Source organism: Carcharodon carcharias, chromosome 4 (genome assembly GCF_017639515.1).
Source record: "Carcharodon carcharias isolate sCarCar2 chromosome 4, sCarCar2.pri, whole genome shotgun sequence".
Lineage (NCBI taxonomy): Eukaryota > Metazoa > Chordata > Chondrichthyes > Lamniformes > Lamnidae > Carcharodon > Carcharodon carcharias.
In genome coordinates, this window is record NC_054470.1 from 113,421,544 (window position 1) to 113,709,901 (window position 288,358).

General features: G+C 44.6%; 2 protein-coding genes across 6 annotated transcripts; one reads left to right on the forward strand and one right to left on the reverse strand.

Annotated features, from left to right (window-relative positions):
• Positions 1-6,009: 6,009 nt before the first annotated feature.
• On the reverse strand, positions 6,010-124,234 carry mamdc2a (MAM domain containing 2a). 4 transcript variants are annotated; one of them, XM_041186795.1, is made up of 14 exons: positions 123,927-124,228; positions 123,706-123,822; positions 104,141-104,394; positions 82,793-82,877; positions 81,826-81,963; positions 67,439-67,692; positions 57,483-57,576; positions 54,966-55,112; positions 40,242-40,372; positions 33,054-33,150; positions 29,678-29,830; positions 20,382-20,638; positions 19,068-19,152; positions 6,010-6,518 (listed from the first exon to the last, which is right to left on the reverse strand). In XM_041186795.1, exons 1-14 carry the CDS (start codon positions 124,042-124,044, stop codon positions 6,448-6,450), a joined length of 2,001 nt encoding a protein of 666 aa, XP_041042729.1. In that variant the 5' UTR covers positions 124,045-124,228; the 3' UTR covers positions 6,010-6,447. The 4 variants fall into 4 exon arrangements, with proteins under 4 accessions (XP_041042729.1, XP_041042727.1, XP_041042728.1 ...); XM_041186793.1 differs by having other exon boundaries at positions 40,242-40,504; positions 123,927-124,227; XM_041186794.1 differs by having other exon boundaries at positions 40,242-40,504; positions 124,049-124,226.
• Positions 124,235-256,148: 131,914 nt separating this feature from the next.
• Positions 256,149-281,358, forward strand: ptar1 (protein prenyltransferase alpha subunit repeat containing 1). Of its 2 annotated transcripts, XM_041185985.1 has the most exons (7): positions 256,149-256,298; positions 257,355-257,524; positions 261,563-261,629; positions 263,644-263,748; positions 269,060-269,273; positions 270,001-270,320; positions 275,900-281,358. In XM_041185985.1, exons 1-7 carry the CDS (start codon positions 256,204-256,206, stop codon positions 276,237-276,239), a joined length of 1,311 nt encoding a protein of 436 aa, XP_041041919.1. In that variant the 5' UTR covers positions 256,149-256,203; the 3' UTR covers positions 276,240-281,358. The 2 variants fall into 2 exon arrangements, with proteins under 2 accessions (XP_041041919.1, XP_041041920.1); XM_041185986.1 differs by lacking the exon at positions 263,644-263,748 and having other exon boundaries at positions 256,150-256,298.
• Positions 281,359-288,358: the final 7,000 nt, after the last annotated feature.

Sequence of the window (288,358 nt, forward strand, 5' to 3'; positions counted from 1 at the left end):
TGTGTGTCTCTGAGTTGCTGGAGGGTGTGGGTGAGCGCTGTAACAGGATTTCAAGGAGAGTGCCTTCAGATTTCTTCAGGGCTTGATTGGAGGCCCTGGATCATGGACTTTGTCGGTGGTTTCCCAGATGTGTCTGTGAAAGCAAGGGGAGATAATTAGTGCATGGCAGTGGCCTGTGAAAGAGGACACGTCACTCACAGCATAGTTATCTGATGGATATTCCACTGCTAGATTCTCACTTGGTAGAGCAGTGCCGACCTCCCTGTCAGTACAGGACCGGTCCTGGTCATCGCCGGCCAGCTGGATGGCTCTGTTTTCAAAGTCTGTGAGAACCTTGATTTCAGGCATTCTTCCACCGGTCTGTGACCTCTCCGTCTTCTTGTGTGCCAGCTTGTCCTGCATGAACAGAGATGGAGAGAGTGTAAGCAGGATGCCTGCCAGGCCAGATAATAAGATGCCTGGCATGTGTGGGTGGTGAGTGGTCCCATGGACGGGCTGGGGATGGTAGAAGGTTTGTGTGAGAGAGTGAATGGATGTCCCTTGAACTGACAGTGAGTGAGATCCCTGTGGATATGTGATGGCTTTGTGAGTGTGGGAGTTAAGAGTGATGAGAAGAGTGAGTTACCCTGTGGAACGGAGGAGATCATTTATCTTTTCTCAGCACTGGGTGGCTGTTCTCTTTTGCAGAGTGTTGGCGCTGGCCACCGCTGCCATCACCTCCCAAGCCAGATTGGTGACGTTGCTGTCCCTCCTGTGCCCAGAGTGGGGGTAGAGGACATCAGGGCGGGCCTCCATGGCATTAAAATGGCACCCAAGGGACCCGTCATTAAACTGGGAAGCTGCAGTCTTCTTGCCATTGGGACCATGTCTTTGCAGCAGTCCTGGGCTGGAAGCACTGAGAGGTGTGCGCTTGGCTGCACTCTAAATATGGTGCCTGGTGTGATGAAGCGGCAAGGTGATGGTGTGGCAGGCAAATGAGAGCCCGACTGTCATGGAAATGGGTACTTCCTGGGAATGCATGACTAATGAGGCGGGATTGAGATGATACGACATGAGAAACTGCCATTGTGGTCGGCAGATATAACATCCTTTTTCCTGCCCGCTACCGCACTTAGTGCAAATCTGAGACAACTCCGCCCATAGTCTCATCTGCCCATTTCTTGTCACGGTTCACGGGTCACTGGACCATTCTAGAACTTTTCCAGTTTTCCCATGCTTCCCCTCTGCCATTGTGCTGCAACCATTTTACATCATCTCAAGAATCCTAGAAAGTTATGGCACAGAAGGAGGCCATTTGACCCATCGTGCCTGTGCCAGCCAAAAAACAGCTATCCAATCAAATTTGAGTAGAGGCATAGTGGTATTGTCACTGGGCTACTATTCCACAGACCCAGGGTCCTGCTGTGGGGACCTGGGTTTGAATCCCACAGTGGCAGATGATGAAATTTGAATTCAATAAAAATCTGGAATTAAAATGAGGATGAAGGTATCGAACTCGGGGAGAGAGACTGTGAGGTTCTTAAGCAAACTGATATAGGGAGTGACAAGGTATTGGAGATGTTGGCAGGCTTAAAAGTGGACAAATCTCCAGGTCCGGATGATTTGTGTCCCAGACTGCTAAGGGAGGAGATTGCAGGGGCTCTGACCCAAATTTTTAATTTCTCTCTGGCCACGGGGAAAGTGCCAGAGGACTGGGGAACAGCTAATGTGGTTCTGCTATTTAAGAAGAGTTGTAGAGATAAGCCAGGGAATTACAGGCCATTGAGTCTCACGAAGGGAAACTATTGGAGAAAGTTCTGAAGGAGAGTACCTATCTCCACTCGGAGAGGCAAGGTTTGATCAGGGATAGTCAGCATGGCTTTGTCAGAGGGAGGTCATGCCTAACAAATTTGATTGAATTTTTTGAGGAGGTGACCAGGTGTGTAGATGAGGGTGGTGCAGTTGATGTAGTTTATATGGATTTCAGCAAAGCCTTTGACAAGGTCCCACATGGGAGACTTATAAAGAAGGCAAATGCACATGGGATACAGGGTAATTTGATAAGGTGGATTCAAAATTGGCTTAGTTGTAGGAGGCAGGGGGTGATGACAGAAGGATGCTTTAGTGACTGGAAGCCAGTGTCCAGTGGCATACCACAAGGATCTGTGCTCGGTCCCCTATTATTTGTCATTTATATAAACAACATAAATGACTATGTGGAGGGGGGGAGGTGCGGGGGTAGGTAGGATTAGTAAGTTTGTGGATGACACAAAGATTGGCCAGGTATTTAACAGTGAGGTTGAGTGTCTTGGACTACAGGAAAATATAGACGGGATGGTCAAATGGGCAGATAAGTGGCAGATGGAATTTAACCGTGAAAAGTGTGAGGTGATACACTTTGGAAGGAGTAATTTGACAAGGTAATATTCAATGAACGGCATGGCACTAGGAAGTTCTGAGGAACAAAGGGACCTTGGCCTGTGTGTCCATAGATCTCTGAAGGCAGAGGGGCATGTTAGTGGGGTGGTGAAAAAGGCATATGGGACACTTACCTTTATCAATCAGGGCATAGATTACAAAAGTAGGGAGGTCATGTTGAAGTTCTATAGAACCTTGGTGAGGCCACAGCTGGAGTACTGTGTGCAGTTCTGGTTGCCACATTATAGGAAGGATGTGATTGCACTGGAGGGGGTGCAGAGGAGATTCACCAGGATGTTGCCTGGGATGAAACATTTAAGTTATGAAGAGAGGTTGGATAGACTTGGGTTGTTTTCATTGGAGCAGAGAAGACTGAGGGGTGATCTGATCGAGGTGTACAAGATTATGAGGGGCATGGACAGGGTGGATAGGGAGCAGCTGTTCCCCTTAGTTGAAGGGTCAGTCACAAGAAAAGTTCAAGGTGAGGGGTAGGAGGTTTAGGGGGGATGTGAGGAAAAACTTTTTTACCCAGAGGGTGATGATAGTCTGGAATGCACTGCCTGGGAGGGTGGTGGAGGTGGGTTGCCTCACATCCTTTAAGAAGTACCTGGATGAGCACTTGCATGTCATAACATTCAAGGCTATGGGCCAAGTGCTGGTAAATGGGATTAGGTAGGTAGGTCAGGTGTTTCTCACGTGTCGGGGCAGACTCGATGGGCCGAAGGGCCTCTTCTGCACTGTGTGATTCTGTGAAAATCTGATGATGACCATGAAACCATTGCCGATTGTCATAAAAACCTTTCTGGTTCACTGATGTCCTCTGGGGAAGGAAATCTGCCATCCTTACCCGACCTGGCCTACATGTGACTCCAGACCCACAGCAACGTGGTTGACTCTCAATTAGGAAATAAATGCTGGCTGAGGCAGTGATGCCCATATCCCATGAACGAATAATAAAAAAAAAATCCAATCCCACCTTTCAGCCTTGTAGGCTATGGGCACCTTGAGTGCATATCCAAGTGATTCGTAAATGTGATGAAAGTTTCTGCTTCTACCACCCCTTTCAGGTGATGAGTTCCAAAACCACACCACCCTCTGAGTGAAAAAAATCCTCAATTCCCTTCTAATCTTTCCACTAGTTACTTTAAATCTATGGCCCCCGGTTACTGACCTCTCTGCTAAGGGAAATATTTCCTTCCTATCCACTCTATCTGGGCCCCTCAGGACTTTATACCCATCAATTAAATCTCCCTCAGCTTCCTCTGTTCCAAAGAGAACAATCTAGCCTATCCAATCTTTCCTCATGGTTAACCTCGAGATTGAGCAACTCGATGTTCTTATCCTTGTTTTCAAATTCCATCGTGCCCAATTTTCCCTCTCCCCTTCCTCCCTATCTCTGTAAACTCTGCCAGCCTTTAATCCACCAAATTACCTGCACTCCTCCAAACTCTGGCCTCTTGACCATCCCCCAATTAAAACTCCTGTCTCCCTACCTCTCTTTCTTTGCGACGCTCCTTACGGCCTATCTCTTTGACCGAGCTTTTGGTCACCTGTCCTAATCTTTCCTTATGTGTTTTCGTGTTTAACTTTGTTTGACAATCACTCCTGTAAAAGCAGCTTGAGATATTTTATTGTTGTTGTTATTATTGTCCAAAATTTATCCCCCGACCGATGCCCCAAATAGATCTATTTCATTGCCATTTATGATAGCTGGCTGTGTGCAAATTGGCTGCCACATTTCCTACATTACCTCAGCGACTACACTACAGGAACTACTTTATTGGCTGTAAAGCGCTTTGGGACATTGAGGTTCTGAAAGATGCTATATAAATGCAGGTTCTTTCTCTTTTGCTGAGAATTTAACCTTTATCGATTGTGTTGCAATATCAGGATAAAAAAGGAGACCACAATGAGTAAAGTATCAGAAAAGTAGAGTATATGTACTAAAAATAAAAACAAAAAAACTGCAAATGCTGGAAATCCAAAACAAAAACAGAATTACCTGGAAAAACTCAGCAGGTCTGGCAGCATCGGCGGAGTCGAAGGGTCATGAGGACTCGAAACGTCAACTCTTTTCTTCTCCGCCGATGCTGCCAGACCTGCTGAGTTTTTCCAGGTAATTCTGTTTTAGAGTGTATGTACTGTTTAGTCTACGCCAGCCATAGTTACAGTGGAAAATGGGAGCCCAATTGCTGATTGTTTTTCTCTCTCTCTCAGTGACTTGACTCCTATTCTGCATCATACAGTAGATGCAGGACTATGGGGAAAGAGCATAGGATTGGGAGTGGGGGAGGGGAACGCATTTGATAGCTCTTTCCAAGAGCCAGCACAGGCACAATGGGCCAAATGGCCTCCTGTGCTCTACAATTTTAAGGTTAAGTAGATAGATTGATATGTCGCAGTTATTAAAACAGAAAATGCTGGAAAAGCTCAGCAGGTCTGGCAGCACCTGTGGAGAGACAGAGTTAATGTTTTGAGTCTATATGACTCTTCTTCAGAGTCAAACGGACTCGAAACGTTAACTCTGCATCTCTGACTTCTACCTCTATCCAGACAGCCGTGCCTTCAGATGCCCAGATCCTAAGCTCTGAATTCCCTCCCAAAACCTCTCTACCTCTCTTTCCTCCATTGAGATGCCCTTTAAAATCTGCATATCATCTGCCCCCAAACCTCCTTTTGTGGCCCAATGTTGAATTATTGTCTAATAGCCTTCCTGTGAAACCTGGGATGTGTTACCGCGTGAAGGTTCATGAGGAGTATAAACACCAGCGTGGGTCTGTTGGGGCCTGTTTTTGTGCTATAAATACTGTGTAAATTTTAATCCCAATCTTTTAACAAAATCCAATTGATCTCACAATTTTAGTAGAAGACTCTGGTTAGCTAACACCAGGAATTTGTTCGCAAATTGGCTTTTACCCTTAGGCATTCCCATTCTGAGTTGACAGAATCTGCTTGCTTTCCCTCAATCACAGTTTTAATAACTTAATAATTAAAATCTCCTTCCATTCCCTTCATCTGCTTAGTACCATCGTCTCACCTCCCCCTCCCCCTTCCATAGATGTGTTAGCTCCATGGCAAAACTGAGAAGAGATGTGTGTTACCCTCAGCACTGGCTGCAGAGTTTCACAGCTGTCAAACTAGGTAGCACACATAGCCTCCGGTGCCAATTGCCAATTTGTTCCCAGGGTTCCCCTGTGTCACTTTTGCTAGCAGGTATATCTGCCCATTTGTAGATTTAACAACCAACTACAACCTGACATTCAAAATAAGGTGAGAAAGACACACTTACATACAACCCCAATTTTAATCACTCCACCATTGGTGGCCGTGCCTTCAGCTGCCTGGGCCCTGAGCTCTGAGATTCCCTTTCCACCTCTCTAGTCTCTGCCTTCCTTAAAGAGGTCCTAAAAACCTACCTCCTTGGCTTTGGTCACCTCTCCTAGTATCTGCTTAGGTGGCTCCATGTCTAATTTTGTTTGATAGTGCTCCTGTGAAGCACATCTGGGTGTTTTACTACCTTGAAGGTGCTACATAAATGCAAGTTATTGTTAGTGTTTGTGACTCACAGATTCATCTCCGAGGGTCAGACATTCAGAAATTGTATCTCACATTGTTTTCTCACATCTTTATTTGAACTGGATAAATATAGAACACAATTAGCATGTGACCTCATAGTACGTTGCAGAAAGGAATTGCTAACTGCAGTCATAATACCCTTTAAAAAAAAACTCAAACAGTGCTAACGATCCCATCTTCCATCATTTTGCAAAATGTTGAATATTTACAGTTCTTCAGTACTTACGAATACTGGGTATTTTCATCTACTAAAGAAAACATTAAGGAGCCTGTGGCTACTACATCTTCACTAACAGAAGTAACACATGTATCTGTTTTAATATTCAGCAAGGAGTCATTCAAATCAATTGAATTCTTCTTTCTGATGAAGGCCAAAAATCATTTACAACTTCTACAAGATCCAAGGCAAGCTCCTCATTAACGCAAGTCTTCCTTGTGTTGTTGCTCCACAGCCTATCTTGATAGAATCCCAATTCAAGCGTAAAAGCTGTACCAATCTGGTTGATTTGAAGATTCTGGATCATGTGGTGAAGTTTTTCTCAGTTCTGTAAAAAAAACGCAACGAAAATGATTATTTTCCTGTCCTTAAATAGATACCTAAGGAAAAAAACATGAAATAAAGTCCCTCTGTCACCTACTCGACCCAAAGGATGACAAGGGCCGTTCGCCAAACTTTTGGTCTCTTGTGCAAATCTTAGTACCAAATTTTTGTTTGTTAGCCCGCCTGTGAAACACACTTGGGACATTTTACTGCATCAAGAGGCGTCAAATAAACACAAATTGTTGTTTTTACATGGTTGGAACCAACAAATAACCAATTTCCAGCCCTGTTGTCTTCAAGGCATTTATCTTCCGTGTCACACAAGATTTAGGAGATTGAAATCAATGCATAGTGTCAGTGTAACGTGCAATAAGTTATGATTAATCAAGAGCAAAGAACATGAGGGAGTTAATCTCTGCACAAGAGTGGGTACAGAGCAGATTGACAAGGATGTTGTCAGGACTAGAGAATGTTAGCGATGAGGAAAGATTGGATAGGCTGGGGTTGTTTTTTTTGTAACAAAGGAGGCTGAGGGGAGATTAAATTGAGGTGGCTACCATTCTGAGGAGCCTAGAGTGAATGGGAAGGACCTATTTCCCTTAGCAGAGAGGTCAATAGCAGAGAGGTCAATAACAAGGGAGCGCAGATTTAAAGTAATTGGTAGAAGGATTAGTCAGGTGTTGAGGAGAAATGTTTTCTCCTAGATGGTGGTGATGGTCTGAAGCTCACTGCCTGAAAGAGTGGTGCAGGCAATGACCATCTCCAACGAGAGAATCTAACACTCTCTCTCCCCTTGACATTCAATGGAATTATTGTCCTGGGGGGGTGATTAATTTTGACCCGAAACTGAACTGGACTAGCCATATAAATACTGTGGCTACAAGAGCAGGTCAGATGCTGGGAATCCTGCAGCGAGTAACTCACCTCCTGACTCCCCAAAGCCTGTCCACCATCTACAAGGCACAAGTCAGGAGTGTAATGGAATACTCCCCACTTGCCTGCATGAGTGCAGCTCCCACAACACACAAGAAGCTTGAAACCATCCAAGACAAAGCAGCCCGCTTGATGAGGACCCCATCCACCACTTTAGACATTCATTCCCTCGGCCCCCAGTGTACAGTGGCAGCAATGTGTACCATCTGCAAGGTGCACTGCAGCAACTCAGCAGGGCTCCTTTGGCAGCATTTTCCAAACCCACGACCTCTACCATCTAGAAAGACAAGGGCAGCAGACACATGGGAACATCACCACCCGCAAGTTCCCCTCCAAGCCACTCACCATCCTGACTTGGAAATATATCGCTGTTCCTTCACTGTTGCTGGGTCAAAATCCTGGAACTCCCTCCCCAACAGCACTGTGGGTGTACCTACACCACATGGACTGCAGCAGTTCAAGAAGGCAGCTCATCACCACCTTCTCAAGGGCAACTAGGGATGGGCAATAAATGCTGGCCTTGCCAGTGATGCCAACAACCCATGAAACAATACATTAAAAAACCCTCAACACATTTATAAAATACCTGGATACACACTTGGATGCGCCATAACCCACAGGGTTACGGACTGAGAGATGAATGTGGGGTCAGATAGGATTTTCTTGGCTGGCACAGACATGATGGGTCAAATGGCCTAATTCTGTGTTGTGAATTTTCCATGTTTTTAAGTTAATAATGGGAAACAGGACCTTATTCCATTGTTTTCAAGATTTTTCCTGGTGCTAAATATGAGGTAAAAATGATGAAAATTAGATTTTTATTTTGAGGATAAGTGGTTTTAATATTGATTTCAGTGACAAGCCTCTGAAATATTTTTTCCTTCATAGATAGATATTTTTTTCCTTCCCCTCACACTTGCAAAACTGGAGTTTTCTAAGAAGGAACTTAAAACAGATTTTTGCTCAGGCGATTCAGTGGTGAGGGAGCAGCACTGTCAGCTTGGTGAGTGATGCAGGGGATTCTTGTATCTATGGGAATAGGGAGATTAAACTCAGCTGGTGGCAAGACAAAGTTGATATGTATCAGATAAGGATATTGGAATTATGGAATGACACAGTGAAGAAGGAGGCCATTCAGCCCATCATGCCTGTGCTGGAGGGTAGATGGAATTATGATACAGATCAACCCTAATCTCAGCGAATGGCAGAACAGGCTTGAAGGATTGAATGGCCTCTTCCTGTTCCTATGAATTTGGGAACTGGTGCACGGAGAGGGAACATTGAGGGTGGATAAGTACAGCCTGTGTAGGGGTAGCCTGAGGCAGATCAAGGCTATAGGTCTTTGTCCTATCTGTACCCAACCTCCCCACACATCCAATCCCTCTTTCCCTCCCAGTCTCTGTTTCAGATGTACAGTGACCATTAGTACAATCCCCCTCTCTGATCACGATTAGCAAGTGTCAATGTCAGTACCGTATATGATCTAAGAATTGACGGGGACACATGTCTGTGCCAGCCAAGAAAATCCTATCTGACCCCACATTCATCTCTACATTTAAAAGTTTGCAGCATTAGTTAAGTTTGTGTTCCCTGCACCCCCCACCCCTCCCCACCCACCCCCAAGTGGGGAAGTGTGAGCCCATTAAAGGTGAGGTTAATTAAAGGTAAAACACAGGTGAATAACGCAAGGTGCAAGTTCAGCACAACTAAGAGCGCAACATCATTGCAATCACTTGCATTGTGTCAGTTTAATCTCTGTTATTTATGGTTAGAAAGAATTAACAGCATGAAATTAAGTTAGTGAAGCAGCGAAGTGACGTGTGAAAATGGTGCCTGAAAAGTGCACATCAAAGCCAGCAGTGTGACAATTTGTTCTCACCTCACAGACAGTAAAAGTGTTTGAACATCAAGGTGTCCACTGCTTCAGAGACACTCCCTGCCAGAGGTGTCACTGGTTAGTCACTTTACATATCGACCACACACTTAACCATTTGATGCATTCGCAAAGGTGCTGAAAATTCAGCAAATTAATGGTATATTTATGTTGCCAAATTGTTCTGAGAGATTCACAATGCCTTACGGTTGCTGGGGCTCTGGATATGCCCTGTATTCCTGGCCGGCCTCACAGTTTCTATCCTCCTTAAACCTCAGCTCATCCAAAACTCTGCTGTCCCTTATTCTAACTCGCACCAAGTCTGGTTCATCCATCACCTGGCCTGGCCTCCTGGTCTGGCAACGCCTCAAATTCAAAATTCTCATCCCTGTGTTCGAATCTCTCCATGGCCTTTCCTCTCCCTATTTCTGTAATCTCCTCCAGCCCCACAACCCTCTGAGATTTTGGCACTCATCAAATTCTGGCCTCACACATCACTGAATTTTATTACTCTACCATTGGTGGCTGTACCTTCAGCTGCCAAGCCCCTAAGCCCTGGAATTTCCCCACTCCCCCCCCCTCCCCCAACAAACCTCTCCAACTCTCCCCTCCTTTCAGGTGCCGCTTAAAACCAGCTACTTTGACTAAGCTTTTGGTCACCTGTCCAAATATTGTTAGATGTGGCACAGGATCAAGTTTTGTCCAATAACACTCCTGTGACAATAATACTCCTGTGAAGCGTGCTGGGATGTCTTATTGTCTTGAACCTGTGATGAGCTCAGGTTTACAGAGCGTAGAATGTGAGAGTCCAGTCAAGTGTACATTGGGATAGACAAGTCTCAAGGTAACAAAGGCATGGATGAGGGTCTCAGCAGCAGCAGATTGGAGCTGAGGCAGGAGCGGAGTTGGGCGATGTTATAGAGGGAGAAGCAGATAGTCCTAGAAATGGAGTGTACGTGTTGCTGATGCTCAGTTACAGAAGAGATTGGGGGGGCTGGGGCAGGAGGCAGGAAGGTTAATACTCTCTGGTCTGAATGCGCTGGAGGGAAAGTCAAAATTGCTTGGAGTTTTTCCTGCTCTGTGGTGCAGTCAGAGTCCCAGGCCACAAGGATCAGGGATAAGTGACGAAGACAAGTGGCAGTGAAATAAATGCAGCACACTACAGAGAAATTTCTGCCGACAGATGTGGGCATTTCTACAGAAATGGAGTTCGAGAAGCAAGACCCAATTGGTGCAGCTTTAGCAGCCTCTGCTGGTGAAAGTGAGAAACTGCAGGCCAAAGCAGTTCACTTGATTTTTTTTGGTGGAGTTAGAACAAGGGCCTGAATTTCACACTGGGCGTGTGCGCCAAGTCGGCGGGCCCAGACGCAAAATGCGCCCACGATCAGCCCCCGAATGTAATTTCACGCTGGCTGGCCAGTTAACGCGCACTGAGTAAGGCTCGGCGCTGCCCGGGGTCAGGGGGCTGTAAGAGGGTGGGCGCCGAGAAAAGTCAGGGTGCAGGTGGGCACTTCTAGCGAGCTCCCTGAAGGCAGGCACCTGCTGCGGAGCTGCCTCAGGGAGCTACAGACCCGGGCAGATTCAATGGCAAGAAGAAAATGCAGCAAACCATGTCTGTGCAGTACATTCAAGCACCTGACAGCAGAACTCAAAAAAACATCAGTTCCCAGATATCATATTTTATTATATTTCACTCCGGACATTTAATCCCACCCTTGGGATGAGGTTTCGTTAAAAACGGGCTGCCCGCCTGCCCGTTTTGCCCATGTGACGAGCGCAAAATCGCACGGTCAACATAAAATTGTGGACAATGGCCTTAATTGGGCCCTTTAATTGTCAGCGGGCACAGCTCCACCTCGCGCCCACCGGACTCAATATTCTTAGTGTCCGCGATGATGATGGGACACATGCCCACCATCATATTGCACAATTTCACGTGTGTTCAGGTCGGGCTTGTTCTCGAGGCTCCCAGAGGCTCCCAGATTGTACTTCAAGCAGGAAATGAAGAAGAAGCAAAAAAATATTTACTAGAATGATGACAGAGCTGACGGGTTATATCCATCAGGAAGGTCTGAACAGACTGGGGCTCTTTCCTTTAGAAAGGAGAACCACTGGGGAGTAACCTGATCGAGCTCTTTAAGATCATGAAGGGGTTTGAAAGGGTAGACGTAGAAAAGATGTTTACACTTGTGGCTAAGACCAGAACTAGAGGCCATCAATATAAGAGAGTTGCTAATAAATCCAATGGAGGAATTCAGGAGAAACTTTTCGTTACCCAGAGAGTGGTGAGAATGTGGAGCTCACTACCACAGGGAGTGGTTGAGGTGAATAGCAATAGATACATTTGAGGAGAAGCTGGATAAACACATGAGGGAGAAAGGAATAGAGGGGCATGCCGATAGGGTGAAATAAAATAGGGTGGCAGGAGGCTCGTGTGGACCATAAACACCAACACAGACCAGTTCAGCTGAATGACCTCTTTCTGCTTTGAAAATAATTTGCTATATGCCAAAATTTCTGCCGGTTTCTATGCCAGCCTTGCTGAAGGGAATTCGCACCCAAATTTCCTGAGAATCTCATCAGGCGAAAAGCCAGAATAGAAAAATCAGCATGTACAATCGGTGACTGAGGGAATCGATGAACAGCTTTAAGTCCCGCCTTATATCATTGACGTTGTGAAAATTAAAGTTTGAAGTCACCGGGTCACCATTTATACAGGCTTCAGGAAAAATCAATTACAGATGCTGCCTTCTTCCTAACATGTCAGACTCTGTGAAGGTTTCGAAACTACATATATTTTACCAGTGGGGATGCATGTGTTTCCTGGCCTGTATGATAGCAACACACCAGACCCAGCAGCTGCATGGTAAAGCTTTTGACATGAGTCTGTGTGTTGTGTGGACATTAGAGGCAACTCCCTTATTTTACGCTGTGGTCAAGCAATGGGAGAGCCACTTAAACTGGGCTCCTTCCAGTCTCTTCCTGCCTCTCCTCATTGATGGGAAGCTCTCCATTCCAGGACATCTGATCTTATTTGCCTATTTCCTAGATATCACCATTTCCCAGTATCTGCATTAATAATAACAGACAGCCCCCAACTGTTAACAAGGATAACTTACATCTGTATGGCACGTTTCTCATAGTAAAACATCCCAAGGTGCTTCACAGGAGTGATGATCAGAAAATTTGACACGAGTGATGTTGGGAGATATTGGGGGAGGGGACCAAAAGCTTGGTCAAAGAGGTAGGTTTTGAAAGGAGCATCTTAAAGGAGGAGAGAGAGAGAGATGTGGAGGAGTTTGTGGTGAATGGGTGGTGGGGGAGTGCCATTCGGGGTATTTCCAGAGCTTAGGGCTCAGGCAGCTGAAGGCACAGCCGTCAATGATAGAGCGATTAAAATCAGGCAATGTGCCATAGGTCAGAATTGGAGGAATGCAGAGTTTTCAGCACACCACACATGTTTTGTCAGCTGTGGTCCTGTGGGTAGCCTCTTTGGTCTTCGAATCAGAAGGTTGTGGGTTTGTTCCTGCTCCAGGACTTAAGGACAAAATCAAAGCTGACACTCCAGGGCAGCACTGGGGGAGTGCTATGCTGTTGGAGAGGCCGTCGTTTGGATAACACATTCAACTGAGGCCCCATCTGCCCTCTCAGGTGGACAGAAAAGGTTCCATATTTCAAAGAAGAGCCGGGGAGTTCTCCCTGCTGCCCTGTAACCAACATTTATCTCCTAACCTACATCACAAAAACAAATTGTCTGGTCATTGTCATCTCGTTGTTTGTGGGATCTTTGTGTGTGTGAATTGGTCGCCACATCACAACAATGGTTACACTTCAAAAAGTACTTCCGTGGCTGAAAACGCTTTGGGGCACCTTGTGGCTGTGAGAGGCACTATACAAATGCGATTATGTATTTCTTTCACTGAATAATGCAGGGATAAAAACAGGCGCACATGGGGTTTCTACACAGAATTCTCCTACTACCTGTCATTTTGATTATTCATCAGGATTTTTGCAGGACAAAGCCAAGCGTGAGATAGCTCTTCAGTTTGTATGTGTTTTCTTGCTGATTAAATCTACATAAGGTTGGAAAGATATATTTTTAAATTTGATTTTAAAATTCTCGTTCTTGTTTTCAAATCACTCCATGGCTTCTCTCCCCATGCCCCCCACCCCCCCCCCCCCGCCCCCCACCCATATCTGCAACCTCCTCCGCCCTTACAACCCTCCGAGATCGCTGCACTTCTCCAATTCTGGCTCTTAGGCATCTCTGATTATAATCGCTCCACCACTGGCAGCCGTGTCGTCAGCTTTCTGGGGACGTAAGCTCTGAAATTCCCTCCCTAAACCTCACCTTGTCTCCACCTCTCTCTCGCTCTTCCTTTAAGGCACCCCTTTGACCAAGCTTTTGGTCACCTGTCTTCATATCTCCTTATGTGACAAATTTTGTTTGGTAATTGCTCCTGTGAAGCACCTTGGGATGTTCTTACTACATTAAAGAGGCTATATAAATGCAAGCTATTGTTGTTGTTCAACTCTCTATGGCAGTGCTTAGCTCAACTGAGCATCCATGTGGATGGATTTCTGGCATGCAAGAGCCATGTAAGAATTGATTATTTACGCTGTACTCAGAAGAACACTAGGATGAGGAGCAGGAGTAGGCCATTCGGCCCCTCGAGCCTGCTCCGCCTTTCAATAAAATCACAACTGATCTGATTGTGGCCTCAACTCTATTTTTCTGTCTGCCTCCCCACCCACCTCCTGCCACCAGACCCCCATTAACCCTTGACTTCCTTGTCAATCAAAAATCTGTCCATCTCAGCCTTGAATATATTCAATGACCCAGCCTCCACTGCTCTCTGGGGAGGAGAATTCCAAAGACTAACAACCCTCTGAGAAATAAAAATTCTCCTCAGCTCTGACTTAGACGGGAAACCCCTGATTTTAATTCTAGGCTGCATCACAAAGGAGTCTTGAACCCCTCTATGCATTTGTGCTAAAGTGAGTGGCTGCACCATCTGTGTAAGGCAAACGCTCTGGAATCTCTGGGCGTCTGTGGTTTTCCTTTGTCACTGGATTGCGTTGTGAGAAACGTGCTCTTATTTATGCTGGACATCGCAGGTTCAAATCTTTAAAAAAAAATCCTTAAAGTGTCAGTCTTCTTCAATCTGCAACCTTCTTGTTACATACCACTGGCGCTTAACTGAGCTTGGATCGTATTCTGGAAATGAATGCCATGCAGGCGTCAACCATAGCTCAGTGTGTAGCGCACTCCCCTCTGAGTCAGAAGGCTGTGGGTTCCAAGCCTCTGCTCAAACATTTGAGCACAAAATACAGGCTCATGTTGTTATATTAACGTTGCTACATAAATGCAAGTTGTTGTTGACCATATTTTATCCCCTAAACAGAGGACAGTTTCATAGATGAAGCCTCGCAACAGGATTTATAAATGTGAATCAAATTGGGATTGCATACATATACGCTGTAAACTGTTGGTATTCCTTCACAGAGCAAGACTCTGCACTCAGAATTTCCTTGTAGGTTCCTGCGATCAGAAACGCATCCTGAGGAAATTCCTGGTCAGAGGAACACAGGAATAGGAGGAGGCCATCCAGCCCCTTGAAGCTGTTCCGCTATCCAATGTGATCATGGCTGACCTGTGATCTAACTCCACATACCCACCATGCCCCATATACCTTGGTGACGAAAATATCTATCAATCCCAGCTTTAAAAATTAATAATTGACCTGGCAACAATTGCCATTGTGGAAGATAATTCCAAACTTCGACCACCCCTTGTGTGAAGATGTGTTTCCTAATTTCACTCCGTTCTGATGAATGGTCACAACCTGAAACATTAACTCTGTTTCTCTCCCCCACAGATGCTGCCAGGACCTGCTGAGTGCTTCCGGCATTTTCTATTTTCATTTCACTCCTGAAAGGTCTGGCTCTGATTTTTGGACTAGGCTTCTAGTCCTAGACTCCCCAAACAGCAGAAATTGTTTCTCTCTATCTGCCCCATCTTCCCCAACCCCCCTCCCCCCCCTTATATCCTCAAAACTTTGACCAAGTGAAAGTGCGTGTCCTTTTGCAGTCACCAAAGTGAGAGCTGACCTGGTGTGTTTGCAAGTTTCCACTCCTGTGCAGAATATCACTGGCAAATATCCAGCAAATTCACAAGTAAAGCAAAGACTTAAATCCTGCATGAGTCAAGGGTTCCACATTCCATCCCAAATTGGCCATTGTTTGTAGGCTGACAAGTACATAGAAATCTTGTTTTAAAATTAATGTCTGATGTGTTCCTTTTTCCCCAACATGGTATCACTTCCCGAACCCCTGGATGAACTTAGACACAAATAGAGCCAGATTGATATCAGGGAGCACCATCTTCACACAAAGGGTAAAGGGAACCTGGAACTGTCTCTACAAAAAGCTATTGAGATTGATGGATTTTTTGTCGGGTAAGGGGATTTCTTTTATTCATTCTTTCACAGGGCGTGAGTATTACTGACAAGGCCAGCATTTGTTGCCCATCCCAAATTGTCCTCCAACTGCTTGACTTGCTAGACCATTTCAGAGGGTGTTTAAGAGTCAACCACATTGCTCTGTAGCCATGTAGGCCAGACCAGGGAAGGATGGTAGATTTGCTGCCCTAAAGGACATGACTGAACCAGGTGGGTTTTTAGGACAATCAATGACAGTTTCTTCTCCCAAAATGAAATTGAATGAAACTGATCGCAAATAAATGCATTCTTTTCTCATGTCAATAATCAAATAGAATTTTGGGGGGGTTAGACAGTAAAGCAATTTGTTGTAGGGGCCTATAAAGATAGGCCTTTAAACATCGACAACTTGCATTTACGTCTTTAAGGAGGTAAGCCATCCCAGGCGCTTCACAGGAACGCTAACACACAAAATTTGACACCGAGCCACTTAGAAATATAGAACGGTTACAGGGGATTATTCAGCCCATCAATTCCATGCCAGCTGTCTTCCACAGGAACTCACCTAGCCCCACTCGCCTGTAGCCCTGCAAATCTTTCCCTCTGTGCAATTATCCAATTCCCTTTTGAAAGCCACGATTGAATCTGCCTCCACCACACTTCTGGGCAATGGATTCCAGATCCTGACCACTCGCTGTGTAAAAAAGATTTTCCTCATTGCTTCTTTTGCCAATTACTTTAAATCTGTGCCCTGTGGTTCTCAATCCTTTTGCCAATGGGAACAGTTACACCCCATCCTGTCCAGACTCTTTATGATTTTAAACACCTCGATCCAACAGAACCATGGAAAATTTACAGCGCAGGAAGAGGCCATTCAGCCCATTGTGTCTGCGCCAGCCAAAAAAATTGAGAAAAAAGAAACTAGCCGCTCAATTTTAAACCCACTTTCCAGCACTTGGTCCGTAGCCTTGCAGGTTACAGCACTTCAGATGCAGATCCAGGTACCTTTTAAATGAGGTGAGCGTTTCAGCCTCAACCATCAACTTAGACAGTGAATTCCAGACTACTGCCACCCTCTGGGTGAAAAAGCTTTTCCTCATGTTCCCTCTAATCCTCCCACCAATCACCTTAAATCTATGCCCCTTGGTAATTGACCCCTCGGCTAGGGGAAACAGGTCGTTCCTGTCTACCCTATCCAAGCCCCTCATAATTGTGTACACCTCAATTACACCTCAAATCTCTTCTCAACTTTCTCTTATCTAAGGAGAGCCCCAGCTTCACCAATCTATCTACGTAAGTGAAGTTCCTCATTCCTGGAGGCATTCTCAGGAATGTATTCTGCGCCCTCTCTAATGCCTTCACATCCTTCCTGAAGTGCAGTGTCCAGAACTGGATGCAATGCTCCAGTTGAGGCCAAACTAGAGTTTTATAAAAGTTTATCATAACCTCCTTGCTTTTGCACTCTATGCCTTGATTTATGAAGCCCAGGATCTCGTATGCTTTATTTACCACTTTCTGAACCTGCCCTGCCATATAACCTCAGATCCTTCTGCTACTGCACCCCCTTTAGAATTGTACCCTTTATTTTATATTGCCTCACCACCTTCTTCCTACAAAAAACAATCACTTCACATTTCTCTGCTTTAAATTTAATCTGCCACATGTCCGCCCATTCCACCAACTTGTCTATGGCCTCTTGAAGTTTAACACAGTTCACAATATTTCCAAGTTTTGTGCCATTTGCACATTTTGAAATCGGGCCCTGTACACCCAAGTCTAGGTCATTAATATATATCAAGAAAAGCAGGGGCCGTAACACCAACCCCAAGGGAACCCCCACTATAAACCTTCCTCCAGCGTGAAAAACAACTGGTCACCTCCACCCTGCTTCCTGTCGCTCAGCCAATTTCGTATCCGTTTTCCTGCTGTACCTTTCATTCCATGAGCTCTAACTTGAGTATTGCTGAAAAAAGTTCCTTTTTTTTGTCGAAACTTTTCTTCTCACACTCATCAGGACAATTGGCAAGAAAATACCAATGTCAGGGGAAACAACGTATTTATACTGCATGAGAAGAGAGTGCTGATTTGGGTTGGCAAGTGGACTATGATTGGTAGAGACGTTGCCATAGAAAATGTACCAGCAGATGGTGGCTTGACAGTTAACTGCCAAGCAATAAATATGTTGTTTCCCCTGACATTGGTATTTTCTTGCCAATTACCCTGATGAGTGCAAGGCAAAAAGCTTTGACAAAAAATTTCTTTTTTTTCAGCAATGCTTAAGTTTTGTACTACCTAATGACTAGCTCTAATTTTGCTCACAAGTCTGTTGTGTGGCACATTATCAAATGCCTTTTGGAAGTCCACGCCAACAGCATTATCCTTTGTTACCTCATCAAAAAATGTTTAGCAAGTTAGCTAAACATGATTTGCCCTTGACAAATCTGTGCTGGTTTTCCTTAATTAATCTGCATTTGTCCAAGTGACTACTAACTTTGTCCCCAATTATCATTTCAAGAAGCTTTCCCACCCCTGACGCTAAACTGACTGGTCTGTAGCTGCTGGGCTTATCCTTACACCCTTTTTCGAACAAGGGTGTAACATTTGGACTGGTGACTAAAAGCTTGTCAAAGAGGCAAGTTATAAGGAGTGTCTTAAAAGGAAGAAAGTGAAGTGGAGATGTTTGGGGGCGGGTGAGGGGTTTGGGGAATTCCAGAACTTGGGGACCATGCAACTGAAAGCATGGCCGCCAATGTGGAGTGATGGAAATTGGGTCTGCTTAAGGGGCCAGAACTGGAGGAACGCAGAGATCTTGGAGGGTTGTAGGGCTGGAGGAAGTTGCAAGGATAAGGAGGAAGTAAATAATAAACACAGCAGTCTTGACAAAAGATTACAATGCAAGAAAATAAATTGATGTGCATCATTAATGGATCTTCGGTACCTACTTCCATCACATAGCTTCATTCAGTTACCGTGCACAAGACAAGAAATTCAAGGTGCACTTTTAGTTGCTGCTGCCTGTTAGGTTAAAGAGAAGATGAAATTCTCCCTGAGTGTGAATCACAGAATTATACAGCACAGAAAGAGGCCATTCAGTCCATCGTGTAGCAGCTCCCATTAATCCCTTTTCCTGCTGCTCTTTCTTCATTGCCCTGTAATTTTTTTTCTCTTCAAGAACTGCTGCCTTATTAATTTTATCACTTAATCTTGGTTGTGAAACTCATCTCACCGACAATAATTATTGGGATTTAAACCCTCAAATCAAAAAGCTTGCACAGATGACATTTCTGAATACAGTTTCCAGGTGTACCTTCACACGGTCCATTTTGAAATAAAACGTCATCTATTGCAATGTCGCTGTGTGTTGACAGACCACGAATCGCTTCGAAAACAATCTGAAAGAAGAAAATATGGGTAAATTGGCATGTTGCTGTGATCTGGGAAGCGCTGTCTGGCAGGGTGGTGGAAGCAGATTCAATTGTAACTTTCAATGGGGAATTGATTAAATACTTGAAGAAAAAACCTGCAGTGCTATGGGGAAAGAGCAGGGGTGAGTGCTTTCAAGAGCTGGCACAGACACGAGTCTGTCTTAATTTCCTAAGCTACACTTTAGCTATCCAGCTTCATGTTGGTGTGATGTGAGCAGTCTCTAATACACCTCCCTTTCACTCCATGGATTTGTATTGTCATTTGGACCTAAACGATGAGAGGAGAATATCTCCTCCATTATCAGTGTGACATTTTCTCCATTTCCCTAATTAAACCATCCTATGTCCTTTCTCACCAAGACTGCCAACTCAATGCTAAATTAGGAAAAACATTTTGTATGATGGGCGCATAGTAACAAGGAATTGACCAAAAGCAAAACACTGCAGATGCTGGAAATCTGAAATAAAAACAGAAAATGCTGGAAATACTCAGCAGCATTTATGGACTCGGAAACAGATTAAACATTTCAGGTGATAACAACCAGTCCTATGAGGAGACATTGAGTGGCCTAGTCCTATATTCCCTGGAGTTTAGAAGAATCTGATGTGATCTCATTGAAACATATAAAATTTTTCAGGTGCTAGACAGGGCAGATTGTGAGAAAATGTTTCCCCCTGTCTGGGGAATCTAGAACATGGGGTCACAGTCTCAGAATAAAAGGGTCGGCCATTTTGGACTGAGATGAGGAGAAATCTCTTCACTCAAAAGGTTGTGCATCTTTGGAATTCTCTATCCCAGAGGGTTGTGGATGCTCAGTCTTTGAGTATTTCCAAGAACAATGGTCAATGGATTTTTGGATACTAAGGGAAATGGGGATAGTGCAAGGAGGTGGGGGAGCTGAGCCAGAAGATCAGGCATGATCTTGTTGAATGATGGAGTAGGTTTTGAAGGGCCATATGGCCTATTCCAGCTCTGATTTCTTATGCTCTCAACTCTGTTTCTCTCTCCACAGATGTTGCCAAGTATATCCAACATTGTCTGTTTTTATTTCAGGTTCTGGCCAAGATAGTTTCACAAAAAGAAGTCTTCTTCAACCTGGATGGGATTCAAAGCCAGGTTCAGGGGTGAAAGGTTTTGTATTGTAATATTCTGCACGGGCCATCCCTAAATATACAGTGTTTTAAGACAAACTAACCTGATGGTTTTGCTCACACTTGTATTCTATGGAGGCTTTCATCCAAGATATACTCTGCTCCCCTCCTCTTTTCCATAAGAGAGTTTCTGGCGCATTCTCTTTCTTTAAGTAAACGTTCAGCGATCCAGTTCCAAGTCCGTACATATGGTAGAAGAATGTCAGACACTGGTCACCAGTGAATCCGCGTATTTGCCATGATGACAAGCGTGCATTGTATCCATGTCTCATATGAGAGGCCTCTATGTACATGTAGCGCCCTAAATAAAAGATTTTCAATCAGTGAGATTGCAGAAATCACACTCAGAAACAAACCCTTTTCTCTTAGAGAAAAATAATCCTATCTACTGCCCGTTAGCTAATATTAATGAACATGGCCTCACCCCTCCCTGTCTCTGTTACCTCCTCCAGCCCTACAGCTCTCCAAGATCTCTGTGCACCTCCAATTCTCGTCTCTCATGCACCCCTGATTTTAATTGCTCCACCATTGGTGGCTGTGCCTTCATCTGCCTGGGCCCTAAGCTTTGGAATTTCCTCCTGAAACCTCTCTACCTCTCTCTCCCTCTCTCTCCTCCTCCTCCTTTAAGATACTCCCTAATCTTTCACCAAGCCTTTGGTTACCTAACACCATCTTCTGTGGCTCAATGTCAAAAATTCTTGTTTGCTAACACTCCAGTGAAGTGCCTCGTGATATTTTACTATGTTAAGGGTGCTATTTAGTAATATACAAAATATGTTATATTGTGGAAAAGAGAGACATGTTGCTGAAGCTTTACTTCTTGCACTAATCAGGACAAATGCAAGAATACCAAATTTCAAACAATCACAGCAATTTATATTTGTGATCTTTTGAAATTTGGCTTTCTTGCCAAAATGTGTTGTTTTATTGTACAGCTGTCATACAATGAGTTTTATATCCTCTCTTCCATTTAAACGCCACCTAAGGAAATATATTCTATTGATTTAACAACTGAACCCAACCCTTCTAGGTTTAATGGTGAATTCCATCAAGCTAGGGGCTGTGGAGGATGGTGGTGGTGTACATGATAAGTAATCAATCAGCTTTCTTATACCTCATTACTGTGCAGATATCTTTGCTCAAAAGTTGTACATGAGAGGAATTAGGATGAGGATATGATTAGGCTCAGCTGTGAAAGCTCACAGCGTTGTACAGCTTAAAAGTATTTTGTTTATTTATTCATTCACGGGATGTGGGCTTCGCAGGCTGAGTCAGCATTTATTGCCCATCCATAATTCCCATTGAGAAGGTGGTGCTGAGCTGCCATCTTGAACCGTTGCAGTCCCTCTGCTGTAGGTACACCAAAAGTGCTCTTAGGGAGGGAGTTCCAGGATTTTGACCCAGCGAGAGTGAAGGAACGGCTGATATATTTCTAAGTCAGGATAGTGAGTGACCTGGAGGGGAACCTCCACTACTCCCATGTCATGAATTATCATTTGGACAAAGTACAAGAGGGACTCCTCTCAAAGTTCTCTTGAAGGTGGGGGACAAGCACCTGTCATGATATTTTGGAAAACATTTTTCTTTTAAAATAGAGGCTTAGTCTGCGGGTGTGTCTTAATTGGATTAAAGCCAACTAGTCTGGGTGCTTTGATATGTACTAGTTTTGATATGTAAGAGAGATAGAGTGCATTTGCATTTTTTGAATAGAGCATTCAAGAAGTGGGGTGAAAACTTGATGCCTTTCTAGCAGTTACTAAGCAATATGTTTATATTACTAATAAAATTGGTACAATGAATGGAGTTTCATTGCCAAAAGGTAAAGTTTAAAGAGGCTGGTGAGACAATGAGTATTTGAACTCAATCAGTGGTTTAAATTCAGTAGTTTTCGGGTGTGCAGAGCAGAGGCAATGCAAGATCAAAAGGCAGCTGCAAGCCTCCAACTGGCTCCACAGTGAAAAGAAGCTCATTTTGAATGCATAAGATGAAAATGCTTTGCCTAGTGTCTGGTTAAGTCCATGGGTTGCTGTTGCCTTAATGGAGATTAATTTGGGAATTTGTTAAAAGCTATCATAATAGTAATTTGTAGCAATGTGTATATTTTTTAACCTGTGTAAATAAAATGTTTCACTTAGTTTAATGTAAAACCTCGAGAACAAGTGGTCTGATTCCTGAGTTTAGAGTCGCATCTCAAACATAACACTTAAAATTATAGGTTATAACAGTTGTTTAAAGTTTCCCTCTGGGATTTATAAAAATAACTCCAATTTACCAACTGCATCAGTCATAACACATCTCAGTATGTCTGCCTTGATGTTAAATGTGATGATCTTTTCATAAAGATAGCCTCACGAAACTTTGTAATTTAAGATCTGACAGCTGGAAAAACACACACTTAAATTACTTCATGAAACGTTGGTTTGGCTTCCAGTCTGCTGCTATTCACACTGAGCAGTGATCAGCATTCCTTCGACATTAGCCAGTTTCACGGGTCAAGTTTTCCCTGCATCAATACAACAACAACCTGCCTTTATATGGTGCTTTTAATGCAGCTAAATGTCTCAAAGGTGCCTCACAGGAACTACCAGGGACAAGCATAATTTGACCAAGAGGTTGATCAAAGGGTAGGTTTTGAGCAGCATCTTAAAGGAGGAGAGAGAAGCGGAGAGGTTTAGGAGGGGATTCCAGAGCTTAGGACTTCAGCAGCTGAAGGACACAGCTGCCATTGGTGGAGGGATTAAAATCAAGGATTGAAGCTCCCAGAACAGGCGATTTAATTTCTGTCAGCACTCCTTTGTGAACAAGGTGTGTGTGGGGTGACTTACTCTTCAATTTTGGAGAAAATAATAATGCAGAGGTAAATTTAATGAACGAGTAATGCAGAGGCCCAGGCTAATGCTCTTGGGGACAATGGTTCAAATCCCACCATGGCAGCTGGTGGAATTTAAATTTAATTAATAAATCTGGAATTGAAAATTAGACTCAGAATTGAAAGTTAGTCTCAGGTCATGAAACCATCATTGGTTATTGTAAAAAAAACCCATCTGCTTCACTAGGGAAGGGAAATCTGCCGTCCTTACCTGGTCTGGCCTACATGTGACTCCAGACCCACAGCAATGTGGTTGACTCTTAACTGCCCCCTGAAATGGCCTAGCAGGTCATGCAGTTCAAGGGCAGTTAGGAATGGGCAACAAACGCTCGTCTTGCCAGTGACACGCACACCTCATGAAAGAAGATATTAAAAAAAAATAAAAACAAAAAAACTGCGGTTGCTGGAAATACAAAACAAAAACAGAATTACCTGGAAAAACTCAGCAGGTCTGGCAGCGTCGGCGGAGAAGAAAAGAGTTGACGTTTCGAGTCCTCATGACCCTTCGACAGAACTTGAGTTCGAGTCCAAGAAAGAGTTGAAATATAAGCTGGTTTAAAGTGTGTGTGTGGGGGGCGGAGAGATAGAGAGACAGAGAGGTGGAGGGGGGGCTGGGTGTGGTTGTAGGGACAAACAAGCAGTGATAGAAGCAGATCATCAAAAGATGTCAACGACAATAGTACAATAGAACACATAGGTGTTAAAGTTAAAGTTGGTGATATTATCTAAACGAATGTGCTAATTAAGAATGGATGGTAGTGCACTCAAGGTATAGCTCTAGTGGGGTTTTTTTTATATATAATGGAAATAGGTGGGAAAAGGAAAATCTTTATAATTTATTGGTTAAAAAAAGGAAGGGGGAAACAGAAAGGGGGTGGGGATGGGGGAGGGAGCTCACGACCTAAAGTTGTTGAATTCAATATTCAGTCCGGAAGGCTGTAAAGTCCCTAGTCGGAAGATGAGGTGTTGTTCCTCCAGTTTGCGTTGGGCTTCACTGGAACAATGCAGCAAGCCAAGGACAGACATGTGGGCAAGAGAGCAGGGTGGAGTGTTAAAATGGCAAGCGACAGGGAGGTTTGGGTCATTCTTGCGGACAGACCGCAGGTGTTCTGCAAAGCGGTCGCCCAGTTTACGTTTGGTCTCTCCAATGTAGAGGAGACCACATTGGGAGCAACGAATGCAGTAGACTAAGTTGGGGGAAATGCAAGTGAAATACTGCTTCACTTGAAAGGAGTGTTTGGGTCCTTGGATGGTGAGGAGAGAGGAAGTGAAGGGGCAGGTGTTGCATCTTTTGCGTGGGCATGGGGTGGTGCCATAGGAGGGGGTTGAGGAGTAGGGGGTGATGGAGGAGTGGACCAGGGTGTCCCGGAGGGAGCGATCCCTACGGAATGCCGATAAGGGGGGTGTAGGGAAGATGTGTTTGGTGGTGGCATCATGCTGGAGTTGGCGGAAATGGCGGAGGATGATCCTTTGAATGCGGAGGCTGGTGGGGTGATAAGTGAGGACAAGGGAGACCCTATCATGTTTCTGGGAGGGAGGAGAAGGCGTGAGGGCGGATGCGCGGGAGATGGGCCAGATACGGTTGAGGGGCCCCAGCTATGCCTGTCTCTTTATGGGGTATGTGGAACATTCCTTGTTCCAGTCCTACTCCGGCCCCCTTCCACAACTCTTTCTCCGGTACATCGATGATTACTTCGGTGCCGCTTCATTCTCTCGTCGGGACTTGGAAAAATTTATTAATTTTGCTTCCAATCTCCACCCCTCCATCATTTTCACGTGGTCCATCTCTGACACTTCCCTTCCCTTCCTTGACCTCTCTGTCTCAATCTCTGGTGATAGACTGTCCACCAATATCCATTACAAACCTACCGACTCCCACAGCTATCTCGACTACAGCTCCTCACACCCCGCTTCCTGTAAGGACTCCATCCCATTCTCTCAGTTCCTTCGCCTCTGTCGCATCTGTTCCGATGATGCTACATTCAAAAACAGTTCCTCTGACGTGTCCTCCTTCTTCCTTAACCGAGGTTTTCCACCCACGGTCGTTGACAGGGCCCTCAACCGTGTCCAGCCCATCTCCCACGCATCCGCCCTCACGCCTTCTCCTCCCTCCCAGAAACATGATAGGGTCCCCCTTGTCCTCACTTATCACCCCACCAGCCTCCGCATTCAAAGGATCATCCTCCGCCATTTCCGCCAACTCCAGCATAATGCCACCACCAAACACATCTTCCCTTCACCACCCCCCCCTATCGGCATTCCGTAGGGATCGCTCCCTCCGGGACACCCTGGTCCACTCCTCCATCACCCCCTACTCCTCAACCCCCTCCTATGGCACCACCCCATGCCCACGCAAAAGATGCAACACCTGCCCCTTCACTTCCTCTCTCCTCACCGTCCAAGGACCCAAACACTCCTTTCAAGTGAAGCAGTATTTCACTTGCATTTCCCCCAACTTAGTCTACTGCATTCGTTGCTCCCAATGTGGTCTCCTCTACTTTGGAGAGACCAAACGTAAACTGGGCGACCGCTTTGCAGAACACCTGCGGTCTGTCCGCAAGAATGACCCAAACCTCCCTGTCGCTTGTCATTTTAACACTCCACCCTGCTCTCTTGCCCACATGTCTGTCCTTGGCTTGCTGCATTGTTCCAGTGAAGCCCAACGCAAACTGGAGGAACAACACCTCATCTTCCGACTAGGGCCTTTACAGCCTTCCGGACTAAATATTGAATTCAACAACTTTAGGTCGTGAGCTCCCTCCCCCATCCCCACCCCCTTTCTGTTTCCCCCTTCCTTTTTTTTTTCCAATAAATTATAAAGATTTTCCTTTTCCCACCTATTTCCATTATATAAAAAAAAACCCCACTAGAGCTATACCTTGAGTGCACTACCATCCATTCTTAATTAGCACATTCGTTTAGATAATATCACCAACTTTAACTTTAACACCTATGTGTTCTATTGTACTATTGTCGTTGACATCTTTTGATGATCTGCTTCTATCACTGCTTGTTTGTCCCTACAACCACACCCCCCCCTCCACCTCTCTCTCTCTCTATCTCTCCACCCCCCACACACACACCTTAAACCAGCTTATATTTCAACTCTTTCTTGGACTCGAACTCAAGTTCTGTCGAAGGGTCATGAGGACTCGAAACGTCAACTCTTTTCTTCTCCGCCGATGCTGCCAGACCTGCTGAGTTTTTCCAGGTAATTATATTAAAAAAAACCTTCATTTCTTCGAGTAAGGCAACTCTTGTCAACTCAGTGATTTCCATGATTAAGACCTGGAATCAGAGGCAGGTCAGGAAAACAATTCTACCTCTTATTTCTCTTGCACCCTATCTATTAGTACATTTGTGGTAGCGCAACAACCTGCAATCCGGACCATGTGTCTGCACAGTCTCAGGACCTCCCAAAGTGCATTACAGCCAAAGCGGGGCAGTCACTGTTGAAATATAGGAAACACAGCAGCCAATTTTGCAGACAACAAGCTCTCACAAACAGTGATGCAATAATAATCTGCTGCAGTGATGCGGGATGAGGGGTAAATACTAGCCAGGACACAGCAGGTGGGGGGGGAAACTCCCGCACTCTTCTTCAAAATCGTGATCTTTGACATCCACCCTAGAGGGCAGGGAGGGCCTCGGTTTAATGTCTCATCTGAAAAATGGCATTCTAGACAGTGCAGCACTCGCTCAGCACTGCACAGGGAGTGTCAGCCTGGACTGTGTGCTCAAGTCTCTGGAGTGGGGCTTGAACCCATGGAACATCGGACTCAGGGAATCAATCCTAAAGGCCGGGGAGGCAAGGGGAAGGGCATTTGAGATGGGAAAACAAAGAAAACCTATAAATAACAACATCTTGCATTCATGTAGCACCGTTAACATAGCAAAACATCCCAAGATACTTCACAGGGAGTGATTATCAGACAAAATTTGACACTGAACCATTAAACCGATGGTCGAAAGTTTGGCTTATGAGGAGGATTTTAAAGGTCACATATCGACAATTCGCCCTGGCCAAGGTAAGAGCGGGAAACTGATGGCACCGTGAAAGTAAGAGCAAAAAGATGGAGAGAAAGCAAGAGGAGAAGGAAAACAAACAACAGGGGAACAACAAAGACAGGTTTATGAGACATCTGTCTTTTATCTCAGGTTTCCAACACTGCAGTATTTTGCCTTTTGTATAAGAGGCACTCCTCTGTCTCACTGTGAATGGAACACACACACACACACAGACACACACAGATACACAGTACCTGACACTGGGTGTGTGCTGCCCCACCCCCCTCTTCCCGTAGCCCTGCTGCTAAGCTCTCCTCGTTACACAGATAGACTGACTCTCAGCAAACCAGATCATCGCTGCTTTAACTTCAAACACAGTTCATCAACCTCAGCCTCAGATCAAACTATTGCATGGTGGATAAAAACCTGCAGCTCCAAATTCACTTATGACTATGGAAACCATCTCTGAGATGGAATTGCACACCTTCACTAAAACATCCTCACAAGGTGAAGCAAGTATTTTTACATAGAGGGTAGTGAGTGTCTGGAATTCGCTGCCAGAGGAGGTGGTGGAAGCAGGTACGATAGTGGTGTTTAAGAGGCAGCTTGACAAATACATGAATAGGATGGGAATAGAGGGATACGGACCCCGGAAGTGCAAAATGTTTTCGTTGACAGGCAATATGATCGGCACAGGCTTGGAGGGCTGAAGGGCCTGTTCCCGTGCTGTACTTTTCTTTGTTCTTTTCTTTGCTCTGTGTGTCCTAAAGGCTGCGTAATGTACATTGCTGCAGCTTAATGGTAACAGCTTGGTGTTCACGAGTCAGAGGTCATGAGTTCAAATTGCATCGCGGCAATTTGTGAAATTTAATACCAATATAATGGATCAGGCATTTAGCTGTTGAGCATCAGAAAATTACTATAAAGCTGTTGGATTATCAGCAAAGAGACCGGGTGAGGAAAACCTTCCAACCTTTCTCACTGGGCAAGACGGTGGTGGTAATGTCACTGGACTAGTATTCCAGAGGCCCAGACTAATGTTCTAGGGACATGGGGTTCAAATCCCATCATGGCAGCTGGTGGAATTTAAATTTAACTAACGAACCTGCAACTGGAAACTAGTCTCAGTTACGGGGACCATGACAGCTACCATCGATTGTCGTGCATTCTTACCCGGTCTGGCCTATGTGTGACTCCAGGCCCACAGCAATGTGGCTGACTCTCAAATGGCCCAGCAAGCCACCCAGTTCAAGGGCAATTATGGATGGGCAACAAATTGCTGGCCTTGTCTACAATGCCCGCGTCACGCGAAATAATCCAAATCAATCTTGCCTTTGCTTGATCCTTAGGCCTGAATGTAGCTGACTGGGCAGAAGTCTGACATTGGCAGGAAGGCATGTCCCCAGCACACGCGGGTGACCGACGGGACTTTCCTCTGGACTTTAGGAGAGGCAGCTAATTAAGCGGCCGCCACCAGGGCTGCTGTCCTGTTGAGGACAGCCGGCCCACCCCCCAAGAGCTGCTGATCCAATCAGAGAACCGGCAGCGCAGCAGCACCACCAGGAGTAGTGGCCACTGTTGAGGAAGGCAGGGGCCCTGCAGCCTAGAACAGCCCTCCCCTCCTCTGCGGGACTGGTAAAATCCATCCCTTTGTGTCTTGTGAGATGACCTAGAAAGCTAAACAACCACTACAGAACAGGAAACCCAGCAAAACCCTCCTCATTCATTTGGAGGCGTTGTCTCACATGTTAATCAAGCAACACAAACTTGCATTTATATAGCCGCTTCAATGTAGTAAAACATCCTAAGGCAGTTCACAGGAGTGATTATCAAACAAAAGTTTTCATTGAGCCACATAAGGAGATATTGGGGCTGGTGATGAAAATACTGGTCACAGAGGTGGATTTTAAGGAGCATCTTAAATGAGGGGAGAGAGGTAGAATATTTAGGGAGTGAATTCCAGAGCTTAGGGACTCGACAGCTGAAGGCATGGCTGTCGATGGTGGGACAATTAAAATGGGGAATGTGCAAGAGGTGCGATTCTGAGGGGTGCAGAGATCTCAAGAGGGTTGTGGGGTTGGAGGAGGTTACAGAGATAGGGAGGAGGGACAGTCATGGAGGGATTTGAACGTGAGGATGAGAATTTTAAAATCGAGGTGTCGCCAGGCTGGAACTAATGTAGGTCAGTGAGCTAAGGTGTGAGGGGCAAACGTGTCCTGGCGTGAGTAGGACATGGGCAGCAGAGGTAATGTAGCTCAGAGAAAAACTTGAGTTTCCCACTCAGAGAAGTAAGGATTACATCAATACCCGAGGAAACAGCCAGCCTTACTTTCCCTAGAGTTTGGCCATTTATTAAACAAGGAAAGGCTCTTAACTCGTTCACCCTTGGACAGCCTGTGCTAAAGGGAAGAGACAAAAAATTATTGCAACTGCTTTAAGAACATTTATCAAAATGCAACTCACCTACCCCTGTAGTGTGATCTCCTTTTGGTCCTGTGAAGGATGTTGGTGTTGCCCCTGTCCTTCTGTACCAGTGACCTTTGTCATTATGATCCTGGATGAATCCACAATTATCCACATCAAAATTGCACTTTCCTGGAGCAGGCAGCCAGGAACCTGTAAGAAACAAAAAGGGAATCTCTTCAAAAGATTTTAGCTCCAAGGTTACCTCGGAGAAGCTGGGACTGTTCCCCTCTGGGCCTCGGAAACTGAGGGGAAATTTGCCAGAGGTGTGCTAAATAGCGACAGGCTCAGATAAGGTAGGTAAGGAAATGCTGTTCTTTTTAATTAATGGCACAAGTGCTAGGGGGACATTGATTTAAGGCTTTGGGCAGGACATGCAGAGGGAATGTGAGGAAGAACTTTTTTAATACAGCGAGTGGTAATGGCCTGGACCTCGCTGTCCACGAGGGTGATGGAAGCAGAGACGATGAACGATTTCAAAATGAAATTGGATGGGAACTTGAAGGAAGTAAACTCGCAGGATACTGAGATAGAGCGGGGGAATGGGACTGACTGGATTGCTCCACGGGGGGCCAGCAAGGACACGAAGGGCTGAATGACCTCCTTCTGTGTCGTAAATGATTATGATACTTATTCCAAAATAAAACATTTTATTCTACCCCACCTCCCTGTTCAACATTTTCATTTTAATAAAACAATCTGAAAATATTTCAGCATTCAGAATGACATTTCATTAAATTCCTGTGACTCATTGTCGGAATCAAGCACTTCCCAGGTCAGAGGTTAGACTTTTAAGGCCCAGATTCACGGCTGGAATTCAGAAGGTGGTTCTTTTTCCCAGGAATAGTCAATCTCAAGAAGCTGTCAACTTGGTTGCTGAATTCACCTTCAAGTGACCTCTTTCTGGCTGGGACTGAGGGTCCAGAGACCCACGTGTGTTTGGAGTCCATGGGTTGCCATTTGGGACATGCATGGAACATAAGAACATAGGGCCATTCAGCCCTTCAAGTCTGCTCTGCCATTTGATAAGATCATGGCTGATTTGGTTACGGTCTGAACTTCCCAATCTACCCCCCAGACCAACATGCCTCGCCTCCCCCACCCACGCAATAACTCTTGGCCCCCTTGTCTATGAAAAATCTGTCTAACTCCGCCTTGAATAAATTCAATGACCCAGCCTCGAATGCTGTCTGGGGAAGAGAGTTCCACAGACTAACAAACCGCTGAGAGAAAAAATTCTCCTCTTCATCTCTGTCTTAAAAGGGAGACCTTTTACTTAAACCATGTCCCCAGGTTCTAATCTCCCCCACAAAAGTCCTCCCGGTATCCGCCCTGTCAAATCCCCTCAGGATCTTATAAGTTTCAGTATGATCACGTCTCATTCCTCTAAACTCCAACAGGTGTAGGCCCAACCTCTTCAACCTTTCTTCATAAGATAAACCCGTCATCCTAGGAATGAGTCGAGTGAACCTTCTCTGAACTGCTTCCAATGCAATAATATCCTTTTTCAAATAAGGAGACCAAAACTGTAAGCAGTATTCCAGATATGGTCTCAACCAAGGCCCTGTAAGGCTGCAGTAAAACTTCCATGCCCCTGGCAATAAACAACAAAATTCCATTTGCCTTCCCAATCACTTGCTGTTCCTGCATGCTAACGTTTTGTGATTCATGTACCAGGACACCCAGATCCCCCTGTACCACCGAGTCCTGTAGTCTCTCTCCATTTAAATAATATGCTGCTTTTCTATTCTTCCTGACAGAGTGGACAAACTGCGCTCTCCCACATTATACCCCCCCTGTCAAATTTTTGCCCACTCACTTAACCTGTCTATATCCCTTTGCAGCCTCTCTCCCTCCTCTTGATAACTTAATTTCCTACTCAGAAAGGGAAAAAAAAACAGTACGGACCAGTACTCTTATTTCCCAGCTTTTGCTGTTTTCTTCCTTTTGGATATCTTGGTGTCACTGGCAAATTTAGCTGCCATACATATGGTCCCTCCATCCAAGTCACTGACATAGATTGTAAATGGTTTGGGGCCCCAACACTGATCCCTGTGGCAGGTGAAAGTGCAGTCTAAGCCCTCAAGAAGAGAAGAGCCTGGAAGAACACTCTTTGCTACACCAGGTGTTGTCCTACTGCACTGGAGGCTCAATGTCATTATGCGCTGTTTCATGGCCAAGTTGTGTGCTGCGAACTTGCACCCATGGTTGTGAAATAGGCCGTCCCGTGTGCCATTCAGCCTGAACGAGAAAGAAGGGGAAAAACAATTGTGGCTCATGGGCAAAATGCTCATCACCACCTGGGAACAAAGAAACACGAGGAGACCTTTCAGCCCCTCAAGCTTCTTCCACTATACAATGGAATCATGGCAGATCTGCAACTTAACTCCATCCCCCCTTTCTCCATACCCTTGATAGATTTTTGCTAACCTCTCTCAAATTTAAAATTAACAATGCAGAAGGGAAAAAAAGAGTTCGGATCAGTACTCTCATTTCCCGGTTTTACTGGTGTTCCATTTTAAGGTATATAAGATCAGTTTGGACCAGAATTCTTATTTCCCAGTTTTTACTGCTTTTCGTCCTGGAGAACGATTTGTGGAAGAGAGTTCCAAATGTCTACTGCCCATTGCTTGTAAAAATGGATCCTAATTTCACTCCTGAAAGATCTAACTATAATCTTTAGGCTCAGTCCCTGGTCATAGGCTAAGGGAGATGGTGGTGTAATGATAATGTCACTGAACTGCTAATCCAGAGGCCCAGGCTAATGCTTGGGCTGGGGGCGGGGGTGCGGTTGCTGGTGCAGGGGTTCATATCCCACCATGGCAGCTGGCAGAGTTTAAATTCTATTAATAAATGTGGAATATAAAGTTGGTCTCAGTAATGGTGACCATGAAACTATCATTGATTGTCATAAAAACCCATCTGGTTCACTAATGTCCTGGGAAATCTGCCATCCTTACCTGGTCTGGCCTACATGTGATTCCAGATCCAAAGCAACGTGGTTGACTCTTGACTGCCCTCTGGTCCACTGAGCCACTCAGTTTCAAGGGCAATTAGGGATGGGCAACAAAAGCTGGTTATACCAGTGACGCTCGCAGCCCATGAATGAATAAAGAAAAATAAACTCCTCAATCAGATATGAACAACTCTTCAGAATTGTGCATTCATCTGAAAATACCCATGTCGCTGATGGATCCTGTGCAGTTGTCCATATATGATATTCTGGGTGTCATATCATTGGTGGATTGTATCTTGCTGGTATAACCATGGTAACAGTGATAGACATTTTGCTGGTAATGTTCACTATTTGTAAAATGCAGTACGAGTAAATATTTGTGCTTTTTTTTTGTAATTAACCCCTTAGCACAGTCCATACCTCCAGGAATCCGACAGTCTCCTTGGCTCACTGTGATGTCATCCAATGCTACTTTTCCACAGTTCCAGAAATTCTTACAAACGCTGACAAAAACTATCTGGGAAACGAATAGAAGAAAATTGTTTCTTCAGTAACTTCAGTAACATTTACAAGCCTGAGATAGGCCCCTCTGCTTATTAGCAATCTGCACCACACTTCCTCCAAGTGTTGGAGGCTCCGCAAATGTTTGAGGTTCAGGTCTGTAAATGAGATATAAAATTGCAGGCAAGACAGAACACAGATTGTAACAGAATCTTATTTTAATCATTATCAGGGTTCAGGGAGGGCTGTATTCCCAACTGGTTCTAAACAGCATCAGAACATAGGAACAGAAGGAGGCCACTCAATCCTTTTAGCCTGTTCACCATTTAGTTAGATCATGAATGATCTGCATCTTACCTCCATTTACCCACCTTGGTTCCGTAACCCTTGCCGAATAAAATTCTATTTGTCATAATTTTGAAATTTTAAGTTGCTCAACACTATCCAAGACAAGGCATCCCACTTGACTGGCAGCCTATCCACCACCTTATACATTCACTCCCTCCACTGCCAATGCACAGTGGCAGCAGTGTGTACCACCTACAAGATGCACTGCAGTAACTCACCAAGGCTCCTTCAACAGCACCTTCCGAACACGTGACCATACTACCTCGAAGGACAAGGGCAGCAGACACATGGGAACACCACCACCTGCAAGTTCCCCTCCAAGCCACTCACCATCCTGACTGGAAATATATCATCGTTTCTTCGCTGTCGCTGGATCAAAATCCTGGAACTCCCTCCCTAACAGCACTGGGGGTGTACCTACACCAAATGAACTGCAGCGGTTCAAGAAGGCAGCTCACCGCCAACTTCTCAAGGGTAATTATGGATGGATAATAAAATGCTGGCTTAGCCAGTGACGCCCATATCCGGTGAAAGAATAAATTTTTTAAATAATTGATCCCTCACATCTACAGATTTCCATTAGACTTTGTGTGATGAAGTGCTTCCTGACATCACCCTGCATGGCCTACTCCAATTTTAAGGTTTTGTCTCCATGTTCTGGACTCTCCCACAAAAAAAGAAACAGTTTCTCTCTATTTACCCAAACAAAACATTTAACTATCTTAACCAACATCACTGAAAATTAGGATTCAATTAGATCACTCTGTAATCTGCTGAACTCAGCAGATAATCAGGAGATTCACCCAAAGGCTCAGTGCCAAGGCACATTGCATTTATATAGCACCTATCAAGACCTCAGGATGTTCCTAAGCGCTCCACAACAATTGAGCACTTGTGAAATGTAGTCACTGTCGTCATGTTGGAAACACAACAGCTAATTTTCACACAGCAAGCTCCTAGAAATAACAATGAAATAAAAAATCAGGATTTTTAAAATAAAAAGTGATGTTAGTTGTGGAATAAATATTGGTTAGAATAACTCCCCCTCTCTTGTTCGCACACTATCATGGGATGTTTTACATCCCCCTAAGAGTTAGACAAGGCCTTACTTTAACATCTCATCAGAAAAACAAAAGCCCTGCCATTCCCTTAGTAGTCTTTGGCTCAGTGGGGAGCACTTTAGCCTCTGAGTCAAAAGTTTGTGTGTTCAAGTTGCATTCCAGAGGCATGAGTATATAATCCAGACTGAGACTCCCAGGGCAGTACTGAGGGAGTGCTGCACGGTTCGAAGATGCCATTTCTCAAATGGGACATTAAACCTGAGGCCCTGTTGGCTCTCACAGGGGAATGTAAAAGAAACCCATCCCCCCCGGCCACTCCTTTGAAGAAGAACATGGCAATTTTCCCCTGCATTCTAACTAACACTTGGCCCCTCAATTACACCACAAAAACAAACTATCTGGTCATTATCATATTGCTTTTGGTGGGAGCTTGCTGTGGGCAGACTGACTGCTGCATTTAATGCATAATGACAGTGACTACGCTTCAAAAAGTGCTTCACTGGCTGCAAAACACTTTGGGATGTCCTGAAAGATGATATGTAAATGCAAATTTTTATTAAATGGTACTGGAGTATCTGACTGGATCGTATGCTCGGGTCACTGGAGTGGGGTTTGAAGCCATCACTCCTTTGAGTCAGAAGTGAGGAGAGCTACCATTTAGCCAAAGCTGATAATCAAGGGTCCATGTAGTGTGATGTTGAGTCCTGTGAATGAGGAAATTGCTAAGTTTGGTCTTTGCTAAGTTTGGCCAGTATCAGCAGGAATGAAAAAAAAAACAGAGATAAAAACAAAAAAACTGAGGATGCTGGAAATCCAAAACAAAAACAGAATTACCTGGAAAAACTCAGCAGGTCTGGCAGCATCGGCGGAGAATAAAAGAGTTGACGTTTCGAGTCCTCATGACCCTTCGACAGAACTTGAGTTCGAGTCCAAGAAAGAGTTGAAATATAAGCTGGTTTAAGGTGTGTGTGTGGGGGGCGGAGAGATAGAGAGAGAGAGAGAGGTGGAGGGGGGGGTGTGGTTGTAGGGACAAACAAGCAGTGATAGAAGCAGATCATCAAAAGATGTCAACGACAATAGTACAATAGAACACATAGGTGTTAAGGTTAAAGTTGGTGATATTATCTAAACGAATGTGCTAATTAAGAATGGATGGTAGGGCACTAAATGGAAAGCAAGGAAGGTGAGCAAGACAACAGAGAGATACGGAAATCTTGTCGCAGAGAGGAACAGAACTTCTTCAAGGAGGTAGGCATTTCTTGAAGAGCAGTGGCAGTCAATTAAACACAGAGATAAAAACAAAAAAACTGCGGATGCTGGAAATCCAAAACAAAAACAGAATTACCTGGAAAAACTCAGCAGGTCTGGCAGCATTGGCGGAGAAGAAAAGAGTTGACGTTTCGAGTCCTCATGACCCTTCGACAGAACTTGAGTTCGAGTCCAAGAAAGAGTTGAAATATAAGCTGGTTTAAGGTGTGTGTGTGGGGGGCGGAGAGATAGAGAGAGAGAGAGGTGGAGGGGGGGGGTGTGGTTGTAGGGACAAACAAGCAGTGATAGAAGCAGATCATCAAAAGATGTCAACGACAATAGTACAACAGAACACATAGGTGTTAAAGTTAAAGTTGGTGATATTATCTAAACGAATGTGCTAATTAAGAATGGATGGTAGGGCACTAACTGGAAAGCAAGGAAGGTGAGCAAGACAACAGAGAGATACGGAAATCTTGTCGCAGAGAGGAATAGAACTTCTTCAAGGAGGTAGGCATTTCTTGAAGAGCAGTGGCAGTCAATTAAACACAGAGAAAAAAAACCCCACTAGAGCTATACCTTTACTCCTCAACCCCCTCCTATGGCACCACCCCATGCCCACGCAAAAGATGCAACACCTGCCCCTTCACTTCCTCTCTCCTCACCGTCCAAGGACCCAAACACTCCTTTCAAGTGAAGCAGCATTTCACTTGCATTTCCCCCAACTTAGTCTACTGCATTCGTTGCTCCCAATCTGGTCTCCTCTACATTGGAGAGACCAAACGTAAACTGGGCGACCGCTTTGCAGAACACCTGCGGTCTGTCCGCAAGAATGACCCAAACCTCCCTGTCGCTTGCCATTTTAATACTCCACCCTGCTCTCTTGCCCACATGTCTGTCCTTGGCTTGCTGCATTGTTCCAGTGAAGCCCAACGCAAACTGGAGGAACAACACCTCATCTTCCGACTAGGCACTTTACAGCCATCCGGACTGAATATTGAATTCAACAATTTAGGTCGTGAGCTCCCTCCCCCATCCCCACCCCCTTTCTGTTTCCCCCTTCCTTTTTTTTTCCAATAAATTATAAAGATTTTCCTTTTCCCACCTATTTCCATTATAAAAGAAAAAACCCCACTAGAGCTATACCTTGAGTGCCCTACCATCCATTCTTAATTAGCACATTCGTTTAGATAATATCACCAACTTTAACTTTAACAAAAACAGAATTACCTGGAAAAACTCAGCAGGTCTGGCAGCATCGGCGGAGAATAAAAGAGTTGACGTTTCGAGTCCTCATGACCTTTCGACAGAACTTGAGTTCGAGTCCAGGAAAGAGCTGAAATATAAGCTGGTTTAAGGTGTGTGTGTGGGGGGCGGAGAGATAGAGAGACAGAGAGGTGGAGGGGGGGGTTGTGGTTGTAGGGACAAACAAGCAGTAATAGAAGCAGATCATCAAAAGATGTCAACAACAATAGTACAATAGAACACATAGGTGTTAAAGTTAAAGTTGGTCATATTATCTAAACGAATGTGCTAATTAAGAATGGATGGTAGGGCATTCAAGGTATAGCTCTAGTGGGGTTTTTTTTATATATAATGGAAATAGGTGGGAAAAGGAAAATCTTTATAATTTATTGGTTAAAAAAAGGAAGGGGGAAACAGAAAGGGGGTGGGGATGGGGGAGGGAGCTCACGACCTAAAGTTGTTGAATTCAATATTCAGTCTGGAAGGCTTTTTTTTTAACTTTAACACCTATGTGTTCTATTGTACTATTGTCGTTGACATCTTTTGATGATCTGCTTCTATCACTGCTTGTTTGTCCCTACAACCACACCCCCCCACTCCACCTCTCTCTCTCTCTATCTCTCCGCCACCCACACACCTTAAACCAGCTTATATTTCAACTCTTTCTTGGACTCGAACTCAAGTTCTGTCGAAGGGTCATGAGGACTCGAAACGTCAACTCTTTTCTTCTCCGCCGATGCTGCCAGACCTGCTGAGTTTTTCCAGGTAATTCTGTTTTTGTTCAGCAGGAATGAAGTTGCGCTGTTACAACAGACCTGGGGAAGGGCAGGGAAACATCGGCTCTCTTTCATGCTCACCTTTGGCCAGTGACATCCGCTGGAAAAGTGGGTCTTTATCGACTGAGGACAAAGCTGGAACTGATTGTGGTATTCTCATCAGTCAATAAATGCTCAGGGACAATTTTAACCTAACTCACTCTTGTGCATTCACCGGTTTGATGAAGATTTTGTATGTTTAGTTTACGTCAAAGCAATGCAGGGATGATATTAGTTTCTAAGTGTACAACTGGTTTATTTACAGTGCTTTTAAAATAATCTGCACTAACAAAATGACTGCACCCATGCTTACCCCAGTTTCTAGGTCTTCCTGTGTGTCTATTTACTTTAGCTCTGAGTCATTGCCCAGGCTTAACCACTCAATTACAGTGAGCATAGATCAGTTAACTGACTAACATAATCAAACACAGAACAATTAAACCATCGAACAGAACACTCGCCAGCTTGGCAGTCCATGGAATGAGGATTTCAGACCAGCCCAGTATTACTCATTGACTTTAATCGAGGGTAGAACAAGACTAAAATTGCACTAAATCCCATCAGCTTCCCAACTGCTGAGATAGGTTAAAATCACCACCAAGGAGTGGGGGGTGTAAAACGCTACTCCTGATCTTAGTCCAGCTTCACTGAGCTAACAGGCTCAGTAATTACTCAAGGTTAGATTCTGTCATGTCATTAGACATCATTGTTTAAACAGAATGTTAAAGTCAGTGAAAGTTTTCCATGCATAAATGAATGAAGCAGGAGTGACGATGCACACATTTAATTGGCTCAGGTAATAAGGTTTCCTTCGATTGAATTTGAATCAAAGAAAAAACTAATTAATGTCAAAAAGAGTTGCTTGTGCAGTAAAACTGTCAACTGATCAATGTACTCTATGGTTTTATCTAAACTGTGCACTACAGATATACTGGAGTGTTGGCAATCTTGTTCACAACAGACTAGAGATTCAACCTGTGAGTGAAGTCTTGGCACAGCCTTTTATGATTTCTGGAAGAGGACAAACTATCAACATTCGCTGTTGATCTAGCGATGAATAATTGCCAAATGTCTAAATTAGTGGAAGTCTGATCATTATAAAAAAATACTTTAGAAAGTTAAGAAAAAGTTGAATTCATGAAAAATATTCTCAATGAACAATTATTGGGCAAGTCGAAGGGTCATATATCGTGGCTTTATGAAGATTACTTCCCACACAGCCAATCCAATGATGCTTTTGATGTTATTTATATAACTGTGTGTAGAATATTAAAAAAAACTTAAAATCATCTTTTGTTGCAAAAGGGCTCCTTTACACAGTTTCTGGCTATAAAAGAAAGACTTGCATTTGTATTACACCTTATACAGCCCCAGGGCTTCCCAAAGAGTTTCAAGGCCAATGAAGTACATTTTGAAGTGTGGCCACTGTTGTAATGTAGGAAACGCGACAGCCAAATTGCACACAGCGAGCTCGCAGAAAGAGCAACATGATAATGACCAAATAATCTCTCAGTTTGGTGATGCTGGTTGAAGGATAAATATTGGTCAGAACACCAGGGAGAACTCCCCTGCTCTTTGAAGAAGTGCCAAGGGATTTTTGACATCCGCCTTATACAATGTCTTATACAAAAGGCAGCACCTCCGACAGCGCAGCACTCCCTCAGTACTGCACTCGGAGTTTCAGTCTGGATTGTGCACTCAGGTCTCTGGAGTGGAATTTGAACCCATAACCTTCTGACTTTCGGTATGATCTACTGAGCAACAGCTGACACTTAAGTGTGGCTCACTGACACAACCTAATGAATGAAAGAAGACTGGTCAACAACAGGTCAGCAAAAAAACTATCACATCTGGCCAGCTGGAGTCCGAGTAGCCAAAGTAAACAGCTCTGTGGTTTTGTCCTGGATGGTGTCAAGTTCTCAGTGTTGTTGGAGCTGCATTCATCCAGGCAAATGGAGAGTGTTCCATCGCACTCCTGACTTGTGCTTTGTAGATGGTGGACAAACTATTCAGCCATGTTGGGGAGGTGGGTAGTAGGCATGGTAAAGTCCAGAAATAAAAGCAACACACTGCGGATGCTGGAAACCTGAAATAAAAACAGAAAGTGCTGGAAAAGCTCAGCACCTGTGGAGGGGAAAACAGAATTAACATTTTGGAAGAAGAGTCATGTTGGACTCAAGAGGTTAACTCTGTTTCTCCCTCCGCAGATGCTGCCAGAGCTGCTGAGTATTTCCTGAACTTCCTGTTTTTATCTGTGGTAAAATCCATACCTGCTTTCACATGGATACATTTCCCAGCAGAAAGCACTGGGCAAATAATTGGGAGTAGGAACCCAGATTGACTTTTCTCCATTCCCCAGCCCAGAAGTTACTGGGCTAATAAGCCATTACCTTAGTGGGCTCTTGTTTTCGATAGTTAACTTCTGCTTGAATCCACATTCCAGTGTGTGATTTGGGGATGGACCAGATCTTTTCTTGCATGTGGTCTTCTTCATCGTAGATGTAGACTGCGAGGGCATCCTCTGTGATAAAATGATTCAGTGCGTAAAAGAATCGCAAGCAGTACTGGAGATTGGCGAGTAAAACAGGGCCTGCCAGATGAGAGACATACTCCTGCTGGTATCCAAACCTTGCATTGGAAATTAGAAAGCCACCTGCAAAAAGCCAGAGAATATCTCTTACTGAAATAAAACAGTAAATGCAAATTAACATAATCCCTGGAGACAATTGGAGGGCTTGACTCCGAGTCTGGAGGTTGCCAGGACATGAATTTGACCTAAGTTATAAAAAATGACATAGAATGTGCAGCATCCATACAGGCCATTCAGCCCATCACATCTATGTTAGTGCTTATGCTTCTGATGAGCCTCCTCCCACCTCTTTTCATCTTACTCTATCACCATGGTCCTCCTGCCAAAGGTTTTGCAGGTGGGGGGCCCCTAAAATTCCCCGGCTGTCCTTCCTGCCATCTTTCCACCGGCCCCCGAACAGTCTACAAGTTTACGGTGGGGGTTGGGGGGTGGGGGGGGGTTTGGTGGGGGGGGGAGGTTGGTGTGGGGGGTGGGGGCAGTGGTGTGATAACGGTATAATAATTTTCAAGGTGTTTTTCTGTTTTAGTGTAAAGTAGGTTTTTGGGGGGTTGTGTTGTTCTGTCTGCGTGTGTGATTTAGTTATATTTTGTAACCAAGCAGACGGCAGGTTTAAGTTATTAAAAGAAGTGAGGTGTAGAAATGTCTTTAATATGCTAATGAGTAAACATGGTTGGGGTCTTATCATGTAAGGTGTAAAGGGAATTTGTATTTTTAGATAGATGAAGGGCTATTTGGTTTTCAAAGGGATCTCAGTCTGTTTACAAACAGACAGTTGAAGCAAGGGTTATTGACAATATAGTGGCAACATGAAAAGATTTATATTATGAGAAAGGTAAAATTCCAAAGACATGGACTATGGAATTTACACATTACACACATGTATAAAGAGGAATAAGTCTGTGTGTAAGGGAAGGCATTGTAAGATCTGCCAGAAGTTTGAGAAGTATGCAGTATTTGTGCATTAAGTCTGCTGTCTACAGAAACCAAATTCTACTTTGAATTCTACTGGCTGGGGTATTGTGGTAACTTGCTGGAATCTGTTCAAAATTTATTTTTTTTCACTGGTGCCTTAACGGGGGTATAACTAGATGCCAGGTTAATCAGGATTTTTAGGAGTTATTACAGTAGTAATTTGTAGACCTATGTATGTGCTTGAAATCTTTTTTTTTTGTTAATAAATATTTAATTTCATTTTTTTTTAAATCTCTGAAGTCCTGGTGGACTTATTACCTCTGAATTCAGGGCGCACATCTCGCAATAAATACAAATTGCAAAACAATTGTGACTGCATGATCAAGTTTCCCTCGTGGATTTGATCCACCTGACACACATCATCTGCTGCGTCATAACAGGTGGCCTGCCCTGCCTTGCTCCAAAAGTGGCAAATTATTGGCAATTAAGGGCAGCTTCCTGCACAGCTACAATTTTACGGCCAGCGGGAGGGGTTTAGGGAAGGGGAAGAAGCCTGGCAGATCACCATACTCAGGCCTCAGATGGGAAGGGGGAGTGGTGCCTCCATAACTGCCCCCCCCCTTGCTATCACAACCCATACCTCCCTCTCCCTACAACCCCTGGAGCCTCCCTACCCATCCCCACCCATGGGACCCCCACACCAACTTTCATCCTGGGCTCCAGGACATTCTTTGAGAATGCTTGTAGCCCCAGTCCTGGCCATTGCTCCCACTAGTGATGCTGGAACTACAGAGCTGCCAGCCAATCAGATTGTCTCACAGCTCTCTGAGGCAGGACTTCTTTTCAAGTGAGGGGCAGAGATCGTGCCTCCAGCCAATTAATGTCCCTCAGAGTGTTAAATGGCTGAGGAGCTGCAGGCATTGGCAGAGATGTGTTCTCCGTTGACCCTTTGGGTGACGGGATGAGAAACCCCACTACCTGTAAAACTTTGACCCATATCCACCTATTCCCTTCTCCCTCATGTGTTTATCCAGCTGCTCCTTTAATGCATCTATGCTATTCACCTCAACCACTTACTGTGGTAGTGAGTTCCACGTTCTTACCACTCTCTGGGTGAAGAAGTTTCTCCTGAATTCCTGATTGGATTTATTAGTGACTATCTTATATTGATGGCCCTTGATTGTGGAGTTAAAGTAGCTGTCCAAATTGGGTTGAGGGGTCGAAAAATGATGTTGATGTGAAGGGATGAATTTCATACCATCATGCTAAGCAGGTCAACATAAGATTCCTCGCTGCAATTTCCAGATTTACCCTTGCTGATGTAAGTGTTGAACAAATAAAATTTTAAGCTGTAAAATCTCCTCTTTCTTTTGGCCCATGTAGATATGGAGCAACAATTGGATATTTAGGTGGTTTAGTCAGATAATAGAGTCAGGAATAAGGAGTGTGTCGCTGTGATGTCTCCTTTGTATTTGTGATTGGGATATTGAGTGGGTAGATGTTCCGCTGCTGTTCTGGGTGACAACAGTCACACCCTGGAGTGTTTTTAATTGATCTATCGTATCTGCCCTGGTTTGTGTGGATATGGCTCAGGGTTGTCTGTGAGCTTTGTGGAATGTTGTAGTGAGGGGTCTTCTGCATGGGGTCTTTCACAAAGTGTTGTGACTTCTTGTGAACATCATTCATATTTCTAAACATATCAAGGTTGCATTTGCCTTGTCTACGGTTAATCATATGGGTCCAACTGTGCTTAGGTGACTTTAATGAATGAATGGGAGCAATTTTAACCTAACAGACCAGGCAGGAATCTCACAGGATTGGCTAAGTAAGAACATAAGAAATAGGAGCAGGAGTAAGCCATTCGGTCCCTCGAGCCTGCTCCACCATTTGATAAAATCATGGCTGATCTGATCTTGGCCTGAACTTCACTTTCCTGCCTGTTCCCTATAACCCTTGACTCCCTTGTCAATCAAAATTCTGTCTAACTCTGCCTTTGGTATATTCAATGACCCAGCCTCCACTGCTCGCTGGGGAAGAGAACTCCAAACAATAAAGGCCTTTAGAGAGAAAAAAAATCCCTCCTCATCTCCATCTTAATATCTTAATGGGAGACCCCCTTATTGTTAAACTATGCCTTCTAATTCTGGATTCCCAGACGTGAGGGAAACATCGGAATCATCCCAGATTTGCACTAAGTGCATTGTTTTACCAACCGGCCACAATGATGGGTCTTCACGCCCTACCATCCCAAGCCCTCTGCATTACTTATACATTCCTGAGAAACACATCATTTCCATGGCGGACGGGCTCTCAAATGCCCGCCATGCCATCATCTCGCCGCTTCATCACACCAGGCACCATATTAAAAGTCCAGCCGCACACACATAGTGTTTCCAGCCCATGACTACTGCAGGGAAGACGTCCATGAAAGGAAAAAGACTGCAGCCCCCAGGTTCAGCGACACGCCACTGGAACACTTTTTGGATGCTGTGGAGGCCCACCATAATGTCCCCTGCCCCAGCTCTGGCCATAGGATGGGTAGCAGCCTGACTAACAAGGCTTGGGAGGCGGTGGCATTGGTGATCAGTGCTGATGAGGTACAGAAGAGGTTGGCCATCCAATGCAGAGGGTGAATGATCTCATCCGTGCCGGCAGGGTAAGGCAACCATCTCATCATTCCAAACTCACTCACTCACAAGCCCATCACACATTCATCAGCATCTCACTCACTGCCAGCTCAAGGGACATCACCACTCATTCTCACACACACCCTCACAAGTCCGTCCGGCCTCATCTCCTCTGGAGACTGCCTCCTCAGCCCTCACCATCTTGAGGTTAATTGCACAGATCAACATGTGCCCCCGCACACATCCTGGGATACCCTCCTGCCCAAGTACAGCTCTCGTCCTGCACCCTCTTTCCTTGCCTGAGGACACTTCTTCCCCTTTCCCAAGCAAGCCCTAGCCCTGCAGCCATTGAAGAGCCACCCACATATGGCTGGTCTGGTAGGTAGACACCTGCCCGTGTGTCCCCCTAAAAGTGATGTGGTGCTGTCTGTGAATCCTAGTGCTGATGACTGCAAGTGCTGTCTGAAGCAAGGTAGGCAAACAAACCTCAAAGTCCCGAGTGAAGTGTAGTTCACCAGGTATACGCCTTTTAGATGCTGTTGTGAAACGCATCAAAACGTTTTCCCACCGATGTGGGCTAATGATCCAGCTGGGGAGGGTGGGGTTAGGGTTAGGGTTAGGGTTAGGGTTGGGGAGAGGCAATACCCGTGGGCAGGCCTAATAATGGTATGCTGTAATGATGTATTACAATGAGGTTCCTGACATCCAATAGTGGAGAACGCAGCCCACCATCGGCAGGTTGAGTGGATGGCCGTGGACGGGTTTCACAATGTTGTGAAACCACTCCCACCATATTGTCAGCTTACATCACCGAACACGCCCAACACCGGCAGGCACAGAAAATCCCGGTCATCCTCTCGGCATCTACCCTATCAAGCCCCCTCAAAAGCGTCAATAAGATCATCTCTAAACTTCAATGAGTCTTGACCCAGCCTGTTCAACTTGATCTCATGAAACAAACCCCTCAACCCAGGAATCAGCCAAGTGAACCTTCTCTGAACTGCCTCCAATGTAAGTATATCCCTCCTTAGATAAGGAGACCAGTCTTACGTCACGCTTGATACTGACTTCGATTGAGTCAGGGCAGAAGGTGAAAGCAGTGTTAGCCTGATCCCACCAGTTTCCCAGGCGAACAGGTTGGATGAAGATGTCCCCCTGTAGTTTTATCTTACCTACTGGTCGATTCAACCCTTCCAATGTTTTAATCACAGAAGATGGATTAAATTATCTTTTCTCATTCATTTTTAACCTGGCTTTCCCTTAAATACCTCTGAGTGATTCGCCTCCACCACTCCTTGTGGCATTCCACATTCTCACCACTTTCTGGATAAATAGACTATTTAAGGCGAAATTCTTGATCCATCTACAATAAACTGCTTGTGGCACATTGTGGAAGTCAGCCTGGGGATCACCATTTACTTTCTCACCAGCCATGTGTCCTTTCTAGAATCCCAGTTTTCTGGTTTAATTTCCAGCTATATTAATCCCCAGATCCTCACCTAATCCCAGCTGTCTCAGCAGGTTACATTTACAGAAGTATGATAGTCTGGGGGAAATTCTCAATCATAAGTCTGGGTATTAAACTGACAGCCTCAACTGCAATAACTCATGCAGAAATATTGCCAGGTGAATTTCAGATCACACAAACACATCTGCCCCGCTGAGATAAACAATGAAAAAAAATCTGGGAAGTTAACAACCACAACACTGAGGAGAACAGCGTAGATGTCTCTAAGGAATGCCTAAGACTCACAGCCTACGTGGGTGGTGGGAGTGGTTTCAAAAGAAAACTGAATTGGCACTTCAGGGAAATAAACTTGCACGGGGACTGGGAGTGACAGGGTTGCTTTAAAGAGAGCTGCCACAGACACAGTGGGCTGAATGGCCTCTTTCTGTGCTTTGGGCTGGATTCTATGCTGAGGCCAAGCTCCCTGCGCCCCAGCATAAAATGTTGGGAGAAAGCCCCCCAATCCGTTTGGCTGGCTCAACCCACTGTAATGTTTCAGTCAATGGGTTAATTATTAAGGGGTGGGGGTGAGGGTGGGGGTGGGGTTGACGGCCATCCTCAATTGGACGAAGGCAACCCCTCTCCAGGGGGATGTCCTGGCTCATCGGGTTGCCAGCCACCAGAGACCACAGGGAGTGGTGGCCGCTGCAGGGGGTCCGGGAGGAAGACCGATCATGGATGTCCAGGAACCCAGGTCATTCCGGGCTGCCGCTGGGGCTAGGCTGGCCGCTGGGTGTGGCGGGGGTTGGGGGGGTGTAGGGAGGAGGAGGGAACATGTTGTACGGAGGGTGGGGGGTTGCGGGGATGTGGATGATGGATGCGGGGAGGGAAAACTGTGTGGGGTGCCTCTGATTGGCATCGGAGGTCCAGGAAGGAGGCAAACCAGCCCCCTCCCACTCAACCCATTTTACTGACAGCAGCTCACAAGGTTAAGGCTATACCTCGGGCACTGGTCTCTCCCACCGTCCCTTAAATCTGAGTGGTGGGAGGACTGAACGATTGCCCGTTAAATGGGGAATTAATTCCTACCCGGGCCTCCACTGGGCCGTTGACAGGTGGGCCAATTGATGCCACCTCAGCCGCTCGTAAAATCACGACAGGGTCAGGGGGGTTGTGCTGCCCTATTTTTACGTGGCTACTTATCTGAGTGGTTGGCCTGCAAAATCCAGCTTCGAGGGCTGAATTTTACAGGTTAGCTGAATGTCCCACTGCCTGGGCTGAAAATGGGAGGCGACTCCTCTCCAGGGGGCGGTGAATTCCTGGGGCAGCATCCTCCCAGCTGTTTAATGGGCCGTCACCCAATTGAGGATGGCCCATGCCGCCTCCCTCCCTCCCCCCCTCCGCCCCCACCAACCCCCAATCACAGGGTCAGTAGCTCGGCAGCCAACGCTGGGCCACTGCTGAAGCTGCAGCTCCAGGAGAGGGGCCCCTCAATGGCAGGGTGATACTCCTGAAGAGCAGGTCAGCATTGGGCAGGAAGACAGGACCAGGTAGAAAGGCCCTTGGCGATTGGTGGGGTTGGGCCGTAATGCACTGCCAGCGCCGTTGCCGTGAGGTCAGGCGCTGCTATCCACTCCATGAGATATGGAGTTCCCATCAAGAGAGCAGCATCCCCACCCCCACGCCACCAGAATCCGCTCAGACGGTGCCAGCATTCATCTGGCGGTCTCCCAGGCAACGGGCCCTCCTGACGCGGGCAAAACGCCCACGGGGGCAGGAAGACATTGAGCCTTCCCCACCATATTGTCAACCCCCCAGCCTGTTGACGATAGGCCGGGAAAGTTCAGCCCTATGTCTCTTAGGGGAAGCCAGGGGAACTCATGAGGGAAAAAGGAATAGAAGGGTATGTTGTCAGGGTGAGATACATGGGGGTCGAGCGACATCCATAGAATATTATCACTGACATGGACTTGTTGGGCCAAAGGCCTGTTTCTGCGCTGGACATCCTATGTAACTCCCTCCTTTCGCAACTTCAGAGAGTGTCTATTTAATTTCTTTAGTTTCGCAGCTCCTTTGAAGATCTCTTGTTACTCTGAAAGGCAAAGACTTGTAGGCCCCAGATCACTGCAGGCACCATTCAAACCAGTTACTAGGTGCTGGGCAAAGCAACCAAGAGTGACTTGCCTGCTGACTACTTTCCTCTCAACAACAACAACTTAGATTTATATAGCACCTTTATTGTCATCACAAGATCTGTCTCAGGAACATTATCAAACAAAATTTGACACCGAATCACACATGGAGGTATTGGGATAATTGACTAAAAGCTTGGTCAAAGAGATAGGTTATAAAGGAACATTTTAAAGGAGGAAGGAGAGGTAGAGAGGCTTAAGGATAGAATCCCAGAGCTTGGGGCCCAGGCAGCTGAAGGCATGGCCGCCAATAATGGAGTGAAGGAAACCAGGAAAAGGACAAGAGATCAGAATTATAGGAGCACAGAGATCTCAGAGGGTGAGTTGTGGAGCTGGAGGAAATTACTGAGATAGGGAGGGACGAGACCATGGATTTTAAAAAAGGATGAGAATTTCAAATTCAAGGCATTGCCAGACCTGGAGTCAATGTCAGTCAACAAGGCAAGATGGGTAAACAGGACTTGGTGTGAGTTAGGATCCGGGCATTAGTATGAGCTCAATCTTACAGAAGTGGAAGGTGGAAAGTCAGCTAGGGGAATATTGGAATGGCGGAGGCTATGAGGATATGCTTAGGATCCACTGATGGTTTGGTAAGGATCAGAAATCTTCCATGTAGGAAATTAAGGCCATGAACATATGTCTATTTCTCTGTGGTACATCACCTTGGAATGCTAAGCAGTAAATTGTCATCTTTACCTCTGGGTGGAAGACAGAAAGGAAAATTGAAGGTGAAGTATCATGTGCCTGGAGAGAAACCCAACCTGAATCTCCATCTACAAAAATGGGGTAAAAAAAAGCACAGTCCGCTCTATTGCCGGAACCTGAACCTAGACAACAAAGACTTGCATTGATATAGCACCTTTCACAACATCCCAAAGTGCTTTACAGCTAACGAATCACACCATTGTTATAATTTACGAAATATAGCAGCCAATTTGTGCACGTCAAGATCCCACAGCCAACAACGTGATAATGATCAGATAATCTGTTTTCAGCTATGTTGGTTGAGGGATAATTCTTGGCCGGAGGCACTTGGGATGACTTCCCTGCTCTTCTTCAAGATAGTGCCTGGGGATCTTTTATATCCACCCAAGATGTAGGTCCAACCATCTTCAGCTGCTTCATCAATGACATTCCTTCCAAGATAACGTCAGAAGGGGAGATGTTCACTGATGATTGCACAATGTTCAGCACCATTCACGACTCCTCAGATACTGAAGCAGTCCATGTCCAAATGCAGCAAGACCTGGACAATATCCAGGCTTGGGCTGACAAGTGTTAAGTAATATTCACGACACACAGGTGACAGATAATGACCATCTCCAACAAGAGAGAATCCAACCATCGCCCCTTGATATTCAATGGCATTGCCATCGCTAAATCCCTCACAATCACCATCCTGGGGGTTACCATTGACCAGAAACTGAACTGGACTAGCCATATAAATACTGTGGCTACAAGAGCAGGTCAGAGGCTGGGAATCCTGTGGTGAGTAACTCGCCTCCTGAGTCCCCAAAGCCTGTCCACAAGGCACAAGTCAGGAGTGTGATGGAATACTCTCCATTTTTCTGAATGTGTGCAGCTCCAACAACACTCAAGAGGGTTGACACCATCCAGGACAAAGCAGCCTGCTTGATTGGTACCCCATCCACATACATTCACTCTCTCCACCACCAATGCACTGTGGCAGCAGTGTGTACCATCTACAAGATGCCCTGCAGGAACTCGCCAAGGCTCCTTAAACAGCACCTTCTAAACCAATGACCGCTACCACCTACAAGGACAAGGACAGCAGACACATGGGTACACCACCACCTGCAAGTTCCTCTTCAAGCCACTCACCATCCTGACTTGGAAATATATCACTGTTCCTTCACTGTCACTGAGTCAAAATCCTGGAACTCCCTCCCTAACAGCACTATGGGTGTACCTACACCACATGGACTGCAGCGGTTCAAGAAGGCAGATCACCACCACCCTCTCAAGGGCAATTAGGGATGACCAATACATGCTGGCCTAGCCAGCAATGTCACATCTCAAGGATGAATAAAAAAAGAGGACAGACTGAATCTTAATTGTAGCATCTCATCTCAAAGCAGGTACCTCTGTGTGGTATGCACTGGGAGTGTCAGCTTAGGTTTTTGTGCTCAAGTCTCTGGAGTGCAATATGAATCCATTATGAATCCATGAATCTGTTTACTAAAACCCGCTTTCACAGCCATATCTCCTTTCTCAGTGACTGTCTCCGTCTCCGACTTACCCCACATGGATTTCAACTGAAATTCCACCCCTCATGTTTCGAACCCACCCAGGATTACAGGTATCTCCGGGACATAAAACGTTTCTCGGACTGCTGTTCCCGTCACATTCTGAAATCCACTCTCAGTGCCATGCGCCGCCATATGAACACACTCGACCTCTCCCTCCAGCAGCACCGCCGTACCCTTTTTCAAAGCTGCGCGTGCCCCCAGTTTCATTTTATTCTTCGGCTCATCCGACGCCTCAACAAGAAACTTTTTCTGTTTCTCTCAAGTGCTAAGGAACGCAAGCTCCAACAACTCATCGACACCAACACCCATCTAGGACCCTCCACCCCGGCCTGTCCCTCCGTCCCCACCCCATCTTCCAATCCCAGCCCCAGCCGTGTATTCACTATACCCCCTGACCTTCCCCTCTCCGATGCTGAACGTTCAGTGCTCAGCAAAGGACTTAGTTTCATACCCTTACGCCCTCACCTCAATGAATTTCGGGCTCGGCATGATACTGAACTCTTCTTCCGCCGTCTTCATCTCCGGGCTCACTTCTTTGGGCAGGAGTCCTCTCCCAGTTCAACGGATCCTTTTACCCATCTTCAATATTCTCCCTCCACCTGGACCCCTCCCTCTGGATTCTTACCTTCTCTCGATCTTTTCATTGAGAACTGTCGGCGCGACATTAGTCGTCTCAATTTCTCTGCTCCTCTCACCCATTCTAACCTGTCTCTCTCTGAACTTACTGCACTCCATTCTCTCAGGTCCAACCCTGACATTGTCATCAAACCCGCTGACAAGGGTGGTGCTGTTGTTGTCTGGCGCACTGACCTCTACCACGCGGAGGCTGAGCGTCAACTCGCAGACACTTCCTCCTACCTCTCCCTGGACCATGACCCCACCACTGAACATCAAGCCACTGTTTCCAGGACTGTCACTGACCTCATCTCCTCTGGGGATCTCCCTCCCACAGCTTCCAACCTGATAGTTGCCCAACCTCGGACGGCCCGCTTCTATCTCCTACCCAAAATCCACAAACAGAACTGCCCCGGTAGACCGATCGTCTCAGCTTGCTCCTGCCCCACAGAACTCATTTCTCGTTATCTTGACTCCCTTCTCTCTCCCCTTGTCCAGTCCCTTCCCACCTACATCCGTGATTCCTCTGACACCTTACGTCACATCAACAATTTCCAGTTCCCTGGCCCCTACCGCTTCCTCTTCACCATGGACATCCAATCCCTCTACACCTCCATCCCCCACCAGGATGGTCTGAGGGCCCTTAGCTTCTTTCTCGAACAGAGGCCCGAACAATCCCCATCCACCACTACTCTCCTCCGTCTGGCTGAACTTGTTCTCACGCTGAACAATTTCTCCTTCAACTCCTCTCACTTCCTCCAAATAAAAGGTGTGGCTATGGGTACCCGCATGGGCCCCAGCTATGCCTGTCTCTTTATGGGGTATGTGGAACATTCCTTGTTGCAGTCCTACTCCGGCCCCCTTCCACAACTCTTTCTCCGGTACATCGATGATTACTTTGGTGCTGCTTCATGCTCTCGTCAGGACTTGGAAAAATTTATTAATTTTGCTTCCAATCTCCACCCCTCCGTCATTTTCACGTGGTCCATCTCTGACACTTCCCTTCCCTTCCTTGACCTCTCTGTCTCAATCTCTGGTGATAGACTGTCCACCGATATCCATTACAAACCCACCGACACCCACAGCTATCTCGACTACAGCTCCTCACACCCCACTTCCTGTAAGGACTCCATCCCATTCTCTCAGTTCCTTCGCCTCCGTCGCATCTGTTCCGATGATGCTACATTCAAAAACAGTTCCTCTGACATGTCCTCCTTCTTCCTTAACCGAGGTTTTCCACCCACGGTCGTTGACAGGGCCCTCAACCGTGTCCGGCCCATCTCCCGCGCATCCGCCCTCACTCCTTCTCCTCCCTCCCAGAAACATGATAGGGTCCCCCTTGTCCTCACTTATCACCCCACCAGCCTCCGCATTCAAAGGATCATCCTCCGCCATTTCCGCCAACTCCAGCATGATGCCACTACCAAACACATCTTCCCTTCACCCCCCTTATCGGCATTCCGTAGGGATCGCTCCCTCCGGGACACCCTGGTCCACTCCTCCATCACCCCCTACTCCTCAACCCCCTCCTATGGCACAACCCCTTGCCCACGCAAAAGATGCAACACCTGCCCCTTCACTTCCTCTCTCCTCACCGTCCAAGGACCCAAACACTCCTTTCAAGTGAAGCAGCATTTCACTTGCATTTCCCCCAACTTAGTCTACTGCATTCGTTGCTCCCAATGTGGTCTCCTCTACATTGGAGAGACCAAACGTAAACTGGGCGACCGCTTTGCAGAACACCTGCGGTCTGTCCGCAAGAATGACCCAAACCTCCCTGTCGCTTGCCATTTTAACACTCCACCCTGCTCTCTTGCCCACATGTCTGTCCTTGGCTTGCTGCATTGTTCCAGTGAAGCCCAACGCAAACTGGAGGAACAACACCTCATCTTCCGACTAGGGACTTTACAGCCTTCCGGACTGAATATTGAATTCAACAACTTTAGGTCGTGAGTCCCCTCCCCCATCCCCACCCCCTTTCTGTTTCCCCCTTCTTTTTTTTCCCAATAAATTATAAAGATTTTCCTTTTCCCACCTATTTCCATTATATAAAATAAAAAAAAAACCCACTAGAGCTATACCTTGAGTGCCCTACCATCCATTCTTAATTAGCACATTCGTTTAGATAATATCACCAACTTTAACTTTAACACCTATGTGTTCTATTGTACTATTGTTGTTGACATCTTTTGATGATCTGCTTCTATCACTGCTTGTTTGTCGCTACAACCACACCAACCCCCTCCACCTCTCTGTCTCTCTATCTCTCCGCCCCCCACACACACACCTTAAACCAGCTTATATTTCAGCTCTTTCCTGGACTCGAACTCAAGTTCTGTCGAAGGGTCATGAGGACTCGAAACGTCAACTCTTTTCTTCTCCGCCGATGCTGCCAGACCTGCTGAGTTTTTCCAGGTAATTCTGTTTTTGTTATGAATCCATTACCTTCTGGCTCAGAGGTCAGAATGCTATCGGGTCTAAAGCTAGCATTGCTGCAGGAGCTTCCAGATGATTCAGTAACAATTAAGGCTCCAGTTCCAAAATTAGCACAGCAGCAGAGCTCTAACTTTCTTCTCCATCCCATGTCACAGATCACTTAGTGTTCAATTGCTCTGTGTTTGATTAAGTGAGTCTGTTTACTATTGATGCTCACTGTGCTTGATTATGTTAGGGAGCTAAGACCTCACTCTATATTTTCTATAAAATATACATATGAAAGACATCATCATGGCTAATTTATAAAATATTCTTAAAAAACTGGACAAAAGCTTTAAAATGACTGAAGACATGGTTATCCATGACTCAAACAAATGAAACATTCTGGCACTCAGAGAAGTTGACACCTCATTCCTCTAAAGAAATGTAAATGACCTCTTATGACTTCAGAGATCAAATCCAGGGGAATTGTACAAAGATCATTTACATCTCTAAGACCAAGCCTGGCCAAAGGAGACTACCAGTCTGAGAGGACAAAGGACCCTGAAACCTCTTTTGAAATTATTAATGGTTGAAATATTAACCATTTCAAGAATCTAGGCAAAGGAATTATATACATCCTTTGCCCAAGGCAAACTGGAGAGGTGGGAGTCACATGACCTCCCCCAAGATGGTAGAACCTGTAATTGTCTCGTGGAGCTGCAAATCAGACTGCCATCTTCCATCTGGCCAGCAGCAGCTCAGAACCAGAGCTCTGTTCAGGTTTAAACGCCCGGCCCCTTCTACACTGTTTCTATTGGAACTTCTGAATTTCTGTACCAGCACCTACAAGAGTAATTCATCTCTAAATGCCCATCCCATCGTGGAAGCCATCACTACTGGAAAAGTGAATTATCCAGCATCAGTCTTCAATCTGCCAATTTTATAAAAGAATACACCACTGGAATTTGATTATGGACTCACATGAAATAATAATTCTTTATTTTGCGGTTTTTGCCAAGTAAACCCCTTTCTTTCCATATTCCCCCCTTCTTTTATTATGGGTGAAAAAGGAGGCTACGTTGCAACCCCTCCTCTCATGCTTGAGTGTGCGCGAATAAACTACTCCTCTAAGTTTATCCTATCTAAAGTTTGCTGTGGGGTTATTAATAAAAATTGGATCACACCAAAACTGAGGGGTTGAGAAAATACACCACCATTTATTAAAATCACCACACCTTTCTGTTTATGGACGGGTGACAAGAAGAGAAATCAGGGCTGTTTTAAATTAAAGCAAAATACTGCAGTTGCTGGAAATCTGAAATAAAAACAAAAATTGCTGGAAAAACTCAGCAGGTCTGACAGCATCTGTGGAAAGAAAGACAGAGTTAACATTTCGAGTCCTTATGACTCTTCTTCAGTATTGGTCCTTTTCCAAAGTGTCCTTAGTATGTCCTAAAGAAGAGTCATAAGGACTCGAAATGTTAACTCTGTCTTTCTTTCCACAGATGCTGTCAGACCTGCTGAGTTTTTCCAGCAATTTTTGTTTTTGTTTCTGTTTTAAATTAATCCCCCTCCTGTCAATAACAAATTAGTTAAACCTGGGAGTGGACTCAGAGAAAAGTAAACCAATGGTAGAAGTTGCTGGAAGTAAAGAGCTGTAAGCATGGGGCAGACATTTTTTTAAAAATACTCTTGTAAATAAAGTTCCTACACACATAGAAACCAGTGTGTCATCTCTGCATAGCTCAGAGAAATAAATTATACAACAACTGGGAGAATAAAGAGGTAGAAGAAATATCATGATGTTGTGCAAAAGAGACATAATAGTGTTGCAACAACATTTTACTCACATGTTGTATGCTTGTTGTTTGCCTATAAAGGTTCAGCAATTATCTTTCTTTTATAAAGACCACATCCTTTAGAAGCTTCTATCATGTTGAACATCATATGTATTTAATAATAATAACTATATCCTTACCCTGGACACCAAGAGTGTGAACAATAAGATAAACACCACATGGTTTATCACAACTTAATTCTTACCTTCTCCACTTGTATGGTCTCCAAATCGGAACGCATTGGGTTTTCGAACTAGTCTCGTCCACTTGGTCCCATCTCTGTGGTTTTGGGAATAATTGCACAGATCTTGATCGAAGTTGCAATTTGCCACAGATGGGTCGAAGACAAGCTCTTCATTTAAACAAAGACAGAAAATGTTGTTTCTAACAGAACAATTGTGAGAATAATGAAGAATCGGGTGACTGGCACGGGTATCATTCCAATACTACGCAGACACAGCTAAACCTGCCAAGACGACTGGCTAAAATCCATCAGTGCACCTGGTACTGCCCACAACACAGCTGTAGCTGGAAATAAGCTACAAGCGAAATCTGAACTCAGTTGAATGTTACTGAGAGCAAAGAGTAGGGGTTTTATCAATATAGGCTTATGCCAACATGGAGTTTGACATAAGAGCCAATTTTAATCCCTTCCCCTCCGTCAATGTGTAAATAGGGTGTACGCGGGATAAGTGGGTTAAAGTAGAGGCAGTGTCCTCCCATCCTAGTTAGTCTCACAGTCACATGGAAAATTCTAAATGCCCCTTAACAGAAAGTAAAATTCCTCAAAAGACTGATTCTCAGTTTCGCTCTTAAAAAAAAGCTCCAGTTCAGGACTGAAATTTTTCCATTTTATTTATAAATTGTGCAATCAGTGTGGGGTTTTCATAGGGAGAATTTAGCAGAAAAAAAGCTCCATGTTCCCACTATAGAATGTCATGGCGTTGAACTTCTGCCAAATCCGAAACAGTCACAATGATTAACGGATGGATATAGACCAATGTTAAGACAGAGATCTTTCAGTCATGTACTTTGCTCAGTCCAAGAAAAAACAGTCATCTTAGACAGTAAAATAATGATTAGCAACTCAGCTTTAAAATAAATTACTAGTTGACGTTGCACACAGAGCAAAAAATTAATAGAACGCCAATTTCTTTCTTCACATGACATTACCTTGTCCAGTACAAATGTGGGCATACACATTTGTAGCACTGTACTTAAAATAGATTTTAAATATAATAACGGTCATCAGACATGGTGAAGCAATTGGGCAGAAAAGAATGCAATTAAAGTGAGTAGGAATATTAAGTGCACTTAATGTTAACAATTCTATTGCCAGTGAGATCATTTGCAGGAATAAACTCAATTTGAGAATGATTTAACTGCTATTTGCACTAGAGTTAAGCCTTGGGCTGACAAGTCTGGTCATAATGCACTTTGTAAGGTTTCATCTCGTGATCTCCCATTTCCAAACAACACCCTCCTGCCAGTGGTAACCTATGTATTTTCATCCTCCACGTTCCCACACTCAGTGGAAAGCAAACAGCTTTCACGACCTGATTCTTGACTGTCACTCAAACGGCCTTTATTCTTGCCCTCAGAGTCCAACATTTTTAAAACTAATAATAAAAAACATTCTAAGAAAATTACATTTATTTAATGTGCTCAGGAGGTTTCCTCCTCAGTATCGGAAAGATTAGTGTTCAATTCCTGGATCTACAAAATCGTTCTACAGGCAGACTTCAGGCATCTTGCCCAACTGACCAATCTTCATGTGTGAGACTAGATAGTGAGCGTTAGCAGCTTATTGAGTTGGAAGCTGGGAGCAGCAGAAAGCGGGAAGGGAAAAGGGAAGGGGAAGACCATGACCCTTAGACAACATTCATATGGAGGTGCTTTCCTCCCGAGGTCACAGGCAGTATGGAAAACTAACTGATTCCCACCTGAAGCCTGTCCCTCCAACTCTGATAAGATCATAAGAAATAGGAGCAGGAGTAGGGCAATCGGCCCTTCAAGCCTGACCTGCCACTCGATAAGATCATGGCTGATCTGCCCCAGGCCTCAACTCTTCTTTCGTGCCAACTCTTCATAGCTGTCAACTGCCCAATATTTCAAAAATCTATCTACCTCCTCTTTAAATACTTTCAGTGATCTAGCCTCCACAACTCTCTGGGGCAGAGAATTCCAGACATTCACTATCCTCTGAGAGAAGAAATTCCATTGCACCTCAGTTTTAAATGAGTGTCCCCTTATTCTGTAACTATGTCCCCTAGCTCGAGATTCCCCAACTAGTGGAAATATCTTCTTAACATCTACCCTGTCAAGCCCCCTCAGAATCTTGTAAATTTCAATAAGATCACCCCTCATTCTTCGAAACTCTAACTCTAACTCCAATTTCCTGACTACAATTAGCTAATGTAGCAATGAGCCGGGATCAAATTTGGAACTTTTCCCATCTTAGGTGATTCAAGTCTATGCCTGGATCTACAGGGGGAAATCGTTAATGTACTAGTGATGGGGACTCACCTAATCAAGGTCAAAGTAGCTTTAATTGGGTCCAGCAAGGAGTGTACAAGACATTAGTCTGACCAATCCTGATACTGGTTTCACACTCTATTCATACTGAGGGATCAACAGCCACAGAAAATATACGTACAGTTAGGAGGTGTTAAAATCCCAGCTGATAAGTTACTTAATTAAAGAAGAAAATTAAACTGCTCACCTGTTTTATTATTGCAGAACTGTGAAGAGAAAGAAATATCATCCAGTGCGGCGTAACCTCCTTTTGTGCTGCTGAAAGCGACTTCAAACACAATCTGCAAAACCAATAACCACTCACACAACCTGGAACAAGGTGTCAGGGGAAGTCTAGAACATTAGAGGCATGTTCGTGGATTTTGAGTTTCACACATATAGTGGAAGCTGGAAATGAGGGTCTGTTTTGCCTCAGACTTCCTTATTTTCCGAATGGTTATCAGGTGTGCAATGAGCATGATGAGCCAAATATTCCCACCATTGGCTGCACCTCTTGCAGCATTTCTCCTTTTCCTTTCCCTCACTGGGATTGTGCCTCGTTCTGGAGCCCCGTCAGTGTGATGTGTTTTCAGTTTATGTTTGCTCAGTTTTCCGATTCAGAGTTGCAGGGTTATTACGGCACAGAAGCAGGCCATTCAGCCCAGAGTCCATGCCAGCAGCAATCCAATCAGTCGGAACATCCTGGGTTCCTTTTCCATTCAGGGAGGGGGCCCAACTGATCCTGGGATCTACCACATTGCCAGCCCGCACAGGACGAGGTCACTGCTGTGGGGCCATAGTGCCTGGCAGATCCCAGCCAAATTAGGATGGGATTAATGTCCTTCAGAGCCCTGTCAGGAACCCCTTCCCTCTGGATTCAGCAGCTGTCACTGTTTGAAGTTCTGTTTGGGGTGGAGGCAGTAGGAGAGCTGACAGCAGCTCAGGAGTGAGATGTGAGCTTGCTTTGTGTGGTCCCCAGCATTTGTCCAATCAGGAGTTCTTTACCCAGTATCCATAATGGCTGAGAGAGCACTCTATTCCTGAGACAGCGCCATGTGGGTTTTCAATTCCAGAGATGGTGCACTCCCTCTGCCACAATCAATCCTGGGTAAAGAGCTCCTCAATCCACACTCACTGTTCCTTTCACAACCCTGCACCTCCTGAGTTTTAACTTGTAAATGGACTTGGTGCATTGAAGGCCACTCATAGTTGTGAGTGTTCATGCTTTCAACAAATACCTCTTATAATGTAACTTTTTTTTTTCAGATACCCATCTTTTGGGAGTTTCCTCTTTCTACAGGCTTCACTGTACTTTTAGCTTGAGACTATTTATTGAGGATTTTTCTCCTGTATGAACATTTTCACATGTGAAAGGAAAAGGGAAAACTGCGGACAACTCAACACTTGGCTTCTTATCACCTCAGCTCTTAATGATCAGTTGCAGTTAGGGTAGCCAACCCTCCAGGATTTCTGGAGCTTGCAGGAATTAAAAGTTAATTCTAGGACACTGCTGGGAGCAACACCCAGGAAATGGAGAAAGAAAGGCTGCTTGACTGACAATCAAGAATCATCCAATTGGGTAACTAGAAGTCTGTTTTCAAATGGCTGTGGAGTGGGTGGGGGTGGGGTTTGATTGATGTCTTGTGCAACCAATGGCAGGCATGTGGGGGCAGAGCAGCTTCAGGCGAGAAATTGTTTCATTCTTCTGGTTAGTGCAAACGTGCCAATCATATAACCAGTATTCATTGAACAATAATGCTGGTTCTTTATTTGAAGTTCAGACTATACACATATGATGGTAACTGGGAGGCTAAGTGGACACATCTGATCTGTTGGAGCACTGCTCTGTTCTGCCTACAGAGTATATGGCATTATACATCACATCCTGTCTCATGGTGGATAATGATGGGTGGCAGTTTAGGATATGCCCCCTTAAAGATACATGACCACAGAGGTGATGTAATGAAACATCCAAGAATATATCCAGCCAGAATTAGAAAACCCAGTTACAAACTGACATTGAGAGGAACGGGGACAAGGCTGATGTCCCACATGCTAATTAAGAATTGGGGAATAGTGGGGAGGGGTAACTAAAGCAAGGGGGAAGATAATTGTTCAACATAATCAGGAACACAAAATTCCACACATAGGGTTCTAAAACACAAAGTGATGACACTTCAAAAGTATTGCTGAATAAAGAGACATATTAAAGCTTTTCATCTCGCACTCATCAGGACACTTCACAAGAATACCAATGTAAGGGAAACAACCATTTATACTGTATAAGAAGAGAATGCTGATTGGTTGGCAAGTGGACTCAGATTGGTAGAGGTGTTGCCATGGAGAATGCACCAGTTAATGATGATTACAAAAGCACTTCATTGGGGTACTTCATTTTTAGTCCCACTGGTCGAATGTGAGCAAGGAGGTATGTAAAGATAAGAAAACATCACAACAGGAGGAGAGATTACAACTAATAAAATTGTCAAAAAGTTATATATGCATAAATTCACAAATCATTGTTAAGAAAATTAGTGTGCTCGACTATAAATTGATACGGATCATTATCACATAGAATTTGCAGCACAGGAACAGGCCATTCAGCCCAACTGGTATATGCCAGTGTTCATGTTCCACATGAGCTTCTTACCCCCCTCTTCATCTTATCTCAGCAACATACCCTTCTATTCTTTTCCCTCTCATGTGATTATCTAACTTCCCCTTAAATGTATCTATATGTTGCTTGGCTATACAGAATTTGAGTATGGCTGAAAGAAAAGCTCAGCAGTTAACTGTTCCCTGGTGCATTCTCCATGGGAATGCTTCTATCAGAGTCCATTTTCCAACCAATCAGCACCCTCTTCTCATGAAGTACACATTGTTGTTCCTTTTAAGATTTAGTATCCTTGTTAATCTGTCTTGATGGATGCAAGATGAAAAACTTCAACATCATGTCCCTTTTTTTCAGCAATACAAAAAAAATGCATCTATGTTATTCATCTCAATTGCTTCTTGTGATAGCATGTTCCACATTCTCACCACTCTCTGCGTAAAGAAGTTTCTCCTGAATTTTCTGCTGGATCTATTAGTGACTCACTTATATCAATGGCCCCTATTTTTAGTCTCTCCCATAAGTGGAAAAATCTTCTCTATGCCTATCTTAATAAAATTCCTTCATAATTAATCATTTGGCAGTAAAGAACTTGAGTATTGCTGAGAAAAGAGATGTGTTGAAGCTTTTTGTCTTGCACGGATCAGGACCTTCACAAGAACACCAATATAAAGGGTAAGCAACAATTTATGCTGTATGAGAAAAGAGTGCTGATTGGTTGGCAAGTGGACTCTGATGGAGTTGCCATGGAGATTGCACCAGTGATGGTGACTGACAGTTAACTGCCAAGCATTGTTTGAAATTTAAACCAGGCAGTTTGACCTTGATTAGTCAAGCCATTGCCCTGAGGAATGAGTCAGCGAATGGCTGTCACTTATTTTGTTTAGCTGAAACAAGCACAATGTGTGTACATGTTCTTTCTGTCTGCAGGGAACAGGGCCCTGTGTATTATGTAGCTTCAGTACACGCAAATGCAGCACACTGACAATCTTAAATTGGTTGTCAGCGTAGTTGTTTGCACGCTGAGGATTATTTAGCAAATGTTGTCCAATCACGGAATCATATCTAACGTTGGGCACTGTTTTGAGTTTTGCAAGCAAGTCGTGTCTCTTTTTTTCAGCAGCCCTTCATAATTGCGAAGACCTCGATTAGACCACCTCTCAGGCATGGAGAAAGGTGGAAATGCTATTCAAAGATTCCTCTATAGCACTCAACTGCAAGGATGGTTCAAAAACTGAATCTGTTTGGCTGGAATTAGGGAATGAACAAGGGAATATATTATATTTTGGCAAACAGTGAAGGCAAGATAGAGGAAACAATGGAAAAAGTTTTATATAAATGCCTTTCACACCCTCAGGACATTCCAGCGTACCTAACAGTTAATAAATTACTTTCAATATGAACAGGCAGCCCTGAACAAAGGCCCTGGTTTAATATCTCATCTAGAAACTCCAACCAGGGAATACTGTACTGGAGTATCAGCCCAGATGAATTTCTCAGGCCCTTTACAGAGACTTGAACCTTTGGCCTCTTGACTCAGAGGTAAGGAAGTGACCACTGACCCAATGTGACATCTTTCCCTTCAGTTTGCACATATAGACAAATGACAGAAAAATACAGGGACGCCTAAGGATAGACTCGAGTAAGAGTAATTGACATAACAAAGGAGGGAAAGATCATTCTAACAAACCCAGGACTCTTTTCTCGTTGGGCAGGTTTTCAGTCCAACAGGGAAAATGGAAGCTTTCAAACCCTCTCCATGGCCTTACCCTTCCCTATCTCTGTAATCTCCTCCTATCCTACAACCTTCCAAGATCTCTACATTCCTCCAATTCTGGCCTTTTGTGCACCCCTGATTTTTAATCACTTTACTGGCAGCCTTCAGCTCTGGAATTCCCTCCCTAAACCTCTTCACCTCTCTTTCCTCCTTTTGGGCACATTTTATACCTAACTCTCTGACCAAGCCTATGGTCAATATATCCTTATGTCGCTCAGTGTCAAATTTTGTTTGCTAATTGCCCCTGACGAGCATTTGGGACATTTTACCACGTTACCACATTTAAGATGCTATACAAATGTAAGTTGTTTTGGCAGTGCTGGATCTAGATCTAGGAAGTAAGGTGGGGTAAGCAGATTAATGTAAGAGTCGAGTGAACATTGAGGAAACAGTGACTATAGCATAAGTGGCTCAGTAAAAAACTATAAAGGATAGGAGACAATCAAATGAAACAAAGGCTAGGAAAAAAAATCATTGAATTAAAAAAGAGAAACCAGCCCAAAAAGCCGGAAAACAAAAACTGGCAAATAATGGGAAATGTTCTTCCCACCAAATCACTCACTATCCCTGACTCCTGCCACTCTCTCAGCTACAGTTAACATCTTCTCTCTGTTGGGTCATTACTAGAATGGTACCAAGGATGAGGGACTTCAGTTATGCGGGGAGACTGGAGAAGTTGGCATTGTCTCCTTGGAGCAGAGAAGGTTGAAAGGAGATTTGAACGAAGTGTTCAAAATCATGTACGGTTTAGTTTGAATAACATTTTCTTGACACAACGAGTTGTTGTGATCTGGAAGGGGCTGCCTGAAAGGGCAGTGGAAGCAGATTCAATAGTCACTTTCAAAATGGAACTGGATAAATACTTGAAAGATACATATTTCACAGGGCTATGGAGAAAGAGCAGGGGCATGGGACTAATTTGATAGCTCTTTCCAAGAGCCGGCACAGGCATGATGGGCTGAGTAGCCTCCTTTTATCATTCTATAACTAAGTCAGGAGGCTGCAAACTTGGCATGTTTGCACCTGACAATTGGTCCAGCTATTCACCGGTGGACTGCGCTCACCAGGACAAGCATTACTGCTCTCATACTCCTCAACTAAAACCTTAAAACATTTCAGGGGTAGGGGATGCCAAGACTTCTTTTCTCTGCAACCACCAGCCTTCTCAAACTAATGAATGGAATTAATGGATTTCTCCATTTCAAAGATTTGGCCCATCTGTTCAGCTGCATGTCTTTCCCTGTATGCTGAGCCCTTCTCCATCCACCTTACCCCCCACTTCTCTGCGGTTTCTATCCCATCCTCCCCAGGCCCTCTTCAAGCTCACCTTTTTCAAGAAGCCCTCTTGCAATCTCCTTCATTACCCCCACCACCCCCCACCACTGCCCTCACCCCAATCAACTTATCTTATGGCCTTCAAGTTAGCCAACATTATTATTGTCTCTCTTGGCTGTGGCACACCAATTCCTGTAACTGTTCAAAATAGTGAATATAATTTCTACCTCCCATCTTATCTGTCCCCTCTATTGCCCCATCTCAAACATCTCAATCTTTTCAAATTCTCAAACATATCACCACCACCCACATCTGAGTTCATTAACTGCTCTGGCGGCCATTGCTTCCAGGTTTGAGTGCTTTACATAAAGATGTCAGGATGTCAAGGCAAATGGAGAGGATGCAGAAGACATCCACAGAGGTGATACCAAGGAAGGCAGAGACTTTAGTTATGAGGGGAAACTAAATAAACTAAACAATTTTTTGAATATTAGGCCAGAAAAGGTTAAGGGAGAAGTGATAAAGGTGTTCAAAATTATGAGGGATTTTGATAAGGTAAATCAGGAAATTTACCTTTGCCGAGGACTGGAGGGAAATGGAATGCCCAATTAGTGCCATAACAGCTTTTAAAAAGGGAGGAGGATAAATCTTTGAAAAAGAAACATTTAAAAATGTATAGGGACAGCACAGGAGAATACGGGGGAGACAGTGACATAGTGATAATGTCACTAGACTAGTAATCTAGGGACCTAGGTTAATGCCCTGGAGTCATGGGTTCATATCCCCCCCATAGTGACTGGTGGAATCTAAATTCAATTAACAAATCTGGAATCAGTGGAAACTATCACTGATTGTCATAAAAACCCATCTGTTTCACTAATGTTCTTTAGGGAAGGAAATCTGCCATCCTTACCTGGTCTGGTCCACATGTGACTCCAGCCCCCCTGCAATGTGGTTGACTCTTAACTGCCCTCTGAAATGGCCTAGCGAACCACTCGGTTCAAGGGCAATTAGGGATGAGCAACTAATGCTGGCCGTGTTAGGGACACTCACATCCCATGAAAGATTAAAAAGAATAAAATTAACTGGGTGACTCCTTCAGAGAGCCAGCAGAGGTACAAGTGGGCTCTTTCTATGCAGTAAAATGGCATGATTTCATGCAATAGGAGCCCCTCTAAGTTCAGAACTTTGCATCGGTAACAAATTACTCTGGTAACTAGTGCCAGTTGTTGTAATGAAAGATGAATGAGTGGATGAAAGCTCACTTAAACAGGCAAAATTGATAGTTTTCAACTAGCACAGATGTCCAATGCTATTGTATAAGCAAGCTGATCCCAAATGAAACCAAATAGAAGATCTCTCTTCCCCCTATTACACAAACAGGGACTTCAAAAAGCCCTTACAATCAGCTCTGCTTGAATGGAAAAACCTTTAGAAGTAACCATCATTTCTGGAAAGAACTCCCTTCTGAATTGTTCCATTTTAGTCATCCCCAGCAGCCCCATCCAAAAGCCATCCTTCATTATGGAAACTCTGAGTTCATAATCTAAAAATCCCCCTTGGTGTTTTTTTTTATGTTGAAAAGCTTGACATGTGAATATATATTACTGTACCAGTAACTGTCTGAGACTCCAGATGGCTTCTCTCATGCACCAACTCTGCAGACATCCCAACACATTCCAGAGAGACAGGGAGAAAAAAATCACATTTTGCCGGTTAAGCATTTCTGAAGTCTGTCCGAAGGCAGATAACAGAGGAGCTTAAACTACATTTGAGACATTAAAAATATGCTTGAAAGGTAAACATGTAAAAAAAATCACAAGCATTAAAAAGAAACTAAAAATAAAAAGGCATAACACCAAAATAGCACAGTAGTGGAAAGAGAACAATAAATTAATACTTATAATGGGACGGATAAGCTCATATTTGTGATAGAACTTTTCAGAGCAACTTTTAATGTTTTATTTTTGCCAACTCTAATGAAGTCATGTTATCTTTAATAGAAAGTTAGTCAGACCACACTTGGAGCACTGGAGTTCTATTCTCCATATCATAAAAAGTGATAGAGGCATTAATGAAGATGCAAAAAATAAGAATTACAAGGATGATAACTGAACTGAGAGGCTATGCCTCTCAGGAAAAGTTGAACAGGTTGGGTGGCCTGATACAGGTCTTTAAAATTATGCAAGGGCTTGATAGGGAAGGAGTACAGGAACATAGGGGCAGGACTGAACCATTTTACCCTTCAAGCCTGTTCCAACATTTAATAAGATCATAGTTTATCTGTGATCTATACCCAAGTATCCACCTTTGGCCCATTTCCCTTAATACCTTTGGTTAACAACCATCTACCATTCTCAGATTTAAAATTAACAAATGATCTAGTATCAGCTGTCAATTGTGGAAGAGAGTTCCGAACTTCTACCATCCTTTGTATGTAGAAATGTTTCTGAATTTCACTCCTGAAAGCTGAGACTTTAATTTTTAGATTATACTCCCTTGTCCTAGACACCCCAACCAGCAAAAGAAGTTTCTCTCAGGTTACCCTACCTGTTACCCTTAATATTTTGAAAGCTTTGATCAACTCACCCCTTCTTGATCGCCATCTTCGACTATTCAAGGATCGCCAAACCACAGCTTATGCAGTGATTTTGCTGCGGGATAGGCCAAGCCGCAAGTCTACGTCAGCTGGAAAAGGGAATAAGCTCCACACTTCACCATTATTCTGAACCACACTCTAGCTGTCTAGCCAACTGAGCTAACCGCTCCCCCCCAAATCACTCCTTAACCTTCTAAATTCCAGGGATTACAATGCTACCTTTCACTGGCAACAGTCTGCGATTAAGCCAGTCTGCTCCAGCCTTGGTGTCACATTCAAACCCGAGATGAGCTTCCGTCTCCATTTCCAAGCCATCACCAAGGCCACCTCTGTAACATTGAACAACTTCAACCTGTCTCAGCTCATCCACTGCTGAAACCGTCGTCCATGCCTTTGTTACCTTGAGACTTGACTATTTTAATTCTCTCCTAGCTGGTCTCCCACATTCTACCTTCCATAAGCTTGAAATCATCCAAAACTCTGCTGCCTCGTGGCAAGTCCCATTCCCCTATCACCCCTGTGCTCACTGACCTACACTGGCTTTGGATCAAGCAACCCCATGATTTTAAAATTCTCATCCTTGTGTTCAAATCCCTCCATGGCCACGTCCTTCTCTATCTCTGTAATCTTCACCAGACTCACAACCCTCTGAGATCTCTGTGTTCCTCTAATTCTGGCCTATTGAGCATACCAAATTATAATTGCTCCACCTTTGGTGGTTGTGCCTTCAGTTGCCCAGGCCCCAAGCTCTGAACTTCCTTCCCTACACCTCTCTTCCTCTCTACCTCACTTTAATCCTTTAAGATGCTCCTTAAAACATATCTCTTTGACCAGGCTTTTGGACTGACCTAGTACCTCCTTATGAAGCTCAGTGTCATGGTTTGTTTATAATGCTCTGGTGAAGCACCTTGGGATGTTTTATTACACTAAAGGCACTTAATAAAGTTGTTGTTGCTGTAGTTTGTTTAATCTTCCCTTATAGCTCAATACTTGGAGTCTAGGTATCATTCTGGTAAGTCTGCGCTGCACTCCCTCCAAGGCCAATATATCCTTCCTAAGGTGCAATGCCCAGAAGAGCTCACAGTACAGTAAGTCCTTGTTTTAAGTTGTCTCATTCAGTATCATTCCACTTTAGTGTCATGATATAATAGGGCTGGAATGGACACTTAGTGTTGGGATTTCCGCTTAAGCATTATTTCGCACTGGGGCCGACGTAGCACTGCATGGCCTGATTGGCACCGTTTTGGAGCAGCCTCTCCCACTCGCTGAGTCTCTCCCGCTTGCTGCTTCCCTCCCCAACCCTCCCACTCGCAGTTCCTTTTGTTCTCTCTCTTGCTTCTCCCCGTCTCGCTGCCCCTCTCCCTCGCTCACAGTGAGGATTTGGAAGAAGGAAGCAGCAAACACAAGGGAGTGGGAGGAGGAAGTGGCGAGCGGGCGAGACCGAGGGGAGGGAGTGAGAGGGGGGAGTGGCGAAAGTTAATTCATTTACGCGTATAGGAATTTAGGAACATACCATATTTCAACTTACAGGTTTTACATTGGTTGTAATGGGAAAATCTGGTTTGCTTAAAGTTGTTTCACTTAAAGTTGCCCTTTTCAGGAATGAAACTACAAAGTTAAGTGAAGAATTACTGTGCTGAAAGTGTGGTTAAACCAGGGCTTTGTACACCTGAAGCACGGTTTCTACCCTTCTTTCCACTTCTCTAGATATAAAGTCCAGCATTCCACTGGCTTTTTTTCTAGATTACTTTCTGTGCCTGTTCTTGACATTTTAATGATCTATGTGCCTGGGCCCCCAAGTCTGCTTGGGCCTCCACTGTTTCACTGTTAATATGCACAATTATATATAATAATATAGATACACTATATTACAAGTTGTTGTTGTACAACAGAAAGTTTTACCTGAAATGGATGTGATGCTTTAACATTCACTTTTACCATACTCCAATTGTGTGTAGATTGATTTGCCCTCCACACCTCCTCATAATGTCCCATTCTGTCCTTGGTGTAGACGACAAATAAATTGGATCGAGTCTGTTCAAGTTGGTAATAGAAGGACAGGCATCCAGATAGGGCAGAAGTGGTCACCGGTGACATTAACTGAGCCACTTCATGTAAACTTGTGGTGTAAATAGCATCGACGTACATATAGTGACCTGCAAGAGCAACACCAATTGTAAAGTGGATCATTTAATAGTCTTGGTATTAAGAGATATTTTCTGTATTGCAAAATTAAACTGATTTGCTACTCTGTAGTGGTGGGTGGTCTTGTGGTGCAGTGGGTAGTGTCCCTGCCTCTTGGCCTGAAGCTCAGGGTTCAAGTAACACCCCAGGACTTGATGGCCAAGGAGAGTGCGTTCATAATGTGGCCGAACTGGAAGGATTTTCAGGTCAATTATCAACACACACCAATGGCAAGCGGTAAGAGCGGGAGAAATTCTTGGTCAGCCATATGATGGAAAGAACATCGGAGCCTCCACCATCCCTATCCATAGCTCCAGACTCCAACATCCATAGAAAAGTGTGTGTTGCTACAACTACCCGGACTCCCTGAGTGAACTGCAACACAGCACTCCCACTCAGCAGTTTACCACACGATATATGCTCTATCGTGATATTGTTTTAAGATAGAATATGCTAATAAGTAAATAGCTAGGATGTGAGCCTAGCAGGCATCATTCAGAGGAGCTTTCAGTTTAGCTAGCAACATGTGGTATGAAGGAATTGCAGCTGTACTTTCCTGTTAACAATAGCTGTTGAATCTTTATAGTAAATCTGTCTGCCGAGCAATCCTATAGTACATCTTCAAATAAACTGAACCTACGATTAATTTACCAGTCATGTGGTATAAATTGTGAGAGAATAGTAAGTTTGTATTAAGCAAATGTAGAAATACAAGATACTCTAGAATATGGAGACGTAACAGATTAAATGATAGAGATTTAGGATATTTTCCTTTCTATGGATTCCAATAAGGATCACACAGCAAGGAGGAGGCCATTTGCTCCATCATGCCTGTGCTAGCTCTTTGAAAGAGCTGTGCAATTAGTTCCATTCCCTGCTCTTCCTTCATAGCCCTGCAATTTTATGACCGTCAAGTATTTATCTAATTCACCTTTTGAAAGATTCCATTGAATCTGCTTCCACAACCCTTTCAGGTTATACATTGCCAATCATAACAATATGCTGCTTTAACTAATTCTCCTTATCTCCGTTCTGGATCCTATGCCAACCTGTGTCCTTCTGCTATGGAAAGAGTTTCTCCTTATTTATTTTTTTATCAAAACCCATCATAATTTTGAACGGCATGATTAAATCTTCCCTTAACTTGCTTTGCTACTATAAGAATGAGCCCTGCTTCTCCATCGTCTCCATGTAAAATAACAGTTTCTGTAAGATATGCGATGTCAGTTTTACACCCAGGTGACAAAGTGAAGATCTGCCCTGCTGGGGAATCCAATGAGTCAGGCCTAGGCCATTGGAACAGGAGGAGGCCATTCAGCCCCTCGAGTCTCTTTCACCATCCATTTAGATCATGGCTGGTCTGTGTCTTAACTCTGTCTACTCACATAGCTTATAAAGTGTTACAAAGCACTTACAGCACAGAAAGAGGCCATTTGATCCATCAGATCCATGTGGGTTTTTATGCTTCACACATGCCTCCTTCCACCCCTCTTCAACTCACCTTACCAAGATATCCTATTCTTTTTTCAGCTATTGAAGTTACACTTTTGCTTCCCAAGTGCAACTCACTTACACAAATGGAGAACATGAGTGGTTCCAACATTGGTCCCAGTGGAATAGCATTTCCTACCATGCTGTTCATGGATAAATATACACAATGCAATCCATTTGGATCAGGGGTGTAATGTTCTCTAAATTTGATTCATTATTCAAATATCGCCCTCTTTTCCATTTTGAATATCTTCATACTCTTTTTGGTTTGAATGTTGGTGAAAAGAGAGACATGTTGCTGATGCACTCATCAGGACAAACGCAAGAATGCCAAGTTTCAAACAATCACACCTCGACAACTCCTCAGCCAATCAGTCGACTTGCCAACCAATCAGCACCCTTTTCTCCTGTGGTATAAAATGTTGTGATCATTTGAAATTTGGCATTCTTGTGTTTGCCCTGATCACAGAATCACAGAATTGTTACAGTGCAGAAGGAGGTAATTTGGCCCATTGTGTCTGCACCGGCTCTCCGAATGAGCATTATGACTCAGTGCCATTACCCTGCCTTTTCCCCGTACCCCTGCACATTGTTTCTATTCAAATAATCATCTAATGCCCTCTTCAATGCCTCGATTGAACCTGCTTCCAACACGCTTCCAGGCAGCGCATTCCAGATCTGAACCATTGGTTGTGGGAAAAAAAATTCTCACATCACATTTGCTTCTTTTGCAATTCACTTTAAATCTGTGCCCTCTTGTTCTTGATCCTTTTACGAGCGGAAACAGCTTCTCCCCATCTACTCTGTCCAGCCCCATCATGATTTTGAACATCTCTATCAAATCTCCTCTCACCCTTTTCTTCTCCAAGGAGAACAGTCCCAATCTCTCCAATCTATCTTCATAACTGAAGTTTCTCATCCCTGGAACTATTCTTGTAAACTTCTCCTGCACTCTATCCAATGCGTTCACATCCTTCCTGAAGTGTGGCACCCAGAACTGTACACAATGCTCCAGCTGAGTTCTCACTAGTGTTTTATACAAGTTCAGCATAATCTCTAGGATAAAGCAAAATACTGTAGATGCTGGAAATCTGAAACAAAAACAAAAACTGTTGGAAGAACTTAGCAGGTCTGACAGCATCTATGGAGAGAAAGACAGAGGTAACATTCTTCGAAGAACTCGAAACGTTAACTCTGTCTTTCCCTCCACAGATGCTGTCAGATCTGCCAAGTTCTTCCAGCAATTTTTGTTTTTGTTTCAGCATAACCTTGTACTCTATGCCCGTATTAATAAAGCCCAGGACACTATGCTTTATTAACCACTCTCTCCACCTGTCTTACCACCTTTAATGATTTATGCACATATACGCCCAGGTCCCTCTGTACCCCTTAATTTATATTGTCTATCCTTGTCCTTCCTACCAAAATGAATCACCTCACACTTCTCCACATTGAAATTCATTTGCCATCTATCTGCCCACTCCACCAACTTGTCTATGTCCTTTTGAAGTTCTACATTGCCCTCCTCACAGTTTATAATGCTTCTAAGTTTTGTATCATTCACAAACTTTGAAATTGTCCCCTGCACACTAAGATCTAGATAATTAATATATATCAAGAAAAGCAAGGGTCCCAATACTGATCCCTGGGGAACTTCACTACAAACCTTCCTCCAGGTTGAAAAATATCCATTAACCATTACTTGCTGTTTCCTAATACTCAGCCGATTTTGTATCCACTTTGCCACTGTCCCTTTTATTCGATGAGCTATAACTTCTCTCAAGTCTGTTGTGTGGCACTATATCGAATGCCTTTTAGAACTTCACATACACCACATCAACAGCATTAACCTCTTCAACACTCTTTGTTACCTCTTCAAAAAACTCCAGTGAGTTAGTTAAACATGATTTTCCCTTAAAAAATCAATGCTGGCTCTTCCTAATCAACCCACATTTTTCCATGTGATTATTAATTGTATCATGAATAATTGTTTCCAGAAGCTTTCTGACCACTGAGCTTATCTTTATAGTCATCTTTGAACAAGGGTGTGATGTTTACAATCCTAGGGAAGACTGAAAGATTATGGCCAGTGCCCCTGCAATTTTCACTCTCATTTCCTTCAGTATCCTTGGATGCATCTCAACTGGTCCCGGTGCCTTGTCAACTTTAAGTACCAACAGTTTATCCAATACCTCCTCCTTATCAATTTTGAACCCTTAGAGTGACAGAGTTTCCTCCTCTGTCACCATGGCCTGGGTAGCATCTGCTTCCTTGGTAAAGACAGATGCAAAATATTCACTTAACACCTTGCCATGCCCTCTGCCCCCATGTGGAAATCCCCTTTTTGGTCCCTAATCAATCCTACTCCTCCATATACCACCCTTTCACTTTTTATGTGCCTTTCTGTTGGTTGCCAGTCTTTTCTCATAATCCCACTTTGCTTCTCTCGTTTGCTTCTTCATCTCTCCCCTGAACCTTCTGTGTTCTGCTTGGTTCTCAACAGTATTTTCTACTTGACACCTGTTGTAAGCACACTTTTTCTTTTTTATCTTAATTTCTATCTCCTTTTTCATCCAGGGAGTTCTGGATTTGTTTGCCCCACCTTTCCTTTTTGAGGGAATATACCTTGACTGTGCCCAAACCATTTCCCCTTTGAAGGTGGTCCATTGTTCAGCTACTGTTTTTCCCACCAAGCCTTTGGTTCCAGTCTATCCAGTCCAGCTGCATTCTTGCCCAATTGAAGTCGCGCTTCACCCAGTTAATTATTCTTACCCTGGTTTACACATTGCCCTTTTCTACCATCATTCCAAACCTTATGATACAACGATCACTGATTCCTAAATGTTCCCTCACTGACACTTGATCTGCTTGGCCCACCTCATTTCCAAGAACCAGGTCTAGCAGTGCCTCCATTCTTGTTGGACTGGGCACACACTGCTGTAGGAAATTCTCCTGAACACACTCTAGGAACTCTTGCCCCTCTCAGCCCTTTACACTACCACTGCCCCAGTGTTTAAAAATAAGGGGTCATCCATTTAATACAGAGATGAGGAGAAATTCTTTTCTCTGAGGGTCGTGAGTCTTTGGAACTCTCTTCCCTAAAGGCGGTGGAAGCAGGGTCTTTGAATATTTTTAAGGCAGAGGTAGATAGGTTCTTGATCAACAAGGGGTTGAAAGGTTATCGGGGTAGGCAGGAGGTCACACTCAGATCAGCCATGATCTTGTTGAATAGCGGAGCTGGCTTGAAGGGCTGAGTGGCCTACTCCTGCTCCTAGTTCATATGTTGTATGTTCATATGTACATTCATATGTTCATATATTCAGGTAATTAAAGTCCCCCATTTTAACCACTCTATAATGTTTGCACCTCTCTGTAGTTTCCCTGCAGATTTGTTCCTCTATATCCTTCCCACTAGTTAGTGGTCTATAGACTACACCGGGCAATATAATTGCACCCTTTTTAGTTCCTGAGCTATAGCCAAATCGATTCTGTCCTTGAACCCTCTGGGACAACCTCTTTCTCCAGCCCTGCAATTCTCTCCTTAACAATTACAACCTACCTCCTCCTTCTCTCCCTGCCCTATCTTTCCCGAACACTTGTACCCAGGAATATTTAACACCAAGTCCTGCCCTTCCTTGAGCCAGGTCTCTGTTATTGCCACAACATCATAATTAAACATAGCAACCTGGGTTGCTGGGTAACTCCCCAATCTTATTTACTATACTTCGTGCATTCACATACATGCAGCATAACCCTGATTTAGACTTCATTACTTTCTCCCTTACTCTGACTTCGCCTAGTAACTTATTATTCTTTATTCTAGTGATATCTGTCTCTCGTAGTATTTTGTGGACCTTGATATTACTCTGTAATACTCTCTCCTGGTTCCCATACCCCTGCTGAGTTAGTTTAAAGCCCTACCAACAGCAATAGCAAAATGTCCCACAAGCAACTCAGTCGGTTCAGGTGCAATCCATCCGGCTTGTACAGGTGCCATCTACCCCAGAGCCACCCCTAGTGCCCTCCACCTTGTACCATCTTTTCAGCCACACATTCATCTGCCTTATCCTCCTATTTCTGTCCTCATGTGCAAGTGAGTACAGAAATCCGGAGATTACTACTTTTGAGGTCCTGCTTGCTAATTTTCTACCTAGTTCCCTAAATTCTGTCTGCAGGACCACATCCCCTTTCCCACCTAAGTCATCTGTGCCAAAGTGGGCCATGACTTCTGGCTGTTCAGACTCCGCCAGAAGAATGTCATGCAGCCTTTTGGTGACATCTTTGTCCCAGGTACCAAGGAGGCAAAATACCATCCTGGAGTCACGTTTACAGCCGCAGAAACACCTGTCTGTTCCCCCAACGAATCTCCTATTATTATAGCTCTTCTTTCTTCTTCCTCCCCTCCAGTACAGCCGAGCCACTCGTGGCTCTGACTGCACTGCTCTGAGGAACCAACAACTTCACCAGTATCCAAAATGGAAAATCGATTAGCGAGTGGGACCTCGGCGAACTCCTGCACTTCCTACCTGGTTCTCTTGGGCTACTTGTCAGTCACCCATTCCCTTTCTGCTAACATGCTCCAAACCTGTGGTGTGACCACCTCTCTGAACATGCTATCCACATAGCTCTCAGCCTTGAGAATACAGCACAGTGACTCCAGCAGTCGCTCTAGCTCTGAATCCCGAGCACTCAATTTTCTGCAGCTGGTGACACCTCCTGCACATGTGGTTGTCTAGGTCACCATGAGTTTATTTTTATTCATTCACGGGATGTGGTCTTCATTGGCTGGGCCAGCATTTATTGCCCATCCCTAGTTGTCCTTGAGAAGGTGGTGGTGAGCTGGCTTCTTGAACTGCTGCAGTCCATGTGGCGTAGGTACACCAACAGTGCTGTTAGGAAGGGAGTTGCAGGATTTTGACCCAGTGACAGGGAAGGACCGGAGATATATTTCCAAGTCAGGATGGTGTGTGGCTTGGAGAGGAACTTCCAGGTGGTGGTGTTCCACTCTATCTGCTGCTCTTGTCCTTCTAGGTGGTAGTGGTTGTGGGTTTGGAAGGTGTTGTTGAAGGAGCCTTGGTGAATTCCTGCAGTGCATCTTGTAGATGGTACACACTGCTGCTACTGTGGGTCGGTGGTGGAGGGAGTGCATGTTTGTGGATGTGGTGCCAATCAAGCGGGGCTGCATTACCCTGGATGGTGTTGAGCTTCTTGAGTGTTGTTGGAGCTGCACTCATCCAGACAAGTGGGGAGTATTCCATTACACTCCTGACTTGTGCCTTGTAGATGGTGGACAGGCTTTGAGGAGGCAGGAGGTGAGTTACTTATCACATGAATCCTAGCCTCTGACCTGCACTTATACCCACAGTATTTAAATGGCTAGTCCAGCTCAGTTTCTGGTCAATGGTAACCCCCAGGATATTGACAGTGGGGGATTCAGTGATGGTAATCAAGGGGCGATTGCTGGATTCTCTCTTGTTGAAGATGGTCATTGCCTGACACTTGTGTGGCGCGAATGTTACTTGCCACTTGTCAGCCCAAGCCTGGATATTGTCCAGGTCTTGCTGCATTTGGACATGGACTGCTTCAGTATCTGAGGAGTCACAAATGGTGCTGAACATTGTGCAATCATCAGCAAACATCCCCACTTCTGACCTTATGATGGAAGGAATGTCATTGATGAAGCAGGTGAAGATGGTTGTGCCGAGTACACTATCCTGAGGAACTCCAGCGGTGATGTCCTCGAGCTGAGATGACCGACTTCCAACAACAGCAACAATCTTCCTTTGTGCTAGGAATGACTCCAACCAGTGGAGAGTTTTCCCCCTGATTCCCATTGACTCCAGTTTTGCTAGGGCTCCTTGTTGCCACACTCAGTCAAATGCTGCCTTGGTGTCAAGGGCAGTCACTCTCACTCTCCACAACTTCCCACATATTACAGCACACACATTCCACACGACCGAGCTGCCCGACCATGTCTTAACTTTACTTCCCTTATGTTAACTTTATTTTACTTTGCTTTACTTATATTACTTTACATTACTGGCCCTGGGTCTCCCTTATTCCTAGGGCAGAATTTTGCCCATGACAGGTGGGTGGGCCTGACTGACTCGGCAGCGGGCGGGCAGCCGATCGCCGCCGCCAAAATGGGCCCCGCTGCCATTTTAAGTGGGCGGGACAATTAAGGCCTGGCCAGCGGGCCACCCAACGGGAAGCGCTATGCACTTCCTGTGCGGGGGTGGGGGAGGGATTCCCCAACTGCGAGAGTGCACTCTTTAATGCATGCACATGAAAGAGCGCACATCTCCCTGAGACTAACTGCTGCCTCAGGGGTATCGCTGAAAGGCTGGCAAATATAAAAAATAGAGCAATAAAAGATTCATTAACATGTCTCCCTCATGTGAAAATGTCACACCAATAGGATATGTTACTGAAATAAACAAAAACTTTATTAAACGTTTTTAAAACAGCTATCACTGGATGAAGTTTGTAAAAAAAAATCACCTACCCACCTGCCCATTGGGCCCATGCGCCGAGCTGAAGTTCGCACGGGCCCCTAAAAATCCTCGACAATTGGCAAGTTAAGGGCCTTAACGAGGCCTTTAATTAATGGCGGGTGCGCGTCCTGCTGCATAGCGTGCCCGCCAACCAAAATATTGCGATGCCGCGTGCTGACATCGGAACCCTCGCGCGACGTGAGCGCACGACATTTTAAGCACTGGCGTGTGGGCTCCGCTACCCGCACATCAGTCAGAAGATTCTGCCCCTAGTGTTTCTTACTCAAATCCAAGTAACTGCTTCTTTAAAAATAACACGCTTTTCTAATTTACAGCTATTTAAAGACACTCTCTAACAGCAGTTTCTTACCACCCAATGAGCCTACGGTTTTCCTGTGATGCCACCATTTGGTTTTTTTTCAAGCTCAGCTCCAAAGGGGAGGTTTACATCCAGATCCGTTTCTGCTCAGCCTGTTCCTGATTTAGAAGAATTCCTTTGTATAACCACACCTCTTTCCCCCATGCACCGAATTCCCACATGAGCCTAATTCGCTACTCACTCCGGCATAGTCGCCTGTCTCCTTGTACATCCCTTACTGATGAGTGCAAGATGAAAAGATTTGGTAACATGCCTCTCTTTTCAGCAATATTCTTTTTGGTCTTTTCTAACACCGTGCCGACCATATTAGTTTCCCAGTAAATATTGAGGAAAAATGATTATTTAATATTTCCGTCATTTTTCTGTCATTACCTTTGAGTTTTTATTTGTACCCCTTAGTGGCCCTACACCTGCCTTAACCCCCTTGCCTAGCAGATCTCTATCAACCTCAGTTTTGAAATTTTCAATTGACCTCCAGCCTCAACAGGTTTTTGTGGGAGAGAGTTCCAGATTTCCAGTCCCCTTTGTGTGAGGCTGGGCTTTGGAGAGGGAGGAGAGGATTTTACAACAGTTCGCAATAGTGCTTTCGACTGGACTCCAAATTGAGATCTGGGCAGTTAATGTAAGCAGGGAAGTCTAACCAAGAGCAGGGACACATCAAAGGTGCTAAACTATCACCTGGAGACAATAGCTGGAGTATGTTACTTTGCCTGCCGAAGAGCTTTATTTCCCATTTAGAATCAGAATCCAAGTTTTCCACTGTGGAAGTACATTCTGGCTTTTTTTTTAAATGTGGTCCTACACCTTGTGAAGTAAAGTAACATTTCTACAGCAATAGAGTAATAACCTAAAACCTTTCAGTTTGCGCTGCAAGCAGCTTGGAGTTAAGAGAGACCAGTCACTTGATCGAATATTAAACAAGCTGTTCAACCCCATGGACTGAGGATCTTTTCCCTAGAAAGGGGAAAGCTGAGGAATGACCTGTCTTTATAATGATGAAAGGGTTTGATAGGTTAGACACACAGAGCAGGATTTTCACCTCGCTGGGAGGGCGCGGTGGCTGGGGCCTGCGAAACTGACCGCTGCCGCGATTGGGCCCCGACCGCGATTTCACGCTGGCTAGTGTGAATCGTGCGCTGCGATGCTCAGCGCTGCCAGGGCAGGGGGCGGAAGGAGGGAGATCGTGGGGGGGGGGGTGTGCGCTCAGTGAAAACTCCCTGAAGGCACGGAGCTGCCTCAGGGAGCTGAAGGTTTTTAAAAACATAAAGCATTTAGAAATGTTAAAAACGTGTCCCCTCATGTGACTCTGCCGCATGAGCAGGGACATGTTATAAATGAGCTTTCACCATTTTAATTTTATTTTTAATTCCTGTTGGAAACCTCATCCCACCCGTGGTTGAGGCTTCATGAAAAATCCAAAGGCCGCTCGGCCTTCTTGCCCGCCCGCCCGCCAACTGAATAGTTGGACGAGCAACGAAAAATCAGATTTAATTAATTGATTACAGGCCTCATCAGGCCTCCTAATTGTTGGCGGACACGCTGCTGCCTCTCACACGCGCCCGCCAACCGAAATATCGCAAGAGTCTGCGACGACATGGGGACGCACATTATTTTACTTTCGCTTGGGCCAGGCACGCACACACCAGACGAGAGAAAAATTCTGCCCACAGAAGATGTTTCAACTATGAGGAGTCCAGAACCAGGGGCCATCAATTGTCATCAATAAATCCAAGAAGCAATTCAAGAGAAACTTCCTTACCCTAAGGAGGTAAATAGAATCGGTGTATTTAAGGGGAAGCTAGATAAATGCACAAAGGAGAAAGGAATAGAAGGATAAGTTGATAGAGGAAGAGGAGGGGTGAGAGGGGACTCAAGTGGACCATAAACACCAGAATGTTCTGTTTGGGCCGAGTGGCCTATTTCTGTGAAGTACAATTCACTATATTTGTTACATTCTTTCTATCCCAAGTTGTGACAATCCTCATTTGAGGTTTTCAGAAAATCCACAGCCTTTTTCCCCCTTTGAAAATGCTGTATATCGAGGTCAGCAGCACACAAAATTAAACACTTGCAGCGCAATTCATGAACAGAAAAGCCATTCCTTCACCCAGCACACGGGTGCAGTTTACTCTCCTGGCACTGACTGACAAACTCAGGTGAGTTGTGCGATTGCAAACCCCCTCCGGAAATTCCTAGGAAATAAATTATTGCTTTGTACACAAGCAGGAATCCCACTGTCACTCGATAAGGGTTGTATGACAAGGATAATCTCTCCTTATAGGAATGCGAAGTATGCAAGCCGATTAATTTCTTAACCGATTAATTAACAAATCATCTCCGTTCTGATCAGAATAATGGTGTCACTCCCTGCTGTACTGAAGCTAAATAACTTCTGTTGATCTGTTGTGAAGGCCTGAATTGGTACAGGAACCCAGTTTAATGAGGCTTCCCTCCTCCACAGAGCTTTGCTCCATGTTATTCCTGTGTCAGGTGAATGTACACTATAACTACAGGATGGGCACTGATGGAAGTCATGTAAATACAGTCCTAAATGTCATGCTTGTAGGGAGTGGGGGAAAGAGAATGCAAAGCTTTCGTGGATAATTCCCAGAACAAAGTCATATGTCATCTGACTCGCATTGCATTGCAATTCAATAAAATCCAATAATCACGCAAAAGTGCTTCCTAACTGGCACCAGAAACACTCATTCAATCTCAAACAAAACAGGATGTGGTAAGATTATTCACCAGGGAGCCGCAAGGGTAGATGTTTCGACTGAATTGACTAAGAACAAGCTTACTATTCTGACTTATGCAGGATAGTTTTATGTTCCTTTAATGCTATTTGATGGTGCATGGTCTTTTCAACAGCATCTGTATTTGCTCTGTCAGTGAAATTTGTCATTTTTCCCTTCTTGCTTATTGCAATGAGACCGTTACTTGAGAGATCAGAGCCTGATCTGGATGAGCCCTGCTCTCCAGGTTAATAATCAGAACAAAAGTTGAGCTTGCTTGTGTAATATTTGTTGTTTGTTATTTTACATTAGTCAGCTTTCCTTAGGTCTGTTAAAACTCTATTAATATCAAAATATCACAGAATATTCGCAAAGTATTGGGCCCTTTAAGATTCAGATCATTGAGTTATAGGATCAAATAGCACATAAGGGGAGGTGTTGGTGGCATAGCGGTATCGTCACTGGACTAATAATCCAGGCGACTCAGGGTAATGCTCTGGGGACCTGGTTTGAATCCCACCATGGCAGATGTGCCATCTTTACCTGGACTGGCCTACATGTGACTCCAGACCTACAGCTATGTGGTTGATTCTTAAAATGTCCTCTAAATAAGAGCAATTAAGGATGGGCAATAAATGCTAGCCACATCTCATGAATGAATGAATAATAATTTAAAAAGAGGCAATTCAGTCCATTGCACCTGTGCTGGCTCTTTGAAAGAGCAAATCCATTAGTCCCACTCCCTTGCTCCTTCCCTACAGTCCTGAAAGTTTTTCCTCTTCAGATATTTATCCACTTCCCTTTTGAAAGTTACTATTGAATCTGCTTCCACTGCCCTTTCAGGCAGCGCACTCCAGATCACAACAATTCACTGTGCAAAACAATTTTCCTCATCTCCCCCTCTGGTTCTTTTGCCAATTGCCTTCATTATGTCCCTCTGGTTACCACCCCCTCCTGCCACTGGAAACAGTTTCTCCTTATTGACTTCACCAAAAACCCTTTGTAATTTTGAACGCCTCCACCAAATCCCCCGATATCCTTCTCTGCTCCAAGAACAACAACTAAGCTTCTCTTGTTTCTCCACACAACTGTTGTCCCTCATTGAGGAGATTGTGAGATTACATAAAGCCTTATGACAGTCGTCCTTTGGCATTTTCTTGTGGTTTCAATACTCACAGTGTGGTTCTGTTATGAGCAAATATTTCTTGAGAAGTGTTTATCTCGCTGCTTAGTTACAGATGTCAACAATATTACTACCCTGCAGATCTGAGATGGGTCCTGCCTCTAATTGACATGTGTTTTTTTATATGCAATGTCACATTCCTATTTGTGTTCAGAAATCTTTCTGGGTTGTTCCCCACCAAGGCAGCTCAGTGCCCCTTCCAACTTTCAATAACATCATGCATAATGGACTTATAAAGACTGAAAACTGTTGTACACTTCATCCACCACAAGTTTATTGAGAACTGAGGCAGTTTATTTTGATTTCATGCTAAGGCAATATTGAGCTAGGAGGCATTGCTGCCAGACATTCCAATTGGCACTGGACTTAATCTAAGTCAACTTTCCAAGAATGTCTAAATAGATGGTGCCTCAAGATTGTAAAATGTTACTAGTACAAGGACAAATGGCATTTTAACCATTGAGATGATGTTGTTACTTACATTTCCACCTAGAAATTTAATGCACAGGAGATGATCAACAGGCCTATGAAACTGGGCCACATTCAAATTTGGCTGGGGCATCATGACTAGACTCTCAGCACCGCCACCAACCAGCAACACCCACCTCCTCAATAACCCCTCGCTCACCCACCCATTCATGCAATCTTCAGTGTGAGGCAAAGAAAAACACAAGGGAAACCCAGAGACAATAGAAATCACGGAATTGTTACAGCACAGAAAGAGACCATTTAGTCCGCCATGTTTGCGGCGGCTCTCCGAATGAGCGATTCACCTTGTGCCACCCCCCACCTTCTCCCCGTAATCCTGCACATTCTTCCTTTTCAGATAAGAATCCAATTCCCTCCTGAATGCCTTGATTGACCCTGCCTCCAACACACTCTCAGGCAGCATGTTCCAGCGCATTCCTAGCCACTCACTGTGTCTTTTGCCAATTACTTAAAGTCTGTTGCCCTCTGATCCATTGATCCTGCCACCAATGGGAACAATTTCTCTGTCCAGACTCCGTCAAGGTCAAATCTCTCAACCTTCTCTGAGGAAAACATTTCCAAATTCTCCAATCTATCCACGTAACTGAAGTTCCTCATCCCATGAACCATTCCCAAAGAATTTGTTCTGCACTCTCTCTGATGCCTTCACATCTTTAATGAGGAGAAAAGATATACAGGAAAAACCCCTCTTTAATCCATTCAGGCAATCAAAACTATTCCAGGAGATTACGTGGACTAAGTGTTCTCTACCTTCCACATAATGTGATCTCCGCCCCAGTCAGGAGCTGGTCTAGCTTCCTTTTGCAGACCAAGTGTCAGCACACACTGCACAGCTCAATAATTGTCCCCTATATTTCATTACTCATGCATTCACAGTGGGAGTAGGAGCGCTCCAAAGGGAACACGATTTTGATGCCAATGCTGTAACATTGCTGCCAAGATTCTCTGTCCTGTGGTCTCTGTACCCACTGAGGGAACAGGATAGTGGAAAGACCCTATCATGTACCTTTTCCTACCATGGTACAAGCCAATAGGATTGTGGTCCAGCTTTTAAACATTTGCAGGGTTGGTACCAAATGGAAGCTTTTTTTCAACGTGAAGTTGCACTTTCCTTAATTATTTATTTATTTCACACTTTAAGATTGAATAGTAGTATAAAATGAAAAAGCATACTGAAACCAAGCACAAGAGCATTAGTGGAATTTGAAACCATGCCTCAAGAACCTGGGTCATTCACCCAGCACATTATCACTACACCACAAGCACTCCTGAAGACAATTGAAGTAAATTTTTGTTTTAGCCAATCTAAAATGGTGGAATGATAGAAAACATACCATATTCATTGTCCCAAGTGTGATCAGTAGGTAGGCTTGTTGGTGAATCTCGGACTGACCCTCCACCAACCAGCCAGTTCAGGTTTGGATTCCATCTATTGTTATAGCCACAGAGGTGGTTTTCCTCGAAGGTACATACTGTAATTGGAAAGACTTTCAGTGAAAAGTGCCTCATAATGTTGTACAAAGAGTACGACCAGGAATAAAATCAAACTCTAAAGTTTAGAGCTGGAAACTGAACACATCTGCCTTTGTTTCTCAGACACAGAATGGATGCAAAAAGCCCCAACATTCTGCCTGTGGGCATCCAAATTGTATCCAATTTGGATCAGGAGTAGGGGTCACCAACCCTCCAGGGTTACCCTGGAGTCTCTAGAACATTGCTCTGAGGAAAAACCTATCAGAAAAATCATCAGGGCTCTAGAAATAATTGGGATTTTTTTACATTTATTGGAATGGGGGGAAGGTGGGCTTTTCTGACTGGGTAGGGTGGTTGGAGATGGGAGGTCATTTGCGGAAAGCTCCAGGAAAGCATCCAACCACAGCTGGTAACCCGGGAGACTGCAGAAACGTGATTACAATTGGAAATCTGAAATTAGTCACTGAATATGTTCAAGATCCAGATCAAAAGGTCTTTGCACTCTGAGGGGGTCAAGGCATATGGGGATCAGGGGGAAAGTGGAGCTGAGGTAGGAGATCAGCCATGATCTTACTGAATAGCAGAGCAGGCTGGAGAGGCTGAATGGTCTACTCCTCTTCCTATCTCTTACAGTATCCAACTAATTACATTTGAAATTGTCCACTGAAGGATGGACAGTTTTGTTTAACAACTAAGAAACTTCCTAGTCCCCTAATCTTAAGATTGAATCATCATCTTCAATAATGGCTCTAAACATTCAACAAGGAACAGAAACAGTTCATCGTTCTTACACTTATTTTTACTGATATATTAATTAAACAAACTCACCAATGCAATAGCCAGGAGTGATGTTGATTTCAAAAACTGCAATGCTAGCCTTTGGGTCTGGACTGACTACACCTTCTAGAATGATCTGTGAGAAAGTAGAAGCATGAATGTAAAACATTTGTAAATAATGATTTCTGTTTCTTACAGAACATTTTTTTATTCATTCAGAGGATGTGGCCTTCGTTGGCTGGGCCAGCATTTATGGCCCATCCCAAGGTGGGGGTGAGCTGCTTTCTTGAACCGCTGTAGTCCATGTGATGAAGGTACACCCACGGTGCTGTTAGAAAGGGAGTTCCAGGATTTTGACCCAGCAACAGTGAAGGAATAACGATATATTTCCAAGTCAGGATGGTGAGTGACTTGAAGGGGAACTTCCAGGTGGTGGTGTTCCCATGTGTCTGCTACCCTTGTCCTTCTAGATGGTAGCAGTTGTGGGTTTGGAAGGTGCTGTCTAAGGAGCCCTGGTGAATTGGTGCAGTTCATCTTGTAGATGGTACACACTGTTGCCATTGTGTGTCGGTGGTTGAGGGAGTGAATGTTTGGGGATGTGGTGCCAGTCAAGCGGGGCTGCTTTGTCCTGGATGGTGTCAAGCTTCTTGAGTGTTGTAGGAGCTGTACTCATCCAGGCAAATGCGGAGTATTCCATTACACTTCTGACTTATGCCTTGTAGATAGTGGACAGGTTTTGGGGAGTTAGGAGATGAAATACTCGCCACAGGATTCCCAGCCTCTGACCTGCTCTTGTAGCCACAATATTAAAATGGCTAGTCCAGTTCAGCATCTGGTCAATGGGATTCCCCAGGATGTTGATCATGGGGGATTCAGTGATGGTAATGCCTTTGAATGTCAAGGCGTGATGGTCAGATTCTCTCTTGTTGGAGATGGTCATTGTCTGGCACATGTGTGGCGAGAATGTTACTTGCCAATTGTCAGCCCAAGCCTGGATATTGTCCAGGTCTTGCTACATTTGGACATGGACTGTTTCAGTATCTAAGGAGTCACGAATGGTGCTGAACATTGTGCAATCATCAGCGGAGTGACAACTGCACAGTCCTTGTGGAGATGAAGTCGCATCTTGGCCTGGCATATCCCCCACTCTACCACTGCCATCAAGCCAGGGGATCAACCCTGGTTCAATGAAGAGAGCAGGAGGGCATGCCAGGAGCAGCACCAGGCATACCTATAAAATGAGGTGTCAACTTGGTGAAGCTGCAACACAGGACTACTTGCATGCCAAACAGCATAAGCAACAAGTGATAGACAGAGCTAAGCGATTCCCAACCAATGGATCAGGTCTAAGCTCTGGAGTCCTGCCACATCCAGTTGTGAGGTCCCCAGCATCACAGATGCCAGTCTTCAGCCAATTTGATTCACTCAACATGGTATCAAGAAATGGCTGAAGGCACTGGATACTGCAAAGGCAATATACCAGCAATTGTACTGAAGACTTGTGCTCCAGAACTTGTCATGTCCCTTGCCAAGCTGTTACAGTACAGCCACAACATTGGCATCCACCCGGCATGTGGAAAGTTGCCCAGGTATGTCCTATACACAAAAAGCAGCACAAATCCAACCCGGCAATTACCGCCTCATCAGTCTACTCTCGATTATCAGTAAAGGAATGGCAAGGGTCATGAACAGTGCTGTCAGTGCTTAGAAATAACCTGCTCACTGATGCCCAGTTTGGGTTCCGCCAGGGCCACCCAGTTCCTGACCTCATTCCAGCCTTGGTTCAAACATGGACAAAAGAGCTGAACTCCCGAGGTGAGGTGAGAGTGACTGCCCTTAACATCAAGGCCGCATTTGACTGAGTGTGGCATCAAGGAGCCCTAGCAAAACCGGAGTCAATGGGAATCAGGGGAAAATTCTCCACTGGTTGGGGTCATACCTAGCACAAAGGAAGGTGGTTGTGGTTGTTGGAGGTGAGTCACCTCAGCTCCAGGGCATCACTACAGGAATTTCTCAGGGTAGTGTCCTCAGCCCAACCATCTTCAGCTGCTTCATCAATGACCTTCCTTCCATCATAAGGTCAGAAGTGGGGATGTTTGTGACTCCTCAGATACTGAAGCAGTCCATGTCCAAATGCAGCAAGACCTGGACAATATCGAGGCTTGGGCTGATGGTGGAAAGTAACATTCTCGCCACTGAAGTGTCAGACAATGACCATCTCCAACAAGAGAGAATCTGACCATCACCCCTTGATGTTCAATGGCATTACCATCACTGAATCCCCCATGATCAACATCCTGGGGGTTACCATTGACCAGAAACTGAACTGCACTAGCCATATAAAGACTGTGGCAACAAGAGCAGGTCAGAGATTGGGAATCCTGCAGTGAGCAACTCACCTCCTGACTCCCCAAAACCTGTCCACCATCTACAAGGCACAAGTCAGGAGTGTGATGGAATACTCCCCACTTGCCTGGATGAATGCAGCTCCCACAACAGTCAAGAAGTTTGACACCGTCCAGGACAAAGCAGACTGTTTGATCAGCACCACATCCACAAGCATTCACTCCCTCCACCACCACATGGAGTAAATTGAATTGGCTGAAGACTGGCATCTGTGATGCTGGGGATCTCCACAGGAGGCCGAGATGGATCATCCACTCGGCATTTCTGGCTGCAGATTGTAGCAAATGCTTCAGCCTTATCCTTATCTGATGCACTGGGCTCCTCCATCGTTGAGGAAGGGGATATTTGTGCAGCCTCCTCCTCCAGTCAATTGTTTAATTGTCCACCCCCATTCACCACTGGATGTGGCAGGACTGCAGAGCTTAGATCTGATCTGTTGGTTGTGGGATCGCTTAGCTCTGTCTATCACTTGCTGCTTATGCTGCTTGGCATGCAAATAATCCTGTGTTGCAGCTTCACCAGGTTGACACCTCTTTTTTAGGTATGCCTGGGGACATGCCCTCTTGCACTCTTTCATTGAACCAGAGTTGATTTCCAGGCTTGATGGCAATGGTAGAGTGGGGGATACGCCGGGTCAAGATGGGACTTTGTCTCCACAAGGACTGCGCACTGGTCACTCCTACAGATACTGTCATGTAGGCAGGTTGGTGATGATGAGGTCAAGAATGTTTTTCCCTCTTTTTGGTTCCCTCACCACCTGCCACTGACCCAGTCTAGAAGCTATGTCCTTTAGGGCTTGGCCAGCAGTGGTGCTGCCGAGCTACTCTTGGTGATGGTCATTGAAGACCCCACCCAGAGCCCCTTGCCACCCTCAGTGCTTCCTCTAAACAGTGTTCAACATGGAGGAGCGCCGATTCATCAGCTGAGGGGGGGACGGTATGTGGTAATCAGCAGGAGGCTTCCTTCCATGTTTGATCTGCTGTTATGGGACTTCACGGGGTCCGAAGCTGATGTTGAGGACTCCAAGTGCAATTCCTTCCTGACTGTAAACCACTATGTCACCTGGGCCTGCTGAGCCTGTCCTGCCAGTGGGACAGGACATACCCAGGAATGGTGATGATGGTGCCTGGGCCATTATCTGTAAGGTATGATTCCGTGAGGATGACTATGTCAGGTTGTTGCTTGACTAGCCTGTGAGATAGCTCTCCCAATTTTGGCACTAGCACTCAGATGTTAGTACGGAGGACTTTGAGGATTGACAGGGCTGAGTTTGAGGTTGTCATTTCCATTGTCTAGGTCAATGTTGGGTGATACGGCCGATTTCATTCCTTTTTTGTGGCTTTGTAGCAGTTTGATACAACTGAGTGACTTGCTCGGCCATTTCAGAGGGCATGTAAGAGTCAACCACATTTCTGTGGGTCTGGTGTCACATGTAGGCCAGACCAGGTAAGGACAGCAGATTTCTTTCCCTAAAGGGCATTAATGAATCAGATGGGTTTTTACAACAATCAACAAAGGTTTCATCAGCCAGAATTTTCTCGTTGGTGTGTGGAGCCTGCCCCGACTAGCCAACACATAAAATGATGCGTGGTGATGTCGGGCGAGTGTCCTGACATCACCGTGGACCATCATGATATTTAGGTGGGTGGACGCACAATGTTCTCCGATGCGCACCTGCCAATAAAACGTCACCCAGTTAAGGCCCTTGAGGCAGCAATTGTCTGCTATTTTTCAGGGCCCGTGTGATCTTCAGGATGTCGCATGGGCATAATGGGCAGGCGGGTAGAAGGTATTTGTACAAACCTCCTCCACGGGCGGGGTACGAGAGGTGAGTGGGGTCACAAGTGGTATCTGTTAGATATTTAATTGTGAAAGTTACTGACACTTGTCTGTGTGAGCAGGAATACTTTAGAACTCTTCACAGCTGCTTGGACAGGAGTAAAAGCCTTCAGGTCAGGACTCTACACTAAAGATCATTTTTGGGGCCTGCAGCTTTCAGGAAGCCTTCCCTTAGCCTGGGAATGGGAGTTGTGCTGTTCATTGGAGACCTCCTCCGAGGAGGAAGGGAGGGCCAGAAGGGGGAGGAGGCCAGGAGTCCACATTCAGCCTCCAGGGGAGCCTCCTTTGGGAGGAGAGGCGCAGGCACAAGGGGTGTAGGGCCAAGAGGTAGACCAAGGCGAAAGGGGCTGCAGATGATGTCACTATCCTGCTGTCAGGGTATCCAGGCAGTGAAGCAGTTACCTCAATATGTCTGAGGTGCAGTGCTGAAGGAGGCTACGTCTCTCAAGGGAGACAGTCACGTCCATCTGTCAGATGACAGGCCCTGAGATCAGCTCCAACAGTGTGGGTGGACACCCCATGCCAGTTGGCGTTGAAGGTCACGGCTGCCCTCAACTTCTATACCTCCGGCTCTTTCCAGGGGTCTGCGGAGTTTTCCAATCAGCTGTCCACACTTTTGTCAAGCAGGTTACAGGCACTTTGTTCAGGTGTGCATTGACCTTCATCTACTACCGCTGGGACGAGGCCAGCCAGACACAGCGAGGCCAGCCAGACACAGCGAGCCAGACACAGAGGCTTTGCGGCCATTACTGTGTTCCCCCGCGTCCAGGGTGCAATAGACTGTACACATGTGGCCATCAAGGGGCCAGCAGGTGAGCGCAGTGTCTTCACCAACAGGAAGGGCTTCCACTCCATGAACATGCAGATAGTGTGTGATCACAGGATGCTGATTCTACAAGTCTGTGCAAGGTACCCAGGCAGCTCCCATGACACCTACATCCTCAGACACTCCTAGGTACCGAGGCTCTACAGTGCTCCAGCCCGGCTAGATAGATGGCTGCTGAGTGACAAGGGTTATCCCCTCAAAAGATGGCTCATGACGCCTCTCCGCCACCCAAGAACAGAGGCTGAGCAGCGGTACCATAGTAGCCACACCTCCACAAGGGCTGTGGTGGAGAGAACCATCGGTCTTATCAAGATGCGTTTCCGATGCCTGGACTGCTCAGGGGGCGCACTCCAGTACCCCCCGGATTGTGTGTCGCTGATAGTGGTTGCATGCTGCACTCTCCACAATCTGGTGCTGGAAAGGGGGGACGCAATGGATGAGGAAGACATAGATGCAGTTGCTCCGGATGCAGACGATGAGTCCAGCAGTGAGTCCGAGAATGAGCACGGACAGGAGAACGCTGAGGGGGTAGATGCTGACCCAGGCATACTCCAGGGAGGTAAGGACACCCAGGAGGCTTTAACCTTCAGCTAGCCCACCACAAATGGACCTCCAACACAGCCAGAGTGGGACATTGCAGGACTCCAGTGCTACGTTACCCAGCAGCTGCTACAGACTCACACAAAGAAGCCAGGGCTGACCACCCAAACCCTTCCATTGCCCAAATGTTGCCTCCATTACATTTGGCAGCACACAGTCTAACCTTGTACAGCATGGAGGCACAAGCAGGTGGAATGCAAGGACCAGCAGATGGATTGGTGCCCCGCCACTTGGACGTTCCCCTCCAAGCATTTAAGCACCCTGACTTCGACAGGCTTCGCAGTTCTGGCACTCTGCCTAAGTGCAGACCCTTGAGTTTGTCCCAGAATCTGTGCTCTGCGTGTCAGTGTCACACATGCTGCGGGTGCAGAGCCCATTCAGCACTACCCTCTCAGGGTGAACTGGGCATGGGCAATATCTGCTGGCCCACCCAGCAAGGGAAACATGCCATGAAGGATTCAGTGCCATTACTATACCCAGAGTTGTCGCGGAGGGGGGCCCTTGGGGGGAAAGGCTGACGGCTGCATTAATTGTCCTCTGCCAACATGGTACTCACCTTTCCGAGTGCAGGTTGTCGCACTGGACCATGTGTGTCGCACCACATCATGGGAGCTCACTGTCTCAGCCATTTCCTCATCAGGAAGCATGTTTGGTCAGGTTCGGGGGGCCTCTGCCTCCCGTCCCTCGGAAGCAGGGCCTCCCACCGCGCTGCCACCACAGCTAGGCACTCGTCCGAAAACTGAGGGGCACACTGCCCTGCTGTCCTACCCTCCAGCCTGGCTTGCTCTACTGCTCTGAAGCCCTCTGGTGAGCCCTTCTACTTGCCATTGTGAGCTGCCTTTGCCAAGGCTGCCAGTGCTTAATTTAAACAGGCCACCTAGGTCACCATTGGGCCTACCCACTCCAGCTATCCTCAGGCTTTAATCGGCCCACCCATCCATGTGAAATAGTTGTGGGGGCCTGATCAGGTCCACACCCGCCCACCATGGGGGAAATTCTCCCCATAGTCATCATTCGACTTCAAATTGTTATTGAATTCAAATTCTATCATCTGTTGTGTCCAGATTTGAACCCAGGTTTCTAAAGCATTATCCTGGGTTTCTGGATTCTTAGTCTAGTGACAATATCACTACACCATCACCTCCCCCTACTGCATTGTTACAAACAGAGTAAATATTTTTAATTTTGCAAACTAATTCTCAGCTGATGTTACAATAGAATGAAGTTGCTATAATTGTCAGGTAACTATTTGCTCCCAATTTCCCCCTTGTCTCTCTCCCTCTGTTGAAGACATCACACCTTATTGTCCTTTCTGAGTGTTGTGTGGGTACTTGAAAGGGACAGCACATGGGCAGAAAACAGAGTGGCACAAATATACCCTTTCTTATACATGTCAGTTTTGGGTCAGTGGGTTGCACTCTTGCCTTTGAGTCAAAAGGTTGTGTCTTCAAGACCCACTTAAGAGCAAGATCTAGGGTTGGGCACTCTAGCGAAGTACTGAAGGGTTTCTGCACTGTTGAAGGTGTTAACTTGAAATGAAATGTTGTGTTGAGGCCCTGTCTACCTTCTCAGGTGGATGTAAAAGTTCCCATGATATTATTTCAAAGAAGAGCAAAGAGTTCTTCCCTGGTGTCCTGGCTTAATTTTATCATTTCACTGTGTCTCTTGCCAATGCAAGATGGCCGCCAATACCCATCTGCGCATGTGCAGAAATCCAATGACATCACCACATACATATGCCATCCTCCTCCTCCCCACCCCCATCCTCCCCTCTTCTTCCTCACCCCTATCCTCCCCTCTTTCTCCTCACCCCATCCCCTCCCCATCCCATTCCCTCCTCCTCCTCACCCCACACCCCTCCTCCTCACCCCTGTTCCTCCTCATCCCCATCCCCCCTCCTACTCTCACTCCTACCCCCACCTCCCCACACCCCATCCCCCTCCTCCACTCGCCCCCCCCCCCCATCCCCCCCAATCCCCCTACTCCCTCAACGTCATCCACCTCCTTCCCCATCCCCCCCAATCCCCCTACTCCCTCAACGTCATCCACCTCCTTACCCTCAAACTACCTGCTCTGTAAGTGGGCATCTTAAGTGGAAAATTGGAGGAGAGACTGCAGAAGTGTGGGTTGTTCTCCTTTGAGAAGAGAAGATTGGATAGAGCTGTTCAAAATGATTTTGATAGAGTAAATAAGGAGAAACTTTTCCACTGGCAGCAAGATCAGTAGCCAGAGGGCACAGATTTAGGTAATTGGCAGAAGAGCCAGTGGCAACATGTGGAAACATTTATTTTACACAGTGAGTGATGATGATCTGGAATGTGCTGCCTGAAAGGGCTGTGAAAGCAGATTCAATAGTAACTTTCAAAAGGAAATTGGATAAATACTTGAATAGTAAAAACTTCCAGGATAGGAGATAAGGAGGAAATGGGACTAACTGGATAGATCTACCAAAGGAGCAGTACAGGCACAATGGCCGTGTTGTATTATTCTGTGATTTCAGCATTGCTCACAGGCCTCATAAGTGACGGGCTGCAGCTGTATATTGGTCCTCTGGAATTGGGGCCTTCTGACCCACCACCAGCCAGAAGGTCCTTATTATTACAAACACTCGGGAATATGAGCGGGTTCACAATACTGAAGACCAACGCTCACCCAGATATTTCTATCCGCCCCTCAGGGCTTCCACAGACCAACTGGTCAGCAAGTGTTCTCTGGCCATCTGAACAGAGTGCCCGATTGCAACCTGGCACTAGGACTCTCAGGGATTGTGGACAACAGGAAAGTGGGGCAGGAGTCCACACTCGACCTCTTCAGACCTCGTTACCATGACAACACAGGCCCTGCAACTACTACAGGAACAGACCCAGTGAGGGAAACTGCAGGAAGATCCCAAAACAGCTGTGGTTGGGTGGGGGTTTGGGATGGGGGGAGAGGAGGGAGCTCAGGAGGGGTGGTGGGGGAGAGGGGAATGCTTGATACCACAAGTGCAGGGCAGAGAAAAAAAAATCTAAATGACTAATCCTTGCTGGTGTGTAGTTCCTGGACTCCTGTTTCATGGATATGATAACATAGTGGTCATGTTATTGGACTGGGAATCTAGAAGCCTGGGCTAATGAGCTGGAAATATGAATTCCTCATCCCACCATCGTTGTTGGGAGACTGAATTCAGTTAATTAAGTAAAACTGGAATAAAAAACTACTATCAGTAATGGTGGCCATAATTAGATTGTTGTAAAAACCCATCTGGCTCATTGATGTCCTTTCGGGAAGGAAATCTGTCATCCTTACCCGGTCTGGCCTACACGTGACTCCAGAGGCACTTCAATATTGCCTGGTGAGCCATTAACACAGCTCAGCACCACCTGCTCAAGGAATATGCTGTAAATACTGACTTTCCAGTGATGCACACACATCCCTTGAATGTAGAAAAAGGGGGTTCCTGGTACCTCCATGACATGACCATTCATCATGCATGAGTCAACCCAGCCAGTTACTTGACAACTTGACTAATTCTCTCCTCAACTGACATGCTGCCACTCCATCTAACATTGCCTCTCTTTTGACCAGGGGTCTTGAAGACCTAAGCACTGTTTACTGCTGAGACCAGGCAATTCAGCCCAGGTTAAGGGTCAAAGTCGGAGTCTCTAGTTCTGTGGCTCGACTTAGCTCTGGACCATTAACCTTTAACCCTTGGAATAGCACGTCAAATTCTGATACAAAAATAATTTCAAACTCTCACTGAGTTAGAAAACCACTGGTTGTATTTTTAGAGGCAACAGATGTCAAATAATTACAGGACATGGGGGGCGGAAAATGAAGAGGGAGGAACACAGTATATTATCTCGGGCCATCATGCCCTCTCTGAGCCGCAGAGAAACTTTTGAAAGTTAAAGTCAACCGCTGTTTTGAATATATGTGAAGGCAGTCCCTGTTTTCTCGGCCGCAGTTTGTCTGCAATGTTGGCATAAGTTTCTGAGGGAGCTTGATCGTGTGTAGCAATCCCAATGAGAATGGGCAGCATCTGTTCGACCACGCATTGTGCGATCTCAGAACATCTACAACAGGACGATGGGACTCTCTACCCATTCCAACGGAACCCCTTCGAATAGAGAAGATTAAGGGGAGATTTGATAGAGGCGTTCAAGATTACGGAGAAACTGTTTTCCAGTGGCAGGAGGGTCGGTAACCAGATTTAAGTGAATTGGCAAAAGATCCAGACTGGGGTGGGGGTGGGGGGGGTAGGGGGGGTGGCACGGAATTCAATAGCAACTTTTAAAAGAGAGTTGGGTAAATACTTGAAAGAGAAACAAATTGGATGGCTGTGGGGAAAGAGCAGGGGGCTTGTGGGACTAATTGGATAGCTCTTTCAAAGAGATGGCATAGGCGCAATGGGCTGAATGGCCTCCTCCTGTGCCCTATCATTCTTTGGTTCTAAGAGATCAGGAAATTGATGCAAAGAAAACTCAAAAAGTCCTACAAAAAGGATCAGCCAGAGCTATGGAACTTTAACAGAATATTGGGATAGGGTAGATGGTATATAATTGTATATTGTATGCAGAAGTCATGGGTTTGATTGGAGGTATGGTAGCATAGTTGTCACATTACATAAGAACATAAGAATATAAAAACTAGGAGCAGGAGTAGGCAATTCAGCCCCTCAAGCCTGCCCCGCCATTCATTACGATCATGGCTGATCTCATTTCGGCCTCAACTCCAATTTCCCGCCCTCCCCCCATAACTGGTCAACCCAGTACTAATTGAAAATCTGCCCATCTCCTCCTTAAAGTTATTCAGTGTCCCGGCATCCATTGCACTCTGAGGTAGTGAATTCCACAGATTCACGACCCTTTGAGAAAAGTAATTCCTCCTCATCTCTGATTTAAATCTACACCCCCTTAGCTCAAAACTATGGCCCCTCATTCTAGAATGCCCCACAAAGGGAAACATCTGCTCCACGTCTACTTTGTCTATCCCCTTTAGCATCTTATATACCTCAATTAGATCTCCTCTCATCCTTCTAAACTCTAGTGAGTACAGGCCTAAACTGCTCAACCTCTCCTCATAAGACAAGCCCTGCATCTCTGGAGTCAATCTAGTGAACCTCCTCTGAACCGCCTCCAATGCAACCAGATCCTTCCTCAAGTAAGGGGACCAAAACTGTGCACAGTACTCCAGGTGTGGTCTCACCAATGCCTTGTACAGTTGCAACAACACTTCTCTATTTTTATACCCTATTCCTTTAGCAATAAATGCCAAAATTCCATTTGCCTTCCTTATTACCTGCTGTACCTGCGTACTAGCTTTCAGCGATTCATGCACGAGGACACCCAGATCCCTCTGCACTGAAGCATTCTGAAGTTTCTCTCCATTTAAATAATAAGTCGCCTTTTTATTCTTCCAACCAAAATGGATAACCTCACACTTATCCATGTTAAACTCCATCTGCCAAATTTTGGCCCATTCACCTAACCTGTCCATATCCATTTGTAAATTTCTTATTTCTTCATTGCAACTTACTTTCCCACCTATTTTGGTGTCATCTGAAAATTTAGCTACAGTACCTTCTATCCCTGAATCCAAGTCATTAATATAGATTGTAACTAGTTGGAGCCCAAGGACCGAACCCTGTGGCACCCCACTAGTTACAGCTTGCCATCCAGAAAAAGACACATTTACCCCGACTCTCTGCTTTCTGTTGGTTAGCCAATCCTCTATCCAAGCTAATATATTACCCCTAACTCTGTGTGATCTTATCTTGTGTATTAATCTTTTGTGCAGCGCCTTATCAAAGGCCTTCTGGAAGTCCAGATATACTACATCTCCAGGATCACCATTATTCACTTTGTTTGTCACATCTTCAAAGAACTCTAGCAAGTTAGTCAAACATGATTTACTCTTCATAAAACCATGCTAACTCTGATGGATTGCATTTTGACTTTCCAAATGCCCCATTACTACTTCCTTAATAATGGATTCCAACAATTTCCCAACGACAGGCATTAAACTAATTGATCTATAGTTTCCTAATTTCTGCCTCCCTCCTTTTTTGAATAAGGGCATTATATTAGCATTTTTCCAAACCACTGGAACCTTTCCAGAATCCAAGGAATTTTGGAATATTATAGCCAAGCATCCACTGTCTCTGCTGCCACTTCCTTTAAGACCCTGGGATGTAGTTCCACCAGGTCTTGGGGACTTGTCACCCTTTAATCCCAATAGTTTGCTCAGTACTTTTTCTCTAGTGATGGTGATAGTTCAAAGTTCCTCCTTCTCTATACCCTCCGCACTACCTGTTACTATTGGGGTGGTACTAGTGTCCTCCTCTGTGAAAACTGAGGCAAAATATTGATTAAGAATCCCTGCCAGTTCTGCGTTCCCCGCTATTAACTCCCCAGTCTCATCCTCCAAGGGACCAACATTCACTTTTGCTAGTTTCTTTGCTTTTATATATTTGTAGAAGCTTTTGCTATCAGTTTTTGCATTTTGCGCTAGTTTTCTTTCATAATTTACCTTTGCTCTTTTTATTATTTTTTTAGTAACCCTTTGTTAATCTTTAAAAGTTTCCCAATATTCCAGCCTGCCACTGACCTTTGCAATTTGGTATGCCTTAGTTTTTGCCTTTATGTTATCTTATACTTCCTTGCTTAGCCATGGATGCTTTTCCCCCTCTTAACATCTTTCTTCCTCTTTGGAATATATTTTGCTTGGGAGGAATTGAATATCTCCTTAAATATCTACCACTGGACTAGTAACCCTGAAACCCAGCTAATGATTCGGGAATGCAAGTTCAAATCCCATCAAATTCAATTAACCGCAATTAAAAAGATAGTCTCAGTGATGGTGACCATGAAACTAGTGGATTGTCACAAAAATCCACCTCGTTCACTAATGTCCTTGGAGGAAGGAAATCTTCCGTTCTTACCCAGGCTGCAGTGTGGTTGGCTCTCAACTCTCTGAAATAGCCGAGCAAGCTCACTCAGTGATATTCAAGAAGGCAGCTCACCACCATCTTCCCGGCGGCTGTTTAAGGATGGGCAATAAATGCTGGCCTTACCAGCAGCACCCACATCCAATGAACAAAGCATACATATCTTCTGACTCCAAGCTCTCTCATGTTCGAAAAAAGCAACAACAACAAAAAACCTACAGATGTTGGAAATTACAGAATGATGCAAACAGACTGTTTCCATTTTGTCAACTAATTTCCTGAGCTATTCATGTGGTTCCTGCCACGAGTCTGGCATTAGGTTCTGAAACGACTGACCTTGGCTCCTTCACTGATTTCGTGATGGTACTAGCATGTTGTAAACTTTTTAAAGAGCTTGAGATGGGTCTTTTGTTTAACTGAACAGAAGGCAGAAGTTCAGTGACATTTGTACAGTATTTAAAACACATTTCTCACATATGACGTTACCAGAATGTGAACATTCTCACCACAAAATCTACAGATACATGCCACATAAATTGGCTTTGAGTTGCTGCTAAATTGGAAGAGCATTGTCAGAAACATCTTATAGCTTCCAGGAAATGGAAAATCTATGTTGTCACCATGTTTCACGTTGCTCATCTATTATATCTGGGAGTGGCTTTGTTCATCCTTTCCCTTCTTACACAACCTAGCTCAGAGTCATAACAGCACAGAAGGAGGCTATTTGGCCAAGCGAGCTCATGCTAGCTCTCTGTCGAGCAATATAGTCAGTCCCAATCCCTATACCCCTGGACTCTATCCCTGTGGTCCTGTAAGATTTTTTTCTCCAAGTGCTCATTCAATTTCCTTTTGCAATCATTCCTCATCTGCCCTTCCACGAGCCTCGTAGGCGGAGGTTCCAGGTTATTATCACTCACTGCATCAAAAAAGTTTTTCCTCAGGCCGCCCCCTCACCCCCCACAACCCTCCTGCAGGCAATAAATGGCTGGCCACAACCTGAGCATGAATTAGCAAAAATTAAAGAGGTAATGCTCCATACTGAAAAAATTAAGTATGCTTTTCCATACCTCTTGAAGTTACAATAATCCCTGTCCCATGCCTAATTCGTTTCACTGCGATATTTATCCAAGATCAGTAGTCATGCAGGATGCTCACGGTCATGTCTATCAGCTTAATTTTTAAAATTAATTCTTGGGATGCAAGCATTACTGGCTAGGCCAGCACTTATTGCCTCTTGAGAAGGTGAGCTGCCTTTTGAACCTCTGCAGTCCATGTGGTGTTAGGGAGGGAGTTCCAGAATTTTGACCCAGCGACAGTGAAGGAACGGCGATATATTTCCAAGTCAGGATGGTGAGTGGTTTGGAGGGGAACTTCCGGGTGGCGGTGTTCCTAAGTGTCTGCTGCTTTTGTCCTTCTAGATGGTAGAGGTTACGGGATTGGAAGGTGCTGTCAACTAAATGTTAATCCACTTCTACTGGATTGGAGTTATATTACAATCATTTGCCTTAGGCAAAAACTAGTACTGGCTATTCTTGTAACTGGTCTGAGCATCTTTGGTGGTGTCTCTCTGCTGGCTATGCCTAACCCAAAGTGTAATAATAGCACCCCAGATCTGATCCAGGTATTTGAACCTTTCACATAAGCTCCCAAGGCTTCTCCAGTCTTTACCGATGAGGAAATGCTCGATATGTCTTGGATAAGACAACTTACACAAGACAGGGGATCAAGGAATCGAGGATAATATTAGCATGTATTGAGGATTGGTTAATAAAAGAAAATAAAGATTTGCATTTATATAGCGCCTTTCATGATCACAGGACGTCGCAAAGCACTTTCCAATCAATGACATATTTTTGAAGTGCTGTCACTGTTATAATGTGGAAAACACAGCAGCCAGTTTGTGTGCAGCGAGGTCCAAAATACAAAAGGACAGAAAACAGAGACTAGGAATAAACAGTTCATTTTTGGGTTGACAAGGAGTAACCAGCAGAGTACCACAAGGATCAGTGCTCATGCCTCAGCTATGTGCAATATAATCAATGGCTTAGAGGTGGGGATTAAGTTTAATACATCTAAGATAGTTGACAATATAAAGCTAAATGATAAAGTATACTACAAGGAGGTCACCATAGAGGCTGCAAAGGAATATAGGTCAGTTAAGTGACTGGGTTAGAAAGTGATAGGTGGAGTAAAGTTTTGGGATATATGAAATTATCCACGTTGGAAGGAAGAAAAGGAAATTTATTTCTTTAAAGGTGAAAGACTAGTTAATGTTGGTATTCAGAAGGATTTAGGTATCCTTGTGCACAAATCACAGGACTGTCAATATGTAGGTGCAGCAAACAATTAAGAAAGCAAAATGTTTGTCAGCCTTTATTACACTGGTTTGGAGTACAAGAATTAGGAAGTCTGCTGCAATTATAAAAGGTTTTGGTGGGACCACATCTAAAGTAATGTGTAGTTTTGGCTCCTTAGTGATGGAAGGATATACTTGCCTTGGAAAGGGTCACAGCAAAGATTCAGTGGATTGTTTTCTGGGGTGAGAGGGTTGTCCTACAAGGAAAGGTTGAGTCGAATGGGCTTACGTTCTCTGGAGTATAGCAGAATGAGAGGTCATCTAATTGAATGTATAAAATTCTTAGAAGGTTTGACAGGTCAGACGCTGAGAGGTTGTTTCCCCCTGGTTGGGGAATCTAGAACATGGGGAACACAGTCTCAGATTAAGGGGTCAGTCCTTCAGAACTGAATGAGGAGAAATTTCTTCATCAGGGGATTGTGAATCTTTGGACTTTTCTACTCCAGAGAGTTGTGGATGCTCAGTTGTTGAGTATATTTAAGACTGAAATTGATCCAAATTTGTTCCCTAAGGGGATCGAGGGATATGTGGATAGGGCAGGAAAGTGGAGTTGATGGAAAAGGCCAGCCATGACTTTATTGATTAGGGCAGCAGATTCAATTGGCCATATGGCCTACTCCTGATTCTATGTCTTATAGACAGCCACACTTCTATGTTCCCCATTGACACAAAGATTGATGATTTAATAAGTAGTGTAGACAGAAGCATAAAATTACAAAGACACATGGATAGATTAAATGAATAGACAAAAATGTGGTAGATGGATTTCAACGCAAGTCATTGTGAGGTCATTGATTTTCAGACAAGGGGGTTACTTAAATGGCAAAAAACTGGGAAGAATGAAGATCCAAAGAGATTTAGGGATCCGTGTACACAGATCCCTAAAATGTAGTGGCCTGACACAAAAATAATCATTGAAATAGAATGTTAGACTTTACATCTAGAAGACTAGAATATAAAAAGGGGGGGACGTTTTACTACAGATGTATAAAAATCTGGTTAGACCACATCTGGAGCACTGTGTACAGCTCTGGCCACTGCACCTTCCAAGGGATATACTGGCCTTGGAAGGATTGATGTGCAGATGAGGTTTTGACTGAGATAGATAGGTTCTTGATTGGTAAGGGGATCAAAAGTTACGGGGAGAAGGTGGGAGAAAGGGGTTGAGAAACTTATCAGCTATGATTGAATGGCAGAGCAGACTCGTTGCGCTGAATGGCCTAATTTCTGCTCCTATGTCTTATGGTCTTTATTCATCAGAATGTCACCAGGTCCAAGGGTTAAATCATGAGGAGATCATCATGATCATGATACATCAACCAAGCTGTATTCCCTGGATCAGAGAAGATTAAGGGGTGATTTGATTGAGGCTCTTAGGACCTTGAAAGGAATTGCTAGGGTGGAAAAAGGAAGATTTTTTTCTGTTGGTGGTGGGGAGTCCAGAGCAAGGGAACGTAACCTTAAACTCAGAAGCAGGCCATTCAGCAGAGAGGCTAGGAAACACTTTTTCACACAAGGGGTTGTAGGTTTATGGGACATTCTCCCCCCAAAAGCAGTAGATGCTTGGCCTCAATTAATAGCTTTAAACCTGAGATTGATAGATTTTTGCTAGTCAAGGGTACAAAAGGTGAAGGAACCAAAGCAGGGTGGATGGAGTTAAAGTACAGAAGCTGTCATAATCCCAACTGAATCAGGAACAGGCTCGAGGGGCTGAATGGCCTCCCCTTGTTCCTATGTTCCTATCATGAGGCCAGATATGAATGGCTGAGCTGATTTAGTTCATAGAAAGAGGACATGCGGAGCAACAGTTTTAATCTGACTCCCCTAATTTAATCGGTGCAGTTTGTCATTACGTCATGATACGAAATAAAGAAAATGTTCCAGTTCCCCACATCAGCCGTCCTCTTGTTTTTCTCCTGCATTCTCACATTTTGAAGGCAAAATACTGCAGATCCTAATTATCTACACCCTACCTACCCATTAAAATCAGTGGCAGGATCGAGTTTGCCGAATTAAAAAGAAAACAGAAAGGTCTCTTGTTTCTATAGTGCCTTTCACAGCCTCAGAACATCCAAAAGTGCTTTACAGTCAAGAAAGTACTTAAAAGTGCAGTTACTACTGTAATGCAGGAAGCTCGGCAGCCGAGCTGTGTACAGCAAGCTCCCACAAAAAGCAATGAGATAACAGAGGCAAAAGACTGCAGATGTTGGAAATCTGAAATATAAACAGAAAACACCTGAAACACTCAACAGGGCAGGCAGCATCTGTAGGGAGGGAGAGAGAGATGGGGTGGGGGGCGGGGTGGGGGGGGGAAATGGTGAGAAAGAGAGAGAGAGATAGTTATTGGGTCCAATTTTAACTCACTCAAAGCCCACTCAGTTTCACAGAGATAAAATGGGGCCCTAATGCTTCAGATGAAGGTCATTGAGCTGAAACAGTAACTCACTTTCTCTCTCCACAGATGCAGTCTGACATACTGAGTAGCATTTGGTGCTTATATCCCAAACCGTGACTGGCAAAATTTTACCTTTGCAGCTTTCTGTTTAAGCTAAATTGTCCCTCATTGTAGCTACTTTACTTTCCTTCTTCAACAAAATTCTGAGCCCAGAAAGCTAATCACACCAAACCAACCTGTAATTACCCCTCTGATCACAAATGGTTCGAGTCCTTTCAACTACAATAAGTGAGAATGAGCTGAGAAATGTCCAAAGGCAGCTTTCATTATGTAAAGCATCCCATAAAATTGTATTCAATATCTCTCCTGCTGCCCTGTGAACTTAATCCCTCAGTAGCATTTTGAGCATATAGCTGTACCGCCAGTGCCCCGCTTTGTCAGTGTAACAACAACAAAAACTTGTAACAAAAACAGAAAATGCTGGAAAAACTCAGCAGGTCTGGCAGCATCAGTGGAGAGAGAAACAGAGTTAATGTTTCGAGTCCGTATGACCTTTCTTCAGAGCTGCAGAGAAGAGGAAATGTGATGAAATTGGAACTGGAAATGTGATGAAACAAAAACTTGTATTTTGAAGGACACAAAACAGTTAACCTCGATGCACAGAAAGAACGAGTTAACTGAAACCCTGACTCATGGTCAGCTTGGAGAACATTAACAAGTGGACAATGCCACAAGTGAACTGTAACTATGAATCACCATCAGTTCCTGGCAACAATTGCTGAAAAAAGTGACAATTTTTGTCGAAGCTTTTCACCTTGCACTCATCAGGACAATTCGCAATAAAAGTGCCCAGTCTACCTCCAATTACCCTGGAAGGACAAGGTATCTCAAAAATTTGAGCAACAAGTGAAGCTAGCTGTTTCACACTGCTACTATACAGTAGCAACACATGTGGTTTACGTCCTAACAGGATGCTGCCGTCAAGCCAAAAAGACATTCTACCGATCACACAAATGAGTAATGTGGTATATGAATTTCAGTGCCAGTGAGGTGGTAGGTATGTAAGCCATATGACCCAAAGATTAGCAGATCGTATTAAACAGCATGACCCTTCCACTGTTCATAATGGGCAAAGTACAGACCGTACCCAACCAGCCTGTGCTTGCAAAACAGTGTCCAACTTTAAACATAAACCTGCGATTGGACAACATTTGCTAAATAACCCTCAGTGCACTAAGAATTATGCTGACAACCAATTTAAGATTGTCAGTCAGGCTTGCAGTGTGGTACATTATGTGTACCAGAAGCTACATATATTAATACACAGGTCCCTGTTCTTTGCAGACTGAAAGAACATGTGCACATATTGTGCCTGTTTCAGCTAAACAAAATAACTGACAGCCATTCACTGGTTCATTCCCCAAGACAATGTCTTGACCAATCAGAGTTAAACTGCCTGGTTTCAATTTCAAATAATGCTTGGCAGTTAAATGTCAGTCACCATCAACTGGTGCATTCTCCATGGCAACGCCTCTACCAGAGTCCACTTGCCAACCAATCAGCACTCTCTTCTCAAAGTATAAATATGTTGTTTCCCCAGACATTGGTATTTTCTTGCGAATTGCCCTGATGTGTGTATGACAAAAGGCTTCGATGAAAAAAAGTCTCTTTTTCAGCAATACTCAAGTTCTGTACTAACAAATGAATAATGAAAGAAGTATTATCATTGGAACGATGTCAAGAGCTAAACAACAATCACCGTGAAATAAATCGCCTTATCTTCTGTTGTATTAATAGTTGGGTAGGAGGTAAGGAATTGTCTTTGACCTTGCACTTTTGCATAGCTCAGAAGACTGAGATTCCAACAGAAAGAGGTGTGAAAGACCAGGTGATCCAACAGGCTGTTAACTGAGACCTAGGTGTGTGATAACGTGACTGGGACACTATAAAAAAAGGACAACATCGAAGTGTGGTCACTGCAGTTAAGTGAAGAAGCACGAGCCTTGGTCAGCTCCAAATCTAGGCCTATAATCAACACCAGTAACCATCAGTCGCATGGGCACTTGATTACAGTCAAATGGTAAAGGGGTTTGTACTGGGGTTTTGTTGGTTTAATAAAGGAACAAATTTAAGGTTTAATCAAAACCTGTTTGTCGTGTGTATTCTGTTCTTGTAATTCTGAGTTCCAAGAATCACTGTAATGAGGAAGGGAACAAAACCCCTTACGATTTATACTGTGTAAAAACACAGTAAAACAACCCCAGGCACTTCACAGGAGCAACTGCCAAACAAAACTAAGCTTTGAGCCACATAAGGAGCTATTAGGGGGACAGGTGACTGAAAGCTTGGTCAAAGACGTTGCTTTTAAGAGGCATCTTAAGGAAGAGAGAGATCTGGAGAGGTTTAGGGATGGAATTCCACAGCTTAGAGCCCAGGCAGCTGATGACACGGCCACTAATGATGGAGCAACGGAAATTGGGAATGCGCAAAGGTCAGAATTAGAGGAGTGCGGAGATCTCAGAGGGCGTAGGGCTGGAGGACGTTACAGAAATATGGTGGAGGTAAAACCATGGAGGGATTTGAACATGAGGTAGAGATTTTTTAAATCGATGTGTTGCTGGATGGGGAGCCAAAAGGCAATGGGTTGAATTGAACTTGGCGAAAATGAAAATACAGGCAGCAGAGTTTTGGATGAGTTCAAGTTTACAGAAGGTACATGGTGAAAGGTTGGGCCTGTAGAACACAAGAAGATATGAAATAGGAATAGGAGTGGACTATCCAGCCCCTCGAACCTGCTCTGCCATTCAATAAGATCATGGCTGACGATCCTGTGTTTTGATTTCCACATTCCCATCTAACTCCAATAACCTTTGATTCCCTTGCCTAACAAGAATCTATCTACCTCTGCCTTAAAAATATTCAATGACCCCTGCCCCCACCACCTTCTGAGGCAGAGAATTCCAAAGTTGCACAACCCTCAGAGAGAAAAAATTCCTCTGCAGCCAGAACCTTCGGGTAGGCGCGTGGGGGCGGGGCCCTGCTCGCCAACTCGTAAAATGACACTTGGTGACGTTGGGCGTGTGTCCCAGCATCACCACGCATCACTCAGATCTTCAGTTCAGCGGGCGTGCACCGGAGTTGACTGCAATTAACAGAGCTGTCCATCTAACCTTAAGGTTGTCAGGCAGGCGAAGAGCCCAGGCGGCCTTCACATTTATCATGGAACTTCATCCACAGGCAGGATGAGGTTTCATGAAGTGTTCATAAATCAAATACATTTTTTTATTAAAATTCATTGATATGTCCCAGCTCATGTCATACTGTCACATGAGGGGACATGTATTAAAAACATTTTTTTTTCCTTTATTTAAATTTTTGATAATCAAACTAATCTCTCTGAGGCAGCTCTGTGCCTCAGGGAGATTTCTGCGCACATGCGTGAAAGAGCGCAGGCCCCGCCTCAGCCTACTCCCCCGCCCGCACAGGGCGCTCAGCACTTCTGGGTGTGGGTCACTCTGGGCCTTAATTGGCCACCCACGTAAAATGCGGCATGCAGCCTATCGTGGGCAGCGATCAGCTGCATGCCCACTCCTGCTCAGCCCCCTGTTGGGGAGAAAATTCTCCCCCTCATCTCTGTCCTTAAAGGTCAACACCTACTTTTAAAACAGTGGCCCCTAGTTCTGGCCTCCCACAAGAGAAAACGTCCTTTCAATGTCCACCTTGTCAAGGCCGTTCAGGATCTTATATACTTCAATCAAATCACCCCTCATTCTTCTAAACTCTAGTGGAAACAAGCCCGGTCTGTCCAAACTTTCCCCATAAGACAACCCACTCATTCCAGGTATCAACCTAGTAAACCTCCTTTGAACTGCCTCCAATGAATTGGAGGAGTCAGCTACAAGGGTAAATAAGACATCGATGAGGAAATCAGAGGTGGCCTGAAGCAGAAACCCCAAACAAGTGCTTATATCTACATTTTTCTAGATTCTTTTCTTGAAAGTAGTTAAGTGAGCAGAAGAGCAAGCTATTTGCTTGTGCGCAGTAAGTACCTTGGATTTATCTGTTATGTTGCTGACGCCTATACTAGCAATTTTCCAGCTGTCAGATGGTTGGCTGGCAGACCAGAGCAGAAAATCAAAGCTGTTTCCTTCTGGTCGAAAGTACATATTCAATCTTCCAGCATCTGTACCAGTTAGCTGATATACAAGCCTCACGCAGCTTTCTCCCAGCGCATGGAGTCCAGGGCTGGTAAGGAGGCCCACTTTTCCATTGTGATGAGAACCTTCCATGTAGATATAGCGGCCTGAAAAACAAGGAGGACACAAGTCATTATCAAACTCCAGATCAGCGACAGATGTGGAGATTTTACTAGAATGTTCATTTAAGTGTTGGCAAGAGAAAGCCCCCAGCTCCCTTCTTTCAGGAGCAGGGATATTAATTAAAAGTTTTGAAGGGTTTTTTTTCAATTAAGAAAATGACTACAGTACCTCAACATATCCACAATGTTTCTGTATATTTTTTAAAGCCAATCTCAATGATTTAAAATGGTGTTACTCACAGATGGTGGCCTCAATGTGCTGATCTAAAATGCTTACATTTTTTGTGACAAATCCATTTTCAATTATATTAATCAAACTACATCAAGGTTCCCACTTTTTAAATATGCCAAGGATTATTTTTCAAAGCTACTTTTTTTTTTAAGCAATTATGCAGCCCGAATGAGCTGGTTCATGGTACATTTTGCATTTGACGAAAAGCAAATAGTTTGGAGTGAAGCTCGAGGAAAACCTGTTCACTAAAAGGGTGCAATTTTGGACATAATTTGTGCCTGGAGTGAGGAGTGTGCCCAAAGCGGAAATCCCACCTTCTGGTTCCCATGCTTCATGTGCCTCCAGCAAGTGACAGCCCACTTCACCCCATCAGCCATCTTAAACACTCACTCCCTCCATCATTGCTGCACAATGGCTGCAGTGTGTACCATCTACAAGATGCATCGCCACAACCAACCAAGACTCCTTAGACAGCATCTTCCAAACCCACGACCCACTACCACCTAGAAGGACTGTGGAGGTTTGGGTTATGTTACACTAGGGTGTTATCGGTTTACTTTTATATCAATGCATAACTGAATCCATAGAACTCAAAGGGTGGATGGAAGCCTTTATGTGGTTTAGATTTTTGACTTTCGATATATATTTATGAACAGAGCTATGGAGCTATGCAGAAACCAAGAAAGTTTTGCTAAATCTTTATAAATTACAGGTTAGACCCCAGCCTGGAATATTGTGGGGCACCACACTTTAGGGAGTATGTCAAGGCCTTGCAAAGAGTGCAGGGGAGATTTACTTGTAATGGTACCAGGGATGAAGGATTTCAGTTAATGTTGAGAGACGGGAAAAGCCGGGATTGTTCCCCTAATAATGGAGAAGAAGATTTATCGGAAGTGCTCAAAATCATGAACAGTTTTGTGAGAGTAAATAAAGAGAAACTGATCAGTGGCAGAAGAATCAGGAACCAGAGGACACAGATTTAGGGTAACTGGCAAAAGAACCAGAGGGGAGATGAGGGACATTTTTTATGCAGGGAGTTGTTGTGATCTAGAAGACACTGCCTGGAAGGGCAGTGGTAGCAGATTTAATAATAACTTGCAAAAGGGAATTGGATAAATACTTGAAGGGGAAAAATTTGCAGGGCTATGGGGAAAGAGCGGGGGGATAGTGGGGCTAGTGGGACAATTCTTTCAATAGAGCCAGCACAGATATGATGGGCTGAATGGCCTCCTTATGTGCTCTACTATTCTATTATTCTATGATTTCCAAAAGCTAATTTCCCTCATCATAAAGGGCACAAAATTCACCCCATCTACTTTTCCTATTGTGAATTTACAGGTATGAATCTTAGCTTCAGACAGTGCTGGTCTCAAGATCATGACAATAACTAGCACCTTTAATGTGTTTAAGCATCCCAAGGAGAATTGCCAGACAAAAATTCCAGGATTTATGATTACCTATTATCCCAGTAGACCCAGACAATGGGAAGAAGCACCCTCTCTGGAGTGGGAGAGAATGACCTGAGGCAGTTGAATCCCCAATAATGGAAACAGTAATGCAAAAGAATTGATCCGACTGCAATATAATTGGATGCTCCAGCTGTTCTGTCTTGGAACTTACTCCTGTATGAAATGACCATTCGCTAATGAGCATAATAGCTCAGTATTTCTAACTTCCAGTTCCACATGAGCACCTCAATGTTTATAAGGAATGGTAACATAGTGATTATGTTACTGGACAAGTAATCCTGAGGCTTGAGCTGATGCTTTGGGGACATGAGCTCAAATGTCACCTTGGCAACTGGGGGAATTTAAATTCAATTAAGTAAAATGCAACATCAGTCTGGAATGAAAATCTAGTCTCAGTAACGATGGCTAGGAAACTGATGGATTGTTTTAAAAATCCATCTGGTTCACCAATGTCCTTTAGGGAAGGAAATCTACCATATTTCTCCGGTCTGGCCTACATGTGACTCCAGACCCATAGCAACGTGGTTGACTTTCTAACTGCCCTCTGAAATGGCCTCGCAAGCAGTTGTATTCAAGAAGGCAGCTCAGCATCATCTTCTCAACGGCAATTAGTGATGGGAAATAAATGCTGGCCTCACATCCCAAAAATGAATTTTAAAAAGCAGTAATTTTTCGAGCTCCGGGCAATCAGCCGTTAATACAAGTGTCTAGCAATATCCCTGTGCTTCCACAATCTAACAAAGCACATACCTCTAAAATCTGAAAATAGACTTTGCAAAAATATTTCTTAAAATATACTGGCTGACACAGCCACAGAAAGCATTGCTGAGAATCATAAACAAAAGACAGGGTGTTGACAGCTGAGCCACGGTTTAACATAATGAGAATTAACAATGCCAATCCAGAAAATTTTCACCAGAGCATTGAGTGGATAAAGGCTACAAACATAATTAGTCAGTCCATAAATCAGTGATATGTAGGTTAACAACTCTCAGCCTCATATCATCAGTAAAAGCAGTTGAGATTAAGTGACTGCAAAAAAAACTAAACCATATCTAACGATTGATGTTTCTGATTTAGACACAACTACTGTTTCCCTTATTGAGCAACCAAGGCAAGAGATTGAGAGTGAAAGAGATTGAGAGACAGAGAGAGTGAGAGAGAGAGAGAGAGATTGAGATAGAGAGAGAGAGAGAGAGAGAGAGAGAGAGATTGAGAGAGAGAGTGAGGGAGAGTGAGAGTGAGAGAGAGATTGAGAGAAAGAGGGAGATTGAGAGAGAGAGAGAGAGAAAGAGTGAGGGAGAGACAGAGAGAGCGAGAGAGAGAGTGAGGGAGAGAGAGAGGGAGAGGTTGAGAGGGAAGAGGGAGAGGGGAGGGGGTGAGTGAGAGAGTGAGGGAGAGATTAAGAGAGAAAGAGAAAGAGAGAGAGAGTGAGAGAGACACAATGTGAGAGAGAGAGGAAGGAAAGACAGAAATAAAGGCAGGAGGGAAGAACAGAAAGAAGGAAGGAAGTTTCACTGTCAAAAAGAAGATTTGAAGCCAGTGCAAATAGTCATCATGGATAAGGATCAAACAGAGACTCGCTGAAGTTATGACAATAAATTGCATTTATACAAAGCCCTTATTGTCAAAAAGTGCCCCAAAAACGTCTCACAGGGGCTTTATTAGACACGGTTTGACACCGAGACATATAGGCCAGGATTTTTCCGTATTGGGTTCACATTCACTCCCTCCACCACTGATGCACAGTGGTAGCAGTGTGTACCATCTACAAGATGCACTGCAGGAATTCACCAAGGCTCCTTAGGCAGCGTCTTCCAAACCCACGACCACTACCATCTAGAAGGATAAGAGCAGGAGACACATAGAAACACCACCACTTGGAAGTTCCCCTCCAAGCCACTCACCATCCTGACTTGGAAATATATTACCGTTCCTTCACTGTTGCTGGGTCAAAATCCTGGAACTCCCTCCCTAACAGCACTGTGGGTGTACCTACACCACATGGACTGCAGAGGTTCAAGAAGGCAGCTCACCACCACCTTCTCAGGGTAATTAGGGATGGGCAATAAATGCTGGTCCAGCCAGCAATGCCTCAGTTCATCCTGTAAGTGAATAAAAAAAAAGCTCAGCCGCTGCTGAAAGCCTCAGCCATGCTATTGTTATCTCGAGACTTAACAATTCCAATGCTCTTCTGGCCAGCCTGCCACATTCCACCCTATGTAAAATTACATATCTAAAAATTTGCTGCTCATGCCCTAACTCACAACAAATCCTGTTCACCCTTCACCCCTGTGCCTGATGAGCTGCATTGGCTCTTGGTCTGGCAATACCTTGAATTTAAAATTCTCATCCTTGTTTGCAAATTTTATATGGTCTCACCCTCCTCCATCTCTGTAACCTCCAGATAACCAGCCTATAACCCTGCCGAGATCTCTGCGCTCCTCCAATTTGGCCTCTTGCACACCCCCAAATCTCATCATCTCACCATTGGCAGCTGTGCCTTCAGCTGCCTGGGCCCTAAGCTCTGAAATTCTCTCCCTAAGCCCCTCCTTCTCTGAAAATTTCAAAAATGAAATAGATTATTGTTAGGCAGCAAATCCTATCACTGGGTCAAAATCCTGGAACTCCCTCCCTAACAGCACTGTGGGTGTACCTACACCACAGGGGCCACAGTGGTTCAAGAAGGTGGCTCACCACCAATTTCCTGAGGGCCATTCACGATGAGCAATAAATGTTGGCCTTGTCAATGACACCCACATCCCAAGAATGAATAAATTTTAAAAGGAATCACCCAGTTCCCATCAATGGAAAAGGTTAAAAACCAGGGAGACTAGTCAATGTCCTCAACTAATGTCCTTGTGTCCTTAGTTGCCACCAGCTCTGCTTGACTCCTCTCCTATATTTAGGATTACAAAACCAAGGTAGATCGATAGGGTTAAGATACAGAACAGCCATGATCACACTGAATGGCGGAATAGGTTCCAGGGTTTTTTTGTGAAAATTCGTTCATGGGACGTGGATGTTACAGGCTAGGCTAGAAATTATAGCCCATACCTATTTGAAGGTGGTGATGAGCTGCCTTCTTGAACTGCTTCAGTCCATCTGGTGTAGGTACACCCACAGTGTTGTTTGGAGGAAGTTCCAGGATTTTGACCCCGCGACAGTGAAGAAATGGCAATATATTTCCAAGTCAGGGTGGTGAGTCGCTAGGAGGGGAACTTCCAGGTGCGGTGTTCCCATGTGTCTGCTGCCCTTGTCCTTCTAGGTGGAAGGGAGTCCCAGGATTTTGACCTAGAAAGCTATCCTTCTGTGTTCCTATGACGTGAGGGGCCTTTTGCCCATGAGTGCCAAATTGTTTTCTGCTTCTTTCTCTTCCACACTGAGTGACACACAGGGCGGCTCGTTTCTTCTGTTGTTTTCAGAGCCATGTACTCCAGTTAAACACTTCAGTGCAATAAAAAGATTTGCATTTCTATAGCATCTTTCACAACCTCAAGACATCCCAAAGCATTTTACAGGCAGTGAAGTGCTTTCCAAAACAAATAGTCACCGTTTTAATATAGGAAACACAGCAGCCAATTTACACACGGCAAGCTCCTACAAGCTGCAACATACTAATGACCAAAGAATCTGTTTTAGTGATTTTGGTTGAGGGATTAATATTGGCCCTGGGCACCGAGGGAGAAATCCCCTGCTCTTCTTCAAAGTAGTGCAGTGGGATGGTTCATATCCACCTGAAAGGGCAGACAGGTCTCAGTTTAATGTGTCTTCTGGGCAGCACCTCTGAACAGTGCAGCACTCCCTCAGCCTGGATTTTGTGCTCAAGTCTCTGGAGGGTTACTTGAACTCACAACCTCCTGATTCAGAGACAAGGATCCTATCAAATCAGCCATGGATTACAAAGGGGAGGTGTCGGAGCTTTTAATCTTCAGATGAAACTTTAAACTGTGGCCTTGTGCATCCCGTTAGGGGGACTTCTCATGGCATTGGAACAGGGGAGTCCTCCCCAGTATACAGGGGCGAGCATTACCAAAACAGACTATCTGGTCATTATCACATTGCTGTTTGTGGGACCTTGCTGTGTGTAAATTGGCTGCTGTGTTTCCTACATTCCAATAGTGACTATACTTCAAAAGGTTTTTAATTGGCTGCAAAGCACTTTGAGATGCCCCAAAGCTATGAAAGGCACTATAGAAATGCAAGTCTTTCTTTAACATTGACCAATTGGCCAATTCTCCTGATTATAGAAGATTAAGGGGTGATCTAATTTTTAAAATTAATTTACGTGATGTGGATGTCGCTGGCTAGGTCAGCATTTATTGCCCATCCCTAATTGTCCTGAGAAGGTGGTGGTGAGCCGCCTTCTTGAACCGCCACAGTCCCTGCAGTGTAGGTACACCCACAGTGCTGTTAGGAAATGAGGTGTTTAAGATGATTTAAGGGTAAATAGAGAGAAACTATTTCTCTTGTTGGGGGAGTTCAAAACAAAAGGGCAGAACTTTAACATTAGAACTAGGCTGTTCAGGGGTGATGTCAGGAAGCACTTCTTCCCACCAATGATAGTGCAAATCCAGATCTCCCTTCCTCAAAAAGCTATTGAGCCGGGAGGGAATCAATTGAGAATTTCAAAACTGAGATTGATAAGAGTTTTCATTCAATAAGGTGTAATAAGGGTTATGGAACCAAGTTGAGTAGATGGAGTTAAGATATAGTTCAGCCATGTTTTAAATGAATGGCGGAACAGGCTCAAGGGGCTGAATGGCCTCCTCCTGCTCCTATGTTCCCTACTGGGGCATTCGAGACAATGGGAAAGATTTTCACTCTGTCGCTTGGTGTCAGACTGGCTTGGCAGATCAGCAACCTGTTAGAGGAGCCAACTCACTTTCATTTTTATATATGTTGAGAGACAGGAAACACTAGGATTGTTCTCCTCAGCATAGAGGAGGTTATAGGAAGATTTAAAAGAGGAGTTTAAAATCATGAAGGATTCTAATAGTGTGAATAAAGAGAAACTGTTTCCACTGGCATGAGGATTGGAGATCAGAGGACACAGTGTTAAGATAATTGACTGAAGAGCCAGTGGGAAAGATGAGGAGTGTTTCTTTGAAAAAGCACATCGAGTTGTTGTGATCTGGAATGCGCTGCCCGAAAGGGTGGTGGAAGTAGATTCGATAATAACTCTCAAAAGGAGAATTGGCTAAATAGTTGAAGGGCAGAAGATTGCATAAGAATGTAAGAAATAGGAGCTGCAGTAGACCATTCAGCCTTTCGAGCCTTGTCTGCCATTAAATACAATCAAAGCTGATCTTCTACCTCAAGTTCAGCTTCCCACATTAGCCCCATATCGCTTAATTCCCTTAGTTCCCATAAATCTATTGACCTCTGTCTTGAATATACTCCCCCAACATGTCCTGTTCTCTCAACTCAGCTCTCTGAAACTCAATGCTCCAGGGGAGGGCAAAGAAAACACTTCAAAGACAGTCTGACGCTCTCCTTGAAATGTGGCAGCATTGATCTTAATGGCTGAGGGGAACTTGTTGCCAATCGTTCAGAATGGCAATAACTCGTCCATCAAGCTGCATCACGCTTTGAATCCCAACACCCTCATGATGAGGCAGAGCGGTGGCAGAGAGGGAGAGAAAAGGAAGCAAATCTTGCACTCCGGATCCCACTACCTCTTGGAATGTCCTGCCGAAAATCCGCCTGTTCAGTCACATGAAAATCCATGGCAGAAATGGCGACTCTAAGTGACATCATTCTCGAAGGCACAGCCAACATCAAAGATTCAACAACTGGGCATCCACAGTTCTCTGGGGTAAAGAATTTCAAAGATCCACCAGCCTTTTGGGGAAGAAATTTCTCCTCACCTCTGTCTTAAATGGTTCAGCCCATACTCCGAGACTGTGCCCCCTAGTTCTAGACTCTGTCACCAGGAAAAACACCCTCCCTGCATCTACCCTGTAAAACCGCTTAGGAATTTAATTGTTTCAATCAGGTCATGTGTCATTCTTCTGAACTCCAGGGAATATGGGCTTTGCCTACTTAATGTCTCCTCATAGGACAGCTCTTCACGTCCCAGGAATTAGCAGGATTATGGGAAAAGAGTAGGGGAGTGGGACTGTAGCTCAAAGAGCCAGAACAGGTCCAGTGGCTTCCCTCCGTGTTCTAAGCTTCTATGGTCCAATAGAAATGAGGCTGTGAAAGGTGTGGTATAAACGCAAGTTTTAGCCTTATATAACGATTTTCTGACTTATTTGTGAAAATGTTAGCAGGAATGCTAACTTTAAGTCCTAAGACATAGCAACAGCATAAAACAAAGGAATTTCAACAACAGCTTAAGTAGGTCAAGAAGAATGGATTGAGTGCTTCCGTTAATCTATCATGAGGTTTCTTACTATCTAAATGGCTATGATACTACGCAACTGAACCTTAGAACAGATTGCCGGGTTTAAGGGAAAAGAGTTACCCAGCACAGAGCGCCATTTTAAATGCACCCCTGATTTTTCATGACTTTTAATATCTGTATATCCTAAGGGATTGCAAAATATACTGCAACACAAAAATATGTTTGCCACAGCAGAACAGCATTAAGTAGAATAAGTGGATTTGACAGTAAGGCTGGCCGACATCCAACAGTCAGTGAACGCTGAAGTGCTAAGTGGCTCATCCTGAAGTGAAGTTAACAGTTCTACACTTGAAACAGCTGCAAAACACCACATTTCCTGAGGACAAGTCCGCCATGTTGTCATGTAATGCCGTGTTTTAAATTGCTCTCAGTGTCTGAGTAAGGCAGACCAGGCCAGCCTTTATTGTCCATCACAGGCCCAGCTGACAGCATACTTGTCTTTCCATTCTATAGGCTGTGTGTTCAACTCCCACTCTGGTGACTTGAGCACAACATTTAGGTTGACACTCCCAGTGCAGCAGTGAAGGGGTGCTGCACTGTTGGAGGTGCTGTTTTTCAGGTAAAATGTTAAAACAAGGTCTTGCCTGCCCTCTCAGGGGTGGATGTAAAAGATCCCACAGATGTTATTTTGCAGTAGGGCAGTGGAGTCCTCCCCATTGTCCTAGGCAATATTTATCCCTCAAACAGCATCACTGAAAAGTAATTCTGGTTCAGTTCTAATCACATTGATTTCTGTGGGAGATCGCTGTGCACATTGGCAGCCACGTTTCCTAAATTACAACAGTAATTACACTTCAGAAAATTCCTTCATTCGGCTGTAAAGTGTTTTGGGGTGTCCTGAGGTGGGGGATAGGCACTATATAAATGCAAGGTCTTTCCAACTCTCCAGTTACTAAGAAAATATGACGTGGCTCTTCTCCTGAGATTGAGTGTTCACACTCTGGAAGTGACAGTTTGGGCAAGGTGTGAAATGGACTGCCAATTTAACTCCTGCTTGTTGGCTGTCAATAAACAAAAATTAAAAAGTCCACCGTGAGTATTGTCACAGCTGCACCTACCCAAACATTTATCACCACACGGGAGAGGAGTCAAGCAGAGCTGGTGGCAACTAGGGACACAAGGACATTAGTTAAGGACATTGACTAGTCTCCCTGGTTTTTAACCTTTTCCATTGATGGGAACTGGGTGATTCCTTTTAAAATTCATTCATTTTTGGGATGTGGGTGTCATTGGCAAGGCCAACATTTATTGCTCAGCGTGAATGGCCCTCAAGAAATTGGTGGTGAGCCGCCTTCTTGAACCACTGTGGCCCCTGTGGTGTAGGTACACCCACAGTGCTGTTAGGGAGGGAGTTCCAGGATTTTGACCCAGTGACAGTGAAGGAACAGTGATATATTTCCAAGTCAGGATGGTGAGTAACTTGGAGGGGAACTTGCAGGCGGTGGTGTTCCCATGCTTTTGCTGCCCTTGTCCTTCTAGGTGGTAATGGTCGCGGGTTTTGAATGAACTGTCGAAGGAGCTTTGGCAAGTTGCTCCAGTGCATCTTGTAGATGATACACACTGCCGCCACAGCATCGGTGGTGGAGGGAGTGAATGTTGAAGGTGATGAATGGGATGCTTATCAAGAGGGCTGCTTTGTCCTGGATGTCGAGCTTCTTGAGTGCATGTCAGCTGCACAGTGTCATCCCTCCCGAAATCCAAATGCAAATAGGCAAAGGGTGTGAAACAAGTGACTGACCCATTCCCAAGGAGGAGAGCAGGTTAAAATTCAGGTTGGAAAGTGCCTCCCTCAGGACACTGGCTCAGTCTGTCTGCCTTACTGTGTATTTTTCAATGTATTCACTCTGCTGCTTCTACATTCTTGGAAAGAGATCAGTTATGTGACGGACGGTATGTTTTGCTTTAGCTTGCTGCTGCTCAGCAGAGACTGGAAGAAAAACACCAGTGGATCCTGTGCAATGTTAAAGGAAAAGAATCAATGCCAATATTGTGGAGCAGCTGTTACTCTAACAGCAAACCGCACCCCCCACCCCCACCAACTTGGCTCAGCCTTCCTTTCCAATCCAGGATTTTATTTAATTCCTAACTGAAGCTAATGTATTTCTAAACTTACGCTTCTAATTAAAACAAGATATGCCTTTTAAGAAAAGCGAAATCCATGTTACAGTTAAGTGCAGCACTGCCCAAAGTTATTCTCACTTTAGCATGTCCATATTGAGATTCTGATTGAATCTCACCCAATAGCCAAACAGTGTTTTTCTCTTTACCACACAAGTAAAATTAAAACTTATTTTTTACATTTTCCTTTCATGGGATGTGGGCATCACCGACAAGGCCAGCATTTATTGCCCATTCCTAATTGCCTTTGAGCTGAGTGGCTTACGAGGCCATTTCAGAGGCCAGTTAAGAGTCAGCAACTTTGCTGTGGGTCTGGAGTCACACGTGGGCCAGACCAGGTATGGATGACAGATTTCACTTCCCTAAATGGCATTAATGAACCAGATGGGTTATTTGTTATTTGAAAAAGGAAGAATACGCAATGTTATGGGGAGAAGACAGGAGAATGGCACTAAGTTAACTGCTCATTCAGAAAACTAGCGCAGGCACGACGGGCTGATTGGCCTCCTTCTGCACTGTAACAATTCTGTGATTCTGTGAGTGTTTGTGACAGTTCAGTAGTTTCATGGTCACCATTACCGATACTGTTTTTTGATTCCAAATGTATTTAATTAAATGAATTTAAACTCCCCAAGCCCCACGGGATTTAACTCGTATTTCTTGATCATTAGTCTGGGATCCTGCATTACTCGTCCAGTAACATAACCATTATGCTACTATACCTCTAAAAGCATATGCAATTATAGCACAGAAACAGGCCATTCAGCCCATCTGGTCCATACTCCACACAAGCCTCATCCCATCTCTACTTTATCTCATCCCATCAGAATATTCCCATTCTGTATCCTGCATCTGCTTACCTAGCTTTCCCTTAAAAGCATCTATACTGTTCACATAAACCACTCCCTGTGACAGTCAGTTCTACGTTCTCCTAACTAACTAAAGAAGTTTCTTCTGAATTCTCTATGGGATTTATATTTATAGCCCCTTAGATTTGGTCTCCCCCATAAGTTGAATCATTTTCTCCACATCTACCCTATTGAACACTTGCATAATGTTAAAGACCTCAATCAGGTCATCTTTAAGTATTTCTCTTTTCTCTGGAGAAGAGGGCCCCAGTCTTCCCTCAGAGTTAAAACTTCTGAGTTCTGGAATCATCCTAGTAAACTTTTTTTGCATCTTCTCCAGTGCCATTAAAGCCTTGTTGTAATATGGAGACTAGAACTGTACACACAGTGCTCTAAGTCTGGACCAACCAAGACTCTATACAAGATTAACAATAATTCTCTGCTTTTGAATTCTCTTCCTCTAGAAATGGACCCCAGTGCATTTGTATGGCTTTGCTAACCTTTGTTACTACCTATAATGATTTGTGAATCTTTACCCTAGATCCCTTTGTGTCTCTACTTCATTTAAACACTCATTTGGTGCATAGCCACCGAAGTTAGAGCAACTAAAATCGGAGCTACTCAACAGGCCAGAATTGGGGGAGTACAGAGATCCTCCAGGGGGGTTGAAGAGCTGGAGGAGAATGTGGAGGTAGGAAGGGGTAAGGCCATGGAGGAATTTGAACACAAGGGTGGGAATTTCTAAAATCAAGGTGTTGTCAGACTGGAAGTGGGCACAGAGCTGTTGGGTAAATGGTTCTTGGTGCGAGACACAGAGTTTTATATGTCAAACTGGGGGCAAAGGTACCCCAGAACCACAATTACCTTTCTGAAAAAAGATCTCTGGTTGGTTGGATGTTGGATGGTATAGGTAGACTACAAGTAATCTCAGTGCCTCTAATTCCAGGAGGGGAATTCTGCCTCAACAGAAACCTCCTGCACGATGCCTGAAAGGGTGGTGGAAACAGATTGTACAATGATCTTCAAAAACATTGGATAAATACTTGAAAGAGGAAAAAATTGCAGGGATATGGGAAAAGAAAGTGGGGAGTGGGGCTAAGTGAATTGCTCTTCGAAACAGCCAGCCAATGGGCCAAATGACCTCCTTGTGGTCTGTACAATTCTATGAGCTCAGGTTTACAGAGGATGACAGATGGGAGGCTGCTCAGGAGACCAGTGATGTGGTAGCGTAGTGGCTATGTTTCCAGGTTTATAATCCAGCAGCCTGACTGAAGTCATTAGGTTAAATCCCACCATGGGGCAACTGGATAATTTAAATTCAGATAATTAAATAAATGCGGAATTAAACGCTGGTGTCAGTTTTGGCAGGAGGTCTTGTGGTGCAGTGGGTAGTGTCCCTGCCTCTGAGCCAGAAGCTCTGGGTTTGAGTTCCACTCCAGGACTTGATGGCCAGGAAGGTGTGTTCATAACACGGCCAAACAAGTTGAGTATCAACTCGCAAATCTTTCCGACTCATACCAATGGCAGGCGCTAAGAGTCAGGGTCTCCTGGTCCAGGAGACTCCAGGTCAGGCATGTGATGGGAATAATGTTGGAGCCTCTCCATCACTATCCATAGCTCCAGACTACAACATGCATGTAAAATTCCTGAGTGAACTGTAACACACTGCTGTCAGTTATGGTGCCCATGAAACTACAGGATTGTCATAAAAACCACCTGGTTCACTAATGCCCTTTAGGGAAGGAAATCTGCTACCTTAGCTGGTCCAGCCTACTTGTGAAATGTGGTTGATCCTTAACTGCCTCTGAAATGGCCTAGCAAGCCACTTAGTTGTTTTCAAGAAGGAAGCTCAGCTTCTGGAGGGCAACTAGGGTTGGGTAATAAATGCTGGCCTTGCCAGCGACACTCACATCCCATAACTGAATAAAAAAGTAATGATGAAATAGTCATTAACTGAATCCCTCTTGATCCAGGGAAGGTTGAGAATGTGAAACTTGCTACCATGATTAGGAGTTGAGTTGAGCAGTATAGATACATTTAAGGGGAAGTTCAGTAAGCACATAAGGGAGAAAGGAATAGAAGAGTAGACTGATAGGCTGAGATGAAGAGGGGGTGGGGAGGAGGCTCATGTGGAGCTTAAACACTGACTTAGACCAGTTGGCCTGTTTCCCTGCTGGAAATTCATATAATTATAGGTTTGTGGTACTCCCGCTACAATGACCGGTGATGCAGCATCATTAAAAAAAGGTTGAATAGGCTTTATGGATCTGCGGCTAGGGAGTTCCCCATTAACATAGCTGAATTGACAACCACTGGTAGAGACTCAAGCCAGTGAAAGGCAAAAACAGACTGAATTACTTACTGGAACAGTAACTGCAAGCGTCCAGACACTGGACCATGTTACTTCAACAGAACAATTCTTTTTCCTTACTTCACCTTCTCAATCTACTAAACCATGAAACCTTGGCTTTGTACGTGTAAGGACACAATAATGGCCTTGATGTAGACTCATCATGGTACAGGAGGCCATTTTGTCCACCCCATCCTTGCTAGCTCTCTATGGAGCAATTTACTCTGTTCCATGGGCACCATTACTGACAGCGGTGTGTTACAGTTCACTCAGAAATTTCCCACGCTTGTTCCCTCTATTCCTGCAACTAGCTGAACTCATTGCCTCATGCCAACACTGATAGCAATTTGCATTTTGATAGCTAAGCATTTGTTGTTAAATTTCACTCAACTTTTACCAGACAAAATGAAGAATTATGAACAAATGGTCATTTGGAACTTGAATATTGCCAAAAAAGGAGACATGTTGCTGAGGCTTTCCATCTTTTATTCTTCAATGGGATAAGGGCATTACTGGCAAGGCCAACATTTGTTGCCCATCCCTAATTGCCCTTGAGTGGCTTGCGAGGCCATTTCAGAGGGCAGTTAAGAGTCAATGACATTGCTGTAGGTCTGGAGTCACATATAGGCCAGAACAGGTAAGGATAGCAGATTTCCTTCCCTAAAGGATATTAGTGAACCAGATGGGAACTTGCAACAATCGATGATAGTTTCATGGTCACCACTACTTATGTAATGGTGCTCCAGTGGGATTATGAACCTGTATCCACAGAGCATTAGACTGGGCCTCTGGATTGCTAGTCCAGCAGCATTACCACCAGGTCACCATCTCCCTCTGAGTCAGCTGGACAAAAGTAAAAGTTCCAAATTTCAAATTATCACAATAATTTATAGTGCAAGAGAATACTCAGCCAATCAGAGTCAACTTGTCAACCAATCAGCATTCCTTTTCTCCATTACTGGCATGCAAGCGCAACACCTTCAATATTTCTACACATAGCTGTGCAGAAACAGGTCATTGTCACAGCAGAGACTATCATACTGAGCAACTATATTATCCAAACACCTTGCCAGGAAAGGAAGTATTAACTTTATACTGGGAGGAAAATCAAATAAGGTAATGCAAGATTGAGTATCAGAATGCACATCAAATACTAGTCAAGTTATTTCATTATTAAAAAATTGCTATTTTGATGCCTCAACTGGTTAAGATAGTAAATAGCTGACCACAACAACAACAACTTGTATTTATGTAGCACCATTAATGTAGTAAAATGCCCCAAAATGCTTCCTTCGCAGGACAAAATCTGATGCCCAGCCACTTGAGGAGCAGTGATTGGACTTGCCTGTGAAGGCTTCTGTGGTCAAGCAGCCTACTGATGTTCTCACATGAAGAATGAACACTTGGGGCAGAATCTTCTGTTCGGTGTGCGTCCGGTTGCCAATGTGTAAGATGATGCGCGGTGACGTCGGGTATGTGTCCCGATGTCACCGCGCGTCATTCCGATCTTTTGGTTGGCGGGCGCACGCCGGAGTCAGCTGAGCAACCACCGCACTGTCAAAGGCCTGTTAAGGCCATTAATAAACTAATTAAAGTGATTGTCAGGGCTGTCTGTCCAACCTGAAGGGTGGCGAGCAGGCGAAGAGCCCAGGCGGCCTTCGCATTTTTCATGAAACCTCATCCACGGGTGGGATGAGGTTTCATGAAGGATTTATTAATGAAATAAGATCTTTTATCAAAATTCATAAACATGTCCCAGCTCATGTGACAGTGTCACATGAGGGGACATGTCTGAATATTTTTTTTTCTCTTTTTTTTCATTGTTTCATTTTGAGTGCCTCAGGGAGATTTCTATGCTCTTTCGCACGTATGCGCAGGCCCCAACTCAGCCTATCCCCCACACTCACCCCCCACCCGCAAAGGGAGCGCTCAGCGTTTCTGGGTGCGTGACACGCTGGGCGGGCGTTAATTGGTTAGGTTCAGGGGTTTAACTGGGCTGGAATATAAAAAGGGTGGAAGTTGTGTTACAGCTGCACAGAGCTCTGAGTGGAGCCCATTTTGAGCATTGCGTTCAGCCCTGGCTCAGTGATTCAGGGAGGGTATATTGATCTTGGTGGGAGTACAACATAGATTCACCAGAACAATAGAGGGTTAAATTATGGGCACAGCTGCACAGACTAGTATTTCCTTCAGTGTAGGAAAAGAGGCTGTCTAATTTACATTTTCTTCATTCATGGGATGTGGGCACCACTGGCTAGGCCAGCATTTATTACCCATCCCTAACTGCCCTTGTGCAGAGGGCATTTAATAGTCAACCATGTTGCTAGGCCAAATCAGGTAAGGATAGCAGATTTCCTTCCCTGAAGGACATTAGTGAACCAGATGGAGTTTTCCCTGACAATCGGCAATGGTTTTGAGGTCACCATCAGACTTTTAATTCCAGACTTTTATTGAATTCAAATTTCATTGCCTGCTGTGGTGGGATTGAACCCAGATCCCCAGAGCATTACCCTGGGTCTCTAGGATAATAGCCCAGTGACAAAACCACTACACTATCACCTCCCCATAAACTTAGATGTTTGAAGGATCCAATAGAGTAGGTAGAGAGAAACTACTCCCTCTGGTGAGAAAGTCCAGGACAAAGGAGACTGAACCTTAAAAATTCGAGCCAGGCTGTTCAGGGGTGATGTCAGGGAGCACTTCTTCACACAAAGGGGAGTGGAAATCTGGAACTCTCCCCCAAAACGCTGTTGAGGCTGGGAGTCAATAGAAAATTTCAAAAGTAAGATTGACAGATTTTGTTTCAGTAAACGTTTTAAGGGTTACAAGGCCCAAGGTGGGTGGGTGGGGTTACGATACAGATCAACCATGATCTAAATGAATGATGGTTCAAGAGGCTGCATGTCCTCTCTCTGCTACCATGAGCCTGTTCAAACCAAAATATCCTCATCTCTATGAATTCAGAATTGGTCAAAAGTTGTAGTTAAATTGCCCCTATTGTAGTGATGCACAATAGATGTGTTGGCAATAGCTCAGCTCCAGACTCACATTTTGATCAGACATCACATGCAGGAGTTTGAGACCCCCTTTCAAGGAGATTATCTCATGCCACTTGGGGTTGGCAAGACCTGCAGTATAACTGCAGTCCAGTGTGAAGCTGAGTTTTCATTTGTCCTACTATGCAGAGTTTCTATCTAGTGTAATGTTTTACATATCCAAAATAAACCTTACCACTTTCGTCCCTGCCCTCCTTTTAATTCATGGGATGTGGGCATAGTTGGCAAGGTCAGTGTTTATTACCCATCCCTATTTTCCCTTGAGAAGTTGGTGGTGAGCCAGCTTCTTGAATACAATTGAGTGGCTGCTTGGCCATTTCAAAGGGGCAGTTAAGAGTCAACCACGTTGCTGTGAGTCTGGAGTCTTATGCAGGCCAGACCAGGTAAGGATGACAGATTTCCTTCTCTAAACAACATTAGTGAACCAGTTCGGTTTTATCACAACCTGGTAATTTCATGGTCACTTTAACAGATACTAGCATTTTGATCCAGATTTGATTTAATTAATTGAATTTTTATACTCCCCAGCTTCTGTGGAGGGATTTACAGCTGTTTACAGAATGTTTTAACACTGGGAGCATCTGACATGCTTGTGTAACCCAAAGCAGATGCTATAATAAGTTAACAATTCATTTTACACATGTTGCCCAATTAGGTTAATCATTAAATATCATTAGTCATGAGGATCCTTATTTTGTTGTATAAATGTGAAGTGACTGACCCCACTCTGTGGCTCAAACACACTTGCCTCTGTGTCAAAAACATGTTGGGTTGGAGTCCAGAAATCTGAACACACAGTCCAGGCTGACACTGCAGTACTGAGGGAGCACTGCACTGTCAGAGGTGCCATCTTTTGGGTAAGACATTGAATCTGAGGCCCCAGCAGCCCTTATTGATTGGTGGGGAGGTTGGGGGGGGGGCAGTGCGGGTGGGATGTGAAAGAGAATCCATGGCCACTCTTCGAAGAACAGCTTCAGAGTTCTCTCTGATGGCCAGGTCATTATTTAATCCTCAACTAACTCCCCCAAAAAATCTGTTCATTTATCTGAAGGCTCATTATGGGAGCTTGCAATGCACAAAACAGTTGCTGAATTTTCTACATTACAACAGTGACTACACTTCAAACAAGTGCTTCTTAGTTTGTAAAGCTCTTTGAAATGGCCAGGGCTTGTGAAAGGTGGTATAACCACACAAGACTTTCTCTCCTGAAATATGTACCATTCAGTTCCAATCTTGAACTTATTATACTAACAAGTTGCTCTGTCTTTGATTTGCTTATGCTGTCTAATTGGAATGTCATCCAATTCATTAGAGTCATGGACAGATGGTCCAGTCCATCAATGTTCCAAAACCTTCTCAACTCTTAACATGTGGTGCTCATTCATCACTTATCACAATTTACAAAAGTACAAACTGCCAAATGTAACAAAATAATTATTAGAAATTTTATCTCTATATTCCAGGAATGTTTCTCAAAAGTCACAGTACCCTGTGATCAGGCAGTTTGAAAGTTATCTGAATGTTTGCATTTTATTTCAGAGGCTTAAGGTTCAATAGTAACTGAGCTCCTTAGAGCAGAGAAGATTGAGTGGAGATTTAACAGTGGTGTTCAAAGTTATGTTGGGCTTTTGGTAGAATAAATAGGAGACAACAGGAGGATCACTAACCGGAGAGCAAAGATTTAAGGTAACTGGTAAAAAGGTCAGACAGAAGAGGAGCAGAGTATTTTTTTTAAATGCAGCAAGTTATGACCTGGAATGCGCTGCCTGAAAGGGCAGTGGAAGCAGATTTACTAGTAACTTTCAAAAGGGAATTGGATAAATACTTGAAAAGGAAAAAAAAATTGCAGGACTATGAGGTAGGAGTAGAACAGTGAGGCTAATGGGATAGCTCTTTCAGGGAGTCAGCACAGGCACAATGGGCTGAATGGCCTCCTTCTGTGGTGTCTCATTCTAGGATCCTGGCCAACACAACATTCCACATTTGTTTTAGCAGCGCTGATGTGATTTATTTTTATTCTTTTAGGTGTGATGCATCTAGTGCTCAGTGTGTCAGCACAGTAGACACTCGAGGGCGGTTTGCGTTGTACAGCACCTGGTGTAACGTGAAGTATGTGGCAACTTTTGCAAGGTCTGTCTGTCTCGGCACTTGGATATCAAACTGGGAGCCGAGAGTCAAGTTATACTGCCACTTCTCACATTGATGCACCACCCAAATGCTTCCCTTCCGTAAAACTGGTGATCGTAATTGCCCCCTTATCTCGGAGTCCATCAGTGCTCCAGAACAAAATGCACATACCACGGTAACTGGCTCATTGCTGTAAGCGTGAGTCCTTGTTCACGTCTATAAATACCAGAAACTCAAGTGAAATACTTAAAGAGATCTCCCGGACATGACAAGTCAGCAAAATTTAGCCCTGTTTAAAACAAAAATCTGTCCTGTCACTATCTCAATCTCAGGCTAGACCAGCTGGCGTTACAGTTTACTACTGAAGCTACTTGACATCCCAAACACAGCCCACTCCAAATTCTCACATATACAAAACAGCAAATGCATCTGCCAGAGGGCGCTTTGGGAAGTCCACAGAACGTGAAACGTTAACGACACTAAATGCAAAGCTTTTTTCTTTTTAGTTAACTTCAAACTTCTCAATGAACTTTCACTTGCTGCTTTAAGAGTTTCGGGGAGAGCACTGGACTGTCGAGCATCCTACTAGCGATTTTTTAACCCCTTTATTTCCGATGTTCTTTTCTAGCCGCAGGGAAACATTTGCTGGAGAGTTTGCTCTTGAATTTGGTTAGCGTTTGACTTTACCTTGTAAATTTACAATCCACCGATCACTACCGGGGTCTGACTCGTAGCCGCAAGTGTCATCCTCAAAATCGCACGAACCGTTACTCTCCAGGATCCCGGCACTTACAAGCTGTACGACTTCACAGACCATGTACATATATAAAACACAAGGGATTAAAAAAAAGTTAGAATCCAATAAATTCAAAACGTTTGCTTATTTTTTTTAAAAAAAAACCTCTTACCGTCCAGATCAGTATGTGATAAACTTTTTTTTTGGAAAAGCAATTTTTTTCTTAAACAGGTGCAAAATGGTATCTCTTTATGGACTAAATATAAATGTAGAAATATTGTAGTGGACATTTACCGTGCAGAATTAAGAGTATAAGAGGCGTCATGGTTAGATCCAAAATGAAGAGTGTTATCATTCAAACTCTCTGTAAACTCTTGTGTGTCACTCACTCAGCAGTCCAGCAGCTTGGGGTTCTGCAGACAGTAAGGCTGGAACAGAGAGAGAGAGAGAGGAGCTGCTTTGTTTCAGCCAGATTTAGCAGTGGAGATATCTCACGGGGCGGAGAGAGTGCAAAAAAAAGTAAATGAGTTCCAGATTGGCAGGGATACACCTACCCGGAGAAGCTGCTGTGTTATGCAAAGTCCACCCCCACCCCCCGCCCACCCCCCTTCCCCTCACAGTGTAGGCTGAGCGAATGATGGCACCCAATTCCCTTCTGCTGTTACTGCAAATTCTTGAAGTGACAACTCTTTGATATACCCCCATTAATCACAACCCCCTCCCCCTCACTTCTTGGGAAGTCCATTGTCATGTAGCTAATCATTTGCAACCAGGCATATTTTTGCAGCTGACTATTATGTATGTGATAGGAGATTGTGTGCATTCCCTATAGAGACCAGTATGGTCATTGTCAGGAGAGAGGGAAAGTGTGGGGGTGTTGGGGGGGTAGGGGTGTGGTTGGATGGTGGTAGAGGGGAAGAGTCAAAGTATGGACTGTTCCTGCTAATGTTGATTTCTAAAGCGGTTTCTCCTTCCTCAAGAATCTTCACTGAAATAAAATGACAAAGCCTCATTTATTAAACACTGAGAAAACACTTATCAGCAATTGCACAGTGCTGCCAATATTTTGCTGGTTAGAGGAGGTCAGGTTCTGTCGAGTTCACTTTCTAATTGCGGCTGTTAGCTTGGCAAATTAATTGGTATCCAGTGATGCAGTTCACATTAAGATGGGTCATTGTGTCAGGAGTTGAGTTCATGATCAGTCATGAACAACTGTGGTAAAGTGAAAGATGCATGCCTTCAGCTGTTCGATACTTACAAGAGATTATTACGGGACAAGGTACGGCAAGGTACTGAAGAAATATTATTGCATTTGTCTTCACTAAAAGCTGTCAATAGCACAATAAAGGAGGAGATAGTAGAGCCATTGGATAGGATAAAAATAGATAATAGATGGAAGGTTGGCAGTGTCAAAGTAGAAATATCACCTGGACTGAATGAGATGTCTCCTCAGTTGCTGAGAGAAGAACAGAGCTTTGAAATGGGGATGGAGGATTGTAACTGTTACAGCCCTGTTCAAAAAAGTGGGAGAGGTTTAAACCCAACAATCTCAGGTCAGTCAGAACAATACCAGCAGTGGGGAAACTTCTAGAAGACATCGGGCCCAATTTTAACACTGTGCAGGTTGGTGGGATTTGAAGGGGGTAAAATTGGGCTCATTAATCTAATAGTCACTTGGAAAAAGTTGAGTTAATAAATGAAAGCCAGTGTGGATTTTGCTGGACCGACTTGATTGTTTTGAATAAGTAATGGGGAGAGTTGATGAGGATGGGGCAGTTGATGTTGTGAAAGATGCCTTTCAAAAGGCATTTGGTAAAGTGCCACATAATAGGTGTGTTAGCAAAACTGAAACCCTTGGGACTAAAGGACAGTGGTTGTGTGGATACAAAATTAGCCAAGGGGCAGAAAACTGAGGGGAGTGGTGAATGGTTGTTTCTCAGACTGGACCGGAGCATTAGGGCCACTGCTCTCTTTGATATGTATTGATGCCCTGGACTTGGGTAAATAGGGCATAAATTCAAAGTTTGCTGTTGACAAAAAAACTGGGAATGCAGCAAACAGTGATAAGGATCAGGAGGACAAAGACAGGCTGGTGAAATAGGCAGATGCATGACAGATGAAATTTAATGCAGAGAAGTGTGAAGTGATTCATTTTGGTCTGAGGAATGAGGAGAGGTAATATCAACTAAATGGTATGATTTTAAATGGGATGCTGAAACAGACACCAGGGGTAAATTTACACAAATCTTTAGTGGTGGCAGAGCAAACTGAGAAGGCTGTTAAAAAGCATATGTGATCCTCAGCTTTATAAATAGAGGCATTGAGTACAAAAGCTAGGAAGGTCTACAAAACTGTATAAAACACCGGTTTGGCCCAAGCTGTGGCCAATTCTGGACACCACACTTAGGAATTATGTCAAGATCTTGGAGTAATTGCAAAGGAGATTTACTAGGATGATACCAGGGGTGAAAGAAATCCGCTATGTGGAAAGGCTATAGAGACGAGGATGGTTCTCCTTTAACCAGAGAAGCAGCAGAGGAGATTCAATTGAGGTGTTCAAAATCATGAATGGTTTTGATAGAATGAATAAGAACTTGTTTCCAATGGCTGGAGGGTCAGTAACTAGAGGGCACTGACTTAATTTAGTTGAATAAAGAGCCAGAGGCGAGACGATGGGTGGAATCGTCCACTCCCATTTGTGGTGAGCGCCAAGGCAGGCAAGGAGGAGAATTCAGCAGGAGGGTCAGGAATTGGTTTCACGCTGGCCTGAAATCACCGTGGGATCATCTGATGGTGTCCGCCATGACAGAGCGCGAATCCAGCTGGAGGCGGCTGAATCCGATTTGCATCCCACTAATGAGATGCAAAGTAAGGTCTGACCGGAAGCACAACCCCACCCCCCCACCCCAAATCCCCCACGGGTTGAGTTACCTTTACACCGGCCCAGAGCACGTCTGGAAAAGCGTGACATGCAGAAGTCCAGACGTTCCTTTAAGGCTTTGCTCAGATTGTGGATATCCGAGGGAAGAAAGATGCTGGAGCCCTACAGCTACCGGATCCTGGAGAAACACATGCATCGCATGTTGGGTGGATCGTCATGCACATGGCTCCACCGCGAAGCAGCTCTCAGGAAGTGGGTGGTCTTCACACAGCAGCTTCAACTTCACTAAGGTTTCTGAACTTCACGGGATTCACTATGGGCCAGTCTGGATGATCAGCGAAGGGATAGGTTGGGAGGGGGAAAGAAGGCCTAGGTGTGAATGGGAGAGGAAGGTGTCCCGGGAGGAGGGTGAGGTCGGATGAGGAAGGAGGATGTTGGGCAGAAGTAGGGAGTCTGAAGAGGAGATTGGTTCAAGTGGGGAGGTAGGTGTCGGGGGGGAGGAAGGTGTAAAGGAGGGAGTTTGGAGGGGGGAGACATCCAGGTGGGAGGAGGGAGTAAGCGTGGAGGAAGGATTAAAGGGGAGGAAAGCATTGGGGGTGGCAGAAGGTGTTATGGGGGGTGGTGGAATGTCCTGGTGAACGTGCAAGGGGGTTCTGTGTAGGCAATGACTGCATCATGGGGAGTGAATGCAGGGTGGGCACAGTAGGAGGGGATGGTTAGAGTAATGGGGGCAGAGGGAGTTGGCAAGGTGAAGAAGGGGCAGTGAGGGTGGTTGGTGGGGACACGGAGGTAAACATGGAGATGGGGGGTGGGAGAAGGAGGTTGGGGATTTTCAGGAAGGCAGGGAATGTGCACGTTCACTTGGACATTCATGAAGGAGAAGGCTTCAGGCTGTAGGGTAAAGGTGGGGAGGCCAAAGGTGATGCCCAGGGGGTGGATTGTGATGGGGGAAAGGACATGGGTGACTGGGGGAGGGGAAAGGATGGGAGAGCTTATTACAAACTTTACTACGACCATTTTGCACAAATGGAAAGTGAGCGGAGCCTTGTGTTGGACAGGCACAGGTGCTGCATGGGAATGTGGTCAGTGGGTAGTCGGAGATGCAGGTCGGCTCCGATGGACAACTGAAAGTGAACCCCAAAAGGCAGCATTGAAAACGCTCAGGACAGTGAGATGATTGTGATGGATGAAGGCTCCGCATTTGTGGGGGAGAGTGCTTGCATGAGGCCCCGAAAGGCCCTGTCCCACACAGATACACACAGACACACACACACACACACACACACACACACACACATACACACATTTATCCCTCCTGGCCTGGCTATGTGCAGCTGAACTGCTCGGGGGATGGGGTAGTGGGGGGGAGGGTGGGGGATGTAGGGGCAGCATTCGCAAAGTCTGTAAATGAAGCTAAAAGACAACATTGCCACTGCAGGAACTCACCCATGGCTACCGCAATGGAGTGCAGGTCTGTGTGCATCACCACGTTCTGCTGGGCCAGAGTCTCCATGGCGTCCGCCATCCTTCCCATGGAGACCTCTATACACACACATGTGGGCACCACTTCATCCGAGAGCAGGCGGACACACTCCTCTGACTCGCATGCCACTCTGTTGAGGGCTTCCAACAGCTCTGTGTGTGTTCCCCCGCCTTCTGCTGACTCTCCTGGATGAGTTGGAAGGCCGAATCTAGAGGCTCGTCATCTGGCTTGGGCCTGACAGATATCACTTCCCCAGCTGTCCTCCGAGTGCCGGGGAACTCGGCTGAACCTGCCTCCTCCGGCTGTGGGCATGTGTCTGTGCGATAACCACCAGATTGTGAACTTGAGCCTGCTCTAGATCTAGGTTCCACCGAGGTGTGTGTCTCTGCGCTGGTGGAGGGTGTGGGTAAGCGCTGTGATGGATCTTCCAGGCTGCTTATTTCCAGCTCTTCAATGGAGGAGGTGTCCTCTTGGCTGGAGGTGAGGAGCTGAGGGACTGGCTGACTGAGGGTGTCAGTCGCTTGGCAGAGCTCCCTTGAACCAAAGTACAGATAATGAGTGCATGGCAGCAGAATCAAAAGCAGGAGAGAGAGAGCACTCGCAGTTGCATTGAGAGGGGGATGATGTGGTGCAGGATCCTCAGGAGGGTGTTCGCCGCCGACCTCACCGTCACTGCAGAATTGGTCCACATCCTCACCAGTCAGCGTGATGGCCGCTCCTCAAAGTGAGGGAGGAGCCTAATGTGGGCCACCCCACCCTCGGTCTGGGGCCTCTCCCTGCTGTTGTCAGCCAACTCCTCCTGATGAAAACAGATAGAGAGAGATTGAGCAGGGCACATGCCACGGCAGATGATAAGGATGCATGTAGTGTTTGTGTGGTGAGCGGAGTCATGGATGGGATGAGGGTGTGAGCCCCAGAGGATATGAGCCTGATGGAGATGTGAGGGTGTGTGTGAGAGTTAGTGGTGTTGTCTCTTGAGGTGTGCGATCCCTGTGGATGTGTGATGGGTTTGTGAGTGTGTGAGTTGAGAGTAATGAGGTGGTTGACTTACCCTGGCAGAACAGATGAGATCATTCAACCTCTTCCTGCACTGGATGGCCGACCTCCTCTGTGTTCAGGTGGTGCTGATCCCTGCTGCCACCAACTTGCAGGTGGATTGGTGACTCTGGTGAACCTCCTGCGACCCGAGCTGGGTTATAGGACATCGTGGCAGCCTTCCATTGCATCCAGCAGCTGCCCCAGAGAGGCATCACTAAATTTGGGGGGCTGCCGTCACCTTTGCTTTCAGGGCCACCTGTCACCTGGAGCAGTCCTGGTCTGGAGACATAAAGTAGGTTGTGCTCTGGTGCACTCTAAGTACGATGCCCGGGGTGAGGAAGCGCTGAGATCACAGCGTCGCGGCTAAATCCGAGTCCACCTGCCAGCGATCCAGTGTTTCCCATGATTGCATTATTAATGAGGCAGACCAAAATTGGCAAAATGTCAATTTTCACGCCCGCTACTGCACTTCGTACAATTCTGGGACGATTCCGCCCAATATTTTTTTTACCCAGCGAATTGTTACATTCTGGAATGCGCTGTGTGAAAGGTTGACGGAAGCTAATTGAATAGAAACTTTCAAAAGGGAATTGGATACATCATGGAAAAGGAAAAGATTACAGGGACCATGGGAAAAACGCAGGCAATTGGAGTGAATTGGATTGGTCTTTCAAAGAGCCAGAATAGGCCCGATGGGCCAAATAGCCTCTTCCTGTACTGTAAGAATGATTCTAATAATTGGATAGATGGATCAGTTGTCAGATGGAGAAAAAGGCAGCCAGAATAACTAATGAACTTCTTGTCCCATGTTGTGTCTAATTCTTTTATTTGAAGATATTAGACTGAAGCAGGCAGGAATACACAGCTGCTGTGACCTTAACTAAACCAACGTGAACTGTGGGAATATTTGGTGACTGCCAGGAAAAAAAGGGAAGGGAAATCGTCTGGAAAATGGACCATGGAGAGCTCAATCCAGTTGTTTCAAATAGTTCTGAATAGACAAAGAAATAATGGAAAGAAGGGACGGAAGAAAAAGAGAGACTTGCATTTCTATAGCACCTTTCATGATTCCTGGACATTCCAAAGCACTTTACAGCTAATGGAGTATTTTTCAATTGTTGGAATAGAGGGAACGCAACAACTAATTTACACACAACATGCTCCAAGAGTTCTGATGGAAGGTCATTGATTTGAAAGAATAACTCTGTTTCTCTCTCCATGGATGTTGTTGAATTTCCCTCGCCTTTTCTGTTTTTATTTCTGATTTCCAGCATCCGCCGTATTTTACTCTTAATATTATTTTGGCGGTGGAAGCTTGTTTAAAATCGTTACATTCCAGTGCTGCGCGCATGAATCTCTGCCGCTCTTGAGCTTTGTGTGAATCTTATTGTGTCGCTGTATGATGGGAGGCAGGAAAAGAAAAAAGTGCACCATGGGATCAAAAATAGATGCACATCCCCTGAAACAAAGCATTGCTGGGAATTAAGGATGTTGTGCGCTGGGAATTCTGATTGTGGAGAAATTCAGGGAGCATGTGCTGGTCAGAAGAGTGGGAGCAGGTGATGGTTTAATGGTTTGGATTTTTGCTGTCAGCTGTGGCTCAGTTTCTCACCTCTGAAGCAGTTGTTTGTGGGTATGGATTCTGCTCCAGAAACTTAAGCACAGAAGGCCGGGCTGATAATCCCAGTGCAGTATTGAGGGAGTACAGGCCATTCAGTTCGGGGTTGGCCAGCTCAGTTGGCTGGAGTCTGATGCAGAATGATGCCAATTGTGCTGCTTCAATCCCTGTAGCGCTTGTGGCAGTTCATGCGCATCTGCCTCCTCTCCTTGGCCAACTCTTGCGGAATGGTGTCACACAAGCTATATACAACCAATTGTTTTCCTCAAATGGAGAGAAGTGCCTTTGGTCCTTTGTGGAAGTTTGCCATGTTACTGAGGGAGTTCTGCTTTCTCAAAGGTTCTTTTGAGAACCTTTTGGATGAGTGTCATGAAGCTATTAATATATATAATATCATTAGAAAATAGTTTTCTTTTAAAATAGAGTTTTAGTCTGTGGGTGTGTCTTAATTGGATTAAAGCCAACTAGTCTGGGTGCTTTGTGTTTTAGTTTTTAAGATGTAAGAGAGGTAGATTCGCATTTTTTGAATGGAGCGTTCAAGAAGGCAAGTAAAATCTGGCACCCAGCTAGCAGAGACCAAGCAGTATGTTTATATTACCAATAAAATTGGTACTACGAAAGGGGTTTTATTGTTAGAAGAGGCTGGTGATACAATGAGAATTTATATTCATTGAGCTATGCTAAGTATAACTTCAGCAGTTTTGTGTGTGGGGGGCAGAGGCAATGTATGATCAAAGCAGCTGTAAGCCTAGAACTGTCTCCACAGGAACCAAAGGGAAAAGAACCTCATTTTGAATTTGTAAGGTGAAAATGCTTTGCCTGGTGACTGGCTAAGTCTATGGGTTGCTGTTGCCTTAATAGAGATTAGTTTGGGGAGTTGTTAAAAGTTATGATAGTAATTTGTAGCTATGTGTATATATTTAACATGTATAAGTTAATAAAATGTTTAATTTAGTTTAATACAAAACCTCTCAAGAACTGGTGGTCTGATTCCTGAATTTAGAGCTGCATCTCAAACATACCACTTAAAATATAGGTTATGACAGTTGTTTAAAGTTTCCCTCTGGGACTTTTTAAAAGCACAGCTTTGCCAAAAGACTGTCTCATAACAATGAGACATTAAAGGGAGGCTCCATCTGCCCTCTGAGATGGGTATAAAAGATCCCATAACACTATTTTGAAGACAAGCAGGGGAGTTATCCTTAGTGTCCTGGCTAATATTCATCCCTCAAACAACATAATGAGAGCAGATTATTTGACAATTATCACACTGCTGTTTGTGAAGTGTTCAAACTGACTGCTTCACCTCCTAAATTACAACAGTGACTACACTTCAAAAAACACTTCATTGCGTGCGGAACACTTTGGAACGCCCTGAGGTCACAAAATCCACTATATAAATGCATCTCTTACTTCTTCTGTGAAGTAAGATTGACTATTTGTTTGCTAAGGAGTGGTGGATCCTAGGCCTATGGCAGGAAGAAAGCATTTGTAACTGGTGGGTGTCCTATACCGGGGCCAGGAATGTACCTTTAACAGATTTCAATGGGACTTGTTTAACTTGGAATAGGTCATGTACATACACACTACTTGAAAAGGCAGAGCTATCTGAGTGAGGTATTGAACATGGGTTCCATCAATAAGTGTGGGGTACATGTCGTAAATGAATGAAGCAGGAGAGCCCATATTCAAAGGTAAAAGCTAATGATACAACAACTTGCATTTATGTAGCACCCATAACAAAGTATAAACGTTCCATGGCACTTCACAGGAGAGGCTATCGAACAAAATTTGACACTGAGTCACATGAGGGAAATAATATGGCAGGTGACCTAAAGTTTGGTCGCAGAGGCTGATTTTAAGGGGTGTCTTAAAGGAGGAGAGAGAGGCGGAGAGGTTTAGAGAGGAAATTCCAGGCTGCTGAAGGCACAGCCACTAATGGTGGAGCGATGGAAACTCAGGATACGAATATTTCTCCCCAGTAGTAGCTTGTCCCTTTAAGAAAGCAAGAAGCTAAGGAGCAGCACAGAAAGCAGCTATGACAGTGTCTATAGGGTGGGGGATGGAGCCACCTACTTCTGGCCTGATCCTACAGGAATTAAAGGAAGTCTGGCTGTTGTCATTGACAGGCATCACTTGACAGTCATTAAGCCTATCATTTAGAGAGCTGTGCCCTCTTCAGGTGCAATCACAAGGAAACTCATTGAGGAAGTTTAGGGGTTGCACAAATAAAGCACAGAGCCAACACAAGGTGGGGTGCAGGTGGAGTCTGTGCAGGCTTTTTCTCTGTTGTCCGGGCACAGCATAGGAACACAGCAGAGAAACCTCTACCCTTGGAACTTCAGTAACTCAGTAGCGCATCTGGCGATGCATTTACAATTCTCAGCACCCCAGCGGAGTGGTGCACGGTCAGAGGTGTCATCTTTCAGATGAGATGTTAAATTGAGACCCCCATCTACATTCTACAGGTGGACATAAAAGATCCCATGGCCAACATTTTGAGGAAGAGCAGGGGAGTTCTCCCAAGTGTCCTGGCCAATATTTATCCCTCAGCCAACATCACTGAAAAATGGGAAATACAACTCCTGCTGTCCGTGGCACTTGGCTGTGTGTGATGTTGACAATAAGGGAATCAAGGGATACGGGGGTTGGCTGGAGAAGTATAGTTAAGATAGAAGATCAGTCATGAATTTACTGAATGGCAGAGTTGGCTCGAAGGGCTAAATGGCCTAGCCTTTCTCCTATTTCTTATGTTCTTATGTTCTTAAATTGGCTGTTGCATTTTCCTACATAACAGCAACTGCACTTCAGAGAGTACTTCATTGGCTGTAAAGTACATTGGGATGTTTTGGGTAGTGAAAGGCACTGTATAAAAACCAAAAGAAATAGATGCAGGAGTCCCCCCTGGACTCTGCTGTGCCATTCAGTAAGATCATGGTTGATCCAATTGTGGCCTTAACTCCACTTTCCTGCCTGCTGCCCATAACCCTGACTCCCCTGTCAGCGAAAAGTCTGTCTAACTCTGCCTTCAATATAGTCAATGGCCCAGCCTCCACTACTTTCTGGGGAAGAGAATTCCAAACACTTGGAAGACCCTCTGAGAGAAATTCCTTCTCATCTCTTAGTCTGAAACTGTGCCCCCCAGTTCTAGATTCCCTCATGAGGGGAAACATCCTTGCAGCATCTACCCTGTCAAGCCACCTCAGAAAAAACAAATCTTTCTTTTCTTTCAGGTATCAAGAGAATTTATCCAGAAATGAGATTCTAGCTACATTCCTTGAGCCCACATCAGCCATAAGGTATCTTTACTGCAGTCAGTATGTATCAGAGATTCATATACAGTAGATGAGGTACCAGAAGAACTACACTAGACTGGGGAAACTTTACCTCTTTGGGTCCACTGTCTTCAGGGGCTTGCTGTGGTGCAGTGGTTGGCACTATCGCAGCTAGGTCAGAAGGTAATAGTTTCAAGTCTTACTCCAAAGACTTGTGCAAAAAAATCAAGGCTGACTCTCTCAGTGCACTAATTTGAAGAGCATGAGAGTGCTCCCTGGTGTCCTGTACAATATTTGTCCCTCAATTTTCCAATGGCATGTTGGTCTTTATCACAAGAGGATTTGACTACAGGAGTAAAGATGTCTGATGGCAATTATAGAGCCTTAGTGAGACCACATTTGGAGTTTTGTGTGCAATTTTGGCCTCCTTACCTAAGAAGAGGTATACTTACAATAGAGGGGGTGCAACAAAAGTTCATCAGACTAATTCCTGAGATGGAAGGATTGTCCTATGTGGAAAGATTAAATAGACTGGGCCTTTGTTCTGTGGAGTTTAGAAGAATGAGAGGTGATCTCATTCAAACGTACAAAATCCTGACAGGGCTTGACAGGGCAGGTGCAGGAAGGATGTTTCTCATGGCTGGGTGTCTTGAACCAGGGGACACAGACTCAGAATAAGGGGAAGGCCATTTAGGACTAAGAAAAGGAGGAATTTCTTCACTCAGAGCATGGTGAACCTCTGGAATTCTCTGCCCCAGAGGGCTTTGGGGGCTCAGTTGTTGAGTACGTTCGAGGCTGAGATTCATAGATCTCTACATATTAAAAATGACAAGGATATGGGGATGATGCAGGAAAATGGCGTTGAAGTGGATGATCAGGTATGATCTCATTGAATGGCAAAGCGGGCTCGAGTGGCTGAATGGCCTACTCCTGCTCCTTTTTCTCATATTCTTAATGTTCTAATTAATATCCCTAAAGAATAGATGATCTGGTCATCATCACATTGCTGTTTGTGTTGTCTTGCTGTGCACAAATTGGCTGCCGCATTTCCTACATTACAACAGTGACTGTATTTGAAAAGTATTTCATTGGCTGTGAAGGGCTTTGAGATGTCCTGAGGATGTGAAAGGCGCTATAAAAGTGCAGGTCTTTTCCTTGGAAGTGAGGATATGTATTTGGGGCCTGTTTGGATTTACCCGACTAACATATCTTCAATTTATCAAGGTAGCATGTATTGAGACTCAAACTTATTAATGGATTATTTTATTGCAGCCAGGAGTTTCATAACTGGGAACAGCATGTTAATGTCACTCTTTGCCTGGAGAGAATACTGTCACCTCATAAGGATGCATTTGCTTGCAAGATACCACCATATGAGATCACATATTTAAATGGAAAATTGTGCTGTATCTGCAAAGTGGCCATTTCATATTGCTTTCATTATAAATTGTTAGATTGTTAAAAAATTGTTGCCTTGCCACATTAACACGAGGAGAATTGAAAGGATTTCAGTTGTTGCGTATGACCCACCAACTCTTTTGAGCACTGAATGTTCTTGGCAGGTCAATACATACACTCCTCATGTAAAGTAAATTCTCCAAACCAAAACAACTAACAATTTCTTAAAATCGGATGACTTTTGGAATCCTGGTTCCACAGGCCTAAAGCCACAACAACAATTTGTATTTGTACAGTTTCTTTAACATAGGTAAATGTCACAAGATGCATCACATGAATGTTTTCAAATAGATTGACACCTGAGCCACACCAGGAGACATTAGGATTGGTGACCAAAAACCTGGTCAAAGATATAAGTTTTAGAGACCTCTCCAAGATGGAGAGAGATGTGAGGAGGCAGAGAGTTTTAAGGAGGGTATTCCAGAGCTAAGGGCCTTGGCAGTCAAAGGCAAAGCCACCAATTGTGGACCAATAGAAATTGGGGGAGTAGAAGAGAGCAGGATTGGAGGAGTGTGGAGATTTTGGAGGATTGTAAGGATGGAGGAGGTTACAGAGATAGGGAAGGGAAGGGCAAGTCTGTGGAGGGATTTGAAGACAGGGATGTGAATTTTAATATTGGCCAGGGGGCCTGTGTAGGTCAGCGAGCACAGGAACTTAGTGGAAGTTAGGGTTTGGGCAGCAGAGTTTTTGGATGAACTCAAGTTCCTGGAGGTTAGAAAGTGGGAGTCTAGCCAGAAGAGCTAGGTGATTACTAATGACGCTGATTGCTCATCTTATTGTCATGAAGAGATATTAATGTATGTAATGTTATTGGAAATTATTGTTAAATTGGACTTTTAGTAGGGTCTATGTCTGTGTGTGTGTGTGTGTGTGTGTGTGTGAGTGTGTGTATGTGTGTGTTAATTGGATTAAAGCCAGCTAGTCTGAGTGCTTTGATTTACAGTAGTTTGAGATGTTAATTAGATAAACGTAAGTTAAAAGGTAAAATGCAATTTACATTTGTTGAATAAACCATTCAAAAGGATGGATAAAATCTTCCACCTAGCTAGGAGATGCCAAGCAATGTGTTTTATTACTAATAAAAATGGTGGAATAAAAAGATTATTGTTAGGAGAGAGAAATTTTTTTTAAAACCAAGTAATACAATGGAAAATTTACATTCAAAGGGGAAACTAGGTATAAACAAAAGGGAGTTTGTGTGTGTGAGGCAAAGACATTTAAGATCTAACCAGCCTGTAAGCCCACAACTGTCTGCAAAGGAGCCAAATTGAAAGGAAACTCAATTTGAATTCATAAGGTTAAATGTGCTTTGCCTGGTGCCTGTTTAAAGTCTATGGGTTACTGTTGCCTTGGTGAAGGTTTACTTGGGAGTGATTAATTTGGGGATTTGTATAAAAGTTATTGTGGTAGTAATTTGAAGACATGTGTATGTGTTTAATTAGTTGCTAAATTAATAAATGGTTAATTTAGTTTATATAAAAACCTCTTGAGGTTTGGTGGTTTTATTCCTGAATTCAGAGCTGCATCTCAAACATACCAATTGAAAATATAGATTATGACAGTTGTTTAAGTTTCCCTCTGGGATTTAAACAACTCGGCCTTTACCAACTGCTGTGTCATAACATTATTTTATCCATTCATCACAACACCCAGCTGGTTCTGAAAGGATTCCAGCATTTCAGCCTCCAGCACCTAACCCAGAACTTGACTCCATGCACTGATCATATTTTTGCAAACAACAGCTTTCTGATATCAGCCCAATTTGCTTTTCCCCTTTTTGTATTTGTGCTCCTTTTATCCTATTGTCTGGGTTTAACTTGAAGTGGTGTTCTGAAATTAACATTATCAATGCCATTTGCAACCAACCTCAGTTTTTTAAAAAATTACGATCGTTTTTCTCATTGCTATTTTTGGAAGCTTGCTGTGCACAGGTTGGCTGCTGTGTTTCCTACATTACAACAGTGACCACGCTTCAAAAAGTGCTTCATTGGCCGGAAAGAGCTCTGGGATGGCCTGAGGTTGCTAAAGGTGCTATATTAATGCAAGTTCTTCCCTTTCTTAATGGCAATTGTCAAGAAATTTTTTGGATACTCTTTGAATGTTATTTTGGGAAAAAAACAGTGAAAGCAGATGCTAAATGGGTCAGCGCGAACAAGACACACCTGTTGATAAGTCTGGATTTAACTCTCAAGTTTGGTCCTACGTGCTGATTGCTATGATTTGATCTAGCCTGGTGGTACGAAACCAGAAAACTGCGGGTTTAGCGCTCAAATGCTGATTAGATGCAATTTTCATGGAGCAGTCTATGGGGGTTCCTCACACCTACTTTCACTGAAGGTGTGGCAGGCTCTGAATGTCACACAGTGGCATAATAGTACCACGCCAAGGGAGAGTGTGATGAGAGTCTGAGTAAATTGGGTTTATATTCTCTGAAGTTGAGAGGGGATCCCATTGAGACCTACAAAATTCTGAAGGGGTTTGATAGGGTGGACGCTGAGAGATTGTTTCCCCTGGTCAGGGAGATTAAAACACGGGGGCATAGTCTCGGGATAAGGGGCCGATAATTTAGGGCTGAGATGAGGAGAAATTACTTTACTCAAAAAATCTTTGGATTTCTCTACCCACAGGGTTGTGGAAGCTCCATCACTGAATACATTTAAGGCTGGGGATAGACAGATTTTTGATGTCTCAGGGAATCAAGGGAGATGGGGAGTGGGCAGGAAAATGGAGTTGAAGCCCAGGATCAGCTACGTTCGTATTGAATTGTGGAGCAGGCTAGAAGGGCTGAATGGTCCACTCCTGCTTCTATTTCTTGTTATCTTGAGAGGTGCACAGGTTCTTGGATATGGCACTGGAGGTCCTAGTGGAGAAGGTCCAAGAGTGGAGGGATGTCCTACAAATGGAGGGGTGAGGCTGGGGGAGATGTCTCCTTGCCCTCCTGTTCCCCACTCTCTCTCTCTCTTACACCTGACCCCAATTCCTCCTGCCATCCTTCATCCAGAGCAAAGGGGACTCTCAGCACGGTGTCCACGACCAAGCACTTTCTCCTGCTGACCCCTGTAAGGTGGACTAGCGCAGCACTGACTCTTTTATGGATGAAATCCTCAGGGGATTTCCAGGAGAAATGTTTCTTGAATGTTGGTGAAGTCTTGACAAAGTGTCCTAGAAATTGTCCGGGTGTGTGTCAGAGATCCTTGTCGTAGCCCCAGCAGTGCTGTGCCATGCAATGGTGCGTATTCCTTTCAGCAATGAGTATCCCTTTAATAAGCCCTTGGAATCAACTTAAACACTCCCAAAAAGTTGGTCACTGTTAGGAGAGGGCATTTGTTGAAATTCTAGCCACCTAAATCTCAGACATCCCCCTTAATGAGCACTAGCAAATATTTTACCAGCCAATAGCTGTTTAAGAAGCTGTGGGGTGGCTATATCTAGCACTGGTTCAACTCCATTACCAAGATGGCACATGCTAAACCTTACCTAAAGTATTCGGTGAAAATCGTGCCCTTTACACTGAACAAGACAAGAGCTGCAGCCCTATTCAATGCTTCAAGTTTTTGCAAAAATTGCAGCTGTAGTTACCAAACAGTTAACATTCATAACTTGAAAAATAAATACTTGGAAACAAGTTCTGAATCAAGTTGAAAGTCAGCCAAAATGAAATCATGAAAACTTCCAGTTAATGCACTGTGTGCTCGATTGCAACTCCCATGGAACCAGAGTATTTTTAATTGAAACAAACCTATTTTGGTGAAGTACCAGAAGCAGTCACAAAAGTGGCATAATGCAATTGTGCTATTAAAAAACAGAAAGAATTAGCTTGGGAAGTGTTTCCTGGAATTAGTAAATGTCCACGTATATTAAACTGACAGTCTGCTACTTAGCCCCTGCTGATCCCATCTCCTGTTTCATAAACATCAATTCCTAAAAATAAGGAAAAGTGGGGAAGAAGGAAAGAAAAATAGCTTTTGTATTACATTGGGCTGAAGGTTAACTGCACAGGTTATGGATCTCAGGCGTCATGTCGATTGATTTGTAATCAACATGGAAGGTCACTAAGGTGTCAGTGTTAGTCGAGAATTTGCTGAAGAAATTACAATGCATCAGCAATGCTTACTGTTATTAAAATCAGTTACGATCTTATGGTAAGGGACAGATACTCATGAGCTGTGAATTGGTACAATTTTGCTGGACGATTTGCACTGTCCACTGTTAGCCTCACACAAACAGCATCTCACCCTTAACTCACTGTGAGATTCCTGAGTTGCTGTGTTTACATATTAATTACCCATTAAAAGCTCACTGCAGAAACTTAAGTCTAGTAATTAATAGGGCAAGTAAATTTTTAATGCCATGGCATTCATTAATGACTGACAATCAACGTCTCTTGGCCAGAAAGGGAAAAATTAAAACTGTTGGGTCTCATTCCTTCAGGTTGTGAATTGTTGAAGATTTCAAAAAATGTCAAATTTTACAATTTTTTTTTAACTATTCCTTTGGCTTATTTCTCATTCTCCAATCTTTCTTTCCCTCTCTTTATTTTTCTTTTTGTAGCTGGCAATGACCATTGCCAACAAGAGAGAATCTAACCATCACCCTTTGAGATTCAATTGCATTACCATCGCTGATTCCCCCGCTATCCACATCCTGGGAGTTACCAATGACCAGAAACTGAACTGGACTAGCCATATAAATACTGTGGCTACAAGGGCAGGTCAAAGATAGGAATCCTGCGATGTGTAACTCACCTCCTGACTCCACAAAGCCTGTCCACCACCTACAAGGCACAAGTCAGGAGTGTGATGGAAAACTCCCCACTTGCCTGGATGAGTGCAGCTCCCACAACAGTTAGAAGCTTAACACCATCCAGGACAAAGCAGCACGCTGGCACTCCCTATTCGAACATTCACTCCTACCACCACTGGTGAACAGTAGCAGCAGTGTGTACCATCTACAAGATGCACTGCAGGAATTCACCAAGGCTCCTTAAACAGCACCTTCCAAACCCACAACCACTATCACTGAGAAGGACAAGGGCAGCGGAAACATGGGAACACCACTACCTGGAAGCTTCCTCCCAAGTCGCTCACCAATCTAACTTGGAAATATATCGCCGTTCTTTCACTGTCGCTGGGTCACAATCCTGGAACTCTCTCCCTAACAGCACTGTGGATCTACCTACACCACATGGTCTGTAGCAGTGCAGGAAGGCAGCTCACCACCATCTTCTCAAGGGCGATTAGGGATGGGCAATAAAAATGCTGGTCTAGCTAGCGAAGCCCACATCCTAAGAATTAATGTTTTTTTAAAAAAATTCTGGCCACTGGCATGTCTGGGTTAATATCATGGAATCATAAAATAGAATAACCCAAAAAGCCATTTGGCCCAATCAGAGAATATCAGCCCTCAAAGAGCAATCCAGTTAATTAAATCCCCCTCTTTCCCCATAACCCTGCAATTATTTTTCTTGCAAATATTTATCCAATTTCCTTTTGCATCTGTTTCCACCACCCTTTCAGGCAGTGCATTCATAATTATAATGCAAAAAATCCTTTTCTACATGTTGCTTCTGGTTCTTTTGTCAATCATTTTAATCCTGCACCCTTAGTTATTGACTCTTCTGCCAGTAAAAATGGCTTCTGCTTATTTACTCAATCAAAATCCTTCATAATTTTGAACACCTCGATTAAATGTCCCCTTAACCTTCTCCACTCTAAGGAGAACAAATCCCAGCTTCTCCAGTCTCTTCACATAACTGATGTCCCTCATCCATGGCACCATTCCAGGAAATCTCCTCTGCACCCTATTGACATCCTTCCTAAAGTGTGGTGCCCAGAGTAAACCACAACACTCTAGCTGGGACCTAACCAGTCATTTACAAAGTTTTAACACAACATAATATGGTGCACAGTTCAGCATAAACGACTTCTATTTTGAACTTTGGTGTCCGAGTTATAGTTTTTGGAAATTCGCAGACACAAAAGAGGACTGGCCAATCCAAAACTGGATGAGAAGCGAGTAGCCCTACACCACATTAAAAGGGGATTACTGAGGAGCTCTTAATGGAAACTGCCCAACCCCAACATCTGGATCACATTGTATATTTTCTCTTTCACATCTGTGTCACTTCAATTTTCTGTAAAATCGGAAGTCAGAGTGAGGCATAATTCCAGCCTCACTAGTGTACCACTGCAGCACAACTGTGCCAGAAAGAGATTTCCAGATGATGTGAACATTAATCGAGTGGTGCTAAATACAGCTTTATTCGCACTGATCTGCAGACTGCCAGTTCACCCTGGCATGCAGCTGAAATTAGACCCAGTTAAAAGGCACTTGAAATAAAAACAGAAAATGGTGGAAAATCTCAGCAGGTCTGGCAGCAGCTGTGGGGAGCAAAACAGACTTAGCGTTTTGAGTCCAATATGACTCTTCTTTGGAACTGGAGAGAGGTAGAAATGTGATGGGTTTTACGCTGTTAAAAAAGGAATTGGGGGGGTGGGGAAGGTGGAGCAAAAGGGAAAGTCAGCGATCGGTTAGAGGGCATGGAGCACAAGACAAAGGGAGCGGCAATGGGAGTATAAAGATGAAAGCTTTAGTCCAGAGTAGGTGTTAATAGCGGAAGAAAGGCCAGCATTGTCTGAAAGCAAAGTAGCAGAATGTGTTAACAGCAGAGAAAGAGGTCAATGCTGTCTGAAACAAAAACATGAGAACAAGATACACACTGGCACTTGAGAGTGGTGGGAGGGGTATGGAAATTAAAAATGGAGGACAGAGTTCATGGTTTGAAGTTGTTGAACTCAATAATATAAAAGCAAAACACTGCGGATGTTGGAAATCTGAAATAAAAACAGAAAATGCTGGGGAAAAAACTCAGCAGATTTAGCAGCCTCTGTGGAGAGAGAAACAGAGTTAAAGTTTCGAGTCCGTATGACCTTACTTCAGAGAAGTTTTTCCAGCAGTTTCTGTGTTTGTTGAACTCAGTGTCAAGCCAAGGAGGCTGTGAGGTGCCTAATCGGAGGATGAGGTGCTGTTCCTCCAGCTTGCATTGGACTTCACTGGAACATTGCAGCAGGCCGAGGACAGAAAGGTGAGCGTGAGAGCAGGGTGGTGAATTGAAATTGCAAGTGATGGGAAGGCGGCCTGTGAAGGTGAAGCGGCATTTGAAATGCCTTCCCACAATCAAACAGTTGGTAGTTGTTTAAGGAGAAATAAAGCAGCTTATCATGAATCTAAAACCATACCCCAATACATTGATATTAGCTATAATTATCAAGCAACTCCGGCTCTCACTTACAATGTCAGTAATTGGGTAGTGCTGGAGAGTCGGAGGTGCACTCTTTTGGATGGAACTTAATGCAAGGTCTCGTCTGCCTTCTCAAGTGGACATAAAATATCCCTTGGCACTATTTCAAAGAAGAGTAGGGGTTATCCCCAGTGTCTTGGCCAATATTTACCTCAACCAACATCACTAAAGAAACAGGTTATCTGGTCATTACCACATCACTGTTTTGTGGGAGCTTCCTGTGTGTAAAATGTTTGCTTTATTTCCTACATTACAACAGTGATTACACTTCAAAAGTGTTTAATTGGTTGTAAAGCACTTTGAGACATCCTGTAGTCACAAAAGGCGCTACATAAAAACACGTTCTTTCTTTTCTTTCATATTGTTGAACTTGATGCAACATTTCTTGTGGATTGTGATTGAGATTGGCCGGCATGGCTTTTGAGGCCAAAGGTGATAGGAATGGGTTTTGTGTGAAAAGTGAGTGCCAGCATTGTGTCTTCAGGAGAAGATCCAGCATTAGGGGAAGGAAGGACTAAACAAGAAAAATAAAACCGTACTGAAAATTATGTTATGTTTGATACAGGCCAGGTTAAGAATGGATCACAGACAGGGAAGTGTTTAGAGTTGTTCAACAGGACTGTAACTCCTTACATTCAGCCCGTTCCTTGTTGAACCCCAGCAGTTGTACATTCATATACAATAAATGGAGCGGTGGGTAATTTTTCTCTCATTTCATCCCTAGAAAACATATCATACCTCAAAAGTCACAACTTTCAAAGTCTGAGAAAAGTCCCAAACTATCTTGGAGATTTTGTTTTGCTACCAATGCAATTGCGCACATATTTCTTGTCGCAATCATTGAATCTTACAGCACAGAGGCCACTCATCCTGTCATACCTGTGCTGGCCCTCAGAAAGAGCTATCCAATTTAGACCCTTGCCCCAGCTTTTTCTCAATAACCCTGCAAATCAATCCTCTTCAACTACATGTTCAATGGCCTTTTGAAAGTTCCTATGGAACCTGATTCCACAATCCTTTAGGTCGTGTGCTCCAGATCTTAACAACCCTCTGGATGAATGATAATAGATTTTTGCAGCATAGATTGTGATTGGGATAATATTGATATTCAGAGAAGAGCTTCAAGGAAATGTGTTTCTTTTGTCTTCCCTCCAAGAGTGCATCAGAACTGAAGGGTCATCGACCTGAAACGTTGACTCTGGTTCTCCCTCCACAGATGTTGCCTGACCGGCTGAGTATTCCCAGCATTTTACTATTTCTATTTTCTTGGAATTAGTTTTTCTGTTTGGCTGAAAAACCTTTCTAATAAAATATGTATTGGAGCATTATTGATACCAGAACGGAGAGGTTATATATCTCAGAGCAGATTACATAACCTGGGAATCTTTTCTCTAGAAAAGAGAATGCAGCCTGATAGAGGGCTTTAAAATTCTGAAGGAGAGTTTAATCGGGTAGACCTTGAGAAGGCATTTCCACTAGCGGGGTGAGCCAGACCAAGAGGCCATGGAGATAAGATAGTTACTAATAAACCTAATAGGGAATTTAGGGGAAATCTTCTTTATCCAGAGAGTGGTGAGAATGTGAAACTTGGTACCACAGGGAGTGGTGCTGAGGTGAAGAGCACAGATACATTTAAAGGGAAGCTAGATAAACACATGGGGGAGAATTGTTCCCATGTCGGGGGGGGGGGGGGGGGGGGGGGGGGGGCCTAGCAGGAGTGGGTGCGCTCAGGCACAGACCCATTCGCCGCCTGCGAACGGGTCGACATGGCCATTTTACGCAAGCAGGCCAATTAAGGCCTGCCCAGCATAATTCACGACTCCTGAGGATTGTGGAGTGGGCAGCGGCGGTGGGAGTGCACTGACCACCGGGCCCAATGGCCAGGCCGGAGGGTAGGGCATGGGGACAGGCTAGGCCGGAGGGTAGGCCAGCGGGACAGGCCAGGACGGAGGGTAGGGCAGCAGGACAGGCCAGGCCGGAGGGTAGGGGAGCGGGACAGGCCAGGCCGGAGGGTATGCCAGTGGTACAGGCCAGGCCAGAGGGTAGGGCATGGGGACAGGCCAGGCCAGAGGGTTGGCCAGTGTGGCAGGCCAGTCCAGAGGGTAGCCAGCGGGGAAGGCCAGGCCAGTGGGTAGGGCAGGGGGATAGGCCAGGCCGGAGGGTGGGGCAGTGGGACAGGCCAGGCCGGTGAGTAGGGCAGGGGGATAGGCCAGGCCAGAGGGTAGAGCAGCTGGACAGGCCAGGCCGGAGGGTAGACCAGCAGGGCAATGTGCCTCTCAGTTTTCGGATAAAGGCCTATCTGCCCTCCTGGAGGGGGTGGTAGCACGGCAGGAGGCCCTGCTTCCGAGGGATGGGACCAAATGTGCGTGGGAGGAGGTGACCGGGTCAGTGACCTGCCATGATGTAGTGCGATGTACATAGGTCCAGTGCCGCAAGAGATTCAATGACCTCCTGCACTCAGGGAGGGTGAGTACCATGTTGGCAGAGATCACAATGCAACCGTCACCCTTTCCCCTCAAGGCAACCCCCCCCTCTCCCCCCTCCCCCCACCCCCACCCCCTCAACAACTCTGAGTGCAGTTACAACATTGAATCCTTCACAACATGTGTCCCTCGCTGGGTGGGCCAGCAGATATTGCCCATGCCCAGTTCACCCTGAGAGGGTTGAGCTAGGATGGGCTCTGCACCCGCAGCATGTGTGACACTGACACCCAGAGTATAGAATGGGAGTGAAAGTCAAGGGTCTGCACCTAGGCAGAGTGCTGAAACTGGGAAACATGTCAAAGTCAGGGTGCCAGCATGCTGGGAGGGGAGCTTCCAGGTGGCAGGGCACCAATCCATCTGCTGGTCTTTGTGCTCCACATGCTTGTGTCTCCTTGCTTAGCAAAGTTAGACTGTGTGGTGCCAAATGTGATGGAGGCAGCATTTGGGCAATGGGGGGTCAGCCTTGACTTTTTTGTGTGAGTGTGTGGCAGCTGCAGGGTGACGAAGAACAAAAGCCCTGCAATGTCCCACTCTGGCTGGGCTGGCAGGGGTGCGATAGGAATTCAGAGGCAGGCTGGACTAATCAATGCTCTTCTCTCCTTTTCAGGAGAAGACAGCACACAACACCACCGAGCGGATGCAAACAGGTGGAGGCCAGGCCCAGTTGGCCATCATGGCTCCATTCGAGCAGGAGGCCATGGATCTGGAGAGGCGACATACGCCAAGGCCCATTGGTGGCAGTGAGGCTGGGAGCCACGGGGAGGTATGTTTGCAGAGCACTGAGGTCACCATGTGTGTCCCAGAAGCCTTGGCACTGCTGAATGTTCAGTGACTGATGTTTGCAACATGGGTTAACCATTGATTATGGAAGGATGAGCGCATAATGATCTGGGGGCAAGGCATGCACATTGACATTTTCTGCACTGTAACTAATCAAATGTCGTTGTTCTTCCTTTCAGCAGGGCCAGGAGGAAGAGGCAGAGGTGCCACCTCACACCTGAGGGCCCTAAATATTTCGACTCACCAGCATCACACCATCTCTGTCAGGGAGGCACCAGCATTGATACTAGCACCTCTGTGGGAATTCAGCCATTGGCTAGTGTTCCGGGGCATAGTGTGAGGGCACCACACTCACTTGAGGTGTGGGCGGAGACAGAGAGTGCCCAGGGCACTGGCAGTCGGAGGACTGCTGGGGACCAGGTACATGTTCAGTCGGTGGCTGATGATGTGCCTCTGAAGTTGTCCGTGAGGCAGCAAACGCTGCAAGTCCAGTAGGATATGTGGGACAATCTGGTGGAGATACGTAAGGCTGTGCGTGGCTTGGTGCCCTTGCTGGAGGAATCCACGCGGAGCATCACCGATGCAATAAGACTCATGGCTGAGCATCCTGCTTCCTCCTTGGAGAGAATGGCAACTCTCGTGGAGAGGCTCCTCCAGGAGACCAATCAGGGCCTCTTGGGGTTGCGCTCGGACCTGCAGGCCCTCACAGCGTCATTGACCTCAGCTTGTCATTGCCCGTATGAGAGATGGTTTGGGCACCAAGCATCCCAGCTCAGTGCCCATCCATCTGCAGTGAGCAGGGAAGTCCGAAGCTGCCTGTCGTGGGCTCCTCTTAGGGCGGTCCGGATGAGGGCAGCAGCCCCTCTGCCCTTCTGCCAGTGACCGTGGCATCTGCGGCAACTGGGGAGATGCCAGCTGTGGAACTGGCCACTCCCTCCCAGGCGGGGCAATCAGAGGCTCCACGGGCCAGAGGATGTCTGCCAAGGTCATCGGGGCCAACAGTACAGCACAGTGAGCAGGCTGTCTCAGATGCAGTGCCAGCGAGGGGACAGCACCTAGACAAAGCACCAGTAAGCATAAATTTAAGACACCTTAGGCACACCACGGGTTTCTCACTGGTGCTTTTGTGTTGCCCCACTATTAGTTCATGACCACTTGGTGTGATGTGCAACACCTTTGTATTTTTTTTCTGAACTTCATTTTATCAAATCATTAAATTTTGATATATGAGCATGGCTCAGGGGAATTCCTTATTTTTGCAGGTGGACGGGAGCCCATGATGTTATGAGTGAGTTGTTTGATATTGAGCTTTATTGACAAGGCCCTTAGTTAATGTTCCTATCCAGGCAGATTATGCTCTCAGGTATTGAGTATGGAGCCTGCAGCCCTGGTGTGTGTTAGAGATCCATCTGTGGTGGGTTAGCTGAAAGTTCTTTGGATTAAAACCTCCCGGGTGTCCCTGCCTCCCTGGAATATGTCCAGGTCAGCGTCTACCCCCTCAGTGTTCTCCTGTGCATGCTCATCCTCGGACTCACTGCAGCTCTCGTGTGCAGCCGCAGCCACTGCGTCTACAGCTTCTTCATCCACTGCATCCCCCATTTCCAGTTCCAGATTGTGGAGAGCGCAGCATGCAACCATTATCAGTGACACACAATCTGGAGGGTACTGGAGTGCGGTCCCTGAGCAGTCCAGGCATCGGAAGCGCATTTTGAGAAAACCGATGGCTCTCTCCACCACAGCCCTTGTGGAGGCGTGGCTCCTATTGTACCACTGCTCAGAGAGAGGCTTCATAAGCCACCTTCTGAGGGGATAGTCCTTGTCCCGCAGCAGCCATCCATCCAGCCAGGCTGGAGCACTGAAAAGCTCCGGCACCTGGGAGTGTCTGAGGATGTAGGCATCATGGGAGCTGCCTGGGTACCTTGCACAGACTTGTAGAATCTGCATCCTGTGATCACACACTATCTGCATGCTCATGGAGTGGAAGCCCTTCCTGTTTACGAAGGCACCGGGCTCACCCGATGGCCACATGTGTACAGTCTATTGCACCCTGGATGCAGCGGAAGCCAGCAATGGCTGTGAAGCCTCTGGCTCACACTGTTTGGCTGGCATAGTGGATGAAAGTCAATGCATGCCTGAACAGAGCGTCTGTAACCTGCTTGACACAAGTACGGACAGCTGATTGGGAGACTCCGTAGAGATCATCCACCGAGCCCGGGAAGGAGCCAGAAGCATAGAGGCTGAGGGCAGCCATGACCTTCAGTGACACTGGCATGGGGTGCCAACCCACACAGTTGGCGCAGATCTCAGAGCCTATCATCTGACAGATGAAGGTGACTGTCTCCCTTGAGAGACGGAGCCTCCTTCGGCACTGCACCTCAGACACGTTGAGGTAGCTGCTTCGCCGCCTGTATACCCTAGCAGCAGAATAGTGGTATCATCTGCGGCCCCTTCCACCTTGCACTTCCTGTTGACCCTGCGCCCCTCGTGCCTGCGCCTCTCCTCCCAAAGGTGGCTCCCCTGGAGGCTGAATGTGGACTCCTGGCCTCCTCCCCCCTTCTGGACCTTCCTTCCTCCTCAGAGGAGGTGCCCCTGGTAGAGGGCACAACTCCCATTCCCAGGCTAAGGGAAGGCTTCCTGAAAGCTGCAGGCCCCAAAAATGATCTTTAGTGTAGAGTCCTGACCTGAAGGCTTTTACTCCTGTCCAAGCAGCTGTGAAGAGTTCTAAAGTATTCCTGCTCACACAGACAAGTGTCAGTAACTTTCACAATTAAATATCTAACAGATACCACTTGCAACCCCACTGCACCCCTCTTATCCCGCCCGTGGAGGAGGTTTGTACAAATGTCTCCTGAAGATCACACGGGCCCTGAAAAATTGCAAAGAATTACTGCCTCAAGGGCCTTAACCAGGTGATTAATTAATGGTGGGAGCGCCTCCGAGAACATCGCGCGTCCACCCACCTAAATATCACGATAGCCGCGCGGTGATGTCAGGACACTCGCCCAACATCACCGCGTGTCATTTTATGCTCGTGGGGCCTCTCCCTGCACACCAGCAAGAAAGTTCTGGCCATGAGGGAGAAGAATGGAAGGGTGTACTAACAGAGTTAGTAGATGCAGGATAGGAGAAGGTTTGCGTGTATAGGCATATGAATAGAAAAAGGGTGGTAAAAGGAGGAGTGGGGCTGATTAGAGACCAAAAGGGGATTTACACATGAAGGCCAGGGGCATAGGTGAGGTGTTAAATGAAAACATTGCACCTGCCTTTACCAAGGAAGAAGATTCTGCACAGGTCATGGGGCAAGACAGGGTAGTTCAGAGGCTAGGAGGTTTTAAAATTAATAAGGAAGTGGTATTGGATAGGTTGTTTATACATAAAAGTTGATGAGGCTCCAGAACTGGATGCTGAGCGAAGTGAGAATGGAAATTGCAAAGGCACTGCTCGTAATTTTTCAGCCTTCCTTAGACTCGGTGTGGTGTCAGAGGAGTGGAGAATTGAATATGTTATTCCCTTGTTCAAAAAAGCAAAGATAAGCCCAGCAACTACAAGTTAGTTAGTTTAACCTCGGCGGTGGGGAAGCTTCTAGAAATGATAGTCCGGAACAAAATTAGTAGTCACTTGGGAAAATTATAGTTAATTAAGGGAAGCCAGCATGGAATTTTTAGGGAAAATCATGTTTAGCGAACATGCTAGAGTTTTTTGATGAGAGTTGTAACAGAGAGTTGATGAGGGTAATGCTGTCGGTGTGGTGTGTGTACAAGGACTTCCAAAAGGCATTTGATAAAGTGTAGCACAGCAGACTTGTGAGCAAAGTTAGAGGCCATTGAATAAAAGGGACAATAGTAACATGGATTCAAAATTGGCTGAGTGACAGGAAGCTGAGATTGTGGTTAACGGAAGCTTTTCGGGCTGGTGGATGATTTATAGTAGAGATCCTCAGAGGTCCTCTGCTCTTCCTGATATATATTAATGACCTAGATCTTGGCGTCCAGGCACAATTTCAAAATTTGCAGATAATACAAAACTCCTAAGTATTGTGACTTTGAGGAGGATAATTTAGAATTTCAAAAACAGGCTGGAGGAATGGGCAGTCAGGTGGCAGATGAAGTTGAAGGTGGAGAAATGTGAAGTGGTCCAATTTGGTAGAAAGACAACAGAGACAATATGAAATAAAGGGTACTATTCTAAAGGGGGTACAGGAGCAGGCAAACCTGGATGTGTATGTGCATAAATCACTTGACGTTGGAAGGACAAGTTGGGAGTGTGGTTAATAAAACTTACAGCATCCTAGACTTTTTCGATAGGGGCCATAGAGTACAAAAATAAGGAAGTTATGTTAAATCTATATAAAACACTGGATCAGCCTCAACTGGAGTATTGTATCCAATTTTTTGTACCACACTTTAGGAAGGATGTGAAAGTATTGGAGAGTGGGCTGAAAGGATTCATGAGGATGGTTCCAGGGGTGAGGAACTTTAGCTGCATAGATTGGAGAAGCTGGGGCTGTTTTCCTTTGTGAAGAAAAGGTTGAGAGGAGGCTTGATAGAGGTATTCAAAAATCATGAGGCGTCTGGACAGAGTCGACAGAGAGAAACTGTTTCCATTGGTGGAAGGATCAAGAACCAGAGGGCACAGATTTAAAGTAATTGGTAAAAGAAGCAATGGCAACAAGAGGAAAAACCTCTTCACACAGTGAGTGGTTAAGACCTGGAATGCACTGCTTAAGAGTGTGGCAGGTTCAATTGAGGCAATCAAGTAGAAACTTTATTATTATCTGAAAAGGAGGAATGTGCAGGGTTACGGGGAGAAGGCAGGGGACAGGGACTACATAAATTGCTCCTTCAAAGAGCTAGTACAGACATGATGGGCTGAATGGCTTCCTTCTGTGCCGCAGCCGTCGTGATTGTTTGATTCTGTAAATTGCGTGGACCAGCTGGTCTGTATTGGCACTGTGAATTCTACATAAAAAATAACAACTGTTCAGTAATCAGACAGGCAAATATGTGATCAATGTTCTGGGGCCTCATGTGTGTCCTGACCCAATGCTAACTTCAAACTCCAACAGTGAAAATCTCCTGCTTAAAAACTTAAGCATGATCGATCAAACACAGTTCAAGCGAGCAGCATAATGGGTTGGGACATTGTCCTTACATCTCCAAGATCTGGGTCTGAGTCCATGGCCCAAATCCAAGAAGGAAATCTCAGGCGAGGAATTGAATAATGCCTAACTGTCGAATATGATGAGTGACATGTGCGTTTTCATTCTGGGTTCCTCCGTGTCCTGGAATTATCAAAAAGCCTTCCTGAAATATTTGAAAGGATCTCACATTTGTTAGGCTTTTTGTGACCCTGATTTTTTGACATAGGTTTACCCCAGTGCTTGACCTGTCAAATGATAAACCCATTAAGAGGCAGTCAGGATCCTTTGGCCGCATTGAGAGTGCAACCACTTCATGCAGATTAGTTGCTGGTCTGTCCTCTAAGACTGCTGGCCATCCCTTTTATTTTGTGGCCTATTTTTTTTTCCCTTCTACAACTGACTTCTCTCAATTTTGTACAGGAGCCCAGACTGCTTTCGTCTACTTTCACAGTGCTTTGACTGAAGTCACAGCTTCACTAGTCAATCAATCTGCCAATGGGGGGATGCGGGAGAGGAGTCACAAGGAGGCGGGTGAGAGCAGAAGCAGCTGAGAGAGGGGCAGGGACATAGAAAGATAGGGCTTAGGAGCAGGAGTAAACTAACTGGATCTTCGAGCCTGCTCCACCAAACGTTAAGATCATGGCTGATGGTTGATCGTGGCTGCTGTCTCAATTCTGCTTTTCTGTCTGCCCCTCCCACATAACCCTTGACTCTCTTGTCAATTAAAAATCTGTCTAACTCAGCCTTTAATATATTCAACGACCCACCCTCCACTGCTCGCTAAGGAAAAGAATTCCACAGACTAGCAGTGAAGGGGAGCAGTGAACAGGAGGACATTCCCACAGCAAGCTCTTCAGGGAGCACTAGCTGGTTTAATTTCACAGAGGAGCAATGTATAAAGTAGGTTTCACCACAGGTGAGTGCCACTAAGTTGTGTAATCTACCACAGACACAAATCAAACCTCAAATCAGGGAATAGAAACATAAGAACTGAATGAACAGCACTGCTTTTGGCTGTCAATGTCACCATATACTGAGGCATTGGGTGCTAATGTGCAGGCATGTTGTCCAATGCACCCAGGATTTCCTGTAGTATGCCCAAATACTTTCTTCACTAGCACTGGATAGTGCAAAGGCTATGGGCCCTGACAATATTCCGGCAATGGTACTGAAGACTTGTGCTCCGGGCCTTGCCGTGCCCCTAACCAGGCTGTTCCAGTACAGCTACAACACTGGCATCTACCCAGATATGTGGAAAATTGCCCAGGTATGTCCTGTACACAAAAAGCAGGAGAAATCCAACCCAGCCAATTACCGCCCCATCTGTCTACTCTCGATCATCAGTAAAGGAATGGAAGAGGTCATCAATAGTGCTATCAAGCAGCATTTGCTTAGCAATAACCTGCTCACTGACGCTCGGTTTGGGTTCCACCAGGGTCGCTCGGCTCTTGACCTCATTACAGCCTTGGTTCAAACATGGATGAAAGAGTTGAACTCCAGAGGTGAGGTGTGAGTGTCTGCCCTTAACATTAAGGCAGCATTTGACTGAGTGTGGCATCAGGGAGCCCTAGTAAGACTGGAGTCAATGGGAGTGAGGGGGAAAACTTTCCACTGGTTGGAGTCATATCAGCACAAAGGTAGATGGTTGTGGTTGTTGGAGGTCAGTTACCTCAACTCCAGGACATCACTGCAGGAGTTCCTCAGGGTGGTGTCCTCAGCCCAACCATCTTCAGCTGCTTCATCAATGACCTTCCTTCTTTCATAGGGTCAGAAGTGAGGATGTTCATTGATGATTACACAGTATTGAGGACCATTCATGACTCAAGAAATACTGAAGCAGCCCATGTTCAAATGCTTTGAGGCCTGGACAATATCCAGGCTTAAGCTGACAAGTGTTAAGTAACATTCACATAACACAAGCGCCAGGCAAAGACCATCTCCATTAAGAGCAAATCCAATCATCGCCCTTTGACACTCAATGACATTACCAATATCAACAACCTGGGGGTTACCATTGACCAGAAACTGAACTGGACTAGCCACATAAATACTGTGGGTTCAAGAGCAGGTCAGAGGCTAGGAATCCTGTGGCCAGTAACTTACCTCCTGACTCCCCAAAGCCTGTCCACCATCTACAAAACACAAGCCAGGAGTGTGATGGAATACTCCCGACTTGCCTGGATGAGTGCAGCTCCATAATGCTCAAGAAACTCAACACCATCCAGGACAAAGCAGCCCACTTGATTGGCACCATGTCCACAAACATTCGCTCCCTCCATTACCGATGCACAGTGGCAGTAGTGTGTACCATCTACAAGATGCACTGCAGTAACTCAGCAGAGCTCCTTCAACAGTAACTTCCAAACCCACAACCACTACCATCTAGAAGGACAAGGGCAGATAAATGGGAAACCACGACCTGCAAATTCCCCTCCAAGTCACTCACCACCTTGACTTGGAAATATATCGCCATTCCTTCGCTGTCACTGGGTCAAAATCCTGGAACTCCCTAACAGTGTTTTGGGTGTACCTACACCACAGGGACTGCAGTGGTTCAAGAAGGCAGCTCACCACCACGTTCTCAAGGGTAATTAGGCATGGGCAACAAATGCTGGCCTAGCCAGCGATTCACACATCCTATGAATGAATATGAAAAAAATTTGACAGGCACAATTGAATTGTCAATCTGAGGTTTTCTTCCAGATGCAGATGCAGGTCTTGGAGGTGTAAGGACAATATACCACTGGCTGAACAGTAACCAATCATTTTTGAGGTTTTAAGCAGGATGTTTCCACTAAGTGTTGGAGTTATGTGCTCTTTGAAGTTAGCATTGGGTCAGAATAGATATGTGGCCCCACATGTCTGTCTGAACTCATAAATATTGAACTGCGGGGACTGTTGTCAATTTTTCACCGTAGAATTTACAGCACTGAAACAAGCCAACTGACCCAATGGCTTGGTGTGACTCCCCATGAGTCTTCTGCCGTCCATCTCTATCTCCTGCTGCAGAGTTAGTGTGTGATCTCGACCCACGATGAGATGGCATCTCTGGTTTTCTATCTTTTTCATCCTTGGTTCCACCACACTGGTGGCCAATGGTTTGTCTGCCGTCTTAAGGGGAAGGAAAAGATCCCATGGCCACTATTTCAGAAAAGAGCAGAGAGAATTCTTTCGGGTGTCCTCGAGCGGTAGTTATCCCTCAAACATCACTTAAAATAGATGATCTGGTTATCACCAAATTGCTCTTTGTGGGAGCTTGCTGTGTGCAAATTGACTGCCACATTTCCTACATTACAACAGTAATTACCAAGTCCCAGTAGAGGGGGGAGCAAAAGGTGTAAGCCACCAGGCTTACTGGGAGGCCAGGGCGCACAATTCCAAAGAAAGTCAAAGAGATGAACAGAAAATCCAGTTGGGAGAGGGTCATGTGTTGGGCAGCTAAGGACGGCGATTGGCAGTGACGTGTTTATCTATTAGGCAGCTCGCCGGCATTGGTTGACTGTTGGCAGAGTTCACAAGTTGGGTGGGATGAGGCCCCAGGAGCCATTGGGATGTGAGGGGGGGGGATGCAGCAACGGGCCAGTGAAGAGTGTTGGAAGGAGGTGGTGGGAGAGCAGGTGGGAATCAGACTGGGTTATACCAGTCAAACTAAACATTGCCAAGATGCGTGAACAAGTTCAGCCGGTACTATGGATGGACTGGGCTGTGTTGGCTGGGGTTTCTATCCTGCTTTGGCTCCAGCTGATGTTAAAGGTGGGAGAGGATTAATGAGACCATCAGTGGTAGGCCTCTGGCTTCAAAGCCCCTCTGTCTCCAGGACTAGAGTGCCTCCAGGCTGAAGACAGCCCACCTTCAGCACTGTATGGGCAGAGGTGCTGCTTCAACTGGAGATTAAAGGTCACAAAGCACCTCTGTGAAGAGCACTTCCCAGATGTGATAACCACCATTACTCTCTCTGGAGTCACATTATTTTTCCCTCTCCCCTTCACTTCCTCTCAATAGTTAAAGGGGTTATGGGGTGGTGGCAGGTGGCAGGTAAGGAGCCCAGAAGCGCCAAGGCCCATGATTTCTCCCCCAGGCCCTGGTAACTACATTCCCAAAATGCACTTCACTGGCTGTAAAGCACTTTGGGACATCCTGAGGTCATGAAAGGTGCTATATAAATGCAAATCTTTCCTTCTCCCGTACTCTCAATAATGAGAGAAAACTTTGAGAGACTCTCCAACCCCCGAAAAAACCTTTGTTTCAGCTAGCATATTGTATATGTTTAAAAATAGCTTTACAACCTGATGAATGCGAGGTAAACAGAAACCACATAGCTTAAGAAATGTGTTTCATGTGTAACCCTGAACTCCATATCCTAGATTCATTGTATTTACTGAATTTACAATGCCACAAACATGTAAATCGTGCATTCTTTATATTTCAGCATTATGGTGCCCCCGACACAGCTAGCCACTTTTCAATACAACTTGTCAAGCACAGTTTATCATAAGTGTGTGCAGTGCAGAGTTCCAATACACCTTTGATGTCAAGAAAGATTAGGTCATTTAATGATGGCTGGTTGGCAGTAAGTCAGAGAAATATGCACACAATCTCCTCCAACCTTCATCTGTTCTGCGTTCCACCAACACTCGTAGGGTATATTTACATTTGTTTTTGATATCAAAGTCACATTGAGGGACTGCAGGGAAGAAGAAAATCTCTGCCCAATGAGGCCCCCAATTGTTTCTGGTAAAAGCAAAATACTGCAAATGCTGGAAATCTGAAACGAAAACAGAAATTGGCTGGAAAAACTCAGCAGGGCGAACAGTATCCGTGGAGAAGTTCTTGTTCAGATGGATGGCCACATCTGTCTTTTCAGCTGAATGTAAAAGATCCCCTGGCCCTGTTTCGAAGAACACCAAGGGAATTATCTTTGGTATCACTCAATCGACATCACCAAAATAGATTATCCAGGTTATTATCATATTGCTGTTTGTGGGAGCTTGCTGTGCACAAATTGGCTGCTGTTCCCTACATTACGACAGTGATTACTCATCAAAAAGTACTTCATTGACTCTGAAGTGGTTTGGGATATCTTGGAGTCATGAAAGGTGCTATATAAGACTTTCTCTCCACCAGCACCAAATAGAACAACCCAGAACCACACCTGATCACCACCTCATATGCAGCACTTGCAGCTGAACCTGCCTCTCGTGGATCGGTCCCTTCAGCCATCAGCAGAAGTGATCCATATGAAGCTACCCCATCCCCAACATATTTGATTTGCTGCATGTCCATCATGTTGCGTAGCTGGAAGGATGCCATGACAACAAGGGCCTCAATTTTACCCTCGGGGTGCACCTGGGGAGTTACATGGCCGGAAGTGGGACATGTAATCCACTCCTGGCCGAGACGGCGCTATGAACGCAAACTTACACTGGCCGGGCCAATTAACAGGCAGCCGGTGTGAAAGGAGCCTGGAGAAAGGCTCAGTGCTGTCTTTGGGGGTTGGTTAAAGGGCGGGTGCAGACGTCACGCTCCCACTGAGCTCCCTGAAGGCAGACAGCTGCCCCAGGGAACCACAGAGCCCCAGATAATAACATAAAGCACGAAAATGCTGAAAGGAATGTCCATGCAGCAGAATCAAGCGCCTGAAAGTAAACCTCGTTAAAAAAAAGTCCCTAGATATTTCTTTTCATTTTAAGTCCAAGCGGAGATTTCATCCCGCCCCTGGATGATGTTTGAACAAAAATGTGAAGCTCGCCTGGCCGATTGGCCCATCCGCCAACCGTAAGGTTGATATTTTCTCCACTCGGGTGTTTTTCTTTCCCTCCTTCAAGCTTTGCTCTGTGCCCGGTTCCCTCGGGGTTGATCTCATTCCCGCCTCTGGTTCACCTTCCTGCCCAGCGACTAGACCAGCGCCTGGCGCCAGCTCCTTGACCGCTTTCCAGGGCCGCCTGCCGGCCCAGCCTCCGGACACCACTTCCCTTGGCAGCTTTCCTCCAGCCAGCACCGCCCTTCCTCCGGCAACCCAGTTTCTTCTTCTTCACCGGGGCCGGGATCCTCTTCATCGTCCCCTTGTGGCCGGCAGCTGATCCCCGCTGCCAACCCCAGGCTTTGGGGGGAGGGGTCAGGGCAGCAGCTGGGGGGCTCTGGCTCTCCGGGTGCTGCCTGTTGGTCTTGAAGGGGCCCGAGGACCTGGTGCCCGCCGTCTGTGGCAGCGAGCCCTCGGTGACCAGGCTCCGGACTGCCTGGTTTGCCCACGAGTTGATCTGTGGCACATTGTAGCCGGCAGCGCCTTCTCGGCGCCAGCCAGCCAGCGAGAGGCCGCGGTGTTCCCGGGAAGAGGCCACAGCCTCCAGGATGTGGCCGGGCACAGCGGGCGCTCCCACCGCCTGCCACACCTTCCTGCCTCGGGAGGGGTCTTTGAACGGGTCGCCTGAAGCCTGCGGGGTGGATGGGGGAGGCGGGGCCTTCAGCACTTCCCCTTCCCCAACCCCCCCGCCACCTCCCCAACCCCCCACGCCCCCCACCCCCCACCTCACCCCCCCGTGGCACTTTGCAATCCTCAGTGCGGGGCCCGAAACTACCGGTCCGCGAAAAATTGCTTTCAGTTGAGTTGGAATTAGGTTTAATCACCGGCAGGCGCGCTTCCCAATTTCGTGTGCACTCGCTGACCAAAACATCGCCTGAGCGCTCACTGATGTCGGGACACTCGCTCCACAACATCTCGTGCGATCTTGTGCCCATTCGTGTCAGGCACGCGCCCGACCTCGGGACGCAAAAATCTGGCCATGGACGAATTTCTCTCTCTACGTTAATGCGGCGAAAACACTAGGATCTTACGCTAACCCAGGAATAGTCAGAGCACCTATCAGTTTTTCCACATTAGTCTCATTTCCTCACATTGAATTAAAATGTAGGCATCAAAAGTCATGTCCGATTGATGCTATCCAAACATTCAGAAGATCTAGGAGCATGATGGTACAGTTGGGTGAAATTTTACGCCAGCGGAATTTTCCAGATTGCACCTGGGACACATTGAGGTAGCTGCATCGCCGCCTGTAAACCCTGGCAGCAGGATAGTGGCGTCTTCTGCGGCCTCTTCCGCCTTAGGCTTCCTGTTGGCCCTGCACCCCTTATGCATGCGCCTCTCCTCCCACAGGTCCCTCCCCGGATGCTGCATTGGGACTCCCGGCCTCCTCTCCCTTCTGCCCCTTTCTTCCTCCTCAGAGGATGTGCCTCCAGCAGAAATCACAATCCCCATTACCAGGGTAAGGGAAGGCTGTCTGATACCTGGAAGGGTCCACATGGTCTGAAACCTCTGGCGACCTGGCAGACAGCAATGAGTCCTGAAACGAGGCCTGGGAAAGCTAAGAATAAAGCCCTGAACAGAGACGAAGCAGCCAAGTACCAAGAAGCAGCCAGCTGCAAACTATCTCCTAAACTCCTCACTACTCACACTGGCAATGCTGCTGACCTACTTTTTTTTCCTGCCCTTGGATGAAGTTTGTAAAAATGTCGACTGCCTGTTTTAACTGTGCGATGAGCAGAAAATCGCATGGACAATGAAAAATCGCAGTCAGTAAGACTATTGAGGGTCTCAAGTGGCCCGTTAATTAATGGCGAGCGCTGGACTGGCACCCACCGAGCGAAATATGGAGAGAGTGCGCGGCGATATCAGGACGCTCACCCGATGTCATCACGCACTATTTTACTCCCGTTTGGGTCGGGCGCACGCCCGCAAGCAGGACGAAAATCTCTGCCCTCTGTTTCTGGACTTGTAATCCATAGGCTTGGACGAAGGATTATGGAGTTAGGAGTTCAAATCCCACCAAGGCAATTGGGGAATTTAAACTCAGTTAATGAAGTAATTCTGGAATTCAGAGAAACAAATTAGTCTCAGCTACAGTGACCATGAAACTTCTAGATTGTTGTAAAAATTCATCTGGTTCAGCCGTGCCCTTCAAAGAAGGAAATCTGCCATCTTTACCCGGTCTGGCCTACATGTGACTCCAGACCCACGGCAATGCGGTTGACCCTTAACTGCCCTCTGAAATGCTTAGCAAATTATTCACTTGTATTCAAGAAGGGAGCTCACCACCATCTTCTTAGGAGCAATTAGGGTTGGGGAATAAATGCTGGCCCAGCCAGCAAGGCCCACATTCTGTCGATGAGTGAAAAGAATGATTCCACAGTGGGAGGAGCTAGAGAGCCGAGTGGGTCTTAATTTACTGCCGAGGACCAGCTTTCAAGTGACGGTCATCTTCTTTATTCGCTTTATTCAGATTCCCAGCATCCGCAGTATTTTGCTTTTGTCTTAATGTTTAGCTCACTGCCTCTTCTCTTCCGGAAATGCCTACCTTGTAGAAGTACTGCTTTTCTCTACAGCAGGATTTCCATTTGTCTCTTTGACTCTGTTAACAGTATAAGTTTCATCACATTTTTACTTCTCTTTAGCTCTGAAGAAGAGTCATGCAGGCTCGAAACGTTAACGTTGTCTTTCTCTCCACAGATGCTGTCAGGCCTGCTGAGTTTTTCCAGCATTTTCTGTTTTGGTTCTTTATTCATTCCCCTGACTGGGAAGGTGAAACCCAATTAGGTTACAAAATAAAAAAAAGGACCTTATTCCAGTTAAGGGGTGTTTGGACCAGTGGACTCAGTGAAAGCATTAATGCAAAATTCACAAAATACTACACTTTACATTTAAAAATCTCTGTTGATGTTGACTCAGTAACAGATCAATGCTAATCCATTTTGCTTAAAGCTCTACCCACACCCCCCTCCAGATGGAAACAATTTGCACCCAAATCATTGACTCCCGTTTCATTTCTTCCTGCCCATTTTCCTCAGCTGTTCTTGCTGACTGACACACTGAGCATTAAAGGAGGGAAAATGGGGTGTAGAAATGGAGAGCAAGGCTGGGTTTTGAGCAGGAGGACTGATCCTGTGATGCACAGAATGATATGCTTTGGCCTGAGTTTTTCAGTCAGCACACGGGCACGATCAGTGTGCCTGGGAGCGGATGTGAACTCTGCTTCTGCCCGAGACCGGGCTGCCAACAGCAATCACACGCTGGCTGGCCAATTAAGAACCATGCAGCACGAAACTCCCGTTGTTTGAGGCGGCCTATGCTGGAGGGGGCGGTGAGGGGGCTGGGGGCTGGGGAGGGAACAGGGTCCATGGGGTCAGCTGTGAAGTGGCTTGGGATTTAAAAGGACAGAAGAGGAAGGAAGCAGTGAAGGTCACGGAGAGGAGCTTTGGAAGTTTGTGCTTTGGCAGGGTCGTTCAATTCTCTGCATGCAAGAAGGAGGAACTTGTGTGCGGGATTGAGTAGTGTCATCCAGAGGGATCAAGCCAGGGAAGTGCACATGGAAATGGCCACAGCCAAGCAGCCCCTCGTTTTACTGATGACCTGCTTGTGGACACTCGCGCTGGCAGTAAGTGATCGCTGGGAGATACTGCTGCTGTGGTGAGGCCTCCACATGTCAGCAAGAAAGCCTGGGACAGAGGAGGCAGCATGGGTCAGCAGCCGTGGGGTCCTCCACAGGACCCGGGTGCAGTGTCAGAAGAGGCTGAATGACATTCTCCACTCTGCAGGGGTGAGAAAGGAAGCCCCTTTGCATCTTGAACGAATGCCTATGTGTGGGTTTGCATTTGGTGGGGCTGGAAGGTGTTAAGCCACCAGCTCCAATCGCCAAGTTGTCCTGTGTCCTACAAATCTGTCTGGGACTAGACCGGATCAGGGGCATGCCTAGAAAGGGAAAGTCCTGCAATGAGTTGGCCACGTGGACCAGCGATGCTGGGACAAGGATGTAAACTTTTGCCATATCGAGGAAGCCGTCGTGAATCTGCTCTTGTCCTCACAGGAGAAGAGGATGCACAATGCAGTCGGCTGAAGCCAGACTGGTGGTGGTGTGCTGCAACTGGCCGATGGAGGACGATATATTAGAGTTGGCCTATGAGCACAGGGTGAGATGCACTGGTCGAGGAGAGGCTGGGATTTCGGAGGAGGGTAAGAGTGAAGTGGATGCACTTTCGATTGTGGGAGGGGCTCAGAAGTGGAGGGCAAAGGGTCAAAGGCTGAAGGTCATATCCACAGTAAATGTTTGGATCGTGCTATGCTCTTTCGCAGAATCTAGCAGCAGCTACCTATGCTGCTTCTTTAATACTCATGAATACCTTACAACTGTTTCTCACCCATCAGATGGATCATCGTCCAGACCAACAGAGGGTCCAGATGGTCCTCCATTAACCTCGGAGAAGGAGGGACCCTCAGATGCAGTAGCCTCACATCCTTGCTCTCCACCTTGCAGCAGCTCAGATACTGGCACTTGGGGGTTTCTGAGCACATTGGCACAGATGGTTGCACATGCTGGGGAAGTCAAGCCATATTCGCTTGAGGAGGTGCCAGAGACAGAGAGTTCCCAGGCCTCTGACATTCAGAGGAATGTTAGAGACCCAGACAAATTCTGGGCCCCAAGCAGATGATGAGCCTCTAAAGTTGTCAATTAGGTGGCAAATGCTGGATGTCCAGCGGGATGTACGTGGAGAACTGGCAGAGGTTCCTGAGAGTTTGCGTGCTGTGGTTCATACAATGGAGGAGTTCATGCGGAGTATGAGCACTGCAATCACCCTCAGCTCTGAATACATAGCATCCTCCATCAAGAGATTGACAACTCTCATAGACCACCAGATCCAGGAGCTCAATCAAAGGTTTCTGGGATTGCATTCAAGCCTGCAAGCCCACACACTGGCAGTGACTTCAGCAGGGCATTGCCAGTGTGAGAGATGGATGAGGCACCTGGTGACTCTGTTGACTGTTCATCTATTTATGATGAGCAGGGAGGTATGAGCCAACTTCATGTTGGCAGATGAGTGGCAGCTATCTGCTTGTGGAGGTTCCTCTCAGGGTGCTCCTGATTATGACAGCAGATCCTCTGCCAGTGACTGTTTTGTCTGAAGAAACTGTGATGACTGAAGAGTTTCCCGCCATTGTGCAGGACTCTTCCCCCACAGTCAGGGCACCTCACAGCCTCCGACGACCACAGGATGCCTGCCATCGTAAGCGGTTTAAGAAATCACAGCAAATACGAAACAGCGAACACGGCTGAAACCTTTACCTGTGTGACTTGTGTATTGTTGTGTTTTGTGGTTCCACATCACTTTATTAAAGCCTCACCTCATGTCACGTGTCCTTTCTGTGCTATCCATGCCATTAGGTAGGAGGCCTGGAACTCAAACCGAAAAAGTGATTGAGCATGATAGCTTTTTTCAGGAGGAAGCAAAAACAGAAAGAGGGCATCAGGAGGGCTTCATGGGCTCTGAGCAAAAATGTTACTGCAGCTTTCCAATCATTTGGACGGTTGACTTTAGAAGCCAACTGGAAGATCCTTTGAATCAGACCTCCCCTGGTCTCCCTGGCTCCCTAAAGCTGCAGCCTTGCTGGTTCTCAGCTTGGCCCTGCGGCTGAGCAGATTCTTCCTCGGAGTCTGTAGTAATTATAGTTTGGATAAAGGTAGGACTGCAGCTTTAAGAATAATCCTGTGTTGTAAGATCACATGATCTGTGTGAACCAATGTGTTAGCAGTGCGGGGAACCTCTAGTGGGGATTTCTTCTTTAGTTATAGAGTTTGAAGCATGTAATTGCTGCTGCTGTCTTGTAAATAAATGTGTCCGCCAAGAAAAGTTGCCTGGAAAATCCACTCTATAACAAACTGGCAATGAGGATGGGATCAGATATGGTACTGTACCTCACCCAGCGATTGTGAGTATCTAAGATCGTTAAAAAGAAAAGAAGATATGCTCATCCGAGATGCCACAGTTTGGCAGAATCAATCTCTTTGATCCAGCCACAGATGACTGGTCTCAATATAAAGAACGTCTTGCATTCTACTTTCAAGCTAATGAAATCATGAGGGAGGAAAAGAGGAGAGTGATTCCCCTGAGTATTTGTGGGAGCAAAGCCTACAGTTTAGTTCAAAGCTTGCTGGTCCCCAGTGCCCCAGATTTGAAGACTTTCAGTGAATTAGCAGACCGTGTAAATGGAAATTTTCAACCCAAGTCCTCAATCACAATGCAGAGGTTCAGGTTCAATTCACAGAATAGAGCCCTGGGGTAGACCAATGCTACTTACCTTCATGGCAAAATTAAAACAACTAATGGAATATTGTGGTTTTGGTGCAACTCTGAATGACATGCTCAGGGATTGTTTGGTCTGGGGTGTGCAGGAGGATGCTATTCAGTGAAGATTGCTGGCTGAAATTAATCTTGATTTTAAGAAAGCGTTAGAAATAGTGTTTGTGATGGAAAGCATTGTAAGGGATTCATTCACAAGCAATTCAAGAGGCGCAAAATGGGGCCATCCTCCTAGTCGGGTGGGAACAGTCAGCCAAAATTAGCATGACAAGCAGGAACCCCGCTGGGAAGCAGGAAACAGCCCCTGCTAACTGAAAATTGAGAAGAAACAGCCTCGCAGCAAAATCGAAAACGAATTTTTATCAACGTGGAAACAATCATACTTCTAGTGATTGGCAATTTAAAAAGGTAGAGTGTTATTTTTGTCACAGGAGTGGACACATAATGAAACATTGCAAAGCGAAGCTTCCAGACAACAATCGAAGTCCAATAAAGTATATAGTGTGAAAGAGCCAGAAACAACCAATTCTGACATTTATTCATTATTGAACATGAAAGTCGGGAAGACAGAGCCAATTATTGTCATAGTGCAAGTGAATGGTCAACCCTTAAAAATGGAAGTAGGCACGGGTGCTTTGACCATTGTAATAGGGGAACACACTTTCAGATATTTAAATAAAGGTGACAAACAATTAAATTTAGAATAAACATCTACCAATTTGAAAACATAGATGGGTGAAGAAATCCAGGTAAAAGGTATCACCAGAGTAACTGTTCATTAAAGATACCAGTTGGCACAACTATCCATGATGGTATTAGAAGGTAGATGACCAAGCCTTCTAGGTCAAGATTAGATGCAGGAAATTATCCTTGGTTGGCCAGTGAGATTTCAAAAGGAAGCAGGAAGAGTTCCTGAGTTGGAAAAGGAACAAGGCATGGTCCTTCAGAAAGAGCCTGGAGAGTCCAAGGACCGCAACTGGATGAAAAACGAATGTGTAGCCATTCAGCAACCTGAAGAAATGAAGAGTGTTTTAAACAACGACATGGAAGAACAGCAGAAGAAACTCAAGGAGACTCTGCTGAATTACAGAATTCAAGATGAAGGGAGTGATCTTCGCAAAGACAAGGAAACCCTGTTGAAAGACCTTCACAAACTACAAGGATCCCTCAGATCAATGTTTGTGCCTCTGAAAAATTACGAAGAGGAACAGGAAGAATTTAACACCTCTCTGAACAAACTGAAGAACCATTTGGCAGAGAAGACACAGTAATGTTCAAGGTTCCAGGAGGAAGCCAACAGATAGAAGATGGAGACAGAGGAGCTGAAGAATCAGCTGAATGAAGCTATAGAGGCTTTGAAAGCAAAAATCGTAGAACTTTCCAAGATGTGAGTAGATAATGACATCATGGGTAGCTCAATAGTCGAACTAAGGCAAGTTGGGATTGCACCTTGGAGAAGTCTGGCTGACAGTGAAGTCAAAAAGAAGGCGGAGACTAAAGTTGGTGGTAAAATGAAGACGACGTGTAGGGAAGAGAATGCAGAATTACTGATGGGGCACTGTTTTCAAACAGGCCTAAGCCTGACATGTCCCAATTTGGAGGGGAAGGTGGAGAAAAGTCAAGGGAACCAAAAAGCGACCCATGATTTGCATAATCATGAGTGACAATTTAGTGCTGGTGAAGCAATATATTTAAAGAGTTTCGGTGGAGGACCGAAGTGGTTACCTGGTAAAGTAAGCTCTGTGACCGGACCATGTGGAAGTGGAGGGCTGGATCATCCGTTAAACATGTGGATCATTTAAGGAGAAGGGAGATATCCCAACAAAATGATGTTCCACCTGTAACCATTGATGAATTTATGGTTCCTGTTGAAGTTGCTCAACCAAGGACAGACATGCCCGACATCTCTGTCAGAGTGGAAGACACTGAACTGCCTATGCCTAATGAGGTACCTGATGTTAATGCGGTTCCAAAGAATGTGGTTCCCGCCAAAGAACCTGAAGACATGGAGTTACAATGTTCCACATCGATCAGGAAACTACCTGAAAGACTCAACTTGTAATTTCATGACCTGACCAGTAAATATTGCAATGTCATGAGATAAATATCCTTGTAAATACAAAATGTACAGAAAAGCTAAAGGGGAGGAATGTGGTAATTATAGTTTGGATAAATATAGAGCTACAACTTTAAGAATACACCAGTGTTGTAAGATCACATGATCTGTGTAAACCAATGAATTAGCAGCACAAGGAACCTCTAGTGGGGAGTTTTTCTTTAGTTATGGAGTTTGGTGCACACATGTAGTTGCTGCTGCTGTCTTATAAATAAAGTTAAATATGTCCACCAAGGAAAGTTGTTTGGAACAGCAACTCTATAACAGAGTCTTTGAGGGAATTCTCAAGTGTTTGTGGCTACCCATTGCAGTCTTCCCCCTCCAACTGATCTCCACAAGAGGGAGCCAGGCTGTGCAGGGCGCAGCACACTACCACAATGAGAGACACATGCTCTGGAGGATATTGAAGAGATCCCCCAGACCGGTCCAGGCAATGGAATCTCATCTTCAGGAGGCCTATTGCCTTCTCAATTATAGCCCTTGTGGAGATATGTCTTCTCTTGTACTTCTCTTCAGTGGGCGTTCTTGAATGTCTTATTAGTGTCATCAGCTATGTTTTCAGAGGATATCCTTTATCCCCCACCAGCCAGCCATCCAAGCACACAGGAAGGGTGAAAAGCCTTGGAACCTGGGAATGGCGGAGAATATATGAGCCATGGCAACTAACTCCCAGGATATCCTTCAAAAATCTGAGAGACCTGCTGCTGATGATCTCACGCTAGCTAGACGTTGAGCGAGTGGAAGCCTTTACAATTCACAAAGGCCCCTGGCTCTCCTGCAGGTGCCTTTTGATTGCCACATAGGTGCAGCCAATGGCGCCCTGAATCTTTGGAAAGCCAGCGATAGATGCAAATCTGCTTGCACTCTCTGCCTGGCTATCCTCATCTGTTCTGAAATGGATGAAGGTATTCACCCTTCTGAAGAGCGTGCCCGTGACAAGCTTTATGCAGTTGGATTGTGACACACCGCATGGATCCCCTACAGGGTCATGAAAGGAACCTGAAGCATAACAATTGAGGGTGACAGTCACTGGCATTGGGTGCCTGCCAACACAGCTGGATGTGATCTCAGGCCCTATCATGTCACTGTCTCCCTTGAGAGACAGATTCTTCTCCTGCACTGCACCTTGTCAAGATAGTTGGATAAAACTCTGTACACCCTTCAAGCAGGGTAATGATGCCTCCGCCAGCCCTTGCAAGTCTTGCTCGCCTTCAAGCCCTTCAGGGTGTTGTGTTGGTCTTGTGGGCAGACATGCTGATGTCTCGCGGCAGCTGACCTCCTCTCCCTTCTTGCCCTCTCCTCCTCATCTGAGGAAGAGCCTCCACCTGACATGACGATCCTCATTTTTCACCTTCTGAATCGCTAATAGCACTCACAGCACAGTGACATGAGTTGAGACTGCCGTGGCCAGTCTGTAAATGCTTCATTATGGATAGAACCCCCCTTACTTATGGAGGATGTGAGCAATATGGTTCACAGAACAAACAAGAGAGTCCAGGCTTCCATAAGAAATGTATCCTCCTACCTCCACTTCACTTCATCCTCAGCCTTATATCCTGCCCTGGGTTGAGAAAGAGCAAATAGTGCATTTCCCACCTGCCTGTTCAGCCTGTGTGTCGACTGTAAAAACGCATGGGCCTCTCAAAATTGCTGGGCATTGTCTAATTGCTTAATTGCCTCAATTGGCCCTTTGATTGGCAATGGGGGGGCGGAGGGGGCGGCAGGGGCTGCTGACATTCGGGCATAACTGCCCAGCGAAATATTCTAATATGGCGTGATGACATTGGGAACCCCTCCTGATGTCTTCATGGTCTTTTGCACGGGACGTTGGGAGACCTTTAAATAGGCGATCATAAAGTCAGAAGGAAAATAACAAGATAAGTTTGACACATCCCAGATAAGATTACAATGCAACTTTCCTGTCTCCTCATTATGAGAACAGAAACATGAATTATAAGGTCAGAGGAGGGGATGTTCACTAATGAATGCACAAATGTTTCACAGAACTTGCAACTCCTCAGGTACTGAAGCAATCCGTGTCCATATGCAACAAGGACCGGATAACATTCTGGCTTGGGTCAAAATGTGACGAGTAAAATTTGTAGCACACAAGTGCCAGGTGATGACCATCTCCAACAAGAGAGAGAGTGTCTAACCATCAGCCTTTGACATTCACTGGAATCACCATCGCCAAATCCCTCACCATCAACACCTGGGGGCCACCATTGACCAGAAACCTAACTGGACTAGTCATATAAATACAAAAGCAGGTCAGAGGCTGGGAATTCCATGGCGAATAATTCACCTCCTGACTCCCCAAAGCCTGTCCACCATCTACAAGGCACAAATCAGGAGTGTGATGGAATACTCCCCACTTTCCTGGATGAGTGCAGCTCCCACAACATTCAGGAAGCTTGACACCATCTAGGGCAAAGCAGGCTGCTTGATTAGCACCACATCCACCACCTTCGATATTCACTCCCTCCATCACCGACGCACAGTGCCAGCAGTGTGTAAATCTACAAGGTGCACTGCAGCAATTTGCCAAGGCTTCTTGAACAGCACTTCCTAAATGCATGCCCTCTACTGCCTAGAAGGATAAGGGCAGCAGATGCATGGGAACACCACCATCTCCAGATTTCCTCCATGTTAGACACCATTCCAACTTGCAACTATATCGCCGTTCCTTTACTGCCGCTGGTTCAAAATCCTGGAACTCACTCCCTGTCAGCACCATGGGTGTACCTACACCATAGAAACTCAAGCAGCTCACCACCACCTTCTTAAGGGCAACTAAGAATGAGCAATAAATGCCTCCACTGCCAGTGACGCCCATATTCCATGAGTGAGTGAATTTTAAAAATGTATAAGAACAGAAATCAAAACCATAACATGACTCTGTTCAATGCCACATTGCTTGGATGCACAAAGTTAGTGATAGGAAAATGCACTACAATACACAAGATAATATTGAAGGTCAGGCTGTTCCAGAGAATAAGAACAGATAGCCCCTAATATTATCATTCATGTGGGATGTTACCAGGTTCATGTTTATTTTCCAGGAAATGGGCTGATCAAATTAAATTTCACATTTCTCCATCTCCCATGTCCAATTCTGGGCATCACACTTTAGGAAGGATGTCAAGGCTCTGGACAGGGGGCAGAGGAGATTGGCTAGAGTTGCTGATGCCACTGTGTTAGAGCTTGTTAAAACTCATGATAAGCTGCTATTGTCCCCTAAGCCTCTACCAACTGTTTGATTGTGAGGACAGGGCAGGGATAGTCAATTCAGGTGCCTTTTCACTGGGCCTAATTTTGATTAATATTCACAGTGTTACGACCGCAGCTGATGTTATTCGCTGAGCAAGTCAAATCCCAGAGGGAAATTTGTCTTACTGATCATAACATTTTTTTTTGTATTTTCAAAACAAGGGGAAAACTACTGACCCCAGAGGCATAGAATCCCAGTAACACTTTTAGGATTTTAAAATTAAAAGATTTATTAGCAAGAAGAAAAAACAGCTTAAGCGCACAAGATTAAGATTGCACAGTTAAAACAGTCTTATAGAACATCCACCCCCCAACCCCACAAAAAAAAGCCCACTTGGCCAGAACACACAAGTAAACTACTTGGCATCAGTTCCTTTATAGACTTTTAACCAGAAATAATAAATAAACAATAAATAATAACCATAACCATAAAAATCCAGTAATATTACCCAAGGCAAAAACCGCTGCTACTTTAGTAAAATATACCACACGAGTTCTCATTCTCTTCCACTCTGCTGTGGAAATCCAAAGCAAGTTCAGAAACAGACCGCTTTCTGAAAACAAAGACTTTTCTGGCTTGAAACTGGATGGCTGCTTCAAATTCGCAACTTTTCTCAGCACAGAGCTAGTTTCAGGACATCTTCCCCACACAGTCACCTACCATTCAACTCAACATCTTTCCTTAAATATCCTTTTTTCCCTTTCCCCCTGGATCCCATTGTCCTCAGCATATAAAATCCTTCAATGTTTTCCTATTATCTCCACTTTCGGGTCAAATAAAATATATTAATCTTCCCTTGTACACTTACGAAACATTTGAAAGTTGTAAAAAAAGTTCCTTGTCACTTCTAAACTCCCTTTGAACTTTAACAGCTGAAAAGTCAAGTCCCTAACTCTCACCTAATGCAAATTTTAAAACCCAATCTATTTACTTGTACATTCACCTTCACCATAGCTTCTCATTAAAAGCGCAAGCATCTAATAAAGCTTAAACTTTCATCTCTCAGTTCCTATAGACAAGCTGTCTTTACTAACCTTCTTTCCAGTTTAATTACCCCATGGGCACACATGCACACACACACACGCAAACGCACACACACATGCACGCACACGCACATACACAAGCACATACATGCACACACACACACACACACACACGTACACTCGCACACACACACAGCCTTTTTTACAGAATACTATCGTATTCTCAAAAATATTGAAAAAGATCTTCAGTTCTGAAGAAGGGTCATACGGACTCGAAACATCAACTCTGTCTTTCTGTCCACAGATGCTGTCAGACCTGCTGAGTTTTTCCAGCAATTTTTGTTTTTGTTTCAGATTTCCAGCATCCGCAGTATTTCGCTTTTATTATATTGAAAAAGACCTCATTCATCTTCACAGCATCATCTGGAAATCTCTTTCTGGCACAGTTGTGCTGCGGTGGTACACTAGTGAGGCTGGAATTATGCCTCACTCTGACTTCCGATTTTACAGAACATTGAAGTCACACAGATGTGAAAGAGAAAATATACAATGTGATCCAAATGTTGGGGTTGGGCAGTTTTCATTAAGGGTCCTCAGTAATCCCCTTTTAATGTGGTGTAGGGCTGCTTCCTATCCAGTTTTGGATTGGCTGGTCCTCTTATGAGTCCTCTGTCTGGGAATCTCCAAAAAGTATAAACCGGATACCAAAGTTCAAAATAGAAGTCATTTATGCTGATGTGTGCACCATATTATATTATGTTAAAACTTTAGAAATCACTGGCCAGGTCCCAGCTGGAGTGTTGTGGTTTACTCTGGGCACCACACTTTAGGAAGGATGTCAATAGGGTGCAGTGGAGATTTCCTGGAATGGTGCCACGGATGAGGGACATCAGTTATGTGGAGAGACTGGAGAAGCTGAGATTGTTCTTCTTAGAGCAGAGAAGGTTAAGAAAAGATTTAACAGAGATGTCCAAAGTCATGAAAAATTTTGATAATAAGGAGGAACTGTCTCCAGTGGCAGCAGGGCTAGGAACCAGAGATTGAAGGTGATTGGCAAAAGAACCAGAGGGGAGATGAGGAGAATTTTTTTTTTAATAGCAAGTTGTTAGGATCTGGCATGCGCAGCCTGAAAGAGTGGCAGAAGTAGATACAGAAGTTACTTTCACAAGGGAATTGGATAAATACTTGAAGAGGATAAAAATGGCAAGGGTATGGGGAAAGAGACAGTACAAGCATGATGGGCCAAGTGGCCTCCTTCTGTGTTGTATAATTTTAGGATCTTTGAATGATGTCTGCTGTTTACCTTGGCCATGTTTCTCTGCTGTTCTGTGGGTTCTTTATTTCAGTTTCTCACACTATAGCTGGGCTGATAATTTAAGTATCTGCTGCTACAACAGGACAGTCTCTTAGGCTAACACTGCGTCTGAATTTGATGGCCCTAGATAGATCTAACCAGGACTCTTATAGCAGACCATCTGTTTCTCTCCCATCAACCTTACACCTCATTATTTTTCCGATTACACAAGCTGCCCAAAGAGTTTGTGCAAGACCATTCCAAATCATCATTCACAAATATTTCCCAGAAGTTTCCAAGATTAGACATCACCAGAACAAATTAGTTAGGCAACTATTCTGTTTTCATTACATTTATCCTGTCCATGCGACTCACTTCCTGCTCTCTTGACTCCCGCCCTCCAACCCCCCTCATTCCCACTAAACAGCTGACAACACAACTGCCTCCCCATGTCCCCATGCTAATCTGATATTGTAATAGGTTCCCTCTTTTTCAAAAACATGGTCATCAGCCCTTTCCTCAAAAAAACCTATCAATCCCCATTGCCTTTTTCAAATAGCTGTCTCATCTCCAGCCTCCCTTTCCTCTCCCTTTCCTTGAAACTGTTATCACTCCCCGAATCAGTGCCCATCTCCCTAACAGATCTAGGTTTGAATTCCCCCAGTCAGGTTTAACCCCTGGCACAGCATGGAATGGGCCATGGTGGAAGTCACAAATGGCAAATTATTATACCTGTGACAAAGGTAAACTTGTCCTCCTCACCCTTCTTGACCTGCCTGCAGCCAACCGATGGGGCGGGCCATACCATCCTTCTCCCATTCCTCTCCACTGTCATCCAACTGCATAGACCTGCACTCACATTGTTTCACCTTTACCTCACTCCCAATCATAGTCAGAGAATTTCCAACAACAATGTCTTCCCTTTCTGCCTCCCACACTGTTACCTCTGGAATTGCCCCAATGATCCATCCTTGGCCTCCTCATCCTCATCCTCATCCCTTGGTCACACCACCTAAAGACATGGCTTCCACATGCACACTGATACCTCATCACCATCTCTCTCTTTTCCTCCATGTTATATCTGATGAACACTCAAATTTGGTGTGGTAATGTAATGGCTGCTTTTATTTCAGACTCGCTGGAACGTTCTTTCTGGATATAACAGTCATGACCAAAGAAGATGAGTGTAATTGCTGCTTACTCCATTAGGGGACCCTCTTGTATTTAATTACCAATATGCAAGTATAACATGTACCACTTATTACACCTAATAATAGTTATCTCCGCAAATGAGTATGTTAACAGCTAATAATATTAATAAAGGAAATTCAGCCATAAATGACTGATGGCACACTCCCAACATTCACAACAATTTGAATTTGTACCATGCCTTTATCATGTCATCCAAGACACTTAACAGGAATGATTCTCAAACTCAATTTGACACGAGGCCACATATTAGGAAAGGCGACCAGAAGCTTGGTCAGTGGTGATGGCACCAAGGGGAAGCATGTAGGTTTTTAAGTAGCAACTTAAAGGAGAACAGGAAGGGGCAAGAGATGGAGAAGTTTAGGGAGGGAATTTCAGAGTTTAGGGCCTATAGGCAGCTGAAAGCACAGCCACCTTTGGTGGAGCAATGGAAGTCAGGGATGCACAAGAGGCCAGAGCGGGAAGGACACGGATTTCTCAGAGGATTGTAAGGTTGAAGGAGGTTGTACAATAACTCTGCTAGTGTCTGACGCTTTGTGCCAAGATCTATTTTTAAGAGAGAGACTTTGAATGAACGTACAGTGCTCTCAATTTCCATTTGGCTGAGGGTGTTGGGCAGAGGAGTAACAGGAGACACACCATTCATTCAAAAAAAATTGGAAAATTGTGTGACTGGAAGGCCATTGTCAGAAACCAGTTCTGCAGGAAATCACCGTCAGGCCAGCAAATATCATATTACATCAATTGTTATCTCATAACATTGGAGACACTTGGAACAATTTACAATGAGAATCTACAATAAATAGAAATTTCCACATCTTCAGCTCAGCGAAGGCAATATGAACAGGCTACCATGATTTTATTGGCCATTGCCACACGCTGGGTGGAATTTTCCGTGTCCGCTGGCAGTGGGCATAATAGGTCGTGTGAGTGGACAATATGGCACAATCGGATTCACGACGGCAGGAAGGCAAGCCGCGATTGCCTGCTCAATCTGCTGACGGCGGGCTGCGTTTCCCACCATCAGTCGTCGGGAACCTCATTGTAGTACATCAGCACATCATTACCCCGCCAGGCTCTTGCAGCCCTGTCAGATTGTCCATCCACGTGGCCGGAAAGCAGGCCAACGTATTTCAGAACAGCACAGAGGCGATGTGCACTTGGCAGCCCGCACTTTGGGTGAACTGGAGATGAGTGAACAGCAACATTCTGCAGAGCTCGCCAGGATCGCCTGTTGCTTTGTGGGCTTTGGGGCGCCCGGGGGGATGGGGGAGTTGGATATTGCTGTTACGTACCGTCATGCCCGGGGAGGGGAGGGGGAGCAGGGGGAAAGTGCAGCCTCGCCTCTGAGGCGACTCTTGAGGATGAGGGGGAGCAGGGGGCAAGTGCAGCCTTGCCGTTGAGGTGGCTTGTGAGGGGGGTTGGGCAAGGGCAGCCCTGAATATACAGCACAAGCATGTGAGGTTGGGGGGTAGGGTGGTCAAGGGATGTGGCTACGCATTCGGAAAACTTGTAGAAAGTGACCATTCCTCTGAGCTGAGACAGTTCAGGCACATGATTGGGGTTGGGCTTCTAGCTTATTTGCCCACTCAAGCAATGCAGAGGTCTCAAAGTGCCACAAAGTTCTGCAAAGCTCCCCCACCCGCACCCCGGCACAGACTGAAAATTTGCCAGCATTTTACTGGACTGCAGAGCAGTTGGACGGCTGCACACGTTGTACAATCTGCTCGCTAAAGCTGGCCATGGAGCAGTCACTGCTGGAGGTGCTCACAGCCCCTTGCAATGTCCACATCCCGGTTTGGACCAGTCTTCCCCATGGTTCAAGCTAATAGGGCAGCCTTGCATTGCACTAATCTCTGGCCATCCATGTGTTGACCAGTACTCTCCAGGAAGCTCTTAGGGAACTGGTCACTCACATCTGCCATTTACTACAGGATTTGGCACCAGGAAGACATGGAGGGCATCCACTGCCAGTGGCTGTGAAAGTGACCACGGTGCTCAATATTTACGCCAGTGGCTCCTTTCAGAGTTCCACAGGTGACCGCTGTGGAATCTCACAAGCCTCCACCCACAAATGCATCCAAGGGGTGACAGATGCCATCTTCACGAGGGCACACAACATAGTGCATTTTGCCCGGAACCGGGACAGCCAGGATACAAGAGCGATTGGATTTGTCCAGATTTCGGGTTTCTCACAGTTGCAGAGTGTGATCGACTGCACTCGTGTGGTGCTCAGATCGCCATTGCAACACACGGTAGAACTACAACAACCACAAGGGATTCCATTTGCTGAATGTGCAGCTGGTGTGCAACCATCGGAAACGCATCCTGCAGGTGTGCGCACAGTTTCCAGGGATTGTGCATGACACCTACATCAGACGCCCGCAGATCCCTGCAGTCTTCCAGGTTCCATAGAGGCTGCAGGGTTGGCTCCTCAGGGACAAGGGCTACCCAAAGAGGACGTAGCTGATGACACCCATGTGGCAGCCTCAGACTGCAGCACAGTGACGCTATAATGAAGATTATGCTGCAACTCACAACTTGGTGGAGCAGACCATCAAGATACTGAAGATGAGGTTCCGGTGCCTGGACCGGTCTGATGGAGCCAGACTGCAGAGGATATCACATGTCGTCATCATCTGCTGCACCCTTTACAACCTGGCTCTCCAACTGGGAGAAGAGCTGTCTGAGGAGGAGCTGGAGCTGCACATCTCCTCTGATGAGAAGGATGCCAATGGGAATGAGGCTGAGGAGGTCCTCGGAGGCAATGATGAGGGGGCTGAGGCCTTTGTACTGGCTAGACGAGGCAGGTGCACTTGGAAGGCCCTCATAGATGTTAGATTTGTGGAGGATGATGACAACATGCAATGAGGTATCCCCATAGATCCTCACATTGCATCTGGGAACGTTTGACTCCAGTCTGGCTTATGGTAGCGCGAATACACCCTGTGATTATGCTCCTGTTATGGAGATGCAGTGGAGGCCATAATAGTCACTCGTTGGCAGGAGGATGATGACGACATGCAGTGAGGACACTCCATAAACCTTCACATAGCCTCTGAGAATGTCTGACTCCTGTCTGGCCGAAAGTAACTCCATTGCACTGTGATCAAGTCATATCATAGAGACACAGCCATGAAACTTTGGAAGCATCTGATTCTTTGCAAGCCTTCATCACCTGAGCCCTTCAGGAGCTGGAGCACAGCATCAGTGGTCAGAGATGCTGAAGAGATGGGGGGTGCCAGCCGCATCATAAAGCTACTGAGAGCACATAGAAAGAATGACGGAACTCTGTGACGCCTGCCCACAACATTCTGGCAGCAATGACACGCACCATCGAGGTGCAGGTATCAATAATGTTTCCAGGGAGTGTGAGGCTGGACCATCACTGTGGTCTGAAGGCTGCACAGAGCACAGGGAAGTGGCCCTGGACTGAGAACCTGCCTTTTATCTTGTGTAGAAAGGTTTCACATCTGAGTGACATGAACACTGCTCATCAGAACAAGGAGCCATAGGCAGGGAGACATTCTTAGGAGTTTATTGACAATAGTGAACATTATGTACAAGTGATCAACACCTGTGGTCAGGCTGTCCAACTAATTCTCCTTAACAGTCCTAACTCTGCCACTACATCTTGGTGCACCCCTGGACATCCACAGTGGAGGTGGGGGCAGTCTGCTGACTGTGATGCCCTGTCTGTGATAACCTTGGTGAGTGTCCTCTGGAGGGCCGAGGCCTGGAGAGCCCCGGCCTGCTTTCAGGGTCCTACTGTGTGGCAGTGTCACCCTTTTCGGCTTGTGGAGCTGGAGCTGCTGAGCTCACAGGAAGAGGGGATTTGGATGGGCCGGACACTTTTGGAGTCACCTGGATGGATGGCCCTGGAATGTGCACCTGCTGATCCTCCTCCCTATGGGTGCCTGAGGGCCCTTGGCTGACTCCTTGAGGAGAAGGAGAAGCTGGAGTGAGGGCAAGCTGCCCCGCATCTCTCTCACTTTGATACTGTTGGAGGCCAACTGGGCATCAGCGATGGATAGAGCCAGTGCAGTAGTGCAGGAGTGAAGTCCTGAACCAAGGTTTCCATGGCAACCGCTATCCTGCCAGTGTTGACCTTGGTGCGTTGATATGCCGGCGCTATCACCTCATACTGAAGGTGGACGGACTCCTCCATCGTGCCTTGCAATCTGAGGAGTGCAGTGGACATCCCTTCCTGATGTTCCCAAGCTTGCCTTTGCAGCTCCAGCAACTGTGACATGACCAAGTCCAGAGGCTCGATATCTTTGGCTCAGAATCAGCAATGTTCTGGCCTCCAGCAGTCCTCCGAGTGCTGGGAATCTGGGATGTCCTTGCCTCCGCCTGCTGTGGATCAGAAAGTGCAATGTGCTCACCAGGTGGTGATCCCAAGGCTACTCTAAGGCTGGATCCCACCGAGGTGTGTGTCTCTGCACTGGTGGAGGGTGTGGGTGAACACTGTGATGGGACTTCAGGGAGTGTGCCTCCAGATTCCTCCTCAGAGGTTTCTTCAGGGCTTGATTGGAGGCCCTGGGTCATGGACTCCTTCAGCTTTTTCCCAGATGTGCCTGTGAAAGCAATGGGAGATACTTAGTGTATGGCAGTGGCCTGTGAAAGAGGACACGTCACTCACAGCATAGTTATCTGATGGATGTTCCACTGCTGGATTCTCACTTGGTAGAGCAGCACTGACCTCGCCCGGTCCCGGTCATCGCCGGCCTGCTGGATGGCTCTGTTTTCAAAGTTTGTGGGGACCTTGATTTCACGCATTCCTCCATTGCTCTGCGACGTCTCCTTCTTGTTGTGCCAGCTTGTCCTGCATAGATAGAGATGGAGACAGTGTAAGCAAGATGCCTGCCAGGCCAGATGGCAAGTATGCCTGACATGTGTGGGTGCTGAGTGGTGCCATGAACGGGATGAGGACAATGATAGTGAGTGTGAGAGGGTGGATTGTGATATTCCTTGAACCGGCATTGAGTGAGGGTCCTGTGGACGTGTGATGGTTTAGTGAGTGTGTGAGTTGAGTAATGAGGTGAGTGACTTACCCTGGTGGAACAGAAGAGATCATTCATCCTCTTGCAGCACTGGGTGCCTGCCAGCTTTTGCAGGGCATTGGCACTGACCACCGCTGCCTCCCAAGCCGGGTTAGTACTGTTGCAGCCCATTTTGCAGCCAGGGTGGGGGTAGAGGACATCCCAGTGGGCCTCCATGGCATCCAAAAGTTGCTCAAGAGACGCGTTGCTGAAGCTGGGGGCTGCAGTCTTCAGTTTCAGGCCCATGTCTTCCGTGCAACAGTGGTGAGCTAGAAGCGCTGGACTTTAAACATGGCGCCCGCATGATGCAGCAGCGGGGTGATGGCGGGTGGGTGAATGAGAGCCCGGCTGCCATGGAAACATCATTTTACCCGCCCCGCTTAGTGCAAATTTGGGAAAATTTCGCCACTGTTTGTCCTCAGAGTTGCCAGGTCAGCTAACTTGCCTCCTGACAGCATCTTATTTCTATGCTGCTACTTAGGGAAGGCCACCTCATGTGCATTCTAGCCTTCACTCTTAATATCAGAAAGGAATATCACCAAGTAATCCCTGAATCATGCGGTTTTGGAATCTGGCTGGAATAACAACCCAAAATGCAAAGAGCAAACACCGATCTTCAATCAGCAGCTCATCACAATGTCCATTATATAATCATAGATCTGATGGCAAACATCTGCTACTGGCTGGTCACTCACCATGTTGTATCGACAGGATTGTACATGTTTCAGTTATCCCTTACCATGAGTTCAGCTGCTGAGCACTCAATTTCTTATTGGGCAAATCTTCAGTAATACCAGAACCCAACAGGAGGCAGAACAAAAAAATCTGTGTTGGTGTTTGATTTTGAAGACCTTGATGCCATACCAATATGATAATTGAACGGCCCACCTTTGAATTCTCAGAAGCTAAAACAGGTTTTGAGGAAATATCAAAGCTAAAGACTAAACCTTGAGTTCAAGTATTTCATATCACGACCACTGTTCCCATTTCCTCGGACAACAGTAGCCAATAATCCAGGACAAAGCAGCCCGCTTGATTGGCATCCCATCCACCACCTTAAACATTCATTCCCTCCACCATTGACGTACAGTGGCAGCAGTGTGTACTGTCTACAAGATACACTGCAGGAACTCACCAAGACTCCTTCAACAACACCTTCCAAATCCGCGACCTCCACCATCTAGAAGGACAAGGGCAGCAGACACATGGAAACACCACCACCAGCAAGTTCCCCTTCAAGCCACTCATCATCCTGACTTGGAAATATATTGCTGTTCCTTCACTAGGTCAAAATCCTGGAACTCCCTAAGAGCACTGTGGGTGTACCTGCATCAAATGGGCTGCAGCAGTTCAAGCAGGCAGCTCAACGCCACCTTCTCGACAGCAATTAGCTCATCTAATTCTGGCCTCTTGTGCATCCCCAATTTTAATTGCTCCATCATTAGCGGCTGTGCCTTCAGTTGTCTAGGCCTTAAGTTGTGAAATTACCTCCCTACATCTCTCCACTTCTCTACCCAACTTTCTTCCATTGACACTCTCAGTAAAGCCCACCTCTTTGACCAAGCTTTTGGTCATTTGACCTAATATCTCCTTAATGGCTCAGCGTCATAGTTTGTTTTATAACCCTTCTGTGAAGCTGCTTGGGATATTTGATTACATTAAAGGTGCTATGTAAATATAAATCGTTGTTGTTGTTGCTTGTCTGATATCCAGTTCTGATGACCTGGCATTTCCTACTGTGCAACATTGAGAAGACCAAAGTCTTTTCTTCCAAACCCTGCCACCCACTCCACACCCTCGCCATTGATTCAATCTTCCTCCCCAGTCACTGTCTCAAGTTAAAGCAGTCCGCTCTCATGACATTGACAATCTGCTTGGCTTAAAGCTAAGCTTCGGCCCATATCCTTTCATCACAGGGCCCACTGCTGTAATATTGCCTGTCTCTGCCTCTGCCAGGGCCCATCTATCATTGGAACCTCCAGAGTGTTTCCACTTCAACCATTCCAATGCCTCCCATAATCCAACCTTAACAATCCTGAGCTTATCCAAAACTCTACTGCCAGCATCCTATCCCATGGCAAGTTCCGCTCATCCACCAGCCCTGTGCTTGCTGACCTGCATTGACCGCTGCTCTGCCAACACCTCAATCTTAGCAATTTTAACCTTGTGTTTAAATCCCATCATAGCCTCGCCACCTCCCTATCTCTTTAACCTCCTCCAGCCCTCTGAGATCTCGGCGCTCTTCCAATTCTGGCCCTTTTCGCATCACAGATTCCTTTCATCCCATATTGGGATGCCTTCAGCCATCTAGGTCCTTAACTCTGGGGTTCACGCTCTAAACCTGTCTGCCTCTCCACCTCCTCCTTTAACACCTTCTTAAAACTTAGATGTTTAACCAAGTTTATAGTTACTCCACCAATGGCTCCAGAAATGATCCACGAATATTTCTTCTCACAACCTAATGTATGAGCTGGGTTTTAAAAAGAAAGCGCACCAGAGGAGGTTCTATACAAATAATTCACCTATGTGATGAAATTCCTAAGCACAAAGGTTTAGTTTTTCATAATTATTCGTGGGATATGGGCGTCACTGGCTAGGCCAGCATTTATTGCCCATCCCTAATTGCCCTTGAGAAGGTGGTGGTGAGCTGCCTTCTTGAACCGCTGCAGTCCCTGTGGTGTAGGTACACCCACAACACTGTTAGTGGGGGAGTTCCAGGATTTTGACCCAGAGACGGGAGGAACAGTGATATAGGGCAGGATTTTGCAGCCTTATCACAGTGGAGATGGGGCCGAAAATGTGGCAAGCCATTCAAAAGCCCATTGACTTCGGCGGGACTGGAAGATCCCACCAATTGGAGGGGCGGCAAAATTCCGCCTACAGTTCCAAGTCAGGATGGTATGTGACTTGGAGAGGAACTTGCAAGTGGTGGAGTTCCTGTGCGCCTGCTACCCTTGTCCTTCTAGGTGGAGGTCATGGGTTTGGAAGGTGCTGTGACAGGAGTCTTGGCAAGTTGCTGCAGTGCATCTTGTAGATGCGCCAGTGATGGAGGTAGTGCCTTTGTTAAACTTTGAACAGTTTTGGTCTCCGAATTCAAGGGCAGAATTTTTCATCCTGCAGGCGGGCGCGCACTCAACCCGAACAGGAATGAAATAGTTCGCGATGACGTTGGGCGTGCGTCCTGATGTCATTGCGCACTCTCGCGACCTTTTAGTCAGCAGGCACACTCGAGAGGTGGCATCACGTCCACCAACAATTAAGAGGCTTATTAAGGCACTTAAGTAATTAATTAAGCTGCATTTTTTTGCTGCCTGCTCAGTTCGGTTGGCGGGCGGGCAAAATAGGCCTGGCGGCCTTTGCATTTTTAACAAAACCTCATCCACGGGAGGGATGAGGTTTCCAACTCTTGCTAAAAAAAATTTTAAATTTTAAACATCCTTTTTCACATGTCCCTCTGCATGGGGCTGAGTCACATTGTGGGGACATATTTATCTCAGATTTTAAAAGTTTATTTTTGTACTTAAAATCCGTCAGCTCCCTGAGATAATTCTTTGCACTGTCCCTGAGCACATGTGCACCCCTCAGCGCTCGCACTTATCCTCCCCACACCCCAGCAATGCTGAGGCTTTTAGCGCGTTTTTCACACTGGCTGACTGTTAATTGGCCAGCGTGAAGTCGCGATCGGAGCCTGACCGTGGGCGGCGGCTGGTCACGCGGCCATTCCTGAGCCCGCCCGATGAGGGGAAAATCCTTCCCCTAATAAAGAAACAGGAAATAAGGCATCCTAATGTGTAATCCAATGACTTTGTAGTCAGAACAGAGCAACAGCCCTACAGGTCAGACATGTTTACATAGCCTCCCAGCTACCATTTTATGTACATAGCCTTACCTTCCAGTAAAGAACGCACATTATTGTTTTACCGGTCCTTGATGTATCATTGATATCTTTGCGATGAACAAAAGAATGCAACAGGCATGAGAAAAATTGCAGAAATGATTTACTGGAATGTTACTTGAACAGAGAGGTGATACCCATCAGGAAAGATAGAACAAACTGAGGCTTGTTTCTCTAGAAAAGATTACAGGGTAACCTGCCAGAGGTTTTAAAAATTATGAGGTTGTTTAATAGGGTCGAAACCAAAGTCAGGGGCCATCAACATAAGGGAATCACTAATGAATCTAATGGGGAATTCAGGAGAAATGTCTTTACCTAGAGATTGGTGAGAATGTGGAACTTATTACGTAGCGTGGTTGGGATGCATATAAAGGGAAGCTAGATGAACACATGGGGCAGAATTTTGCCCTCGTCGGGCGGGTGCGGTGGGTTGATCCAGGAGCTGTCATGAAGCCAACTGCAGCCCACAATCGGACCCCGACCGTGATTTCATGCTGGCTGGCCAATTAACAGCCAGCGTGAAACACGCTCTGCAGCGCTCAGCGATGCCTGGTGGGGGTGGGAGGAGGGCAAACACTGAAGTCCATGCGAGTGCGCACAATGAAAGCTCCCGGAGGCACAGAGCTGCCTCAGGGAGCTGAAGATTTTTAACCATAAAAAATAAGGACATTTAAAATAATGAAAACATGTCCCCTCATGTCACATGAGCAGGGACATGATAAATAGGGATGTTAAAAGTTTTTTTTTTAATCATGGATAAGGTCTCGCCAAAAATTCAAGAGCCGCTTGGCCTTTTCACCCGCCCGCCCGCCAAATGAGCGGTTGGGTGGGCAGTGAAAAATCCTACTCAATTAATTGATTAAGTGCCCTAATAGCTGCCAACTCTCGCGCGCACCCACCAACCAAAATATCACACGACTGCGCAATGACCTCAGGACGCTCGCCCGACAAGAGAAAAATTCTGCCCTTGAGGGAAAAGGGATCGGAAGAATATGTTGATGGGGTGAACTGAAATAAATAAATCGGGAGGAGGCTCGTGGGAATTATAAATTGAGCTATTGAGCTGAATGACCTGTTTCGGTACTGTAAGCTGTAGATAATGCTGCGTAAAATGTGAAACTGGCACAATCTCAGTGATTTTCATCATGGTTCATATGTTTCAGAGAGAAAGAAAAGAGTCTCAACCAGGGTTCCAGCAAAACTGCAAACATTGCATAAATTCTCATAGTAAAACTGCAATGGTTGCAAAACAGTTCAAACCTGAAGCATCAGCAAAGCCCCAAAAGTCTTTGGAGGCTGGAATGAAAGTCCACATATAAGAGCCTGATCTTTCAATGTAAGGCTAAGACAAACAGTTCCAATGTGTCGAATGATCTTTTATTATCCTCATAACTCTTCTGCATTACAAACTTTATTGAAGGACCCTTGTGTTTCTTACCTCCCATAAATTCCTGTTTTTTTTTGAGTGAGATTTACTCTTTACTTCACTGGGGTTTAATCATAGTTCCCAGACAGCACATTATTACATTCTTAACCTCACTTTTCATCTTCATGCTATTCTATTGGTCAGCGTTTCTTTCTCCAAGGTAATGTTTTATTTAAAAAGAACACTTAGATTCACATCTAGTTAGAAAGAGAAATGAGCCTCTTATGTGAAACAACACAGTTGGCCCATAATTTTCTGGTTCTGACAAAATTATGCTTGTTTCCACATGGGACTGTCCTGGTTTTCTGATTTACACTGTCAGGGCCCCTAAAGTGTTTTGAAGCCATATGCATGGAAACATGGCCGCAAGCTTATTGGCTGCTAACCTGACTAGTTGCCCATAATAGACACAGCTTACACTTAAACAGGGTGGGGGGGAAAGGGAATGTCATAGACAAAGGTGGGAATTGAGATAGGGATAGAGATAACAATACAGATAGGGATGGTGGTGGGAGTGGAGGTGGAGGTGGGAGTAGGAGTGGAGGCGGGAGTGGGGTTGGAGGTGGGGGTAGAGGTGGGGGTGGAGGTGGAAATGGGGTTGAAGAAGGGATTGGGGGTGGAGACTGAAGTAGAGTAAGAGGTGGGGATGGAGTTGGGATAGGGAATGTGGTGAAGGTCTAGATGGAGGCGGAGATGGAGATAGAGGTAGTGTTGGAGATGGGAAAGGTGATGTTGGACATGGAGGAGATGCAGGTATAGATGAAGTTGGGGTTGAAGACAATGTTGGTTTCCAGGCAAGATCTCGGCTTTCAGCAAAAGGCTTTCACAATTCTTTTGCAGAATGAAAGAAGTGGGAAGTGGCTATCTCATGAAAGCAGAGCTTCAGAGCAGAGCTGGATGGAAAGAGTTAGCAGGACGGGTCGATAGTGTCTCCTATCTCCCATATAGCTGGAAGTTGGTGACGTAGAAGATCAGTTACATCAAATGAAATGGCAAAGTAAATGTTGGCACCTTTTCATGCATTAGTGCCCCAATGTTACCACCTTTAGATGTACCAGGGACATTACCTGTCAAGTTTAATGTTCATCAGTTTTTGCAACACACCTTCATTCCAGATAGGCTGCAGCCTCATTACCTGCGCCAATAGCTCCATGAACAGGTCCTTTGGTAGGTCACCCTCAAGACAATTGCAGCTGGAAAGCCACTTTGCAAACTTAAGAGAGTAGTCAGTGACAGAGAGATGTTCTCCGGGCTCAAAGATGCCAGCTTGTTTGCCTGGCCAATTGTTAGCTAGTTTGTAAATGGAGAGGAGTCAAACAAACAAAGGACCCTCCATAAATGATAGTCACCAGTTAAACCAATAGGGAATTGAGGAGAAAAACCTTTGGCCAGGGGGTGGTGAGAATGAAGCAGGGAGTCCAAAACTATGAGCCATTGAAATAAGATAGTCATAAAGAATTCAGGACAATTTTTTGGTGCTGAGAATGTGGAATAGTTGAGGTGAAGGGCATTGATGCATTTCAGGGAAGGTGCACTTTGGGGTGATGGGTGAACAGCGTTGGTGTGAGCCAGGGTTTTGGAAGCAGCACTTTGGATGATTGCAGGTTTACCGTTAGCACGTTGGACAGGAGAGCATTGGAATAGTCAAGACCGAAGGAAACAGGGGCATAGATGACGGTCCACAGGAAGAATTATGAAGATGTTATTCCTTGAAAATTTGATAGTCTTCACTTCACGGATACGTGCACACAACATAGGCCGTCTGATGTGACAGACAGTGGGGGTCAATTAGCTCACTTGGCTTAAATGGCTAGTGTGTGATGCAGAATAATTCCAGCAGCACGCTTCAGTCCCTATACCGGCTGAGGTAACTCTTAGGGCCTGCCTTCTCATCTTGCCACATAATGATATCGTGGTATGAGCCATGATCAACAACCCTGGACAGCAAGAACATCACATAGAGAGAGAGAGATGTCACCTCCTGGAACAGGTTAGTAACGCGGTGAAATGAAAATCACGCCATGGTAACCTTCATTTCTAAAGGCAGAGTCATCCCTGATCCAGATATCACACACTCCTTGAGTAGCATATGACAGGACTCTATATAGCAGCCACTTTTGTGTTGGAGCCTGGTACAGTGAAAAGGCGGTATTTTTATTTTGCACTTACTTTGAAAGCTTTCTTTCATTAATCATAAAAACATTGGAGATGGGAGAAAAACAGGCTGTTTTGACCAAATCAAGAACCAGCCAATCAGCTAATGAAGAACCTGCTTCCCAGTTGGCTGTGGAAAGGTAGGTGCCTCGAGAATGGATGAGTTAGATGACAAATGGCAGAAGTAAGGAGGCGGGGCAGATGGAGGCAGGAAGATCATGTAACGAAACCTCTAAGAACATGTCTAACCAGAGTTGGCAACTCTTGGGTCCCACAAGCCATGCAAATTCTTGCCAAATTGGTGTTTATGTATTGATTTCATTGGATAGCATGTAGTTTGGCTTTGATACCACAACCTCTGACATGTTGAGAAAGGACCGAAACCACGTGCATTCTACTCGTGTTGCATGTGAAGTTTCATTCAAAATGTGTGGCGAATTCAAGTGGCATTTATTATTTCAGGAGTGTGGCACTTGTGAAAAATTAAAGCAATATTTAATTCTGCTCCTGACTGTGATTTCGCACATGCCATTGCTACAATTATACCACAACTAAAGGAAAAATAACCTCCCAGAGTGCAGGAAATTTAAGGGATTAAGTCTGAAAAGCCAGTTGGAAACCCTTTCAGGAGCTTGGCAGCAGAGAAATCTAACTCTGTAGCAGCATTTGTGAACTGCTTCAAACCAGTCATCATCACTAGCAGAAGGTAAATGTAAAATACCGCGGCTGCTGGAAATCTGAAATAAAAACAGAAAATGCTGGAAAAACCCAGCAGGTCTGGCAGCATCTGCGGTGAGAGAAACAGAGTTAACGTTTCGAGTCCGTAGAACTCTTCTTCAGAGCTGTAGAAATGCCAACTCTGTTTCTTTCTCACACTCATGAACCACTATTGAATCATCACAATTGCATTGATGATTTTTTTGCATTGGTCATTCTTTCCTCTCTGCTTCGCTCATAAGTTACTGAGAATGCCATCAGTACGATAGGCTTTTATTCATACAGACGCACTGAAACTTTCAGGTTAAGCCAATGCCACTGTAAATCAGCTAGAAAGTGGGCTCTGGATTTATTGCGAAGAAAATAAATGAAATATTAGATTCAGTATGAAGCCATCAAAAGTTCAGTGTGCAGTTAAAGGAAAATAGAAAAAGAAGTACTTATGAATCTGACACAGAGCTGCCTGACCAAAGAGAGTGGTGAGTTTGGGTCGGTAAATGTTTAATGCATTACTGCAAGATCATAATGCTACTGGATATGATTACCCTGGCATGGGAGATACTGATGAGAAGCAGACCTGTAAATTACAGTGGCAGCTGTGTATGTTACAGTTAACGCTTCTCTCTCTCTCTCTTGTTCTTGGCCTTTTGCCTTTTCTTTCCATATTAGTTTCCAAAACATTGACCTCAAAGAACTGATGCACCAAATGTAACAGAATGAAATCATAGAATTGTAATGCTTACAGAACAGAAGGAACCCATTCAACCTGTCAGTGTTAGATCGTCAACTGAAGTTCCTGCTCTGATCCCACTTTACCGCCTTGACCCAATGTCATTTTACATAAAGCAGAATTACATAGAATATACAACAAGAAACATACATATACAACATAGAATATACAACAAGCCATTTGGCCCATCCAATCTGTCCTGCTGTTTATATTCCACTGTCTCCTCCCATTCCATCTCCTTATCTCAATCTTTCATCATATCTTTATATTCCCTCCTCTCTCATGTACTTGCCTTCTTCAAAGCCAGATGGGCTACAGCAGTTCAAGATGGTGGCTCACCACCAGTTCTCAATGGCAACTAGGGGTTGGGAGTCTAAGCGATTCATCTCAACTAGTTCCACACCCTAACCACTCTTTGAGTAAAGACATTCCTCCTTATTTTCTTATTAACTGTTGTGTATTGATAAGCCACAATTTTGGATTTTCCATTTTTTTTATTCTTTCATGGGATGTTATCATCTCTGACAAGACCAGTATTTATTGCCCATCCCTAGTTGCCCTTGAGAAGGTGGTGGTGAGCTGCCTTCTTGAGCCGCTGCAGTCCATATGGTGTAGGTACACCCACAGTGCTGTTAGGGAGGGATTTTGACCCAGCGACGACTTTCTCTCCACATCTACTCTTTCCAAACCATTCAGCATTTTCCACATCTCTACCCAGTCTCCTCGATGTCCTCTCTTTTTTATAAATATAAAAATAAAAATGTTTAAAAATAAGGGGTCGCCCATTTAAAACAGAGATTAGGCGAATTTTTTTCTCTCAGAGGGCCGTGAGTCTTTGGAACTCACCTCCTGAAAAAATGGTGGAAACAGAGCCTTTGAATATTTTTAAGGCAGAGGTGGAAAGATTCTTGTTAAGCAAGGGGGTGATAGGTTATCGGGGGGGAGGTGGGATGCAGGTTTAACGTTACTATCAGATCAGCCCTGATCTTATTAAATGGCAGAGCTGGCTCGAGGGGCCACATGGCCTACTCTTGCTCCTTGTTCGTATGTTTGTATAAGGTATTCAATTTTTCCCAAAAAGCTCTCAACTCTCAGTTTTGGTACCATCACTCTAAATCCAGTTCCTTTTTAAGTGATATTTGCTTACCTGTGTCCTAGTTTTTACATTAATAAACAGAGAAAGAGCTTGAATTTCTGTAGCACCTTTCACATCCTCAGGACATCCCAAAGTGCTTTACATCCAATTAAGTACTTTAAAGTTAGTCATCATTGCAATGTACGAAACAGGGCCACTATTGCACACAACAAGCTGGACAATATGTCTTGGGTCATTTTGAGACTGCAGTTGTGCATAGAATAGTACAACATTCAGTGCAAGTATTGTTACTTCTATGTCCAATTTGTTGGGCTATTACAGTTTGATGGGTTTCCTTACCATGGAGGGTGGAACAAGAAACGATAAAGGATTTAAAAAAGGATTAAGTCAAGTTCTACACAACAAATGGGATTCAGTGATATTATAAATTGTACCAAGGGAACACTGTAAATAGGTGGGTTGGCTGCATTGAAGATCTGCACTTGCCTATCTCCAACCCGGCCTCAGTTCATCTGTGACTAAAACCCTCATCTGTGCCTTTGTTACCTCCAAACTCCACTGTTCTAATGCTTTCTGGCTGGCCTTATGCCTTCCATTCTTTTAAGCTCATCAAAAATCCTGCTGTTCATATCTTAACATGCACTAAGTGTAGTTCACCCATTCCCCACCCCACCCACTCCCTAGCGCCATCCCCCAACCCCCCCATCACACTGTGCTTGTTGACCTATATTGGACCCCAAATCAACAATGCCTTGATTTTAAAAATTTCATCCTCATTATCAAATACTTCCATGATCTCACCCTCCCGACCTCTTTAACCACCTCCAGCCTTACAACCACCCATGATCTCTGCATTGCTCTAATTGTAGCCTCTTGCATACCCCCACTTTCCACTGTCTCACCATTAGTGGCCATGCCTTCAGGTGCCTCGGCCCTAAGAATTGTAATTCCCTTTCTAAACCTCTTCTCCTCTCTATCTCTTCTCTGCTCCTTTAAGGCACTCCTGAAAACCTCTCTCTTGACCAAACTTTGGGGCACCTGTCCTATATCTTTGTCTGATTAAGCTCCCATGAAGCACCTTGAGATGTTTTACCATGTTAAAGGTGCCCTATAAATGCAAGTTTGCACCTGAAACTGTTGTGAATGTTACTGCAATCTTGCCTGTTCTGGTGGTATTGACACTCGGGCTGGTCTAATGGTAGGATAGTTATGGGGCTGATTGATTTCCAATCTTCAGTGGTCCAGAATGTGCGCTGTGTGCATACCCGCTGTAGAAGGATGTTCTTTTGTATTCCCTAATAGTGGAGCTGAGGGAACATACCTGTACTAACCAGTTAGCCACGGGAAGTGTGTTCATGATCCCTGTTGGTATAACAGACAGGTTTTCCAAGCTTTTGGTACTGAATGAGTGTATGTCCCTGTTCTCTGATTTCCAGTATTTATTTCTCTATTTAGCGAATGCAAATCCCTAAAAGCGAGCGAGAGGCTCCTCACTTGCTGGGTTCAAGGTGTTTTGTCCACCACTTAGTCTGTAGAGGGGATACTCCTCGGTAATGTGGAGCATTGTTTGTGTCTCTCGCCAAGTGCATAAAGAGTTTGTACTGAGGCTCCTGTGGTGGGGGCTGGCTGCACTGGGACCCTGGCCTGTCCTGAACCTATTTAGCATAGACCACTCTTGCCGTGGTGGTTCAAAACCTGTCATTCGACAGGGTTTGTCAGTGGGGTTTGTCACAAGGAACTTGTTAGTGACATCCTGTGTTCCTCATTCCTTGATCCAAAGGATGTCTGCTGGTAGACCTTGATCAGGAAGGGTGCTCCCTAGGCAGTGCTGAGGTGGAAGGGGGGCAGTAGGTAGGTTGAACAGGTCACTACAGAGTGGTAAGTGTGGTGCAGTATGGATGGTTTGAACCAGCTTGTGGGTTTTTGTCAGTCGCTGGCAGATGTGTAGGAGGGTGATGTTTGCAAGGGCAGGAAACCAGGGGAGGAGTGTTGAGCAGCGTGAAACCTGTGAATTACAGACACTTTAGGTAGGACTTGGCATCATTTGGCCATTTTTGCAGGTGTCCTCATTTTAGAAGTGACCATTATCTGTGTTGTAAAAGAAATTTCAGAAGAATTTAGAGATCTTCATCCAGTGGCAGGGAAATCACTCTTACCCTGGGACAGAGCTGTTCAAGCACTCATTCCCAGAGATAGAGGGCTCTCTCTGCTGCTCTGCATGCTGAGTAATGAGCTTGCCATTCCTCAGGAACTGTTCCTTTCAGAAAACCCACTGCCACCTTGTGCTCACCTGTCAGCACTGACATCATGAGAATTAAGGAGCAGAAAGGGAGCAAGCTGCAAGATAAAGTGCCAATGATCCCGACTCAGTGAAAGTTCCAGATGTCGCAGCTTTGCCACAGGCTATGTCCAATTTAAAGTTGTTAAGGCTTTCTGTAGTTTGTTTCTTTTTTGCAGATTTTTTTTGTGGTATATCTCATTATACAGGTTCCAATATATTTTGTAGATAGTCTCTGTTTTGCAAGGGGAGAATTAAAAATTGCTTAAACCAAAATGGCCTAGTTGGTCAATTTTCCATTGTCCCCATGTTACAATGTCAGATAAACCAGAAGGACCCAGACCCAATTCCTTGGCTGGAATTTTACACCCTCCACCCTACCCCCCACACCACCCCTCAACACTCCCCCCCCCAGCCACTGTGGTAGTTGAGGGGCATAAAATCGGGTGGCAAGGTGGGGCCCACTGTGTGCATCGCCTACCCATGTCCACTGGAATTTTTACAATGGTGTGATAGGTATTGGGCAGTCCACCTGCTCTTGAACCAATTGAGGCCAATTAATGGCCACATAAGGGCCTCCTCCCACTGCTACTGGTATTCTACCAGCAATAGGGGTAGGGGTGCCACACCACATGGCGAGGCCATCAGGTAAACCCTGGTGACCTGCCTTTGGGGTGGGGGTATGGGAAGGGTTGGGGGGGTGTGGAGAACCCTCCTGTTTGGGCACCCTGTGCCCAACGGAGGAAACCCCCCAATAATAATCACTGCCCTCCATCCTCCCTGGCCTCCTGATTACGGCCCCACCCCCTTGCTGAGGTCCGCTGCATGCTCCCAGTGAAGAACCTACTTACCTTGCAGCCTAGGCTCCTGTGTGGCTCCTCGTGGCAGACTGCTGCAGTCCCAGCAGTGGCCACCACTCTAAGTGGCACTATGGGGACTGGAGAGCAGCTGGCCATCTGATTGGCTGGCAGCTCTCGGAGGCTGTTTATTCCCCGCTTGGTTGGGGGTGGGGGGTGGTGGAAGCCACAACCTCAGGCAATTAACTGCCTGACGACTGTTCAATCTGGTCATGGCTTCCTGTGCCAGTGGAGGTGGGCTCACCTCCAACCTTTCAGCTGTGCATGGGGTCACTGTTGTAATGTATTTCAGAAGAAATCAAACAGGATCCATGTTGATTATTGTCACCCAGAGTCCTCGCTGGAATCTGTGGACATCAAATGGACTTTGTAGTGATGCTTTCCATAGTCAAATAGCTTGCTGAGACTCTCTGCCTTGGGCTGACACCAGGAGCAGGAGCAGCCCCTCCAACATGCTCTGCCATTCAATTAGATCATGCCTGATCTGCAGCTGAAACCTATCTATCCAATTGACCCCCAGTATCCACAGCCTTTAGGGGGAGAGAGTACCAGATTTCCACTACTCTTTGTGTGAAGAAGTGCTTCCTGACCTCACCCCTGAACGATCTGGCTCTAATTTCAAGGCAATTGTAAGTTCAACGAACGCCACGCGATTCTGCACTCCAGCAAATACTGGGCTATTGTGTCCCAATTATTTGGGGATTATCTAGGTATAGTCTGGAATTACAATGTTAGCAAATAACTTTTCAGGCCCAGTCTTAAATATCACTGTAAAAAAAAAACAAGAATTGTTAATAAAATAATAAATACTGCAAGCACAACAGATTAATCTTCATCAGAAAAAGAGAAGACATGTTGCGTTCCGATTGCTCTTTTAGAGCTAGAAGCTAAATTCTGTCCTTAATAAAATGTTTATAACAAAATCATTATTCAGCAATTTTTTTCAGAGGCCCTGGAGTTGCTGTGGTTTCCACCATCTGGTTTTATTCTTTCTTTTTCATCTCAAAGCAAATCAAAGTTCAAGTGTTTTCACTGAATGTCCAAAAAAACAAATACCGACAGCAGGAAAAGACCGGTTGCTCTATCAAGCCTGGCACAAACCCAGAAACATCAGAACTAAACACTTCCTCCTCCCTCCCACACCCCTCTGTCTCTTCTTTGGCCCCTTCCCCTGTCTCCTCCCTCCTTCCTCACTCGCCATCTCCTCATCACTCTCCAACTTCCCTCCCCCTCTTCACTCTCCTCCTCTCCTCCTTCTCCCTTCCTTCTCCTAACCCCTGCCCTGCTTCAACTCCTCTTCCCTCCTCCCCTCTTCTCTCATTCCCCCCTCCCTTTCCCCACCTACTTCCTTCCTCTCCTTTTCCCCTTGCCCTCTTGCCCCTCACCTTTCTCTGCCTCTTCTCTCCTTTCCACCGACACCTCTCCCATTCCCTCTCATCGCAGTTCCCTCTCTCTGCCCCCTCTCCCCCTCTCCCCTCCCTCCGCCTCTCCTCTCCATCTCCTCCCCTCCCTCACTCTTTCCCCCTGCCTCCATCCCCTCTCCTCAAACACCCTCTCCCCGCCCCCTCTCCATTCTCCCTCTCCCCTCCCACACCCTATCCCCTCCCCCTCTCCTCACCTTCCCTCTCTCCCATCCTCCTCTGCTCCCTTGCCCTCTAACCTTCCCCTCTTCTCCTTCTCCATCCTCTCCTTCCACTTCCTCACCTTCCCCCTCCCCTCCCACTCTCTCACCTCCCATCTCCTCTCCTCACTCCTCCCACTCCCTCACCCTCTCCCCTCCCCCACTCCTCTCCCCTCCCCAACTCTTCCCCTCTCCACTCCATTCCTCTCTCTCCCCTACCCGTCTCCTCTCCACTCCCCCTCTCCCCTACCCCTCTTCATTCCCCCTCTCTCCTACCCCTCTCTTCTTTATGCTCCCTCTCCTCCCTCACCCTCTCCATTCTCCTCTGCTTCCCCCTCCCCTCCCTCACCCACTCCCCTACCACTCTCCTCTCCATACCCCCTCTCCTCTCCCCTCCCCTTTCCCCCTCCCCTCTCCATTCCCCCATCTCCCAGCCTCCCATCTCCATTTCCTCTCTCTCCTCCCCAACCCTTCCTCCCACTGCCTCTTCCCCTCTCCCCCTCAGTCCCCCCTCTCCTGGCCCCTCCTCTCATTCCCCCCTCTCCCCTCCCCCTGCTTGCCACATTCCTCCCTCTCCTCCCTTCTCCACTCCCCTTCTCCCTCACCTCTCCCCATTACCCCTCTCCATCACCCATCCTTCTCTACCCTCCTCCTCCCCCCTCCCCCTCTCCTCTCCATTTGCCCTCTCCTCCAAGCCCCCTTTCCCCTCTCCCTAACCCCTTTCCCTCACCCCTCCCCCATCACCCCTCCCCCATCAGCAGCATTATCTCTTGGAAGAAGTAAAGGAAATAGAAACCAAACCCCTGGAGCAATAAGAGAATAAACACGTTGGGAAATTCTTCTCTGATCCCCTCAGGTGATGGAAACCAATCCTTGAGATCACCTGGACCATAAATTATATAAAAAGATACATCTCTAAGTGCCGAGTGCACAATAAGAGTTCCATACTGCAGCAAGTGAGGGAGACAAAATTCCTTAAAATCTCAAACAACTTTAAAATCCTTTCACATTCAAGTGGGATTGAAACCCTGATTATCTGATTGTATTCAGATAATTCGTGAAAAACCCACGTTTCACAAAAATCCTGCATTGAGACCGTGGCCTTTTTCTGCAATGCCAGCCCATTGTCATTGTTATTGTTGATGAAATGAAATATTTAATTCCTCCAAATCCTTGTCAGTATGGGAAGCAGGGCTGTTGAGTCGAGCCAAGATTAACAGCAGCATGGGTATCATCACAAATAAAACCCAGATATTCCCAAACTGATGGATGGCTAAAGAGAAAGCGGGACCACAGAGTGGCCAGACCAGAAAATAAATATTTCCTGCTTCGATCAGCAGCTACTGCTGATGGCAAGGTTATTGCATACCTCCGCTATTACCCGTAACATGAAATACATTTGACTTAATACGCAAGACCATCGCAAGGCACGTCACAAAGTAATGGATCAGAACAGGGAGAAGGACAATGGGCAGATGACCTTGGCATTTTATTGAATTCTTTCACAGGATGTGGGCATTGCTGGCCAGGCCAACATTTATTGCCCATCCCTAGTTGCCCTTGAGAAGGTGATGGTGAGCTGCCTTTTTGAACCGCTGCAGTCCCTGTGGTGTGGGTACACCCGCAGTGCTGGTAGGGAGGGAGTTCCAGGATTTTGACCCAGCAGCAGTGAAGGAACGGCCGATATGTTTCCAAATCAGGATGGTGTGGGTCTTGGAGAGAACTGAAGGGTGGTGGTGTTCCCATCAATCTGCTGCCCTTGTCCTTCTAGATTGTGGCAGTCGTGAATTTGGAAGGTGCTGTTTAAGGAGGCTTGGTAAGTTCCTGCAGTGCATCTTGTAGATGGTACACACTGCTGCTACTGTGTGTCGATGGTGGAGAGAGTGAGTGTTTGAGATGGTGGATGGTGGATTCTGATCAATTGGTTCCAAAGAAATATGTTTCTTGAGGATTTTGATTATGGGGAGAGGGACAGAGGTAGCCGAACGCTTTCCGCTCCTAATGGTAGAGAATTACACAGAACTGTACAGCAAAAAATCCATCCATTCAGCCCAACCAGTCTATGTTGGTTTTTATGCTCCACACAAGCCTCCTCCTATCCTACTTCATCTCACCCTATCAAGATATCCCCTTCTTTTTCTCTCTCCCTCATGTGTTTATCCAGCTCCCCCATAAAAGTATCTATACTATTCACCTCAACTACTCCCTGTGGTAATGAATTCCACATTCTCACCATTCTCTGGGTAAAGAAATTTCTCCTGAATTCCTTATTGGATTGGGGAGGGTGAGGAGGAGGGAGAGGAGAGGAAAGTGGAGAGGGTGAGGGAGGAGAGGGGATGCAGAGGAGAGGGAAAGGGAAATGTACAACAGCCCAAATGTAAAGGAATAGAGGTCTGACCTGAGCTTTGTTATGGATCTGAAGGAGTTACAGAAGTTGGTATGACACTGTGACAAGGTTTGTAAACCACCACTCGGGCTACCTGAACAGCTTCTTTCATTTCCCACGAGAACATCAGACACCAGATAGATGACTGCCTCTGCCCTCAGTAGTTTAACTGAAATCTAGACAGTCTCTCTTGTCCATAATTGAGCTGTGGCTCATTGCATAACAACCTCACCTCTGAGTCAGAAGAGTGCGTATACAAGTCCCAGTGCAGGGAGGCTTGAACACAAAATATAGGCTCAACACTCCAGTCCAGTGCTGAGGGAGTTCTGCACTGTCAGAGGGGCCACCTTCATTGAGCCCATACCCCACATGCTTTCTCAGATGAGTGTAAAAGATCCCACAGCCACTAATTCAAAGAGCAGAAGAGTTCTTCCTCATGTCCAAACTAATGTTTATCCCTCAATTGACATCATTAGGAAAAGAAACAGATTATTGGGTCATTTATCCCATTGCTGTTTTTGGTGTCTTGCTGTACGCAGATTGGCTGCTAAGTTTCCTACATCATGACAGTAAGTACACTTCACTGGGCTGGGAATCTGTTTCCATGCCAATTAAGGGCTCATTCACATGAAAGGCTTAACTTTAATCAGTTCCCCACCAGAGGCAACTTTGAGCTCCGAAAACAAAACTGGCTCCTGTTTCCTTCCTCCTTGGAGAAAATTCAGCCATAAATGTGGAACCTCCTACATTAACTAAAGCACCAGGACAACCAGGTGCTTACCTTAATCTCAGCTCCCTAAACGTTGCTAAAACTACTGCACATGTTTTGTGCCTTTTCTCTGCTCCTAATAACTCCAGGTATTATTCCAGATACAGGTTTAAGGTAATTGGCAAAAAAAGCATTGGTGCCATGAGGAGAAACTTTTCATCCGTTAGGATCGGAATGTGCTACCTTAGAGTATGGCGGAGGCAGGTTGAATCGAGGCATTCGAGAGAAAATTGGATTGTTATCCGGCATGTGCCGGGTTACGGGGAGAAGGCAGGGGTGTGGCACTAGGGGAATTGTTCATTTGGGGAGCTGGCGCAGACACAAGGGGCCGAATGGCCTCCTTCTGTGCTGTAACAATTCTGAGATTGTGTGATATTTCATGCTTTAGATGGGGAAATCTTGGACAGAAATTACAGTGCAGAATCCCATATTGTCCAAACTGATCTTAATTCCCATTGTTTTGAAGATTCTGTAGTTTAGCCCACTTACAATGCAGTCTTCTGGATTGGCATTTATTGCTGCTTGTAGCAGTAACAGATATTAGACACTGTGCTGCTTTCCACTTTGACAGCTATAACTGTATTGTATTAAACTTAGATAAAAAAACTGAAGCAGACAGAACATGAAAAGATCAACAGAAGTGTCTCCTTAGCTGTGTTGAGCTCATCATTATTTGTTTTGTAATCATCCAAATTACTTAAAGAGGTCCATATGTATAGACGGCATTACATAAAATATTGTGATGCAATGAATGGCAGTTGGCCAGAGGGGAAATGGAATTCTGTATGTTCCTTCCCACCAGACGAGCATGTGAAACAAATTTCTCCTCAAACACAAGACCCACCATGCGTGTTGAGAGAGAGCCAAGACTTAAATAATGAATAGTAGCGGAAACATAAAAACAATTTAGGTAATGAGGGTAAATGCATATCTCCATCCAATTCTATGCCAAGTGTATTTTCTGGTATGAGTTCTGCCTGGTAGAGACAGGAACAGGGGAGCTGTCCAGGTTCCTAACTGCCACCTCAGGGTAAAAGATCCCCTGGCACTATCATTGCCCTGGTCAATATTTACCTCTCAACCAACGTCACGGGATAAAACAATTAACTGGTAATTTATCTTCTTGCTATTTGTGGGAGCTTGCCAAGCGCAAATGCGCCGCTGTGTTTCCTACCTTACCTTCAGCTGCTTCACAAATGACCTTCCTTCCATCATAAGGTCAGAAGTGGGGAAGTTCACTGATGATTGCACAATGTTCAGCACCATTCGCAACTCCTCAGATACTGAAACAGCCCATGTCTAAATGCAGCAAGACCTGGATAATATCCAGGCTGGGGCTAACAAGTGGCAAGTAACATTCGTGCCACACAAGTGTCAGGCAACGGCCATCTCCAACAAGAGAGAATTTAACCATCTCCCCTTGACATTCAATGGCATTACCAATGCTGAATCCCCCACTATCAACATCCTGGGGGTGTTACCACTGGAAACTAGAAACTGAACTGGACTATCCATATAAATACTGTGGCTACAAGAGCAGGTCAGAGGCTAGGAATTCTGAGGTGAGTAACTCATCTCCTGACTCCCCAAAGCCTGGCCACCATCTACAAGGCACAAGTCAGGAGTGTGATGGAATACTCTCCACTTGCCTGGATGAGTGCAGCTCCCACAACACTCACAAAGCTTGACACCATCCAGTACAAAGCAACCCACTTGATTGGCACCACATTCACAAACATTCACTCCCTCCAACACCGTTGCACAGATGCAGCGGTTTGTACCATCTACAAGATGCACTGCAGCAACTAGTCAAGCCTCATTCAACAGCACCTTCCAAGCCTGTGACCTCTACCATCTAGAAGGACAAGTGCAGCTAACGCATGGGAACACCACCAACTGCAAGTTCCCTTCCAAGTCACATACCATCCTGATTTGGAAATATGCCGTTTCTTCACTGTCAGTGGATTAGAATCCTGGAACTCACTCCCTAATAGCGTTATGGGTGCATCTACAACACATTGGCTGCAGTGGTTCAAGAACACAAGTTATCAACTCTTCTCAAGGTAATTATGGATGGACAATAAATGCTGGTCTTGCCAGCAGTGCTCACATCCTGTGAATGAAAAAATAAAAATGATCATTTAATTCTCAGTAACTCTTTTCATCCACACTCTTCTACATCCTCCATTGCCATTCATTTGTTTTATTTTAAAATAAGTAAGCAAAACACAGAGGCATTGTGGTGCAATGGGTATTGTCCCTACCTCTGGACTAGGAGCTCTGGGTTCAAGTACAACTTCAGGGCTTAATGGCCAAGGAAGGTGTGTTCATTATGTGGCTTAACAGGTTGATTATCAGTCTGTAAATCCTTCCAATACACCTGATGTCAGGTGGCAAGAGCAGGAGAGTTTTCTGGTTAGCCATACTGCAGAAGGCAATTTCTAACCACTGCAATACTTTGCTAAGCATAATCATGGAGCAGTCCATGGTTGCCAATGCTCTCTTAGGGTGTGGTACCTGAAGGAGAAGAAATAAAAGCATATGGGATCCTGGGATTTATAAATAGAGACATGGAGCACAAAAGTAATGAATTATGCTAAAACTTTACTAATCAATGGTTGGATCTCAACTGGAGTATTGTGGTTAATTCTGGGCACTACACATTAGGAAGGACATCAATGCCTTGGAGAGGATGCAGAGGTGATTTACTAGAATGGTACCAGGGAATGAGGGACTTCAGTTAATGTGGAAAGGCAGGAGAAGCTGGAATTGTTCTCCTTAGAGCAGAGAAGGTTAAAGAGAGAATTTACGGAGGTGTTCAACTTTATGGGGGGGGGCGTTCAGCAGGAGGGTCAGTAACCAGAGGACACAGATTTAATGAAATAGGCAAAAGAACTAGAGGTGAGACGAGGAGAATGTTATTTATGCAGCGAATTGTTGTGATCTGGAGCATGCTATTGTTATTAGGATGTTTGATAGAATATATTTGTTGTGATATGTAAACAGCATCCTGCTATCATATTTCTGCATTGTATTGACTGTTTTGATTTAGCCAGGCAGGTTGGAAATTTTATCTTACTGCCTTGTTATTTAGAAACCTACTCTCCTGATTGTGAATGGAATTGTAATCACATCACAGTCCTCAGTATGGATTCAACACTGCAGTAAACACCGTCATAAATTAAAAGCATTGATTTAGCCAATTATCATTAAAGGGCTTCAATAATTTTAATCAGCAAGGTTATTTCCAATACTCTAAGCTCCTTGCCCACCAACGTAGGTCACAAAGCCAAGTCATATTGCTTAAGTCAAAAGGTTTTGGTTCCTTTTCAAAGTTATTTAGGAGTCTGAAATGTAAAATGAGTGTTATCCCTAGTGATGACTTACCATAAGCCATATAAGTAACATTTTATGACATTACCACATGGTCCAAAATTATAAACAGTTAGTGCAGCAGTAACAGTACATCATTCTGAGTGAACACTTGGGAGAGTTTCTGCAGGAGAAATAACTTATGTTTCAGCTAACGGATTCTTTGACAGAAATATATTCATGAAACCTGAGGAAAAAGAAAAATCTGGAATTACAATTACAGGAACTGGAAATGCCTCAGAAAGAAAGAGCGAACAGGAACAGTAGGTTGACTATTAGTATTTTACCTGATCATCATTGGAAAAGTAGTCGGATGGAGGCCATTCAGCCCATCATGTCTGCCAAAGAATTGCTACCCAGACTAAGCCTGCTTTCCAGCTCTTGGTCCATTCCCTATCTGTTAGGATACTTCAAGTGTATATCCAAGTATGTTTTTAATTGCACTGAGGGTTTTTGTAGCTACTCTACTTTCAAGCAGCAAGTTCCAGGCCCTGTCACCCTCTGAGTGAAATAAAAATCACAACTTCCCTCTAACCGTTCTACCAATTACTTTAACACTAAGCCCCCTGGTTACTGACCTCTCAGCTAAGGGGAATAGCTCCAAACTATCCACTTAATTTCATACACCTCAATTAAATCTCCTCCCTCCACCTCCTCTGATCACATGGTGAATCACACAGTACAAGTGAGCAGGAGCAAGGTGTTGGGGACAAGGACCACACTGGAGAGTCATGGCCAGTGGGCCCAGGAGCATTCAAGCACTGATCAGCTAAACCAGGATGCTGATCTTCGGGACTCAGTGACGATGAGAATTTTTCTGGACTGCCAGAAAATGTGTGAGGTTCTCTCAGCATTTCCAGAGGCATTGCGCATGATTGGAGAAAGATTGGAGGAGTCTGTCTCAAGTATGAGTACCATGGTGACTCAGGTCTTTGTATAGATGTTCACCTTCCATGGAAGGGAGGCCATCTGCATGGAGCATCAGACATGACAGTTAACTGTGTGCATGCTGGTCCTCACCAATGGTCCACACACTCAGTCTGCCAGTTGAAATAAGGTGGAGGAAAGCCTCTCCTTGGTGGCTTAGCGCCTCATTGAAATGCAGCAACTCTTGGTTAGCAGGAAAGTGTGGATGGGCCAGGAAAGAGAAGCTGGAGAAAGGGCAGGGAGACCCTGCTCAAAGCACTTGCATTCCTGTCACCATGCACCCACCCCCCTTCTCAGCCCCCTCAGTCAGAGTGCCACGCACTGTCTTCTGTCCCAGTGGCTGTGTCTGTCACTGCAGAGTTCCAGGCGGGACAATCTTTGACGGGGCCCTCGCGGGGTCCAAAACCCCAGAAAACATTGGCCAAAAGCCTCTGAGTAGTTAGGGCAGGGAATCGAGCAGCCTCCAAGTCTGCTGAAGCCGCAGGGGTTGCATTACATAGGGGGAAGAGGAAAAGGAAGAAAAATTATTTGCGGTTGTCCAAAGGTCTTCACTTGCATTAAAATCTATTTTTCAGCTGCAAGCTTCTATTCAAAGCTCCATCATCCTGTCCTCCCAATTGTTGCCCGCTGCCTGCCAAGTGGTCTTATAGCCTCTCAAACCTGCTCGGCTTTTCAATTCGGCCATAGCTAGTCTCCATCTCAACTCCATTTACCTACCTCTGCTGCATCACCTTACATACCCTGACCCAACAAAATTCTGAATCTGTCATCACACTTGGGTAATAAAATGCACATTGAAAATGAATACAATTTAATGTATTTTAGTTTTAAATTTTGTGTTAACATACTCTTATTCTGGCCATTTCAGTCACTGTAGGCTCAAACGTAGTACAGAGCAGAAAGACTTTGAATGGAATAGGGACGCCATAAGAATTTTCATGTATAGGGACGCTTTGGGTCTTTCTTTTCATAAGTGATACAATTTGTTTGAGTAATGTCAGGCCAACCTGATAAAAGCAAAATACTGCGGATGCTCAAAATCTGAAATAAAAACCGAAAAAGCTGGAAAAACTCAGAAGTCTGGCAGCATCTGTGGAGAGAGAAACAGAAGTTAACGTTTCGAGTCCATATGGGCCTTCTTCAGAGCTCTGAAGGAGAGTCATATTGGACTTGAAACATTAACTCTGTTTCTCTCTCCACAGATGCTGCCAGACCTGCTGAGTTTTTCCTCCATTTTCTGTTTTTATTTCAGGCCAACCTAAACTTGAAATATTAAAATTTAACCATGTTTGTGAACTGATTTTCAACAAGCCTCATTCAGGTCTTTTGGGTTAAGAATTGGCATCAAACCCACCTTTATTCAGGACATCATTTACCTTCGAGCACTTCAATTTTATTTAGAACATGGACACTAACAGGGGGAACATGGTGCCAGAACGATGAAGAGAAACTCCTATCACACACTGTCTCCTGTCACTACTGTTAATTTAGGCACAGAGCTATTGGGAAGGAATGACTAACTAACATAACATTTTCCATAATCAAAAATGGCAAATAAGGTGAAGGAGAGACTAGAGGAGCTGGGATTGTTCTCCTTAGAATAGTTTTGATGGAATAAATTAGGAGAAACCATTTGCATTGGCGGGTGACAATAAGTGGAATTGATTTTGCGCAGCGAGTTGTTGTGATCTGGAATGCGCTGCCTGAAAGGGCGGTGGAAGCAGATTCAACAGTAACTTTCAAAAGAGAATTGGGTAAATACTTGAAGGGGAAGAAATTTGCAGGGCTGTGGGGAGAGAGCAGGAGAGTGGGTCTAATTGGATGGCGAAGAGCCAAAGCAATGAGCTGACCTTTTTACTGTTCTGTATCACTCTTAAGATTTTATTAAGTCAAACCCATTATAAAATGCATCTAGTCGGAAGTAACTTGTTTATCAAAGCGGTGAGTCGCATGTTTTGTAGGAGCAGTGATCAGATTGGTGACAGCCTCATAAAGACAATTTAGCCAGTGGAAAAGTTATGTCACTTGTAAGTAATATTATCAGCAACAAATGCGTGCACAGGTCAAATAACATCTGTAGAAAATTGTCTACAGGAAGGCTCCCACACAAACCTCAACCACGAGTCACCATTGGAAATGCTGAGAGTTGCCACATTTTTGAATTTGCCGCAGAATTACTTTATCTCAGAAACAGGACCCACCCGCAGATAAAAACAACTGACCTCCCCCAGAACTAAAAGAAAACATTAGCAAAGCTATTATTCTGTTCTTCCTTTCTTATAGCTCAAACAAACAACAACTCCTTATTTTCCTTTCTTAACTACTACAAAATGCTCCACAACTTGCAATTTTTATTTCAGGAGCACTGTTTAAACCAGGAATGAGGAAAACTAACACACTGGTGCTACAGGAGTTAAATTATAAGGTCAGATTGAATAGGCTCGCATTCCCTGGGTATAGATGATTAAACATTGATCTAATTGAGGTGATTACAGTGATTAAAAGGATTTGGTAGAGTAGAGAGAGGGAAACTGTTGCCTTTGGTGGTGTTATTCCAGAATGCGAGAGTGTAATTTTAAAATTAGAGCTCGGTCATTCAGGAGTGATGTCAAGAAGCATTGCTTCATGCAAAGGGGAGTGAAAATCTGGCACTCTCTCCGCCAAAGAGTTGTTCAGGGCGGGGGGCCAAGTGAAAATTTCTGACCTGGGATTGTTAGCTTTTTCTTAGGCAAGGGCATCAAGAGTAATGGAACCAAGATGAGTCAGTGGAGCTGAGATACAGGTCGGCCATGATTTAATTGAATGACAGAACAGGCTCAAGGGGCTGAATGGCCTCCTTCTGATTCTATGTTCCTTCCAAAATGTTGACAATTTTGAACGCTGTGGTGGTGAATTCCACACTCTCACCACTCTGTGGGTTAAGAAGTTTCTCCTGAATTCCCTATTGGATTTATTGGTGACTCTCTTATGTTGATGGCCCCTAGTTTTGTTCTCCCTCACAAGTGGAGAACACTCCCTCTCCATGTCTAAACTATCTCTCTGTTGTGTAAACATGGATTGGACTGAAAGTGCAAGGGTTACAGTAGATGCAGTTACAGCTCAGATTGCAGCAATTGGCACCAGTTACTAGGAGATCCACACACTCCTCAAAAACTGAGCCTGGTCAGGTGGAGCTAGGGGTACCTTAGTTAGTACTTTCTGGCTACCAGTAGAATGAAAAGGTGTCCAATATCTCCTAGTCTCCTTCCTTGCAAGTCCTTTCTGTACTTTTCCTTTAAGATGTTCAAATATGGGATATCTATCCTCCGAAATCAATCTCACTGTGGTCTCTGGATGTGGGGACAAAAGTGAATGCTGCATGCCAAGGTAAATCTTGAAGCAATTGGTCAAGATGGAAATGATGATAAAATAATGGTGCAAAAATGTTGTCATAAAAGGATAACACAGAGCTTTAAAAATTACTTGTTGCCTTCCTTTACACTTCTTATGTAATGCTGGATATCTGTTTTAACAAGCATCAGTTCCAACATTTCAAAATGTACATATCAGCGTAACTAAAATCATTGACAGTCATTTGATACTATAGAACTTGAATATTACTGAAAAGAGAGACATGTTGCCCAGGCTTTTTGTCTTGAACCTACCAAAAATCTGGGGAGCCTATAGTTTCCCGCTGATTTCTTCAGGGCAAAGCCTCGGCCAATCAGAGTTGACTTGCCAACCAATCAGCACCCTTTTCTCTTGCAGTGTAAATTGTTGTGATCGTTTAAAATTTAGCATTCTTGCATTTGTCCTGGTGCTGATGAATGCAAGGCGAAAAGCTTCAGCAACATGTCTCTCTTTTCAGCAATATTCAAATTATTGGCCATATAATCTCTAAGTACGGAGCCATTGCCAGAATCCAGTACCATTTCCAGTAAAGAAAATCTAACACATGGAAAAAACGTGTCAAGCTGCTGAGGAAACAAAAGTCTAACCAACGATTCCCCACTCCAGGAATTTGCAGCCTAATTGATGCTGGTTCTGGTAATTATGTTAAGCAAGCACAAGAGATACTGTGTGAAGTTAAGTAAATGTTGGGGGTGAGATTTCATGGATGGTCTCTCACTCACCCGCCAGAATGTCTGCAGAAGAGCCACAAAAACACTGTAAATATGTGGCCAGCATAATTCGCACTCTCTTGCCCTGGTTTCAATGGCCCCTGTGCCAAAGTGACAGCAGACAACAACAGCAACTTGCATTTATGTAGCACTTTTAACATAGTTAACCACTCCAAGATGCTTCACACACAAGATAAAATTACACTGAACCATATCAGGAGATATTAGGAGGGGTGACCAAAAGTTTGCTCAAACAGGAACATAGGGATGTAAATTTAAGGTGTTATATAAGGAGAGAGAGAGAGAGAGAGAGAGAGAGAGAAAAGTGGAGAGGTTCAGGGAGGGAATTCCAGAGTTAGGGTCCAGGCAGTTAATGATAAGGCCGCCAATGGTGGAGTGAAGGAAATTGGGAATGGTCAAGGGGCCAGAATTGGAGTATCAGGTTGGAGAACCCCTGTGGATAGATAAACTGGGAAATAGTTGTGTTTGCCAGATGAAAATTTCAACTGGACATGGTACAAAAATACTACTATTAACCTTAATAAAATAAAGATGTAGATCCATTCCTTGAAAATCTTTTTTTTCCTAATGAGGTGGTTACCAAAAAAAATGAAGTAAATTTTCCACTTAGGAAATGGAGAATAGTTTGCTTTGCTGTGCAAGGCTTAAGATCAGTGTGGTCCAGGAGCCTCTGACACACAGATATTGTTATAGATCTGTGAATTATGGACGGAATTGTCTAGATTATCCCGAGACACCAACCGATAGGGCCAGTCAGCAGAGAAGAATGTGTTCTTAAAGGCTCCTACCTCAAATCCTCAACACCTAAAGAACTGCACCTGAATGCACAAAACAATTAGCTACAGGGGAGACTGAGTTGTTCTCCTGAGAGCAGTGAAGGTTAAGCGGAGATTTATAAGGTGTTCAAAATCAGGAAGGTTTTGGGTAGAGTAAATAGGGAGAAACTGTTTCCAGTGGCAAAAGCATTAGTAACCACACCGCACAGATTTAAATTGATTGGCACCACAAGGGAACTTATTTTTATGCAGTCAGTTATGGTTAGGAATACTGTGCATGAAAGTGTGGTGGAAGTAGAATTGGGGATTCCATCTCGTGTGACATTGTCACATGAGGGGGACATGTTAATGATTTTTTTATTTTTCTATTTTTACACTTTCAAAACTGTCAGCGGTCTCCCTGAGGCAGCACTTAGTCTCAAGGAGATGTGCTCTCTTTTGTGCGCATGCGTGAAAGAGCGCACTCTAGCATTTGGGGAATCCCTCTCCCCATCGCACAGGGAGCGCATAGTGCTTCCCGCTGGGTGGGCCGTAATTGGCCCGCCCACTTAAAATGGCAGCAGGGCCCGTTTCGGCGGCGGCAATTGGCTGCCTTCCCGCCGCCGAGTTGGTGGGGCCCGCCTGCCCATCAAGGGCAAAATTCTGCCCATCTTCTCTACATCTACCCTATTGAACTTTTTCATAATTTTAAAGGCTTCTATCAACTCACCCCTCAGCTTAATCTTTTCCAGAGGCAAGATGTCCACAGTCAGTGGAAGCTGTCTCCACATGAGATCAATGCTCTCCCACCATTGAAACCTATGAGATCCTGAGGGGGTCTTGACAGGGTGGATATGGAGAGGATGTTTCCTCTCGCGGAAGAATCTAGAACTAAGGGTCACTGTTTAAAAATAAGGGGTCACAGAGATGAGGTGAAAATTTTTCACTCAGAAAGTCATGAGTCTTTGAAACTCTTTTCCTGAAAAGGTGGTGGAAGCAGAGTCTTTGAATACTTTTAAGGCAGAGGTGGATAGATTCTTGGTAAGCAAGGGGGTGATAGGTTATCGGTAGTAAGTGGGATGCAGATTTCAGGTTACTATCAGATCAACCATGATCTTATTAAATTAAATGGCAGAGCAGGCTCGAGGGGCCGAATGGCCTTGTTCATATGTTTGTATGATTCACTCTTTCAAAGACTGAGCCCTTGACACTTATGTCCAATGATCTCTTTAAAATTTAGTTGTTTTGTGCACGGCCAGTCTTTTCTTAATGAATGGTCCCTTTAAATGGAACATGGTCTGTGCAGTGCCTTCCAAGTTGCTGTGTGACTGCACACAGTTGCAGCTTAGTGGGAATATTGCCTGTGTCCCAAGGCTCCTCAGCCACTACGACAAAATAATTATCTCTTGCACTTCCACTGTCGGGACTTCACTCTCACCACACGTCACTGCCACATCTGGTGCCAGCCCTGCAAGTTAATTGCTTGAGATTTGGTGGCTCTGTGATGGTGAATGAGTTAAAATGCCACAGCAAAGCTGGTGATAACCTTCAAGTGACTTCAAAAGGAATGCCTACCGACAGGATTTCCGCCTCTCTCTTTTGCCTTGTTCACCTTCATTGCTTTCCATTTCTCTCCTGGTGTTTGACAACATGTTTACTAAAACCCACTTTCACAGCCATATTTCCTTCTTCAGTGACTGTCTCTGTCTCCAACCTACCCCACGTGGATTTCAACTGAAGTTCCATCCCTCATGTTTCAAACCCATCCAGATTACAGGTATCTCCGGGACATAAAACGCTCCTCAGACTGCTGTTCTGTCGCATTCTGAGATCCACACTCAGTGTCACGTGCTGCCATATGAACGTACTCAACCTCTCCCTCCAGCAGCACTGCCGCACCCTATTTCTAAGCTGCCCATGCCCCCAGTTTCATTTTATTCTTCGTCTCATTCGATGCCTCAACAAGAAACTATGTCTCTTTCTTTCAGGTGCAAAGGAACGCAAACTCCAACAACTCATCGGCATGAACACCCATCCAGGACCCTCCACCCCTGCCTGTCCCTCTGTCTCAATCCCGTCTTCCAATCCCAGCCCCGGCCATGTATTCACCATACCCCCTGACATTCCCCTCTCTGATGCTGAATGTTCAGTGCTCAGCAAAGGGCTCAGTTTCATACCCTTACGCCCTCACCTCAATGAAGTTCGGGCTCGGCACAATGCTGAACTCTTCTTCCGCCGCCTTCATCTCCGTGCTCACTTCTTTGGGCAGGAGTCCTCTCCCCGTTCAACGGATCCTTTTATCCGTCTCCAATATTCTCCCTCCACGTGGACCCTTCCCTCTGGATTCTTACCTTCTCTTGATCTTTTCATTGAGAACTGTCGGTGTGATATCAGTCATCTCAATTTCTCTGCTCCTCACACCCACTCTAACCTGTCTCTCTCTGAATGTGCTGCACTCTGTTCTCTCAGGTCCAACCCTGACATTGTCATCAAACCTGCTGACAAGGGTGGTGCAGTTGTTGTATGGCGCACTGACTTCTACCTCGCAGAGGCTGAGCGTCAACTCACAGACACTTCCTCCTACCTCTCCCTGGACCATGACCCCACCACTGAACATCAAGCCATTGTTTCCAGGACTGTTACTGACCTCATCTCCTCTGGAAATCTTCCTTCCACAGCTTCCAACCTCATAGTCTCCCAACCTCGGATGGTCCGCTTCTACCCCCTACCCAAAATCTACAAACAGGACTGTCCCAGCGGACCGATCGTGTCAGCCTGTTCCTGCCCCATGGAACTCATTTCTTGCTATCTTGACTCCATTCTCTCTCTCCTTGTCCAGTCTCTTCCCACCCACATCCGCGATTCCTCTGACACCCTACATCATATCAACAATTTCCAGTTCCCTGGCCCCAACCGCCTCCTCTTCACCATGGACATCCAATCCCTCGACACCTCCATCCCCGACCAGGATGGTCTGAGGGCTCTCAGCTTCTTCCTCAAACAGAGGCCCGAACAATCCCCATCCACCACTACTCTTCTCCGTCTGGTTGAACTTATTCTCTCACTGAACAATTTCTCCTCAAACTCCTCTCACTTCCTCCAACTAAAAGGTGTGGCTATGGGTACCCACATGGGCCCCAGCTATGCCTGTTTCTTTATGGGGTATGTGGAATATTCCTTGTTCCAGCCCTACTCCAGCCCCCTCCCACAACTCTTTCTCTGGTACATCGATGATTATTTCGGTGCTGCTTCATGCTCTCGTTTGGACCTGGAAAAATTTATTAATTTTGCTTCCAATTTCCACCCCTCTATCATTTTCACATGGTCCATCTCTGACACTTCCCTTCCCTTCCTTGACCTCTCTGTCTCAATTTCTGGTGATAGACTGTCCAACAATATTCATTACAAGCCTACCGACTCCCACAGCTACCTTGACCACAGGTCCTCACACCCCGCTTCCTGTAAGGACTCCATTCCATTCTCCCATTCCTTTGCCTCCATCGCATCTGTTCTGATGATGCCACTTTCAAAAACAGTTCCTCTGACATGTCCTCCTTCTTCCTTAACCAAGGTTTTCCACCCACGGTGGTTGACAGGGCCTTCAACCGTGTCCGGCCCATCTCCTGCGCATCCGCCCTGACAACTTCCTCTCCCTCCCAGAACCATAAGGGGATCCCCCTTGTTCTCGCTTATCACCCCATCAGCCTCCGCATTCAAAGGATCATCCTCCGCCATTTCTGCCAACTCCAGCATGATGCCACCACCAAACACATCTTACCTTCACCCCTCCTGGCGGCATTCCGCAGGGATCGTTCCCTCCGGGACACTCTGATCCACTCCTCCATCACCTCTACACCTCAACCCCCTCCCACGGCACCTTCCCATGCAACTGCAGAAGGTGCAACACCTGCCCCTTTACTTCCCTTCTCCTCACCCTCCAAGGGCCCAAACACTCCTTTCAAGTGAAGCAGCATTTCACTTGCATTTCCCTCAATTTAGTCTACTGCATTCGCTGCTTCCAATGCGGTTTCCTCTACATTGGAGAGACCAAACGCAGACTGGGTAACCGCTTTGTGGAACACTTTCGGTCTGTCCGCAAGCATGACCCAGACCTCCCTGTCGCTTGCCATTTCAACACTCCACCCTGCTCTCTTGCCCACATGTCTGTCCTTGGCCTATTGCATTGTTCCAGTGAAGCTCAACGCAAACTGGAGGAGCAGCACCTCATCTTCCGACTAGGCACTTTACAGCCTTCTGGACTGAATATTGAGTTCAACAATCTTAGATCATGAACTCTCTCCTCCATCTCCACCCCCTTTCCGATCCCCCTTTTTTCCAATAATTTATATAGATTTTTCTTTTCCCACCTATTTCCATTATTTTTAAATGTATTTCCATCCATTGTTTTATCTCTACCTTTTAGCCTATTTCAATCCCTTCCCCTCACCCCACCCTCACTAGGGCTATCTGTACCTTGCTCGTCCTGCTTTCTACCCTTAATGTCACCTATTTGCACATTTCTTAGCTAATATCACCACCATCAACACCTCTTTGTCCTTTTGACTATGACATCTTTTGTCAATCTCCACCAATGGCTGGCCCTCTATCCAGGTCTACTTGTCCCACCTCCCCTTAAACCAGCTTATATTTCACCTCTCTTCTATTTTTCCTTAAATTCTGTTGAAGAATCATACAGACTCGAAACCTTAACTGTGTTCCTCTCTGTAGATGCTGTCAGACCTGCTGAGTTTTTCCAGCTATTTTTATTCTGGTGATAACTTACTTGTGGCTGTAGATCTGGAAGTTCCCTGACAGAAACCAGCACAGATGGTGCAATTAAAAGACAATGCAAAGAAAAAGCAGAATGAATGAATAATGCACTAAGCAACAATGTATATTTATAGAGCACCTTTAACTGAGCAATTATCAAACAAAACTTGACACCGAGACACATAAAGAGATCGAAGCCTTGGTCAAAGATTAAAATTTTAAGGACTGTCTTAAGGAGGAAAGGTGGAGAGGTTTACAAAGGGTCTAGAGCTTAGGAACTACACAACAGAAAGCATGGCTGCCAATGGTGAACCGATTTAAATCTGGGATGCTCAAGATGCCAGAATTGGAGAAGTGCAGAAATCTCAGAGGCTTGTGGGGCTGGTGAAGATTACAGAGTCAGGGAGGGTTGAAGCCATTGAGGGATTTGAAAATAAAGATGAACATTTCAAAATCAAAGCGTTGCTTAACTGGGAGCCCAATAGGTCGTCAAGCACAAAGGGTGATGGTGAACGGGACTTGGTGCAAGTTAGGATACAGGCAGCAGATTTTCAGATGAGCTCAAGCTTAGAGAGGGTGAAAGATGTTAGGCTGTGGACAGCATGTGTTAGAAAAATTGCCTTGCTGCAGAATGTCCATATCCTAGCTTTGGAGAGGAACAGGCCAATGATCTGTAACTCACCTGATTGTCGTGCTGGGATTATTGCAATTATTTGACAGTGTAACATGCACACCTCTGTTTTCACAACAAATCTACAAACTGAAGTGTTATACATTCAAATTTGCACTTAAATAAGTACAATAGAAAGCAAATCACTTTTATACACAGCATGCATCAAATGTTAAATGATTAAAGAAATGGCAAATGCAGTAAAGTATGTATGCTGCATACACACAAATCAATCATCGCATTGTTATTGAATCAGGGGCGTTAATTGGTAAAGACATCATTTAATCTGTACCTATTGTACTTCTCTCTATTGCTCCAAGCTGCAAGCAAACTTATTTAATTATTTGTTACAACTGAATCAAGAACAGTTCCAACCCATTTATTGTTTTTGATGGTGATTTCAACTTGACTTTTAACAATTTAAATGTTAATTTGTCAGCAAATTATATGGCTTGTCTATTCCAAGTCATAAAGCCAAGATTGGGGAGGAAGGGGAAGTCATGCTGAATGTGGCTTGTACCAATTTAAAGCGTAGGGGTGCTTTTTTAACAATTTGAGAAGCAATGGGTTATGTGCTAGAATCCATTATTATGGAGATCATAGCAGAATACTTAGAAAATCATCATTTGATCAGGCAGAGTTAACATGAGTTTGTGAAAGGGAAATTGTGTTTAATTAAATTATTTGAGTTTTTTGGAGAGGTAACAGGAAAGGTGAATAAAGGGGAACCTGTAGATGTGGTGTACTTGGATTTCCAGCAGGCATTTGATAAGGTGCCACATCAAAAGTTACTACACAAAATAAGATTACATGATGTAGGAGGCAATATATTAGCATGGATAAAGGATTGGTTGGCTAACAGGAAGCAGAGAGTAGGGATAATTTTTTTTTCGGGTTGGCGAGCTGTAACAAATAGAGTGCCACAGGGATCCATGCTGGGGCATCAATTATTTACAATGTACATCAATGATTTGGATGAAGGGACCCAATGTATGACAGCTAAATTTGTCAAGGACACCAGGATAGGTAGGAAAGTAAATAATGCAGGAAAATGTGAACTTGTCCTACTCCTACTCCTAAGTCCTAAGTTCCTATATCTTCATTGCTATTTGCTCAACAAACAAATTCAGTGCAATGATTAAATGTATTAGGAAAATGCTAAAAGCAGTGAATAAATAGAAGCACATTCTCATGCAAAAACAAAAAAGGAAAAGCTCCTCTTTAAATATGTTTGCTCTTTGCGATGAAGTTGCAGGTTTACGTCAGGCGAGTGGCTATTGGGCTGGACGGTGGGAAGAGAGTTTTTTTGAGTTTAGAATTGGCATATATCCCACTCTCATTCAGCCAGGTGTTCCGGCCATGGCAGCGGTAATCATCCATGTCAACAAACTGCGACTGGCATCTTCTGAAATCCATTTCTTCCTTAGGAGCCTCAGGCTGTGGGGGAGAAGAGGAAAGAGAGGAGGGGTAAGAGAGGAAAAGTCACAGCTGTTACTCTCGTTTTCTACATTTTGGTTTTACTATAATGCACACATCCATGATATATACTTGAGATCCAAGGGGGCGATTTCCAATGTCGTGCTTGGGAAATTGTTCCTGTTGCCAGGAATGCCTGAGGCTTATGGAATCAGATGTATATATTGTTGCCTCTGCAATGCGTTGCCGGCTGGTGCACTGACCTTCTGCCCTCACGAGACAATTCGTTCCTGGCGGGGGCCGAGATCATACCATGTAGAGGTTAAGTTTCTTTATAGAGGGCAGAGATTTAATATAACCAGCAAAGGAACCAGGGAGGAGTTGAAGTGAGCTTTTTTTTTATATAGCAAGATATAATTTGAATGCACTGTCTGAAAGGGGGGGTGGCAGCAAATTCAATAGTGACTCAATAGTAAATACTTCAAAAAGAAAAAGAAATTGCAGAGCCATGGGGAAAGAATAGGACTAATTAATTAGCTCTTTCAGAGAGCCTGCACAGACAGAAAGGGCTGATGGCGTCTTTCTGCGTTGTATAATTCAGTGTGATCACCTGGACTGAGCAGATCAGTAATGCACTGGCAATATCAAGCTGGATTTTGTAATCATGGCTCTTGAATGAGGTTCAAACCCACCAAACTTCACTCTGAGGGGAGGGTGCTACCCACTGAGCCACAGCTGACCATCGAAGCTCACCTTGCTCCGAGCTCATGTTTCAGTCAGTTCATTGAAAGTTGATAAGTCAATATCTTCCATGTTGTGGCTGTACATTTTACAAGGGGCACAAAAAAGTACATCAAAACTGGAAGCAGAGCCGCCAATTGCAATCTTATACAGATGAAGGAAAAGTCCTATCTACCCAAAGCAGCATTCATGCACTAAAATCAACCATATCCATAGAAATATAATCAGAAAAATATATACTGTACTGTAGTTCCTTATTTTTTGGCTTTTGAGCATAAAAAGTTCCATTTGGCAGTACTGTAATGGAAAAGATTACAGAGGTGCCTAATCTCTGGTGTCATAGTAGTCTGATGATGGTGGACCAGTCTCTGCTAGCTTGTAAGCACAGTAGTCCTAATGGATGCCAAGATAAACCATTGGTGGAGCACACGGAGTTGGAGTCAGCTGGTGGAGCTGGAAGGTGAAGTCCTACATTTAGCAACCCATTGCACAGTAATTTGCTTAAGGTCATTACTTAGAACAGAAAGTTAGCAGAAGTGGATTTAAACTTACAGGGCTCGGAACATAATTGCGCGGAGGCATATAATCATAATTGTAAGTTGTTTCTTGATACCTGAAAGAGAGAAAGGTAGGAACACCACTTACAACCTTTGTAGGAAAACAAAGACAACTAGCATCTTCAAAAAAACTTTGTAATCTGCGGTGTGGGTGTGTTGCAGATCACTCAGAGTTCAAGTTGCTGTGGCAACATGCAATTTTCCATGCATGTTGTAGTCTGGAGCTATGGACAGTGATGACAGAGGCTCCATTTCTTTCCATCACACGACTGACCAGGAATCTCTCCCGCTCTTACTGCCTGGCACTGGCGAGTGTTGGGAGGATTTGCAGGTTGATACTCAATATTTATGAACACATCTTCCTTGGCCATCAAGTCCTGGAGTGAGGCTTGAACCCAGAGCTTCTGACTCAGAGACAGGGATACTACCACCTGCACCACAACAGCTCTGATCTGCGGTGGTAGATGCCCATTTTTTGTATAACCATGTAATTTTTCCCATATCACATTTTAGTGGCTCTTGGTGCAACCAAATCTGAGAAAATACATGGGTGCGATTTTTCTTTCAGTTTACCAACAGAATGAAAATGGAACATGGAAACAAAAATGAATTCCCTGTCCACTGACAGAATGTCACCTCAAATGCACCTAAGAAACTAACCTAGCTGTCTGAGGAAGGTCATACTGCAACATTATGCTGCATGACTTGGTTGCTCCAATGCAGACCTCAAAATCAATTAATCCCCAGGGGTAAAGGTCTTTCCCACAGAAAATGGGGTAAAAATGGGACAGAGAAACATTGGAACAGGAGTAGGCTCCTCCAGCATGTTCCACCATTCAATTAAATCATGGTTGATCTGCACCTCAACTCCATTTAGCCATCTAGGTTCCAAATTCCTTAATATCTTTATCTGATAAAAAAAATCTATCAATCTTAGTTTTGAAATGTTAAATTGATCCTCAGCCGCAATAGCTTTTTTAGGGGAGAGAGTTCCAGATTTCCACTACCCTTGATATGAAGAGTGTTTCCTGACATCACCTCAGAATGAACTAGCTGTGATATTAAAGTTATGTCCCCTTGTTCTGGAATCCCCCCCCCCAATAGAGGAAATTGTTCCTCCATCTCTAACTGCCAATTGGACAAATCACTCCGTTATTACAGAAACCTGAGGGTCACATTCAACTGTCTGTGTTCCTGAAATAAAAGGGTACTGCAGATGCTGGGATCTGAAATCATAACAGAAAATGTCAGTACCCAGAAGTGAACGCAGTCAGCAGCTGGATTGTTTTTGTCATTTTTGCATTGCAACCAAAATAAATCTCCTCCCATAGTTGGCGTCTTTCTTGGTCAGAAGTGAACTCAGGGTCCAGTTTGCAGCTGTATTATTATATCTGACCCTGCCTGGAAGTGCGCTGTCTTAGGACTATCACTTCCCACTGGGGTCTGCAAATAGCTACAAGTTTTAAGGATAGTATACTGAAAGAGTTACTTTCCTTGCAGAAATTTTCTTTGCAATGATGCTGAAGTAATGGATAAGCTGATTAGGGGGCGATGAAGAGGGGCGAGAGGAGGCACTTCAGGGACAGGAACACAGGGCTTGGGACTTTTGGGCTTCTCTGTTGTATACTCGGTGCAACTTTAAAGAACCCGACTTGGGAGTCTGTGGCTGGGCTGATCTGTGCCCGTTGGTATTGGGCGTATTCGGGGGCTTGAGTGGACAACACGGCGCGATCGGCTTTACGACGGTGTGACACCAGCTTGCGATCGTCCAGTCAGCCCGCCAATGGCGGACCGCGTTCTCTGCCATCGGATGTCGGGAACCTCATTGTAATACAACAGCATATCATTATTAAGCCTGCCCGCCGGAATCGTCCCCCCTAGTTGGATCGTCCGCCCACGTTGGCAGGAAGGCATGCTGGTGTAGAACACGCCTTGATAAGTGTGACGTGCAGAAGTCCAGACTTACCCACTAGGGCTTTGCTCACGTAATGGATATCTGAGGACCCAACAGCAATGGGATCCTGGAGGAATGCCCATGGCATGCTGGGTGGATCCTCATGGACATGGCTCCGCCATGAAGCAGCTCACGGAAGTTGGAGATTCACCGTTGATGCTCACAATGGATGATGGTCGAAGGGCTGGGAGAAGAAGGCCCAGGATCGGCTGGGAGAGGAAGAGGTTTTGGGGAGGGGGGTGAGTTTGCTGGGGGGATTGAAGGTGTCAGGATGGGGTGAGGTTAGGAGGGGGGAATCAAGGTGTCGGGGGGAGTTTGGGAGGGAGGGAGAACAGGACGAGGGAGAACAGAAGAAGGAGGGAGTAATGGGGGAGAAGATGGCAACTGGGGAGGTAGATGTAACGGGGGGGTGGAAGGTGTCCAGAGGGGAGAGAGAATTAAGGTGGCAGAAGAACTAGGGGTGGAGTAAGGAGAGGAACTAAGAGGGGGGTTGAGTCCAGGGTGGCAGGAGGACTGGGGAGAAGGCGGGGAAGGGGTTCCGGGGGGAAGGGGTGTGGAGGGAGGGGATGTGCAGGTGAACGTGCAGGGGAGGTGTCAGACAGGTCCCTGTCTGACTCCTAGCGAGTGAACTGAGGATGGGCATGGTATGGAGAAAGGGTGAGAATGACCGAGGGCAGATGAGGCAGTAGGGTGGAAGGGTGAGTGTTCAGTGGTAGCAATAGATGGGATGGTGAGGGTGGCTGGTGGGGACCCAGAGGCAGACATGGACCCTAGGGGAGGGAAGGAGAAGATCAGGGAGATGAATGTGGATGGAGGTGGGGTTTTCAGGAAGGAAAGGAATGTGCACTTTCACCTGGACATCCCCAAAAGTAAAGGGTTGTGGCTGGTAGGTCACGGAGAGGAGGTGGAAGGTGATGCCAGGCAGGTGGGTGTCAACTGTGCGGGAGAGAGGAAATGGGTGACCAGGGAAGGGTAACAGACGGGGGAGCGCAAAATGCAGTGAAACCAGACCATGCTTGTTGAATCAAAAGTGAAGCAAGAGTCATGGTGGGCGAGGTCAGGTGCTGCATGGGAGTGTGGTCAGTGGATGAGCGGAGATGCAGGTCAGCTCAGATGGACAACTGAAAGTGAACCCCAGCATCGAAAATGCTCAGGACATTGAGATGAATGTGAAACGTGAAGTATCTGCCTGCGTGGGAGAGAGTGCTTGCACGAGGCTCCAAAAGGCCCTGCCACACACACACTTCTCCCTCCAGAATCACTCATGGGCCGCTGCTCCCTCTGCAGTGATGGGCCTTCTGGGCTGTTTATTTACACCTCTTCACTGGAGGAGGAGTTCTCTTGTCTGCAGATGAGGACGTGGATGGAGGTGAGGGACTGGCTGGCTGGGGGTGTTGGTCCCTTGGCAGAGCTCCCTGTGAACCAAAGTAGACATAAGTGGTGCATGGCAGCAGAGTCAAAAGCAGAAGAAGGAAGACTCACATTTGTGTTGAGGGAGGGATGATTTAGTGCAGGATCGTCAGGTGGGTGTTCGTCGTCGACCTCACCGTTGCTGCAGGCATGGTCCATGTCCTTACCAGTCCGCGCAATGACAAGGTCCTCAAAGTGAGTGAGGGGCATTAATGTGAGCCACTCCACCCATGGTCTGGGTCCTCTCCCTACTGATGTGAGCAGGCTTCTCCTACATGAAAACAGATGGAGAGAGTGTGAGCAGGACCCACGGCACGGTGTGGAATGTTTATGTGGTGAGCGGAGCCATGGACAGGATGAGGATGTGTGTTCGAGAGGATATAAGCCTGATGGAGATGTGAGGGTGTGTGTGAGAGTTTGTGGTGTTGTCTCTTGAGGCGTGAGAACCCTGCGGATGTGTGTTGCGCTTGTCAGTGGGTGAGTTGAGAGTAATGAGAAGAATGAGTTACCTTGGGGGAACGGATGAGACCATTCATCCTGTAGTGGAATGGATGGCTGTCCTCTTTTGCAGGGCATTGGCACTGACCACTGCTGCCCATCCTGTGGTCAGAGCGAGGGTAGAGGACATCGCGGCGGGCCTCCACTGCATCCAAAAGGCATTCCAATGATACGTCACTAAACCTGGGGGCTGCAGTCTCCTTGCCTTTCATGAACATCTTCCCTGCAGTAGTCCTGACCTGGAAGCATTGAGAGGTGTGCATGTGGCTGGACTTTAAATATGATGCCCGGTGTGATGAAGCGGCGAGGTGATGGCGGGCGGGCAGGCAAATGAGAGACTGCCCACCAAGGAAACAGCGTGTTTCCCGGGAACACACAAATAATGTGGCGGGATTGGGACGATACCACTTGAAAACCCACCATCGTCGCCAGCAGGGTAAAACGCCGCTTTACCCACCCGCTACTGCACTTAGTGTAAATCTGGGATGATTCCGCCCTGTGTCTTGTATCCCAATTTTATGAACAAATGCTAGAACATAAATCTGTGTTTGCAAAGCTAATTGGTTGAGATAATAATAACATTATGTTACTGAGCTAGTAATCCAGAGGCTTGGACAAATGACCTGAAGATATGAGTTCAAATCCCACCATAGCAACTGGGAAATTTAAATTCAATTAATTAAATACATCTGGAATAAAAAGCCAGTCTCAGTAATGGTGACCATGAAACTACTGGAGTGTTGTAAAAACCCATCTGGTTCATTTATGTCTTTTAGGGAGGGAAATCTGCCATCCTTACCCAGTCTGGCCTCCAGACCAACAGCAATGTGGTTGATTCTTAACCACCCTCTGAAATGGCCTAGCAAGCCACTAGGTTTTATTTTAAGTCAGGCAAAACCAGTAAAATTTGAAAATGACTTGCACTGGTCCGAACTAGAGTTCCATTTTAAGGTGTACAAGACGAGTTCGGACCGGTACCAGTCATTTCCCAAGTCTTACTCATTTTTCCTTCTGGGGAGGTGACTCATGGCCACCTTCTCAAAGACAATTAATTAGGAATGAGGCAATTAATGCTGGCCTTACCACCAGCACACCCATCCTGTGAATGAATAGAAAAAGTTTCTGGTGTTGGGCCACGTTCAGGGGCAGCTACATGAGTGTTATGGCACAGCTGATGGTAAATTCTGAGCTGCTCAAATTCCAGAGGGAAACTTGAAACAACTGCCACAACTTGTTTTGCAATTTGTATAAATTTCGAGATGTGTGCCTGGAATTCAGTAGTAATAAGACCACCAACTCTTATAGGTTTCTTACAAAACTAAATTAAACCTTTATTAATAGAAGAAATGGTTTTTAAATACATACACAGATCTACAAATTACCACTATGATAACTTCTAAATCCCCTAATTAATCTAATTCCCAGTTACACTTTCGTTAAGGCAATAGTAAGACACATAGATTTTAAAAGACCCGGGCAAAGAGACATCATACCCTGAACAATTCAATTCAAAGTGTGTTTCCTTAACTTCAGTTCTTTGTAGACAACACCTTGAGGCTTAGATGCTGAAGGTTTTTCACACGTATTAGATCTTAAAATGCCTACCCTTATACACAGCCTTCACTCCTTTATACATATTTTCCCCTTTGAATGCAAATTTCCATTGTTTCACTATGCCTTTGGACTTTACCTCTCTGATAATAAAAATCTCTTATAGTACTAATTTTACCAGTAATCTTTGGGAAAAATAAACATAAACTTCACCTGGCACATATTTCACCTTTTCTTTGAAAACAATCAGTCTGGTTTATTTAAAAATGCAAATGCTCCCTTTACCCCTATGTCTACCTACTTAACATTTCAAACCTAACTTCTCTCCTAAAACATCAAAGCCTTCAGGCCAGCTGCCTTTAATTCAATTAAGTCAGTCACACACATACACTCGTACACACACACACACACACACACTCATACGCACACACAAGACACACACACACCCCACTTTCACTCTACTTAACAATAAATTGCAATAAGATTATGAGAATTATTATATCTTCCTGACAATAAGAGAGAAAAGGAATAGAAGGTTATGCTGATGGGATGAGAGAAAGTAAGGTGGAAAGAAACTCATGTGGAACATAAACAGTGCCAGAGACCAGATGGGCTGAATGACCCGTTTCTGTACTGTGTTATGATGCAGCAGGTGATGTGTGGCAGGAGGATCAATTCCACATGGGAAATTTGATCACGCTATCACAACAGTTTTGAAATTTGTATTTATTTTGAGATGCGTGCCCTGAATTCAGAAGTAATAAGTCCACCAAAACTTCAGAGATTTTTTAAAAACTAAACTGAACATTTATGAACAAAAGAAAAGATTTCAAGTGCATACATAGGTGTACAAATTAATACTATAATAACTCTTAAAACTGCTAATTAATCTGGCTTCCAGTTACACCCCTGTTAACGCAACAGTACAAAAAAATATTTTAAACAGATCCAACAAGTTAAACATAATACCCTGGTCAGTAGAATTCAAAGTGGCTTTTCCCAGCTTTGGTTTCTGTAGACAGCAGACTTAATGCACAAATATTGGAGGCTTCTCAAACTTCTGTTAGATCTTACAAGGCCTTTTTCCTGACACATAGCCTCATTCTCCTTTATACATGGTTCTACCTTTAATGAGTAAATTCCATTGTCTTTAGAACTTTACCTTTCTCATAATATAAATCTTTCATGTTGCCATTATATTGCCAATAACCCTTGAGAAAAATAAGCACATTCCTTAACTTGCTTGTCTGGCTGTTTGTAAACAGACTGAGATCCCTTTGAACACCAAATCCCCCTTCATCTATCTAAATGCAAATTCCCTTTACACCTTACATGCTAAGACCTCAACCATGTTTACTCGTTAACATATTAAGGACACTTCTACACCTTATTTCTTTTGATACCTTCAACCTGCAGTCTGCTTGGTGTCATGAAGCTATTAATATTATAATGTTATTGGAAGTTTTTTTTTAAAAAAGAGGTTTAGTCTGTGGGTGTGTCTTAATTGGATTAAAGCCAGCTAGTCTGGGTGCTTTGATGTGTACTAGTTTTGGGATGTAAGAGAGGTAGGGTATATTTGCATTATGTTGAATAGAGCATTCAAGAAGGCAAGTGAATTCTGGCACCTAGCAAGCAGAGACCAAAAAATATTTATATTACTAATAAAATTGATACAATGAAAGGGGTTTTATTGTTAGAAGAGATGGAGTTCAGAGGGGCTGGTGAAACAATGAGAATTTACATTCAATGAGCTGTGTTGGGTATAACAGATAGTAGTTTTGTGTGTGCAGGGCAGAGGCAATGTAAGGTCTAAGCAGCTGTAAGCCTACAACTGTCTCCACAAGAACCAAAGTGAAAGGAACCTCATTTTGAATGTGTAAGGTAAAAATGTTGTGCCTGGTGTCTGCTAAAAGTCTATAGGTTGCTATTGCCTTAAAGGAGATTAATATGGGAATTTGTTAAAAGTTATGATAAAAGTAATCTGTAGCCATGTGTATTTGTTTAATGTGTTGTAACTTAATAAGATGTGTCATTTAGTTTAATATAAAAACTTCTTGAGAACTGATGGCCTGATTCCTGAATTTAGAGCTGCAGCTCAAACATACCACTTAAAAATAGGTTATAACAGTTGTTTAAAGTTTACCTCTGGGATTTTTAAATAACTCAGCTTTACCAACTGCTAGGTCATAACATTGGCTACAATATGTAATTAAGTCACACACACAGACAGAACAGCCCAACAAAAACCTACGTTACACTGCAGCAGAAAAACATTATGAAAATTATTATATATTCATTACACCCCCCTCCTTACAAGGAAATGAACCGTCATAATTTAAAAAGATGGTTTCATTTTCTTAACCCATCTTACACTACCTCATATACTTATCTATATACTCACTATTACATTACCAGATGCACGCATCAACAGAACAGTATATATATAAATCCTTGGTACCAACATAAGTCATTTCAGCCCAGTGCCCAGGTTCCAAATATCCAATTTCCCTTTGAGCTTTAAACTCTTGATAATGCATCGGCAACTAGACTCTCCCATCCAGCCACATGTATAATCCGTAGATTAAAGGGTTACAGTAACAAACTCCATCTGAATAGCCTTGCACTTGGGTCTTGAAATTTGTCCTGAAACTTTAAAGGATTGTAGTCTGTATAATCAATTGTTTCTGACTAATTGTTTGTAACATAAGCATTGAAGTGCTGCAATGCTAATGCCAGGAGCAGAGACTCATTTTCGATCATTGAATATCTTCTCTGTTGCACATTCAACTTCAGTGAAAAATGCTCCATTGGTTTCTCAATTCCAGTTTCATCTTCTTGCAACAGTACAGCCCCAATGCCAATATTGCTTGTGTCAATGACCAACTTAAATTGCTTTGCATAATGGGGTACTGTCAAAACTGGTGTTGTGGTCAATACAGTTTTTAAACTGTAAATGACTTCTGACACTTCTGTGTCCATTGAAACTTCTTGTTCTTTAATAGTTCAGTCAATGGAGCAACCACACTGCTAAGATTTCATATAAATTTCCAGTAACACCCACTCATGCCCAGAAATATCAAAACTTCTCATTCCCTTGTAGGCACTGAGAAATCCATGATAGCTTTGACTTTCGCATCTCTCGGAGCCACCTTACCATACCCAATGGTATGGCCTAGATATGTAACTTGCGCTTTTGCAAATTCACTTTTAGCCAAGTTCATCACCAAATTAGCTTCTTCTAATCAACTAAATAATTCTTCCAGATGTTGTAAATGGTCCTCATTTACATTTGACTGAAAACTATCAAGCTGTCAATATAAACACACAATTGCTCAGTCCTGCAATTACTTTGTTTGCCAGTCTTTGAAATGTTGTGGGTGCATTTTTCACACCAAACAGCATGACTTTAAACTGATCTAGCTCATCTGGCGTCACAAAAGCCGATGTCTCCTTTGCTCTCTCTGATAATGGTACTTGCCAATATCCTTTCAGCAAGTCAATTTTTGTGATAAACTTTGATTGTCCCACTTTCTCAATGCCATCCTCCAACCATAGTATAGGATATGAATCTGCTTTCATCACAGCATTCACCTTACGATAGTCCACACACAGTCTTTGTGTTCCATCCGGTTTTGTTACCTTCACAATTGGCGAACTCCAGTTACTGCAACTAGATTCAATTATGTCATTTCGAAGCATGAATTCAATTTCTTTCTGTACTTGTGATAATTTTGCTGGATTTAATCTATATGCATCATGCCTTATCGAAGATGTACCTTCTATACTCACATCAGTTGTAGCTAAATTTGTCCTCCCCAATTTATTCCCACAAATAGTTTTGTGTGACTGCAATAGCTTCTCCAATGCACTTTGACACTTGTCAGGAAAGTAACTCAATATTACATTTAAAGTTTCAAGCACCCCCCTCATTGTCCAATTTGATTAGCGGAAAATCAATTTCCGTATCCTTAATTTCTCCCTCTTTCTCCTTATCTACCAGCACTAATTCCTTCTTTTGGTCCTCTTCCCTGTCAAAGTACTTTTTAACACATTTATATGACGCACCCGCTGCTTCTTTCTTCTATCTGGAGTATTTATTAAATAACTTACTTCACTCAGTTTCTTTTCAATCCTGTAAGGCCCACTAAACTGAAGGTTTGCAGGGGAGACACATGGGATCACACAGTGGGGGCAGGTATTCATCGATGGATCCTGCCCCACAACCAGGGCTGAGCTCTCAAAAAGCTCTAGGAGCCGGGAATTACTCAAAACGTATGAGTCACGACAGCTCCCTGGGAAACGAACACAGGAATTCAGGTTCTTTGCCTGTGGTTGCAGACAGTTGCACATTCAAAGAGTGAAAGCCTTTGTTATTCACAAATGCAGCTGGCTAGGCACTCTCATGGCCACGTGTACAGTTGATGACCCCTTCCACTCTAGGGAAGTAAGCGATGGCCACAAAACCCAATGCCCTTGCCACCTGGCTGTCCTCAGCACCCGTGGAGTAATTGATGAATTCATTCACACACTGGAAGAGGGCATTTGTCACCTCCTTTATGAACCTGTGCGTGGCAGCCTCTGATATGCCATAGGTCGCCCGAGAAGCCTTGGAAAGCACCAGTGGCAAAAAATTAAGCTCCGCAGTCACCTTGAGGGCCACTGAGATGGGGTTTCCATCAAATACACATGGCTGCAGGTCTTGCTGCACAATACATTTCCGTGACCATTTCCATGTCAGATCCTTCATATATGGTCAGTAATTAGTTCTTGGCCTGAGGACTCAGTGGCGCACCAGTGCCTGTCTTTTACATTGCCTTCCCTGGATGGCTGCATCCTGACCAGCTCAGCCCGCCTCTGGTGCTGCCTGCTGCTGGTGTTGTGGCCTCGGTTGTTGACCAGAAAGAGCTCTCCCGTGTCGCATCCTCTTGTCCTGCTCCCAAACCCACCCTCCATCCTCTCTTGGATCCCTTTTCCACCCCTCTATGCTTCAATCCTACTCCACATGCCTCCACCCCACTCATTCCTGACTCGCTTGCCAGTCCAGAGCCTTCAAGTAAGTTGCCATTCTCATTTTTTTTTCGGAAAAATATACTTTATTCATAAAATATCTGAAAGAACATTACAAGAAATTTCAAAATGACAATCACCAAAATCATATTGAAGCTTTCCACATAGATCATGTCGCACCCTGAGGTGCTTCAGCACAATCAATGAATGTTACAGACATTTCAAAATGGTCATAACAGACAGTCAGACAGTGCAATGGTATTTAAGTTGTCTATGTAGATCATGTTGCACTCTGAGGTGCTTCAATACAGTTGTGATACATGTAATATTCACTGCATACATTCAATGTGAGTCATACAGCCCAAAGGATCTAAACAGTTCCCAGTCCCTCAGTGCACTATGGCTAAAAGGTTTTAGACAGCGACTTTTCCCCATTGCGCCTTTGCGGCGGCTGCCCCAAGCTTTAGTGCGTCTCCCATAACGTAGTGCTAGACCTCAGAATGTGCCAGTCGGCAACACTCGATCAGGGACAACTCTTTGCACTGGGAGACCAGTTGCAGCGAGGCCAAAGAGCATCTTTCACCGAGTTAATGATCCTGTAGCTGCAGTTGATGTTGTCTCAGTGTGTGTCCCTGTGACACAGAACTGCTCGGGATGAACCTCGACAGAAACCACTGCACTCTCTCCAGACCTTCTTTCCAAAGGCACAATCCACAGGGAGGTGGACAACGCTCTCTTCCCCACCACAGCGACCTCGAGGGCAACGTGCCGAGGGGGTGGGACTCCTGGCGTTTTGGAAGGATCTGACGGGGAGGGCCTTTCTCATCACCAGCCAAGCTACATCTTGGTGCTTGTTGAAAAGTTCTGGCGATGAGGCATTCTGCCAAATTACTTTGACAGTCTGCAAGCGGAACCATCCCTCCTTTTCCCGCAAGGCTTCTGGGACATTACGTGCCAACCACTGCCTGATGGACTTGTGGTCAACGGTGTTTCTCTGCATAAATTTTTCCACGAGGGACCGATGATATGGCATGGTCCAACTGCTTGGAGTGTTCCACAGCAGCGTGGCCAGACCCATCCTTCGCAACACCGGGAACAGATAGAACTTCAGCATGTAGTGACACTTAGTGTTTGTGTACTGAGGGTCCACGCACAACTTGATGCAGCCACACATGAAGGTGGCCATCAGGATGAGGGTGATGTTGGGCACGTTTTTATCCCTTTATCTAGAGGTTTGTACATCGTGTCCCTGCAAACATAATCTATTTTCGACCTCCAGATAAAACAGAAGATGGCTTGGGTGATTGCCACAGTGCAGGAGTATGGAGTGGGCCAGACCTGCGAACAGCAACACCGAGAGTGCCTCACACCTGATGACCAGGTTCTTACCGGCAATGGAGAGGGAGTGTCGCTCCCACATGCCCAGTTTTCTTTTCACCATAGCCACTTGCTCCTTCCAGTTTCTAACACATGCCCTAGTCCCTCCGAAACATATCCCCAGCACCTTCAGGCTGTCTGACCTGACGGTGAAGGGGACAAAGGATCGGTTAGCCCGATTGCCAAAGAACATGGCCTCGCTCTCGTCGCGATTTACCTTGGCACCCGAGGCCAGTTTAAATTGGTTGCAGTCGCCTCCCTTAGTGCCACAGAGTTTAAGAAAACCATGGACCAGAGACACTACTGCGCAAAGCTGACTGTGGTACGTCACCTTTAAACAAATGTGAACCAGGTGCCATGAGATTCCCATGCAACTTAACATAATGTTAATTTAATGAGCATTAATGGAATGTAAATGTATTACAAGTACGAATGCACCACAGGACAGCGTGGGGCCACGCTGCTGACTTAATCGCTGTGTCTCAACCCGCCATCGGGAAAATGAAATTTTAGCTCCTACCTAATTAGGTTACCCTGCCCACCATATTTCCCATTCTTCCAGGCCCCACCCAATGTCTGCATTACAGGATGGTGCAACCTACAGTCTACGAATTATGAATTGGGCAGAAGAGTAATTTTTGAAAAATGATATTGAAATGCGTATACTAGTCAAGTTATAGTCATGCTGTTTACTATATTTCAGGAGTTTTGTTCCTTTCTAGTTTTAATCGGATATGAGACTTAAAAAACTCACATTTTTGAATGGTCTGGAGAATGTCTTGGTAGAGCTGCATTCGCCTTTGTATCAAGGGAACCAGAGGTTCTGCAAGTTGAAAAGGAAACTCATACAGTTTAAATGGATAACCGGTTTATTGAAAAATTACTATGGCAGCATGTGCTGAATTGTGGTGACGATACAAATAAAACAAATAATCATATTTCATAACAGTTATAAACAATCATTAAAATAAAAATAATGTATAAAATAATAAAAGGATTGCACAGTTATGAACATTTCACTATACAAACAATTACAATATGTTGCAAAATGCATGTCTCCTTAATTCACAGAGTAAAAATGGAAGGTCTGCACTTTGCATTTTGTATTAAAGTCCATCGGTCACATGTTGCCAGGTTGAGTTAATCAAATTCTCAATCATTTACATACTACTTATGAGTTTTATAAAGTAATGATTGGGCTGTCTCATTAGTCAATTCATTCTGTATCTTATTTGAGGGATGGTGTCTTTTCTCCTTCATCGCAACACACATTTACTTAGGGGTGGTTGCGGAAGAGAGTGGCAAAGGGAGGTGGGATGCAAGAGTTTTCTAGAAAAGTCCAGACAGAGCTTTCACTGCCTTTCAGCAAGGAAACATGTAATCAGTTTAATGGAAATATTATAGTACATGTTGTGAACACCATTACCTACAACAGCCACCGCTAGCTAAATGTTTGCAGGTACTTCAGGGCCACCAGAGCTGCATGGCTCACTTATTGAGCTCCATATCATTGAGGATGCATTCTACTCTGATAATTAAATGTGGCATCTCGAACGAAGCTGCCTGACATCGGTGGGATTGCTTGGCAATCAACAGGACACTGTCCTGAACCAATTCTATTATACAGTGGATGCCAGAACTCAATTGTGTGACAATTCATCAACTTACATACTCTAATCCTTCTGCAGCCTCCCCCCTCCCTGTAACCATCCCCAGCCCTACAACCCTCTGAGAGGACTGCACTCCTCCAATCTTGGTCTCTTGAGCAAATCCAATTTTCATCACTTTACCATTGGCGGCTGTGCCTTTAGCTGCCTGGGCTCTAAGCTCAGCAATTCCCTCCCTAAATCTCTCCAATGTTCTACCTTTGTCCACACCATTAAGGTGCTCTTAAAACCTACCTCTTTCGCAAGCATTTGAGTTCTAATTTCTCCATATGTGGTTTGTTGTCTAATATTCTCTGATAATAAGAAGTGCCTTGGGACATTTTACTTCATTAAAGATGCTATATATACACAGTTGTTGTTAGACATGGATGTATCTCCACATTAAAAATTACCCAAGTTTTCTAAAATATTTATAACCATCAACTGATGTACTTTTGGGGGTGGCAGGTGTGGGGGTGGGGAGGGGGAGGTGAGTAAGGGAGTCTTCCAAATGGGACGATTAGGACAGCCCTTTAAGGTGTTTTTTTTAATTGAAAATTCTTCTGCCAAACTCTGCCAAAAATATCCACCACAATGATACAAACATTGCAACCAGCAGCTTCATTCTGGCAGACAAATCGAAGTGCTCAATCACGTTACTCCAGCAACACTCACAGCGCAAGTATCACCACCTGGGGATCCAGACCCTAACTCTAGCCGATGCATCCAGAAAACACTGCTCATTTTATGAGCACTCTCCAGAATACAGTGGGAGGAGTCTTCTGTGGCAATGAATTCCATAGATTCACCACTCTCTGGCTAAAGAAGTTTCTCCTCATCTCTGTTCTAAAAGGTCTTCCCTTTACTCTGAGGCTGTGCCCTCTGGTCCTAGTCTCATCTACTAATGGAAACATCTTCCCCACGTCCACACTATCCAGGCCTTTCAGTATTCTGTAAGTTTCAATCAGATCCCCCCTCATCCTTCTAAACTCCTTCGAGCATAAACCCAGAGTCCTCAAACGTTCCTCATATGTTAAGCCTTTCATTCCTGGGATCGTTCTCATGAACCTCCTCTGGACCCTCACCTGGGCCAGCACATCCTTCCTGAGATACGGGGCCCAAAATTGCTCACAATATTCTAAATGTGGTCTGACCAGAGCCTTATAAAGCCTCAGCAGCACATCCCTGCTTTTATATTCTAGTCCTCTCGAAATAAATGCCAACATTGCATTTGCCTTCCTAACTACCGACTCAACCTGCAAGTTAACCTTAAGAGAATCCTGGACTAGGACTCCCAGGTACCTTTGTACTCCAGATTTCTGAATTCTCTCCCCATTTAGAAAATAGTCCATGCCTCTATTCTTCCTACCAAAGTGCATGACCTCACACTTCCCCACGTTGTATTCCATCTGCCACTTCTTTGCCCATTCTCCTAACCTGTCCAAATCCTTCTGCAGCCTCCCTGCCTCCTCAATACTACCTGTCCCTCTACCTATCTTTGTATCATCTGCAAACTTAGCCAGGATGCCCTCAGTTCCTTCATCTAGATCATTAATGTATAAAGTGAAAAGTTGTGGTCCCAACACTGACCCCTGTGGAACTCCTCTAGTCACCGGCCGCCATCCTGAGAAGGACCCCCTTATCCTCACTTTCTGCCTCCTGCCAAACAGCCAATCTTCTATCAATTCTAATACCTTGCTTCTAACACCATGGGCTCTTATCTTACTGAGCGGCTTCCTGTGCGGCACCTTGTCAAAGGCCTTCTGGAAGTCCAAGTAGATAACATCCATTGGCTCTCCTTTATCTAACCTACTCGTTACCTCCTCAAAGAATTTTAACAGATTTGTCAGACATGACCTCCCCTTGATGAAACCATGCTGACTTTGCCTGATTTTACCATGCACTTCCAAGTATTCTGAAATCTCATCCTTAATAATGGACTCTAAAATCTTACCAACGATCGAGGTCAAGCTAATCGACCTGTAATTTCCCGTCTTTTGCCTCACTCCCTTCTTAAATAGGGGGGTTACATTAGCAATTTTCCAGTCCTCTGGGACCCTCCCTGACTCCAGTGATTCCTGAAAGATGGCCACTAACGCCTCCACTAGCTCTTCAGCTATCTCCTTCAGAACTCTGGGATGTAATCCATCTGGTCCAGGTGATTTATCCACCTTCAGACCTTTCAGTTTTCCTAGCACCTTCTCCTTGGTAATGGTCACCATACTCACCTTTGCCCCCTGACTCTCTTGAACTTTGAGGATGTCACTCGTGTCTTCTACTGTGAAGACTGACGCAAAGTACCTATTCAGTTCCTCCGCCATTTCTTTGTTCCCCACTACTACTTCTCCAGCCATCATTTTCCAGCAGCCCAATGTCCACTTTTGCCTCTCTTACCCTTTATATATCTAAAAAAAACTCTTGCAATCTTCTTTTATATTACTCATTAGCTTACCCTCATATTTAATCTTCTCCTTCCTTATTTCCTTTTTACTTGTCCTCTGTTGGTCTTTGTAGGTTTCCCAATCCCCTGGTTTCCCACTGCTCTTTGCTGCATTGTATGCTTTCTCTTTAGCTTTTATGCTGTCCCTGACTTCCCTTGTCAGCCATGGTTGTCTCGTCCTCCGTTTAGTATGCTTCTTCTTCCTAGGGATGAATTTTTGCTGTGTCTCCCAAATTACTCCCAGAAACTCCTGCCATTGCTGTTCCACTGTCTTTCCTACTAGGCTCATCTCCCAGTCAATTCTGGCCAGCTCCTCCCTCATGCCTCTGTAGTTACCTTTATTCAACTGTAATAGCGTTACATCTGATTCCAGCTTTTTCCTCTCAAATTGCAGGGTAAATTCTATCATATTATGGTCATTTCCTCCTACGGGTTCCTTCACCTTAAGCTCCCTTATCATATCTGCCTCATTACACATCAATAAATCTAGAATTGCCTGTTCCCTACTGGGCTCCATCACAAGCTGCTCCAAAAAGCCATCTCATAGGCATTCCACAAATTCCTTTTCTTGGGATCCACTACCAACCTGATTTTCCCAGACTACCTGCATACTGAAATCCCCCATGATCACTGTAACCTTGCCTTTCTTACACACCTTTTCTATCTCCTGGTGTATCTTGTGCCCCACATCCTGACTACAGATCGGAGGCCTGTATATAACTCCCATTATGGTTTTTTTTACAGTGGGGAGTTAATAGTGGATAATAAGGAATTGGCAGAAGAAATGAACAAATATTTTGCTTCTGTGCTCACTACTGAGAATATAAAAAACATTCCAGTAATAGCTGCAAATCAGGAGGTGGATAGGAGAAAGAAACTTGGTGAAATTGAAATCACTAGGGATATCACTGAGCAAATTGGTGAATCTGTAGGCTGGCAAGTCTCTGAGTCCCAATAGACTACATCCTAGGGTCTTAAAAGATTTGGCTAATGAGGTAGTTGATGCATTGGTGTTAATTTTCAAATATTCACTAGGTTCTGGAAAGGTTCCATCAGATTGGAAAGTAGCAAATATAACCCCTCTATTCAAGAAGGGAGGATGGCAGAAAACAGGAAACTATAGGCTAGTTATCTTGTCGTCTGTCATGGTGAAGTTATTAGAATCGATCGTTAAGGAGGTTATAGCTGGGTGCTTAGAAGAGCTCAAGGCAATTGGGAAGAGTCAGCATGGTTTTGTGAAATGAAAATCATGTTTAACCAATTTATTGGAGTTTTTGAAGGAGTAAAATGTGCTGTGGATAAAGGAGAGCCTGTAGACATACTGTCCTTGGATTTCCAGAAGGCATTTGATAAGGCACCACATCAAAGATTATTACGGAAAATAAAAGCGCATGGTGTAGTGTGTAACATATTAGCATCAATAGAAGATTGGCTGGCTGGCAGAAAGCAGAGAGTCTGCATATATAGGTCTTTTCCGGATTGGCAGGATGTGACAAGTGGCATCCCATAGGGGTCTGTGCTGGGGCCTCAACTTTTTATGATTTATATCAATGACTTGGATGAGGGGAGTGAAGAGATGGTAGCTAAATTTGCAGGTGCCACAAAAGATAGGTAGGAAAGTATGTTGTGAAGAGGACATGAGGAAGTTGCAAATGGATATAGATAGGTTGAGTGAGTGGGCAAAGATCTGGCAAATGGAGTTTAATGTGGGAAAATCTGAAGTTGTTCACTTTGGCAGGAAGAACGAAAAAGCAGAGTATTACTTAAATGGAGAACGGCTGCATAATTCTGAGGTGCAGAGGGATCTAGGTGTTCTAGCACATGAGTTACAAAAAGTTAGTATGCAGGTACAGCAAGTAATTAAGAAGGCTAATGGAATACTATCCTTTAGTACGAGAGGGATTGAATATAAAAGTAAGGGCGTTATGCTTCAGTTATACAAGGCATTGGTGAGACCGCACCTCGAATACTGCAGTTTTGGTCTCCTTATTTAAGGATGTAAATGCATTGGAGGCGTTTCAGAGGAGGTTTACTAGATTGATACCTGGAGTGAGTGGGTTGCCTTATGAGGAAAGGTTGGACAGACTGGGCTTGTTTCCACTGGAGTTTAGAAGAGTGAGGGGTGATTTGATTGAAGTGTGCAAGATCCTGAACGGCATTGACAAGGTGGACGTGGAAAGGATGTTTCCTCTTGTGGGTGAGTCCAGAACTAGGGGCCACTGTTTTAAAATTAGGCGTTGTTCTTTTAGGACAGAGATGAGGAAAAAATTTTTCTCTGAGGGTTGTGGAACTTTGGAATTCTCTGCCTCAGAGGGTGGTGGAGGCGGGGTCATTGAATATTTTTAAGGCAGAGGTAGATAGATTCTTGTTAGGCAAGGGAATCGAAGGTTATTAGGGTTTGATGGGAATGTTGAAATCGAAACACAGGAAGATCAGCCATGATCTTATTGAATGGCGGAGCAGGCTCAAGGGGCCGAATAGTTTACTCCTGTTCCTATTTCTTATGTTCTTGTCCTTCTAGGTGGTAGAGTTTTCAGGTTTGGAAGGTGCTGCCGAAGGAACCTTGGTGATTTGCTGCAGTGCAACCTGTAGATGGGACATACTGCTGCCACTGTGTGGATTGGGTGCCGATCAAGAGGGCTGCTTTGTGCTGGATGATGTCCAGCTTCTTGAGTGTGGTTGAAGCTGCACTCATCCAGGCAAGTGGAGAATATTCCAACATACTCCTGATGGTGGACAAGCTTTGGGGAGTCAGGAGGTGAGTTACTCACTGCAGGATTCCCAGCCTCTGACCTGCTCTTGTAGCCACAGTATTTATATGGCTGGTCCAGTTCAGTTTCTGGTCAGTGATAAAATCCAGGATGTTGATAGAGATAGATTCAGCGATGTTAATGCCATTGAATATCAAAGGGAGATGGTTAGATTCTGTGTTGTTGGAGATGGTCATTGCCGGGCACTCGTGTGATGCAAATGTTACAGTTAAAGATTACAGAGTGGGTGTTAATTTTTTCCACAGTTTTAATGAGGTGCTATCTGGGTGGGACGGTTCTGTCAACAGCGATGCCTAGATAAACAGGATGGGGATTGTGCTTCAGTATCTGGCCATCCAGGGTGATATTGAGTTCCCTCTTAGCACCGGAACTGTGAAAGTGGAATATGCTAGAGACTGTTTTACTGGTGCTCGGCTGTAGGCATGATGTCTTTCAGTAGTCGGTCAGCTTTACAATGTCATTCTTTAATATGCCTTCTGGCTCTGGGGGGGATGTCTGAGCCTGTATGCCACAGCAGCTGTCATCTGAATAGATAAACTTCCGGGACCAGGTTGGGGATAGGTCGTAGGTGTACAAGTTAAATAGGGTTGGAGCTAAGACAGATCCCTGGGGTAGCCCATTCATCTGTTTCCTCCTGATTCTGGTCTTGTCGCCCCACTTAAACCTTGAACCATCTGTCCTGGAGTAGCATTTCAATTGCGTCAGTAACCAAGGGAGGAAGAACTCTTGATATTTTGACAAATAGGCCAATGTACTAGACTGTACTGTAGATTGCAGTGAGGTCCAGGAAATTTGTCCCTGTTTTGAGATTCCTTTGAAAGCCATTTTCAGTGTAAGTGTTTAATGTGAGGACCTGATCCTATGTACTTCTTCCTTGTCGAAAACCTCCTTGGTTTGCACTCAGAGCGTTCTCTATTTCTAGCTTGATCTTCTATAGGATTAGACACGGTATTACCTTGAAGCACACTGATAGCAGCAATATTGGTCAGTGGTTTGACGGTAATTTTGGGCCTTTACCTGGTTTTGGGAGGCTGGTGACTTTAGACATGCACCAGGATTTAAAGATTAAAAAATTAAAAGCTGCAACAACCTGTGGAGGTTGTAAACTGGCCGGTATCTCGTGATCACAAGCCAAGATGTTAAGGACCTCTGCTCTTGCTATCATGTACTCAGCTGCAGAATACTGTGGCCCAAGTATGATATCAAACTGCATGCACTGGATTTAACAAGGTGGAACTCAGCTCAAAAACATGCATCATTCACAGGTACTCTTTAACCGAGTCATCTCCCCCGGCTCCCAGTCCTGAGCAACAATGCGTCCCACCCATCCCCACATAGGGAGGGCAATGGCAACAGGCAAGCAACTGGAGAAGGTCTACTCCAACCCAAGCCTGCCCTTATTCTGTTACCTCCTCAACCCACCAGCAGTATGCCTTCCCTTACGCCACCTTATGATTAAACCCATCACTCCTTGAAATAACAGCTGAGGACCTTAGGCAGGATGATTGGCAGGGGAAACACCCGCCAGAAACCATTTTCTCACCATAGACTCTGCTGCTCGTCCACCCGGCTTTGATCTCCCGTGGTGACAGTGGGTCTTTTTAAACCGTTTCCGGATTGGCCAAAGCCTCTGTGCAGCCACCCAACATCAGTGGGGTTGCCCAGACCATCTAGGCTGCAGCTGCGGTGCAGTCCAAACAATGATTCACATTGTCAAGGAATGTCTGTTAACTAAACTTGAAGGCGGGCTTAAAGAACTCCATCTAGCCACTAATAAGGCTGTTGCTTGGCTCTGTGACTATGCACATGCGAAATAAGTAAGTTTTAGAGCCAAGGCAGGCGGATGGTGTTCAAATACAGGTCAGTCATAATCTAACTGAATGGTGGAACAGGCTCAAGAGGCTGAATGGCCTCCTCCTGTTTCTATGTACTACAGTGTCCACAATCAGAGGTATAACAAAAGGACTACCTTCTGATCTAAATTGGACATTGGGCCAGCATAATGGCGTTCACTGTTATTAATGTGTAAATCTTAAGCAACTTGTAGTGAAGGAATGATTCCCCATGGGTTGTGAATAGCCACAAGCTCCTGGACGATTTACACCACTCTGCCTCGCCTTGCGAAAAAGTTATCTTGCCCCCAGCCTCCCCGAGATTCATTAAATTGCTACATTCGTGCGTTAATAACTCATTAACTGTGTCACAGAATCACAGTGTAGAAGAGGCCCTTCGGCCCATCGAGTCTGCACCGACACATGAGAAACACCTGACCTGAAAGTCACTGAAAGTTAGGGCTGGTATTGAGAAGTGGGTAGAAGTCATGCTTCAGACCACACCTGAGTAGTTCTGAGCATCACACCTTGGGTAGGATATACCGGCCTTGGAGGAAGTGCAGCATAGATTACCAAAATGATTAAAGGGAGTTGGTGACATAGTAGTAATGTCACTGGATCAGTAATCCAGAGACCCAGCTAATGCTCTGGGGACATGGGTTTAAATCCCACCATGGCAGCTAGTTAATTAAACTCGGTTAATAAATCTTGAATACAAAGCTAGCCACAGTAATGATGGCCATGAAACTATCATCAATTGTTGTAAAAATTCTACCTGGTCTGACCTATATGTGACTCTTGATTTTTAACTGCCCTCTGAAATGGCCTAGCAAGTCACTCAGTTCAAGGGCAATTAGGGTTGGGCAACAAATGCTGGCCTTCCCAGCGATGCCCACATCCTGCGAAAGAACAAAAAAATCTAGACTGTTATGGGTTAAATTATGAGGCGAGATTACATAAATTTAGTTTGTATTCCCCGGCATTTAGAAGGGTAAGGGATGATTTGATTGAAGGTTTTGAGATATTAAGAGGCACTGATGGAAAGAAATTATTTCCGCTGGTTGGGGAGTCTTGGACTAAGGGGCAGAGTGTGAAAGTTAGAGCCAGACCTTTCAGGAGGGCAATTAGGAAACACTTCCACTCACAAAGAGTGGTAGAAATTTGGAACTCTCTTCAGTAAATGGCAATTGGTGCCAGATCAATTGTAAATTTTAAATCCGAGATTGATTGTCTTCTTATTAAGGGGAGTTATTAAGAATATGGGGCCAAGGTGGGTCAGTGGGCCACAGATCAGTCATCATCTCATTGAAAAGTGGAGGCTTGAGGAGCTCTTTCTGTCCTTATATTATCATGTGAACTCTTTCCATATGACTTCTGTGAAGTGCCTCGGGTTGACTTTACCATGTTAAAAGCTCAATAGAAAGGCAGGTTGTTGTTGGATAGGGAATCACACTGACATATACTGCAGCCACAGCAGAAACAGCATTGGCTGCATTTGTTGCTAAGGCAGTCACAGGATAACTTCCGATTTAGAGGCTGAAGATTGTAAGGAGCAATTTCAACTGGCAAATAAATCTTAGGTGTGCCAGAGGGCAAGATATCTCAGCCAAGTTCAACTCAAGTTGGAATATAGAAATTGGCAGTCAGTTAGTTAAGCTGGAACTCCCTTCCTAACAGCACTGTGGGTGTACCTACACATGGAATGCAGCAGTTCAAGAAGGCAGCTGACCACCACCACCACCTTCTCAAGGGGGAGAATTTTCTCCCATCATGCGGGCTGGGTGGGATCGGGCGCAGCCAGGCGCCCAGCCAATCGCCACCCATGATTGGCTGCACGCTGCCATTTTACGTGGGCAGGCCAATTAAGGCCCACCCTGCGTGACGCGCACCCAGAAGCGCTCAGTGTTCCCTGTGCGGGTGGGGTGGGGGGGGGGTGGAGGAGGGTGAGTCGGGGCCTGCACTCTATCATGCATGCGTGTGAAAGAGCGCAGAAATCTCCCTGGGGCAGCTCCGTGCCTCAGGGAGTTTAATTTCATTGTGAAAACTAGAGAAAAAGGATTTGAAAAAATTATTCATACATGTCCCCTCATGTGACAGTATCACATGAGCTCGGACGTGTCTATGAATTTTATTAAAAATTTTTCCTAACGTTATAAAACCTTCATGAAACCTCATTCCGCCCGTGGATGAGCTTCCATGAAAAACGCGAAGGCCGCCTGGGCTCTTTGCCTGTCCGCCAGCCTGAAGATTGGATGGGCAGCCCTGAGAATCAGTTAATTAGTTAATTAATGGCCATAGCAGGCCTTTGACAGTTCGGCAGGCGCGCAGCCACCTCCAGCACGGGGCCGCCGAACTGAGGATCGAATTGAAGCTCGGTGATGCCAGGACACACGCTCGATGTCAGTGCGCATCATTTTACACGTTGGCAAGCAGGGCCCGACCCCGCACGCTGACCAGAAGATTCAGGCCAAGGGCAACTAGGGATAGGCAATAAATGCTGGCCCAATGAGCAAAGCCCACATCCCATGAATAAATTTTTAAAAATGGCCTGTTAAGCTAAGAGAAGGGAAAAGATTCTCAAGTAGCCTGGAGCTGGAAGGCAGGAAGCACTGCACTAAAACTGTTTCACTTTTGCAAGTTTACTTTTGTCAACAAGGGAGAGAGAATTAAGATTTAGAAACTTGCCTGATAAAATCACTTCAAGCTGATTGAATACTGTCACGACCCACTGGGGATAGTGCGCTATAATATCAAGCCTGCTCCCTGAGCCGTGACAATTGTGAAAAGTTTGATCAAACCACCAGATTGCAGCATTTCTACCTAACTGTTCAATTTAGGTTAACAGAACACAAGCACCAGGTTTGTAAAACTAATAAGTAAATAACGGTTTATTGAATAAACCGCCATTAACCAGTGGCAAAAGAAAGAAATATGAACTGCTAATCTCTAACTCTATAACCTAAACTCTATCCCTTCTTAAATCCCTATATACACACATACAAGACACATAAGACACACAGAAACATGGGTTTTAAGGGTGGGATAAAACAGTTCAATAGCTCCAATTCCGGAGCACAGGACTCGATGGGCTGATTTTGATCGATGGCTGAAAATTCCTTTCAGTTCTTGTTGATGACACAAGGTGGTCTTCCAGCACTTTCAGTATTTAGTTCACTGGTTGAGCGCTTGCCTTTCAATGTCTCTAACAGTGATTTTCCCCTTTGCCTCTTGACAGGCATTTTCAGAGAGAGAGCAGGTTATAGAGATATGAGAAGAAAAAGCCAGCTAGCTATTATTGTGGAATTACTGGAATCTTCCACACACAGGAGAAAGAGATTTGAGGTCTTGTTCCTTTCAGGCTAGGAGCTATTCAGCTGCACTGCTCATCACACAAACCCTGGTTATCTGGTTAGGAGCCAATTGAAATGTTGTTGTCAGGCAGCTCCCTTGGTCCAGGACTCCTTTCCGGCACTATCCTGTCTTTCATGGCACACTCTGTTCCAGGACTGCAATGTTGTATATATCTATCATCCTGTTCCAGTGGCTACATCTTTCAAACAGCAGCCATTGTAATTTTAAAATCCACATTTCAACAGAAAATAAAAAGATATGTTTACAACAGTCCAGCAGAAATAAAAAGATATGTTCCTTACTATACAGTAATTCCTCTCTTAAAATTGTTGTTTAATTCCTGAACTTTAAATGAAACAACTTTAAGTGAATCAGATTTTCCCATTACAACCAATGCAAAAGCTGTAATAAAAGCAGAAAATGCTGGAAAAACTCAGTAGGTCTGACAGCATCTGTGAAGAGAGAAACAGAGTGAACGTTTCGAGTCCGTATGCCCTCCTCCAGAACTGCAGTTTGATTCTGTAGGTCCTTTCTCATCAGAAAAAACATTATACCCTGTAAGTTGAAATACCATACGCTTCTAAATTCCTGTTCATAAATAAACTAACTTTTGAAAACAAAAGAAATATAAAAGTATAAAAGAAATATGCTACCTCTTTCTACTTACTCCCCACGTCTCCTGCTGGCCATCCTCTCCCCCTTGCCGACTCTCTCCCACTGGCTGACCTCTCCTGCTGGCCACCTCTCACACTCGCCAACTCTCTCCCACTCACTAACTCTCTCCCCGTTGGCCAACTTCTCCTGCTTGCCACCCTCTCTACTAGCTGACTCTCTCCTGCTGGCCACCTCTCTCACTCACCGCCTATCCTGTTTGCCACTTCTAAATCTGGAACCCTTGCTGTGAGGAAGCGAGGGAGGAAGCGAGACAATCTCTGAGTGGAAAGGTAGGGAAGCAGGAGAGAGTCGGCGAGTGGGAGAGGCCACTCTAAAATGGCACCAAAATCAAGTCACATAATGCCATGTCAGCTCTGGCGTGAAACAACGCTAAAACGGAAATCCCAATGATTAGTGCACATACTGGCCCCATTATATTCGCAATGTTAAAGCGAAATGACACTGAATGAGGCAACTTAAAACGGGGACTTAGGGTATGGGATTGATATTGAAATCTTTAACCACACCGCCACCTACTGACACAAATGCTACTACAGGCTGTGTGGTGTTTGTGGATTCATAACAACAACTTGCATTTCAAAATGCCTTTCCTGTTGAAAAATACCCTAAGGCGCTTCGGAGTAGCGATTATCAAACATAATTTAACACCCAAACACACAGAAATATATTAGCACAGGTATCATAAAGCAAATATAAATCACTGAGCCATGTTCTTAATTTACCAATGCAGGTAACCACATTCAAAATTTCAATAAACTTTTTAAAGAAAAAACAGGCAACTGTTGCATCTCCTTAATGACATACCTCCTGGAAAGTTCTTTTGTCACAGTTTTCTGATCCATTAATTGTTTTCTTTCCCTTAATCGATAATCATCCTTTAAATTAATTTGAGACATGAATGCCTCTGACGTGGTGCTCCAGTCCTGTGACAAAAAACAGTCAGGTATCAATTTCATGTGCCTCTTCCCAATAGTGAAGAAATTAGAGACCTCACAAAATCTCTACTCAATTCCCTTTTCGGTGTTAATGTAGAACAACAGAATGGAGCATGGGAGCAGGCGGAGGCCTTTCAGTCCCTTAAGCCTGCTCTGTCACTCTACTAGATCATAGCTTAGCTGTATCTTAACTCCATCTACCCACCTTGCTTCTGTAGCCCTAAACACCTTCGCCAGGGGGTCTCATTGTGCAGTGGGTAGCATCCTTGCTGCCATGAAGAGATATTAATGTCTATAATGTTATTGGAAATTATTTTCTAAATAGAATTGTAGTGGAGTCTATATCTACATGTGTGTCTGTGTGTGTTAATTGGATGAAAGCCAGCTAGTCTGGGTGCTTTGATGTATAGTAGTTTGTGATGTTAATTGGGTAAACAGTAAGTGAGGAAAGAAGGTAAAGTAAATTTGCATTGGTTGAATAAAGCATTCAAGAGTGGGAGTAAAATCTTGCACCTAGCTGGGAGATGCTAAGCAATGTGTTTATATAACTGATAAAATTAGTGGGATGAAAATATTATTATTTTTAAAAGGCTAGGATACCATGGAAAATTTACATTCAAGGGGGAAGCTATGTATAAAGAGGGAAAGGAGATTGTGTGTAAGTCAGAGGCATTTAAGATTTAACCAGCCTGTCAGCCTCCCACTGTGTCTGCAAAGGAACCTTATTTTGAATTCGTAAGGTCAAATGTGCTTTGCCTGGTGTCTGTTTAAAGTCTATGGGTTACTGTTGACTTGGTGGATTTGGGGATCTGTTTAAAAGTTATTATGGTAGTAATTTGTAGACATGGGTGTGTGTCTAATTTGTTGTAAATTAATAAATGTTTTAGTTAGTTTTATATAAAAACCTCTTGAGGCTCAGTAGTCTTATTCCTGAATTCAGAGCTGCAACTCAAACATACCAATTGAAAATATAGGTTATGACAGTTGTTCAAGTTTCCCTCTGGGATTTAAACAACTCAGCCTTTACCAACTGCTATGGCATAACAACTGTCTCTGGACCATAAACTCTTCAAGTCTCACGCCAGGGCTTGTTGGCAACAGAAGGAGCATTCATGCTGCAGTTCAAAAGGCTGATAGTCAGTCCATGAGTCCTTTCACTATCTCCCAAGGGGAGAAAAGTGTGTGAGATGATATGCTTAAAAAGAAACATCAACCACATTTTCAACTGCACTCCGGCCTCAACAGCCTTTTGGGCAGAGAGTTCCAGATTTGTTTGAAGAATTGCTTCCTGACAACACCCTTTAATGGCCTGGGCTCTAATTTTAAGGTTCCCACCCCCACCCCACCAGAGGAAATCTACCCTATCAAATCATTTAGGATTCTAATTGGATCATCCCTTAATCTTCTGTACTCAAGCTATGGTATCGTTCTGCTAAATCTGTTCTGCTATCCTTGAGGGCCAATATATCTTTCCTGAGGTGCAATGCCCAGTTCAACCCATCAAGACGCAGGAGGTCGCAAAAAGACATGAGATTAACGTGAATTGATACTCGCGGCTAAAGCAGCTCAATTTTGAGAAATTATCAGCATGTACTCACATTCTACAACAACAATAACAACAACCTGCATTGATCCAGCACTTTCAACATAGTGAGATGTCCCAAGGAATCTCACAGGAGCAATTATCAAACAAAACCTGACACCCTGTCACATAAGGAGATAATAGGGCAGGTGACCAAAAGCTTGGTCAAAGAGGTAGGTTTTAAGGGGCATCCTAATGGATGGGGGAGAGGTTTATGGAGGTTCCAGAGTTTAAGGCCCAGCAGCTGAAGGCATGACCACCAATGGTGGAGCGATTAAAATTGGGAGTGCCCAAGTGGCAAGAATTGGAGGCGTGCATGGATCTCAGTGGGGAATAGGGTTGGAGGAGCTTACAGAAATGGGGAAAGGCAAGGTTATGAAGGGATATGAACACTCAGGTGAGAATGTAAGTTTGAGGTTTTACTGAACAAAGAGCCTGCTCTTCAAAATCATGGCCTTGAGATCTTTAACGCCCTCCTGAAAAAGTAGATGGGAGCTCGGTTTAACATCTCCTCTGAAAGACGGCACCTCCAACAGAGCAGCACTCCTTCAGTACTAATTTGGTTTATATACTTAAGTCCCTAAAGGGGGACTTGAGCCCACGATCATTCAGGCCTGATTTTAACTGTGCAAGCAGATGAGTTTTGAATGAGTTATAATTCCACCCACTGACTCAGAGGCAAGAAGGCAAGAAGCTCTACCCACCCTGAGTCACAGCAGGAAATTTGGAGGTCAAATTATCTCCAAAGCAACAATTTACTTTCTAATAATCCACACTCTGCATCAAAATGAGTTTCATTGCACATCCAAGGTTATTGCTAAAACGGGGAAACCCTTTCAATCAGCTTGCATAGGCTGGTTTGTAACCAAGAGTATCTTGCTAGCTCATCAATCAGTTCAGGCATTTATCCAATCCATGAAATACAATAAGCTATGACAAAATCTATTTTCATTCAAGCGATAGTTCCCAAACCTGTAAGTCCAATGGGAAAATGAAATATAAATTTCAAAATTAAAACCATTTTCTCATTTAATAATTCAAATTAATTCCTTACTCCTTCAGGACAACTTAAAAACCGTTTATACGTTGAGTGGTGAAAGTTTTTCTTATTTCCCTCTGGGAGCGCATCTACATCATAATCTTTAGGTTCTGCCTCTCTGTGCTGATACCTACAAAGATAAAGATATGAAATCATTGGTTAAGTCCCGGTTAGAATATCGAGTCCAATTCTGAGTGCCAAACATTTGAAAGGAAGAATGTCGGGGCTTTGGAGAGGGTGCAGAGGAGATTTGCTAGAAGAGTACCCGGGATGAGGGATTTCAGTTAATGTGGAGAGACTGCAGAAGCTGGGATTGTTCTCTTGAGAGCAGGGAAGGTTAAGGGGACATTTAATAGACGCATTCAAAATCATGAAGGACTTTCATGGAGTAAATAAGGAGAAACTGTTTCCAGTGGCAGAGAACACAGATTTAAGGTGATTGACAAGAAAGCCAGTAGGAGAATTTATTTTTACACGGCGACTTGTGATCTGGAACACACTGCCAGAAACGGCGGCGGAAGCAGGTTCAATAGCAACTTTCAAGAGGAAATTAGATAAACACCCAAAGGGATAAACTTTCTAGGGCTATCAGAAAAGAGTAAGGGAATGGGGCTAATTGGATTGCTCTGGCAGAGAGCCAGCACAGGCACAATGGGCTAAATGCCCTCCTTCTTTGCCATATGATTCATGGTGTTTATTTAAAATACAGTTTTTATTAGTAGGGATACAGAGTGATTAGGTTTACACAGTTTTGAAAAGCATCCAATCACAACTACTGAACGGGGCAGCAGAGGGTGGAGTGCACAGGGGCTGAGCTGCAGCGTTAGGATCAAACATCAGTGCGCAAAGGACTAACAGTGACAGCACTGGAGGAAGTGGTTAACCTGGGTCAGAAGGAGAGCAGCCACATTGGAAAACTATTCATGTAGGGTCCTTATTGTCCGAGGGTTGCTAATCATGGCTTATTTCACAATACCATTATGGAGCAAGGGTGAGGGGGCAGGCCCCAAGAACTACCTCAGGCAATGTGAGAGTTAAACCCGTGCTGTGTGCATTGTTCGTATTGAAGAAAAGCACAGCAAACCTAAGGGAGCCAGGCCTGTCCTGTCCTCATAGGTAGCAGGCACAGTTCTGATTCAGAAGGTTGTGGATTCAAGTCCCACCCCACAGAGTGGAGTACAAAAATCTAGATTGGCACTCTCAGTGCAATACTGTGGGAGTGCTGCACTGTCAGAGGTGCCATTTTCTGGATGAGGCTATAAACTGACCCCTTGTCTGCCCTGTCAGACTCCCATGGCACTATTTCAAAGAAGAGAAGGGAAGTTCTTTCTGGCCAATATTTATCCTTCAACAAGCATCTGAAAACAAATTATCCAGACATTATAACATTGCTCTTTGTGGGATCTTGTTGTGGGCAAATTGGCTGCTGCATTTCCAACATTGAAACAGTGACTACACTTCAAAAGTATTCATTGCCTGTAAAATGATTTAGGACATCCTGAGGTTATGAAAGGTGCGATAGAAATGCAAGTCTTTCTTTTCCATTTTTAACAATGCAGGAGCAGTTGGGACATTCTGTTTGGGGTCAGGCACCGAAGCCTTGTGAAGGAGGTGATACTCAATTAATGGAGGGAGTTGGTTATGGCAGTGAGGCCCAGGAAACAGCAGGAAAAAGCTGATCAACCTTACCAGGGCAGCCAAGATAAACCATCTACCTTCCCTCTTTGAATGCCTTCATTGCAGACGCTTTACATATATAGGAATATAAGAAAGAGAGCGGCATTTGACCCTTCAAGCCTGCTCCACCATTCAACTGCATCTCCTGCACGATGATTGCAACATCCTGGCAGTCTATTCATGTTACTGGCAGACAACGAGATGCTAACAGAGTAACGGAGCAAATTGCATGGCTACTCATTACCTCAGCTGTTCTTGTGGTTCAGTGGGTAGCATCCTTACCTCTGGGTCAGAAGCTCTAGGTTCAAGTCCTATTTGAGGACTTGATGGCCATGGAAGGTGCGTTCATAAAGTGGTCAAACAGATTGATTATCAGCTTGTAAATCCTTCCAATACACCTGGTGGCAGGCGGTAAAAGCGGGAGTTTCCTGGTCATCCATAGTGCAGAAGGCTATGGCAAACCACTGCAGCACTTTGCCAAGCATAATCATGGGCCAATCCATGGTCAGCAATGCCCAATTAAGGCATGGTACTTGAAGGAGAAAGAGGACTCAATACCTACCATTACTATGGAATTTGCACATAAATAACAGTGGCACCATTAGCCTCAATGTTATTTTGACAGCAAATTATGGCCCAATAAACAGAAACTATAGTTATGGATGAGCAAGATTAACAGCACATAGCCTGTCATCCACTACCCCACTCTCTCTCTTCCCCAAGTCTTTTATGTCTTGCTTTATTACCCAGCCTACTTATACCCCTTTGCCCTGGATCATTGTAACCATTAAAGGAAGAAAAAGTGCTACAGCATCCCAAAATACGCGATTGTAATTTAGCAAAAAAATGCTATTGAGCTTAATAATGTCTTTACGTAGAAAGAGCTATTCAATGTTTAATAAAACTAATCTCGGTGTTGATCTCTCACCAGTTGAGGACCAACACGGGCCTGCTATACGTCCTGTGAGTTGAGCGGAGAGTAAGAGAACCTTTTCGATCTGGATAGTCAAATTCAAAATTCCTCCGGCTCTTCCAGTTTGCCCACATTGTTCTGCCTGATTGTCTTTTATCTGTCTGGTTTACTCACACTCAAATGTTATCCACTAGTCTAATCTCTTATTGCCCTCCACTTCTCTGACTCACCTCACTCTCACTGTAGTTTGTCTTTTTATCTCAATAATTCCTTGCTCCTTTACCTAAATATGCCCTTTCTCAATTCTCTCTTTGTTGTCTTGGTCTCTCCGATCTCTCTCTCTCAGTTTCTGGTTTCTCCTATCTCCTTCTCTTTCACAACTGTCTCAGTTTCTCATCTTTCTCTCAGTTTTTGGTGTCTCTTATCCCTCTCTCAGTTTTCTTATCTATCTCTTATTTATCTCCTATCTCTTTCTGCTATCTCTTATCCCTCTCTCTGTTCTCTACTATCCCTCTCTCAGTTCTCTCCTATCTCTTTCTTGTGTTGTCTCCTATCTCTTTCAAGTTGTCTATCTCACTTATTTCTCACTCCTTGTTGTTCTTTGCTCTTGTCCTGGTTATTTATTTTTGGTGCCTCCTCTGCCTCATTCATTAGCTGTCTTTCAATTTATTGCCTTCACTTTCTTGTCTGTTGTTATAAAAGTATTTTTCCTTCTCTCTGTCTCTCACTCTCTTTCAGTTGGTATCTCTCATTTCATTTCTGTAAGGGTCACGTTCTGTTTTTGCCTGCCTTTACTTTCTTGCAGTTGTTTGTATGTTGGCTACCTCTTTCTCTTAATATATCTCTCACAGTTGCTGAATCTAGCTTTTTATATCTTTTCTGTTATTTCCCTCTGGTAGATGGTTCCACCTCACTCTTTTTATCACCTTCTCAAAGGTACCGCTACCTATCCTTTATTCGTCTATTGCTTATTGCTACCTCTCCTTTATATGTCCCTTGTCAGTTATCCCAAACATTAACTCTGTTGATCATCTCTATTCCTCCCACTATCTCTGTCAGTTAACTCTCCCCTCCCTCTCTCCTCCAGCCAATTGTTTTTATCACTATCTCACATTCTCTCTCCTTCTGTTTATTATCTGTAGCTTTCCTATTTCCAGCTGATTCAATCTCTGTTCTCTAACTCTCTCTCAGTTCTCTCCCAACTCCCTCTCAGTTCTCTACTATCTCCCTACATTCTCTCCTATCTTTCTCAGTTAGGTCCTCTCTCTCCCTTTCAGTTCTCTCCTTTCTCAGCTCTCTCTTATATCTCTCAGTTCTCTCTTATCACTCTCTCAGTTCTCTCTTATCACTCTCTCAGTTCTACCTCCCCCCCCTCTCTCAGTTCTACCTCCCCCCTCTCTCAGTTTCAGCTCTACCTCCCTCTCAGTTCTTCCTCCCTCTCAGTTCTACCTCTCTCTCAGTTCTATCACTCCTATCTCTCTCTCAGTTCTATCTCTCTCTCTCAGTTCTATCTCTCTCTCTCAGTTCTATCTCTCTCTCTCAGTTCTATCTCTCTCTCTCAGTTCTATCTCTCTAGCTCTCTCTCAGTTCTACCTCTCTCTCAGTTCTATCTCTCCTATCTCTCTAGCTCTCTCTCAGTTCTACCTCTCTCTCAGTTCTATCTCTCCTATCTCTCTAGCTCTCTCTCAGTTCTACCTCTCTCTCAGTTCTACCTCTCTCTCTCAGTTCTACCTCTCTCTCTCAGTTCTACCTCTCTCTCTCAGTTCTACCTCTCTCTCTCAGTTCTACCTCTCCTATCTCTCTATCCCTCTCTCAGTTCTACCTCTCCTATCTCTCTATCCCTCTCTCAGTTCTACCTCTCCTATCTCTCTATCCCTCTCTCAGTTCTATCTCTCCTATCTCTCTCTCTCAGTTCTATCTATCGCTCTCTCTCTCAGTTCTATCTCTCTCTCTCTCTCTGTTCTATCTCTCTCTCTCTCTCTGTTCTATCTCTCTCTCTCTCTCTCTGTTCTATCTCTCTCTCTCTCTCTCTCTCTCTCTCAGTTCTATCTCTCTCTCTCTCTCTCTCAGTTCTATCTCTCTCTCTCTCTCAGTTCTATCTCTCTCTCTCAGTTCTATCTCTCTCTCTCTCTCAGTTCTATCTCTCTCTCTCTCTCAGTTCTATCTCTCTCTCTCTCTCAGTTCTATCTCTCTCTCTCTCTCTCAGTTCTATCTCTCTCTCTCTCTCTCTCAGTTCTATCTCTCTCTCTCTCTCTCTCTCAGTTCTATCTCTCTCTCTCTCTCTCTCTCTCTCAGTTCTATCTATCTCTCTCTCTCTCTCTGTTCTATCTCGCTCTCTCTCTCTCAGTTCTATCTCGCTCTCTCTATCTCTCTCTCTCAGATTTATCTCTCTCTCTCTCAGTTCTATCTCTCTCTCTCTCTCTCAGTTCTATCTCGCTCTCTCTATCTCTCTCTCTCAGATCTATCTCTCTCTCTCTCTCTCAGTTCTATCTATCTCTCTCTCTCTCTCAGTTCTATCTATCTCTCTCTCTCTCTCAGTTCTATCTATCTCTCTCTCTCTCTCAGTTCTATCTATCTCTCTCTCTCTCTCAGTTCTATCTATCTCTCTCTCTCTCTCAGTTCTATCTATCTCTCTCTCTCTCTCAGTTCTATCTATCTCTCTCTCTCTCTCAGTTCTATCTATCTCTCTCTCTCTCTCAGTTCTATCTATCTCTCTCTCTCTCTCAGTTCTATCTATCTCTCTCTCTCTCTCTCTCAGTTCTATCTATCTCTCTCTCTCTCTCTCTCTCAGTTCTATCTATCTCTCTCTCTCTCTCTCTCTCAGTTCTATCTATCTCTCTCTCTCTCTCTCTCAGTTCTATCTATCTCTCTCTCTCTCAGTTCTATCTATCTCTCTCTCTCTCAGTTCTATCTATCTCTCTCTCTCTCAGTTCTATCTCTCTCTCTCTCAGTTCTATCACTTTCTCTCTCAGTTCTATCTCTCTCTCTCTCAGTTCTATCTCTCTCTCTCTCAGTTCTATCTCTCTCTCTCTCAGTTCTATCTCTCTCTCTCTCAGTTCTATCTCTCTCTCTCAGTTCTATCTCTCTCTCTCTCAGTTCTATCTCTCTCTCTCTCAGTTCTATCTCTCTCTCTCTCAGTTCTATCTCTCTCTCTCAGTTCTATCTCTCTCTCTCTCAGTTCTATCTCTCTCTCTCTCAGTTCTATCTCTCTCTCAGTTCTATCTCTCTCTCTCAGTTCTATCTCTCTCTCTCTCAGTTCTATCTATCTCTCTCTCTCTCTCTCTCAGTTCTATCTATCTCTCTCTCTCTCTCAGTTCTATCTATCTCTCTCTCTCAGTTCTATCTATCTCTCTCTCTCTCAGTTCTATCTATCTCTCTCTCTCTCAGTTCTATCTCTCTCTCTCTCAGTTCTATCTCTCTCTCTCTCAGTTCTATCTCTCTCTCTCTCAGTTCTATCTCTCTCTCTCTCAGTTCTATCTCTCTCTCTCAGTTCTATCTATCTCTCTCTCTCTCTCAGTTCTATCTATCTCTCTCTCTCTCTCAGTTCTATCTATCTCTCTCTCTCTCTCAGTTCTATCTATCTCTCTCAGTTCTATCTCTCTCTCTCTCAGTTCTATCTCTCTCTCTCTCAGTTCTATCTCTCTCTCTCTCAGTTCTATCTCTCTCTCTCTCAGTTCTATCTCTCTCTCTCTCAGTTCTATCTCTCTCTCTCTCAGTTCTATCTCTCTCTCTCAGTTCTATCTATCTCTCTCTCTCTCAGTTCTATCTATCTCTCTCTCTCTCTCAGTTCTATCTCTCTCTCTCTCTCAGTTCTATCTATCTCTCTCTCTCTCTCAGTTCTATCTATCTCTCTCTCTCTCTCTCTCTCTCAGTTCTATCTATCTCTCTCTCTCTCTCTCTCAGTTCTATCTATCTCTCTCTCTCTCTCAGTTCTATCTATCTCTCTCTCTCTCTCAGTTCTATCTATCTCTCTCTCTCTCTCAGTTCTATCTATCTCTCTCTCTCTCTCAGTTCTATCTATCTCTCTCTCTCTCTCAGTTCTATCTATCTCTCTCTCTCTCTCAGTTCTATCTATCTCTCTCTCTCTCAGTTCTATCTATCTCTCTCTCTCTCTCTCTCAGTTCTATCTATCTCTCTCTCTCTCTCTCTCTCTCAGTTCTATCTATCTCTCTCTCTCTCTCTCTCTCAGTTCTATCTATCTCTCTCTCTCTCTCTCAGTTCTATCTATCTCTCTCTCTCTCAGTTCTATCTATCTCTCTCTCTCTCAGTTCTATCTCTCTCTCTCTCAGTTCTATCTCTCTCTCTCTCAGTTCTATCTCTCTCTCTCTCAGTTCTATCTCTCTCTCTCTCAGTTCTATCTCTCTCTCTCTCAGTTCTATCTCTCTCTCTCTCAGTTCTATCTCTCTCTCTCTCAGTTCTATCTCTCTCTCTCAGTTCTATCTCTCTCTCTCAGTTCTATCTCTCTCTCTCATTCTATCTCTCTCTCTCAGTCTCTCTCTCTCTCAGTTCTATCTCTCTCTCTCTCAGTTCTATCTCTCTCTCTCTCAGTTCTATCTCTCTCTCTCTCAGTTCTATCTCTCTCTCTCTCAGTTCTATCTCTCTCTCTCTCAGTTCTATCTCTCTCTCTCTCAGTTCTATCTCTCTCTCTCTCAGTTCTATCTCTCTCTCTCAGTTCTATCTCTCTCTCTCTCAGTTCTATCTATCTCTCTCTCTCTCTCTCAGTTCTATCTATCTCTCTCTCTCTCTCAGTTCTATCTATCTCTCTCTCTCAGTTCTATCTATCTCTCTCTCTCTCAGTTCTATCTCTCTCTCTCTCTCAGTTCTATCTATCTCTCTCTCTCTCAGTTCTATCTATCTCTCTCTCTCTCAGTTCTATCTATCTCTCTCTCTCTCTCAGTTCTATCTATCTCTCTCTCTCTCAGTTCTATCTATCTCTCTCTCTCTCAGTTCTATCTATCTCTCTCTCTCTCTCTCTCAGTTGTATCTCTCTCTCTCTCAGTTCTATCTATCTCTCTCTCTCTCTCAGTTGTATCTCTCTCTCTCTCTCTCAGTTCTATCTATCTCTCTCTCTCTCTCTCTCAGTTGTATCTCTCTCTCTCTCAGTTCTATCTATCTCTCTCTCTCTCTCAGTTGTATCTCTCTCTCTCTCTCTCTCTCAGTTGTATCTCTCTCTCTCTCTCTCTCTCAGTTCTATCTATCTCTCTCTCTCTCTCTCTCTCAGTTCTATCTATCTCTCTCTCTCTCTCTCTCAGTTCTATCTATCTCTCTCTCTCTCTCTCTCAGTTCTATCTATCTCTCTCTCTCTCTCTCAGTTCTATCTATCTCTCTCTCTCTCTCTCTCAGTTCTATCTATCTCTCTCTCTCTCTCTCTCAGTTCTATCTATCTCTCTCTCTCTCTCTCAGTTCTATCTATCTATCTCTCTCTCTCTCTCAGTTCTATCTATCTCTCTCTCTCTCTCTCTCAGTTCTATCTATCTCTCTCTCTCTCTCTTAGTTCTCCAACTGGTTTTCCTCTTTAAGGAGCTTCTTTGCCTGGGGACAAGTCAGGAGCCAGTTCGCCCTGGGAAGTAGCGCCGACGTGACTTTGCGCTTCGGACGGCGGCAGCTCTGAGTTTTATCACAAGCAACAAAGGTGAGTGAAACAAAGGCTGTCTGGTGTTAAAATAACCACAGCCGGCGCACACTGCCCTTAATTTCACGCCGTTGCTATGGACGCTTGCGGCGATGCACACTGACTGTAACCGGAATCCCTCCGCTGCCGAACTATTTCCCCAAAGTTGGCAAGTTTCAAATTAAACATTTTATATAATAAAGTAAAGGTTTTACTTCACTTTTTGTATAAAAACAATAGTTAAGATTTATCATACTAATATAACCAAATATCTTGTAATAGATATTTTATAAAACGGTCAATATAATGATACTTTTTTTCAATGACAATTTTCTCAAAAATATGTATAATGGTGATATTTTTGTGTGCAGAAAAATAAAGTTTTCCCAATGTAAATTGTACCTTATTAATATATTCAAATGTCTGAATAACTATATAAGGCATCTAAGATAAAGATGTGCCATTATCTCATTGATTGGTGGAGCAGTATTGAGGGGCTGAATGGCCTCCTGCCATTCCTATGGTCCCTGTTCAATGAATCAATTCAATTCACCTCAGCCGTTCCCTGTGGTAGTGAGCTTCACATTCTCACCACTCTCTGGGTAAAGACATTTCTCCTGAATTCCCGATTAGATTTATTAGCGACTCTCTTGCATTGATGACTCATAGTTTTGGTCTCCCCCATGAGTGGGAACATCCTCTCTATGTCTACTGTATTGAACTCACTCAATTTCAAAGATCTCTTTCGGGTCACCCCATAGCCTACTACTTCCCGAGAGTAAAGATCTTCAGCCGGGTAAGTGAAATCCTGTGGCATAACGAGTTCACTGGCAAGTCACTGGGGCCGAGGGGACAATATGGTATGGCTGCTCTCAATTTATGAGCCTCTGCATGAGGATGGGCAGAGGGAATTGGAGAGCGCCTGTTACATGTTTTCAGATCAGAGATCCTCCTAAATTAGCAGGACTATCAATAATAATGGCAATGTCAAAGCGGATACACTACGGGTTTGCACTTATGAGGGTGTCAGCGTGTTGGGAAGGGAGGGCTTGAACACAGGTGACTCTGAGAGCAAAGGAATCCTGGCTTGGGGCAAAAACCCTCACCTTAAGCCTGTGACACCGAGGTAAACAACTGACCTCCTGATCATCCAGGTTTGCTGTTTGGATCAGTGCTAATTCCCATACCATCAGCTGTGGCAATGCTGACACCAATGTGTAGTGTGCCTTAATACTATCCTCCCCCCACCTAGGGCGGAATCTTTTGTGCCCCCACTGTGGGTGAGTCGGGTGGCAAGGGGGACCATTTAATCAGGCAGGAGGGTGATGGATAGGGACCCTGTTGCTTTCCCGCTTCCAACCCGTTTATGTCAATTGAGGCTTTTAAATGGTCAATTAATGCCCACTTAAGAGCCTCAGTCTATTGCCACTGGTATTGACCCAGCCGTGGGTTGTGGGGGTTCGCCATACATGGAACAAGACAAGCAAACCCTCTCATGATTGCTTGTGGGCTCCCAAGGGAGCGTGGGGGCATTCCCTTTTTCAAAGTCACTCCGTGTCTGATTGCAGGGCCCAGCATAGTGAAGGGGTGGCCCATTGAGAGCCATACCCCTGCCTGTGCTGATGACTCATTCCCCCACCTCACAATCCTGCTTCCTGCCATCACTCACCTGAGCCTGGGTCTTGATGTAATATGGGTTCTGTAGATGTCTCAATGATTAGATCTTGTGACTTGTCTATTTAAACATGAACCCTTTATTGCTAATCTTTAACTATTTACAGATCCCAGGTTACTTGTCATGCATGGTGCTGGTGCCATGCAGGCTGGTACTGGAGCATTCGCTCTAGACTGTTCTCTCAGTCTATTACCATGTGACTCTATACATCATTCTGTGGGCAGTGCTATTCTCCAGTCCCAAATTAACCCTTACTCTGCCAAGCACCTTTACATTACAATGGCATGCAGGCACATCGTACAACATCCCCCTTTCTTCTCCAAAGAAAACTTTCCTTTTCAACGGAGTATAACTATTTATAACACAGTATTTACTTGCTATTCCTGCTCCCCCAATTCAAGACTCTGACTTTATAAATTCAGATGGTCTTGAGGCTTGACAGTTCTTCCACATCTCGGTCTGTCATATTTGGAGGATTGGTAGTAGTATCCTATGATTCTGGTGCTTGGCTATTTCCATTTGATTCGCTTTTTGCACTCATTCGAGCTGTGTTTCTCCTTATTAACTGCTTTTTTAGACACTGTGGGTTTGTCTCATTCTCTCCAAGGGGAACGTGCACTCTGTTCATTCCTAGAGTGGACTCGAATTTTCTTTTTTCCGTGGTGTCCGCCATGTTCTTGTTGGACCTTGTGTTTCACAAATGGAATCTCCATTTCCACTTGTTTCACAATTTCAGCCAAACATTTGTTTACTGTTTTATTTTCAAATTGTTTTGCAAGCTTATGAATCTTTTCATTCAGCCCAGCTTTCTCTTCTTCTCATGCCTCGCATTTCAGTCTCAGATTTACACTTTCCAATCTCATCTCTGTCTGTTCTTTTTCTGCCTGCAACAGAACTTTGTCCTTGTGCTTCATTTTGGATTCACTGTTGGCCAGGTCTGTCTCCAGTGAAGTCTTAACTTGTTTCAGTTCTGTAATTGTGCAATTCATGGCTTCATTATCCGGTCGCTATTTGAAAAGTTTAACGGCTTTTCCTTTCAATGCCTCCTCTTTTCCATTCAACTGCTTCTTCAGCTCTTCAATCGGTTTCTTGAAGCTTTCGGCCTCCTCCTGGAATATTGAACATTGCTGAGTCTTCTCTGCCAACTGGTTCTTCAGTATGCTCAGAGTAACATTACATTCATTTTGCTTCTCTTCACAATTTTCTAAAAGAATAAACTTTGGCCTGAGGGATTCTCATAACATGTGAAGGTCTTTCAACAGGTTTTCCTTTTCTTTGCAAAGCTCACTTGTTTCATCTTGGCTCTTCTGTAAATCAATAGCATCTCGAGTTTCTTCTGCTGTGCTTCCATTCTGCTATTGACGACAGTCTTAATTTCTTCATGTTGGTGAATGATTATGCATTCCTTTTGCATTTGAAGGACAATCAATTTTTCTTTCAACTGTTCATTTTTTGTTGACCTCTTACCAACTCACTCTGGGCTTCAGTGCATCATTTCATTGCTACTGAAAATTCCAACACAGCTTTTTCTGAAGTAATATTCAACATCCTCTTTAGCTCTTCTTGTCTTTCCATGGCTATGTATTGATTCTTCAAGAAGTCTTTCAGGGTTGCAACTTCTTTGTGTGCCCTTTCTGCCTGCTGTTTTGCCTGGCTGTACACCTGATTGAGTTTTCCCAATTCCTGCTTTGATTTACCAACTGTGGAATTGAGGGTTGTTATCTCCTCCTGGTACTTTTGTATTGTCTCTGAAATTTGTTTGTTCAGATCTCGAACAATTTGGTTCATTGAGGACTTCAGTTTATCATGTGCTTTCAAAGGTATATACTCAGCTTGAATCTTATGCTTCAAATCTTCCAGTTCAGCTCTGATGTGAACATTTTCCTATAGAACTGCTTCATTTACCTTTCACATGCCTTGCTTTTTCTGCATTACCTCAGATAGCTTTCCTTCATTGCATGCAGGCACATCATATAACAGGTCTCTCCTCAATCTGAGGCCTCAGGTGGGTACAGTGCCAGCAGCAACCACTACCTCCCCTGGTTTGGTGTGATTGGCTGACAGCTTTCGGCAGGTCCTTAATCCTGGGGAAGGCCCACTGTTGACTGTCAAAATCCTGAGTGGCACAAGATGTGGTGAACCTTCCCCGAAAATAAGCAATACAGGGGTCTTGCCATCTCTCCAACTGACAGCCGAGACCCCATCACCTCCACAAGATTCCGCCCCTAATGTTCAATACAGGCTTAAAGGGCAGGATTTTTGCCATGGCTTCAGGACTCCACCATCATGGTCAAAAGGGATTCCCAACTCTGCACTCTGTGGGGACTGAGAGAGGGAATTGGAGAGCACCTGCTACAAAAATCACTATTGAATGATACTCAAGTTGGAATAGATATTGAGATAAAGAAGAGTGCAACATTCCTAGGTGTTGTGAATGACAAGATTTTAAATTAGAATGAACAAATAGCAAAAGTGACAAAAACTATTTCTCATTGCATAGAAATGTTGTGCAAATTGAGATACCATTTCCCAGTTCATACATTATTTACTATATATAATTCTTTTGCTCCATATAACCAACAGTAATAATGTGTGGAGATACCACAAACCAAAAATCCACCCTATTCTTCCATTACAGAAGAAAGCTATATGAATTTGTCCAGGTGCAGGCTATTTTGACAACACCAATCCATTATTTATTCATGCCAATTTAAAAATTGAAGATATACATCTTTAGTATTGCTGAAAAAAGACACACATTGAAATAAGACAAATGTATTTGGCATTTCTTGCAAATTGTGGTGATAAGTGCAAGATGAAAAGATTCGACAACATGGGTCTTTCAGGCCAAAGTGTGCTGGGAAGTATTTTGAAAAAGGATTAAGTAGTTTCCAGGTTATGACATCATTAGGTTCCAAGAAATGCCAAGTGACCGGAAGTTACCATGGGCATGGAGTGCTGTATTATGTACATTTTTCACAAAATGTTCTCCTTATGTTTCGATTTCATTTCCAATCGATTGCCATCTTCATTCAACAAGATGTTTGAATTGATTTCTGTCATTCATGACTCTCCCAACAGAAATTCCTGTAATGTACATTTGGTCAGTCCAAAACCTGCTTTGATGTGTAAATCAATAAGACACAGTCGCCCAAATGTGTGGAATTCAATACCCCTGGACGTACAAATCTACTCAACAAAACTTTTGATTAAGTCTAAAGTGAAAAAACCTTCCCATGATATATATATACCTAATGATAATATAGTAACAAATATCTGATCATTCAGTCTCTTATGTCATTCACATTGTTTCTATTGTCAACCTCTAAGGCAAACTCAAATTCTGCTCTCAATAATTGTCCTCATTGCTCTCCTCTTTAAATCAATGCACCCCCATTGTAAATTTATATAAATTTATAAATATATGTAAACTCATGTATGGTAATCAACTGTAATTATCTCAGTGTAGAACACAAGGGTTCAGCTTTCTGGCTTTTTATCATATCATTAGCGACTCACGTATATCTCTCTTTCTTTCTCCCTTTCTGTCGCTCGAGGGGAGTCAATCTTCAAGCTAACGCTTGCAATGTCCCCCTTCCATACAAACATATAACATTTGCATACCTTATGGAACAGGGTACAGGCATGCTGAAGCCACGGCAAAACTCCTGCCCTTTAAGGGGAGGAATTTCATGGAGGTGATGGGGTCTCAGCCATCGGCTGGAGAGATGGCAAGACTCCCATGTTGCCTCTTTTTGGGATGGCCCACCACATCTTGTGCCACTCAGGCACTTGACAGGTCAGTGGGGGCAGGCTTTCCCCATGATCAAGGACCCCGAGGGGGAAGTCCTGCCCACTAAGAGCTTCTGTCCAATCAGACCAATGTGAGAGGCAGTGGCTGCTACCAACACTTCATCCGCCCAAGGAGAGACCCAGGCAGAGGTGAGTGATGCCAGGAAGGGGGATCGAGGGGAGGTGGCCGTGGCAGGGGGAGAGGGAGTTGGCAACAAGGGCAGCGGCTGGTTCTCTGTGCACCCTTCCTGATGCTGGGTCCTCGATTAGGTACTGAGTGACTTTGAACAAAGATATGGCACTGGCATGTTGGCCAGTGGTGCAAGATTCCATACCCACCCACCTCCATACCCTCCACTGGGACCTAAAAATCTTGTCCAAAACAATTGGCAGAAGACCCAGAGGTGATACGAGGAAAAGCCTTTTGTGTGGTTAGGATTTGGAATGCACTGCCTGAGAGTGTGGCAGTGGCCGATTCAATCGTGGCTTTCAAGAGAGAGTTGGATCATTATCTGAAGGGAAAAAATTAACAGGGCTATGGAGTAAAAGGTAGGGGAGTGGGTCTTTAAAGACCCAACATGGACTCAATGGGCTTAATGGCCTCCTTCTGTGCTTTAGTCTGATTTTGTACAAGTCTCTATTACCATGCATCAAGAACTTGCATTTATACAGCACCTTTAATCTTGTAAAACATCCAATGCACTTTACAGTTGTGTCACCAAACTAGGACTGAGTCAAAAAGAGATAATAGGTAATGTGACCAAAAGCTTGGTCAGGTTGGTAAACTTTAAGCAGCATCTTACAGTTGCTTATTTAAGGAGGAGATGGGCAGAGAGGTTTAGGGAGGGAATTCCAGATCTTAGGGCCCAGGCAGCTGAAGGCACGGCCACCAATAGTGGAGAGATGAAAATCAGGGAATGTGCAAAAGGCCGTTCCAAGAATCCCTTCCCTGAAGCTCTCTGCTTCTTTCTCACCCTTAGTAACGCTTCTAGAAACCTACCGCTTTGACCAAACATTTCGTCATCTGTTCCAATATTTCCTGATGTGCCTCAGTGTCGACTTTTATCCAATAACGCTCCTATGAAATGCCTTGGGATATTGGATGGTGTTAAATGGCTATATAAATGTAAGTTATTGTTATGCTGGTGACGACATTGGGAAAGCCCAGTCTCACCCCCTACTCTACAGAAAATGACACAGAAGGAGGCCATTAGGCCCATCCTGTCTGAGGTGAGTGACGAAGAGCTACCCAACCTAATCCTACCACCCTGCACTAGGTTCATAGCCCTCCAGTCATGACATATACTCCCTGAAATCTGTCACAGAGTGGAAGCAGCACCCAAGAATACAAAGTACACTCACATAGGCAAGTGACCCAGTGCCAGGTAATCCTGCCTCCATGAATAGGTCTAGCCAGATTGGAAACCATAATTGTTCACATTTCTAAAATATTTAATTGGCTGTGAATGACTTTAGGATGTCGTGGGGGACATGGCAGTTACATGCTATATAAAGGCAGTTGGTTTCTTTATCGGAAGCTTATTTGTAAAGGGACATGTCATTTGATGGGCTACATGATGGGGATAGGGAGGAAATCAAAGACTTCGAAATTTCCACTGGTATGGATGTTTGCATTCCAGTAAAGCAACTAGTTAATTTTCCTGCCAAAAAAAGTCTTTGGGTTGGGTTGGGTGAGGTGGTCTTTTTTTAAAAAAAATGCATATTTCCCCCTAAATTACAGAATTCCCCAGGGAGGGAGTTGCAATTGGGAATTGGCAAAAGCAGTTGCAACCTGCACACTCTGGGTAAGAGCGTCCCGCTGCCCTCTCGTTGTGTTAGTTTGTTTGGCTGGCGGGGGTGTCAACTTTTCTCCCTTTTTCTTTCTCTGTCTCTCTCTCCATAAAAAGAATGATAATATTAGTCTTGCCCCGGAAGTGTTGTTGCAGCAGCCGGCGAGTTGAATGAGGAAGATGGCAGAATCGGAAGAGGAGGTGGACGTTTTGGTTCAGAGGGTTGTCAAAGACATTGCCAACGCCTTCAGGAGGAACCCCAACATGTAAGCGAGCGCCCCATCTCCGCCGAGCTTCTCCCCCCGCCTCCAGGTGCCCATTTGCCGGGAGCGACAATAAGCGGCAGCTAAATTAAATCCCCCCCCGCCCCCGCGAAAGTGGGGTTTTAAACAGAGAGGGAGGGAGAGAGAGAGAGAGAGAGGTTAGCGAGGAACGCTGAGGTTCAGTGTAGAGAGGGGAGGAGAGGGACAGAGGGGGGAGACGGGGCTGCCAGAACATGCTCTTAACCTGTTTTAATTGCGTTAACTTTTAAAACCAGGTCGTGCAGAATCAAATGCTGCTAACGAGCTGCTGTTAAACGCCTATTTGTTACCTCGTCCCTATGCACAATGCAATTTCCCATGTTTTGGTACAATTGATGGGGGTGAAATCAACCCCAGTGACAGTGGTGTTTGTGCCAGAGCGGCTGGGTGTCTGCAGCTTGAAGTATCCTAATATTTATTTTATTTTTAAAAATTTATTCTAAACACCAGCACGGTAAGGACTGTCCCTGTGATTCCCATTGAAAAGCATCCTGTAAACGCCTCCCTTGTCACCTTTTGGCAGGCCGTTGCCATGGGGGGCAGGCTTTTTATGTTGGTGTTGGTCAATTTGCAATGCGGAATGCTGACCGGCACTGGGGTGGGGTGGGGTGGGGTAGAAGGAGGCCACTTGGCCTCTCCAGCCCGTGCTGGCCCTCTGCGGGAGCTGGTTACCTGGTTCCGCTCCCCAGCCCTTCTTCCCGTAGCCCAGCAAGTTCCCTCTTGAATGCCCCGACTGAACCTGCCTCCACCTCGCTCTCGGGTGGTGCATTCCAGATCCCAACCACTCGGACGCTGCGGTTTTTCCTCATGTCGTCATTGCTTCTTCTGCCACTCACTTTAAATTGGTGCCCGCTGGTTCTTGACCCCTCCACCAATGGGCGCATTGACTGGATGCGCAAAAGATCAAAACTCGATGATTAAATCCAATAATATTGATCCTTGAAAGTAGCCATGTTATTTGTGCTTGACCTCCCACGTGAACTTGGGCGATTTATTTTCTCCCCGTTATTGTTTCTGCAGTGATGAAATTGGTTTGATTCCATGTCTTGAAGCCAAGTACAATCGGAGTCCCATCGTTCTGCTGGAAAATAAGCTTGGGATAGAAAGCTGGTGTGTTAAACTACTTCTTCCCTGTGTCCATAGCAAACTCGTCCTCTACAGACAAAGGAAGCTGTGGTTAGACAGGGATGGTAAGTGGCTGATATTTTACTAGTTGTTCAGCTAGACTTGTGATGGTACAGCATCCGATATTTGGGTCATGCAGGTTAACAACAACTTGCATTTGTATAGCACCTTTGAAAACTGTGGCAAAATGACCCAAAGCACTTCACAGGAGTGTTGTCAAACAAAAATGTGACACCAAGCTACCTAGAGAGGGGAGCAAAAGCTTGGTCAAAGATTTTAAGGAGCATGTTAAAGGAGGTGGGGGAGGGAGAGTGAGAGAGAGATGCTGAGCTTTAAAGAGTGAATTCCAGAGCTTGGGGCCCTAGCCGTCAGAGGCACAGTGGTGGAGCAACTTAAAAAAAAAAATCAGGGATGTGGAAGAGTTCAGAACTGGAGGAGCACGGGGATTTCAGAAGGTTGTAGGGCTAGAGGAGATTACAGAGGGAGGGAGGGATTTGTAAACGATTGAGAATTTTTAACATTGAGGTGTTGGTCCAATGCTGGTCGGTGAGCGCAGGTTAATGGAGATGCAGAGATGTGTAGCTATGTAACGGATCATCCAGAAATATCTAGCTGTAAACGGATATGAGAGCACGTGTATGTTGAGGTGCCCCCTCTCTCTCTGGGTCTGTTTACTCTGTTTGCGAAAAGGTTTGAATTGTGCTTCACAAATATGGAAAGATCATTTTCATGAAGGCTGTTTGAGATTGGGCATTATTTCAGATTTCTCAAACCTGCAGTCTCTATCTTTCTCTCCATGTGGATCACATTGCCCTCGGTCCCACGTACCAGCAATAAATCCCTCGTGTGGTTTCTCAACACATGCTTTTTGGAATAACTGTATAAAGTACACGCTCTTACTCTCTTTCACTTGATCACGCCTGTTGTTTCCCGAAATAATTCTGGAAGATAGGTCAGATGTGAGCTCACTTTTGGAAAAGTTGGCCCTTTAATTTTGAAAACAAAAATCCAGTGAACAGAAGCTTTGATAGAACTTGAAACGTTGCCCTTTCCCAAATGGGCCTGGTTCCAGGTTGGGATTTTATCTGCTGACTTTTATTTAATACTAACGGTGTTCATGATCGGTCAGTGCTTGTAGTGTTACTCTTGAATGGGTAGGTGTTGGGAGCTGGAGAAATTTATTGACTAAATTGTACACCCAGTGCAAACTCTGTCTCTGTGTGTTTATGGGTGGTCCCTGCCCAAAGTAACCAGTCATTTAAGTAGCTTTCAAGTTACTATTTATATGCATACAAATTTGGTGTACACACTGGGTTAATTAGATGATGTCACTTGTTAAGGAACTGTAATCTAGTAGAAATACAGTGCAATGTGATTTTCATTTTGGTTAATGTGCTTTCCAAAATGATTGCCTGGTATTAAATATGATGACACCCCTATTTTTTTTGATAATGGAAATTGTGAAAGAAGTAACTGTTCATGATATCTTCATGCAGCTGATCCACAATCGCCCATATTTTAATTTTGTTCTCCAGTGTCTGCAATTTTATCTAACATAATTGAATTTTGTTTGTGCTAAGATCCCGAACTTGTTGTTTTGATGAGTGCTTCTTTCATTGGTGCCCTGATCACTCCATTTATTAAGGGGCAAGCACTTATCAAGACTGCAGCTGATGAAGGGTTATGGTGAGGTCAAGTGCCCCCTATCGTCGTTGTTTGTTTTTTATTATTCCTCTACCTGCCAGCTCTGTACCCCCTTCTGCTGCTGCCATCTGCTCTTTCTGCTGGAGGTTGTCAGCTGTGACTCAGTGGGTAGCGTTCTCACGCCTGAGTCAGAAGGTTGTGGGTTCAAATCCCACTTCAGAGACTTGAGTGCAAAATCCAAGCTGATACGTCCACTGTTCTGAGGGAGTGCTGCGCTGTTGGAGGTGCCGCTTTTCAGTTGAGGCTATGTCTGCCCTCTCGGGTGGATGTAAAAGATCCCGTCACACGATTTGAAGAAGAGCAACTCCCTTGTGTCTTGGGACAACATTTGACCCTCAACCTTCATTGCGCCTTTGATAAAAGAATATTATCTGGTCATTAACTAATTGCTGTTTCTGGGATCTTGCTATGCACAAATTGGCTACCATGTTTTCAATGTGAATTGACACTTCAAAAGTACTTCTCTGAGCAGTGCCCTTGGTGTCAAATCCTGGTCTTGGTCCTTCCCTTCTGTTCCTGTATGTCTTAGGAAGCCAGATAAGCTTGAAGCATTCAGCAGTAGCACTCAATGGTCCAAGGTAGTACATGGAATCTATGTTATCTGCCTGCCAGGCACTTAAGCTGTGCTATAATAATATTGAAATAAATAAGATAATAGGGAGAAAAACAGGGATACCTTATACACCAGCAGTTTGGATTTATACAATATTTGTATTCAGATTTATTCTTTATTTTGTGCAGTTTAGGATTAACATAAAGGCTAAGTACTGTGGATTTTTGAAATAAACACAGAAAATGTTGGAAATACTCTATGGAGAAAGAAACAGACTTAATAGTTCAGGTTGCTAACCTGCTAATTAGAATCAAGTCTTCACCCCAACACCCTTAGTAATTGGACGAATCTGGTAGTGTTCTTCCCCAGATTCACGATGATAGTTTTGAAACTGTCAAAAGCCGAATTCATTTTTATGAAAGCGTTAAATTTGAAAGAAATTAGCTCCTCCCATTGAGAGACAGTTTACGTTCTACCCCTGCACTTAACACACATTCCTGAACAATTTCCGGGTCTTTTTCCTCCCTAGCCCTTCTCGGGAGCTCGTTCCATTTATTAATCTGAAGCCCTTCCTGACATCTGTGCTATATTTACATTCTCTAGTTTTAAAATATATCCACTGTCCTAATAACAGTTTAATTAGAAGTCACGTGCTAGTTTTGGCTTTTTCAACATAATTTTTACTGTCTTGAGGTCACCTTCATAAGGCCGGAAAGACCAAGTGTCTTCAATCTTTTCTTTGCTAGGCACCAATTTTGTCACACTTTCCTGAACTCTCTTAGGTTAGACTGTCTCCCTGGTGATCTGAGCTGAGAATATATTTCTGGTGTGACCAGGGCCCCAAACAATCTGACATCTGTAGGTTTTTTTTAATCACTGCCATTTAGTTTAAGCAATGCTTTCTCTGACTTGGGCTACAGCTATAACTTGCATTTATATAGCACCTTTTAATGTTCTAAAACCCCCCAAGGCATTTCATAGGAGCATTATCAAACACAATTTGACACTGAGCCATGCCAGGAAATATTGGGACATGTGATGAAAATCTTGGTCGAGGAGGTGGTTTATGAGGGGAGAGAAGTTTGGGGAGAAAAGTCCTGAACTTAGTTCTTAGGCAGCTGAAGGCATAGCCAACCACGGAGGAGCAATTTTAAAATCAGAGACGCGCACGAAGCCAGAATTGGAGGAGTGCAGTATTCATGGAGGGTTGGAGGAGGTTATAGAGATAGTGAGGGTCGAGGCTATGGAGGGATTTGAACAGGAGGATGAGTGTTTTTCGGGTTGGTGAGGGATAAACTCGGGCAGTGATGCGTGAATGGGATTTGGTGAGAGTTAGATTACAGATAGCAGAGTTTTGAATGAGCTGACATTTACAAAGACAGAAGGTGGGAGGCCATCAGGAGAGCAGCAGAACAGTCAAGTCTGCCATTTTGGATATAGTTCAGCATTCAGAGTGCTTTGTTGTTTGCTGCTTTGCTCTGAATTGATGTCTAATCCTATATTTAATTCTTTAAAGGGAATCATCTTGCACTATATATGCCCTCATTTCAATTGCCAATCTGTATAGTGATGTATTATATTTTGTAAGCAAAACTGAATTCTGGTGTTCTCCCTATGACTTATTTTCCCAAAAGCAGTATTTTATAACTCCTACATTGTAGAAATTAGTTTGAAGTTTGGAGTATCTGCGGCTTGATAATTTGCTAGTGTACGCAATTCCACTGGATTTAATGAAAAAATGTTTGATTTGTGGAAACAGTTTCTTTTCATTAAAATGTTACGTAAATGCCTGTTCAAATATGGCAGCTTATACATTTTGTTTCCCCCATCTCTCCCTCTTCTTCAGCGCTGACTGATCTCACTTGTACGCTACTGCTGCTAAATCCAGACTTCACAACCGCCTGGAATGTCAGGTATGTCACAGTCAGTAAATGTCAACATCCGTGGCTGGCTTGGATCCGAAACCTGACTCGACCGTGGCCTTTATGACTAATTAATGTGTCTTTCTAAAGCTGTTACGTCGTTTGCTCATAGCTGAAGTTACTTTGAAATGAAAGAAAATACATAACTTGCATTTATATAGCACCTTTCTGAAAGTCCCAAAGCACTTTACAACCATCCCAGAAAGGGAAAAAGACTGGGAAATAAGAATATTGGTCTTGTATGACTTAAAATGGAACACCAGTAAAACTGGGAAATAAGAAGACTTGTCCGGACTGTTCTTTCCTTCTGGGTGTGAAAGTTACTGTTGCAACGCAGGGAAGCGCAGAGTCTAATTTGTACACAGTGAAATCCCACAAACATCTGGGAAAATGACCAGACAATCTGTTCTTTTTAGCTATATTAGTTGAGGGATTAAGTAATGGCTAGGACACCAGGGAAAACTCCCCTCCTACCACTACCACACCCCCACCCCCCCCACCTTTTCTTTATAAATAGTGGCTGTGGGATTTTTTTACACCTACCTGAGAGGGAAGACAGCACCTTCAACAGTTTAGCACTCCCTCAGTACTGCACCGGCAGTGTCAGCCTAGATATTGTGCTGAAGTTCCTGGAGTGGGACTTGAACTCACAACCTTCTGACTTGAAGGTGGGAGAGTCCTATCCACTGATACTATATTAAATTGACCTTTCTGGATAGACCAAGAACATCAGCATGTAACATTTTTTTTCCCCAATGTTAATGAATAGAACAAGCTATTGCTAACAATATATTGAGGGTTCTTCTACAAGCTCTTTAAGACTGAGGATGAAAGAAGAATATAAATAGAACAGTCAGCTTTAACTGGAGTGGGTTAAATGGAAGATGGTGGTAATAGTATGAGGAATGGAGAAAGGGGGCCTCTGAAATGGCCTAGCAAGCAGTTCAGTTCAAGGGCAATCAGGGATGGGCAACAAATGCTAATCTTGCCAGTGATGCCAACATCCCATCGAAGGAAAAAAAAAAGGGTTGTGGCAAACATTGTGACAACTTCTCCACTTAACTAGCTACACCCCAGTCCAATTCTAACCAGTAGATTTTAGGTATTTTTTGGCACTTATTTGGTCGCTGACTCCTGCATAAATGGTTGCTGCATGCAGACGAATGCAAGAGTTTGGGAGGAAAGAAGAGAACCACATTCTCTTGGACCTGTGTAACCCAATAAGCTGTCACTGTTGCTTGGAGTGCAGAAGGTGAAACCATGGACGGTTGGGAGTCCACGTAACCCCAGTCGTGTTTCAACAGTGAGAACTCTGTTTAAGATTGGGATTAAAGAGCGATAATCTGAACTGGCTCAGAATCTCACTGGCTTGTTGCGATCGCATGTTTTTACAGAGAAAAAAACGGGTCAGTTTCCTGTAGTATTTTTCAATTCGTTCCTAAAATGTGGACAAGTCCCAGTCAAAGCTGGCCCAATGTTCCCAATGACTGAAGGGATTGCTAGTCCCATTTCAGAGGGCTATTAATAGTCAACCATCTCGGTATGGGACTGGAGTCACAAGGGCCAGACTAGGTATGGATGCTAGGTTCCCTTCCCTGAAGGACATTTAGTGAAGCAATTGAAGATTTGTGACAGTCTAACTGCTCCGTGGTCACTTTTGTTTGACTGCTGCCAGCCTTTAATTGCCAGATTATTTTTTTTCTAAAGAGTAAATTCAATATTGAACCTGTTAGTGGGATTTGAATTCCTGTTCTCTAGAATACTATTGCAAGCAGCTAAGGCTGAAAGGTCTGATTAACTGTTGTGCTAGAAAACCAATTAAAATACTGACATACATGTTAATATTGTTAATTAAAATTATTTTGCCGATGCTGTAATTGGTAATTGCGCGTTTAACTTATCTAAAATGGACTCCACAATAGTGTACTTTTTGCTTTGCCTGGTTAATAACTGGAATCAACTTCACTTTGATAACATGAGAGAATGATCCTGAAATATTTTCCAGAAAGGAACTGGTGCAGTTGGGAGCTTTAGATCCATTTAAGGATTTGTATCTCGGAAAATTGGCCCTAACAAAGTTCCCTAAAAGCCCAGAAACTTGGATTCACAGGTTTGTAAATGAATGCCTTGCGCAATGTTTTCGTGAAACAATGCTTAAACTCTTTCAGGTCAAAAAAAATAAAACTTTGTCTTTGTTTGTGACAGTTTTGATGTCTCACTTAGACTGTTTTAGTATTTTTGCAAATGGAACTGTCGCAAGTACCAGATGTGATGAGGGATGATGAGGGATGAGTTTTTTAAACCTGCTTCGCAGGAAGTTTTTAATTTTATTTTAAAACTACTCCCCATATTCTGCATCCAGAAGTGATTGATTTCCACATCTCTGAGACTAACTGTATAACTCTCAGTCCGGATCACTGCAAGTTACTTAAGACTATAGCTACAGAAATATAGCGGGAGGCTGCCAGTCAGTTGGATTACGACCGATCTGTACCCTAACTTTACTTGTCTGCCATGGTTAACTATCCCTAAGTACCCTTGGCTAGCAAAAATCGTTCTAATTCCAATTTTAAAATTTTTAATTGCTCTAGTATCTACTGCTTTAAGAGTTCCACACTTCTACCACCCTTTTGTGTGAAGAAGTGTTTTCATTCGGTGGAACTGAGCTGAATGTAAATTGATTGGGTAATATTTTCGCAGTCTGTCCAATCTTCAATGTCTCCATGACCCTCTACTCTGCGGATGAGGTGTCTGCCAAAATGTTTTGAGGTCATTTTCTATTGCACATTAATTCCTTTTGCTTTTGGAAAAAAAACCCTAGATTTGTTTGACACTTGCTAAAGCTTCTAAGCAGGAAGAGAATGTTAACTAGCATCTTTCTTTCCCCTGACTAACATAACTGATTAACTAAGTTTGTAACCGTGTGTTGAAGTAATATTCTTCCAGTTACACCCTGAAAACACCACCTCGTTCTTTAACTGGAGAAGATTTATTTCCTTCAATTAGGAACAGGATGAGGCCATTTAGCCCCTCAAGCCTGTTCTGTCATTCAATGAGATCATGTCTGATCTGTAATCTAATCCTGTCATCATCTTCGGTTCTCTGTATGAAGGCGGGTCTGACCTGCAGGTCTGACTCTCAGCGTCATGACCTCCACCACAGGTAGGGCAAGGGGGCAGATCCCGAATCCACCGCAGCCGGAACGGGGATTGAACTTTCTGCTGTTGGCCCCAATCTGATCCATACCAGCCATCCAGCCAACCGGTCGCCCCAAGGAGTCCAAGTTGCTGTGGCAATTGCACTTCTGACAAGCATGTTGTAGCCTGGAGCTATGGATAGTGATGGTAGAGGCTCCGATGTTCTTTCCATCACATGGATGACCAGAAATCTCTCCCACTCTTACCACATGCCATTGGTGTGTGTTAGAAGGATTTTCAGGATGATATCAACCTATTTGGCAGTGTTATAAACTCACCTTCCTTGGCCATCACGTCCTGGGGTGGGACTCAAAACCAGAGCTTCTGGCTTGGAGGAAGGGATGCTACCCACAGCACTACAAGACCACCTCACCTAACTCTCTATATACCTGTAATTGATACAGCATTGTACACTTCTGAAAATCAGGGCTTGCATTGATGCTGGGTACCTTGACTTCAAAATGATCCTTTTTTTAATCTTTCCCAATAATATTACGAGCTACATGGAAGTGCTTTGACGATCCTATTTTGTAAATGTTTATCCACTGAGTTTACATGGGTATAATGCAGTGGATATGAGTGACGATAGATGGGAAAAATACCCTCTTGCCCACCCAGCCTTGTTGCCCACAGTGGGGTACCTTGTGTTTCATAATATATAAATTCCCTACCCAACCCAACCAAAAACCATTTGATCCCCTGAAGAGGGAAATTTAAAACCCTGGGCCAAATTGGGGACTTGGTGGGAGCAGTGAAATCTGGTAAATTCCTCTCTTACTTTGTTGACCAAATCTAATGCAGATCACCACTCCTGACCCTGATAACTAAAGTTCTTTGTTTGAATTGGTTTTAAGTGAAGATTCTGGCTAGAACTCTACCATAGATACATGTTTTGGGACTATGTGAAGGTTTATCGTTTTGGGGAGGAACAAAATATTAACTAATTTCTCCTTCAAATGCTTGATGATACAAAAACTTAATATATTTTATTTGGCACATTTAATGTAAAACCTCCCAAAACCTCCCAAGGTTTTAATGTAAAACCTCCTCCAAAGAGCAATTATAAAACAAAGTGTGACACTGAGCCATATAAGGAAATATTGGGTCAGATGACCAAAGACTTGGTCAAAGAGATCGGTTTTGAGAGCATCCTAAAAGAGGAAAGTGAGGTGGAGAGGCAGAGAGGTGTAGGGAGTGAATTCCAGAGCTTGGGGCCCAGGCAGCTGAAGGCACAGCTGCCAATGGTGGAGCCATTTTGATTGGGGATGCACAAGAGGCCAGAATTAGAGGAGCACAGAGATCTCAGAAGTTATAGGACTACAAGACCATAAGGCACAGGAGCAGAAGCAGACCATTCAGCCCATCGAGTGCAATGAGATCATGGCTGATCTGATAATCCCCAATTCCACTTTCTTGCCTTTTCCCCACAACCCTTGATTCCCTTACTGATTAAAAACCTGTCTATCTCAGCTTTGAATATACTCAACGACCCAGCCTCTACAGCCCTCTGTGCTAAAGAATTCCATGGATTCACTACTCTCTGAGAAGACGTCCCTCCTCATCTCTCTCTTAAATTGGTGACCCCTTGCTCTGAGATTATGCCCTCTAGTCCTAGATTCTCCCACAAGGGGAACAACCTCTCAGCACCTACCCTGTCAAGCCCCTAAGAATCTTATGTTTCAATAAGGTCATCTCTCATTCTTCTAAACGCCAATGATTACAGGCTCAACCTACTCAACTCCAACTCATAAGAAAATCCCTCCATTCCCAGGATCAACCTGGTGAACCTGCTCTGGACTGCCTCCAATGCCAATATATCTTTCCTTAGATAAGGGGACCAAAACTGTTCACAGTATTCTAGGTGTGGTCTAACTAGTGCCTTATATAGTTTTAGCAAGGCTTCCCTATTTTTATACGCCATTCCCTTTGAAATAAAGGCCAACATTCCATTTGCCTTCCCTTTTACTTGCTGATTTTGTATATTAGCTTTTTGGGATTCATGCATGAATTTCCAAATCCCTCTGGAGGAGGTTAGAGATATGTAGGGGTGGTGTAATAATAAAGACATGGAGGGATTTGAAAACGAGCATGAGAATTTTAAAATCAAGACATTGCTTGGGAAATGTAAGTCAGTGAGCAAGGAGACAAACGGAACTCGCTGTGAGTTAAAACGATGTGCAGCTGAGTTTTGGATGACCTCAAGTTTATGGAGGGTAGAATGTGGGAGACCAGCCTGGGAGTGCATTGTAATAGTCAAGTTTAAAGTAATGAAAGCATGCGTAAGGGTTTCGGAAGCAGGTGTGCTGTGGTGGGCAAAGTTGGGCGACGATACAGAGATGGAAATAGGCGGTCTTAGTGATGGTATGAATAGAGGTTTGGGAAGCTCATCTCGGGTTTGAATGTGATGACAAGGCTGCGCACAGACTGGTTTAATCTCAGACTGTTGCCAGGGATAGGGATGGAGTCTGTAGTTAGGAAATGGTGTTTGGAGCAGGGACCAAAAACGATGTCTTCAGTCTTCCCAATGTTTAACCTTTTTCCCCTAATAACCTCAGAGTATGCATGATCAGCATTGGGCAGTTGTGATTCTGTTGCATGTGACACTGAGTGAATTATCTCTGCTAACCCCTTGCAAAAGTAATTGATGTAAAGGTATATTTTGATAGATATACAGAAGATGTGGTGGCCATTTACAATCTATTCGGTAATAAATCATTAGAATATAACTACTTTGGTTTAAAATAGTCTAAGCATTTACTGTTTGACAGTATATGTTGCCTGAATTGTGCAGTCCTATTGTACTGTTATTTTGGGATGTGCTTAAATTGTTGTGCATGTTTTAAAGGGTCTGCTATCTCTATAATTCAGCAATCTCCTTGGGTGTCGACTCCATAAGCAACACCAATGTGTAATCTGCAGATAAAGCAAAATTTGAGGCTGGGGGATAATTTGGACCGGGGTGTGCAGATACAGTTCAGTCCCTGACTTTTAATATCATGCATTCAGATACATCCATTCCCTGTTTTATGTTTCCATCGTGAATTCTCATGTCCTCATTTATAATGGAAACTACTGATGTAAAGCTGCCAATTGTAATTGCATCATCTCACTGGGGGTGGGGACAGGGTGTGGGTGGGGATGTGTGTGTGTATGTGATGGAACTACAGTGTGACAAGTTTACATGGGTTGTGTCCATTATAAATGTGAACATGAGAAGTTAAAATGGAAAATGTTGATTTGAAATTTAAACAGATGCGAATCTTTTACTTTGTATTGATACCTTTTTTAAAAATATAATATCTAGGTCTTTCTAAAATTCATCCAATTATGGCACCAAAATTGAATACATAGAATCACAGGATTGTACAGCACAGGAGAGGCCATCGGCCGTTGAGACGTTGGCTGGATCTTTTGAAAAGTAATCTAGTTGGTCCCATTTCCCCACTCTTTTTTCCTCCATATTCCTGCATTTTTTCTCATTCAAGTATTTATCCAATTCCCTTTTGAAAGCTACTGAATCTGTATCCACCAATCTAACTATTCAGCGTATTAATTACCAAAAGCTCTCATTCCTTGTTGCCTCTGCCACTCACCTTAACTCTGTGCCCTCTGCTTATCGACCCTTCAGCCACTGGATGGTGTTTCTCCTTTTTTCTCTCTTTATTGAAATCCTTCATGACTTTAAACACCCTCTATCACATCACTTAACTTTTTGTGCTTTGAGGAGAACAACTGTCATTTACCCAGTCTAGCCACATAGCTGTAATGCCCAAAAACATTCCGGTAAATCTCTCCCACACCTTCTTCAAAATCTTCACGTCCTTCCTAAAGTACCGTGCCCAGAATTGGATACAGTATTCCAGTCGATGAGGCTGAACCTGTGATTTATACAGGCTTAACTTGCTCATTTTTGTGTACTCTGCCTCGACTTTGTAAAGCCATGGATTCCCATGTTTTATTGGCTGCTTTGTTAACCTGTCCTGCACCCTTAAAGGTTTTATGCACAAACATTTCCTGGTCCCTCTTCTCCTCGCACCCCCTTTTAAAATTGTAAAATTTATCTTGCATTCTCTTTTACACTTGGGTGGGAAGAATGAATCGCCTCAGTATATTTTTTTTAAACAGCTGATGCACGTTGCATTCAGATTTCTTTGAGGGTACGTTAGCACTGTGCCTGTCCGATCCCTAACACGCGGGTGTGTGTGTCATCTTCTTTCCTGAAAGACGGTGGGTATTTCAGAAAGGCATCCAGGAAATCTGCCTTCCGAATTCGAGGAATAACGCTAACTCGGGGCTGGTGTCGACTGAACAAATGTACCGAATAATCCAGGATGAAATGGCTGTCTGCTCAGCAGCTGCCGGAAGATATCCGAGTAATTACAATGCCTGGTCCCATCGCATCTGGATCTTGCAGCATGTGGCAAAGTGCAATCTTAAGGTACACTCGTTAATCCTCATCACAAAACATAACACATTTGCAGTGCAGAAACAGGCCATTCGGCCCAACTGGTTCGTGCTGGTGAGTCTGCTCCATATGAGCCTCTTCATCTCGCCCTATCACCATACCTTCTGTTCTTTTCTCCCTCATGTGTTTATCCAGCTTCCCACCCACCCCGCACCCCCTAAATGTATCTATACCATTTACCTCAATCACTGCCTGTGGTAGCGAGTTCCACATTCTCACCTATCCTTGGGTAAAGAAGTTTCTCCTGAGTTCCCTCTTGGATTTATTTGTGACTATCTTGTCTTTGACTTAAAAATGGAAAATTGTGGAAGTATTCAGCAGGTCAGGCAGCATCTGTTGGGAGAGAAACAGTTAACATTTCAGGTCAATGACCTTTCATTAGAACTCAAAGATCACCACCTGAAACATTATCTCTGTTTAACGTCCCGCGGACGCTGCCAGGCCGGCTGATTATTTCCAGCATTTTCTGTTTTTGTTTTTCAGTTTTCCGGCGTCTGCAGTATTTTGCTTTTGGATTTTGTCTTGGTGTGTATTTTTGGTGTCTTACAGGTGGAAATGTCTTCTCTACATCTACCTTGTGAAAACACCCTTCCTAATTTTCAGATCTCTATCAGGTAGTCCCTCTCCCCTTCAGAAAGAAGAGAGCCCCAGGCCACCTGTTCCATTTGTTTAATACTTTAATACTTTATCTTTTCCTCAGATCCTTCTTGATGAATTGTCCAACACCAAGTACTGGGTCTCCACTCACGTTTCTGACCACAGTGGTTTCCACTATCGTCAGTTCCTGCTGAAGTCTGTGGCTGGCAATTCTAGAAGCGCCGCTGTTGCAAACGCTGGGATGTTTGTGAGGAAGTCTTCAAATAAAGATCATTGTGCCAGTCTTCCAACCCACATGAAGGAGGAAGGTGCATCTGTAGAGACGCACACCATTGATGTGCCCCTCATGATAGAAGAGGAAATGGAGCTTTGCACTGACCTCATTGAGTCGTATCCAGGTCATGAGGCACTCTGGTCTCACAGGTAAACTGTTTGCCACGAATGAACCATTTCTTTTCATGTTTTAGGCCTTTCGGAGGCTATGATAATACTTGATCTTCAGCTGGGAGAGAGAGGGAGAGCAAACATTGTTTTCCCGCTTGTGTTTGCTCTTTCCTGTAGCAATGTGTTCTCAGGGGTCAGCCATAGCTCAGAGTTGGGGGTGGGGTGGTGGGAAGTAGCTCCTTTCTCAAACTCGAGACATCCCAAAGCACTTTACAGGCCGATTTAAATATTTTTGAAGTGTGGTAACGTAGGAAACACAGTACAGCAAGATCCCACTAACGGCAATGTGATAACGAACAGATAATCTTTCAAGTTATGCTCAAGAGGAGTAAGTTTTCTCCAAGGCACCAGGGAGAACTTCTTCGAAATAAAACATAAGAAATAGGAGTAGGCCATCCTGCCCCACCATTCAATCCGATCATGGCTAATCTGTTGGTGGCCTTAATTCGACTTTTCTGTCTGTGCCCGCCACACTCCCCCCACCCCATCCCCATAACCGTCGACTCCCCTGTTGATCAAAAATCTGTTTAACTCAGTTTTGAATAGATTCAATGACCCAGCCTCCACTGCTCTCTGTGGAAGAGAATTCCAAAGACTAACAACCCTCTGAGAGAAAAAAACTTCCTCACTCTGTCTTAAACAGGAGTTCCCTTATTTTGAAACTGCGCCCCCTAGTTTTATATTCCCCAATGAGGGGAAACATCCTCTCAGTATCTACCCTGTCAAGCCCTCTCGGAATCTTTGTTTCAATAAGATCACCTCTTATTCTTCTGAACCCCAATGAGTCTTGGATCAACCTGCTAACCCTTTCCTCATAAGATGACCTGCTCTGAAGAAGAGTCATATGGTCTCGAAACCTTAACTCTGTTTCTCTGTCCACAGATGCTGCAAGACCTGTTGAGTTTTTCCAGCATTTTTTGTTTTTGTCTGTTATCCAGCATCCACAGTATTTTGCTTTCACCCTTCATCCCAGGAATCGGCCTAGTGAACCTTCTCTGAACAGCCTCCCGTGCAAGTATATCCCTCCTTAAAGGAGGAGACCAGTACTCCAGGTGCAGTCTCGCAATGCCCTGTATATTTGAAGCAAGACTTCCCTACATTTTATACTCCATCCCACTTGCAATAAAGGCCAATTTTCCTTCCTAATTACTTGCTGTATCTGCATGCTAACTTTGATTCATGTATGATGTCACCCAGATCTTTCTGCACTGCAGCATTCTGCAGTCTCTCTCCATTTAACTAATATTCTGTTTTTCTGTTCTTCCGGTCAAAATGGACAACCTCACATTTTTTCCCCCAATTATATTCCATCTGCCAAATTCTTGCCCATTTACTTCACCTATCCATATCACTTTGCAGACTCTAAATAGTGGCCATGGGATCTTTTATCTCCTCCTGAGAGAGCAGATGGGGTCTCAATTTAATCTTTCTTCTCAAAGACAGCACCTCCGCCACAGCAGCACTTCCTCAATGCTGCGCTGCATTGTAGGCCTAGGTTTTGTGCCTGTTGAGTTGTGGCTGAATACACGGTGGGTAGCACTCCAGCCTCTGAGTCAGAAGATTGCGGGTTCAAGTCCCACTGCAGAGACTTGAGCACAGAACAGTGTAGTACTGAGGGAGTGCTGCACTGTCTGAGGCGCTATCTTTCAGATCTGACGTTAAACTAAGACTCTGTCTGCCCCCTCAGGTGGACAAAATGGGTCACATGGCCACTATTTTGAAGACAAGCAGGGGAGTTCTCCCAGGGTCCAGGCCAATATTTATCCCTCGACCAACATCACCAAAAAATTGTCTGGTCATTAACACATTGCTGTTTGTGGGAGCTTGCTGTGTGCAGATTGGCTGCTGTGTTTTCTGCATGATGGTGACTGCACCTTTAAAAGTGCTTGGCTTCCATTAGCTTTAAAGCAATTTGGGGTCGTCCTGAAGGTCACAAAAGGCGCTATAGAAATGAAAGCCCTTTTTTAACATTGTTTTAAATCAATACTTCAGTTTGACCAGAATTGTAGCTTTTGAGAAATGCCACTAGATGGTGCCAAAGTGACAAACTCTCACCGGTTACCTTTAACCTTGTGTTCTGCTCTGCATCAACCACTGAAATCCACACTAAACAATCGAACACACTTCAACACGGAATGGTGGATCCCAGCCTCATTAAATCCTGGAGCGCACGAGGAGGCCATTTGGCCCATCTTGTCTGTGCCGGCTCCTTGAAAGAGCGATGCAAAACGTCCCTTCCCCCATGCAGCTTTGAAATGTCTGCCCCCTTTCATGTATTTTTTTCTGGTTCTTTCGCTAATTACCTTAGATTTACATAATTTAAATGCTATCTTTTGCCTCACTGATTTCTGTAAAGTTATATTGTTTGGATCCGCTAAGGCATTTTATTATTTCAACTCGAGGGTAAAAAGTTTGAGCTGTCTGACCAAAGAGCTTCAAACTGAATCGCAGATTCTTTCAATGAAGACAGGTCCTTTCAATATTTCACACTACTAAGTGTGTATTGAAAGTATAGGTGTAGGTTTGTTTGGGATATCTTGTTCATAGTACCTGCCAAACCCACGACCTCTACCATCTAGAAGGACAAGGGCAGCAGACCCATCACCACCTGGAAGTTCCCCTCCAAACCACTCACCATCCTGACTTGGGAAATATATCACCGTTCCTTTACTGTCGCTGAGTCAAAATCCTGGATCTCCCTCCCTAACAGCACTGTGGGTGTATCTACACCACAGGGACTGCAGCGTTTCAAGAAGGCAGCTCACCCCAGCCTTCTCAAGGGCAATTAGGGGTGGGCAATAAATGTTGGTCTTGCCAGCGATGCCCAGATCCCATTAACGAATAAGAAAAAAAAAGCTGGTCTTGCAATTTCCTACATGCCATGTTCCAGGACTGCTATCTGCAACCCCACATGACTGCCAAGAAAGGGCTGGGGGAAATTGTGCAGGGTGGTAGGGACAGTTTGCTTTGTAGAGACAGTGATAGCCCTAATACTTAACCCACATGGAACCCCAGCCCACCTCCCAGAATCTCCCTGAGGTGCCCAGAGGGGTGCAACCTTTCAAATTGCTTACACGGGAAAAGGGGCCAGAATTGGTCTCGTACAAAATGCACAACAGGAAAAGAGCAGCTGCTCCCAGCTTACTCGCCTGACGAGGACTGGATACTTTTTTTTTCTTTCTTTACTCTCTCTCCTATAGCCACGTGATTCCTGAGAGCCAAAAACAAGGAACAACACAAAAAAAAACAGAGCCGATGAACAGGGAAAAATAGACACATTCCTTTCCAAACCCCTTTTCCTCACCCCCCCCCCAACCCCTGCCCCCATCCCCCAAGTTCAGGTGATTGAAACCTGTCTGGGGGACCTTGGAGCAAGTGCCCTCCATAAAGACACTGACCTTTTTCTAGGATGCGATTTCTGCCCCATTTGGGATCCGGTCCACCTGTTCTCTTCAAGACAGGGAGTTGGCACTCATGGGTATCAGCTGGCAACACATTCCAGAGGCTCACTAGTCTCAGGTTGGGAGTGGGGGTGGGTGGGAGAGAAGAACCTGCCAACACCTAATTCCCACCGCATCTTTTAAACTGTTGGACTGTATTATGAACCAGATGATTTTTGTGATGAATTCAATGGGGCCTCCACATGGATGAAACATAACTCACCAACAGTGTGACTAGTTTAAAAAGTTACTGGCATGTTTCATTTGAAAGTAAGTGAGGAATTTTGAAGGGATGAAGTAGGCTCTCCTGGGTCATGATAGTTTCTGGTAGGATACTACTGGTGCTAATTTATTTACCTCCTGTTTGTTCCACAAAAAAGGCATCCATTTAATCCAAAGCAAAATGACCAGAGATGGCAGAAGTCTGAAAATGCTGGGAATGCCCAGCGTGTGCGGAGAGAGAGAAACAGAGTTCACATTTCAGGATGATGATGAACTTTCATCAGAATGGGTAGATTTGGAGACGTAACAGGGTTTAATCGAGTGGAAAGGCAGGGGGTGGGGTGGGGGATGGAAGAGTGAAGGTGTGAAATAGGGTGGAAGGTTGGAGAGAGTAAATAACGGAGGGACGATGGTACGAGGTGAAAATGGTGCTCATGAGATGACAATGAAACTATATGTGGTCTTGTTGTATACAGATTTTGTCTAACACCTGAATTGTTCTTTTTTTTTTTTCAAAAGAAAAACAGATTACATTCCCAATGTTAATGCTATTCAAATTTTTATAAAAAGATACAGGGCATAATCTTCTGCCTCTGAGTTTGGAGGTTGGGTGGGGGTGTGAGGACCCCGTTACCATCCTGCTTCTGCCCTGATTAAGTCTGTGTTGGGGAGGCCCGTGGGCAGCTCTCCCACTCCACTGCCAGTTGAGGCTCTTCAGCGGGCATTCATTGGACACCTTAAGATCCTCATCCCATGGCCGCTGGTATTAATCCAGTGGCGAGCCGGGGATTTGCTACGGCAGGAATGTGATTAGCAAAGCCAAGTGGGGTTGTTGGTGGGCTCCAGGCTGGAGCGACCAGTTTCAGTGTCAGGAATGGTGGGGGGGCCGTGCTGGCGAGTTGCTGAGAGCCTCCTCCTTACCACCCCCTTCCCTGTCATTGCCCCACTCCTGGGATCCAGCAACAATCCTTGGCTGGGTGTTGTACCGATGGCAGCCACCACCTCCGTTTAATAAAGCTGCCGGTCTCTGATTGGTGGGACTTCCACCCCTCCGTGGCCTGTTAAGTGCCTGAGTGGCATGAGAGGATGCCCAACTTCCCAAAAAGAGGGGGCGCAGGGCTCTTGCCAGCTTTCCAGCCCTCATTGCAGCTCTCCAGCCCTCATTGCCTCCAGGATTCCAGCCATAATTATTTTGGTTTCGGCCTTTAGACATGAGCATTGTTTGTTTGTATTTCATGTGGCAATTTGAACTTATTTTCCAGTTATCCAACAAAGACCATCCAGTTTTAAATTGTGCCCATGTGTGTATCCCTGATTTTCATCAATCCTCCACTGGTGGCGTTACCTTCAGCTACCTGCGGACCCCAAACTCTGGAATTCCCTCCCTAACCTACTCCACCTCCTTTCTCTAAAATGTTTCTTAAAATCTGTCTCTCTCTGACCAAGTTTTTAGTCACCTGCCTGAATATCTTGTGTGGCTTGGTATCAAATTGTTTAATAACTGTTATCTTATTCCAATATGATTTAGGAATGATATGTTCATGTGTACGTATACTAGCGTATCCAGAGTGCCACATTACTCCTGCACTGGCCTGAGTATTGAACTAACATTGCATCTGCCTGCAGCACATGGTGTGACCTGAAAATACACATGATGAAGGTCCAGCATTTGAGTTTTTAAAAGTGTGATTATATTGAACTTCTAAGAACCACAAGACAAAACATCCTGTGAAGTGCTGGGAGGTGTTTTACTATATTAGAGGTGCTATCTAAATGGCAGCAGTTGTCATGAATGATCCATTTATAGTTACAGCGGAGAGTGAAAGATTTAATGAGTAATTATCTAACTCCCGATTTGGATATGCGCATCAGTTTCTTTGCCTTTTTCTTCTGCAGGAGGTGTGTGTTTTACCTTTGGCATTGCTGGAACAGAGAGCGTCTCCAGGTCCCGTTGGACTCCAGCATCGGGAGTGATGGAACGATGGACAATGTAGTGATGGCCACTGCAGGCGGTCACTCCTCTCGAGGCATGGACGTCGATGGTGTGGCCTACAGCGTCAAGCAAGGCTACACACAAGAGATCAAACGCCTCAAACGTGGCCCTTCACTAGACTTGCACAGCTTGCTGGAAGAACACCGATTCATTGATGCAATCCTAGCCAGTTGCACTAATTTAGAGCAAGCCAGATTTGCTACTGCTTACAGAAAATGGTTAGACACGGTTATCGGTCAGTAGTTGAGTTTAATTCGAATGTATTTAAGTTGGTCTTAACTCCGGTTCCCTACCACAAGATTCTGTTTTGAGCAGCTATGTTGCATGACACCCTTTTTTATAAGAGAACATTCATACCTTGAGTTTAACTTAAAGGGGTATTAACTGGAACTGGTCATTGTAGCTTTTTTTAAAAAAAATATTTTGTGGAGGCTTGTTAGACACACTCTTGAAGAAGAAAACCTGCAAACCGAGATGTTATAAACAGTTATTTTTCAAATTTCAGTGTTAGAGAGGGTCTTCTCACTTTACAAATGAAAATATTCACCCTAACTTTGTGCTTTTATCCATTTTATTTCTGTATGCATAAATGATCAACAATTGAATCTCTTTTTTTTATAAATACACTTGAAGCTGCATGAAAGTATACATTTGTTTTTCCTAACTACCCAGCAGGGAATCAGGCTTGACAGTTTGAAGATGGTCCCGTGGTAAAGACTTTAAGCGTGTACAAAATATCTGCAAAGTTATTGATTATCTCCCTATTGGTGCAGAATATCTTTTTTTTTGTGTTTTCAACTTCTTCCTGTTTGTAATCCAGCCTAGCCGTGACTTTTTTTCAATTGGCATCTCCCTGTTTAAAGTTATATTGCGGGATAACTAAAGATCCATTCTTCAGGTAATCTCTTCTGGCAGTGCAATGAGTGCTTCTTTCGAGAACAGTGTTTGGTGGTAATTTTGTATCCTATTGCACAGGGTACACATATCCAGTTGCACTCTTTTCCCCCTAGAGGGCATATTTTTGCTACTGGCTCTAAGGCTGATGTAACTGATCTCCTTCAAAACGAGGCTTGATCATAAATGGCACAGATTAAAAGAGAAGGTATTATTGAATAAAGAGATGCTGTGGCGTTAAGCTATGATCTTGCTCCTATCACCATCAGAAAACCTATCCTTACCTGGTCTGGCCTACGTGTGACTTCAGACGCACAGCAATGTGGCTGACCCTTAATTGTCCCTGCAAGCCACTCCATTCAAGGGTAATTATGGATGGGCAATGAATGCTGCCCTTGCCAGCGCTGCCCACATTCCCAAAATAGAATTTTTAGAAACGCACTTTCAAGTGACGCAAGTTCCAGCCAATGAAATGGGGAAACCTAGAACTAAGATACACTTTGGAGTCATGATCGCTCGTTGTAGTACACCGGTATATCTTAACCAGCTTAAAAGGAAGATTTACAAGCTTTGAAATGATGAGGAATATCATTATTTGCTCTTTGCTCCCCACCCCCATAAAATCAAAATGCATTAAAGTGTGATGCAGCAGAATCATTAAATGATACAGCAGAGGAGGAGGCCATTCAGCCCCTCATACCTGCATCTAGTCTTCTGAAAGAGCAATCCAATTACTCCCACTGTGCCTCTTTCTCCACCGCATCCGCACCCTGCCCTTACTCTTCCTCCATAGTTCTGGCAATTTAGCCCCTTCAAGTATTTATCCAGTTCCCTTTTTTTTTGAAGTTTACAACTGAATCTGCGCCCGCTGCCCTTTCTGGCTGTGCATTCCAAAACATCATAATTCCCTGCTTTTCTCTAGAAAGAAATATTTGCTCATCTCTCTCTGTTTTTGCTGTTTGCTTTAAGTTTACATAATTTGAACACTAACATTTCCATTCCTCATCCCGAATAAGCTTGCTGGTCTCTGAAAAGTTAATGGTTTGTTGAATTTTGTTGTTTCAACTTGTGAGCAAAAAAACAGAACCCTCACTCCCCAAAGAGAGCTTTTTAAAAAAACACTTGAATTTCAGATTCTCCCAAAGGAGAGAGGTTCTTCCAACAATAGCGATATTATTTTGCACAATTTCAAGTATAGGAATACAGTTGTGGCATGTATCTGGTCTGCAAGACACTACAAAACTCTCTTCAAATCCTCAGTCGTAATTTCTTAAAACTATTAAATGGTCATTTCTGAGTAAAGAGGCATAATTTTATCTAAACATGAGCAAATACAAGTTCTCAGGTGTCATGACTGCTTAACAGATTGATTCTGGTTTTGCTTCCTCTGCTCTGTGCAAGGAGTATACCATGGAGAGAAGTTCCAATAACAGACCAAAACTGGATTGATGCGTAAGATGTTCAAATTATTGAGCTGGAAGTTAAATAATTCTTATCTCTTTGGGCAACATGTATTCAGATGTTTGGATTGAGAACAAGATGGTTGAAGTGTATTAAGTGTTTTGCTGTAAGAACAGATATGTCAAAGCTTGTCATCTTGCACTCAGGACACTTTGCAAGAACACTAATACGGGGGAAAGCTGCATATATTAATACAAAGGGCCATGTTCTTTGCAGACAGCCTATTGCACCTGTTTCAGCTAAACAAAGTAAGCCATTTGCTGACTCTCCTCTGGTCAATGCCTTGACCAAGCAGGGTCAAGTCGCCTGGTTTAAATTTCCAACAATGCTTGGCCAGTCACCATCAATTGGTGCATTCCCCATGGTAACACCTCTACCAATCAGCACTCCCTCTATTGTTCTCCCCCTATATTGATATTCTTGCGAAGCGTCCTGATGAGTGCAAGACAAAAAGCTTCGACTTGCCTCTTTTGTCAGCCGTACTCAAGTTCTGTACTACCAAACAATTATAAGTAATTGTGTAGGCTAGATTAGTGAAGCTTACTTTAAAGTCAGCCCGACTTGTAAACTGGCTATGTTTAAATTATCATTGTATGACTTATTTCGGTTCAAAACAAATGAATGCAGCCACTAAATTATTTTGATTAAAATTAAAAAGTTGGGTCAAGTCTAGGCCGATGCATTGTGAATGCCCCCTACTTCTTCCCTTTGTCTCAAAACTAGCAAGAATAAATTGAATGGCACTGCAGAGTGCACTTGTAGGAAGTGCTGGTGAAATGAAGAGTTTGTATCTGTGTAATAGGAACATGGGGAGGTGGATCATTAGTTTGCAGAATTAATAGTATATGTCAGAATTGCACCCACTTAAAGTTTTGCATCTTATATATGTGAAGCTTTTTTTTTTAGTACAGGCCCAATATCTTGTTTGTAATTTAAACAAATATAATGTGTGTTATTAACAGTAAATGCATTGAGGCTGCCAGACCTGCTGAGTATTTCTAGCATTTTCTGTTTTTTTTTATTTCAGATTTCCAGAATCTGCAGTATTTTGCTTTTATGATAGTTTGTACTTGTGTGTCGATTCCATTGGATTGCTACTTGAGACATGACTATATAGCGAACTATTCCTTTCCCCTCCCTGCACAACATTATTTTCAGTGGACTTTTTCTTTAAAAATATCATCTATTATTAACATCTACAGGAATATCTGATTTTTTAAAAATTTACCCTTTTGCCTTTCATAAATTTCTGTTGGGTAATATGAGCTACATCATGCAGTTCCTCTGTACAATTTCTAAAGACATACTAAAATGTTAAGAAATAATTCGTACGGATCTTTAAGATAATAAAGAAGCAATATTGAAAGAAACCTCACTATTTAGTACTGTAAAGAAATTGGAAATTAATAGATCTTGGCAGCTTTATGGTATTAAACTGTACAGTCTATATTTACAGTTACTGTTGGAAAATGGTGCAAAATTTTCTTTTGCTTGTCTTTCGTTGGAACTCATTTTTGGGAATGTTTTTCCGTAGTACTAACTACATTGAAAAGTTCACCTTTTAAAGTTGATGTATGTCTTTTAATTAACTTGATAGCACTTTTAACGTTTGCTAGCTTTCAAAGAGTTACATTTGCCGCCTTCAAATATAGACTCAATGTAAACATTTTCTACCAATATTTTGAAATACATTATGGGAGCAGTACAGCTGTCTTGCGATGTAGTAATAGCACTCTTATCTACGCAGTGACTTCCTGTTGTTCAGGGACGGGAAGGCGGGTAGAATAAGAAGAGGGGCCAAGTGTAGTCCAGGTAGCCCCTCTACAAGAAGGAAGGGGAATGGTAATAGTTGAATTATCACAGGCTGTTTGGAGCGGATATCTTTGTTATGGGGAGTTTTAAAAAAAAAACAGAAAATGCTGTAAACACTCAGCAGATCAGGCAGCACCTATGTGGAGTGAGAAACAGAGTTTTTTATGTTTCAGGCCGAAGATCTTCTGTCAGAACTGAAAGAGGTGTTAAGCAGGGAAAGAGGGTGGTGGGCGTGAATAAAACCAGAAGGTTAGGGATTCTTAATTTCTAGGGTTGTATTCACCACGGTCTGTTCAGGCTAGAAGGCAGGAGAGATTAGATGACAAAAGGGATAATGGTGTCAGGCAAAAGGAGATGGTCATGGGTAAAGAAAAAAAGATGGGTTCAGAGGAACTGCAGTCTAGAAAAAAATGGAAGCACTAGTTATGATTTGAAGTTGAATTCAATGTTTAAGCCTGAGGGCTAAACGCTGAATTGAAAGATGGGAATTAGTGTCATAGGGACCAAAAAGAAAGAAGATTTTTTTCCCCAAGCTGGGAGGGTACCAAAATGTAACTTTCACTCCAACCATCTCCCAGATCTTGTTGCTAACTTAAAAAGAAAACCCAGAAAAATACAGTTTGTAGAAAAAAGATTCATATGAAGAGCCTTTGGAAGAGTTGAAAGAAGATAGCTTTAGAACTTGTTCTGGCAGTTTTCTGTTTGAAGAAAGAATTCAAGCCTGTAGATGAGAAAATGGTATATTTTAATCCAATAAATTATCCATTGGAGCAAAGGCTTCCAGTCAGATCTGCTTAGTTTTACCAACTGCCTACATGAGGTTCTGGTAACCGTAGCTGAGCTCTCTATAAGTTTGAGTAATGCTGCGTGCTAGTCATGTTCCAGTACTAGAAAGATGGGAAATTCTGTAGAAAGAGCCTCAAAACACAATAGTCCTATGCAAGAGGTTTTGTTATAGCTATCATCCTGTTTGTGCCATTGAGTGGCACAGAATGCTATAGTGCTGCTCTGTCAAAATTAGTAATGTTATATGGTAGTGGCATTTGTTATTTATTGTTAGGTGTGTTTTATACCTGTACACAGATTTAAAATCCATATTTGGAAAGTGATGTGGTTGTTATGCTGAATTGTAAATTAACTTTCTATTTATTCTGTAGTGAGATGCTTTTAATAAAAATGTTCTCTGTATGATTTATCTACTTGTAACTAATGGCCTCGTTGTAATTAAGTAAGTGCTTTAATATGTAATCTGTTAAAAGCTTTTGCGATGGTTTCCTCATACATAATTGTATATGAGTATTACAGAATTGTACCCTAAAGCTTTGATACTTTATTGATTCTGCAGCAGCAATTGCAATATTTTATTGGTCAGGCTGAAACCATAAAACTACCTATTGGTGGGGGGAATTTATGCCTGTATGGTTTTGTTTCCTTCAACTGTGCCAAAAGCCTTGCTAACATATTTTACAGCCCCTTCTGCAAACCTTATTCTTCAATTCCAGACAATACCTGACCAAACCAATGGAAGTGTTACTCTAGCACACCCAAGTTTCACAGAATGTTGCTGGAAAGACTAAAATTTGCTTATTCAGAAGCCAACAGTTGACAGCAACCTGAGACACACGGGATGTGGGGGGTCACTGGCTGGGCCAGCATTTATTCCCCATCCCTAATTGCCCTTGAGAAAATGGTGGAGTGCTGCCTTCTTGAAGCATTGCAGTCCATGTGAAAGAGCATCCACGCTGCTGTTAAGGAGTTCAGGATTTTAACCCAGCAACAATGAAAGAATGGTGATATTTTTCCAACTCAGGATGATGTGTCATTTGGAGGGGAACTTGCAGGTGGTGGTATTCCCATTCCTCATCCGCCCTTCTCCTAGGTAGGTGGTAGAGATCATGGGTTTGGAGGGTGCAATCAAAGGAGCCTTTATGTGTTGCATCTTGTAGATGTTAACACTGCTGCCACTGTGCATTGGTGGTGGAGGGAGTGGATATTTATTGTGGTGGATGGGCTGTCAATCAAGTGAGCTGCATTGTCCTGGATGGTGTCAAGCTTCGAGCGTTGTTGGAGCTGTATTCCTCTGGGAAAGCGGAGAGCATTCCATCACACTCTTGATTTGTGCCTTGTACATGGTGGACAGGCTTTGGGGAGTCAAGAGTTAGCATACTCCTGCTCTTACTTCCTATGTTCTTGCTTCCTATGATGAGTTGGGTCTCAACACAATACAAAGCAGAAATGTTTTTTTTTGTTTGAGAAAATGTTAGGATCTATATACGTACATCCATCTACATTGTTGATAGAAGCCAATATTGAACTATTACTGAATGTCTAATTTTCTAATTCAAATAAATGCTGTAATAGGAGAAGGAAAGCCTGTAGGGGATAACATATTCTCCTCTTCAAAAATCAGCAGTGAGGAGACCATTTGTCTTGTTGCTGATGTATACAATATCAAATGCCAATGAGGTACTCTGACAAAATGTGTTTGATGTTGCTCCAAACTCTATTTCCATGTTATTTTTTAAGATCGAGGCAAACAATATTCACTTGGGAATATCAGAATGCCTGATTTGGTATAACACTTCCTAACCAGGCTATCACATACATGGAATGTGTGGCATTAACACAAGCAGCATAACTGGTCAATGCCAGTATTTATGCTCCACACAAGCTGCCTCCCATCCCTCTTCATCTTATCTCATCCTATCAGCATATTTTTGTCCCCTGTTTGCTTCTCTCACTCCCCCTAAAATGCTTCAATGCTCTTCACCTCAACTAATCCTTGAGTTTTTTTCTAGGATAGTCAATGTACCTGAACCAAAATAGCATTCTTCTGCAAACCACTTTAACCAAAATTCCTCCCCTACCAATGAGGAGCCAGCAACACTCCTGCTTCAGTTTAGTTAAGCCTCCTACTTGGTACATTGAGTGAAACCTATTCTATCACAATTGTATATATAGAACCATACCGAACAATCCCTATTATCTCAAAGCTAAACAGGCAAAAGTAAATGGTCTTATGGCTTTGTCTCTGTTTGACTGGCTTTTGATAAACACTTTCAATTATCCAGGCTTCCACATCTTGTTTAATGGCTACATCTTAAGTCAAAAAAATGCTGCATTTAATAAGTCAAAAACATTATATACTCATGGACCTTCTAACGTATTAATAAAACCCAGCATGTTACAACAACTTTTAATTTACATCTTTGGCATCCTTCTATCTGTGTAAGATGGTGGATGTGCAGCAAATCAAATCTGTTGGGGATGGGGTAGCTTCATATGGTTCACTGCTGATGGCTGAAGGGACTGATCCACGAGAGGCAGGTTCAGCCGCAAGTGCTGCGTATGAGGTGGTGATCAGGTGTGGTTCTGGGTTTTGAATTTGATGTTGGTGCCTGTTGCCAAGCCACTAATTGTCATGGTGGCACATGGCAGCCCACAGGTGATGTTGCCATTTTCCTCTGCAGTCGGCTCATATCCAGGTGTAAAAGTTAGGGCCTTCTTGGCTTGCTTGCAAGTATCCTTGAAGGAGAACTTTGGGTGGCCAACTGGTCTTCTGGCTTGGCTACTTCACCATACAAAAAATCCTTAGGTATCTGACCTTCTTCCATCCTGCAAACATGCCCAAGTCACCTTTGCTTAATGAGTGCCAACAGACTTGAGAGATTTGCCTTTGAGAGCCTTTTACAGATCAAACTATTTCTTATAACCAGGCAATCAAAATGTTAAACAAATCCAGAAAGTGCTAGAAACACAGATCGGTCAGTACCTCTGGTTAGGACAGACAGGCACACACCCTTCTGATCCTTCCCTGTATTGCCAGTTTGACATGGTGGAGAGGATTGTCTGCTCCAATGATCCCTTGAGCGATGCTGTCGGCAGCTGCTTGCCCCTGATCAGGCCACCCACAGTTGCAAGGTTTGGGGTGAGGCGCCAGACAAAGTCAAAAGGCGAAAAGCCCTCAACGGCACAACTGGCGAAAGCAGACTGTGTCTTTCACTGGCTGCGAATGCGGAAGGAGGCCACAGCAGTGAGGTGGTCCCGGCCATCATGGTTCAACACAGCACCGAAATCTGACCACAAGCCCATCAAGATCATGTGGACAAGGTCACTCACGTTAAACAAAGTCACGTGCAGGCTTCTACCAGGGTCTTGGCCAAAGATCTGTGGGTTGAGAATCAACCTGTTCGGTCACATATAGACCCATGGCAGAAACTCATGATCCTCAGTAGACATCATTCTCAAATCAAGGGACAGCTGGCAACAGCCCTTCTTCAGAAGTGAAAACTAAGAGATGGACAAATAAATTCACAGGATCAAACAGAGTCAGGAAATAATACCTGAGTGATTGGATGATGAAACAGATCATCTCGGCCAAATAAATGGAAAGAAACAATTCAAAACCAAAGGATACATGATCAGTTAGTGCACAGGGAAAGCGAGAAAAAGATGGAAAATATGGAAAACCTGAGGTCCAGGTCTAAAACTGGTACAGAAGATCCTGAAAAGAGGAAGGAAGGATCAACAGCTCAACTACTAGTTTTGTGTTCCGATAAAGGTCTCCAAATATTAACCATTTTTTAACACTTCGACGGAAAAGGTGTGAATTGAGAATTACTGGCAGTTAACAGCCTTTGTTTTGATATCTGACATCAGTTGAAAAACACAATTCAGGCTCTGTGGTTGAAATGAGATCAGAATATCTAAATGTCTTTCAAAGAAACTATCATTTGATTAGAATTACCTGGAAAAACTCAGCAGGTCTGGCAGCTTTCCAGCATCCGCAGTTTTTTTGTTTTTATCATTTGATTACTTTGATATCAAAGGCTAATGGGATTGTCATGATTTTTGTGCAGGATATTGGGCCGTAACCTCCAACTAGTGTTGGAAAGTGCTGACTTGCAAAATTAGAGGACATAAATGCACACTTACCTGGTCTTGAAAACTGCATTGACACTTCCGTTTGCCGGAGCAGCTTGGAGCTTTCATCGAAAGACTCCTCACTGGTCCCACCGAACTCCAGTGTATTCAAGGAGGGATTCGAGATTGGTGGGGCACTTAAGGGTGTTATGGGGGTGAGGTGGGGTTGTCGGCAGTCAGGGTGTATAAGGGGATGGTGGGGGTGGGGGGGAGTCTCGTGGGGTCGGTCTGGGTCTTTACAATAGGGCATCCACCCTCACACCTTCTCCTCCCTCCCAGAAACATGATAGGATCCCCCTTGTCCTCACTTATTACCCCACCAGCCTCTGCATTCAAAGGACCATCCTCTGCCATTTCCGCCAACTCCCGCATGATGCCACCACCAAATACATCTTCCCTTTCCCCCCCCCACCCCGGCAGCATTCCGTAGGGATCGTTCCCTCCGTGACACCCTGGTCCACTCCTCCATCACCCCCTACTCCTCAACCCCCTCCTACAGCACCTCCCCATGCGAACGCAAGACCTGCCCCTTCACTTCCTCTCTCCTTAGCGTCCAAGGGCCCAAACATTCCTTTCAAGTGAAACAGCATTTCACTTGCACTTCCTTCAACTTAGTCTACTGCATTCGTTGCTCCCAATGCGGTTTCCTCTACATTGGAGAGACCAAACGCAGAATGGGTGACCACTTTGCAGAACACCTTTGATCTGTCCGCAAGCATCACCCAGACCTCCCTGTCGCTTGCCATTTTAACACTCCACCCTGCTCTCTTGCCCACATGTCTGTCCTTGGCTTGCTGCATTGTTCCAGTGAAGCTCAACGCAAACTGGAGGAACAGCACCTCATCTTCCGACCAGGCACTTTACAGCCTTCCGGACTGAATATTGAGTTCAACAATTTTAGATCTTGAACTCTCTCCTCCATCCCCACCCCCTTTCCGTTTCTTCCCCCTCCCTTTTGTTTTTTCCAATAATTTATATAGATTTTTCTTTTCCCACCTATTTGCATTATTTTTTAATCTATACTTTTTATGCCCTTTTAGTCTTATTTCACCTCACCCCCACTGGAGCTATCTGTACCTTGCTTGTCCCGCTATCCATTCTTAATTAGCACATTCTTTTAGATAATATCACCACCTGCAACACCTCTGTGTTCTTTTGTCTGTGACATCTTTTGGTTATCTCCTCCTTTCACTGCTTGCTTGTCCCAACAACCACCACCCTTCTTTCCCCCCCTCTTCTTCCCCCCCCCCCCCCCACTTAAACCAGCTTATGTTTCACCCCTTTCCTATTTCTACTTAGTTCTGTTGAAGGGTCATGAGGACTTGAAACGTCAACTGTATTCTTTTCCACTGATGCTGCCAGACCTGCTGAGTTTTTCAGGCATTTTTTATTTTTTATTTTGGATTTCCAGCATCCGCAGTTTTTTGTATTTATCTTTACAATAGTTACCCAGAAGTTAAAAGAGGTTTTAATTCATCTAACTTTTTCTGGGTAACTATTGGTGTAACCCCGGCAGAACCATCCAAAGTTTGTGATTTAAATCACATTTTCAGATGGTTCCCAGGGCAGTGCAATTGTCCAGAGGAAGTTAGCACTTCTGGGCAATTGCCAGAGAGATTCCCCAGCAAATCTTTGGGGTATCCCCCAAATCTAACGCTGGAGAGCACGTAAGTTACAGACCATTGTCTTGGATTCTGTATCCTGATCACTCCCATGTGTGGACCTCACATGCTATATGATCTGAACTGTACCTTTTCTGCATCTAGGTAAACTATAGCAGGAATGAACAAGTAAAACAGAAGATGCTAATGCTATATGTCAGACACTACGATCTGTGCTGCCATTTGAATTCTCTTATCCTTAGAGACGCCAGGCAGAATCAGCACAATACTGAGATCAATAGCTGGTTTATTTACATGAAACACATCAATGGAAATTATACAGTTTTCACAGTGAGCATATATTGACCTGCACAAAATTTTATAAAATACAATAAATATGCAACTTACTATCTAACATGGGATCACTTTCTGTAGCTTAATCCTGTGAAACTAAGCTGCTTCAGACTCCAGGTACCCTGACAGATATTGCTAAAAATCTCAAGAGGTGCGATCAGGTACACTTGGAGATATTTCCACTTTTGGGGTTGCGAGGTGGGTGGCCGGGGAATCCAAAACTAGTGGCCACAAATGTAAGATAGTCGCTAATTATTCCAGTAAGGAATTCAGGAGAAACTTCTTTATCCAGGGAGTGGTGAGAATGTGGAACTCACTACCATAGGAGTGGTTGAGGCAAGTAGCATGTGTTTAAAGAGAAGCTGGATAAACACACAAGGGGAGAAAGGAATAGAATGATATGCTGATAGGGTGAGATGAGTAGGGTGGGAGGTGGTTTGTGTGGAGCATAAATGCTGGCATGGACCAGTTGGGCTGAATGGCCTGTTTCTGTGCTGTAAATTCTATGCAACTTTCAGTTCAGAGAGAGCATATCTTTGACAATGGATGTAGATTTATAGTTGAGCTTGAGTAAAATGTATAACAGGGAATTCTTATTCCAGTCATGATGTAGTCCAGACAAGAATGTCCTCAAGTTTCTGCCCCCAGTGGAGGAACATAGACAAGGACAGTGTCTGTATTGTGAGGGGAGGAGGGGCTATGAAGAGGTGGACACAGAAAGACTTGATTGGTTTAGAAGATGTTCCAGTGGCCCATGAGAGGATATTTACTCTTTATTGTAACTGTTCCTGAGAGACTGAGGAAGGCAGTACGATCTAAAATAATGTTGAGATTTCTGAAATGAGGGGCCTTGTATAAGAGGAGTCCTACGCAATAAAACCAAAAGGTTTAATTGTGATCAGTCAGTGGTTTGACCTTTTCATATAGAATGCACTGCACTAAATCAGGCCATTTGGTCCAATTTGTCCATGCTGGTGTTTATGCTGCACACGAGCCCCCTCTCACTCCTACTTCATCTCACCCTATCAGCACTTCCTTCTACTCCTTTCTTCATCATGTTCTTATCAGGTTTCCCCTTAAATGCATCTATGCTATTCACCTCAACTACTCAACGTGGTTCAAGTCAGAGATCAAGGCCGAGATTGATAGATTTTTGGACTATAAGGAATCAGGCGGAAAAGTAGAGTAGAGGTCGAAGATCATCCATGATCATATTGAATGACGAAGCAGGCACGAGGGACCAAATGGCCTACTCCTGCTCCCATTTTTTATGTGGTACCAAATTGCACATTCTCACCAATCTCCGGATAAAGAAGT

Bases quoted from the DNA above. Each gene is read 5' to 3' on its own strand.
- ptar1 (XM_041185985.1), top strand. From the start codon at position 256,204: ATGAGGAAGATGGCAGAATCGGAAGAGGAGGTGGACGTTTTGGTTCAG. The intron at 257,525-261,562 runs GTAAGTGGCTGA...CCTCTTCTTCAG, and splicing joins GCTGTGGTTAGACAGGGATG to CGCTGACTGATCTCACTTGT. The intron at 269,274-270,000 runs GTACACTCGTTA...TCTTTTCCTCAG, and splicing joins TGGCAAAGTGCAATCTTAAG to ATCCTTCTTGATGAATTGTC.
- mamdc2a (XM_041186793.1), bottom strand. From the start codon at position 124,044: ATGTCCACTACAATATTTCTACATTTATATTTAGTCCATAAAGAGATA. The intron at 33,151-40,241 runs GTAATGGCTTAT...TTCGTTTCCCAG, and splicing joins GAAAACAAGAGCCCACTAAG to ATAGTTTTTGTCAGCGTTTG. The intron at 19,153-20,381 runs GTTAGTTTGTCT...TTCTTCTTTCAG, and splicing joins AGTGTGAGCAAAACCATCAG to ATTGTTTTCGAAGCGATTCG.